Source organism: Prionailurus bengalensis, chromosome B4, assembly GCF_016509475.1.
Source record: "Prionailurus bengalensis isolate Pbe53 chromosome B4, Fcat_Pben_1.1_paternal_pri, whole genome shotgun sequence".
Taxonomy (NCBI): Eukaryota; Metazoa; Chordata; class Mammalia; order Carnivora; family Felidae; genus Prionailurus; species Prionailurus bengalensis.
The window spans coordinates 5,094,862-5,375,822 of NC_057358.1; the positions used below are offsets into that span (position 1 = coordinate 5,094,862).

Consider the following 280,961-nt stretch of genomic DNA (forward strand, 5'->3'; position numbering starts at 1 on the left):
TGAGGTAGAATTACCAGTTAGCTCAACGTTATCCCAAACCAACATGGACCGAATCAGACCCGGGAGGGGGGTAAAGTCTTCTACCCTTGAGAAAAGCATCTGACGAAAATGAGAGGCTTTTGGTTTGGGGGGGAAGATAGGTACGATTTGTACAAAGTTTACATTTAACTGTAGCTTATCAAGCAAGTGGAGAGTCTCAAAAATGCTTTCTTGTCATTCCCTTACAAAACCAGCCACCTCCATTTCCTAGGACATGACAGGACCTAGACCTTAGTAGGAGGGATTCTGAGAAAAGTTCTTGGTTAAATGAACAATGATCAAAACGTGTGTGCAGACGGGCACGGGCAGGGAAATCCTTGAAAAAGTGAAAGCAGTGGTAACGAGAGCAGGATCGTATCGAATCCTCCAGAACTGCCTTTCAGGATGATTGTAATGTTGTTCAATAAAACGTGGGTTCAGATAGTCTCCTGCAATTCTACCTGCTCGGTGGAATCCTACGTAGCAGTTAAAAAGGATAAAGCATCTCTGTAAAGTACTAACGTGGAAGGATGTCCAAGATACTGTAATGAGAGAAAACAAGATGAATTCCAAAAATAAAGTGTTAACGTACAATCACATTTTTTTGTGGTATTCTCCGCCCATATGTATTTAATTGCATACCTAAAAAAAATCTAGAAAGCTGTCCACTAAGCCATTAACTTAGGTTGTTTCTGGGAAGAAGGCTAATAGGGAACTTTCACTTTCTGTGTTCATGTTTTCATATTATTTGCATGTATCATTTGCATGTATTTGCTTACGTTATTTACATGTATATATTTCTGTCTTAATAAACATTTGAGACCTAGTTTTAGGCATTTCTTCCTTGTTATGTTTTCCTCTACTTGATCATATATTAATTTTGGGGTTAGCAATTTAAAAAAGTGTAAATCATCCTTTTAGCTATCCTTTGGGGTTTTTAAAAAAAATAATTTCATTTAAAAAAAAATCTAATTTTTGGAACTTGGGTTCAAGTCGAGGCTTGCACACGCCAGATTACAAACCAGTCATCTTTTTAGCTTTTTCTCTTGATGGAAAGAGCAGCTGTTCTGTCAAACGGCTCCTCCTTCCTCCCTGGGTGAAAATGTGAAATCACCCAGCTGTTTCCAATGGCGTAATGATTTCCTTCCCGTAACCTGCCTTCTCTGCCTTCTGTCTTCCCTGTTTATTGGGAGGGAAGCTGTGTATTGTCTGGCTGTATCAGGTCGTCAGGAAGAAAAGTGACTAACAGGGACAGTGGGAGAGGGGCTCGATTTGGTTGGTGGTCTTTATTGATAGTCACCACGTGGGGACACCTGGCTGGCTGTCGGTGGAGTGTGCGACTCTTGATCTTGGGGTGGTGACTTCAAGTCCCATGGTGGGCGTGGAGCCTACGTAAAATGAAAATTAGAAAAAAAAAAGTTATCATGGGAACAACTCTCATATGTTTTAAAAAAATTTTTAAGTTTATTGATTTATTCTGAGAGAGAGAAAAAGAGAGAGAGAGACAGAGGCAGGGACAGAGAGAATGCCAAGCAGGCTCTGAACTGACAGCATGGAGCCTGATGTGGGACTCGAACTCACGAACCGGGAGATCATGACCTGAGCCGAGATCAAGAGTCCGACGCTTAACCGACTGAGCCACCCGACTGCTCTGTCAGCGCTCGTATGTTTGAAAAAAAAATAGCCAACTATAGTGAGTCTTCAGTTGTTCTAGGAATCCCTCAGTTTTGAGGCCTGGGAGTTGACTCATGAGCTCCCACCGACCTGGTCTCATCCCCGTGGGTCAACCCAAAGGGCACCACTCACTTCGGGGTCCCTGCTCCTCCATCTTGGAAGACAGAGCAAACAATGCAATGGTGCTTTTCCTCTCGAATACTTCCTTTCAAATATTTGCTCTAAATATACTCTAAATCATAAACCTCATCTTACTTTGGCCAAAGGTATTTTTTTGAGCCACTCTATAGAACTAGGGATTTCATTGATAACACAGCCTTGAACATATTACTTGCCAATCTGCCAGGGGGTACAATCTGTATTGTAATTTGCCCCGTGAAAATGTCCCGACTAGAGCAGGGTATCTTGTTACGTGCTGAAAATAACTTGTAAAGGAGAACTCGTTTTGAGACGTCTTGTGGGTTGACCATTTTGAAGGATGTGTGATTTGCCTACAAGGCACACCGCCTCATCTCTGGTTGAGAGAAAAGGGGAAGTTATTGTGTATCCCTGAGACCCGGGAGAAAGTTTTATTTTGGCCCCTGTCTGGTTCTGGGACACTGGCGGATGCGCACGGCCACCGCAGTGAACCAGCCGTGGCTGTCGCCACAGGTCACAGAGCCGGGACGTCTGAGGAGTTCACGTCGGTCGGTGGCTCCTCAGTTCCGAACTGTCACTTGGAAAAACACAGCAAAGGTAAATCACCCGTGCAACACAGGTGCTGCCCACAGGAGACTCCCTTACGTGATCTCAGGCCCTGATGCTGGGTCACTGGGGGCCCAGCGTCCTGAGTAGGATCCTTTGACATGGCAAAATGAAAGCGAGTTCAAAACCAAAAAGCAAGGCAGGGTGGGGGCGAACGTGTGGTCGAGCCGTTTAATGGTCTGCTGTCATCAGCAACCGACTTTCGATGGGGACAGACAACTGAACGGTCCAAGCGTGTAAGCTGTTACCACTGGGCGTGCCGTTGATGCTGGAAAAAATGAGTGAGGCCTGTGGAGGGGGAATTCAGCCACACCAGGAAGTCGGGCACCGTGCTGTGGCCAGGGAGAAAAAGTCAGCGCATTTCCCAGGCTCTTCTGCCAGATTATATGCAGGCAGCGTGAACGTCTGGAGCGGGTGCCTGGGGATGCAGTCCGCTCGCCGGGCTCTCTGGAAACAAGTACGAAATGCAGCCTGACCCCGTCCACGTGGCAGTGTCTGGGTGGCACATGTGGGCACCAGTGAACGCTTCAGCCTGGTTACTCAGGGGGCTGGGCGCCCCTGGGGTGTGTGTGGGAGCTCAGCCAAGTGATTCGACCCGGCTGAGCCTCGACTGGACTGGATGGCTTCTTAGAGTCAAAAATCGGAGAGGTGAGAAACTTCGATACTACTGTTCTGTGCTGGGAGATGGGCGCCACGCCACAAGCCAGGGAGGCACTTCCAACAGGCTGCAGACAAAGCAGTGGCACCGGCGCTTCCTTCAGCCCCTTCTGGGTGCCAGCGTCGTGCCCGCATGGCAGAGCCGCAGGGTAGGTGCCGTGGCCTTTCCCAAACGGCAGAATTGAGGAACTGGGTGTGGGGTCTCCCGGATAGAGGAAGGCAGGGCTGGGGTGGGCTCTCTCGTGCTCCCATTCGTGCTCAGCTTGGCGGTGAGCTTGGGCACACAGGAAGAGGATGTGCCCCGGCCCCCCTCGTGTCCGGGTGGAGCCGGCTGTCTGGGTTGGCCACTGTCGATGTGGGCCACTAGCAAGCCTGCCCACGGAAGAGCCATGGACTTGTCATGCCGCCCCCTCCCGGTTGGCGACACCACAAACGAAGGGCTCCGGGAGGTGGCGCCACTGCCTGGTGGACGGACAACCGCCCAGGGGAGCCACCTGCCGTGGACATTCACGTCAGACGTCCCATAAATGAGAAATGTGAAGCCTCTGAGATTTCGAGGTTGGTTGTTTCAGCCACGGGTGGGCTATTGGGCTCCGAAATCAGCTCACTTCGATCATTTTCTGTGTTCAGCCAACCAATCAAAGTTCAACAAAGCAAGTTAAAGGGCACGTGGCTTTTGCCGAGGCCAAGTTGGTACGTGAATTAGCATTTCATTTAGGGTTGCCAGACCTAGCAAATGAAAATACAGATGCCCAATTAAATTTGCTTTTTTTTTTTTTAAATGTTTTTTTCAACATTTATTTATTTTTGGGACAGAGAGAGACAGAGCATGAATGGGGGAGGGGCAGAGAGAGAGGGAGACACAGAATCGGAAGCAGGCTCCAGGCTCTGAGCCATCAGCCCAGAGCCTGACGCGGGGCTCGAACTCATGGACCGCGAGATCGTGACCTGGCTGAAGTCAGACGCTTAACCGACTGCACCACCCAGGCGCCCCTTAAATTTGCTTTTAATGTTTTTTAATGTTCATTTATTTTTGAGAGGGGGAGACAGAGTGTGAGCAGGGGAGGGGCAGAGAGAGAGAGGGAGGCGCAGCATCCGAAGCAGGCTCCGGGCTCCGAGCTGTCGGCACAGAGCCCGACACGGGGCTCGACCCCACGAACCGCGAGATTGTGACCTGAGTTGAAGTCGATGCTTCACCGACTAAGCCACCCAGGCGCCCCTGGATGCCCAGTTACATTTGAATTTCAGATCCACAACAAATAACATCTCTAGTAGATGTATGTTTCGTGCAATATTTGGGACGTACTTACACTGAAAAATAGCTCATTTATCTGAAATTCAGACTTACCTGCGTTTACCTGGCAGCCCGAATCTCGTTCTGTCACGCCCTTGCTGTGGACTCTGCTCAGAAAGCTTTTTCCCGGCATCTCCACAAACCAACACGAATCCCACCTTCCAGTCCTGGCCTGAACGCCACCGGTATCCACGAAGCGGCCTCCCACGGCCCGTCCCCCTGCGGCTTCTGTGCGGCCCTCGCCAAACAGGGATCGAACAAGGCTGCTCTTCTTTCAGATTTTACATCGTGAGAGCGGGGACAGATTTGTTGTCCTGAGCTCCTCACCTCTACATTCGCTCACTCAACACACCTGAGCAGAGGGCCCGTGTTAGGGCGAGCAGGAAACAGACTTGGGCATCGGCCTTGTGGGTTTCACAGTCTTGCAGGAATATTGCAATTTATGAGAAAGAATAGTGCGAAATGCCGTGAGCTGAGGGCACATGGCCGGGACCCCAACGGTCTGCCAACTTCTGTTCTGTCCTGGCGCTCACGTGGCTGAGTGGTGGCCAATGGGAAGGACACATCTGTCACCTTAAACAAGGGGTGTGACCTCCCTCTGTCCTTGTCCCCTTCACAGGCTGGTGAGCTGACCTGGACCCCACTCGAGGGCCGCATGCTCAGCATGGCAGAACCACCAGAGGGTGCATCTGGGTCCCCGACACTGTGAATCCGACGTCCCTCACCAACCTAACTCACCGCAGTTGGCTTTGCCGAGGCTCTTCCCAGGCAAGAAATAAGCTTGTGTTTGTGCCGCTGTCATTTGGGGCTTTGCTTAGCTTAGTTTGGAGACTTTACGTCCTAACTAGTGTGGGCAACAAAGGAGGTGTGAACAGAGCACTGCGGAAGGAGCAGGGAAAATATTTTTACGGATCATTTCCATTTGTGTGTATGTGTGTGTGCGTGTGTGTTTGTGTGTGTGCGCGCGCGTGAGGTCAGGGATGTGGGGGGTTGAGAAAATACAGTATCCACACAAATACGTGCAGATACCCATCTTTCTTTGCTTTTGGAGTGTTTTTCTCTACTTGCTGAGTGATCTTCGTCAGCTAGGCCTGCATTAGCCGGAGGGTGGGACCCGGCGCTCTGAACCCAGGGGTTGGTGCAGCCCCCAGGCTGGAATTTGTGCTATTTTTTTTAATGTTTAGAGAGAGAGAGAAAGAGAGAGAGAGACAGAGACAGAGAGCAGGGGAGGGGCAGAGAGAGGGAGAAACTCTCAAGCAGGCTCTGAGCTATCCGCACAAAGCCCGATGTGGGGCTCGAACTCACGAACCGTGGGATCACGATCTGAGCAGAAACCAGGAGTTGGACATTTAACCAACTGAGACACCCAGGCACTCCTGTGCCAAGGCCTTCGATGTCCATCTGAATCTTAGTCGATTGTGGATTTTCAGCAAAACGGAGGAAAATAAAGCCCATGTGTACCGCAGGCCCCACGGACGACGGCTAGAGCACTCTGGGAGCTGTCCCCAGACAGCTTCTCTCCCCACAACCCAGCTGTGTTCTCCTCCTCCAGTCACCTCAGTGAGACTGTGTGCGCGTCCGAGTCTAGTGAAAACTGTTCTTTTTTTTGAAAGGAGAGACAGACATTATTTCCGCAATGCTTGTTGTTTCACTTTCTTTCATTTATAAACATTTACCCCAAATTTTATTGTGACTATCTGAATTTCGCGTAGAGCTACTTAATACAAAAAGGACTCTTACAAATCAACAAGACAAGGGCCGCCTGGGTGGTTCAGTCAGTTAAGCGTCCAACTTCGGCTCAGGTCATGATCTCACAGTTCGTGGGTTTGGGCCCTGCGTCAGGCTCTGTGCGGATGGCTCGGAGCCTGGAGCCTGCCTCGGATTCTGTGTCTCCCTCTCTCTCTGCCCCTCCCCAACTAGCGCTCTGCCTGTCTCTGTCTCTCAAAAAATAAAATAGAAATGTTTAAAAAATAAAGAAATAAAATAATTAACAGTTGTTGCTTTAAGCCACTGAGTTTTGAGGTCGTTTGTTACTAGTTAATACCTAACAGATAAGAAATCTAGGTCAATAAGCCGAATCTAAAAGTCATCAATCTGATCCATAATTAAAGAAATGCAAACTTAGAACAACGAGGTATTAAATGAGCAGAAATCTAGGTGTGATAACACACAGCTCTGGTGATGGTGTGTCGGAATCAGGCTCTGGTCTGTGGTGGATTTTGGGGGGTGTTTTGCCAATGCCAAGTATGGTGGGCGTGTGGCACTCCAGACCCTTCCCAACCTCCTTTGTATGTGACTTCACACTGTAGAACCAACCGTGTTTCCTGGGCTCCCTGGGTCAGATCTCTGGATGTGAGGTGGGTTCTGCCAGTTGCTGGGGCCCGGGGAGGCCGACTGTCATCACGGCGACCGTTTTCCACGGAGCCTTCTGGATAGCCAGCTCGCCCTGGGGCTGGAAGGGGAGAGGGCGGCATCCGGGTCGAGAGGATGGGCCTGACCCGAAGGGCAGCACCGAGGCCCAGGCCTGCTCCGAAGTCATTCCTCGACGTTCAGCCGGAGCCTGTTTCTGAGTCACTGCAACAACTCCACACACCGCCCGTGCCCCGCACTAAGTCCCTACCTACTTACGCTGGCCGGAAGGTAAGCTGTTCTCCACACCTGCCGCTGCTAGGGGCACGCGACAGTTACACAGCCTTTGATCCACCTCCAGGAGCTGAGCCTCCGGTGGCACACGGGACCCAGAGGTACGTGCTCGCAGTGCCCCCGTTTACAGTAATGATTCTCAAAAACCTCAGCAGCAGGGTCCTAAGTGTCTATATAGGTGGGAACACTTGGACAAACTGTGGAGCATCTGAACGGCTACGGGAGAAAGAGCGGAGCAGGTCTGCTGGGACTAAAGACACAACGGCCGGGGTGCACTGGAACAGTATGGAAGTTGCACAGGCTGCGTATTTACAGGACGCTGTGAATTCATCAGAATCCCTCTGTGTCTGTCCCCGGTCGGAAAGCCCCCAGCTGTGGTTCACGGTGGTTATTTCAGGTCAGTGAAGGGACCGAGGAGTTTTAGATGCATTGTTTGACTTATTGTTCGCCAGGAGGAGCGTTATTAGTCTTATCATAAAAACTCGTTAAAAGTTAAGATGCAGGAGTGTTAGATGGTATACTATTTCAAATCCGCAGATAACTAATTGAAGGTGCAGCACGGGCCAGGCGCTGGGCACGGGGCTTCTGGAGTTTGTGAGTGAGAAACCCCCCAGGGCTGGGGCTGAGCAGGCTCAACCAGAACATAGGCACGTGGCCCCAACACAAGGCGGCCCGTGTGATCTGTGCTAGAAAGTGCACAGCAGACACAGGGAGGAGGAATGCATTCTCACTGGGATCTGGAAGAGGTCTGATGGGCCTGAGGCTTGGAAGGGCAAATTACACCAGCTCACCTGGATTCCGCTGGCCTCTGAGGACCGCTGTTTCCTGTTACTGCGTGCCTGACGTGCGCTAAGTGCTTCACTCATGGAGACTTGGTAAAGTTTCCTCCAATGACTCCATGAAGTGGGTGTGTTAGTGCCTCATTCTGCACATGAAGGAATGAGTTTGGAGATGTTAAGAAGCTAGGCCAGGTCACGCACCGGGTCTAGGTGTGAGGGCCCTTAACCACTGTGTGCAGAGCCAGGGATGGGGGGGGGGTCCTTTCGCTGAGGGCAGGCAGGTTTGGGGCACACACCATGCACTAGATATTGTGCCGAATAACCCTTTGCTCCACTTACCTGGCAGAATGCACCCCATCTGGAGGACACTGAACTTTGCACCTGCTCCATATCGAACCTGCGCAGCTGACCGTGGCCGGAGAGGAAGGCAGGACGGATGAGGAGCCTCAGCCAGCCTTCCGCTGCGTGTCCCTGTTCCGAGGGCTCTCACAGCGTGGGCCAGACCGGCAACATCCGCATCAGCGTCCCTGAGCTTGTCAGGGATGCAAACTCACCGCCCCCTGCCCCCAGCCCAGACCGCACGCCCAAACTCCAGTCTCCTGTCCAACTCACTACTGGATTCCCGCTTGGACATCGACCGGGCAGTTCACACCCAACAAGCATCCAAACCCCAAATCCTGACCTTCCTCCCCCGCCCGCCCCACCCTGTGCTTGTTGGCCCAGGAAGGGGCGATTCTGTCCTGTTTGCTCAGGCCCAAAGAGTTGACTCTCTTCCTGTTTCTCTCACATCCCTCATCCAAGCTCCCAGTAAGTGCTGCTGTCCCCCTGGACACAGACCCTACACCTCCTCTCCCGGCCGCCCACTATCCTGGTGCACGTCACTACATCTCACGGGAGTTACTCTGATGTCCCCTCACCAGGTTCTTGCTTCCTCCCAACATTCTGAATGGTCCTGGTGAGCGTTAGGGCCGATTTCATCACTCAGTTGCTCACACCCTCATGTGGCTTCCTCCTTCCCACCCAGAGTAAAATGGCCCCAAAGGGCCTGGAGGCCCGGCTCCCAGCCAGCCACCCAGGCGCCCCCGATTGCTGTGTTTTCAAATGTTCTTCAGGGGCCGCAGCGCGTCCCTCACCCTCGAGCACGCTGGGCGCTTTAGAGACCAGGCAGGAGGACGAGATTAGCACGCACCAGGAGGTGGGCAGAAATGCCTGCACTTACACATAGCTTGGTGTATTTAGGCCAGAAAAGGCACAGGAGGAGAACCTAGGTGGCTGATGACGTGACTCCTCCCCGGTGTTCTTCTCGGGAGTGCCTCATCTGCGTTATGAAGTCAAATACCTTTCTCAGGGAAGGCCAAGGGAATTAACACTCTGGAGATGCCCTAGGACAGGCCTCCATCACGCGCAATGAGCAAATCCTTCCTGCCACAGCTAAGCCCTCACTTGCACCTTGTTCCTTCTCAACGAAAACCACATCAACCTGTAACTGGGTCTTGCCGCCCTCCACACCCTTGCTGGCTCAGGAAAGCAGTTTTAAAAAGCCTATAAAAACAAGCAGAAGTTAACACTAACACGTGTCCCACCAACCTCACGACTGCCAAGTACTCATGTTACATGAGACTTGCATGTGGGTCGCACCTGAAACTTTCTCCTTATCATCCTGTCTTCCTTCTCACACGTACCTCTGCATCCTGGCATCCAGACCCCTGAAGCTTTCAGGCTTTCTACCCCTGTTTCCTGGCCCCACCAACAAGCCTTCAGCTCTCACAGCTTCAACTTTCTTCCTTCATTCGGCCCTTATCTGAGTCTGACACACACTATGTCTCACCCTTTGAGAAAACCTATCCTCTTAAATTACTCGGCACCTCCAAAAGAGCACAGCCAACACTCAGGCCCCACTGTCCACTGGCCCCTCCGTCCCCCAGTCCCTCCGTCCTATGGGCCCGCTGTCCCCCAGCCCCGCATCTCTCAGCCCCAAGCAGCCCTGACCTGGGATCAGACCTGAGCCTTTTTTCAGTTCTGAAGCCCCTGCCTCTGCCTGCTGTCGAGTCTGATGGCTTCCTGTCTTAACAGAACAAAGATGACAATATCAGAGAATAAATATGGCCGACAACACCGCGAAGTATTAGATAGTGATTACAATAAAATTTCACAAAGTTCTGTAGGGTGTTGGGGTATGTTTCCCGCATAAAGTTACGGGAATGCTGTGCATGTGGCATCATCTCCAGTATATACCGGAGTATTAAAGTATTAAAGACTTAGAGGAAGTAAGAGTGGTTATTTCTCGGTAGTGGGATAACAGGTTATTTCTGTTTTCTCCTTTACTATTTTTTGTATTTTACAATGAGCCTTTAAAACCTGGTGGAACCCAGGGGCCTGCCCCCTGCTGGCGGTCTCCGGCAGCAGCATCTGGGCAAATCCAACCCCCAGCGGGCTGTCCCTACCTGAACTCCCCTCACGGAGGCCTGTGTTTCGGGCCTGACTTCTGTAATTTCTTTTCTGTTTTGACATCCCTTTCTTATTTTGTCTTGTAAATATTTTCTTGCATATTTGTTTCAGGAATATATGTTAGGCCATAGCTATTTTCAAATGATTGCAATTCTTACAATTTGTGTCTCCTTCCAGACGCTTGTGCCCCCATCAGTCTTAGAACAGACTCTCACTGTGGGTCAGGGCGCTTGCGGGACCAGCCACAGGCCCCCGTGGAAGCGGGACAGGGAAGCACGGGTGCCATCAGCAGTCAGTGCCCCCGGTCACACCCGTGAGCGCTCCAGGACAGCCCCACGGAGGGCAGGCCTGGGGGCACAGGGCGCTCAGGAGGCCGCCACGGTGGTCTGGATGTGAACTTGAGGGCCAGACGAAGGGAGTCACTCAGCAGGGCTTCCTACCCAAGAGGAGCCACGGACTTGTGGCTTCCAGCTTGAGTGGGCGGATTGCAGGGACATCACCGTGGTGGCCGATGCAAGCATGCACATAAGCAGGCTACCGACGAAGCTGGGTTTTGTGGGACAGCTTAGGGCATTCAGGCAACAGAGACCAGGACTACAGAGGGTCCCCACAGTGGGGCAGTCGGACAGAGGACAGACGAGATGCTGGGAGCACACGCAGAGTGAGGACACACACTCAGGGGCACAATGGCTGTTCAGGATCGGCCTTGGAAGAGGTGCTCCCGCCAGAGACGGAGACAGACGTCAAAAAAAACCCAGGCGTGTCTTATCAGCCGTGACGAGAAATGGGCTTCGGGAAGGCAGGACTGATTCAGACTAACAATCGAACTGACTGAAAGGATCAGTAACATGAGGGCTAAAAACACCTTGCTCGATGGGTAGTTAGGAAGACCCGGTGACCCTGCAGAGTGACAGCAGAGGGCTAGACTGCGGTGGGCAGGAAGCGTCCGTGGGGGAACCGGGTGGAGATGTCGGGATGCCGGAGGTGGAGTAAACCTTAGAGGGGCTGCATCGTGCATGACCCAAGGGACCCCGAGAGACCAACTAGGCAGGGCACTCAGCACTGGATCCAGGATGCAGTCAGCGTTCAAGAGACACAAGTGACCCTTGTGTCATTTGTTGGCCACATAATAGTACCCGCTTCATGCCAGGTGCTGTTCTGAGACCTGTAGACACAGCGAGTGAACAAGACAAAATCCCCGCCCGGAGTCTACACCTCAGTGGGGGAGACATACAGTAAACGAAGAAAATGACTCAAAATGTGTAGCATATTTGGTGGTGGTTAAGTGCTGAGGAGGAGGCAAGGGAAAGGAGGTCCGGAGTGAAGGAGGGGGGAGACAAAATTTTAGGTCGGGTGGCCGGGGGGCCTCCCTGGAAGGTCACAGAATTTTGAGACCAGAGCGAGACAGCCACAATTAGGAAGTGAGGGGCACGTCTCCTTCCTGGCACGGCGTCCCCACGTCCCCACAGGTGCCGACTGTTACTGGACCATCCGCACCGTCTCTGCCGCTGTCGTCACCGGCCTTCACGGCCCACGTCACAAGGCATCAAGCCGGGACACGGCCTCATGCACCATGTCAGCTGCTAGTTTGTAAGGTGGAAGCATGGCTACAGATATGAACAGACACGCACGGAGCCACTGCCTCTCAGAACCCGCGTCGCATGTGTGCGCAGAGAAGGCAGCCAGCACGACACACATCCTCCCATCCCCCCGCATGCAACGGGACCATCTTCACGCCCAGGGGCAGCGACACGGGGACATCTCTGAAGCTCGAATCGGCACAGATGAACACCGATGCGATTCAGGGGTCACGAGACACTTTTGTAACCGAGTGTCTCTCCCAGAACGTTTATCCGGTCGTTAGGACTAGGAATCAGCCATCATCCGGGAGGATGAAGAACCAGAAATTCCTGCTACAACAAACACGAGGACCAAGTGTTCCTCGTGACTGACACGTGGGATTTTCTAACAGACTGACTTGGGCTAATTATTCTCTGCCACTCAGAGAAAATGATCTTCAACCCAATCCCCCACCCCTCCCCCCCGAAAAAAAAAGGAAAAAAGAAAAGAATCCAAATGCCTGAGGACTCATCCTGTCTTCAATCTGTTTCAACTGCCACAAAGTTTGTGGAAGTACAATGTCAAGTGGCCGTTCTGAACGGTCACAGGCCTTGGTGGGCAGGTGTTACGGACAGGAAATGTGACCTGTGGGTTTCAAGAACTCCATTCTTAAACTGGGGTGCCAGAAAGATTTTGAAAGTATCTTAGATGCATTTTTTTAGGTGTATTTATTACCCGAAAGAAACCAACACAGAACCTAATAAAAATAACCTCAAGATTAAAATGTCATAGCTTAACTAGCAGTGCACAGAATATAGAAACATTTTCATTATTTCCTCCCAAATGTCCGTGTAAGCAGGTTGGAAGCATCTCCTTCCTGGCTCCAAAACCAAAGTGAAACCAATGTCATGGCCAAGAAAAAGCCTATGAAAGAAGAAAGTAAACAGGCAGGGGCGCCTGGGTGGCTTAGTCAGTTCAGCGGCCAGCTCTTGATGTTGGCTTGGGTCGCGGTTTGAGGGATCAAGCCCCGAGCTATCAGCGCGGAGCCCGCTCAGGATTCTCTCTCGTCCTCTATCTCTGTATCTCACGTGCTCTCTCTCTAAAGAAGTAAATAAAAGAAAAAAGTAAACCGGCCAGTTATGTTTTATGGTTCACACAAATAGCCACTTCTTACCACTGCCTTACCCCATAGTATTAACCGTAGAACACATATGTGTAAATACATATGCTATACCGTATTCACGCAATTACGTGCATTTCTAAGGGTTCCAGACACCGACTTCATAACCATCTAATTTCACTTGCAGGGCAGAAAAAGCGAAATCCAGATTATGGAAGACTCGGGGCACTCCTGAGTCCAGATCTGCCCGTGTGTGGGTCACACCTAGGACGCCAGCCTCCTCAAGACCCGGGGGTAGAGGGGAGGCAGGGGACGGAGGCAGAGGCTGCTGGCTACTGACCGACTTCATTGAACTCCCCAAGCAGGATGTGAATCACCATGCGTTTTGCTGTCCTCCTCAGAAATGCCCTCAGGACGCCGCGCTGTGGTCGAAGCACTGAAGGGTGTCCGAGCCGCACGCGAGCTGCTGAGCCAGGGCACCCGTGTCGTCCCGAGAGTCCCTCAGCCCGGACCGCAGAAGGAGCTCGACGCAAGCCGCGTGCTGGCCTGCGCAGGCCAGGTGCAGGGCTGCGTGGAGACAGAGGCCACACAAATCTGGCGTGGGACCCCTGGGGCGACGCCCACCCGGGGAGCAGCTATTCCTACAAACAACACCCCTTCGGCTACACAGAATTTCTGTATTCTGTAAATTTGTCTCTACACCTTTGTCTCTACTAGATCAAAACATTTTTCCTTTTAACCTGATTGGGTTAAAAACATCAACCAATTAGAAGACTTAACAGATCTGTCTACAGCAACCAAGCAATTTAACGAACGAGAAACAGGAGACTTGAAATGGCAAAGAAAAGACTTTCAAAGTTCTGTGAACTTTCCGTGTCAGTAGAAATACTGCCACAAACAAGAATGATGTGACAAAAAGAAAAACTGACACACCTTCCCTTGGAAAACTAGCACTGAAGGTTTCTGGCATCATGAGCCCCAGGATCCCGTGTTCTGCGGAGAAAAGTCTTGTGTCCCTGAACTTGCTGACTGTCCTGTGCAGCCTCGGAGGGAGTTTCTGAAGCATCACAAACGTATGGGCAAGGTAGGCCGCCAGAGCACAGGGTGTTAAGGGGAGGGTTTATTCTAATGTCCGAATCCAGAGGATTAGCTCTGAAAGCATTTTTCTGAGCCCCAACTTTAAGAAATTATAGTGGTTACAGTTTTCAAATACACTCGAAAGAGAGACAACCTAAGAAATATCTGTACTACTGGGACAGCTGGCATCGCCGTGGATTAGGATAGAAAGTACGTCCACGGTGCACGCACGCGCTGCTGTGGTTCAAATACCGGTGATAACAACACAGTGGCACTGAGCAGCAGGCATCACCATTGCCATGGTAACAGCAGCGTTCCCACAGCTTTGCCAACAGATGTTATTCGAAACAAAGCTTGCTGAGCTACTAGGGGCATAATATGAAAGCCAGTGTTTTTAATAAGAAAGTCCGTGTACCGTTTACATCCAGTTTACTATTAACTTCCCAGGCATGTGTGAGAAGCCTACCTGATCGATTTCTTGTGTCTTTACAGTTGATGTCGGCACCCAAGGCTAAGAGCACCTGGACTGTGCTCACGTGTCCTTCCTGAGTGTTGAAATACACTTGTTATCACCGTGACAAGGACACAAGTGAGGCATTCAACGCTAATAATGCACGCTAGGTACTTCCTCTAAAATACTCAACTGCTAACACTGAATTCTCACCTCTAAAGGAAGATGCGTGCGGCTCTCAAGTTCAAGTATAAACCGTTAAAGATTTTGGTGACATTTGGTTATTAAAATACAGAGGATCTACTCTCTAGGCCCAAATTATCGACTAATACAGCTGGGTTTCCTTCAGTGTAAGGAGTATATATCCGGATTTATACTGAACTTGCAATTCCGGAATCTCTCCAAGCAAACGTGCATGTTGCTGGAAGAGACAGCAGCCTGTCCTGGATGGGAGTCTTATTACGGCTCATGTCACCATTTAGCAAGCACTTTACAGGTTTCCTGTCCAGCCAGCCAGCCAGCCAGCCAGTCAGTACGCAGTCAGTACACGGTGAGGCGGAAGTCAAGGTTGCACATTACAGTGTTAGGACCCACTGGCTTGAGCCCCCAGGGCCACCCCAACCCCCCCCCCCGCCCCACCCAATTCCTCCTGGGGGGACACCGGCAGGAGAGTGCAGTTCACAAGAAAAAAATTTATTCCTGTTGCAGCCAGAAAAATAAGTAAAGCCTCTTAAGATAATACACAAAACACTCTTAACACTTAAAATGGGGCTGTAAGGAGCCACTTTTCTAGTGAAGACGTTTTGCACGTCTTAACCGTTTTCGAAGCAGAAGAGCCTCACAGAAATCTGAGCTGAAATCCAGTGTACGGACAGAGCACTAGGAATTTCACAGAATGAATTTTTTTGGCTTCGAATAACATTCCTGAAAACGGAAAGGCACAAAGGCGGAAAGGCAGGCGCAAACACAAAACGCAGGCGTTACTGGGAGTAGAGGTTTTACCCAGAGGCAAATAAGGGCAGGTTTCTATTTTAAGGGACACTTCAGGGGCAGGTCACGGGCGGTTCCTTCCCGCACAGAGATGGAACCAAAGAGACAGGGCCGCGAGCTGTCCGCCGCAGGGAAGGAACCGACCTTCGCCGCGTAGTGCAGTGCAGTGAGGTGGCCTGATGCTGCTCTCACGTCCACGTCCGTGCCGAGTTCACAGACCAAGAAGCGGATGGCTTCGTTCTGCCCAGTGAGCGCTGCCCTGTGGATGGCCTGCGCCCCCAGGGAATCCTGGGCAGACGCGCTGGCCTGGTAGATGGGGGGGGGGGGGGGGGGGGGGGGGGGGGGGAGAACAAAGGTAAGAAGCAAAGAGACCCGGTCCACGGACCTTCTGACATCTGGGCAAAACTTTGGACTTTGTAGGTTTTTCTGGGCAGATGGTAACACAGCTGGTGCCAGACCCTCGCAGGCTCTCCAACCAGAAGGTGGGCGCGCTCCAGCCAGACGGGCACCCAGTGGGGGCAGTGAGACTGCCGCTCAGTGTTACATTATCTGCTCCTCACAGGGCCCCCCTGAAGAAATCACGTGTGTCTCCACATCACAGCCGGAAACACTAATGCTCCAGGAGGTCAAGGGGTCCCCCGGGGAGACCGTGGCGGAGCTGGGATTTGAACCAGGGATTGGAACAACTATGCTCTTGGTTGTTCCCGGAGCTAAAACTTGTAGGAAAAAGCAAAGACATAAAACCACTTCCGTACCTGATGCTTTTCCAGCAGCAGCCTGGCTACGTCGATGTGGCCACACTGAAGCGCGTCCATGAAGGGTGTGGAGCCACACCTGTCCCTGCAGTCTGGTTGGTACTGGCCCCTGGAGTCCAAACCCACGGTAGGTGACGTGTGGTGCGGACGAGCTGGGACAATCTGGAGCGTGCTCCCCTCCCCTTTCTCCAGAGCCAGCCCACTGTCCCCTGCACCTCCGCTCCCCCTCTGACCTCCCTCCCCCTGTCCTACAGACCCTCATCTTTCCAGCTTCTTCTGCCAGAAGCTGGAGGTCACCCCTGATCCCTCATAACTGCTGTTACCAAAATCTCAGTTCCGTGTCCGAAACACAGCCTCCGACCCATCTTCCTCCCCTGGGCTCCTGCCCGCGAATCCATTCTCTTAGGTACCCTGGGTGTGGCCGTGCCTGCTTAAAACTCGTATGGGCCAATCACAAAGGACAAAATCTAGAACGTCACAACCACGGGGTCAGGACATTGTGACATCCACCCCTCTCTCCAAGTTCCTTCCTTGCACCCTCCCTCCTCCCTGCGCTCACCACACCCCACCTCCTTCCTGATCCCCCTCCTCCCACCTTCTTCTTTGTCCCACCTCCTTCCTGGTCCTCCTCGTCCCACCTTCTTCTCAGTCCTACTACCCACTTGTCCCACCTTCTTCAAACTCCTGCCTGTTCTACCTTCATCCGGGTCCTGCCTTTTTCTGTTCCTACCGACCTCACTGTCCTATCGTTTCTGTTCTCACCTTCAGCCTATCCTCTTCCTGGTTCTGCTTTCTCACTACTACCTTCTTCCATTCCGACCTGTCCTACTTTTTCTTAATTCAGCTTCCAAGGTGACCTTCTTCCTTTCCTACCTTCTCCACAGACCTGCCTCCTCCCATCTTCCTTGTTTACGGCACTACCAGTCCCACCTTCTTCCTTGTCCTCTGCTCAGTCCTGACTCCAAACGGACTGACCTTCTTCCCTTCCTATCATCACCACGGTCCTACCTCCTACCTGAGCTTTCTCCGTTTCTACCTTCTTATGGTCCCAGCTGTCCTACTCCTACCTGGTCCTCTTCCACTCCTACCATCTTCACGATCCCACCTCCACCTTCTAACACAGTCTTACCTCCCTCGTCCTCCTAACATTTTCCATTCTTACCTTCTCCATGGTCACAATTGTCCTACCTTCTTCCTGGTCCTCTCTTCCTCACAGTCCTACCACATCCACCTGTCCTACCAACTTCCATTCCTACCTTCTTCTTGGTCGTGCCTCCCACCTGACCTACCTTCTGTTCCTACCTGTCCTACCTCCCACCCATCCTGTCTTCTGTTCCTACCTTCTTCCTGGTCTTCTGTTCGTCCTGGTCCTGCTTCCCACCTGATCCACCTTCTTCCGTTCCTCCCTATCTGACCTCCCTCCTCTCCTGTCTTCTTCCATTCTTACCTTCAGGGTCCTATCTGTCCTACCTTCTGGGTCCCACTTCCACCTGTTCCACCTTTGTCACGGTCCTATCTGTCCTACCCTCTCCGTGGTCATTCTCTTCTCCCCCAGCTGCCTAGCTCTTTGCTGCCTTTGCATCTGCTGATCCCCTCTGCTTGGAACACCGTTTCTCCCTTCTTCGCTAGGTGAACTCCAACCTCTCCTTCAAATTACAGTTTCGATATGACCTCACAGAGGCCTCTCCTCTCCTTTCCATCTACCGTACGACCTTTGCTCCTGCACAGCACTGCGTGAAGCCCTGTTCTCTTCCTACTATACATCATCTCCTCGGATAACCTCTCCCAGTCTCGTGAATGCAGTCAACACTTCTATGTTGATGATGCTCACATTTATAGCTCTGCTCACACCTCTCCTGTGGGACTCAGATCTGTGTCTGTAGCTCCCCACTCCATGTCTCTGCTTGGGTGCCTCACAGGCACATGCAACTCAACGTGTCCCAAAGTGAAATTATCATCTTCCCCGCAAACCTGCTCCTCCTGCAGTATTTTGTCTCAGTAAATGGCACCAGCACCACCGCCGGCTGCTTCAGTGAGAAACCTGTCATCCTTGACTTCTCCTTCCTCATTCCCTTGATCCAACTATTCACCCAGATCTGTTGATTCCGCTTCCTTAGTATCTCCCAATCTCTCTCTCCACCCCTACGGTCAGCATCTTAGTACAGCCACGATTTCTCTTGTTTAACTGTAACGGCCTCCCAACGTTCACTGCACCCACTCCTGTTTCCCTTCCTACCCGCTCTCTGTTTTCCAACCAGAGGACCTCAAAAATTGCAAACTTCTTACTGCCGTCCACCCACCCCTCTGCTTACAACCCTTCAGTGGGGTCTTATACGTTTCGAATAAGATCTAGAGTCTCACACAGCCCCACCTGAGTCCAGTCTTCCTCTCCAGCCTCATCGCGCACTGTCCTCCCTTCACTCCTTAGGTATCAGCACACCCTGAACTTCTCTCAGCTTACTAACACACATGCTTTCTCTCTGCTCCGAGCATTCCCGGGTACTGTTACCCCTGGAATGCTGCCACACCTCCCACGCTCAGCCTCCTTCAGATCATGGCTTAAATATCCCTGGGGCCAAGATTTCACACTCCCGGCCAAGTTGGGTCTCCCTGTCTCATGTTCCTGGAGGGATCCTGCAATTCCTGGCACTCATCAGACTCACAGGATGCGAACAGTGTCTTCTCTGCCCGTGTGTGAGTTCCATGAGGGGGGACCCATGCTGGCTGGCTTCTGTTGTAGCCCGTGCATCTGGCATAGTGCTTAGAGCTTAGATGCTGAACGAATGAAGACATGAATCCTTGTCGAATGAACAGATACATGGATGATTTTTCCCCCTTATGGTTGTCAGCTATTTTTGTGTCATATTCTTTGAGTTATCTTATGTTCTTTGTTCATTTCTCTTTTCGCACTGTAGTTTCTGAGCAATTTTTCTGAGCTCTACTTACAGTATCAATATTAAGTATCACAATTGGTGAATACTTTGTTCAATTTGCTGTTTTGTTCTTACCTCTGTAGAAGCACCTTTACTGCCTCTAAACAGCCATGCATTGCTGGGAGAAGAGAGTTGAGAGTCAGAGCCTTTTAGTGCATGTATAAAACTTTCTTTTCCTCTTCTTTCTGCCCTGTCCTTTTAGCTATCACTTATGGGAAGCAGTAATTAGATACACTGTTACCACACTAGAAAAAAAAAATTTAGCTGGGTAAGTGGTAAAGATGTTGCTAGTCAACATTTGATTATCTTGTCTTTATAAGCACTTTCATGGCAAATTCTCAGTCCTAAACTTTCTCTTCAATTTTGTGCTGCAAATCCTTAGGGCCGGTCAGTTTTTGTGTAGGAAAAACATATTATCGTAGACAAACATATTAATAGTGATCCACAACAAAATAACCAGGAATGTAATTCTCCTGCTAAAGACAACCAAACTTGATAATAAAGATTTCAACTATCTGTTCTCCACCACTTTTTGTGAATGGCTAGGTGCTGATTGTTTCTAGTTTCTATGGCAACTAGTCAAACAATTCAAAAGCAAAAAGAAAAGTTTTTCTACTCACTTATAAAGTGCTCCCCCCCCCCCCCCCGCCCTTTTTCTTAGTTGAGAGAGACAGAGAACATGAGTGGGCAGAGGGTGAGAGAGAAAGAGTCTTAAACAACACTTAGCATGGAGTCCAAAGCATGGCTCAATCTCATGACTACGAGAACATGACCTGAGCTGAAATCAAGGATGCTTAACCGACAGGTGCCCTTCACTTATAAAGTTTTAGAAAGAATTCCTTGGTCTCTAACTGCTCTCTGTGGCCGTAATAATTGTATGCGTATTTCCTAAACTATATCGTGTCATAGGTATTCATGTTTTGAGAAACTATAGCCCTGTATTCTAATTCAATGTACTACGCAGAAGGCTGAAGATTATTTTCTAAATTTCTTTTTTTTTTAGAGTTTATTTCTTTTTTGGGAGATAGTGAGTGGGGGAGGGGCAAAGAGAGGGAGAGAGAGAATCCCAAGTAGGCTCCGCGCTGTCAGCACAGAGCCCAAAGTGGGGCTTGAGCCCACAAACTGTGAGATCGTGACCTGAGCTGAAATCAAGAGCTAGGTGCTTAACTGGGTGAGCCACCCGGAGCCCTTATTTTCTAAATGTCTTGATCTGGACTTTTGAGGTCTTTAATATCTGTGTTATACCACAGCACTTTTTGCTTTCCACTAATTAAAAATAATCTACAAATAGGCAATTCAGATTTAAGGATAATCACTCAGTTGGGCCCCAAGTTTTTATTGACATTATCACTGGATAAGTCAAATACACTCAGGCCCAGGTACTTAATTACAAGCACCTACATTTATTTACATGGTCAGCACTATGGTAGGTGCTGCTGACGATGTGCAGAAACACAGTCTCTTTTTATCCTGCCCGAAACAGTAACAACGTAAGAAGATGCTGAAAATAGCAACACCCAGCTGTTCTGTGCTCACTGTGCATCAAGCACTGTGCCAAGGGATTTATGTACATCACGTTCCTTGAAGTCTACAACAACCTTGTGGTACGGGCATCGTTATGGTCATGATTTTGCTGATGAGGAAACTCACTTAAAAGACTAAGTTCGTTGTCCACGGTCAAAGACAGTAAGGCACAGAACCAGCTTTCTGTCTAGGAAACTGGGGAGGACTGGACAGATATACAGGAAAAGCGAATGAATAGGAGGAAGAATGTTTGTGCCACGTTCCATTAGTTTGGACAGCAAACTGTGTGCCAAGATGCCCCAAAGCTGCTCTTATTCCTGGCCCTCTAGTTTCCAAACCCCACCCCCGTGGGCGACTCTAACTAGAAGGCGTTCTGCGGCGTCAGGCCAAGTGGCTGCACATCTACGCGTGTGTCCCTGCAGGGCTCCTGGCCGTACCTGCCGTGTGCAGGGGGGTTCTCCCGATCTTGCTCTCCGTCTTCCAGGCGTCTGGGCAAACAGTGAGCAAGTACTGGAGGATCACAGGGTCCCCCTCTCGGCTGGCAACGTGGACACTGTTCCAGCCGTCTTTGTTCTTGAGAAGTGGATTAGCGCCATGTTCCACAAGGTCCTGGATCACCTCGAGATTCCTCCTTGTGCAGGCCATCATCAGTGGGGTCCTAAGGCCAACGAGGACAAACCGTCAGACGGAAGGGCAGCTGAGACATTAGAAGCGTGCGACCAGGTCTTCAGAAAATCACGTGTCCTTGGCAGAGATGAAAACCTACGGGACTCGGGGGTCTGGGAAGCAGGAAAACAGCTTCGACGGGCAACTTCTCTGCCTGCTGTGAGGCCCCTAGAATAGGTGTACCTGAAGGAGGGGAATAGCGAGGAGGCAGGCCCGCTTCTGAACTAGTTTGCACTATGGGACTGAACTGAGACAGCGTGAGTCGAAACCACAGTCTGTCTTGTAGTATTTGTGCAAGAGGTACCCTGCCAGACTTATCCCATTTACTTCAGTCAGTAACTGTTTCTTAAATTGTGCTGAGAAGGCATCAAAAAAGAACATTGGACATAGTGCCTCCCCATGAGGAGCACACATGGGTGACACAAACCAAACAGCGTGACTATAAGAAGTTTCTGAACTGACTTGTGTCCACAGTTATGGGAATAAGCTACATGAATGTCAAGGGAGGTGACTCTATCCTTCCTTTTCTGCCACATAAATGATTTGGATGAGCCATTTCAATTCCATGAGCTTCTGGTTTCTTCCTTGCAAAATGAGGAAGACACAACCCCTGGAAAGCAAGGGCAGATCTTACCTCCTTATTCCCAGGGGTTAGAACCCACGTCTGGCACACAGCGGGGAGCTCACTATACGTGGGTGACCTCCAAGGCCTCATCTAGGATCTAGCTCCTAAGATTGTTATGATATTAATTTATTACCCACACTTTGGGGGAGGGTGTAGTAGTGATAGTAAGAGGGGGAAACCCAAATAAATGAAGGCTGGAACCTTCCAGAAAGACTTCACAGAGGGAAGAATCTTGAGCAAGGCATGAGGATTGGAAAAGCAGGGAAGGTACTGCAGAAAGCCAGGAAGGGGAGAATGGGCAAAAATGCTTCCCTGGGACTACACCTGCCAAATACATCGTCAAATGAACCTTGCCCTTTAATGGTTTTTTGAGGGGAGGCCGGTTCCCCACAGAATTGTTTTGAGGCACGTATGAGGTAACGTGTTTCTTGTTAAGGTCTTTAGACCTACTGCCCAGCAGCAGCAGAAATTCAGTCTTGTGCTAAGTCATGGCCAAAGTGCAGCCCTCAACACATCCCAGCGGGCAAGACGCACTTTATTTAACTATAAGGCTATCTGCCGTGGCTCATACTTCCATCAGATCAGGAATCTGTTGCAGGCAGGAACTTCATTACGTTATGAATCTTAGGCTGTTCATAACCCCTAAGGAGGCCCAGGTAGTGAGTACTGAACACAATGTCGCTCTAACAAAATGCAGCTGGTTTGGGTGATGGCACAGGTGAGTATGTGGACTGTGGAGGCGGTTATGCAAGGCTATTCCCGTGATAAGATCACACAGAGCACCGCACACACTCAAGTGTCCTTACAACTGGTGAAATCTGAATGAGTACACTGACTGCAGCAACGTCAGTTTCTTAGTTTTGATACCGTACTGCAGCTGTGTAAGATGGTACCTTTAGGGGCAGCTGGGGGGTGGGCTTGTGGGGCTTGCAGCAACCTTTGTTTGCAACCTTCTGTGCACCTTTAACTATTTCAAAGTAGCAAGTTCAAACAATGACACTGGTGTACTCATGCAGCTAGGCGAGGCTCAAGCTATACAGGGTACAGACCATTCCCTGTTTGATCGTATTCTATACTCTTTCATGAAGAGAACGGATTTGGAACACAAGGTTGGAGCAGTTGACCCCGCAAGAGTACGAACAGTGGTCGCAGTGGGTCATCTGTCCTGTCGGGGAAGGCTGAGAAGCTATGGGGTCGAGGTGGACAAAGTAGACGGGAATCTGGGACTCTGCGGAAAAGGGGACGGGGGAGAGATCTTTCTGGAACTCCAGCCACCTACCAGTCGGCCTTCTTGAGGCAGTCCACCGCGGCTCCTCTGCCCAGGAGGTACCGCACGCAGTCCCGGTGGCCCATGGAGGCAGCCTCGTGCAGAGGCCGCTTGTAGTCCCGGTTGGCGGCCTCGATGTCCATGTCCCAGGACTCCACCAGGTAGGCCAGCACGTCCCGATGGCCGTGGCGGGCGGCGCAGTGCAGCAGGGTGTCCCCGGCGGGCCCCGGGCAGCTCGCGAGCCCGGCTCCCCGCAGCTCCTCCCGCAGGGCGCACAGCCGGCCCTCCTGCGCCAGCCGGTAGGGCCGCCGCGGGTTCCCGGGCGCCGCCATGACCGCGCGGGGCGTCCGGGGCCCCCCAGCCCTGCGCCCCCCACCCCACACCCACCCGGCCCCGCTGCTCCGCGTGGGGCCAGTCCTCCAGCGGGCGACTCGCCGGGCGGGCCGCTGCGGACGAGCTCACGCGCGCGCGGCTCCTTCCCAGGCTCCAGCCCGCGCGGGCTTCTTTTGGGGGCGGCACCTCAGGTGGGCGGGAGCCTCCGACGACCCCGCCCCGGGCCCGCGCTCACAGCGCGCCGCTGCGGGGTCCCCCCGGCCCGAGCGCCGCCCGGAGGAGGAGGCCGGCCCCGCGGCCGAGGGAGCCAGCTGGGGGCCGCCGCGGGCCCTCAGCGAGGGGGTGGGCCCCCGCGCGTCCCCACCCCCGACCCCTCCCGCACCCAACCTCAGCCAGCCCCTCGCCCCGCCGCGACCCCTCCTTTGGTCTCCGGGAGCTCGGAGGAACTCTGGGAAACTTTCCGCTCGCCTCCCCGGCCCCAGCGGAAGCACGGACGGGGCGGAGCCTGCCAGCGGTAGCCGCGCCCCCTGCTGGAGCGCGTTCCGATTGGTCGCTGGAGCAGTCCGTCAGCGCGCCCCCTCCTCCTGCCGTTCCGATTGGCCCTGCAGGCCGTCCGTCAGCCCTGGCGACGGGCTCTTCCCGGGGCTGCGGCTAGGGCGGAGCTGGCGGAGGAAGTCGGCGGCCTGCTCGGGCTGGCGCTGCCCTGGGGACGCTGGGACTGGGAGGCCGGGTGGCCCGGGCCCTGCGGCGGCGGCGGCGGCGGCGGCGGCGGCGGTGGCGGCGGGAGCCCGGGTCCGGAGCGCCATAGTGCGTGAGGCAGAGGACGTGGCAGGGAGCGCGGGCGGGGCCCGGCCGTGGGGACACTGAACCTCTGGGGGTCCTGCTTTGGGGTCCGGCCTCGCGGGGCGGGGAGCAGGGCCGCGGGGGCCTCCGGGGCCCGGGCCGAGCTCAGCGGTGGAGGAGTTCGTGCCCGCCGCCGGCCGCCGCGCTGCCGGGGCTCCGCGGGGCGTGCACGCAGTAGGGCGAGGGGCGCCCCCACACTGCGTTCTGTGGCCCGGGGAGGGGACAGCTGGTCGCCCCTCGTCGGTTGTTGAGGACCGAGTCTTGGGGGACGTGGCCTCGGTGGCTGGCAAGCCAGCATTGCCTTTTCTGCCCTAGTGTTTTGACCTTGGGCGAGTCACTTGATTGTGTCCTTCTGCCACTCTTTCGTTTGCGGTCTCCCTTCCCTTTTCTGGATATTAAGAAAATTGGGGTGAGGTGGGAAGGCCTCGAACTTGTTTTGTTGAGATCTAAGCAGGCTGTATCGGGTGATGGGAGAGATTAGGGCAGGTACTGAGTTCTTAGCCAGATCTTACTGGCTACTAGTCACTTAAACCTTCTGCTGTTTCAGTCCAAAAGTTGCTATTTGCTAGGCCTGGAAAGAGGCTTTACATTTTTGTGTTGTGCTGTGTGGTAAAGTACTTTACGTTAATTATCTAATCTGCAAACAAGCCTGTAAGGCATCGTTACAGGTGTGGAAATTGAGGCCTAAAGAAGTCCTTTCCCCCGTGCAACTACAGGTAGTAAAGTCTTCTGGAACAAAGGTAGCTCCTAGCTGGTGGTTTCTGGAGCTGTGCTCGAATAAATTAAGGGAGATAAAAAAAAAAAAAAAAAGACCTCTGGTTAGGGACCCATGAAAACAAGCCCGTTTTCCTAATGAGCATATTGAATTTGGTTCATTTACTGAGTAATATGGGTAGTCACTGGAGACAGAAGTGGGTCCAATATCAGCTTTGCCAAAGTTACTGTTACATTACGTCTTGCCACTTCAACAAAAGGTAGGCATCCAATTATTTTGAAATGCATGACGTTTTAGAACATGCCCAGCATTGCTTTTACTACAGCCGTTGGTTTGGTGCAAATGGAAGTTGAACATCTAGTAACTTCCTATTTTTTGCTGCTGATGCCCTCCCCCATCCTAATTACACACGGCTTCACCTTTTCTTGCCTTATGTCTCCAGTTTCCCTGTTTTAAAAAACAAAATGGGGGGACACACACAGATGCACAATAAGAATATCTCAGACCCAGAGAATTGGTTATGTAACTAGTGCCCAGCGCAATTAATTCTGCCTCTCCTAGGTTCTTCAGCAACCTAGCTTCCGTATCCCCCTCTAGATAACTAGATGATAATGGACATGAGCATGACCACAGCCCTTGTAATTTTCTAGAGCAAGAGCTTGGTGTAGAGGGGGAGGAATCTTTATAGTATGCTAACAGATGGAGCTGTGCTTGGGTCTCGCTGATTTCCCAGTTGGACTGCCCGTTCCTTTTGTGCAGGCTTTGGAATTTGTGGTCTGGTGTTTAGTGTCACATTTCTCACATAGTCAGTGCTGGCATTGTGATTTGCTACGTGGCTGTCTGCTCTCCTTATGTCGTATTTCGTAGTGCTGTAGCATTCAGCTTTGGTCATCAGTTCATGATAATTGACATCTTTTTGTGATCTGGGAGCGCATGAACGCTATTGGTATCGGTCTTAGAACTGTACGTTCAGATTTGTTGCCATCGTCTGTTCTCTGCTCATCATATCCCTCTATCCTTCCCAGGCTGATTTTATTTGAAAGCTGAATTTGGATTCTGTCTGTGCCCTTTGGGGTGTGAAATCACTTACTCCTAGAAATTTATCTGTCATCAGAGCATCTCACGTCGTCTTAGAGCTTCAACTGTCTCTCTCATGCCTTTTGAGGACCAGTCCTTCCTGGAGCTTAACCTGGCATTTCACAGGTAACTTTAGAACAGAACAAACAAACAACTGTTTTCAAAACCGGAAACTTTCATCTTCCCCTTCAAGGAAAAGGCAAGTGAAACAAAAAAACACTATCTCCCTTTTACTCCTTAACATGGTTACTGACCTGACCACTGGGTTCCAGGCAGAAATGTCAGTTACCTTTGTTGTTCTTTCTCTTTGATCTCTTTCAGTCTTGTCAAAAAAGAGGTGTTGAACTTCCTTCCTGTTCCCCTTCTCCCTGTTTCTGCTGCTCCCAGGCCTTTACCAACTCTTGTCTCGGTTAGGGAAGTGACTTTGTCTTATTTTACTGGCAGTCTCTGTGTCTACCCATCCTCTGGACCCAGCTTCCAGGATTACTGTTCTGGAGTGTGGATTTGACTGTACATTGACCCGCCTGGTACGCCGGATGATCCCCTGAATCTCCTACACTAAAGCCCACAATTCCTTTAGTGTTATATTTAACGCTTTTCAATCTGTGCCTCTAAATTCCTCTTCCAGCCTTGTTCCCCATCCATGAACTTCTTGTTCTAATGAAATTCGATTTCGCACCACACCAATGCTGTGCTATTTTCCTGTGTTTTTTGCACACACTGTTTCTCCTGCCTTACTGAATCCTACTCCTCTTTTGAGGCTGAACACTTCATAAAGCCCTTTTCAACGTTGTTACTCTGTCCCCTTTACTACCACAGCCCTTCGTGCGTGCACTTGTGCAGCATTTATATTGCCTTATGTATGGTACCTTGTGTTTGTTTTGTGGGCTGCCTTATGGGCAGGCAAAATCTTTCCTGTGTTGTGTGCTCACTGTTTAAAATAGCATTTGACATTAGAGATACTCAGAGAGGAAGCCCTCACGGTGTTTATAATGAATCTGGGTCATGGTAGATACTTGAGTACTTAAAAGTGGTCGTGGAATTGAATGGACAATAGAACAAGCGTCTCAAATAGATGAAAATGTATTCTGGTCTGTAAATAGCCATCATTGTCTTATTTTTCCTTTTCTTTCACCGTTCCTTCGTATCCTTGTGAGAAACCTGCATCTCCGTCCTTGTGCACTGTAACAAGTGAGTGCTGTCTCTCCGTGGGGAGCAGGTGTTTGTGGGGCGTGAGAGGATCTGAGGAAGATGAAGCCTGGGGGCCTAGGCCTTTGGGGTTTAGGGAGAAGCAGGATGTGGCGGTGGGAGGGACCTGTGTCATAGGAGCTAGACCCGGAGTGTTTTCTTTCTGTGTTTGTTTCTTGTAGTGCTAATGGGGACAAACTGTTTTGAAGTTTTTCCATTTTGAGCTTACCGTATTTAGTGATATTTTCCTTTCAGCTAACATTTCCTAAATACTTGCTTGTTATTAAATCTCTGGTTATGACATTTCAGTGAGTAAAAAAAAAAAAAAAAAAAAGTGATCCAGAAATTAAACCTGAAGCTGCTTTTTTTTTTTAGAAGCTGCTTTAAACCTTTCTGATTATGGAAGGCAGACCGTGACAGTAGAAAGAACACTGCCCCTTAGGGAGTCAGAAGAACTACGTTCCGTCACCTGCAAGCCACATTGCGACTTGAAGCAAGCCTTGTCTGAGCCCCCCCGTGAAATCGTGGCCCCGTCGTAGCATTGCGTGAAGTTCCAGTGGGCATATGTGAAGGAACTTCAGCAGCTACGAAGCACTTAGAAGCTGTGAGGTGTAGGGGAGGGTTTCGGAGCCAAGGAAGAACCAAACTTTTATCGAGGGAAACGGCGCAGTGGTTGTGCATTTGTTAGTTTAGTCGCAGTCACTCATGGAACAATATGTGCTGGGTGCAGGGCTGAGTGAGTCCCTCCTTCCTCCCCCCTCCCCCTAGAATACAGACCTTTCAGTCCAGCAGGGAGGACCTGTTAACGTACAGTTGGCGATAATATAGTAGCGATAAAATAACGGCAGTGGTGGTACAATTTGCCTACGAGATGTAAGAAGTACGTAGTTACGTGAATAATTGTTACCAGTATCTCAGAGATGTGAGGGGGGTGGTTTTATCACTGCGGGTGCTTGCTGGCTCGAATGAACACTTGCTGCAGTGCTCAAGTTGGGGAGGTAACTCCGTTAACTGTGTTTAAATTGGGTCCTTAGTTGCAGTTTGAGCTGTGAACCCCTGTCGTCACACCGCAGCACACCCCCGCTGCCTCCATCGGAAGCACGAGAGGGAAAGTGCCCACCTGTCCGTCCTCACAGAGCCCCTCCGAGAAAAGCGGAGGCTCATGGGGAGCCAACACGAGGTTCGAGGTTCAGGGACGCAGTGAGTTAGTAGCAGGACTGCCCTCTGTGGCTCTTGTTCTGAGCAGTCTCTCCGGTCAGGTACCTTGTACTAGAGAGTTACCTAGATTTGTTTATTTTTTAAGCGGTTATTTCGCAATCTTTTCCTCCAGAAATTGGAGGCACTTAGTATCTTCATCTTGTCCATTGAGGTCTGTAACCTGCAAGATTTAGAGGACTTTCTGTTATCATTTCTGGTTAGTAATGTAGAGGAAGAAAGAAAGTACTTCATGTTAATTTCGATGATCCTCGACCGGTTAAAGTAGGTTTGGCTGCAGTGACAGGTCCAAACATGTAAGGACAATCAGAGTTCATTTCTCCATCTTCTAACAGTCTGCGGTGGTTCCACATTGTGTGTGTGTGTGTGTGTGTGTGTGTGTGTGTGTGTGTGTAAGTATCGGAGAGTGGGAGATGGGGTGGCACTCTTTAAAGCAGTCATCCAAGGACCGAGCTGCTGGAAATGCTTCCATTTTGAACATGGGGCTTCTAAGGATGCCCTAGGGAGTCCAGTTCTCCATTAACTGGAAGAGGGGCACAGAATGGAGGAGTAAGCCTGAGAGGTCTTGTGGTCCTGACCTGGAAGAGGAACCTGTCCCTTTTTTTTTTTTTTTTTTTTAATTTTAATTAAAGAATTTTTATTTTGAGAGAGAACAAGACAGCAAGCACGAGTTGGGGCAGAGGAAGGGGTAGACAGAATCCCAAGCAGGCTCCGTGCCAGGAGCACAGAGCCCGACGCGGGGCTTGGACTCAAACAGCGAGATCACAACCTGAGCCAAGATCAAGAGTCGGATGCTTAACCTACGGAGCCAGCCAGGAGCCCCGGCACCCATCCCATTTATTCACGTGCCATTGGCTTCAGCTCAGTCAGGGTGACATCCCAGCCGTGGTCGAGACAGAGGAGTGTTAGACGAGCTGTGTACTGAGGAAGAAGAGAAACCACTGTCTGTGCCACAAAACCAAAAGCACCCCGCTTTCTGTGACTTGTCGTGCAGCAGAGATCCTGGAGTGAAGCCGACAGATGAAAACAGGATCGAGGAACCACAGCCACGTGTTTCTCATTCATCGAGTACTGGAAGTTCTGTTACTTGCAAGGAGTTGTCCTCAGAACTTTGAGGGATAAGGTGATACAGTGGGTTCTCAGCCGTAGAGGGGCTGCTAGTCTAGGAGAGGTTGAGAATAACTAGTTCCAGGGAGGCTGGCGAGGGTCCAGCCTCTGTCAGCGGGCCTGGCACAGGACAGAATGGCATCCGTGCAGAGATTGGATGATGGGTGAAGGTCATAATTCCTCCCGGTAATCACCACTTTGAAGTCAGACAGCAGAGAGTGGGAACCTGAGGTGCTCGCGGTCTGAGCTGTGGGTACTCGAAAGGGCGGCCATGAGAGTGGGGGTTGGGGACACATGTCAGGCTGTACGAAAGCCATGACAGAAAAAGCAGTGTAGGAACAGGCAGAGTTCTGTGTGACAAAACGGCTTTCGTACGTTCTCAGTCTTTCCCTGTCCTGGCATGAGGGAGACGATACATGTCTGTTAGTCACTGTGCCAGGGTCCCAAGAGGGGCGCAGACGCCTGCTGTGGTGCGCAGGGGACCCCTATGGCACGGGCCTAACCTTGCGAGCTTGTCACAGAGCACTCTCCACCTGTGCTCCTTAGAGACTCTCCAGCAGCTTCGAACAATAAGGGGAGCATCGCGCGCTTGCCGGTCAGAGGAGGGAGGCATGCCGCGAGGTTCGGGTGATTCAGTAGGAGGAGGCAGCATTTGAGCATCTGTTTTGAAAAGTTATATTTGAACCGCTGGCTTGTTAATAAGAATGGAGAGGTGGTTAGAATTTTGCTCTGGTATTTTTTTTTTTACCCTCTCACAAGAACCCTCCTGCTGTTACAGTGGATCCTGGGCCTTTCAGGAGACGCCCTGGTGTGGTGGACTCTCATTCTCACATGTCAGCCTCGATGGGACGTCATGAAGTGTTTTCCTGTACGCTGTCTCATTTGGGCCTCAGCCATCCTGTGCATTCAGCGTGGCAGGCTATCGTATTGCTGTTTTTAAGGATAAGGGAGTCCAGGCTTTCGGTGGTTACTGCCCCTCCCAGGCGGAGGCGGTCTTCCGATTCCAGATCTGAGAAGGTGCCACACAGCCCTTTAGTTCAAGGATTTGACTCCAGGGTAGCCGGACACAGGGCTGCTGGCTCTCAGTGCAGTGGGTCACGGTGCGTCATGTCTCCGAGATCTGAGGGCCAGAGAAAATAACAGGCTAGTTTTTCTGACTTCTCGCTGAAGTCCGACAAGTAATTTGTGATGTGTCAGTCCAGTGAGAGTGTCAGCTCTGGCTCCCAGGTAGGCAGTCACGGGCTCAGGGGACGCCATTTCAGATGGGCGATGTCCAGAAGCCAGATCTCTTGGCCTAGGCGCCCTGCTCCTACCGCCGCTCTTAACTGTAGCTTCCTCCATGATGGCTTCACGCCAGAATACACGGGAATATACCAGAACCCTCTGGAAGCAGGGCACTGTGTTCCCCTCATACCTGTTAACGTCTTTCCTCTGCTCTTGTGCCTTTGTAAGGTTTCTGCAGACATTTTATTCTCTCCACAAACATTTAAGATTCTGACGTATTTTTACAAAATAAATACCTACCTTGTCCATATTGCCTGCTTTTCCACAAACAGTTCCTTTTGGGTATTCCTGATGTTCTCTTGTCTGTCTGGGGCAGTGCCTTTAGGAGCCCCCCCTGTGTGGTCTGCCCTTGCTGAGTTCCACATGCAGGCAGTTCTGTGGCCAATTCCTTGTGATCTTGGAGCTTGGGGTCCTGTGCCCCCCAACCTAACTGCTTCCCTGCTCTCTCCTCCTCCTTCACCCTCAGGGACTGTTGAACAGGTGCTGTGTGCAGAGGGTACAGTAGCGGGAAAGACTTAGTTCCTTACCTGCTTGGAGCACACTTCTTCTCGGTCTGACTCCTGGGCATGTGTTTAAGGCATAACTACCTGGTTGATGGTCATTTTCAGTGCCTCTGTGTTCTCATTATGGCATCATTGTTATAGTTAGTCAGCTGGGGAAGGCTGGGATGAAGCCATTCTCAGGTACTTTTACAGAAAAAGTTCCAGGGTGAGTGGCGTCTGTATTAGTACCTCGTCTATACACACCTGCTGTCAGCTACTGTCTGGTTTAACAGTTTCCAGGGGCGCTTGGGTTTCTCGGTTGGTTAAGTGTCCGACTTCGGCTTAGGTCATGATCTCGAGGTTCACGAGTTTGAGCCCCGCGTCGGGCTCTGTGCTGACAGCTCCGAGCCTGGAGCCTGCTTTGGGTTCTGTGTCTCCCTCTCTCTCGGCCCCTCCCCCACTCATGCTCTGTCTCTCTCAAAAATAAGTAAACATTGAAAAAAAGTTTTTAAAAAGTTTCTGAAAGCTGAATTTAGGGGTATATTGTAGACTTGGGTGGGCATCTCAGCCCTTGATTGGCCCCGGTGTTCGAACTGGTTCTGTGTGTCTTGCCTTTTGGAAGTCTTCCTTTACCTGACTCGTACGGGTTAGCTGAGCACGTCTGAGCTGGCCCCAAGGCCCTGAGTCGTATGGATACGAGTGGTTTGATGTCCCTTTTATTCTTTTGTGACTTTACCTGTGACAGCTTTCCCCCTCTCTCCAGGCCACTTTGGCAGTAGACCTTCACCTTCTTTAAATAAGATACTCTCTATTAGTAACTTTTTGCACCTATCTCCTCTTCTAATTCTAGACATTCTATTTGCCGGCTCTGAAACAATTGGGGATATTTGAATTGCTAAAAAAGCAAACTCAGTCATACATTTGGAGTGGGTAGTGTTAGTGGGCTTATTGGTTGGAATTGTGCAGCTGAACCTGGTGTACACGGAGCACCCGAATTGGGGGTCAGGATTTGTCAGTATTCTGGAAAGCGCGCTGTAGCTTTACCTTCTTTCACCTTTACTGTTTTTTACCGTTTACCTTCTTTTCCTTCTTTACCTTCCTTTGCCAGTCAGACCACAGGTCCCCATTCAGGCAAAAATGATTAGGTTGTTGACTTTTGTTATATGAAGGGTTTGGAGCAGAGGTGGTAAAGTCATGCTTACATACAAAAAGAGAATAATCAGACTCTAAGTTTATTTTTTTCAATGTAGAAAATTTCAAGTACATTTTATTTTTTTAATATAGGCACAGCTCACATTCATTTTTTGCCTCTAAGCGTGAATGAGGCTATTTTTTAAATGTTTTTATTTATTTGCTTATTTATTTTAATGTTTGTTTATTTTTGAAAGAGAGTGAGAGTGGGGGGAGGGGTAGTGAGAGAGGGAGACACAGAATCGGAAGCAGGCTCCAGGCTCTGAGCTGTCAGCACAGAGCCCGATGCAGGGCTCGAACTCATGAACTGTGAGGTCATGACCTGAGCCGAAGTCAGATGCTCAACTGACTGAGTCACCCAGGCGCCCCATTTTTATTTATTTTTGAGAGGCAGAGTGAGTGGGGGAGGGGGCAGAGAGAAAGAGGGAGACGCAGAATCCGAAGCAGGCTCCAGGCTCTGAGCTGTCAGCACAGAGCCCAACATGGGGCTTGAACTCACGAACCATGAGATCATGATCTGAGTCAAAGTCGAACACTTAACTGACTGAGCCACCCAGGTGCCCCAAGATTAAAAAAAAATTTTAATTTTAAGTTTACATCCAAGTTAAGTAGCATATAGTGCAACAGTGATCTCAGGAGTAGATTCCGTAATGCCTCTTACTCATTTAGCCCATCCCCTCCCCCACAACCCCTCCAGCAACCCTCTGTTCTCTGTATTTAAGTCTCTTATGTTTTGTTCCCCTCCCTGTTTTTGTATTGTTTTTGCTTCCCTTCCCTTATGTTTATCTATTTTGTACCTTAAGTTCCTCATAGGAGTGAAGTCCTATATCTGTCTTCTCTGACTTATCTTGCTTAGCATAATACCCTCTAGTTCCATCCACATAGTTGAAAATGGCAAGATTTCATTTTTTTTTAAATTTTTTTTAACGTTTATTTATTTTTGAGACAGCATGAACGGGGGAGGGTCAGAGAGAGGGAGACACAGAATCTGAAACAGGCTCCAGGCTCTGAGCTGTCAGCACAGAGCCCGATGCGGGGCTCGAACTCACGGACCGGGAGATCATGACCCGAGCCGAAGTCGGCCACCCAACCAACTGAGCCACCCAGGCGCCCCTAGATTTCATTCTTTTTGATTGCCGAGTAATACTCCGTTGTGTATATATATATATATATATATATATATATATATACCACATCTTCATTATCCATTCATCTGTCGATGGACATTTGGGCTCTTTCCATAATTTGACTATTGTTGATAGTGCTGCTATAAACATTGGGGTGCATGTGCCCCTTCTAAACAGCACACCTGTATCCCTTGGATAAATACCTAGTAGTGCAGTTGCTGGGTCATAGGGTAGTTCTATTTTTAATTTTTTGAGGAACCCCCATACTGTTTTCCAGAGTGGCTGCACCAACTTGCATTCCCACCAGCAATGCAAAAGAGATCCTCTTTCTCTGCATCCTCACCAACATCTGTTGTTGCCTGAGTTGTTAATTTTAGCCATTCTGACTGGAGTAAGGTGGTATCGCATTGTGGTTTTGATTAGTATTTCCCTGATGATGAGTGACGTTGAACATTTTTTCATGTGTCTGTTGGCCATCTGGATGTCGTCTTCGGAAAAGTGTCTACTCAGGTCTTTTGCCCATTTCTTCTTTTTTTGGGAGTTGGGTTTGATAAGGTCTTTGTAGATTTTTGGATACTAACCCTTTATCTGATATGCCATTTGCAAATATCTTCTCCCATTCCATCAAGTTGCCTTTTAGTTTTGCTGATTGTATCCTTCGCGATGCAGAACCTTTTTATTTTGGTGAGGTCCCAATAGTTCATTTTTGCTTTTGTTTCCCTTGCCTCTGGAGACCTGTTGAGTAAGGAGTTGCTGCCGCCAAGGTCAGAGAGGTTTTTGCCTGCCTTTTCCTCTAGGATTTTGATGGCTTCCTGTCTTACATTGAGGTATTTTATCCATTTTGAGTTTATTTTTGTGTATGGTGTAAGAAAGTGGTCCAGCTTCATTTTTCTGCTTGTCGCTGTCCAGTTTTCCCAGCACCATTTGCTGAAGAGACTGTCTTTATTCCATTGGATACTCTTTCCTGCTTTGTCAAAGATTAGTTGGCCATACGTTTGTGGGTCCATTTCTGGGTTCTGTATTCTGTTGAAAACAGACCTATGTGTCTGTTTTGTGCCAGTACCATACTGTCTTGATGATTACAGCTTGAAGTCCGGGATTGTGATGTCTCCAGCTTTGGTTTTCTTTTTCAGGATTGCTTTGGCTATTCAGAGTCTTTTCTGGTTCCATACAAATGTTAGGATTGTGAAGCTCTGTGAAGCTCTGTGAAGAATCCCGGTGTCATTTTGATAGGGATTGCCCAAGATTTTTTTTTTTTTTTTTTAAACTTCTGTTAAGCCTTCAAAGAATGAACTGAAATTTGGAAGGATCATTTCTGAAGAAGTTAAGGGCCAAGGGGGATTAATGATAAAAAAAAAAAACAAATTGTGCTATGGTTATACTTCTCAGTGACTTGGTCTTAGACATTTTCATGCTTAAATGTTGAGTGAGCTTCTGGCATTTGACACTACGATTTACATGAGTATTTTTAGGACCTGTGAAAACTGCTTTTATTCTTTCTTGACCATCTTCTGGAAAGGACAACTTTAATTCTGTCCTATCTATTTCTGTCTTTTCTCTCCCCTTTTTCTTTCTTTTTAAATGTAACTAATCAAAATGCTGAACAGTAGTCTATTCTATTTAATGCCATAAGGAGGTAGTTAGATCTTCTATGTGTTAACAGATAACAGAAGCATGAAGTCTCGGTTAAACATGAAAATAATATCCTGATAGGAAACGATTAATGTAAAGCTACTAATGTCAATACCCCTGAGACAGAATTCTAGGCACAGTTGGTGCTGTGATGTGTTGCTAAGGGAGGGTATGAAATTTCCTCCTCTGCAGATCCTCCAGAGTGTATCCGATTCTCTTCTACTTGGGGGCTTTGCTCCTGTCTTCTACATCAACGCCAATACTGACATGCTCTGGGGGTGGAGAGGCATACATCGTGGTCCCCTCAAGGAATTTACAGTGACTGTTTCATTAGTCACTGTGTTCTGCTTCTGGGACTCAGAGAAGCTAGTATGCACAGGGGATGACAAATGAGTTTATTTTTGCAAAGGTGTAGCCAACTCTGAAATATTTATGGTTATTATGGGAACATCAATGGCCTGGCTGAAGTCAAGGAAAAGATGCCAGATCTCAATTTATCCATTAGTGGTAAATTCCTTTTGAATAAACAGTTCATGAGCAGGGCTTTCAGAAGGTATAATAAATAAAAAGAATCATTTTAGGATCTTATTTTCGGGTTCTTCCTTAAATTCTAAGGAAGAAATGCTAAGAAAACTGTAAAATGACTGAAAGTTGATGGGAATTTAGGCACGAAGGAGAGGGCTGGCTGGGGTGGTCCACAGTGACTGTGGTTCTAGAAGTTAAGTATAATTTTCTGGCTAGCTTGTAGAGTTGGTGATAACTAATGAGTGTCCCATTTTTTCTGCCTGTTGGTACAAAACAGTGAGACGATTTAAACGGAAGCATCTTACAGCCATCGACTGCCAACATTTGGCTCGGAGTCACTTGGCTGTGACCCAGCCCTTCGGTCAAAGATGGACCAACAGAGACCCGAACCACGGTCTCTATCCTAGACCCAGAACAAAAAGAGGGACTAGGGGTATGTCTTCCCAAAATACCTCCCATTTCAGAATCTGTAGCATGTGTGGCCTTTGAGTATCTCCTGGTGTTTGTAAATATCCCTGCTGTTATTTTGTAGTCTTGTTGCAATAGTTTGACACGTTTTTCATTATTTGTGAGTTTCCATGAAAATTCCATCCACTATAGATGGTTGGTAAAAAAGCCCCAGGAAAACGTGGCTGAATGAATTCCGTTAGCTTGCTTAATCACAACGTGGCAGAAGACGTGCATCAGCGTCAAGCCACTGCGATTTTCTGACTTTCAGTAGTCCGTCAGTAAGTCCACTGGGGCCATTAGTATTCTCCAGAAGGTCCCCTCATCTAGTGCTTTCATGGTAGGCTGTACCCTTTGTCCCCTTGTACCCGGGCTGCTGCAGTAACCTGTCTCCATGCCGTTAGGTTTTATTCCAAATCAACTGGAAAATACATCATGAAGTTGATATTCTTGAGTACCATTTTCTGTCATGCCACTGCAGCGAAATGTTCCCCTGTTACCATCCTGGATGCAGGCTCAGACTTGGCCATCACCCGATACTTATTAATTACATGCAAGTTCTACTTCTGGTAGTTTGGTTTTCTTATTACCCCTCTCTATGCCAAACGAAACCCTACTTTTGTTACTAATACCTGTTAGTGTAATCCTGATTGCATTATTTCCCTTTGATGTATTTAACTTCAGAATCCAACTCAGATCTTACCTAGTCATCTTTAAATATTGTCTGATGTGTTTATCACTTTTGGAACTGCCGTAACCAACTAATGAGGCAGTTTAAACCCAGTGGTGATCTTTTGTTTGTTTTGTGTATATTCAGTCAGCTTCTCTGTGTTGTGAGTTCTTCGCTGACAAAGACTTCATTATCATGTCTATGTTTCCTTAACCCAGACCTATCGACTTTAAACTCTGGGTTTCTATCAGATTGCCCCAGAATCAGTTATACTTTTTTTTCACCTAACGTAGAAAATATTAAATTCTATAAATTCTGTTAAGGCTAAATCTAGTTTTGTTCCACTCTCTTATTTTCCAAAGTAAGAATTCTGGCTACAGCCATTTCAGGAAGGAATCATGTATTTTGTTGTATATATTGCTGAGGGTTTAAAATACATCGGTGATGTATGAAATCACCATTTGGACTCCCTTAAGTGCCTAAAAATCTGGGAGGTCAGGGACTGTATATTCCATGTTTCACTTTTTTTTTTTTTAATGTTTATTTATTTTTTGAGAGAGAGAGAGAGAGAGACAGCGTGAGTCGGGGAGGGGCAGAGAGAGTCAGAGACACAGAATCCCAAGCAGACTCCAGGCTCTGAGTTGCCAGTACAGAGCCTGACATGGGGCTCGAACTCACAAACCATGAGATCATGACCCAAGCCGAAGTCAGATACCCAACCGACTGAGACACCCATGCGCCCCTTTCTTTCCTTTTTTTTTTTTTTTTTTTTTTTTTATCTTCATGTGTCACTTTCTATTTGTCTCAATCACAGGTGCTGCATACATACTTATCGAATAAATGCGTGGACTAGGTTAGGTACCACTCTGATAATATGCAAAGGATATTGACTCCTTTCTTTTTATTTTAAGATAAATTAATATGTTCGCTTCACAGGAAGAAAAAAACATAAAGGGATTTTAACTGAGTCGAAGGAGTAGGTTTTCCTGACTCCTAATAACGTGAAGTCTTTTCTACTTATGCAAATTTATATTTTCTGTTGTAAGAGCAAGCCAGGAGAAGTGAGTTTTTGTTAGTGGGTGTGTCCACGTGAGCAGCTGTTGACTTTTTGTCTGTCCATTCAGGTGTTCAGTTTGTACATACTGCGAGGTGGAATGTGGTCCTCAGACCAGCCAGAGACTGGCCTTTGTCTCTTTCCGTGTATGTGTCTGACTATATGATAGAGCCACATGGAAATATTTTTTCAATTAAGCCATGTATGTAATCACTCGACCTAAATCTATCCTCCTCTCTTCTCTGTGTTAATACACGTTAATTAAAAATTAGCCGGTCTCGTTTGGGTCCACAGTGGGTCGGCAGTCACTGTCCATTTCTTGTTCATCCTGTTTGGGTTTCCATACAGGTCAAGGATGTCAAAGGTACGGCACTGAATTCCTCCTAGCTGGCCAGCAGCGGCGCACCAATGACATGGCCAAAAGCAATTCTGTGGGCCAGGACACCTCTAAGGACTCGGAGGGGGAAATGATCTTTGCCGCGGAGAGCAACTGTGCCCTGCCTCGAGAAGGTGATGGAGAAGCCAGACTGGGCTCGTCAGGGTCCGCGCTGCCTGCAAGGAAGCGGTCCCGGTCCTTTGAGGACGAGAGGAATCCAGCAACAGGGACCAGTCAGTGGGACGGGGCTTCTAAGAAAACGCCACGGCATCGTTTCCTCCTGTCATGCCCAAGACCCCGGGAAGCCAGGCAGGAAGCAGAGGACTTTGTGTCCCGGCCCTCTGCGGAGTCCGGAGAACCCAGCCAGGAAGTGGAAGACGTCGGTCCTGACCCCATTCCTGACTCTTACTATGGGCTCCTGGGGACCTTGCCTTGCCAGGAACCCCAGAGCCACATGGGCAGCCTGCCCAGTGAGGTCCTGAGGCACATCTTTGCTTTCCTCCCTGTGGAAGATCTCTACTGGAACGTGAGCTTAGTGTGCCACTTCTGGAGGGAGATCATCAGCGATCCACTGGTACGTACAGCACGCGTGGCTCTCTGAGGTCTTCTCTGAAAGCACGCGGATTAGTTCCACCTAACACGTACCTCCGATCTTCATGCCGCCTCAGAAATGGTGGTTTCTGTTTGCCTGCAGAATAACATCCAGATTCCCTGGGGGCTTTTAAGGCTTTCCTTGTTTGTCCTATGTGTTCGCAGCCTCCTTGCTCGGTTCTCAACATAGGCCTGTGTTCTCTCCCCAAGTAGCTTTCTGCATCGTGAGCATCGACTGCATATTCCTTACCCTTTGCTGGGTGGTCCAGCCACTTCCCCACCCCCACCCCGTGGAAAGGGCCCCTCCTGTCTCTGTTCGAGTCTTACGCCTTCGGGGTCTTACGCCTTCGAGGTCTTACGTCTTCGAGGTCTTACGTCTTCGAGGCTTCACTCTTTGAAAAGTGAAATGGAAATCTCGTACTTTCTCTTCCTTGTGTTTCTGTAGCAGTCTCTCCCTCTGTCTGAGGCTTATCACATCTGTGTTATGTTTTAGAGAACCTTCCTCTTCCTTTTGCATTGTTGGCTCATGGATGGGAGGCTCTGGTCCTGTTTGTTTTTGCATTCTGCACCGTGCCCATGATATTTTACATACGGTAGGTGATTCATAAATGAGTCTTGCGTGGAATCACCCCGGTGTCCCTTTTGAGGCTGATATAGCGGGCAGCCCGTGCTCTCAGAAGAGACTTCCTGCTGCTCACTTCGTCCTGCCCTTCTGCTTGGGCTTTAGGTACCCTTCTTCCGTCCCAGGTGCAGGTTCAAGGGCAAACCTGAGGGCTGGGAGTATGTTTTGCTTGGCTTATACGTCTCTTAGACTAGCCAGTGCAGATAAACCACAGAAATGAAGATGAACTCTGCCTTCAAATGTAGCGAAGTTTGGAAATTTAGGCATTTAGTGAGAGATGCACGTATCCAGACTTCGTATGTTTTCCTTCTAAGCATGCAAGATCTGGGTGGAAATTTCATGTCGCCCTTGCTTCATTCTTTGCTTGAGGTCTTGTCTCCTTTCTGAGAACTGTCTTTCTGCCCCCCCCCCACCCCCACTTTTTTTTGGTCTTTCCGCCTTTAGATGGGAACTCAATGTCCTAGTATTTCTACTCACTAAATTGAGATGTCTCCAGCGCGAACTGAAGAGTCACAGATGGGGATAAGCAAGGGCTTTGTCCATTCTGCTCTGGAAGATTTGGGGAAAGATATCCTGGCTTACGCTCACCTCATGAAATGTTAGACTGATGCTGTTTTTATCATTGCTAACAATGACATGATGTATTTATTTCCGGTTTTCTGTAACAGCTTTCGTTTTTGTGGCTCACACTGTCTTTCTCTGGCTTTTGTATAAGGTGATGGCGGCCTGATAGAATACGTTTGGAAGTCCTCCCTCCTCTTTAGTTTTTTTGGAGTGTTTGAGAAGAAAGGATACTAATTCTTCTAAAAGAATTAATGCTCAGGAGAATTCTCCAGCAAAGCCATCTGATCCTGGGCTTTTATTTGTTGGGGGTCTTTGGTGACTGACTCAGTCACTTATTATTAGTCTGTGGAGATTTTCTGTGTCTTCATGAGTCAGCCTTGCTAGGTTGTCATTTCTTCTTGATTGTCCAATTCATCGATGTGCAATTGTTCGTGCCCTTTGATGTCTGTGATGTCACTTGTAATGTCCCCTCCCTCATTTCTGATTCAGTTACTGGAATCTCTCTCTCTTTTTTTAAAGGCATTTATTTTATTTCTTTTTTTCAACGTTTATTTATTTTTGGGACAGAGAGAGACAGAGCATGAACAGGGGAGGGGCAGAGAGAGAGGGAGACAACAGAATTGGAAGCAGGCTCCAGGCTCTGAGCCATCAGCCCAGAGCCCGACGCGGGGCTCGAACTCACGGACCGCGAGATCGTGACCTGGCTGAAGTCGGATGCTTAACCGACTGCGCCACCCAGGCACCCCTATTTTATTTCTTAATGTTTATTTATTTTTGAGAGAGAGAAAGAGCTCAAGCAGGGGAGGGGCAGAGAGAGAGGGAGACACAGAATCCGAAGTAGGCTCCAAGCTCGGAGATTGTTCTGTTCCTTTTTCAGAGTGGGGTATTGAAATCTCTATGACTATTATGTTGCTATGTTTCCTATATTTAGGAGCTCTGATATTTGGCACATATATATTTATGATTGTTTTATCTTCCTGGTGAATTGGCCCTTTTATCTTAATGTAATCCCCTTCTTTCTCTCAGAGTAGTGTTTGACGTAGACTCTATTTTTGTCTGATACTAGTACAGCCATGGTTCTCATATTATTTGGTCTTCTTTAAAACTCAGAGGTACTAGTGTCCTGATAAGGGAAATTGAAGCATTAGCTTTCCCTGGATTCTATTATCAAGTTGGTGTTGGAACTGAAACCAGGGCCCAGTTCTCCTAGTTTCCAACCAAAACGTGCATAATGTTTTGACCCTACCTGCCCAGCTTTTGAATTGTGAGCTCTAAGTGCTTTTCAAGTGTTAGAAGGTTGTTTATATGTGTGTGGCTTCATCTGCTGTCTTGTAGCCATTGCCTGCGTGTTATTTTGGATTTTTTTTAAACTATTCAGTTCATTCCTTGGAAGAAGCTGTATTACCGATATCTGATGAATGAAGAACAAGCCGTGAGCAAAGTGGATGGCATCCTGTTGAACTCCGGTATAGAGAAGGAGTCGGACTTGTGTGTGCTCAACCTCATCCGGTGAGTTGCTTTTATTCTGGGAAGAAGGCCGTCTCTGAAGTCCTTTCCCATGCGTTAGCGCTGAGGGTCACCTTTCTCACCGACTCTGCTGTGAATGTTGTACAGCTATACAGCCACCACTAAGTGCTCCCCAAGCGTGGATCCCGGACGGGCGTTGTGGAGTCTGAGGGATCACCTCCTCCTCCCTGAGGCAGAGGCCTGCGTGCGTCAGCACCTCCCCGATCTCTACGCGGCTGCTGCGGTAAGTGAAGTGGCTGTGGGGAGTTGCTGGCGAATGGAGCGCCTTTTCTCGCTGGAAGAAGTGTATTGGTATTGGGTTTGGCTGAAGATCGTTCTAGATTTATGTTCAAAATCTTTCTTTGATCTCTGCTTTGAAGCCTCAGTCTTTTCATTGGTCCCATTATGGAAATAACAGACCACGTTGTTATAGATTCGTCATTTTGGAATGATGAAGGAATTTTAAGAACATTTATCTGATTTCCCATCCTGGTGAAGAATCTTCAACAGAAAGTGGTCATCTGGCCTCTGAAAGCTGTGGCTAATAAGGATTTCTTTACAAGGTAGCCCATTCATTGCCAACAACTGGGTTATTTGAAAGGACCAGAGAAATTAAGGTTCTGACTACAGACACTCATGAGTCAGTGGGAAGCTAGAAATAGTCTTCAGTTTCCTGACTCAGTCCTATGGCTCCTTATCTAGATCAGGAATTCTTAAATTTTCTGTCGGAAGCTACGTGCAACCTCAGCCTGTATTCTGCAACCAGCAGATGGGTGGAGATCCAGCCGTGTGCATTTCTGGCTTTGCTGAAGTGGTTGCTGGTGATGGTGGAGTGAGATTTCTTTCTCGGGCTGGCTGGAGTGAAGAGATGTGTGGCGAGATAAGAATGAAAAAGACGCACGCCTAGGGTTGATCGTTTCCGTGTTGGTGAACATTTTCTTAGATCCTTACGGCATGCTGTGCCCATCATGATTCATTGTCAATCATTTATTTAATATTTAACAAAGTTTAATAATTATTAAAGAATAACACGAAGTAAGTAGTAGTAATGTTTTAGTGCCAGAGAGTTGTCAGTCTTGATTTTCTCCCCTAAAGATTGCCGTCTCCTTTTGTGTCTCTGCTCCATGGTGCCTCCCAAGCGGGTACCCATGTCATGTGTGCTTGCTTGGACCCTGTTGAGTCTCTGTGGACCCGAGAGCTTGCACTGGCTGGGCCAGGAATGGTGGGGAGGTGAGAGCGTCCTCTCTATGCAAGTATGCAAGGTCCTACGTTAGGTCCTTTAGTAATGTTTCCTAACTAGAGAAAACTAAGAACTCAGATGCAAAAGTGGTGAGAAGAAAGGAGTCTAGGGTGAAAGAAAAGGTTCCCATGGTTTCCCAAATGCCATGTGGGAAGTCTGCACTCAGTTCGGGCCATTCGAGATGGCAGCCAAACCCCAGGCTCGGCTTTCCTCACTGGTTGTGTGCCGTGGTTTTAGTAATTGTGTTCTGGGTCTTTTCTCCCCTCCCCTCGCAGGGTGTCAACGTGTGGGCTCTGGTGGCGGCCATCGTGCTCCTCTCTAGCAGTGTGAATGACATCCAGCAGCTGCTCTTCTGCCTCAGGCGGCCCAGCTCCACCGTGACCGTGCCAGACATCACGGAGACCCTGTACTGTATCGCCGTGCTTCTCTATGCCATGAGGGAGAAGGGGATCAACATCAGCAACCGGTAAACGACGGGAGGCAGAGCTGAGGCCGGGGTGCGGGGAGAGGTCCCATGCTTGCTGCGGGTTCCAGCCCAAGAGCACACCTTCGCGCTCCCGCTTCTGTAGCTGTGAAAGGAGGGGAGTGTGGGAGTCCCGCGTGGCGAGGCAGGGAAGGGTGCTCTGCGATGGGAAGCGCTGTTCGAGTGGGACATGGCACTGAGGCAAGTGGACGTTCAGGGCTCCAGAAGCCTCAGGTGAAAGTTCCCTCACTAAAAGAATTCTTCGTTCATGAGTGGCCAGATCTTCCTAGGAAAGCATTAGGATTTGGTTCCTCCGTTTGTCTATTGGGACAGGACGTAAGAATCGTGGCCGAGTCTTGCCTGCCTGATCACCTCTAGCGCGTGGGTTGTTGATCCCGAGCGACCGTCCTGCTTTTGCTTGCCGGCAAGTGCACACAGGCCAGGTTGGAGAGACGCAGCAAACTTTAAGCACCTGCTGCATGTCAGCTAGTTTTTCAGGCGTCCGGGATGCCACTGGGAATGAGTCAGCCAATATCATTGCCTCTGTGGACTGTGTGTTCTAGGGAGGGGAGCCAGATACCATAAGTAGATGCATTCAACAGGCACATTTTAGTGAGCGGGAAGCGGTACAAAGAAAAAGACCTGGGGGGCGGGCAAAGGAGGCGGGGAACACTGTGTTACGTGGGGTGAGGAAAAGCTTCTCTGAGGAAGTAACATTTGAATGGAAACCTGAATGCCAAGGTGGGGCTGGGCCATTTGAATTAAGATTTGAGGGTTAGGGTTAGGCAGAAGGAGTAGATCATTTCAGGGCCCAAAGATGGGAACGAAGTTAGTGTCTACAAGGAACAGACGCAGTCTAGTGTAGAGGACTGTAATAAGGACACCAGTACATGGTTATGTGAGGCCGACAGTGGCCAGATGAGGGAAGCTGATGTGGGCCATAGTGAGAAGTCAGGATGAAATCTAAGCTGTGAAGGACAGTGGTCAGAGGGCCCTGATCACTGACCCAGAGACAGGCGGTGTGATGATGCACCTGTCCTGGGAAAGTGGAAGGTGCAGAGAGGATTTCCTTCCTCTGGAGTCCATGGGCGTGGCTGGTGGTGCCCTGTGAGCTGTGGCCCCGTCGGATGGAGCATTCATTCTCCAGAAATGTCGCAGTATACGCTGCGTTTCTGAGTTTAGTTTCATCATTGAACATAATTTACATTGTATCCCACACCATGGGACAAGGAGTTTAATAGTTTTTTTTTTTTATTTAACGTTTATTCATTTTTGAGAGAGACAGAGTGTGAATGGGGGAAGGGCAGAGAAAGAGGGAGACGCAGAATCCGAAGCAGGATCCAGGCTCTGAACTGCCAGCACAGAGCCTGGCACAGGGCTCAAACTCACGAACCGTGAGATCATGACCTGAGCTGAAGTCAGACGCCTAACTGAATGAGCCACCCAGGCGACTCAAGGAGTTTAATGTTTAATTTGGGTGAGACAAATACACAAATGGTGAATAATGTTCTCAAGTGCAAATTTGAACCTGCTAATTACCTCCATGCTCACAAGGACAGAGATAAGGGATGGAGGGTGTGATGTGTTGAATTTTGTTGTGTTTCTGTATTTCGTCCTGCTTTACCTGGGAGATAATAATACTGGAGACTGACGTGTCATGTTATTAAAGGGGTTTGTTGCTTGGAGATCACTTCTCACTCTGGGTGCAGGGAGCGGTGCACTAAATGTGGGCAGCTGGTGATGGAGGGAGCGAAGTCTGGGGTCGGTGTGAACATAGACTTTGGAGTCGCCTCTAGCAGGTGCCCTGTGTCATCTTTGGCCCCTCGTGGTGACTTGGAGGCCGTTTTGTTTTCAGTCGTTGGTAATCATATCTTGTTATCTGTGTAGCACCCTTCCTTTGGGCCCTTAAAAGATAGAATGTTCTTCATGCTTCTCCACCAGTGATCACCTTACAAGAAGCAGAGAGCAGAGCAAAGGAGTCTCAGAAAGATAAGATGATGTTAAGTTGATTCTGAACAAGAATCTCACTGCTGGGAGTAGAATTTACATGTTTTCAGCTGGTTCTTACTGCTTTTGTGTTGTCTCTTAGGGTCATAGCTAGTGACTTGTTCCCCAAAGAACATGTCCTGGTCTCTCTCCTTTGCCATTACACACTGGAGCCAGGCATCTTTCCCGAGCTGTGCTTTCCAAGTGTTTTGGTCAGTTCTAGGTATATTTAAAGTGTTTTATTTTTAGTTTTTATTTTTATTTCCATAAAATGGTGGTAGGTATTTCTTTTGAGAAATGGTAAGGAATCTAAATACATCTGTGGAAAACAAGATACAGATTGTGACTTAATTTGAAAATCTCTAAATCTGCTTTCTCCCTATTAGGATTCACTACAACATTTTCTATTGCCTGTATCTTCAGGAGAATTCCTGTACTCAGGCCGCAGAAGTTAAAGAGGAACCATCGGTTTGGCCAGGGTATGTGTATAGGGATGTGTGTGTGTGTGTGTTGTCTTCTAGTCTCGATTCTTTCTTAAGGAGGAGAGGTGTTTTGTCTTAACAGCTTCCTTGAGGTATAATTTACATTACATAAAACTCACCCGTTTTAATTGTACAATTCAGTGACTTTCAGTAAATTTACTGAGTGTGCACCAACATCATAAGCTAGCTTTGGAGCATTTTTATCACCCCAAGGGGAAGGCCTTTTGTTTGGATAATTTTGTTTCTCCGATTTGCCTGTTTGCTTTGTGACGGTCGGTCACCTGGTCTTTTAAATTCCTTTCTATTTTTCTAATTTCTTTAATGATTATAGCAAGAAAACAACCATCCAGCTCACACAGGAACAACAGCTGATTCTGAACCACAAGATGGAACCCCTCCAGGTGGTAAAGATTATGGCATTTGCAGGTAAGGGAGCTCGCCAGTCGTGGACTACAGTCAGGTTCATGCCTCTTATCCCCACGCCCCCTTCCCTGTTACCTGCCAGAATTTCTTCCCTCGTTCTCTTATCCAACTCCCACAATTAAATACTTTTAGAAGCAGCTGTTAGGGAATGCTTGCCTTTTTTTTTTTTTAATCCAGGGAGCATCCACACTGGAGTTCTAGGTTGGACAAATAGTTCATAGGAATTAGTTTGTGGGATAGATACCACCAGGATTGACCCAGCTCGTCATTTGTCATTGTATATGCTCGGTCACTGATGGCTCATGGAGTGGCAGGTCCTGTGTCAGTAGCTCCCTGATTTCTGTAGGGCAAAGTCTAAGAGCTTCCCTGACTATTTGATTCTAACCTACATTCCTAAATACGCTGTCTGTCATTTTCTTGCCTCATTCAATTAATTGTACTTACAGTCTCCTAAAGTACTTGGTTATTCTTTTGTCTGAACCTTCGCCCATATTGTTTTCTCTACCTGAGATTCCTTCCTGCTGCTTTTCTCCCTAAATATCCTACTATAAACAACAGCAACCATTCATCAAATGCCTGGCACTGTGCTGAATCCTAACAATGTTCCATAAGGCTGGTTAGTTATCTGTGTTTTATAGATAAGGATTTGAAGCTCAGAAAAATTAAAATGACTTGCCCCAGGTTAAATAAAGAAGTGGAGGAGGTAGAATTCAAAGCTGGATCTGTTTTTTCCTCAGAACATGCTTTTTTCCCCTCCCCTTCGCTCCCCCCCACCCCCTTCTTTGCTGTGTTTGACTCTGTCATTTCCGTTTCTTCCTGATGGAGCCTTCTTCAGCCATTTGGGTCCTACGTGATCTCTGAACTCTTATAGCAACTGATCATGTGTATTAACTATTTGGTACCTGATTATATAAGAAGTATAGCCAACACAGACATTTTGTAAATACTTCCACACTGTGTCATTAATCTTCACAGTAGCCCTGTTAGGTAGGGCAAGAATTACTCTTTTTTTCTTTTATAGGTGAGATTTTTTTGTTTCCAAACTCATATTCTTTTTTGGTCTACTGAGTTGTCATACTTTCATTTTGTTCTAATTGTTTCAACTGTGTTAGTATTGTATTCCCAACAAGATTATAATACAGGAACCTTGCTTTATGTTTTTTTTTTTTTTTTTTAACATACTCCCAGTGTTTAGCATACAGCTGATCATGTAGTAGGTGCTCATAGGTACTTGTGAAGTGAATGGTAACTGAATAACTGAGTGAACGGTGGAGAGGCAGGGCACACCAGAGAGCTCAGAATGGGCCAGAAGCATCCTTGAATCTCTCTTGCGTGCTCTTGCTATTGACGCATTACTGATGCCTACGCCAGCAATAGCTACTCTTACTGAACTTCTCGGCTGGGATTATCTTTGATGGTTATCTTTATCCTGCCAGGCCCTACATAGTCAGTATTGCCCACACATGGCTGAGGAGCAAAGTGATGGTCAGTGAGGTCAGGTGCTCGGCTAGAACCTGCCAGAGCCATGATCCCAGCCCAGGTCAATCTGGCTTAGAATCCACTCCTCTTTGCACTGCACCATTTTTAGTTTTTACCAGCATTGAGAAACTTTGTCACTGTCTGGTGTCAGGCAAGAGGCAAGGTAAGCATGGATAAGACTTGATTAGGACATCCTTTGGAACAGTTTTTCCTGGTCAGAGGGTCACCTCCTTTCCTCTTGGCTTCCCCAGGCACCGGGAAGACCTCTACCCTGGTCAAGTATGCTGAGAAGTGGTCTGAGAGCAGGTTTCTGTATGTGACATTCAACAAGAGCATCGCAAAGCAGGCCGAGCTAGTCTTCCCCAGCAATGTCATCTGCAAAACCTTTCATTCCATGGCCTATGGACACGTCGGGCGGAAGTGAGCATGGCGTCGCCACCATCATTGTTGTGTCTAATTCCTGTTTTTCCCATTGTGATCATCATGGTTACATATGAACTTGTATACAACAGCACTAAGAAAATTTAATGCTTTTCTCTCCATTCAAAGGCAGGAAATACAAAGATATTTAGTGATTTCTACTTTTACCCTGTAAAAATATATTGTTTGCAAATACTAGTGTCTTACTGAGGTGAGCATCCTCCTTCTTCTGGAGCTGAGGCACAGAAAGTCAAAATGACCTGTCTGAAGTGCAGACTTTCACCATCCTGACTGACATGTTTCCCTTGGCTGAGGGAGGGGGCGCATCTCAGCTGAAGTGCACTCCACCCAGGCCTCCTCGGGGCCTCTGAACTAGCATACCATCAGACGTGAAGGCTTCAGGGAGCTTCGAGTGTCCCCCCAGACCTCTTGGAGTCTGGTCCACACCATGGAGTAGTAGTGTCTGCCTTGAGCCACTCCCTCTTTCTGGTTATTATGTGAGAATTTTTGAAAGCCTGGTGAAGCCATTTCAAATCCTACATGGACCTTGTTAAACTTCTCTAACATTTTTTTTTTTTTTTTCTTTTATCCCTCATGTATATGTGACATTCCAGGTGGCCAGGTGGTGTCACTATAGAGAAGGGGGTTGGGGTAGTGGAGAGACACTAAATCCCATGTTACCAGTAAAGTCAAATACTGTTTATCTGGGGTATGCATTCCAGGTACCAATTAAAGAAGAAATTGAATCTCTTCAAGTTGACCCCTTTCATGGTCAATTCTGTCCTTGCTGAAGGGAAAGGTGGATTCATAAGGGCCAAGCTTGTGTGTAAGACTTTAGAAAACTTCTTTGCCTCGGCTGACGAAGAGCTGACGATTGATCACGTGCCTATCTGGTGTAAGAACAGCCAAGGACAGAGAGTCATGGTTGAACAGAGTGAAAAGCTGGTGAGTATCTAACTGTTTTTCATATTACGGGTCTAGGACAAATGAGCAGAGCTGACATGATCCAGTGTTCTGCTTATCTTCCATTTCTTTGAACCTGCTGGCAGGGAGTCCAGGTGGAGGGTCAGACTGCAGGCCTGCCTCGATAGCCATGAGGTGTGCGGTGTCTTCTGTGAAGCGCACTCACAGACTTATCTTCACACTGGTCCTCTTTATTTGACGGATGAGGGTTATACCCACCCAGAACACAGGGACACGGGAGCCCGGACCAGGTCTTTGTCACGGTTCTGCTGTGGTGGCAGATCCCTCTGCTGTAGTGGCATCCTCCCAGGGTTTATGAGAGCTTGTAGTGAGTGGGTCTGCTGAATGTAGAATCTATAGATTGGGAATCACTTTTCTCATTTTTATTGTCTTTTTAATTATTAGCCATTCTTTGTATGGTTTAGTGGTCAGTCATAAATCTATAGAGTTAGTCCAGCTTTTTCTGGTTCATCAGATCTTGTGCTCTTTATGCCCTCCGCCCAACCCCGCAGATCTTGTGCTCTTTGAGCGATGTTCTGTCACTGGGCTTGGTACGGCCCCAGCTTCTTTCTTACTCATCTCTGCACTTGATGTTGTCCAAAGGCTATCGTGGAGCCAGAGGGAGGTTAGGTGACTGCCGCTCACCGTGCTGTGATGGTGCCTTTGCTCTGACCTCTGTATATGGGAATGAAAGTGATTTCAGGAGGTGTCTTTTCGAGGGTCTTAAACCGTGACTTGCCATATCACTTGCTTTCTAGAACGGTGTCCTTGAAGCAAGCCGACTCTGGGACAACATGCGGAAGCTGGGGGAATGCAAAGAAGAGGCGTACCAAATGACTCACGATGGTATGCCAGTTCCCAGATCTCCACATCTGTTAAATGTGACTGTTCCACTTACGGGTTCTGACTCCTGCTACTCCCTTTTTTTAGGCTATTTGAAACTCTGGCAGCTGAGCAAGCCTCTGCTTGCCTCTTTTGACGCCATCTTTGTGGATGAGGCCCAGGACTGTACCCCAGGTGATAAACTATTCAGGACATCAGTAGTCTCAAACACATAGAAACAACATCACGATTATGTAAGAGGACATGTGAAATAAGTTGATTATTCTCATTTGTCATAAAGAAGAGGAGCAAATGATAATTTAGTCATGCGGAAATCCCTCATTATTTGACTCTGGGTTCCAGCACTTGTCCTTCCCCCCACTGAGAGCAAATTTATTTTCCTGTAAATGTTTTGCTTTGGTTATTCTTAAAACGTTGACTAAGCCTAGGTCATCAGGCGATCGGGTCCTAGACTCCTGCTGAGTGGGCACAGCCAGTCAGCTCAGGGTGGAAAGTTTGCGTTGTGTGGTTTTCAAGTGGCTGATAGAAAACAGTGTGACTTTGTAGGTCCTTTCTGAGCTTTGGGTTATAATCATAGAGAAGGCAATTTGTCTCATTTTTTTTATTTGCCAATGTGGTTTCTAAGACTCCCATCACTTATCCGGGACTAAAAATAATCTGCATTCCTAGGATTAGAAACGGTTTCTCTTGTCCGTGATACAGTTGTTTCTTTGCATTGCCTGCGTATCCCGCAGGGAAAGACAACTCTGTTGTCCAGAGTGCCCTGGCTTAGTTTCATAAAGCATTTCGTCTTTTTCTGTGGTAAATATGGTTTCTTTTTGCTCTGTGAGTTGGCATCCTTCAGCTCTCTTACCGTGCCTCTTATTGGTTGCAGCTATCATGAACATAGTTCTGTCTCAGCCATGTGGGAAAATCTTTGTAGGGGACCCACATCAACAGATCTATACCTTCCGCGGTGCGGTCAATGCTCTGTTTACAGTCCCTCACACGCACGTCTTCTATCTCACACAGGTAAGCGCTCTCTCTGCTTCCGAGTCCCCGGAACCATATAAGCGAGCATGACGCTTCCCCAGCCTCGTTTTCCGCTGGTTACCGTGCGCCAGGCACCGCGCAGGGTTTCCCGTCGGGCGCAGGGTGTGTAGCAAATCCTCGCTTCGCCGCCGTGGTGCCGTGTGCTGCTCAGGGGGCCTGCGGAGTCCAAACTGTTCGCATAAGTTACGCGCCTCTGTCTCCGTGTTCTCACGCGCACTGCCGGCGCCTTCCCGTGAGTCGAGGGGGTGGCACCAAATGGTGCTGGCAGGCTTCGTATTCTTCCCTGTGACGCACTCGGAGTAAAGCAAACGAGCGGTTCACTCGAGAGTGCCCTGGTGACGCAGCAGACGTGACTGGCTGCTGGCCCTTGGGTACGTCCCCAGTATTCTGCGTGACGAAGCGAAGCGCAGAGCGCGAGGAAGGTGCGTCTGCGCTCCCGAGCGTGCCTGCCGGCCGCGTCTGACGCGCCGCGCCGCCCTGACGTACGGCCGCCCTGTCGTCACGCCCGAGCGTGCCTGCCGCCGCGTCTGACGCACGGCGCCGCCCTGACGCACGGGCGCGGTTGTGAGCGGGTTGTGAGCGGGTTGTGAGCTCAGCGGCGTGCTGTCGTGTGTGGCGCCGCCGGGACTCGAGAGAGCGGCTGACAGACTTGGGTGTTTGGCGTTTTCTCAAAAATGAACGGAGGGGGCTGTGACTTCAAGGAAAACAGCTGACAAACGTTTGTTGCCAAAGAGAAAACCCCTGCTTTCAAGTGAAAGGAAAATTTTGGAAAACGCCTGTCTGCCACCGCCAGCCTGACAACTGGTGGCGTCCTTGGTTTTCTGAAAAAGCTGGAATGAGCCTCCCTTTTCCAGTACCTGTCTAGATTTCTTCTGGAAAGAAGATTTTCATCTTCTCCTCCCACTTAGTTATTCAGTCGTTTACATCAATATGGACTCACGGGTATTTTATTTTTAGATTTTGGGGCACGGCTCACGCCGAATGGTTCTGCAGCAGCCAAGTATTATTTGTTCAAAGTCTCGTGTTTTCCTTCGACAGCATTCTGGACATTCACCGAAGCACATAGTAGTGTGTTTAAATCATAAATGCCTGGAAGAGGGCAATACATACATAAATACAGGAGTTTGGGGACAAGTGGTGTCTTTCTAGCTGCAGTGATCAAAGAAGTGTTGGGTATGGGGCCAGGTTTTGAAGGGTGGGGAATTGTTCTGCCCTGTGCGGAGGCAGGGAGGTGCAGGGAATGCTCGAGAAGGGAAGCTACTACTGATGGCCGGCCGCGTGGGGCCGTGGTTTTAAATTAATGTTAGGGAGTCTCCGAGGCAAGGGGAGAAGCCCCCCCGCCCTCCCTCCATCTTTTGTGTAGTTTACACGTTTTCATTAGATTTGATTTGGAAGGAAGGGTAGATTTGCTTAAAAGTTTTCCACTGGTCTTGGGGAATAAAAGGAATCAAGGCTGTGAGGGATGTTGAAAGTGCATGCATCACCTTTTCCTTCACGTGCTGCTCTTCCGTGTCTGTGGCCAGGGTGTGGCCCGATGAAAGTGTGTGGGACAAGAGTCATGTGTCAGAGGCATAGAGACTCGCTTGGCAGCAGGAGGGAGAGACCCAGGGGGTGAAGCAGGAAGCTCGGGTTGCTGAGCTGAGTGGAGCTGATAGCCGTGGTGGGAAAAATAGTACAGAGCCCGTGGTGGGAGAATTTCCCAGGTGTGGATTTGGGGGTAAGGAATAAAGAAAAATAGGTAGCCTGAAGGTTCGAGATGGAAAAATGCAATTCTGAAAGCTTGAAGTCAAGTCAGCGATGGTTTGGTGGTTAAGATTCCTCCATTCAGTCCTAGTGGGCTTACTGTGGGGAATCGGCCCATCCCCTTTCCATGTAGGGTGTCGGGGGTGACCAGTTGGGTTTGGCAAGGCCGGGACTCGGTGGTGATAGAAACATGCTAACGTACTTCAGGGAGGGGTTGTTGACTCCTTTTGTTTTGTCGTTTTCCCGCAGAGTTTTAGATTTGGTGTAGAAATAGCTTATGTGGGAGCTACTATCTTGGATGTCTGCAAGCGAGTAAGGAAAAAGACTTTGGTCGGAGGAAACCATCAGAGTAAGGCTTCAGTTACTCTCTGTTTCTTTGCTACAAAAATTAGTTTTCCTGTTTATTTGGATTTGCCACAGTTTGTACTCTCTCCCAAAAGGTGGCATTAGAGGTGACACAAAGGGGCAGGTGGCCCTGTTGTCCCGGACCAATGCCAATGTGTTTGATGAGGCCGTGCGGGTGACCGAAGGAGAAGTGCCTGCCAGGATACATTTGATTGGGGTAAGAGTAAATTTCTGTTGACTGCTTCATGCTCAGAAACAGACATAGCCGATGAAAACCGTCAACTTAATTAGGATTATTATGCAAGTTTGGGGCACTGCCTGCACCGGGACCAAAGTCTTTGCCCCTGGCTGTTCTGATTATGTGAGCCAGACGTTCCTATAAAGACTCAGTGATGACTGAGGACCTTTCCTTCCACTTCTTGAAAAATGAACGCCCTTCTCATCTTGGCTGTGCAAATGAGGCCGCCAGCTGGCTACCTGTGAGTGTGTGTGTTTTGTTCATTAGCCCGAGAACGAGTGAGCTGCCAACACAGCTGGGGAGCGCTGGCGGGCTCCGGTGTAGACAGCGTGAACACCTGGGTTCTAGCTCTGGTTCTGTCACTAACTTTGCGTGGCTTCTGGCAAGTCACAATTTCTGTGTGCCTCGTTCTCTCCATCTCTGAGACAAAAACAATGCCTTTCCTTTACCTGTTTCATGGGGAAGTTAGGATTAAGTGACACGTGTGCGACATTTTTAACTCTTGGAGGCAAAGTTAGCTGACTAAAAGACATTCGCTCCTTTTATGAAAAAGTGTTTTTGAGGGCCTACTATGTGTAGGTCCTCACTAAATAGAGTCAGTGAACCGTAATCAAAAGATGTTCGGTTTTCTTTTTTATTGATAAAGATTATATAGCCAAGTTACAGAAGTTTTAGAAGCTAAAGGGGAAAAAAATCACCCTTAATCTCAGTGTTTCAGATACTACTTCTCAATTTGCTACATGTGTCTTTGTCTTTATAGACATGCATTTCTACATATTGCAATTATAGTGTACATTAAAACGTGCATTTTTTTACTCCGCACGTAAGCTCCTTTTCTATCGTGTTGCTACGTGAGTGACTACAGTATCTCATCTAGTGGTTATAGTGTAATTCACGCATTTTTGTTATTGTAAGAAAATAGCACTTCTGGAGTGTTGCCCATGCTGGGCATGGTAGACAGTAAGCGGCTCTTGTCCCTCTGTCGCGCCCCCAAGCTGTCTGAAGCGTGTGTCAGCACCTTTGACCACATCTGCCTTCCAACTATAACACGTACTATCTTATTTTGGTCTTGTTTTATGTTAATGGCTTATGTGTCCCTTCCCAAAATGATGGCACATCCTTGGAGTGTGGCGCCTTGGTTGTGGCTCTCTTCTCTGCTGGGGTACCCCGGCAGTGCTGAGCTTGTGCTGCTAGGTAGAATGGGGTATACTACGATATGATCAGCCCCTCTCCTGCAGGAGCTAACCTTTTACAACATGCAACAGGTTGGGCCTGCAGACATTCTCTAGTGTAGCTCTTTCCTCCAAAGAGAGGGGGTAAATATTCATACTCCACACTTTGTATTCAGGCGTCATTATATCTTTCATTACAGCCATGTTCCTGTCCCTAGAAGATAGATGATTTATTTTTTTATTTTTAATTTTTTTTAATGTATGTTTATTTTTGAGAGAAAGAGAGAGAGTGAGCGAGCACGCATGAGCAGGGAAGGGGCAGAGAGAGAGGGAGACAGAGAATCCAAAGCAGCCCCCAGGCTCCGAGCTGTCAGAGCCCAACGCGGAGCTTGAACTCACAAACCAGGAGATCATGACCTGAGCTAAAGTCGGATGCTTAACTGACTGAGCCACTGAGGCACCCCTAGAAGGTAGACAATTTAAATTGCCCCTTTTTGACAAGAAAGCAACGTGCAGCAGGTTCTTGCCCCCTCTTTTTTTTTAAACATCGGAAGAGTTAGAAGTGGCAGCCGGAACTTAGCATTTGATAATCCTGTGTGTTCAGGCTGCATGACAACCCATTGCTTCTGTGCTTGATGAAGGTTCCCGCATTCTGTCTGTGTGCTTTGGGGTGCAGCTTGGGATCCGTTCCCAAGAAAACCTCTCACCCCCAAATCCCATCTCTACGTTTGCTTTACTTTGTTTTGTTAAAACAATGACAGTAACAAACTCGCACGGAGAACAACAAAAAAACCAAAAATCCCACCACAAAACTTTTTCAGGGGATTAAATCATTTGGATTGGACAGAATCATTGATATTTGGATCCTTCTTCAGCCGGAGGAAGAACGGAAGAAACGTGAGTACCCTCCTGGCAGTGGTGTAGTGGACCAAAGCGCTCTAGTGACAAGGGACGGGAGAAGGCTGGGCGTGTTCTGAGTCAGCACTCTTGTTTCCCCTGGAGAAGGATGGAGCAGGCGTGGCTCTGTTCCCACCCAGAGCGGGATGCCTGAGGCCTCCAATTTCCAGAGGTGCAGAGAGCTCTTTCCAGACCCTTCTCTCAGGAGTCTGAATTTCTGCCTGATGTTGGTCCCCCAGGCCGTCTTCCCTCACCATCTTTCTGTGTGCCTGGCACCTTTACCCACCGAGACCTCTGCATGGGCCCCACACCATCCTTTCTAACACTCTGGAGCGCATTTCTTTCCCGTCCTGCGCTTTTTCACATCCCTGTGAAGTAGGTAAGGACGCCAAGGGTAGGGCTCTTGAGCCTCGGTTTGGAGACAGAGAGGCTAGAGCACAGGTCCTTTTTGACTTGTCCCGGGTCACACAGCAGGTTAGTGATGCGGTCGGGACTAGAACCCGGATCTCGCAGCTTCGAGACGTTTGCTTATGATGCCACAGTCTAGTGCGGCCCCGTCGTGTTAACCCGAGTGCGTGTTCTCCTCAGAGAACCTCGTTATTAAAGACAAGTTTATTAGAAGATGGGTGCACAAGGAGGGCTTCAGTGGCTTCAAGAGGTATGTGACCGCAGCTGAGGATAAGGAGCTGGAGGCCAAGATTGCAGTCGTTGAGAAGTATAACATCAGGATTCCAGAACTGGTGGAGAGGATAGAGAAGTGTCACATAGAAGACCTGGACTTCGCAGGTAAGAAGGGCACGGCCTCTTCTCGTCCTGGCGGGACGAGGGTCGGGTGGTCGACTTCCTGCATGGAATCCCGTGTGGCCACGAGGGTGTTGTGCTCCCGGCCCCTCCTGGGAGGAAGGGAGCAGAGGGGCTGTTCGATGGGGGCCCTGCGCTTGGGTTGTGTCTGCACTCAGCCCCGTGTGTGAGCCCGGGCTGGCTGCCCATCGCTCCCGTGGGCCTCTGGCCCTTCGTCGGCAGACTGGGGGTGGGCGGGTCCCCGTGGGCCCGGGGGTGTGATTCTGATGGACTGGCTCGCCTGCAGTGAATTTGCTACATCCCCCCATTTTATTTCTCTCTCTTTTTTTTTTTCACTCCCGATTGTTGTTTCCTCTTTCCCTGCAGAGCAACATACGGGTGAGGGAACGTTGGTTTTAGGAGTAAAGCAGCGAGAGCACGCTTTTCCTTTCCCGTCTCAGTCCTTCCCCTGCCAGGCCCCCATCTAATCGTACGCTCTCTGTTTGTTCCAGAGTACATTTTGGGCACTGTACACAAAGCCAAAGGCTTGGAGTTTGACACTGTGCACGTTTTGGACGATTTTGTGAAAGTGCCTTGCGCCAGGCACAACCTCGCACAGCTGCCCCACTTCAGAGTTGGTGAGGAGCCTGTGTGTGGGCGGGGGGGGGGGGGGGGGGGGGGGGTGGGGGAAGGGGGGGCCGGGCACCTCCTCTGGATGGCCTGCTTTCTGTTGTCTGGTATGGGCTCTGGGCAGGATCCTTCTAGAAGAAAAACAGCTCTAGTTCTGTGGTTTTTTATTGTTGTACTGTGTTTTTCGAAAAGCCTGTCTTTGGCCCATCCCCCAGGGCTGCTGGCGGGATGGCTGTGCCCACGGCCGGCCTGTTCTGCCCATACCACCTCTCAGCTCTGGGATTTTCACCACCGCATACCCGACGCCCAGCCTCATTTAAGCTTTAACATACACAGGTGACCTGCTCACCCAAGTGTTGTTTTTTAAAATTAAATCCCCTTTTTCTTAAAGAGGCCAGGAAATCCTAAAAGGTGAAAAAGTAAGCAATTTGTGTCATCTTTTTATATAAATTTGTACTCAAGGCTATTTGTTATGCTTTGAGCATCAGTGCAGTTATTATGGTTTTGAATCGTAGAATTAAACCATGTGAAGTTTTTCTGCAAACAATCGCTTCATTAACTGTGAACTCTGAATCTGGGGCATAGGGTACATCGGTGGGGTGCAAATAGAAATACTAGAAACTCCTTATCTGCCATGAATATATTCGTTAGGTTATAGAAAGATGTGGTGTTGAAGATAAATTAGTGCAGAGGGAGGCAAGGAAGGGCCCTTGAGCGATAAGAGTGGCTCGATACTGGGGAAGAAGAGTTTATTTAATGTGATACTGTTTGTTGTTTGTTTTTTCCCTTGCTGGCCATTGAACACGTATGTGTATTTTTGGTTTTTCTATAACAGCTTTATTGAGTTGTAATTCACATACTATACAGTCTACCCATTTAAGGCACACAGTGTAACAGCCTAACGCGTACTGACACCTCAGCCCCTCAGTACCGAGCTCCCAGCATTGTGTTGGCTGTTGTGAATGTGAGGGGAGTGGCTTCAGGCAGGCGGGAAAGCCTCGTAATGTGTGATTCTTCCCTGCTTGTCGGGTGCCAGCCCAAGACGTTTCCAGCTTGGACTGAGTAAGGGAGAGGGACAGTGTCAGGAAAAGGAAAGAATGTGGGCTTTGGAGAAAAGTAGCATTGGGTTCGGCTCTTGGGCACTTGCTTATTAGCCTTGGCCTGTGTGTCAAAGTGACTTGAACTCTGCGAGCCTCAGTTTCCCCCATCAGTGCCACCTGGCTGTCATGAAGGGAACTGGGAGAGTGGATGAAAACATGCACCGGGCACAGCACGGGTGTTGAGTAACTAGTGAGCAGGATCCTGGGATGTACCAGCAGCCGCACAAATTAAAACTTGGCGTTTCGTGCCACAAGTCTTTTAGGTCTTTGTTTGTTTTTGGAGGTGGTATTTGTAGGGAAATTTTGTGTATAACGCCAGACAGTCTTGAGCGGTTTTTCTTAGTGGGGGAGCATGGAGGGGTGGTAAACATTTAGATGAAGACGTACATTGTCGTAAGCAGGCTTTTGAGTTGATCCACTTCTTCCCTTTACTTTCTTCAGAGTCGTTTTCTGAGGATGAATGGAATTTACTGTATGTCGCAGTAACTCGTGCCAAGAAGCGTCTCATCATGACCAAGTCCTTGGAGAACATCTTGACTTTAGCTGGGGTAAGAGGAACCAGTAGCACAAGTTAACTTAGCGACATTCACAGTTTATGCGTTTGAACGAGGGGTCAGTCTGTGGCCTGTGAAGGCCTTTGGAACAGGCTCCTGAGCGGGAAGAGAAGGGCGCCTCTTCCTCCAGCGCACAGGGGCTCGTGGCTCTTGGGAAAACACCAGCAAGAGCGTTTTCTGTGTCTGCACTTCCTTCCTCCCCTTCCCCGGCCAGCTTGGAAGGAATATGTCCTCAGCAGGGGAGCATGAATATTCAGGCACCTCCCCCCTCCCAGGGAGGGGTGGGGCTGAGATGCCAGAAAAGGTCGGTGCTCAGTCTTCACCCCTTACAGACCAACCTGCTTCCCACATTTCTTGATTTGACTCTTTGCTGCCTTTCACAAGTCGGAACATAAACCATTTCATCTTTTCAACCCTGTTTGGAAACTACACCAGAAATTTGAGCTCTAAGTCACTACTTTGAGTAGTAGTCCATCTTTCCCTGAACCAAGGATACTTAATTTTTACGCTTAAGTTTCAGGTGTCAGCTTATAAATACTCTTTCCTTCTTCGCGCTCTCCAGAACGGAAAGGATTTTATAGAGCAGGATGAGTTAGTCCAAGCGCCGTATTTCATGCTCTCTCAGGGCGGTGAGAATATTTGGAGCTATAGAATCTAAGCATTGCCACCAACGGCTTTGAACCTCGGGGCGGGCAGAGGTGTGGAGGGGTAGTCAGTTTTCAGTAAATGGTGGTCAAAGTCCTTGCGTTGTTAAGTGGTGGAAACACAGAACCCTGATGTTCAGAGATGCCCATTTCTAGGCACCGGGGGTGGGGTGGTGGGCAAGGGGATTGCTGCCCTCCCAGAGCCCCATTTCTAGGTGAAGAGACAGATGGTAAACAAGACAACACGTAGGATTTCTCTTCACATACTTGAGGGAGATGGTCTGAGAGCCTTCCAGCTTGAAACTTTGCAGATCCATACTCTGACCCATGACAACAGCTAAAGCTTCTTGCATAAGACTGATCGCTTTGCATTTTCTTTTAAAAAAATTTTTTTTTTTTTTAACGTTTATTTATTTTTGAGACAGAGAAAGACAGAGCATGAACGGGGGAGGGGCAGAGAGAGAGGGAGACACAGAATCAGAAACAGGCTCCAGGCTCTGAGCCATCAGCCCAGAGCCCGACGCGGGGCTCGAACTCACGGACCGCGAGATCGTGACCTGGCTGAAGTCGGACACTTAACCGACTGCGCCACCCAGGCGCCCCATCGCTTTGCATTTTCATAGTACTTTTGTCTTTCATGCCTCCTTGTCCTTTTTCCTCAGAGCCCCTTGGGCCCATTTGGCCTTAAGAATGCATCTGGAATTTGAAGTCAGCTGCATGTTCCCCACGTGGCGTTGCCTCACCCAGGTCTCACCGTGTGTGACCCGCTCACGTGTCGGAGCTCAGAGCAAGAGCCCGTTTTTTTGGTGGCATCCTGATTGGTTTCCAGAGATGACCTGGAGCAGACCTTTGCACACGTTTTCTGTGAAGGGCCAGACAGTAAATAGTTCAGGCTTTGAGGCCATAGGATCTCTGTTTAATCTGCTCTACTCTGCTGTCAGAGCATGAGAGCAGCCACAGGCAGTTCAGTAGTGAATGATGTGGCCGTGTCCCAATAAAACTTTATTTACAGCAGGCACTGGGCTGGATTTGGCCCCATGGTTTACAGATAAGTGTGGCTTTTCTTGATGTCTAAACCAGTTCCCCGGGGAGGAAGTAGAAACACATTGGATGCTGAACAACACTGGGGTTAAGGGCACCGAGCACCCCGCCCCCCCATACCCCACACCATTGAAAATCTGTGTATAGCTTTAGACTCCCCCCAAAACTTTTTTTTTAAGTGTTTATTTATTTTTGAGAGAGAGAGAGAGAGACAGAGCATGAGTTGGGGGGTGGGGTGCAGAGAGAGAGGGAGACACAGAATCTGAAGCAGGCTCCAAGCTCTGAGCTGTCAGCACAGAGCCCAGTGTGGGGCTTGAACTCCCTAACTGTGAGGTCATGACCTGAGCTGAAGTTGGACACTTAACCGACTGAGCCACCCAGGCGCCCCCCCAATACATGATTTTCTTAAGATAAAGTAAGTTAAATGAAAATTGTAAGGAAGGGAAAATAACATTTATGGCACAATACTATATAAAATGCATGTATAAGTAGACCCATGCATTTCAGAGTTGCTCAGGGGTTAACTGTAATAATTTTTATGCACAAATAATCTCTACCTGTTACATGAGTTTTTGTGTAAATTTTGATCATAAGTATTTTTTTAGAACCTATGGTGTAGTTTTCTCCTAGAAATAGCTGCACTGGTGGCTGGATTTAGAACAAAAGCAAATTGTCACATTGGTAACTTTTAGTGGAAGTGTTATAGAGTGGTGATATTTCACATGTATTAAATGGGATTTTTTTTAACTTATGAAAATTCTGAGATATTCAACAGTCAAGAAAATAATAAATTGAGTTACCATATTCAAATCATACATATACATATTTGGAGTATGCACCTCTAAAATTACCATATACAAATCATATGTATATGTATTTAGAGTATGTCTCTAAAAATGGAATTTTTTTCATAATTACAGTGCTATTGGCATAACTTGTAAAATTTATAACAATTCCATGTGGCCTCTGCCACCCAGTCCATAATCATACTTTTGTGATTGTCTCAAAAATGCCTTTTTTGAGTTGGTTTGTTCAAATCAGAGTCCACATTAAGCTTTGGTTGTGAGGTCTCTTAAGTTCATAATTCAGAACAATCTAAGACCCCTCCTTTCTTTAATCCTTCTGTCTCTGAGCCACTGTCCTACAGAATGTTCCACATGCTAGATTTGCTTTCTTGTGTGCTTGTATGGACCTTGGTTCATAACAGTATTTATTGGTTATTTATGCCATTCTACTGTATATAAAAGTTGTAAAACGATACTAGTATTATTATTAACAGAATACTGGATGGAATTTAAGATTTTCTAAGAGCTCTCTTTCTCCAAATCCCACTAAAGATGTGCTGTTACCATGTTCTGAGGGCACTTGAAGGAAGTCCATTTTCCTCTGTGGTTAGATCCAGCAATTTAATTACAATTAGATAACCTCTGTTTGTTTACTGTCTCTACAAGGATGGCTTTGCTTCTTTTTGATTTGTTTTTTTTGAATATGTGAAACACTTAGTTTTCAAAGGCAAACTTTGTAAAAAGTGTAAAAGTCTCATTCTGTCTTTGTCCCCGTCAGAATCTCTCCTTCCATCATTATAGCTATTATTTATTATTATTACTTTTAAAATTTGTTTTAAAGTTTATTCTGAGAGAGACCGAGCACGAGCAGGGGAGGGGCAGAGAGAGAGGGGGAGAGAGAGAATCCCAAGCAGCCTCTACACAATCAGCGTAGAGCCCAACTTGGACCTTGAACCCAAGAGCCAGACACTCAACCAACCAAACCACTCAGGCACCCCATCGCTATTTTTTAAAATTCATTTTTTTTTTTTTTTAATTTTTTTTTTTTTTCAACGTTTATTTATTTTTGGGACAGAGAGAGACAGAGCATGAACGGGGGAGGGGCAGAGAGAGAAGGAGACACAGAATCAGAAACAGACTCCAGGCTCTGAGCCATCAGCCCAGAGCCTGACGCGGGGCTCGAACTCACGGACCGCGAGATCGTGACCTGAGTGAAGTCGGACGCTTAACCAACTGCGCCACCCAGGCGCCCCTTAAAATTCATTTTTGATTTATCCTTTGGTGTTTCTTTTTGCAAGTATCAGCAAATATGTATAAATTTTTCTATTCTCTTTTTTTCTTGAAAGGTAGCATCCTCTATCTAATGTTTTGAACTTCTCTTTGTCATTGAGAAATGTGCACGGAGATCACTCATTCTTACTAGTTCATGAAACTCTCTCCCATCCGTTGAGACAGCTGAGTAGTAGTCCCTGGGTCAGTGTGTCGTGACTGATACAGCCCCTGACTGATGGCTACTGAGTTCTTTCCAGTCTTTTGCTTTGAATATTAATACCACAAGGCATAATCCTAGGCACAAGTCATTTTCTGTTTTACCAGTGCATCTTGGGGAATACGTTCTAGAATCTCAGTATCTATGTAAAGGGTAAACGGACGTGAGATTTTTGTAGATCCTGCCAAATTCTTCACAGTGGCTGTAGCCCTTACAGTACACCAGTTATGAACAAGAGTCAGAAGGCTTTTTAAAGCTAACGGGAAGCTTATCTGTTGGTTATGGCATACATTTTATGGAGAACATGAGTTTTCCCTCATGAGGAGAAGGATACGGAGTCTAGAGAAATACTTCCGTCTTTACTGAGACTGGGTTGGAAGACATCTGTTGCTCGCAGAACTGCTCTGAGGAAACCCCGGAAATATGGCCCGTCTGTGTGAACAGATATTGGAGTTTGAGGGCCCTTGCATGAGAGGAAATACTTCTGCTTTTTGTCACAACTTAGGACTTTGTTTGGGGACGTCCTCTTTGGAAGTGGCTACATCCACCCTCTGCTCAGAGAGGAAGGCTGTGGGGAAGCAGGGCGATAGTTGATAGACTATGAGAGCACGTGAACAGTAGAGTCCTGCCTGCGGAGGCTTTAGAACAGAAGTGAGCCGCTGTTTCCTGCTGCCTGGGCTGGGAGGCCATTGTGGTCCTTCGAACCCTCCTTTTCCTCTGCCCCCCTTGGGAAATCTAGCTGATCACCAGAAGGCTTTTTTGTTGCTTTTTTCTTTAACTCTTGAGGAAGTGAAGGGAGTCATCACCTCATTGAATGAGGCGTCGTGCAGCTGGGCCGGCTGCTCAGGGACCACTGTCAGCCCCCCGCCCCGCGATGCTTACTCCAAGCCGCACAGGCACGTGCTCAGAACGGTGCGTGGCACGGAGTTGGTGCTCAGTGCTCGTCCGCTGGGCGGAAGCAGCGTCCTTCCTGCTGTGAGGCCGGGCCTGAGTCCACAGCCCCAGGTCAGACCGCCTCAGTGCACATCCCAGCTCTCCTGCCTGGGCACTAGGTGGGCGCGTCACGTACGCTCTGTGCTTCTGTTTCCTAATCTGTAAACCTGGCCCCGCAGCAATCACGGCGCCTCGGAGGAGAGGTTAGAGGAGTGCCACGCGGCCCGAGGGGGGCTGTATTGGAGGGGAGGCACGGGGGCCCTCAGAGACGCGGAGCTCCAGGAGGGAGGTGTCGAGGGGAGAGCCAGCGTTAGAGGAGAGGCACGGTGGTCGGGGCAGGGACGCACTCGCTTGGTCAGCGGTACTTGGCGTGCTTTTTACATGACTGAAGTGCTGCTGTCATCACATGCTTGTCGTGTAGCTCTGTATCGCCACCTCCTAGGAGGGACCTCTGACTGCTGCCGGAAGACCACCGGCGCTGGGCCCCACATCTGCTGTGGTCCAGCTCTCTGATCTTCTGCGTAAGTGTAGTTGTTCATGACCTCTGTCAGCCCTACTTCCTGATGTTGCTGTGCAGTGAGGACGGTGACAGGACCGCCCTCGGGAAGTCCTTGGCGAGGGATATATGTTCGTTCGGCCCTTTGTAACCCGAGGACCTGACTGCCGGCCAGGTGCCAGTGCATCTAGAACTGAAACAGCCTGGCATCGCTTAAGGGAGGGATGTGTAGGCAGTGGTGTCCCGTGCCTTTGGGTTCCTGAAGGCCGGGGGTTCAGAGGAAGCCGTGGAGTTGGATTTTGCTTTTCCTCCTTGGGATAGTTCTCAACAGCTGGCCGTAGTCCTGTTGTCGGCCCTTGACACGGTTTGGTGTAAGCCCTTGGCAGCTCCTCCGGTGGCGGTGCTTCCCAGCAGCCCCTGGTCTCCATGCCTGTGGAAGCCTTGGAGACCCAAGATGTCACTGAAGAGGGGAGTCAGCTTTTTGTTTTTTAAAGTAGGTTCTGTTCCCAGTGTGGGGCTTGAACACAGAGCCCTGAGGTCAAGAGTTGGGTGCTCTACTGACTGAACCAGACAGGTGCCCCAGGTGGTTTGATTCACTTGTTCACTTTGATGACAGACTAGATGTATGGAGCTCCTGTTATGTGCAGAGGGGTAGGGGTAACAAAGTGAGTAATGTGCTCCACAGTCTCGTGGAATTTATGGTCTCAGAGGGAAGCTTTTAGGCAGTTTTAGATCCACCAGCAAGATCTGGGGAGTTGAGGAGTCGGCCTCATGTACGTGTGCCATGGAATCCCGGTTCGGGCCAGATGGACACTTGTCTCTATCCCGCTATAGCACTGTGCCTCTCGGTGCGCCCGTGACAAACTAATCATCTATATGGAAAGATTTCTTTGTCTTGTTTGGGATTTTAAAAGTTGGTTTTATTTTTTTAGCTTTTAGCAATTGCTGGACCTTGAAATGACTCTTTTGCCCAGTGGGGTCCCTCTGCATCTTAAAGATCCTATTTATGTTTTTTTGTGTGTTTGTTTTGAGGCGGGCACTTGTTGGGATGACCACTGTTGTATGTAAGTGATGAATCATGGGAATCTACTCCTGAAGCCAAGAGCATACTACGTACACTGTATGTTAACTAACTTGACAATAAATTGTATTAAAAAAAAAATGATCCTATTTATGGATTGGAAATGGAATTTCTCCCTAAGGGGTATGCTCAGTGCCCAATAGGACTTAATCCTGTTAGAATTTGATAAACTGATTCTAAAACTCATATGGAAGAGTGATAGCCCCAAAATAGCCAACTTAGGAAGAACTGGTGTGGGGACTTGTGGATGGATATTCTAAGTATAAAGATTTAAGCAGTCTGGTGTTGGTGCCAGAAGAGAGAGATCAGTGGGAGTCCCCAGAAAGTCATGTGGATATGTGGGAACATCATATGTAATAGCCAGGGATTACAGGCGCACCTGGGGGACTCCATTGGTTGAATGTCCAACTCTTGATTTCCGTATCAGGTCATGATCTCATTGTTCGTGGAGTTGAGCCCCATCTGTGGCTCTGTGCAGACAGCACGGACCTGCTTGGGTTCTCTCTCTCTCAAAAATAAGTAAACTTAAAAAAAAATTGGTAAGGGGCCATTTGGTGGCTCAGTTGGTTAAGCATCTGACTTTGGCTCAAGTTGTGATCTCGTGGTCCATGAGTTCAAGCCCCGTGTTGGGCTCTGTGCTGACAGCTCAGAGCCTGAAGCCTGCTTTGGATTCATGTCTCCCTCTCTCTCTCTCTCTGCCCCTTCCCTGCTCACTCTTTGTCTCTCTCTCTCAAAAATAAGTAAACATTAAAAAAAACTTAAAAAAACAAACAGGGATTGCAGATGGATAGGGAAAGAATGTTGTAGTCAGCCAGCAGTGTTGGGGCAGTTGGCTTTCCATATGGAGTCAAGTTAAATTCTTTATGTCCTCATAATAAATTCCAACTGGATTAAAGATCTAAATGTAAGAAAAAAATTTTAGTAAAGGAAAAAATATACTTCTATCTGATAAAAAAAAAGAAAAATTTTAGAAATGTTAGAAAAATATCTTAGGTGAGGAGGGTTTTCTTAATAAGCTTGACATAGAAATAGGAAGTCAAAAATAGCTATTTATGATTACATCAAAAGGTAAAACTTCAGTGTGATAAAATAATAGCCAACATTTCACGAACCTTTAAAAAACATCCTTTGAGATGCACATTCTTCCATTTTCCAGATATGGAAATGGAGGCACAGAGTGGTTAAGTAGTTTGCTCAGAGACACACAGGTAGCCAGTGGAGGGGCTGGGCTATAAGCCTGGGCAGTGTGATCCCGGCCGGTGCCCTTCACTGTGCGAGCCGCTGCTTCACATAAAAGACTGCCACAGGATGGCGGGGGACGCTTCTTTTGTCCGTTTGGTGATGCCGAGTGAGCTGCTGTTCTAAGAGCCTGGCTGGGAGCCACTTGGGTCTTTGGCCTCCTGGAGCTTATGCAACATCAGGAAGTAGGGCTGACAGAGGTCATGAACAACTACAGGTTTGTCAGAAACTGGCAGCCGAGTAGTCATATAGGCACAAGATATAAATGAGAAGTTCACAGAAAGGGAACCCCGGTGGCCGTGAACAGATTAAAAAAAAAAAAAGCAATCTCTGCCATGGTCCAGGAAACGCAAACAAAAATAATCAGACTGGTAAGGGAGAAAACGTTTGACCTTTCAAGGTATTGGCTAGAATGATGGGATGTGGGCGCACCCAGTGCCCCCTGCCGCTCAGCAGTGTCTTGAGAGAGCACGTGCTGGGGACCTCCCGTCTCCTCCCAATAGATAATAGATGCTAGACATGGACCAAACCCAAGTTCGTCTGCCGGATGTGGGGAGAGGGTTTTTTCCAGAGGCAGCCATACGGGGAGATGGGAGAGCAAGCCTCAGGCCACCTGCTGGAAGGAGGTGAGAGGGAAGGAAGTCCCAGAATTGAAAGGCAAATGAGAAAGGGGTGGGGGTGGGGTTAGAGGTCACTGCTCTCTTAGTAGTCCCGCTAACCCTTCTGTTCTGGGTTTCAATCCCCACTGTCTTTTGATCATTCTTCACTCTTGAGGGAATTGGGAAGATGACCCGTCTTCTTACTTCCTGCTGAAATGGGGCAAAGATCCTGGTTAGAGGAATGGAAACCTGCTCTTGTGTAGGCGTATTCTTTAGTTCCATGTTGAAACCCAACATCCTGCATTAGCAAGAGTTTTGTTCCTTGATTATTCGTTCTTGTACCGTATTTGGTCTTATTTCATCTGAGCCTCATGGGAGCCTTGTAGCTGGGTAGCTTCAGACCAGTCCTCCTGAGGTAGGTTCGGGTCTGTCAGAGGCCGGCTGCTGTTGCAAGTGGGTTTCTTTTGGATGTTGTCCTTGCTGACAGCGGGTAGGTGGGGCCTGTGGATTCGGTAAGAGAGTGATGAGTCCCCTAGTTTCGCAATTTAAGACTACTTTGCTTGTAAAATAAGTCCACATTTGACAAACTTGGCCTAATTGTTTACGTAAGCATAGCAGGAATAGTGATTGGTCTTTTTTTAAATCTGCTTTGCTGGAACTTTTCATAAGGAATTTCAGATTGAACTTTCAACAGCCTTTTGAGGCTCAAAAGACAAGCCAAATACTTGCCATCAGACTTTGCCTGGAACACCTACAGATTTGGGTGAATTCCTCTCTTTGAGGTCTCCAAAATATCTTGAGTTTCCTGCATCTGCCAGGAACCCTGTAAGCAAGCTGTCAGACTGAGTTTTCTAAGGGGTTTCAGTGGCTCCATGAAGTCACCCTTAATTCCTTAAAGCTGTCTGGGCATATCTGAGTCTATGCATGTGTCCCTTAAATGTGAAATTCCGGTCAAAGCTTTAGTAATATAACCAGTGTTTCTAATTGCATTCTGTCATAAGGAGATCAGTTTCTTACTGAACTTATGTAAATAAATACATTGCCATGAAAATAAGAATAGTCACTGAGGAAAAAAAAATAGTCACTGAGAGTTTCTGAACCCTGGAGGGATCAGGTTGGGAGAAAAATATAAATGTTTCATATTTGTTTACAAGGGAATATTTTACCAAATTTCTGTAAGTCACAGCCTTAAACCTGGAAGAGCAAACAGAGAACCAGCAATGTTCCAAACAAGAATCTGTCTGGATGCAGTTTTCCTGTTAGTTCAAAGTCTCCATCAGAAACAAAGGACTCTTCAGCTGTAGGAAGGCTGCCCTCAGCCCTCAGCCGCCAGCAGGGATTGCCCTGACTGAAGACAGCCGCCTTGCCAAGGGCATGCCCTCTACCCCACTGGTCACAACCAATGACCTTAGTTTAGGATATTCTGAAGGGTAATCCAACTTCTAGAACTCCTCAGAGAATCAGCTATGAGGTTTGTTATTGTACCACTGCTCAACTTCTGTCTGATCTTGCACTCTTAGGCTCTCTTCTCTTTCCCAGGTGTTGATCACTCCCTAGTAGACTTTTTGTAAGATTTTAAATGCTTATATATTTATTTTGAGAGACAGAGTGAGTGCAGGCAAGGAGGGGCAGAGAGAGAGAAGAGAGCAAATCCCAAGCAGCTCTACGCTGTCAGCACAGAGCCCAGTGGGCAGGGCTCGAACCCAGGAACCGTGAGATCATGACCTGAGCTGAAAGCAAGAGTCAGACGCTTAACCGACTGAGCGTCCCCAGACTTTTTACATACTAGTTCTCCACAGTCTTAGTCCTGACCGTGTACAAAGTTCCTTTCCAGATTCCTTTCTCACGGACCTTCTGCAGCTTTACAGAATTGTTTCCCCTATTATTTCCAGTAAACCAGCAACTTTAAATTAGCTTTAATTCCGAATAATTCCCCAAAGATCATGTGAACTTTGGGGCACCTGGGTGGCTCAGTCGGTTAAGTGACCGACTTCGGCTCAGGTTATGATCTCACAGTTTGTGATATCGAGCTCCACGTCAGGCTCTGTGCTGACAGCTTGGAGCCTGGAGCCTGCTTCGGACTCTGTGTCTCCCTCTCTGTCTCTGCCCCTCTCATGCTCTGTCTCTGTGTCAGAAATAAACATTATAAAAAAAAATTTTTTTAGAAAACACTTGGGTTAGTTTCTGTCTTTCTGAGTTTTAGAATGCCTCATTTTTACAAATGCCTGTAAACAAACTAAGTAGAGCTCTTTTACAAATTAATTTTAGCAATACCATGCAGAGGTAGAGAAAGTAGCTCACATTTACAACATACATGGACACACATATAAATACACGAACAAGATGCAAACATCTTAAAGGCCCAACTTCCAGATATCTCCCTTTTACAAACCTAATTACAAGATGGTATTACATAATTTATGGATTTGTTAATTGGTCGTTTTTCTCCAGAGTCTAATGAATATTGTGGCCAAGCAGTGTTGCAAAAAATGATTGCCCAGTTTTGGAGAAGGCAGCCCAAAGGGCTGCGGGTGGGGGAATCAAATGGTTACGTCCCATTTTCCAAGTAGAACATAGCAGGTCTCATTCAAAGATACCAAAGCTATAGCAACACACAAATGAAATGAAGCCCAGAATGGCTTGGTGAGTGTTGGTTCCTCCCAGAAGTCAGGGCTTCATGAATGGAACAAAATAGTTTCCTAGTTTCTGGTTCTTCCTGAAAGTCTGAGTTCCACTGACTGAACCAAATTGCTTCCTCACCTGCCTTTTTTCTTAAGAAAGGGAGGCCGAGAGAACCCAGCCTCCCTATTCAGAGACAGCTGAAGGGGAGGAAGAAATCTAAGAGCCAGACCAAATGGGAGGAAGAAATGAGCTCATGTGCCATCTGATACGAAGTACTCGCTAAGAGATGTCTGTCGAAATCGAACCCCTAAACTGTTGCCTTGCCACGAGATTTAAATTAAGCACAGGAGGTTGGCTGCACCCAGTCAGGACGGGGCCTCGGGGAGGGACCCTTGGGCAGAGAGCCCAGGCAGCTGCCTGGACCCATCTCTGGCCTCCGCTGCTGGCTGGGGGCCAACGAACCACCAGCAAAGAGCTCCCAGCTGGCTCGCCAGATCTGAAGCCGAACCCAAGTTCATCTGCCCAGTGTGCAGCAGAGACTGGGACATGAAGCCAGCCGCAAGGAAGGGATGTATTCGAGGGGCAAACCTCAAACCCGCCTGCCGGAAGAAGGAGAGTCTAGAACTACAAGGGCAGGTGAAAATGAAAAGGCCTGGGTAAAAAGTCACAGCTGCGCTTACCAGGCCCGTTAACCCACTGGCTGCTGGTTCAGGCATAAACTCTGCTGTTTGTAAGATGCTAGGAAGCCCTCCCCTTTGTCTCCTGGGAGTTCTCCACACGAGGTGACATCACCACAGATGGAATGCAGAAGCAGTTGTCTTCCATTAAGCCAGACGTTAAAGAGATTTGCAAATGCGTAAAACAATGCTACTCTCCTAAGCTTTTTTTTTCTTTTCTGAAAATACAGTTGTTTTTCATAAAAACATGTTACCAGAAGATAGGTTTGTTATTTTTAGGAAGAATAAACATTATAAAGTTTCTTAGTCTAAATTTACAACGTTGTGAATCTTAAAGGATATAACTCACATCAACAAATCTTTGGAGCCCTTAATGTTTACTAGTGTCAAGGGGTCCCAAGACCAAAGTGAGAGCCACTGTTTGGAGCGGTGCTTTCCAGAGTGCAGCCGGCAGTGTGTTCATGATTTAGGAGACTAACTTTGTGGGCTATGATAAGCTTTTAAAAAAAGGTGAGGTGGAACGAAATCCAGAAGAGAAAGACTACACTGCACATAAGGTTAAATACAGTTTCGTGGAACTATTATTTCAGTCTTTTATCTACGCATGTATGTGTGTACAGAAGTGTAATGCTAAGTGCGTTTCTTGGTGGGGATCGTGGGCAAAGTGCTTGTAAAAAGAAACTTGCACGTATGGTGGGAAGGCATGTCCAAGTGTATTCAATCCTGCATCTTGGGCAATAATTTGAAAACAACCTGAGTATCCATACAGACAGAATGGCTACATAAGATGTGGAAGAATGATTTGATTAAATCCTGTGTGGCACTTGAAAGAAATGGATTAGATGAGAAGCAAACTCAAAGTATTAAATAACTTTAAGATAACATGTAATGTTCTTGGACGCATATATAAACTCAAAGCCATTTTAGAATGGATCGAAAAGGATGCATGGCCCATTCACGAAGCTGGTTGTCTCTGGGGAGTGGACTAGAGATGACAGGCAAAGGGGATTTCAGCAAAATCTGTCGTTTTATTTTGAAAGGCTTTCCTGGTTTTGTTGCCCCTCAGTTATTGGTGGGAACATGAGTGTTTGTTATCTTCTTTTCTGTAGCAGGCAGACAGATCCTGCAAGACAGAAAACCAAATAAATCAAAATCCTGGATATAGATTTTGCAAAAATTGGATCAGTAGCCTGTTGTAATCCAGAAAATACGGGATCCTAATTACTTGGGCAGCAGATACTTGTGGTCTCGCTAGTATGCCACAACTGTGTTAAATTCCTCTGGGGACACAGAGACCAGACATTGGTCCCTGTTCTTGGGGCATTTCATGTAGGAGGGGATTCGTGCTTGATTTGGGTGTTGGCAGTGTGCCAGGCTCTGACCACTTAGTATATGTTACTATTCCTCCTTCATGACAGCCGAGTGACGCAGGTGCTCTGTTCCCTGCATTTTATACGGGGAGAAACTGAGGCTTACAGAGCTTCAGTATTCGCTCACTAGCACGGCCAAAAGCTTGGGAAGATGGAATGTCCCAATTCGATGCGGGCACATCTTTTAAGGTCCTCTGTTTCAGCTTACCTGGGTTGAAAAGCAAATATACAAATAATGTTTAATGATTCTGGGACAGGTCAGCAGGACATAAAATCCAGAAACAGTCCTGCAGTGTCATTATAGCCAAGAGTTTTACATGTTTGCCCATTAAACTTTTTTTTTTTTTTTTTTAACCTGGTCATTTTAACAAGAATCTGAACTTGTTTCAGTGCTTCAGCTGAACTGCTTTCAGTGCTCTGTCTTGGAGACAGCCTTGCAGGCGGGGGAAAAGCAGAAAAACTGAGGGAAATCGGGGCGGGCAGTGCATTTCTCATGCAAGGACTTGGCTGTGTCTAAAGAGTGTTTCCAGTTGTGTAGCTATTGGAGTTTGCAGGTAGAGTGGGGGAGAGGCATTGCCCTTACTCCGTCTCACTCTTTCTTTCTCAGGAGTACTTCTTGCAAGCAGAACTGACGAGTAACGTGTTGAAGACCGGGGTGGTTCGCTGCTGTGTGGGGCAGTGCAACAACGCCATCCCCGTGGACACTGTGCTCACCATGAAGAAGCTCCCCATCACCTACGTATGTGCTCTTGGCAGCAGGTTTAGCCTTCCATAGACTCTCATTCGGTCATTTGCATCTTATTACACGTGAGCTGTGTGCTGATCTGGGTCGAGATAAAAGAAGAGTCTGTATAATCCTTGTTAGGCGCTTTTCATAAGGCACAGGCGATGTCGGGTCTATGGCTGTGGCAGAGGTGGAATAATCGGGAGTCAGGCTGTGTGGCAGAGTCCGGGAGCTTGGGTTGTGGCCACTTAGAGGACAGCTGTTTGCCTGGAGGGCCCGGTTCAGCTTTCCTCGGCCCTTCATCCCTTGCCTTGATCGTTTCTGGTTTCTGCTCTGCGGGAATCAAGAGAGTTGAGTCTAGTCTAGATAGTCATGCTCCGGGATAGGTTGTTACCTCAGAGGTTTGCACGGGTCTGGAAACATCAGAATGATAATGCCCAGTTTCTTGGTGGAAAGCCCCTGTCCTTCGATCGGCCGCCTCACCTCTTTTTTTACCCCTCTCTCTGCAGAGCAACAGGAAGGAGAACAAGGGCGGCTACCTCTGCCACTCGTGTGCAGAGCAGCGCATTGGGCCGCTGGCCTTCTTGACGGCCTCCCCCGAGCAGGTGCACTCCATGGAACGCACCATCGAGAACATAGTGCTGCCCAGACACGAAGCCCTGCTCTTCCTCGTCTTCTGAAAGCCACGGGGAGCTTTTTCCACGGTACAGAATGCCTTGTGTGGATTCCAGTTACTTGAAGAAAGCCAGTGTGGGGTGGGGTTCTCACTCACCTGAGACTCTGAATTCGCTCACAGAGCATTTTTTGAGGAATACAAAGCCAACGAGAGTTGGACCTGCCATTTCTCCATTCCTTGTAGGTAGCCCGTTTCCACTGCCCCTCCTCTGTGCGCATCAGGCTGGGGACGTGGGGGTGTTCTTTTGATAAAAAAACAAAACATTTTATGTATTTAAACTTTTATTACAAGATTTCAATTAAACAGGCATTGTAGCACTGGCATACCACTGTGTGACACCTTGGCCTCAGCCCTGTTGTTTTTGAACTTTCTCCAACTTACTGTTTTCCACACCTCTGTCACTGCTCCCATGAGACACCAAGCAGAGTATGACACTTAACTTCCAGGGTGGTAACTGACAGGTCAAAAAAGAGATTTTTGTGCCGTGGGGACTCAACATATGTGTGAGACAAGGTGTGTGCCTTTGTCATTGCACGGGGTTCACGGTTTAAACGGGGAAGCAACACAGTGCCCAGAAAGGCAAGCAGAAAGTGACAGTAGCCAGGCTCGTGTTTCCCACAGGTAGAGCTGAGGATCAGGAAAACTCAAGAGAGAAGTGGAATGTTGTCTGGCCACTGGGGGTTGGAGGGGGGAGGGGGTCCAGGGAGAGGGGGGACCTCGGTGCCCGGTTCACTGCCTGGGGCTACTGGGTGGATGTTGTAAGAAAGCTGTGCGTACAGAAACCAGTGACAAAAGTCACATCGTCTAGACGTACATGGATCTGGTGTTTTTACGTTTTTGCCACACAGCACGTCAGGGATGCAGATGGCAGGTAGGGGAGCTGGCGCAGCGTGACCCAGAGAGCTCGCCGCTCCTGGTCTCAGCCCACCAAGCGGCGTCCTGGAGCGGGCCTCGTAGCTTCACTTGTCGCGGCCTCCCCTTAGCCTCTTCCATCAGCCTGGTGGCGCTTAGAGTGCAGGCCGGTGAGTAGAGCAAGCGTGCTGTCGGATCGGGCCCGGGGTGCTCTGGAAGGGCGGACACCAAGCTAATGTTTGCATACTGAGGGGCGTTCTCAGAACGGGACCTGAACACAGAGGGGGGAGACTTCCGTGGAAGGGGGATGGGGCCGTTTCATCCCCTCGGCCAGGGTTCCCGGACTAGCTGTAACGAATGCCTCATGGATGACTTGGAATAAAAGAGCCAGTGAAAGGAATTTGGATTGGTCACAATTTTCACTGTCCTTCGGAGGAGGGATGAGGGGAGGGGGGTAGCAAGCAAAGGTTCATGAACGTGTTTTCTGGTAATGAAGTTGTGCCAGCCAGAGAGAAAGCCGCTTATCTGCTGGAGCTGTAATTGACTCACTGAACCTTCCTCGAGCACCTGCTGTGTGGCAGGTGCCATGCTAGTGGGTGTACAGACTCACAGTGTGGTCCCTGACTCCCAGAGACTGCGACACGAAGTGTGATCTCAGTCTGGGGTGGACCGGCCTTGGAGGGAGGGCCGCACAGGTCCTCAGGGACCGGCCCGGCATCCTTACCAGAGCTGAGGTTGGATGGCTGCCCAGCTAATGGGACAGATAGTCAGCTTTTAAAGAATGGAAGAATTTTCTAGGCAGAAGGAACAGCAGGAAGGACAAAAAGGAAGTGTGTGGTAATGGCACTGCCAGAGCAAAAGGTCAGTACTAGCATTTTGGGACTGGTTTTGAAAAGTAACAAAAGCTAGGAATATTAACACTGGTATTTAATTTTTCAAGCGTTAAAAATTGACACTAAATATCTGGTGTGTTTCAAATAGGCATTTTTTACATGCCCAGTAAAAATACAAAAGTGTTAAATATCCATTGTCATTTTTCTTAAATTTGTTTTTAATGTTTCTTTTTTATTTTTGAGAGGGGATGAGAGTGTGTGTGTGAGTGGGGGAGCGCCAGAGAGAGGGAGACACAGAATCCAAAGCAGGCTCCAGGCTCCAAGCTGTCAGCACAGAGCCTGATGTGGGCTCGAACCCATGAACCATGAGATCGTGACCTGAAATGAAGTTGGATGGTTAACTGACTGAGCCACCCAGGTGCCCCAAAAGTAGAGTCTTTAAAATAAGAGGCTTTCATGATTTTATTTAGTTGTGAATGGTTTTTTGTGCAAGATTTTCTGTATTTTTTTTTTTTAAACCACATTAACTGGGAAAAAATAAGGAACATAGTTATAAGCTAGTTCCAGATATTTTACTTTGGTTAATTAATTTTTTATTGATTTCTCTTATTTGGTAACTTAGAGGAGACCTTTGTGAATTCTTTTAAGAATCTTCAATCTATTGATAGCTCATTTCAAAGAAAGCATTTCTGATTTGTCTTCATCTTTGATTTTATCATGTATGTAGAGAACCTGATGCAGTTACCCATATAAAAATGAATGCTGTTACATTTAGAAGGTATTTGAAATAAGTGTTAAAATACCACACTGTATCATAGACCCATGCATTGGTTTGTCCTTCATGTGATTATACTTAAGACCTATATCAGATTTTAGATTTCTTTTTTTTATTAAAAAAATTTTTTTTTAATATTTATTTTTGAGAGGGAGAGCACAATCAGGGGAGGGCAGAGAGAGAGGGAGATAGAATCAGAAACGGGGGCCAGGCTCTGAGCTGTCAGCATGGAGCCCAGTGTGGGGCTCGAACCCACAAACTGCGGGATGACGACCTGAGCCGAAGTTGGACACTTAACTGACTGAGCCACCCAGGCACCCCTCAGATTTTAGATATCTAAAAAGGTGATGAGATGATTGGTATTAGGACACTCTAAAATATTCATTGATAGGTATTGTAAAATATCACAGAATAGCAGTAGCTGAGAGTGCGGTCACTGATGGTGTGAAGCTGAAGGAGATGCTTGAGTAAGTCAGGCATCTGTGTGGCCAGAGTAGAGTATGTGTACAGTGGTAGCTGGCTAGCGGGGGCCGGGTGGGGGGTGAGGGCCAGATGGCCAAGGGCCTTGAACAGCAGGCCAGGGAGTCTGAGTGTTATTTGGAAAAATTAGGAGGAATCACTGAAAATTTTAAGACTGCAGATTGTTTTTCTTTTTTTTTTTTTTTTTTTTTTTTTTTCAACGTTTATTTATTTTTGGGACAGAGAGAGACAGAGCATGAACGGGGGAGGGGCAGAGAGAGGGAGACACAGAATCGGAAACAGGCTCCAGGCTCCGAGCCATCAGCCCAGAGCCTGACGCGGGGCGAACTCACAGACCGCGAGATCGTGACCTGGCTGAAGTCGGATGCCTAACCGACTGCGCCACCCAGGCGCCCCCGCAGATTGTTTTTCTAGGAAGGATGTTCCAGTTGTAGATTGGAGGATGTTTTACAAAGGTCAGCTAAATTAAAATGTTATCATCTTAGCACAGGGTTGTGCTCGACTACGGGACTCAAGTGGACAGGTGAGGAGTGCTGGGGACTAGATTAGCGGTTCTCAAAGTGTAGTCCCCAGATGAGCAGCATCAGCATCACCTGGGAACTTGTTGGAAATTACACATTCTTGGTCTGGATCAGAAACTGTCACATTGAGGCTCAGCAGTTGGTATTTAACAAGCCCACAAGCGATGCTGTTGCATGCAGAATTTTGAGAACTCTTATTCTAGATATTAAGGTAAAACCAATAGGACCCTGAGAGTGTTTAGATGAGGATGGACTGTGACAGGATCTCAGGGGGATTTCCTGTTGCTTGGCTCGCCAGCCACAGGACCTCAGGGGGACTTCCGGTCGTGTGGCTCGCCAGCCACAGGATCTCAGGGGGACTTCCGGTCGTCTGGCTCGTCAGCCACAGGATCTCGGGGGACTTCCGGTCGTCTGGCTCGCCAGCCACAGGATCTCAGGGGGACTTCCGGTCGTCTGGCTCGCCAGCCACAGGATCTCACGGGGACTTCCGGTCGTCTGGCTCGCCAGCCACAGGATCTCAGGGGGACTTCCGGTCGCCTGGCTCGCCAGCCACAGGACCTCAGGGGGACTTCCAATCGTCTGGCTTCCAGTCGTCTTCTGGCTTTTTGCAAGGTAGATGAGAGCACCCTCCATTATGACAGAACATGGGAGGTGTAATAGGTTTGTGGACACAATGATGACTTCAGTTTTGGACATGTTGAATTTGGGGTACTTGTGAGAAATTCAAGTAGAATTGTCCAGGAAGTTGGTGGGGAAATGGGTCTATACTTCAGCAGGTGGCCTTGGGCTGGAGCTAGAGATTTTAGGGTTGTCATTGTGTAAGTGGTGGTTAAGGTGGTGCAGTTTAAGGATCTTGTGTTTATTCCAGCAGAATATCGAGAAGAGCAGGGGTTTGAGAAGCCCGAGGAACACCAGGCTTGGGGTAAAGAAAGGAAGAGGATTTTTGGAGAGAATGATAACTGATGCCAGAAGAGAGAATTTAAGGGAGGAAGGAGCTTAGACAAAAGTGGTCATCAGCATCTGAGTCGAGTGAAGGCGGAGGGTTGTTTGACTGACACTCTGAAGTCAGGGGTGGCATAGCATGGTCAGTTGCAGTGAGACCAGAAGCTGGTGGGCAGCGGGGTGTGGGTGGGGGGCTCCAGGGAACTTGGTGGACTAAACATGTCTTCTGAAACCATACAGAAATGGCATAAACCTGCAAGGGCAAAGAAAACAAAAAGGTGATAATAGGCACAAAATTTTGCAAGTTGGAAAGCAGATAAGTGAGTGCTAACTGACTCCACTCATCTGAGTAAACCGATGTGGGAATTGATGGCAGTGGGTTCTTCTGGAAGGAGGGTGTAAAGGTAGAACAAAACCCAGGAAGGTTGGTAGAAAGCTTATTTAAAAACCATTTCAGTCTTCAGATTTTTTGTTCTAGTCGGTGTAACTGGGCAGCTTTTCATCCTCAGCCGTAGCAGAAGACCAGAGGTTCAATCTCTGCAGAGGAACATGTCACATAAGAGACTAGGCATGGCTGCGGGCAGGGCCATAGTAAAAACAAGGCTGTTGTCTTAGTGAGCCCAGGCTGCTATAACAGAATGCCAGAGACTGGGTGGCTTATGAACAACAGGTGTGTATTCTTCACAGCTGTGGAGGCTGAAAGTCCAGGATCAGGGGTCCGCAGATTCGGTGTCTGGTGAGACAGACACCTTGCCCTGCCCTCCTCACATGTTGGGAGGCTTAAGGGAGCCCTCTGGGGTCTCTTTTATGACACTGATGCCATTCATGAGGGCTCCACCATCGTGACCTAATGACCTCCCAAAGGACCCACCTCCTAATACCATCCCCTTGGGGGTTAGAATTTCAACACGTGAATGTTGTACACACACAGAAATACGAACATGGTGGCACACATACTATAGGTGGGAGATTGCCCGTTCCTTGGTTGGACTGTGTAACCAGCTTTAGTGGAAACACTGACAGTGGCATGAGGGGTTCCTAAGGAAATTGGCCAACCAGATTACCCACTGCCAAGAGCTAAGTCTTCAAACCCCACCCAAGTGCTCAGATTTTCAAGCACATTTTTAGTGCTCCAGTCTTTTTTTTTTTTTTTAATTTTTTTTTTTCAACGTTTATTTATTTTTGGGACAGAGAGAGACAGAGCATGAATGGGGGAGGGGCAGAGAGAGAGGGAGACACAGAATCGGAAACAGGCTCCAGGCTCTGAGCCATCAGCCCAGAGTCTGACGCGGGGCTCGAACTCACGGACCGCGAGATCGTGACCTGGCTGAAGTCGGACGCTTAACCGACTGCTCCACCCAGGCGCCCCAGTGCTCCACTCTTAAACAGTGGCAATAAACCAAGGATTGCCAGGCATCTGAAAAGAATCTCCAAGATGAAGGTTGGACATCAAAACAGTCAACCAACTTGGAGGAAACAGTCTGTGCAGGGAGAAGAAAACATCTGTATTTCTTAAACATATTCAGAGAATAAGAGAAGACAGTATATCTGGGAAATAACAGGATCGATATATATATACACACATACATATGAATATTCAGAGACAAAAGTATGAAAGAAATAGAAAAAAACCAATAGAATTGTTGGAAGGATTGGGGCACCTGGGTGGCTCAGTTGGTTAAGCATCCGACCTCGGCTCAGGTCATGATCTCACAGTCTGTTAGTTCGAGCCCCTCATCAGGCTCTGTGCTGTCAGTTCAGAGCCTGGAGCCTGCTTCGGATTCTGTGTCTCCCTCGCTCTCTGCCCCTCCCCCACTCACTCTCTCTGTCTTTCAAAATATGAATAAACGTTAAAAAAATTTTTTTTTTAAATTGTTGGAAAGATTGAGAAAATAATTTGGAAAGTAGAGCAAAAACAAAAATTGAGAAAAAAAAGGAAATAAGTAGTTAGAACCAATATAAGAAGTTGAGCATCTGTAAAAGTTTCAGGAAGAGAAAGACAGAGGCTGGGAAATTGTTTTTAAAAATCATGAAAATTACCCACAACCGAATATATGAGTTCCCAGATTCAAATGCTCAGCAAAATGGATTAAAATAGACCTACAGTGAGGCTATCATGGTGAAATTTTAGAAACACCAGAGACAAAGATCGTAGAAGCTCCCGGAAAGAAGTCATCTACAAATCAAAATGTCTTCAGATTCCACAGCAACAGCACCGTGGAGCTGTACCTTCAAAACTGGGGGGAAAGGATTTCCGACTTAGAGGTTTACACCTAACCAGAGAATAAAGGCATTTTCACACAAAAGTTTTACCGACCAAGAAGCTGCCGGAGGATTGAGTTACAACGAAGTCAAGAGCAAACCAAGGAGGAGGAGGACGTTCCTCTAAGAAACAAGAATGTGGAAGACGTGGAGGGCATACCAAGTCTTCCTCAACATCTTGGGAGGATATTTACATAGCAGGGAGAGTGTTCAGGCTGGAGGTAGTGATAAACACCCAGAAAACAAAGGAAATGGGGAGGAGAAACAAGGAAATTGTGAATTCTTTAATAAATTAAAGCAACAGGCTGTGGTGAGAAAAGCAGTGATTGTGAACTCACTCAGCGGCACATAGCTGTGCTTTCATAGGCTTGCTAATGTTAGTGTGTGTGATGGAGGCCGGGAAACATGTGGACGTGTGACTGGCAGGAACGTGTTCAATCTTCAGCTTCCGTAGTAAGATGTCGGCTACAGTGCCTGAAATTGAAAAATGGAAGTAGAAGTCAGTAAGAGCTTAGAGATAAAGACAGGTGTACCACACCAATCAGCTAAAAGATTTTTTTTTAAGGTTTTTGTTTTGTTTTGTTTTTGAGAGAAAGAGAGTGTGAGCAGGGGAGGAGCAGAGAGAGGGAGCGAGGGAATCCCAAGCAGGCTCCATGCTATCAGCACAGAGCCCGACACGGGGTTCGAACCCATGAATTGTGAGATCGTGACCTGAGCTGAAATCAAGACTCGGATGCTTAAGTGACTGTTGTCACCCAGGTGCCCCCAGCTAAAAGATTTTTAAACCATTTCCTTTTGGGAGGGGGAGATAGAGAGGTGGGGTGCTTTTCCAGTAAAGTATCTTATATCCCTGTTGGCTTAAATCCTGCCTTTATGGCAGACCTTTAGAATATGGGTGGGCAGTGAAAAAATGGGACACGGTCCATGTAGACGAGTCTCAAGTGAGGCTGGGAAGAGGTAAGACAGTGGATGGGGGATGATGGGGCTTCAGGGAGGGGAGTTGGTTTTTAAAGTGTAAGAAATGTGAACACGCGTCATGCTGAGTGGAGCTAGCAGAGGGGCTGATGGAGGGTATGGGCGAGGGGCGTTGGTTGATGGTTAGGGTGAGGGCTGGCATGTGAGATGTAAAGGAAGCACGTATAAATGGTTAAGGAGGAAGTTTAGTTAGCTGTCACTAACTAGTTTGAGGCTGGTGTAGAGGACACGCATAGAAGCGGATAGCAGAGGCTCCGGACACTGTCCCCAGACAGATGAAGACCCCACACGTACCCCTTTCTGAGGTCTCTTTCATGAAAGACCTAGGCCTTGGGCTGTGAGGGGTTCAGGGCATTTGGACGGGGACTCCCTCCCTGGGCTACATGGTTACAGAATCTCCAACAGAGCCCAGCAGGGCCGTCCCTCATGCTCCTCACCACCAGTCATTTTATATGGTTTCCGTTCCTAGTGGTTTGGACAAAAAGGTAGAATAGACGGAGAGAGAGGAGTTTCAGCCTTAGATGCCTTTGCTTGCTTCTTCCATTTGCTGTTTTAGCAATGTCACCAACATATCCAAAATGCAGCTCTGGGTTTCTTCCCCTGCGCCAACCGGGTCCTCCCCTCAGCCTTCTCCACGTCAACACAGGCACCATCACCCAGATCCTTTTGACCTTACCCCTAATGGATCTTGAGTCCATTTCTCTCCATCATCCCATCTCTTCGGCCAGCGCTCTCGTCTCTCCGGGCCCAGTGGCCACATCCAGCAGTGGCTCCATGCCTTTGCCCTGGCTCATCTCTTCTACTCTCCATGTGGAAGGACACAGCGTCTTAAAATGAAGGCTAAATTGTGTCCCTGCTTCTTTTAAGCCCCTGCTTAAAAACCCTCCAGGGCCTTCTTGGTGCAGCTAGAATGTCAGTCTGACTTGAGTTCCAGGCAGAAAAGACCTCTTGGCAAAGCCATATTTTCTGGCCCACACTCGCCCAAAGCTCATCTATCACGGGCCTTACCAATGGCCCCAGAAGGAGCCAACACGATATCAACACCTTGGTTTTGTTTTCCTTTTTTAAACATGTGATTCAATGGTTGTGGATCTTTTTAAGTGATCATTTCCCCAGTGGTACATTTTCCTAATCTGGACCCGTGGTAAAACAGTAACATTTTAATCTGTCGTTTCACAGCTACTTAACAGGGACATCAGCTTTCTAGCCTGAAGTCGTGGGGACCTTTCTCCCTACCCTCTGTTCTACCTCCTCTGCTCAGCCAGTTCCCCATGTTAGGGTCTGTTAGAATATCCCCACTTTCTATTACCGAATTCAGTACCGGATTTTGTATCACTTTTTGGGCCGTAACCCAAAATAAAGACTCTAAAAGGCATTGAACAAAAAATGTTATGATTTTACCCAGGAGTCAGAGGAGGACAGGGTCTTTTGCCTCTGTCATTCTTCGTGTCCGCTTTGCCCCAGCTGACTTCTCTGCTATTTGCAGAAGTTTGGGGCACTGTGTCCAGACGCAGCAGTGACAGAAGAAAGCCTATGTCTTCTGTGTCTCTCAGGAGTGGGGAAACCTTTCCCAAAAGCTTCCCTAGCAGACCTCACACCTCACTGGTCAGAACTGGGTCACCTGCCCGTTCCTAAACCAATCACTAAGGAGGGGGATGGCTTTACGTAATAAGCAGTTGCTTTCCTAGAGTTTGAGATGTCATCTTCCTCTGATGTGCGTGGCTGTGTGGACAAGACTAAAGACCTATGTGTTTGAGGAGGAAGGAGAGGGGGAGAGGGGTAGGCAGCCCAGCACCTGGCTGTACAGTATATAAACACATCTCAGTTACAAAACACCTCCTACGTGGTAGACACACTTAGGACCTCATGTGCCTTATTCCACGAGGTCTCCACAACTAAGCGGGAGGAACAGTGGCAGAACAGATTCTGGAGTGGCGGGCCCAGGCTGTGGTGCTCGGCGGCATGTAGGTGAGAGCTTGGGCTCAAACTCAAGTGCCGCATCCAAACCCATGGTATTTCCGCTACCGCCATGGGAATGGTTGGAACAGCCACTCTTAAAAAAAAAACAAAACAAAAAACAAACAAAAACAAAAACAACTATGTTTCTTAACAGCCAAGTGCATAGAAGGCTTTCAGATGTTCTCAGCCATGGAATTCTCCAAATTTGACTCCTAGTTAAAGAGTATAGCAGCTGTAATTAGATGGGACTCAGGGTGGCAACTAGAACATTTTCTTTCTTTTCTTTTAATTTTTTTTTAAGTTTGTTTATTTTTTTTTTTCAACGTTTTTATTTATTTTTGGGACAGAGAGAGACAGGGCATGAACGGGGAAGGGGCAGAGAGAGAGGGAGACACAGAATCGGAAACAGGCTCCAGGCTCCGAGCCATCAGCCCAGAGCCCGACGCGGGGCTCGAACTCACGGACCGCGAGATCGTGACCTGGCTGAAGTCGGACGCTTAACCGACTGCGCCACCCAGGCGCCCCTAAGTTTGTTTATTTTTGACAGAGACAGAGTGCGAGCATGAGCTGGGGAGGTGCAGAGAGAGAGAGGGAGACACAATCCGAAGCAGGCTCCAGGCTCCAAGCTGTCAGCACAGAGCCTGACGCGGGGCTCGAACTCACAAACCGTGAGATCGTGACCTGGGCTGAAGTCGGATGCTTAACTGACTGAGCCACCCAGGCACCCCTAACTAGAATGTTTTCTAAGCTTCCCCTCCCCCCAGTAGCACCCAAGGCGCTTCTGGAAACTAAGGCTTCTCGAAACATGCTGAGACATCAGCAGCCACTTGCAGCCAGGCGGCCCTCGACCACTAGGAATTAGAGCAGCTTGTGTGCCCTCTAGGTCACCTTTCCTCAAAGGAGATTTGGAAGATTACACACTTATTTTGTACTTCATGCTTTTGGCTCTCTGCCCAGAGAATTGAAAAAACACCCCTGGAAAGGTAACCATCTGCGTTCGCAGTGATGGTGTCTACCAGAAAGGGGCTGTTGGGTAGAGCCAGTGATGTGGGGGAAGACCCCAGTGTTCTGATCGCATTCAAGCCCTGCGAGCCCTTTGCTCTTAAAGGCTCCTTTTGTTTCAGTTTGTTGAACATGTAGTTGCTGAGCAATCTTCCCGGAGCCCCTGCTCGGAATCTGCCATCTGCCTGACTCGCTCCTGTCAGCCCCACAGATAGCCCGTCCACCAGCCGCCTCACTCTTCCTTTTCTGAACGTACCATTCCCTGTTGAGGACCCTCCCTGCTTGTTTCTGTTTATTTAAGTCTCGTCCATCCTTCATCATAAGTCCCATTACATCTAAAATGCTTCTCAAACATCCAGCCCTTTTAGTAATTTCTTCCTTCCCTGAACTTCTGTAACATTACTGCGTTCATGACTCACGTGGCATATACAGCGACTGAACTTGTGGTGTGAGGTTTTTGTTATTTTTTAATGTTTATTTATTTGTGAGGGGGGCTGGTGGGAGAGGGAATGCACACGCTAGCGGGGGAGGGGCAGAGAGAGAGGGAGACAGAATCTGAAGCAGGCTTCAGGCTCTGAGCTGACAGCTCAGAACGTGGGGCTCGAACCCATGAACCTCGAGATCATGACCTGAGCTGAAATCAAGAATCCGACACTTAACTGACTGAGCCACCCAGGCACACCTGTTTTGCTTTGTTTTGATAGATCTTTCTTTTTGGCCAGGCTGTAGGCATGTCAAGGATAAGTACCAGGTTTTCAATTTCAGCATCTCTAGTGTCTAGAGAAAGAGGGGAGAGTCACATGCCCTTTACAGAGCACTTTCGAATGTCTCTTTTGATCCTCACCTACATGAGAAGGACAATATGTGTGTTATCTCCACTTCAAAGATGGAACGTCAGTCTGTGTAATGTAAGGGATTCTTCCAAGGTGACGAGGCCAGCAAATGGTGGGAGGACAGCTTGGCCTCAGGTTTCCTAAGTCCTGTGCTCCTTCTACTATACAGAGGTAGTATTAAGCAAATGCCACATTTATAGGGCACATAACATCATAGGAGCTCAGAGGTAGATGATCTTGTACATTTGGGTAGTTCATGAAGGCCTCCTGGAGAAGGTAGAAATCGAGCTGCTTCTTGAACAGTAGGTTGGACAAATGACTGAGTATGGCAAAAGACTGACAGATGAGTTGAGACTGTGAGCAGTGTGCCCAGCCCACGAGGACACAGTGGGACAGTTCCCGGGAAGCACTGGGAAGTGCAGCGAGGGAGGCAGCATGGAGCGGGGTTCTGGAAGGCCTATGTGGGAGCCGAGTCTCCACTCTTGCAGATCAGGAGTTGGGGGTGGGTCTCTAGGAGAATAAGCATCCTCCTGCAAGAGGACTCCTCAGCCAAGGAAGTAGGAGCACCATTACCGGACAGAACCGGGGCTGCTTCTGAGGACAGGTGGGGTAAGTGGGGAGTGGGGATACCAGAACCCTCTGTATTTTCCCCCGTATCTTCATTCCAGTGTTACCCAATCAGTGCTCTGCCTTTCAGCTGAGAAACCTGGCAGGGCTGTAAACTCAGCTACTGTTACTCAACAGCATGAGGATTCAGAATCTTAAGTTGGGTCTCCAGCCCTCTTGGCCTTGATCTCTGAAGGATGACATTCAGCCTGGTTCTAGAAGCCTCTAGGTTTCAGTCTGTGGCTTGAATTGAGACTTTGAGGATTTGAGCTTGTTACTCTCTTTTCTAAATCATTCACTGCCACTGATAGTGGCCACCCATCGGCGGCCTTGGGTTTCCTTACCCATAGTGTTTTAGGATGGCAGTAGCTTGATTTCTACCTTCTCCAGGCCTTGATGAACTACCCAAATGTACATGCGGTCTCCAAGAGCTGGGCCTTCTGTGGGCGTGCCATGTCAGGTAACTTCCGGGGAACTCATTCTCGGCATGCTGTGGGCTGCTAGGTTCCCATCTCAGAATATCAGCAGGACTTCCACTACTTTCTACCCTCCTGAAGGCAGATATCCTCATTTCCCTACTCCTCTGTAATTTGCAATGTGCTATCCTGGCACCGAATTCCCTATCAGTTAGGAACTTTTCAGTGACAAGTAATGACAATGGAATCTGTCTTAAGGGAAAAAGAAAACGAACGTCGGGGGCCATAGAACCATGGGGAGTTGGAGGATTTGGTTGCAAAAATGGATTGAGACTAAAGCAAAATCTGCTGAGCCAAGAAACAGGATGACAACCATCCAATGGGGTTGAAGCATCGCCAGGTGCTGCTTTTTAAGTTCTGTTGTGCTCATTCATTCTGTATTCAAGTTTCTGAGTGCTAACTAGGTGAGGGTGTCTGGTGGGCCTGGGTTGGAGCTGCACACCCCCGTGGGAACAGGAGAGGGGATATCCGCCTCTAGGTTGGTGGGCAGTAAGGCCCTCCCACACAGTAAGCACAATGGTGGGCCCCCAAAATTGTAGAAGAAGGAGTGTTATATCCCAGGTAGCTAAAAACAACAAAAGAATGGGTAGATTTACAGATAGGCCCCAAGGGGAGAAAAGCATGAACCAGACTTCCACGTACATGGAGTGTCATACGTTCATAAATTCTGGGAAAATAAATTCCCACAGGCTTCTGGGAAAATAAGTAAACTCAAGATTCTCCTAACATTCTTGATATTCTGAGGCCAAGACGTGGCAGCCTCAGCTAATAGTAAAGGTCATTCATGGGTGAAGAAAATGGATTGGGCAGTTAGAAACATGGAGAGATCCTTACATGTGCTCTTTTGGTCCCTGTCCTCTTACTTCCTCATGTCTAGAAGAAGGTTTAAAAAGAAGAGAGTAAAAATCTTATTTATTGATCACAAAAAAGCAAGACAAAGTAACAAAGATGAAGGGCAATCAATTTTCTTCATGGCAAATATTGTGGAAGACAGGAAATGAGAGAGGAGAAAACAATGTGAATGACTCAGATTTGCAGCCAGCTGACAGATGTCGTCTGGGCTAAAGGCTTACCGGTTGTAGAACTTTCAAATCCTTTTGAGTCCTATATACTTTTTCCACTAAAAAAAAAAAAATAATAATAATAATAAAAAGATTGACTCTTAGTACCTTGTGGGTATCCCTGGATTCGTTTGTTAATTCATGTATCTGACATTTATTGGCATTTACTGAGTGCCAAAGATCGAAAGACAAATTGCATTTCTTTGGTGGCTCTGGAAGGTATTGTGGTAGATAGTCTCCAAAGATGGCTTCCATTGATTCCTTTTGTTGTTGAACCCCCACCCCGCCCCTTGAACCTGGCTGCCTGGTGACTTGCTTTGGCCAATAAAATGCAACAGAAGTGACCTGTGGCAGTCCCTAGCCTTTAAGGGGTCTGGCAGTTCCTTCTTTCAGTTACCATGTAACAGTCCGATCACCCAATGGCCACCATGCTGTGAGGAAGCCCCAGCCAGCCCGGAAGAGTGCTGGTGCACCTGGTGAGCCAGCAAAGCCTTCTTAGACCTTGGAGCCCAGCCCAGCCCAGCCACGCTGAATGCAGCCCAGTGAGTGCATCTAGTTGATGCCACATAAGCACCGGCTGAGCCCAGTTGGCCCCCAGAGATAACAGTGGTAGCTGAAAGCTTCCATGATTTGTTTTGCAGCAACAGATGAGTGGAGGAAGTAGCATGATACCAGGTCAGTTGGCAGGACCTTCCCAGGTGGAAGGGATCTGAGGCTTTCAGGTAGCATAGTGGTGATTCTGGAGAACTCTGGTGTGCAGCCTACTGGTAGGGGGGAGGTGGGAGGGATTAGGAAGGGCCCCTGATGCAAGGGAAGAGGTGCGCCTCAGACCCCGACCGGGTACTGCTTACTGCTTACTGCTTACTTACACCTGCCCTTCCGTAGGTTGTCGCTACTCTCTGGGCACTCCTGCTCACTTCCAGGTCCCATGTGTACTCCCAACCGAACCCTCGGGGTATCGGTCAAGTTCTGTTTATGTGTAAAATGGGGATAGAATTCTGAGGCAAGTGGTTGGCACTGACAGGGAAGGATGGGGAGACTGGATGCAGAAAGACAAGAGGCTGAGTGTCACCAACATCACCTCCTTTATAGCTGTGCCTGAGAACAGGCTACCCTGTGTCAGAGAATATTGCCGTACTTCAGTTAAGAGCATTTTAATTTATTTATCCAGCATTTGGTAATCACCTGCAGGGCACTGCGTCAGTCCCTGAAAATTCAAAGATGAAAACAGTTCCTAATTTCAAGATGTCCATCACTGCTCAGGGGGTAAATTCTGGGGCCGTGGTATGTTTTGGCATCATACAAGTTACTTAAACGTGTCCCTAGGAGAACTGCACCACCCAGTAGGAGAATTCATTTTACCTCTTCACTTAAAAAACAAACAAACAAAAAAAACCCCACTTGTTTATTCACCCTCACCCTCCTGGCCTCCATCCTTCCAGACCTCAGCTCCACCCGACGCTGCTTGCTTCTGGGTCTAGATCTACTTTTCTAGATCTATTTTTTTGTCGTGCAGTTTCCCCATCTTGAGCTTGGTTGGTGCCTCATGGATCACAGACTTATTCTGTGATGGACCTGAACCAGGTGATTCTACAGCTTAGAAATGGGCCCCCAGAGGTCATCGTATTATTTTCCAAAGATGACAGTGAAGTGGAACCGCAGACCCATGAAGTGGCCATGTGACTCACCCCTCGTACAGCCACAGATACCTTTCAGAATTCTGGCTCTGCTGAACATCTGCCAGCTGTGTGTGTGTAAGTTGTGTCTTCTGTCAGATTGGTTTTTAAGACAAGGGTCAAACTCTTAAAACTTCTTATAAAGAACAAAATGGATCCAGTTAATGGTGAACTCTAGAAACACAGGGCTGAAGAGAGAAGCAAAAAGTCGCAACGGTCAGGTTCAGAATAATCAAGTATGGAGCCCGACGGCAATGAACATGGCTCAGCTCGTGCGTGGCAGTGAGTTTCCTCTCGTTCGAAAAGAGAATCGCAGAGAGTGAAAAAGGGTGTGGCTCTAAAATCCCAACTCTGGCCATTTGAAATTCCTACCCTTCCTTCCCTTTTGATGAAACCATCTAAAGCGATGACGGGAAGTTGGTAAGGAATGGATACTTTGAGAGCTTCTGGAGGCACGGGGATGCTTGCAGCTGTAGCCTGTGCCCCACTTCCCGGATGCTGGCGGTGGCTCCCTGGCTGCCCCTGGCTATGCGTGAGGCGGCTCATGGCCCATTTATAGTGGGGACTGCTCCTCTCCTACCCCACTGCCCTTCCTAAATTTCATCCAAGCTGGCATCAGTGGAGCCATGTGACCTTGGGCAAGTCAACTGCTATCAGCCTCAATTTTCTCATCGATAAAAGGGGGAGGTGAGATTAGGCCTGTGATTTTATAAATACATGTTCTAAAGGAAAGAAAGAGAACAACACAGGGAAAGAGACTGTGTGCGCCAGGCACACCTGGGCCATAACCTGTTGCTTCTCACATGGAGGTCTTATTAGAGATTTTCCAGAACTGAGATCAGATCCAGATTTAGGCAAGGTTTTTTTTTTTCTACTTTTAGAAAGAGAGGCCGAGCTCTACCATTTGGGGCTCTGTATTCCCCTGCTTTCTCCTTTTTTTTTCTTTGTGGTATGTTTCTCCTCAGTGATTCTTTCAGTATACTATTTTTTTTTTGTATTGAAAATAGACATTTTGTTTATACAAGGTACAATTTCAAAATAACAGTTACAAAATATGTAGCTATAATTGACAAGGAGTATAAATAGAAAAACGTATATATGGGAAATGTCACTGAGTTCAGTTTCCTTCTTTCTGAATCCTTAAATCAAGAGGACTCACTGGGCACAGTACCTCTTTGCTCCTTTTCAGTGCATGCAGAGCACCTAACTGGAGAGACGGTGGTTAGGAGCTACGATGACGTCATCATCCTCGCAGCCGTCTCATAAGGCAGGAGGAGCCGCATAATTCTCTTCCAGCCGCAGGTGTATTTATTTCTCTTCTTTGTGAACTGCAAGTCGGGATGCGGGATGGAATGGTCAAGCTGATGAGCTCTCCTGAATAAATGTCTTAATGAAGTAAAAGGAAGGCCGAGGTGTCCAGCCACTCCCAGGAAAGCTTCAAGTGCCAGGACTTTAGGAAGTCAGCCCTACTCTTGAGACAGGGCATCCTGAGACTGGAGAGGCTACAAATACAGGAGGTGTCTCGGCTGGCCACGGTCGATAAAATGACACCAACATGTTTGTTTTATCATCCTGACGGGCTCTTTGCTGGCACCCAACACCTGAGTCTTTCCTTGGACCTCTTCGGCTAGGGAAGAGTTGGCATCCTTGCTTCAGCCTTGGCTGCCCTCAGCTTCCCCCTGGAGTTTCCTAGGTTGTGTGCTTGGTTTTCTGCATCCTCATCTCTGCCGTTGGTTCCCCCAGTCATTGGTATCTCTTCCATGTTCTCCATTGCAACAGTGCGTATCTGCGAAGTTTGCCTGTAAAGCAGGTAATTCACAGGTTTTGAAAAGAGGAGAGGGTTGTCCGCAAATCGAGTCAACAGATGGTTCCTATTGACCACTCAGATGGAGAAGGCCTAGATCGCTTCCATCCACAGATGGAATTTAAACCTTAGTTTGGTATTTTAACGCCCTCATCCGCTAAATATTCACCATGCTGTTGGAGCCACTCACCCCCTCTTTTCCCTCTGCTAAATAGCAGTAGTCAAATGGCAGGAACAAAAAGGAAAGAGTCCTGGGAGCCTGGGGAAGCCAGACAAGATCGTCTTGATGAAAATGATGCGATATTTATAAAGCTTTTAAAACAGTTCTTGGCACTTTGTACGTGTTAAAGAAACAAATATATTAATCAGTTCCTGAGTCACCAAGAGTAGGGGAGGCAGAGTCTTAATTCCACATGTTTCCCTGTCACTGTTTTTTTAGGCCCTGAGTTTCTGGGTCAGCAGTTTTCTTCCATGGATTATATCATGTACCTCTTGAGGATAGGCAAGTCTAGGGCATTTCAAAGTAAACACTTTGAATCCAAACAAAGCCAAAACGTCAATTTGAAGAGCTATATCCACCCTAAGCTCACTGCAGTTACTGTTTACAATAGCCAAGATACGGAAGCAACCTAAGTGTCCGTTGACTGATGAATGGGTAAAGAAATGCTATGTAGATACAATGGAATATTACTCAGCCATAAAAAAAGAATGACATCCTGCCATTTGCAACAACACAGATGGACCTAGAGGGCATTATGCTACGTGAAATAAGTCAGACAGAGAAAGACAGATACCATATGATTTCACTTATATGCGGAACCTAGAAAACAAACATGGACAAACAAAACAAACACACGTGTGGGTACAGAGAACAAACTGGTGGTTGCTAGAGGTGAAGGGCTAGTGGCCAGCAGGTGAGATAGGTGAAGGGGATTAAGAGGTACAGACTTCAGTTGTAAATTAAATCATGGGGATGTCATGTGCAGCATGGGGAATGTAGTCAATGATATTTGTAATAACTTTGTACCGTGTCGGGTAGTAAGCAGACTTAGCATGGGGATCATATCATAATTCATAAAAATACTGAATCACTATGATGTACACCTGAAACGAATTGGATATTGCATGTCAACCATACTTCAATAAAAAAAATAATACAGTACATAAGTACTTTGAGCTCCTTGGAGTGAGAGCTAGACTACGGATCAGGACTCTAGGCCAATGTACTGAAAATAATTTGCCAAAAGCCAATTTGTTGAGTGACAAATCTACCTAATAACCTACTTGCAAAAAAAGAACTTTATGGCAAAGAATTGATTCATCAAATGACCAAGTAGTTACTTTGCTTTTCATTATGCTTTTCAGGTTTATCAATTCTTCTTAAAGATACATTTATGAATATTTCCTTATTATAGTCAGTGAATATTGATATTTTCATCTTATAAGCATACTTATTAGCCATATATACCAAATATACAAAGTCTTTTAAGATTCTCTTTTTAATGTGTTCTTAAAAAAGACTATGTATACTTTTTTTAAGTCAATATAGTTACTCATTATAATCTCTTAAGAATGTAACTCCAAATACAACAGCTCATGTGGAAATTTAGTTACAGTGATATTTTGAAAATCCTTTAAAAGTCATTTTTGATTTTGCCAGCATTTGAGCATTTTTGGGATTGTTTTGACAGATTTTTGAGTAACACATCAAACTTAGTGTGTCAATTTCTAAACGATCTGTGAGGTTTCTGGCACCTCTTTTGGTTGAGATGGTATTACCAGCTTTTGAAGATCGATGTGAATATTTAGGTGACTTTTTCGTTGTGGCTTTATAGCAGTATTTCATGGAATATTCATGTTGCCAGAGTCAGGCTCAAAGGATGATATAATCTTTATACTGATAAATTTAGCAAAGAATATTTTATGACTAGTGACTAAATAGTTTCAGCAAACTTGATTTCCATTGTTCATTGTGTAATGCTGAGGAAGGATCCAGAACAGCCATAGCAATATGGAATGCTGGAACACTGGTTATTAATTAATAGGAGTATAAAATTAAGACTAATATGCTATTTGAGGCTTTAATGAAAATGATACAAGTACCTAAAGAGTAGAAAAATAATGAAAACTCTGGGGCACCTGGGTGGCTCAGTTGGGTGAGCATCCAACTTTGGCTCAGGTCGTGATCTCATGGTTCATGGGCTGGAGCCCCGTGTCGGGCTCTATGCTGACAGCTCAGAGCCTGGAGCCTGCTTCGGATTCTGTGTCTCCCTCTCTCTGCCCCTCCCCCAGTCATGCTCTGTCTGTCTCTCTCTCTCAAAAATGAATAAACATTTAAAAAATATATAAAAACTCAAATTTCAGCAAGTGGCAGAAGATGTACTCTACCCATGAAATGTATATATTGCAAGAAAATATACTTGTGAACGTAGCATAAGAGCTGCATCCCCATCAACTTAGTTATTTGGCACGCTTTCCTTCCAAAAAGGAAAGAAAACTTTTCTGTTTCTGACTGGGGGCCTGCGGACTATCTTGGAAAAAGTGAGGGGTGTCCCGGGGCTGGCTCCCCTTTGGGCCAGTACAGAAGGGGGTGCGTGCAAGAGCCTGCCTCAGTAGCCAGGAAAGGGGTCCTTCCTTTGCGAGGGCAGGCCCGGAGTCTTTACGGTGCCGCTCTTTTCTCGGAGGAAGAGCAGAGTCTCGTCCAGCGTGATTCTCTTGCTCTACTCACCTGGATCTTTTGTAACACACCAGAAGTCCCACACATACTACACAGAGCACAGCGACAGGCATGATGATGGCCGCTGTAAGAGAGCAGAAGTGAGCCGTCATGCCAGAAGTCCCGGGAGCAGGTTCACTTCTAAGAACTGGACAGTGTATGGTTCACCTTCCTGCAGAGAGATCTGAATGCCTTCCCAGCCAACTTACTGTTGTTAACATTTCTCGAGTTCTCTGTGGCCCAATGCACTCTACTTGTGGGCCAAAAGTCCATGCTTTCCCCACCAACGCCACCAGTGTAAACCGTACCTGTTCATGTTGTCCCCATCCCCTGCTCCTAATCCCATCCTTCCCAACGAGAGAGACACGGTGACAGGATGAGAAGGGAAGGCAAAAGCCTCAGAGTTCAAGGGCTGGGGTGGGAGTGTGTGGACAAGAAGCCATATCTGCTATGAAAGCCACAGTCAGAGAGCGGACAGGGCGAGGGTCCTCCTCAGTTGTCCCTGAGACATCCTCTCCTTTTTCCTCAGCTTCACAGAATCCTGATTTAGAAACCACAGCATGCAATGTAGCATATCTTCCAATTTCACCCGTGTTGTTTTTTTATTTGCCTGTATTGTTTTTTGTTTTTTGTTTTTTTTTTATTGGCAACTATGGTGAGGAAGATGGTAAGGAGAATGAGGTGGTGTTCTAAGAGAGGTGTTACAGGTAAGAGGAGAATAAGATAATGGCTGAGGAGAAGGGGAAGATCCTGTTTTGGGCAAGTTGGAAGGCAGGGTCTGGAGTGGTGGGAGGCCAGTGGCTCTCGGCCATTTGAGGTTTATTAGACAAGATAGGAACAGTGGGATCTCCTGGTAGCAAGAGGGCTTAGCCAGAGGACACAGTGAACCTTTTTTTTTTTTTTTTAATGTTTTATTTATTTTTGAGACAGAGAGAGACAGAGCATGAGCAGGGGAGGGGCAGAGAGAGAGGGAGACACAGAATCCGAAGCAGGCTCCAGGCTCTGAGCTGTCAGCACAGAGTCCCACGCGGGGCTCAAACCCACGAACCGTGAGATCACGACCTGAGCCAAAGTCAGACGCTTAATTGACTGAACCCCAGGCACCCCTGTAGTAGTGTTTCAAACAATTTTTAGGGGCACGTGGGTGGCTCAGTCCGTTAAGCGACCGACTTTGCTCATGTCATGATCTCACTGTGTCTCCCTCTCTCTCTCTGACTCTCCCCCTGCTCACTCACTCTCTCTCTCTCTCTCAAAAATAAACATTAAAAAACCACAATTTTTATATTAATCTCTTATTAATAGAAAAATTAAATAAACTAGTAAATAAAATATATCCATCCAATGGAATATCATTCAGCTTTTAAAAATTATGAAATGAGGGGCTCCTGGGTGGCTCAGTTGGTTAAGCGTCCAACTTCATCTCAGGTCATGATCTCACCGTCCATGGGTTCGAGCCCCGTGTTGGGCTCTGTGCTGACAGCTCGGAGCCTGGAGCCTGCTTCGGATTCTGTGTCTCCCTCTCTCTTTGCCCCTCCCTTGCTCACGCTCTGTCTCTCTCTGTCTCAAAAATAAATAAAAACATTAAAAAAATGTTTTTTTTTTTTTTTTTTTTTTTTTTTTTAAATTTTTTTTTCAACGTTTATTTATTTTTGGGACAGAGAGAGACAGAGCTTGAACGGGGGAGGGGCAGAGAGAGAGGGAGACACAGAATCGGAAACAGGCTCCAGGCTCCAGGCTATCAGCCCAGAGCCTGACGCGGGGCTCGAACTCACGGACCGCGAGATCGTGACCTGGCTGAAGTCGGACGCTTAACCGACTGCGCCACCCAGGCGCCCCAAAAAAATGTTTTTTAATTATGAAATAAATCTGTATTTATTAACATGGAAAGATGTCCACAATATCTTAAGTGAAAAAAGCTGGTTGAGATAAAAATGAAATCTCCAGTAGGCCAGATGTATGTCCATATGCACAGGACAGCCTTGAAGGATAGATCCCAAAGTATTAAGTCATGGTGGAATTGTAGATAATCTTTACTTTCTTTTTTAAAACAAATTTCCTCTTTTCCTGACTTGTTGACACGATACTGTCATCAGAAGACAGTAATGTTGTAAAAGCAAAACTACCTGTGCCTAAGTAAATAAAAATAAAATAGAAAAGTCCCAGAGGAAATAACGGGAAACATGGCAAATCAGTGAGAGATGTTTTGAGTTTTCAGACTTAACATTAATCATCATTATGACTAAAAACCAGAAATAAATTTCTAGGCAGAGGTGGTGTACCCTAGGGTAAACTATTTCTTCACACTGACTAATAGGCTTGTTATGCATTTACTGTCCACGGAGGGATTTATTGGAAAAGGCCAGCTCATGTTAACTATGGTTCTACTTTCATAATGCGTCTTCCTGTTTCTTCTGAATGAGAATAGAATCTGCAGACTCCAAGTCCAGGGAGGGGAGGGCTCTTGAGCCAACGATACGACAGAGCAGTTTGAATTCAGTGACAAACTCAGATCCTTGGCCCCTTCCTCAATTACATCCAGGCAAACTGAGTAAAGAAACCGATACCAAAATCACTAAAATGATAGGTAAACATGTCAACTGGCAAGTTCCCCACCCTTTGGTGTTTCCTCGCGGGGTGCATGGGCTGGAGAAAAAGGAAGACAGAGAGGTCTGGTGAGCCAGAGGACAACAGAGGAGGATTTGAGTTGGGGGAGGGAGGAGAAAGAGTGGATTATTGCTTGGGAGGCCGAGAAAGGCCAGTAACTCCCTGCCCTGCCTTCATCCTACAGCGCATGCGGGTCTGACGTAAGAGGTGGCCTTGGCAGCCAGTGGCCACTGTCCAGTGTGGATGATGAAAATGTCCCCTGAGAATATGGGGACTCACCATTCCTTAGCAGTCCCTGCAAACTAGGTCAGCCAAGGAGTGCTGTTTGCCATGTGGCCATGACCAGAGTGCTGGTGTGCCTGTGTCCGAGGAAGGCAGTTTTGAAGTAAGAATATCAATTCATTATTCCTGGGCAGTGTTTCTCTGCTGTCTCTTACTGTGCTAAGCACATAACAAGTGTTGGGTTCAGAGTAGGCACTTAATAAACACGTAATTGATTGAATTAAACCCTTAAGGGTCCATAAATTGAAGTACTTCTGACGTGCTGTTTGCTTCTCAATGAGAAATCTGCATTTTATTGCAACTTAGGACCAATGTGGTACCAAGTAGAACTCGATTTATATTGAATAAACAGATGAATGATACAGAGCTAGCTCGTATTAAAGGCTGAGCATATCAACTGCAGCAAATTTATTTCTGATATGAAAGACGAGAGGTATGACAGTTTGAAAATCTAACTCTTCCCTCCCAGCATATTAAAGGGACGTGGCAGGGTGAACACTTGTCCTAGGCGACATTCTACCTTTTTATTTTACAATCGGGAGTCCTCAAGAATAGCCTAGCCAAGGATTGGAGACCAGATAGTTAGAATGAATGAATGAAATTATTGATTAAAAAGGCTGCCAAGTGAGCCTGTAGATATTTAAGACAATGAAATGATGAATCACACTTCCTAAACATTTATTAATAAATGTCCAAGTCCTCAACTTCACTTATTCATTTGCTGTTTATTAGGCATCTACCATTTACCATTTTCTGTTGAACTAAAAAAAAAAAGCAACTTTTAAAAGCTGTGATAATCATTTATATAGCTTATTTTAAAAATGGTGATATCAGTGTTTATCAATGGGCTGATTAAAATATTCACATTTGCTGAGCGACTACTACGGTAAAGTGTTTATATACCCTTACAAACACTCTCAACTGCTTGCTTCTTCGTGCAGAAATAGCAACATTTATTGATGCTCAGGGAGCCAGTGAATGTCTCTGCCACTTGAACCTGACGGGTATACTCTTGGTCCACAGTACTGGGATATATATGATGTAGTCGGAAGCCACCATCACTAAGTGTCTTTAGAAAAGTAGCATGATTTCCATTTTAGCTTCCACCTTCTTAGCAGATAAAACTTAACGCCCAGTGAAGTATAACTCGTTTTTATTTCTTTGCTGACAATTATTTGATCTGTCTTGTTAAGTTAGGTGCTAACATGTTTATATTGAAGCACCCTCGAAGAAGGAAATCTTACTCATATAACAGGAAAGATTTAAAGTTTTTGTTTGTTTGTTTGTAATTCTCTGTATTTCCAAAGTTTCTTGCACGGAGCTATCAGACTATTGCAGGTGTTGAGTTAATGTGTATTACACGACACTTCAGAGTTTGGGAGAGAGTTTCTGATGTTTTAGTCCAGTGAAAGTCACGAACTGGAGAAATACATCATAAGATGATATCCCGTAGTAAAGTAGTTGTTTGAAAATCGACATAGAAAATATGGCCCCCAAATTTTATGTGTAGGTTTTTATCCTACAGATTTCTTTGCACATAGCCAAGTGATAGATGGAAGGCTTTCCAATTAATCACTGTTTGTAATGTAGCCAAGACTGTCAACAGTCACATGCCCATAGGGGGTTGGCTACACAAACTGTAGCAAATCCAGGCAGTGGAATATTTGGTAGCTGTTTTAAAGAATGAGGTGGGGGGCACCTGGGTGGCGCAGTCGGTTAAGCGTCCGACTTCAGCCAGGTCACGATCTCGTGGTCTGTGAGTTCGAGCCCCGCGTCGGGCTCTGGGCTGATGGCTCAGAGCCTGGAGCCTGTTTCCGATTCTGTGTCTCCCTCTCTCTCTGCCCCTCCCCCATTCATGCTCTGTCTCTCTCTCTCCCAAAAATAAATAAACGTTGAAAAATAAAATAAAATAAAATAAAAAAAATAAAGAATGAGGTGGTTTCTATGTGTTGATGTGGAAGGATTTCCACGAGGTACCATTAGTTGAAAATGAACACAGGTGCAACACAGTGAAACTAAAATACCTAGCTAGCATCGTGTATCGATCCTCTCTGAAAGGATGCCCAGAAAGCTGGTAACAGGAGTAACTTTCTTCCTACAAGGGAATTTTCAGTTTAAGATGGGGCTTTTTGCTGTATATGTTTTTGTAATTTGTAATTTTTAAACCCTGGCAAATATTACCAATTCAAAAAAATGAATAAAAAACTTAAAACTTTGTGGAAAGGTGAACATAGTATATTACATAAGGAGAAAAATTGGGCTGGCTACTTGACTTACTGGTCACCTCTTACGTGATAAACATATTTTAGTTTCAATCTCTTGCCTTTGCATATAAGCTGTTGAAATGGCTGAAGCTGCTTGTTTTTTTTTTTTCTAGATGACACTTGATGCAGATAAAATATAATCACAAAAATATGAGTCGTTCTCTAAGAGGATAACTCGTGAATAGAAAATAGAAATAAGTTGTGTTTTCTCTGTATAAATTACGGTGTTTTTTTTTTTTTTTTGGCTTATTGAAAACTTGTACAGACAAAAGTCTTAGTCTCTCTTACTACTTGCATTTCTGCCTTCTTTCTCTTCTTCTCTCTCCTCCCCTCCCTTCCTCTTTTTCTTTCCTCTTTTCCTTGCAAACACTTCTCCACTCTCCTCCTTAACACTCACCAGGACAGTCTCTTCCTCTCCTACGTTGAGTGTTGTGTGCGTCTTATGTAGACAGCAGCCTTTTATCCCAAGAAGTGTGGCCAGTCTTGCTGTAAAGTGCATGGGGCTAACACCCTGTGAGAGATTAATGCAGCTGACGGATGAATAACATCATGTTTCTGACAGCCGCACACACGCTTGTGGTTCTCTGCTAAGTCTGGGATGAGTCTAGCCCGGCTTAGTGGAACTGAGTAGCTGAACGAGGAGGCCCTTTTGTGATGTGTCAGCTCTCTGGTTCCCACGTGTGTAGCCTGACAGAGAGAAGCTACCAGTATTGAGATAAACAGTCATGGTAGAATCCCATAAGTAGGGTGATCCTATCTATGACTTATCTACACTGAGTCACTTTTGAGAGTGAAAGGGGCTGCGAGTGGCCATGCTGGGGCAGCAGGCATAAGCCAGGACTGTTCGGCACCCTGAGACCGAGGTCCTCAGGGCAGAAACACTGCTAGGACCAAAAAAACAAAACACTTACCAGTCACAGTTCCGGAACTGTATGAATAGGTACCTGCAGAGAAGAGAGTGCAGTTCAGTTATTGCCGTAGTCCTAAAGGCACTCATTTCTCATTAAGCAGGAGGAATTCTAGACATTTTGGCTCCCATCTTAAAGCCTGAGAGAGTCATGGCTGGCGGAACCAAACTTCCGTTAGCAAAGAACAAGGGTAGTTTATTTAGCTGCTGGGCCATGCTTAAGGATCACATATGCCCTTTTGCACAGCAAAGGAAACCATCAACAAAACGAAAAGGCAACTTACTAAATTGGAGAAGCTATTTGCAAGCGACATAACTAATAAGGGGTTAATATCCAAAATGTATAAATAACCTATACAACTCAACACACACACACACAACCCAATTAAAAATGGGCGGAGGACTTGAAAAGATGTTTTTCCAAAGAAGACATACAGATGGCCAACAGGCACATGAAAGGATACTCAACATCACTGATCGTCACGGAAATGCAAGTGAGAAACCACAATGAGATATTACCTTACACCCGTGAGGATGACTAGAGTCAAAAAGGCAAGACATAACAAGTGTTAGGGAGGATGTGGAGAAAAGGGAAACTTGTGCACTGTTGGTGGGAATGTAAACTGGTGCAGCCACTGTGGAAAACAGTATGGAGGTTCCTCAAAAGATTAAAGAGCTACCACATGATCCAGTAATTCTATTGGGTATTTACCCAGAGAAAGCAAAAACACTAATTTGAAAAGTTATATGCACCCGAATGTTTATTGCAGCACTATTTACAACAGCTGAGATATGGAAGCAAGCCCAAGTGTCCATCAATAGATGAATGGATAAAGAAGATGTGGTGTGTATAATCACAAGGGACTGTTACTCAGCCATAGAAAACAATGACGTCATGCCATTTGCAACAACACAGACAGACCTAGACAGTATCAGGCTAAGTGAAATAAGTCAAACAGAGAAAGATAAATACCGTACGATTTCACTTGGATGTGGAATCTAAAAAACAAAACAAATGAACAAACAGACAAAAGCAGAAACACTCATAAATATAGAGAAGGAACTGACGGGTGCCAGAGGGGAGGGGTGTGGGGAGCATGGGCAAGGTGGGTGAAGCGGGGGCGGGAGATACAGGCTTCCAGTTATGGGATGACCAAGTCATGGGGATGAAAGGTGCAGAATGGGGAATGTAGTCAAATGTATTTTGTGGTAGCGAAGAAAACCCCCACAAAGAATCAGATATGCCTTTGCGGCAGACGCAGATTACCAAGGGCTCTTTCATACCACAGATTGTGACTCCAGATTGCAGAAAGCTTCCACCGTCCTCCCATATTGGGAGACGGCAGATACCATTCAGATCGGCAAAGCCTCTGCCATGCAGGTCAATACGCCGAGCCTTCTCACCTCTGGGAGACGGACTTTCTTTTCCAGCTGGACCGAGCCAAGGCAGAGCACAGAAGTTAGAGAGCAGAGCAAGGAGGCTGTGGCACAGAGCAGGAGGCGGAGGGTTGCTGAGTGGCCTGGACTTTGGATTGCAAGGTGTGATGCTAGGCAGCCAGCTCACTCGAGGTCTCCACCCACATCTCATGGACTGCTGACCACTCCTAAAGTATGCAAAGCCAGTGCTAACCTGGCGTCTCCTGCGAGGCAGAGGGGGTGTGTTCCAAGGCCTTTGCTGTTGTCTGAGCTGGGGCTCGGGAGGGTTCATTATTGATTACCCCTGTGGTTCCCGCAGCCGGAGGCTTTGATGGTATCAGCCTGGAGCCTGGCTCAGTAGCTGCCTTTGTGGCCACTGTGCTGTCTGACTTGGAAGTGAAAGCTGGCTCTGTAGGAAAGTGCAAGATATGGAGAACATAAATACTTTGAAGAGTGTCTCCGCGCAGCTCCAGAAGACAGTGGGCTTCAGACTTGCTCTAGTGAGCCCACCCCGGGCCGGCCCTCGCCCAGCACCCTCCTCCAGGGCTCTTTGGGGAAATCCCTTCAGTGAGTAGCCTATTCCTCCATCTGGATGGCCGAGGGACATTTGAGAACACGAGAGGATCTACAGCTATTTATCATGGTGCACGTAACCTAAAGATCCCACGGATTCGAGTCGTTCCTGACTTGTTTACTAGAGAAGGCTCGGAAGATGCAGTGAGAGACTGATCTCAAAAAACAAGTATGACTGTATTTACCAAAGATACCTGGGCTACTGATTTTAGTTTCCTTTCTGCGTTGTTTGCACACAACTTTTGAAATAAGGGGAAGCCTGAGATTCAGCCAGACCGAGTTTTAGAGTATTTGAAGACAGTGCCCTGGTTTTGCCCCGATCTAAGGGAGGGCAGCCCTCCTGGTGTTTATGTCCTCACCCTCCCTGTGCTAACTGGCATATAGCCGCTCCCAAACTGTGAGGCGTGGTGGCAAGACTTCACTATTCTCTTTCCATGAAAAATGGGTCTTCCGTTGCACTCTCATGTCTGAGAGTTTGATGGTACAGTTTCATCTGACCACGTGTTTGATGCACGAAGCAAGGCTGGGAGAGGCCCCTTGATTATTCTTGTCAGTGGGTGATCTGGGCATGACTTGGGTCAAAGGGGTCTTGGAATTACCCCAAACTTAAATGTAGCCAGTACTCTACTATATCCTCTTGTTTGTAGTCAACTAACTAACTAACTAGGAGGAAACCTCCTTCTGGCCTGTCTTCCCTTCAGCATTGGTTCTCAGCCTTGGCTCCCTGAGAATCACCTGGGGAGCTTCTAGAACCCGAATTCCCAGACTGCTCCCCAGACCACCAGAGTTCCAAGGAGATCCCAGTGTGCATCCACGGCTAAGAACCCGTGTTCTAGCTCAGAGCTGCCAACGGCAGCAGAGAGACTATGCCTAGGGCCAAAAGGGGGAGACAAGGGCCAGGAAAAGCCACTGGATGACCAGACATAAAACATCAAGAGTTAAGTGTAAAGTAAGGCTTTCCCAGGATATGGAGCACATTGTCCCAAGCAGCTAAGGTCTCAAATTTTCTTGACATCAGGACAGTGCCGGGGCGCACCTGGGTTGGTTAAGTGTCCAACTTCGTCAGTTCAGGTCATGATCTCTTGGTTCATGAGTTTGAACCCTGCATCGGGCTCTGTGCTGACAGGTCAGAGCCTGAAGCCTGCTTCAGATTCTGTGTCTCCCTCTCTCTCTGCCCCTCCCCTGCTCTGTCTCTGTCTCTGTCTCAAAAATAAATAAACATTTAAAAAGAAAAACACATCAGGACAGTGCTGAGCAAATTGGGATAGAAGATTACCTAAGAAAGACCCTGGAAATGCGGGGTGTTTGCAGCTTTTTACCAGAGCTGTCATAGTTGGGATGGTTGGGGGACAATTCTTCAGGGGTCCCTCATGTTTCCCCGTGCCTTGTCAGCAGAGTCCCTGACAGCCCTTTCTCAGGACTAACTTTTCAAGGATGCTCATGAAATCTCGGAAGGTGGAGATGGCACCTCCCTCTGGAGCAAAGGGCAGACATGGTCGGCCAGTTATAAAAGACTCCAGTTGCTTGAACTCAGGCCTCCTCTCCTGTGGGGCAGCCTGCTGGATGTACAGGCATCTTCTAGACCCATCCCTGCTGCCCCCGTGGGACACAGGGAGGAGGGAATTGACAAAAACATGCCCACGCTCCCGCTGACTGCTGAGCCCTCTAAGGGAGTCCTTGGTCTCTGAATTGGGGAGCTAATGTTCTCTGCTGGCACCCAGGAAGTTTTGGTGGGTTAACACACCAGGCAGGCAAAACCTCAGATCCTCCCCAATTCTTGATGAGGAAATACATCTGCAACTAAGTCTGATCCGGCATATGAAAAGTGGATTTGGAACCATTATTAATTACAGGAAAACCTTGGATTGCAAATAACCTGTTCTGTGAGTGTTCCACAAGACAAGCAAACATTTCTAATAAATTTTAACTTTATAAACCAGTGATGTCTTGCAATACAGGTTGTACGTGATGCTGAACATCACATGATCATACCTGAGCCAATGGTTCTTGAAATTCGCGTTGATATATGAGTGCTTTAGATTACAAGCATGTTTCCAGAACGAATTATGCTCGCAAACCAAGGTTTTACTGTAAGTCCGATGAAACCTGGATATCAAGCACCTTTGATTTAAAAGAGAAAATGAAGCTACTATAAAATTTAATTTTAACTCAAATAAAAAGTGGGTTCTGTTTGTTGGAGTCTGCAGTGGGACTCCATCAGGGCCTCAAGAATCTGACACATTTGTGGGGACCTGAGAGGTGGTGGAGAATGGGAGTCCTTAAAACGTTTCCAACATCCCTACCTTTTCCAGAAAGGGAGGTGCTCTCTGGCTCTGGGGTCACCCCTGCCGGCATTTCTGTAGAGGATGGCTTTAGATGAGTCAGGGAGGGGTCTCCTAGAGAGAGCATAACCACATGGCATTTATGAGCCTGAGGGTGGAGACTTGCTTCAGAACTGGCTATAAATAAAAAAATAATACATACAGAAATTTAAAATGGAGATATCCGGCTTCCTGGGAGAGGTCAGAAGCACAAGAAATAGTCAACAAACAATGTGTCCCAATCTGTCATTCCCATGCAAATGCAGACAGACTGCCAACTATTTTTCTAGGCTTTCCAAAAAGTTGCGCACATATCAAATGTCTTTTATTTTTGGGTAGAAGGGTATTCATGAGACCAACTCAGTTTTATAATGTTGTCTTTTACATGGGAAAATACATGACTACTCAGTAGCTTCAGTTATTTTTTAAGGAAAAAAAAAAAAAGCATCCCAAGCACAAGAGGTTAGGAAAAGTAATGGAGGGAGTTGTTAGTGGCAGAAGGTGAGATGTCTTTGTGCCAGTGAAGCCTCAGGGTACTCCAGTCTGTAGGTTCTACAGGTCTGTAATTCCAGGTCTCCCCCCCTTCCTTCCTCTCCCCCCACCCCCCACCAGCTGGTTCAGAGCCTACAATTCTTCTCCATACTGGATTCGTTCATCCAAATGGATTGGAACTTCAAAGAAACAGTCACTCTCCCTGCAGTGGAAAGCCCTTATTTTTGCCCCTGGATTACAGGTACCAGCATGTGCCCGGACTGGACAGAGTAAGCTGTCTACTCTGTGTTTTTGCCACGGTGCTATTGCTCGTACCTGTCCTCACCCAGCTCATCATTGGAGTGGCATTTGATGCCATGTGGTACTATGTTCTGCAGCTGAGTGATTCCCTTGCAACAAACAGAAGGCTTCCTCCTTGCCCTGATGTCTGCGAGACGGACGTGCAGGGGGAGAGGGAAGGAGCGCACATTCAGTGAGAAAGTCTGGCTCTTCAAGGACTCTTACAGCAGAGGGAATTTGCTCTAGAACAACTCCCTCTGTCCCCTTCCCCAGAGAGGAGTTGAGAATGTTCACAAATGTTATACGAGAAAGTATCTAGCTTGCAGTTGGATATCCACCAAATATGCAATAAACCATGAGCTAATCTTTATGTTTCCAAAGTAAGGGACTTAGTAGCCCTGGAAATAGCCGTACTGGCTTCCACTCCAAGGTTGTTGGCTTCTTCTGGCAAAATTACCCAGTTGTGGACGGTTAAAAATAATTGATTCGGACAACCTTCCCTCACACGTGCTCTGGAGTGCTGGCTGGACACCAGCCATGGGTGACCAGGCTAAGGGAATCTGCTCGGTGGGTATCCCCATTCTCCTGGGTGGCTAACAACAGAGAACAGTAATAATTTCCCTGCACACCATCTTCTAGGAAGAAATTGGGAAAGATCTCTGGAAAGCAAGCATGCTGTGAGCATACACCCTTGTCTGTAGCCAAATTCTATCATAATCTTAAAGCACTGATAGTAATAATATAGGCCTAACTCAGAGAGATATTGTGGGTTCAGTTTGAGACCACCATGATAAAGTGAATGTGGCAATAGAGCAAGTCAGATGAATATTTTGGTTTCTCAGTGCATAGAAAAGTTTTGTTTAGGGAGGGGCCAAGATGGCGGAACAGCATGGAAGTTTTTTTGCGTCTCTTGTCCCTGAAATAGAGCCAGATCAACACTAAACCATCCTGCATACCTAGAAAACTTATTTGAGGATTAATACAACAATCTGTACAACCTGAACCCGAGAAAAGTTATGTTTACACTATACTCTAGTTTATTAAATGGGCAATAACATTGTGCCTAAAAAAAAATCAATATACATACCTTAATTTAAAATGCTTTCCTGCTAAAAAATGCTAACCATCATTTGAGCTTTCAGTGAGTCATAATCCTTTTGCTGGTGGAGGGTCCTCCCTCGATGGTGATGGCTGCTGACTGATCAGGGTGGTGGTTGCTGAAGGTTGGGGTGGCTGTGGCGATTCCTTAAAATAAGACACCAGTGGGGGCACCTGGGTGGCTCATTTGGTTAAGCATCTGACACTTTGTTTTGGCTCAGATCATGATCTCACAGTCCATGGATTTGAGCCCCACATCAGGTTCTATGTGGAGCCTGCTCAGGATTCTCTCTCTCCCTCTCTCTCTGCCCCTCCCCCACATGAGTGCACACACTCTCTCTCTTTTCACTCTCTCAAAATAAATAAAACAAAACAAGAGACCCCAATGAAGTTTGCTGCAGTGACTGACCCTTCCTTTCACGAATGATTTCTCTGTAGCAGGTGATGCTGTTTGATAGCATTTAACCCACAGTAGAACTTTCAAAATTGAAGTCAATGCTCTCAAACCTGCTGCTGCTTTACAACTGAGTTTGTGTCATATCCTGAATCCTCTGTTGTCATTTCAACAATCTTCACAGCATCTCAGCAGGAATAGATTCCATCTCAGGAACCCATGGGAAGCAACTCCTCATCCGTTCAAGTTTTATCCTGAGATTGCAGCCATTCAGTCCCATCTCAAGGCCCCACTTCTGATTCTGGTCCTCTCGCTGTTTCCACCTCATCTGCAGTGACTCCCTCCACTGAGGTCGTGAGCCCCTCACAGTCATCCACGAGGGCTGGAACCAACTTCTCCCAACTCCTGTTATCCTGCGAATGTTGATATTTTGACTTCTTCCCACGAATCATGAGTGTTCTTAATAGCATCTGGAATGGAGAATCCTTTCCAGAAGGTTTTAAATTTATTGTGCCCAGATCCATCAGAGGAATGGCAGTGATAGCCTCATGGAATGTATTTCTTAAATAATAAGACTTGACAGTTGAAATGACTCCTTGAGCCATGGGCTACAGCATGGGTGTTGTGTTAACAGGCATGAGAACAATAATAATGCCATTATCCATTTCCATCAGAGCTCTTGGGTGACCAGGTGCATTGTCAATGAGCAGTCATATTTTGAGAGGAGTCGTCTTGAGCAGTGGGGCTCAGCAGTGGGCTTAAAATATTCAGGAAACTACGGGGCACCTGGGTGGCTCAGTCAGTTCAGCAACTGACTCTTGGTTTTAGCTCAGGTCATGATCTTGAAGTTCATGAGTTCGAGTCTCACGTCGGGCTCTGTACTAACATTGCAGAGCCTGCTTGGGATTCTCTCTCTCTTTCTCTCTATGCCCCTCCTCTGCTTGTGCTCTCTCTTCATTTCTGTCTCTCTCAAAATAAATAAATAAACTTAAAAAAATGTTCAGTAAAGCATGTTGTAAACAGAAGTGCTGTCATCTAGGCTCTGTCGTTTCATTTCCAGAGCACAGGCAGAATGGATTTAGCATAGTTCTGAAGGGTGCTAGGAGTTTTGGAATGGTCAGTGAGCATTGGCTTCAACCCAAAGTCACCAGCTGCATTAGGCCCTCATGTGAGAGTCAGCCTGTCCTTTGAGGCGTTGAAGCCAGGCATTGACTTCTCCTCTCCAGCTATGAAAGTCCTGGATGGCGTCTTCTCTCACTCTAAGGCTGTTTCATCTGCGTTGATCATCTGGATAAGCCAGATCTTCTGGATAACTTGCTCGCTTCACCTGCACTTTTATGTTGTAGAGACGACTCCTTTCCTCAAATCTCTTGAGCCCACCTCTGCTGGCTTCAAGCTTCCCCACCCCTGTCAGCTTTCATAGAACTGAAGAGAGGTCGGGCCTTGCTCTGGGTGAGGCTCTGGCTTAGGGGAATGTTGTGGCTGGTTTGACCTTCTATCCAGACCACTCACACTTTCTCCAGAAAGAAACACTCATGTGTTCTCCGGAGTAGCACTTTCAGTTTCCTTCAAGGTCTTTTCCTTTGCATTCACAACTTAGCCAACTGTTGGGCACAAGGGTCCCAGCTTTTGGCCTGTCTTGACTTTTGACATGCTTTTTTTTTTTTTTCACTAAGCTTATTTATTCCTAGTTTTTGATTTGAGAAGAGATGTGATTCTTACTTTCACGTGAACACTTAGAGGCCATTGTAGGGTTATTGATTGGCTTAATTTCAATATTGTTCGGTCTCCGGCAACAGGGAGGTCCGAGGAGGGGGAGAGATGAGGTAGGAGTCAGTCGATGGAGCACTCAGGATACATACACAACATCGGCTGATGAAGTTAACTGCCTTACATGGGTGTGGGTTGTGGCACCCCAAAGCAATTACAGTAGGAACACCAAAGACTGTTGATCCCAGATCACCACAACAAATATGAGAAAGTTTGAAATACATCAAGAAGGATCAAAATGTGACTTAGAGACTTAAAGACACCTTGCCTTACTGTTGGAAAAATGGCATCGACAGACTGACTCACTTGAGGCAGGATTGCCACAAACCTTCAGTTCGTAAAAACAAAACAAAACAAGCAGAACACACAACTATGTGTAAAGTGCAACACCGCAGAGCGCAACAGAATGAGGTGTGGCTGTAGTGAATGTTGACCAGGGCTCACTTAACATTGCTACAACCCACAATGTTGACCTCAGGTTCATTTTCTAGATGATGAACGAAGTTCCAAGATAGGAAGGCTCAGGGTGGTGCGGGGCCAAGCCAGGGTTGGAACTCAGAATTGTGTGACCCTAAATCCTGTACATTTCCCACCCCCAGAGGTGTTGTTTAGAGGCCCAACGGTTCAGTTAGCCTCAGACTTCCACATAAATGTCTTGTCCCCCTCCCCCAAGAGATGGGCTCCCGCAGCCTTCCACACTGCCTTCCGTTCTCTGTACGGTCTTGGCGAGGGGGACAGAGAGACAGTGCAGGGCCGTGTACTTACTGATGCACTTGAGATTGGGAATTGTCCAGTGGGCAGTGTTCGTGGTCTTGTTAAGCACGCACTCTGTCAGGGTGGATGTCCCGGCTTTCCGCTTGAAGCCAGTGTTACAGGTATACCGCTCGGTGGAGTTCAGTTTGTAACTCTTGACCCGGATGTCTGCATGTTCCACAGATGTGGGAGGAGGGCACGTGACGCCTGCAAAGGTGCAGATAAGAGAGGAGAGGTGACCACATTTCAGCTGGCTCAGAGGAGCTCCCCAGGGTCACTTGGGTGGCACTCAGCACCTTCGAGCCAGGGACTGGCTCTCCTGGGGGCCCCTTAGGATACACTCCACATTCCAAGCATGTGGAAAACGTTCAGTAAGGGCTCTCATCGTTTAGAGGCCTCCCAGGAGCCTTGCCTTAGGCGCTCACCATCCAGCATGGCTCGGGACTGGGGAGTCATCAGTGGAAACCCTTCTCCCTGCCCTCCCCTTCCTATTGGTCTTCCCAGCCCACGCAGCCCGGGCCTCTGAGCTCTCTTGCCTGAAAACAGTAACAGCCCTGGGATTGCTCTCCCTGCTTGTTCTCCCTGAAAGCCTTTCATCTGTTTCTGTAACACAGCCAGGTATCTTCAGAAATGCATATGATGGCTTCACTCTTTCCTGGTTGCCCGCTGCTCTTAGGATAAAAACTCACATCCTCAAGAAGTCTTCAAGGCTCTGCTGGATGGGGCCCCACCTCCTCCCTAGCTACTTTCCCCCTGCCCCCCACCCGCGGCCACACTGGCCTTTGGTCCCCCCCACCCTCTGCCACTCACCATGCCTACCGCTCTCCCCAGCCCATCTCCTGCCATCCTCCCTAACTTGAACATGACTTTCTCAGGAAAGCCTTCCCTCCCTGCCGCTCCCCCCTCAAAGCAGCCAGGTCCCGTAGTTCCGTGTTCTTTCCCTGCGCAGTCAGCTGCCTTCAGGGTTGTATGGAAGACACTGAGATGTTATAATGTCTGTCTGTCTGTCTCCTAATGTGCGCTGCGAGCTCTAGAGGGTGGGGGCCACATCTGTTTTGCCCGACACCACCCTCCCTGAGCCTAGTACAGTAACTGGCAAGAGAAGGTGTTCAAGAAACACCTGTTCAGAGAATGACATTTATTATGCACATGCCCTTTACCCCAGCGATTTCGCTTCTAAGAATTTTCCCGACAGACATGCTGGCATATTTATGAAGTGAGTATGTACAGAGTTATTGATTATAGTAGCCAGTATCTGTGTGAATTACCTCGCATGTGGTCAGCAGGAGACTAATTTAGTAACTTACAGTACAGCTACTCCTGGAAGAAGTGCTAGTCAGACCTCTGTAACAGACGAAAGGGTGCTCTTTATCACTGAAGTGGAAAGATCTCCCAGATACACTGTTACATTAGGAAGAAGACGAACAGAACCCCGTGTGTCATTCGCTGCCATCGGTGAAAAAAGAAGAAATGGTACCTATCCACAATTTTTTGTCTGTACATAAAATCTCTGAAAAGATGCAAAAGACTATTAACACTGGAGGAGAGACAGCTGAGGACACGCTGGGAGTGGGAGACTTTTTACTGAATGCCTTATCATAGCTTCTCACTTTTTCCCTTTCCATACTTTCTGAATTTTTAGTAGTACAAATGTTTTACCTGTTAAAAATGCTTTTGAAAGTTTTTGGAATGCTCTGTTTCTTCAGCTGTTTTGTAAATGGATGTTTTTCCTTTTCATAGATTACCTCTACACCAGGGTGAAAGTTGAAATAGTTAATAAATAACCAGTGCCACCGAGATGCTGACCGATTGGGATGGGTGCGGGCAATCATGGGGGCCGGGCGGCTGGCCACTGGCCACAGATGGAAGGCCACACTGATGAGGGCTGGCAGAATATTAGTTGTGCCCAAATGTTACATACTGTTTAAAATACATGAAATTCTTCATAATGAAATAAGTTGGGGTGAGGGATTTTGGGGTACCCTGCCATAGGAACTCAGACCTCAGTTGAATCTAGGGCAAGAGAGGGGTAAATCATGCCAAGTGTGAGTGTTCACTGCTTCTATTGTAAGATGTTGCCTGTGAAATAAATGTGAGAAATGCAGAAGATTCTAGAATTAGGTATTTTTGGCTTTCTCTGAGCCAGTTAAGGCAGCTTGAGGTAAAATTGAAGCCAAGAGGTTTTGCAAAGCCATTGGGAGGATTCTGGGCCCTCTTTTGGGAGACAACCCACCAGTCACTCCCAGCAGACTGTGGGTGTGACAAAGTGCGTGCCCAGTGAAAACTAACATACCTTTGGTCAGAAGAATGGTACCAAAAGAAGGTAAGAGCCAGAGCTAGACCGATTCAAGTTTTCTCCAATCTGTGCTACAGTGTTGAAAATGCCCCCCACCCATTCTAATTAGAAGTTGAAAGACTTGAGCAAGATTTAGACCCTAAGATTTTCTTCGGTATGAAACTTACTGGCTAAACCCCATGTCCTGGGACTTGCCCGACCATGTACATTGATTTCATTTTTGTGGCACCTCCACAGAGAGGTGCTCGGTAGATCTGCAGGGTAAGCTCCAGACCTGGTCTAATGACTTGAGGGCGTGATACCTACTGAAGTTCTTGATCCCCATATCTGGATATATGCCAGGAACACACAGTTCTAGTCTGCAAGTCTGATGATCTAACTACTTGAAAATACTGTAAATGGCCCAAATCCCAAATGGATGAGGTGAGTTCAGTCACCTGTCCATCGTAGACTTTGGTGCAAGGTCTGAGGGGGACAGAATCCGGAAAATGCAACCATCTTCTGTAGCTCTCCATGTCATAGTGAGGATTCTGGGTTCTGGAACGTGAATCCCCACCCGTCCCAGAAAATGTAATGACTCTCTGATCTTAACCTGGGTGTTGTGAGTGGTGCTGGTTTCCTTCTGCATCCTCAAGTAAGCCAGTCTAGTTTGATTTACCCAAATAGTGTCTGTGTTTGCTTTCCTGCAATCTGAGACTTCTTTTGGTTGGGCAGGATCTTGGGTCCTCTTTGGTAGCCACGGGCCCCCAAATGGCAGCTTTCTCCTTCCTTTTCACCTGCTTCCTGTGGGCTGGCCTGTCTCTTCCTAGGAACCCTAGCTTTCAGGACTAGCCCCCTGATTCCTCTGCCCAAGTCTTGCCTGTGTTTTCCTGCAGAGAGCAACCCCTGGACTGCCACACTCCCCAGCTGCTCGCTTAGGTTTGGACGTCCAAGAATGACCGCCAGAATCCAGGACATGAACTCACAGCCCAGGCCCCTTATGCCATATCCCACGGGCCAGCTGGGCTTCTTTACACATTAGAGTCAGAGGGATCCCCCTCCGAGTTCAGAATGTGGTCAGAACAGTCTGCTGTAAATGCCTGGCAGCCTGCAGGTAGACCAGCCTGCCAGTGGGTGAGCTGTTGGGTTCTCCCTTCCTCCTTCGGGAAGTAGGCTCTCCTGGCTGAGGCTCCAGCATGCCTCATACCTGAGCCCACCTGAGCTATGACAGCCCCATGGATCAGTAAAGCCCAGGCCTTACTGTAGTCTTCCTAGTCTCAGGAGAGGAAATGGATTGTTTGATTTTTGTTCTTTTTTTTTTTTTTAATTTTTTTTCAACGTTTTTATTTATTTTTGCGACAGAGAGAGACAGAGCATGAACGGGGGAGGGGCAGAGAGAGAGGGAGACACAGAATCGGAAACAGGCTCCAGGCTCCGAGCCATCAGCCCAGAGCCTGACGCGGGGCTCGAACTCACGGACCGCGAGATCATGACCTGGCTGAAGTCGGACGCTTAACCGACTGCGCCACCCAGGCGCCCCTGATTTTTGTTCTTAATCCAGCCACTGAATTTTAAAGTCCCACCGATAATCTAGTCTTAGATTTTGTACAATATAAGATACATCTGTGCTGTTCTTTACCACTCCATGCTGGTAGTCTCAATGCTCCCTCTTCATTTACGTGGCTTCTAGAGTGGACTCAAACATTTTCTTTTCCTTTTCAGTGAGGTCATAAGATAATCTTGATTTAGACATATCAGTTTCCTAAAAATACTATTTTCTTACTAATTTCTATACACAAAATTAATAGAAGAAACCTGTCTGCTTAGATTTACTTCCTTTACCATCCCCTGTCTTCTCTCTCTCTCCCATCTGGTCTTTGGATTGTATCTTGTTCGCCTGAATCCCTCCCAGAACATTTTTATTCACCAGGTAGTCCTCAAGTTCCATTTTGAAGTTCAAGTAATGTTCTGAATCTATTGATCTTCTGTCTGTCATCTTTTTTTTCAGTCTCTGCTGTTTTCTGTGTTGTTTCCACATTTGATATTTTTCTCGGCAGATTGTTCTACATCTTCTAAGTCCTAAAATATTCTCCTCCATTTAGAATGGTGGTTTTCAACTTTTAGCATTTGTGGTACACTTTGAAATGAAACATCTGTGACCTGTCACTGAGGGGGATTTAGAAGGTCAAGGCATTGGTGACCATATCAGCAAGAGTTATAAAGAATTGATGCTATGGTAGAAGGGCATCAGTGCTAAAGTGTGACTCATTTCGTGGCCCCTTGGAGCTGGCTGCTATGTGTGTGGGCAGCTTATTGAGTCTATGTGAACTCAGAGTTCTTACAGATTTCAAAAAATATGCAGTCTTCTCTGTAATCACTTGACTTATTCCCCTTATCTTAGATTCATGACAGATAGTACCCCTCTCAGCTCAATACACCTTCTGCAAATGCCGGTGTTATTGCAGGTGTATTCAGTTTTGCAGCAATGAATCTGACACAGCAACTAGGACAGGGTTCACAGGAAACATGCCATGCACACAGTTGAGAACCACTTCTTTGAAAGGAAAAGTAAACCAGGACAGACACTGAGTAAACAGTGACAGGTTTATAGCCTCTACAGATTTTCCTTGAAAACTCACCGATGCTGTTAAATCAGAGGGCAAAGGTCTAAAGGCACCGTCAATGCTCTTTTCTTCTTGATAACCTCTGGGAACCAGTCATCATCAATGAGAAAGACAAACACAGCCCAGGTTTCCCACTGTTGGAAGAAGAAGTTACAACTATGGAAAGGGGGGGAGAGGATGACTAGAAAGTGCCCTATGATGTTAAAGAGAATTGGGACCAGCGATATCAGAATGTAACCATTGTGTGTGTGTGTGTGTGTGTGTGTGTGTGTGTGTGTGTGTGTGTGTGTGTTCATGCATGTGTGTGTACGTGTGTCTGTACATGGGAATGTGCATGTGCAGATGTGTGTGTGTTTGTGTGTCTGTGCGTGTTCCAGCTCTGTCCTCTTACAATGCTTAGAAGCAATGACGTATCAGCACTGAATGTACTTGGTGCCCAGATCTTGGTCTCCATCAGAAGAAACCATGGCTACTTGAGGAAAAGGCTGATTCCAGGGCTAGGATGGGGAAGGCATGCCAGATGAGCCTGGAATACCTTGTATCAAAAAGTAAGGAGATACCCAAAGAATGATGGTGACATATCAAAAGGATATAGGGTGAAGGCTGAACTGGCTGTCACTGGCCACATACAGGACCATTTGAGTATCAAAACAAAGACAGTAATTGTGACAGATTATGGAACAACATAAAACAAAACTCTGTAAGTCTGAACTAATATAAACAAATAAATGAATAAATAAGTGAGCAGAGGGAGAAGAGAAAGCCCTCCTTAAGGTATAATTCTAAATAATAGAGAAAGAATGATGGCATAAGGGAAGAAACAATGCTAGAATGAGCGGATTGAAGTTTGATAATGGACAGGATATTTATATAGTGTGGCGGATTCCACTGTGTCAGTTTAGCTAAGTGGGGCACGCATTCCTCAAATCTCCTCCCTGCATGGTGACCAGGTAGCCTGTGGCACAATCACCAATCCTGGGACAAATCAAGTTCATGTGCCTCTTGATACAGTTCACTGAGAAGGACACAACATCACACCTGTGGTATTTCTCCCCCAGATCCATAATCTGAATCTCATCATGAGGAAACACTAGTTGAACCTAAATTGAGCGACATTCTAAAAAACACTTGGCCTGTATTCGAGATCAAGAAGAATAGAGAAAGGCAAAGGAAATGTTACAGACTGCAAGAGGCTAAGGAGACATGGCAACAAAATGTAACATGTGGTCCTGGATTAGATTCGGAATCAGGGAGAAAATGGCTAACAAGGGCATTATTGGGACAACTGAGAAAATTTGAACATGCCCTGAATATTAGATAATAATATTGTGCCCAGGTTAAACTTCCTGATTTTTGATAAGTGTTCTGTGATTATGTGAGAGTGTTGTATTTTAGGAAGGCATGTAAGAGAATGTATTCTTAGGAAATATATACTGAAGTATTTAGGTATAAAGGGGCATAGTGTCTCCAATTTACTTTCAAATACTTCACAGGAAAACACACATATGTAATAAATATATAGACAGAGGGGTGATAAGGCACATGGGGCAGAATGTAAACAGTTGGTGAATCTGGGTAAAGGGTATTCAGAAGGTCTTTTTTTCCTGTTCTTGCAGTTTTACTATTAAGTTTGAGATTGCATCCGAATAAATAAGGTAAAAAATAAGCAAAGTAAGTAACCAAACAAAATCCAGTTGGCGAATGTCACCCGGGTCCCTTTCTTTGAGGATTGCTCTGGAAGGAAACTCTAAGAGCCCTCGACAACTCAGGCCGAGATTATAATCTGGTCAGGAAAATGTTCTTTACGTATTTCCCTCCTTGTGGTTTTCACAGTGCTGCCTTTCCCTCTTCTCTTGTCCCTTAATCACACCTTTTAGAGTTCCTCATTCCATTTCCAGGGCCTAAGAGTAGTGTTTCCACTCTTTCCACGTTCAATATTTTGACTGTGGCTTTGGTGGGTTGTATAAGTTCATCGTTGCCGTGTTGGAGTCCTCATTCTGCTACATCAGCTCTGTTCCTTACTGTCGTCCTTTCCATCCTGGGCCCTCTCTGTCAGTGATTCCTAAATGTGAGCATACAGTAGAGCCACCTGGAGGGCTTATTAAAACCCAGAGTGCTGGCCTGTCCTCCCAGAGCTCCTGAGTCGTAGGTCTGGGGCAGGGCTGCAGAATCTGTATTTCTAGCAATATCCAGGTGATGGTGATACTGCTCATCCAAGAACCATGCTATATGGTATTTACAGGTGCAGGGTCTCTTGGCATCACCACAAGTTACTTTCTTGCAGGCATTTAAAGTTTCTCTTGAAGTTATCTCAACCTATGGTGTTGATTGCATCAGTGAAGATTTCTTTCACAGGTTCTTCCTGATGTGCTCTTCTGAATTTCCATTCTAGCAGTTTTTAATTGGACCCAATCCCCCCACCCCCATTTTAAAAATGTACCTACTCCCGGAACCTGGGCAGTATGGCTGTGTCTTCTCTGCATCTACACACCATGCTACAGTTTACCCCATGAGAGGAATTGCATACACGGAAGTATGGATATCTTGAGTTAGGTGGCCTAGATTATAGGGCTCTGAGAACAGGGAAGTGATGCACTTTGCCAGCCCACCAACATGGGCTTGTTGGTGCTGTCTCTACATTTATTAAACACGTTGCCTAAACCAGCACTGGGGACATGAAGCACACTGGAAACTCCCAACTAATCCAGGGTCAAATCCCACTGATGGCATTGCTACAATTCCTCCCTGCCCCCACAGCAGTTCCTGGGCTACTTGTGCAGCAGGTTATGAATTCTAGAAGGAAAACAATAAATGCATTCTACTCATTAAAAAAAAAAATGTACCTACTCCCCATGCACGTGTGTGTGTGTGTGTGTGTGTGTGTGTGTGTGTGTGTTTAGCTTGGTAGTACCGTGGGTTTAGTTCCATGCTACCAAAATCTTAAATCTGTGTTTGTGGTGCTTTGCTGTATGTTAACAAAGATGGAAAAATACTTAGAGATGGAGGGTGGGGTGGAATGGGGAGGAATGATCATAAAACACTCCACTCTAGAAATATTTAACAGTAGACCGGAAGGGATAGTCTAATAAAAATACTAGACTCTGCTCCATGATAAAATGTTCCCTCCTTCTGAGGGAGCCTGAGTTGACCATGGAACTTTGGATGTCCCAGGTAATATTACATTATTGGTGGCTGGAAAGCCTCCATTCAGCCATGAATCAGTGATGCCATAAATCAGGACACGAGAGATAAGAAGTCCCCAGAGGGAATGGCTAGGCAAAGACTGGATTTAGCTGGTTTTTCCTCACCTACCCCTTTCTTTCCTTAAGCCCAGTTTGCTTTTTGATGCTGACAGCATCGTTGTCCTCGGCCTGGAGAAACTTGTGAGATTGCAGAGTCAAGCTCTCAGCCTGTGGAGGACTCATGACCCCTCCCATGGGTGATTCTGAAACTTTGGAAGGGAAGGAGAGTCTAAGAACCCCTACCTCTTTCGAAACACCACACATACAGTTACTTTCAAGACCAGTCCATTTTGGGGGGGGGTTGCAAAGACATCTTGCACAAAATTGTATTTATCTTTTTGTAGCTGGCTTATTTTACTTTAGCATATTGTCCTTAGCACAGTCCATATTGTGGTACATTACGCAGTTTCCTTTCTTTTTAACACTGGATAATATTCCATTGGTATGTACATACCATATTTTGATTATCTATAATTCATTTGTTGATGGACACTTGGGTTGATAACATGTTTTAGCTTTTGTGAATAGGCTGCTATGAACATGGATGTACAAATGCCTGAGACCCTACTTTCAAGTCTTTGGGGTGGATACCCAGAGGTGGAATTTCTCGATCATATGGTAATTCTATTTTTAATGTTTGAGGGTCTGCTATACTGTTTTCCACAGTGACTACACCATTTTACATTCCCAGCAACAATGCACAGGGTTCCTTTTCTCTACATGCTCTTGTTTTTTCATCTTCATGGTAGAAGATGTATCTCACTGAAGTTTTGGTTTCATCTCCCTAGTGATTAGTGCTGTTGAGAATATTTTCATGTGTTTACTGCACATCTTTTGTATCTTCTTTGGAGAAATATTTAATCCAGTTCTTTGCCCATTTTTGCATCGGGCCGTTTGTTTTCTTATTGTTGAATTTTAGGAGTACTCTATATATTCTGGAAATTAATCCTTTATCAGATATACAGCTTGCAAATATTTCCTCTCATTCTGTGGTTTGATTTTTACTCTGTGGATAGGGTCTTTTGATGCACAAAATTGTAAAATTTTCATGAAGTCCAACTTGTTTATTTTTGTTGTTGTTGTTTCCTATGCCTTTGGTGTCATATTCAGGAAATCACTACCAAATCCAATATCATGAAGCTTTGTCCTATGTTTCCTTCTAAGAGTTTTATTGTTTTATGTCTTATACTTAGGTATTTTATCCATTTTGTGTTCATTTTTGCATATGATGTTCTGTAAGGTTCCAACTTCTTTACTTTGCATGTAGGATGTCCAGTTTCCCTAGCACCATTTTTTAAAAACACTGTCCTTTCCCAATTGAATGGTCTTGGCATCCTTGTCAAAAATCATTTTGCCATATATATGGTGTTCATTTCTGGGCTGTCTATTTCATCCATTTGTATGTCTCTCTTAATGACAATACCACACTGTTGTGATTACTGTAGCTTTGTAGTAAGTTTTGATATCAGGAAGTATGGGTCCTCCAAGCTTTGTTTTCAAGATTGTTTTGGCTATTTGGGATAATTTGAGATTCCATATGAATTTTAGGATGGGTTTTTCTCTTTTTGCAAAAGACATCATTGGGATTTTGATAGGAATTGCATTCAAGCTGTAGATCGCTTTGGGTAGTATTGACATGTCTTCAATCCATGAACATGGGATGTGTTTCCATTTATTTGTATTTTGTTTCATTTCTTTCAGCAATATTTTGTAGTTTTCATTATATAGGTCTTTCAGCTCCTTGGTATAAGTGTAATAATAAAATACTCCTAAGTATGTTATTACTTTTGATGCAACTGATTTTTGTATGTTGACCTTGTATCCTGCTACTTTACTGAATTCATGTAGTAATTCTAACAGAGTTGGTGGGTTTTTTTTTTTTTTTTGGTGGAATTTTAAAGTTTTCTGCATATAAGATCATACCATCTGCAAACAGAGATAATTTTACTTCTTCTTTTCCAATTTGGGTGGCTTTTATTTCTTTTCCTTGCCTAATGCTGTGGTAGAAGTTCTAGTGCTATGTTGAATAGAAGCTGTGAAAGCTGGCATCCTTGCCTTGTTCCTGATCTTAGAGGAAAAGCTTTCAGTCTTTCACCATAGAGTATAATGTTCACCATGGGTTTTTATGTATGGCTTTTATCATGTTGATGAAATTTCCTTCTCTTCCTAGTATTTTGAGTGTTTGTTTGTTTTTTTTTTTATCATTCAAAGGTGCTGAATTTTGTCAAATGCTTTTTCTGCATCGAGATGCTCATGTGTTGTTCCCCCTTCATTTTCTTAATGTGGTGTATTAACACTGATCAGTTTTCATATGTGAGCCATCTTTGCATTCCAGTAATAAATCCCACTTGGTCATGGTGTATGATCCTTTTAATATGCTGCTGAAATCAGTTTGCTATTTTTTTTTAAGGATTTTTGCATTAATATTCATAAAGGGTATTTGTCTGTAATTTTCCGTTCTTACAGTATCTTTATCTGGCTTTCGTATCAGGGTAATGCTGGCCTCACAGACTGAGTTAGGAAATGTTCCCTCCTCTTTAATTTTTTCTACCTTCTTGACAGGTTTTGGTATTCTAGGAATTTGTCCATTTCACTTAGGTTGTCCAATTTATTTGTGTACAATTGTCCATAGTATTCTCTTATAATCCTTTTAGTTCTGTAGAATTGGCAGTAATGTCCCCACTTTCATTTCTGATTTTAGTAATTTAAGTCACCTCTGTTGTTTTCTTAGTCCATCTAGCTATAGGTTAGTCAATTTTGCTGATCTTTTTGAAGAACCTACTTTTGGTTTCATTGAGTTTCTTGTTTTTCTATTCTGTATTTCATTTCTCTCTGTTTAATCTTTATTATTTTCTTCCTCCTGCTAGCTTTGGGTTTGGTTTGCTCTTTTTCTAGTTCCCTGAGGTATAAAATTAGGCTGTTGGCTTTAGATCTGTCTTTTTTTTTTAAATGTAAACATGTATAGCTATAAATTTCCCCCTTAGCTCCACTTTCCATAAATTTTGGTATGTGTGTTCCCATTTTTATTCATCTCTAGGTCTTTTCAAATTTCCCTTATGATTTCTTCTTTGATCTTTTGGTCCTTTAAAAGTGTATTGTTTAATTTCCACAATTTTGTGAATTCTGTAGTTTTCTTTCTGTTATTGATTTCTAACTTCATCCTGCTGTGATCAGATTAGATATTTTGCATGATATCTGTCTTTTTAAATCTATTGAGACTTAACTTGTGGCCTAATGTGTGGTCCATCCTAGAAAATGTCCCATGTGGATTGAGAAGGATGTGTATTCTGGTGGTCTGTTATTAGGTACATAAATGTTTATAATGGCTATATTTTCTTTCCATATCGAAACTTTTATTAATATATAGTGTCCTTCTTTGTCTCTAAACTTTTTTTTATTAAATTATTTTTTAAACTTTTTAAAAAGTTCATTTATTTTGAGACAGAGAGAGTGCACACATGCATGCATGTGAGCAGGGGAGGGGCAGAGAGAGAGGGAAAGGGAGAGAATCCCAAACAGGCTCCACGCTGTCACCACAGAGCCTGATGCAGGGCTCAAACTCATGAACAGTGAGATCATGACCTGAGCTGAAATCAAGACCTGAGCTCAACCAACTTAGCCACCCAGGTGCCCTTGTCTCTAAACATTTTTTTTATTTAAAGTCTATTTTGTCTGATATTAGCATAGCCATCCCTGCTCTCTTTTGGTTACTATTTGCATGGAATATCTTTTTGCATCTTTTCACTTTTAATCTATTTTTGACTTAAGTTTGTCTCTTGCAGGCGGCATATAATCAGATCAAGTGTTTTATTCATTTTGCCAATCGTCTTCCATTAAACAGTTTAATCTATTTACATATAAAGGAATTACTGATAAGGAGGGACTTCTGTCATTTTGCTCTTTGTTTTCTACATACCTTTTAGCTTTTTTGTCCTTCATTTTTTTTTTTTTTTTTTTTTTTTGTTTTATTTTTTATTTTTGGGACAGAGAGAGACAGAGCATGAACGGGGGAGGGGCAGAGAGAGAGGGAGTCACAGAATCGGAAACAGGCTCCAGGCTCTGAGCCATCAGCCCAGAGCCCGACGCGGGGCTCGAACTCACGGACCGCGAGATCGCGACCTGGCTGAAGTCGGACGCTTAACCGACTGCGCCACCCAGGCGCCCCTGTCCTTCATTTTTTGCATCACTGTCTTTTTTTTTTTTTTCAACGTTTTTATTTATTTTTGGGACAGAGAGAGACAGAGCATGAACGGGGGAGGGGCAGAGAGAGAGGGAGACACAGAATCGGAAACAGGCTCCAGGCTCTGAGCCATCAGCCCAGAGCCCGACGCGGGGCTTGAACTCACGGACCGCAAGATCGTGACCTGGCTGAAGTCGGACGCTTAACCGACTGCGCCACCCAGGCGCCCCTTTTTTTTTTATGTTTAGTCAATTTTATGTCATGAAACATAAATTTCTCCATTTCTTTTGTGTATATTCTATAGTTATCTTATTTGTGGTGTCCAGTAATTCCTTTAAATGTAAATACATTAAATGGGGATTGCATTTAACATCCTAAATTTATAGCACTCTAATTTGAATTCATACTAATGTAACTTCAATGAGATACAAGAATTCCTTTCTTACATCTCTGTCTCTGTTGTTGATGTCTCAAAGTTACATCTTTATACATTGTGTGCCCCCAAAACATAATGTAATAATTCTTTAAAACATACTAATCTCTTAAATTATGTAGAAAACAATATTTGGAGTTACGAACCAAAGTTACCTTTTACACTAGTATTTTTTTTCTTTATACATATTAGTCTCTTAAATCATGTAGAAAACAAAAAGTGCAGTTACAAGCCATTATTGAGTAATACCAGCTTTATGATTGCCCATGAATTATTTGCCTTTACTGAGCTCTTTATTTCTCCATCCAGTCAAGCTACAGTCTAGTGTCTTTCTGTTTCACGTTGCACAACTCTTTGAGTATCTATTACAGGTCAGGCCCAGTGGTAGTGAACTCCCTCAGCTTTTGCTTATCTGAGAATGTCTTAATTTCTGACTTTTGAAGGACAGTTTTTCTGGATTCTTGGTTGGCAGTTCTTTTCTTTTAGCACTCTGAATATATTGGTCCACTGCTTTCTGGTATGCAAAGTTTTTGATATATGAAAGTTATGAAAGTTATGAAATATGCTGATAATCTTATTGGGGAATCCCTTATATATGACACTTTGCTTCTCTCTCACTTTCGAGATTCTTTGGCTCTGGCTTTTGAAAGTTTGATTCTATAGTGTCTTGGGAAGGTCTCTTTGATTTTATCTTACTTGGAGTTAATTGAGCTCCTTTGAGGTTTATATTCATGTCTTTTATCAAATTTGGGAAATTTAAAGCCATTATTTCTTGAAATATTCTCTCCGTTCCTTTCTTTCTTCTTTTGAGACTCACACAATGTTGGTCTCTTGATGGTGTCCCATAGATTCCTTAAGCTCTGTTTACCTTTCTTCAATCTTTTTTCTTTCTGTTTCTCAGACTTGATCATTTTTGTGATTTCTATCTTCAAATTTGTTAATTCTTTCTTCTACCTGTTCAAATCTGCCTTTGAATCTGTCTAGTGAATTTTTCATATAGGTTATTGTACTTTTTAGCTCCAGAATTTCTTTTTGGTTTCTTTTTAGATTTTCTCTCTCTTTATTGATATTTCCATTTTGTTTGTACACCATTTTCTTTAACTTTCTCCACATTTTCCTTTAGTTTTTGAGCATCTTTATGACAGTTGTCTTAAAGTCTTTGTCTAGTATATCTTCCATCCAGTCTTTTTTCTGGGGCAATTTCTATTGATTTTTTTTTTTTTTCTTTTGACTGGGTCATACTTTCCTGTTTCTTTCTATGACTTGTGATTTTGTTGTTGTTGTTGAAAACTGGACATTTGAATCTAATAATGTGGTAATTCTAGAAACCCATCTGTCATGGCTTGCTGTTATTTATTTATTTATATATTTTAAAGTTTTTGTTTATTGATTTTGAGAAAGAGTGCATGCATGAGTGGGGGAGGGGAAGAAAGCATGGGAAAAAAGAGGATCCCAAGCAGGGTCCATATTGTCAGCACACAGCCCAACACAAGGCTCAATCTCATGAACCATGAGATCATCACCTGAGCCAAAATCGAGAGTCAGACGCTTAAGTAACTGAGTCACCCAGGCATCCCTATTTATTTTTTGATCGTTGCAGGTTGTCACTGTGCCACAGGTCAGCCTGAGGTATAACTTAAGGTCTTCTCAGGTCTTTTCTAACTTTTCTCTAGGCTTGCATGGCCACCTTCTATTTTTCCCTAGATATGCAATTGTTCGTGACTGTCCTAGTCTTTAATGTCTGGCTCCCAAAAGGAGGAAATGGGAAAAAAGAAGGGGTGCGGGAAAGAAGGATACTAGCTCTCTAAATCCTCTAGAAGTCACTTCAGCTGGTCTGAGAGGGGCTTGCAACAGGAGGGAGAGAAACAACAACAATGGCTTCCCACTTCTTTGGCAGCACGTCTGTGAGCAGAAGCACTAATCGGCGATCACAGCACCGATCCCTTATATCTATAGGACAGGGTCCTTTCTGCCCTCCCCCTGGCTCCTGCAAGCCATGTGCAGGCTGTGCCAGGAACACATGCACGGCTGCCTGCCCTGGGGCTGGAGGTGAGGGCTGGGCAGCCGCTGCTGTGTAAGGAGCTGAAACTAACCACAGTTTACCTTCCCAGTCTCCCTGGAAGTTGCAAGCTTTCAATAGATTCCAGAGTTCCAAAATAGTTCTGTCAGACAGATTCTGCCAGTGCAATTATTGTCCAGGTGAGTAAATAGATTCCTGATACTTCCTACTCTACCATCTTTCCAGAATCCTTTTTGAATAAATGTTTCCCTGGGCATACAATTCTAGGCAGATGATTTTTCTCCTTAGCACTTTGAAGCTTTCTAGCTTTTTTTAAAGTTTATTTATTTCTTTTGAGAGAGAGAGAGAGAGGCAAAGAGAGAGAGAATCCCAAGTAGGCTCCACACTGTCAGCGCAGAGCCTGATGTAGGGCTTGAACCCACAGACTCTGAGATCATGAAAGTCAGACGCTTAACTGACTGAGTCACTCAGGTTCCCCAAAGTTTTCTAGCTTTTAATGTTGACGTTCTATTGAAAAACCCACTGTGTGTCTAATTCCTATTTCTTTGCCAGCAATGTGTCTTTTCTCTCAGGATACTTCATATCTTCTCTTTGTTTTGGTGCTCTGCAGATTTATCACAATGATTCTTGGTATGGGTTTGTTTTGTTTATCTTGCTTGGTGTCATTTCCCAAGTTTGATCTTTGGTGTCTTTGATGGCTTTAAGCCTTTCTGGAAAATACTCAGCCATTATCTCCTTATATCCTCTTCATCAATGTCCCTATTATCATCTTATGGAGCTCCAGTCATGATCCTTGTTCTATCTGTCTAAGTCCAGGTTGCTATGTATAACGAAATACCATAGACTGGGTGACAACAAACATTTATTTCCCACATTCTAGACATTGGAAATCCAAGAGAAGGTGCCAGCATGATTGGGTTGTGGTGAGAGCCCACTGCATGGTTTACAGACTACTACTGCCTTCTTGCCTTATCCTCACAGGGTTGAGAAAAAGAGAGTTCTGAGCCTTTACCTCTTCTTATAAGGACACTAATCCCCTCATGGCTACACCCTTATGACCTCATCTAAATGGAATTACCTTCCAAATGCCCCACCTGAGTATCATCACCCTCAGGATTACGATTTCAACATTTGAAGTTGAGAGGGTACAAACATTCATTCCTTAGTTCTGTCCTTTATATCTTTAATCTCTGATTCACCATCCATTTCTCTGTGCTGTACTCTAATATCTTCAGACTCATCTTTTAGTTCACTAATTTCTCCTTAGCAGGCTCTAATTTGATCTTTAACTTCTGTATTGATTTTTTTAAATAAATGTTTGTATGTTGATTATTTGTAGTTGATTAAATCCATTTATTGTTGACAAGTATTTACCAGGGTGAGTCAATAATCAGTTACAGAATTTGTATTTGAGAAGGATGGTTGCTTCAGAGTACCTCCTATTCAGTACCCTCTTCCCCTCCCCTACCTAAAACCCTTTTTGTTGTGAAAATCATACATCCATAAGTATATAAAGTGTTTATGTGCAGTTTAAGGATTAATCATAAAATGAAGACTCATGTGTATGCCAATCAGCTTAAGAATGTATTGCTCTGAATGTATTGTTTTGAATGTATCATATGTATTCTTCTCTACAATGCTTCTCACACAGTGTTATGTTTTTTATTTATGTTGATGCATGTAGCTAGAGTTCATCCACTTTTGGTATTAAAGTATTATATGGAAACACCACAGTTTATCCATTTTACTGTTGTCAGACATTTGGATTGTTTCTAGTGTTTTTGCTATTACAAATAATAGTGCTAGAAATAACCTTGCACATGTCTCTTGATGCTCATGGAAAAGAGTTTCTTTATGGTATTTTCTTAGCAATGGCATTGCTGGGAGATAGCACATGTGTATCAATTTTGGATAATACCAAACTGTTTTTCAAAGTGACTGCACCAATTTATACTTCCACCGGCAGTAGGCAGGTTACTTTTTCACAATCTCACTAACATTTGTCCGTCTTAATTTTTAAAACTTTTAAATTGAATCCCAGGATAGATTTGAGGAGAATTGACATCTTGAAGATATTGAGTCTTCTTATCCAGAAACAATGTATATCTATCTACTAATTAGGTTTCTTTCAAAAAGTTTTATAATTTTTCTATATAAAGGAGTGACATATCTTTTGTTGATTTATTCCTAGGTACTTAACTTTGGGTGAGGAGGTGTACTTTCTAAATATTATCTTTTAAAAACTTGTATTATCAAAATGCTTTTTGCAGGTACACAGAAAGAATATTGGTTCTTGAATATTGACTTTTAATTTGGCAATCCAGCTCCATCCTTAATAATTTATCTGTATATTATTATGATAAAATAACAATCATATATCTGAGAAAAATGAGCTTAAAAAGTTCACTTCAATCTGTATAATGTTTGCTTTTCTTGTCTTACTATATTGGTTAGGACTTCCTGTACAAGGTTGAAGAGTAGGCATTATACCGTGAAACTTTGTCTTGTTCCTATTTTGAAAGGGAATATTCAGGTTTGTCTATTTCTTCCTGAGTTAGTTTTGGTAATTTTTTAAAAATAAGGACCACCTACACTTTCAAACTTACGAGCGTGAAGGCATTTTAAACGTTTTATTTATCTCCTCTTTTACATGCCTAATGTTATTTGTTTATGCTTTCTCTTTTATCCTTGATTAATTCTGCTAGAGGTTTGTTCATTTCGGTAGATTTTTTTTCAAAGAACCAAGTTTTGGACTTGTTGCATCTCTCTGATGTACCTCTGTTTTCAGTATTATTTACATCTGCTCTTATCCTTATTATTTGCTTCCTTCTTCTATTGGACCTATTCTGCTTTTTTATCATGTTTGTAGTTGGATCCTTTGCATGTAATGTGAAACTTTCCTTATTTTCTAATGTAAGTATTTATGGTTCTAAGTTTTCAGAAGATAGTGTTTTTGTTTTGTTTTGTCCTAATTTATTTTGTGTTATTTTTTTCTGACTTACATTCCTTGTGATGAGAGAAGTTGGTCTATATGATCTCTATCATTTGAAATGCATTGAGGCTGATTTTATGACCTGGCAACACATAGTCAGGGTTTATAAATGTTCCCTGGCAGCACCTGGGTGGCTCAGTTGGTTGAGTCTGATTTCTACTCAGGTCGTGATCTCGTGGTTCATGTGTTAGAGCCCCGAGTCAGGCTCTGTGCTGACAGCTTGCTCAGAGCCTGGAGCCTGCTTTGGATTCTGTGTCTCCCTCTCTCTGCCCCTCCCCTGCTCACGCTCTGTGTCTGTGTCTCTCAAAAATAAATAAATGTAAAAAAAAATTTATAAATGTTCTCTGTGTGTGGTATTCAGTTGTTAGACATAGTAGTCCATATTTGATCAAGCTTGTTAATTATTTTCATAACTTTTATATTCTTACTGATTTATTTTCACATTTGACCCATCAAACACTTGGAGAGGTATGTTAGAAGCTTCCATTATGATTATGTATTTGTTAATTTTTTTATTTTTAACAAAAATTTTAAAAATGTTTATTTATTTTTGAGAGAGACAGAGACAGAATGCGAGTGGGTTGGGACAGAGAGAGAGGGAGACACAGAATCCGAAGCAGACTCCGGGCTCCGAGCTGTCAGCACAGAGCCTGACACGGGGCTTGAACTCACAAGCTGTAAGATCATGACCTGAGCTGAAGTCAGACATTCAACCGACTGAGCCACCCAGGCGCCCCTATTTGTTAATTGTTTTGATAGTTCTAATCATTTTTGCCTCGTATATTTTGAAGTTATGCTTTAAGGTACACAGGCTTAGAATTGGTACCATTCTGTGTTAAGTGATCTCTCTCTATTTACTGATTATACTAACCTCTTTAACATGCATCCTCAATGTGTAAATGTTAATTCATATCCACAGCCTCCTCCCCAGCAATACAAGAACCTTGGAGATGCTTTAATGCCATAACCCATTACCAGTTTCTTTTTGTTTGAATAAGTCTTTATTTCATCATCTTTCTTAAATGACAGTTTTGTGCAACATAGAATTCTGGGTAGTTATCATTACCTGTCTTCTGTATTTCATTGCTGTTGTTGAGGATTTAGCCAATACTCAAATTTGCATGCCTTTGTTGATTTTTTTTTTTTTTTTTTTTTTTTTTTTTAAGAATTAGCAGTGAAGAGGTACCCGGTGGCTCAGTTGGTTAAGCATCCAACTCGGATTTGGCCTAGGTGGTGATCTCATGGTTTCATGAGTTCAAGCCCCACATCGGGCTCTGCGCTTGTAGCATGGAGCCTGCTTGGGATTCTCTCTCTCTCTCTCTCTCTCTCTCTCTCTGTCCTTCCCTGGCTCACACTGTCTCTGTCTCTCTCAAAATAAATAAATAAATGTAAAAAAATTAAAGAAAAAAAGAATTAGCAGTGAAGACATGTGGGTCTGGAATTTTTGGGAGTTGTTTTAAACTACAATTTTAACTCTCTAAAATATAAGACAACTCATGTTATCCATTCCTGAGTGAACTTTGGTATTTGTGTTTCAACGAATTTGTCCATTTTATCTAAGTTGTCATATTTACAGGCATAAAGTTATTCATAATAAAACTTTATGACCGATCGGTATCTGTAGGATCTGCAGTGATGTTCCTTTTCATTCCAATGTTGAGAATCAATGTTTATTCACTTTTCTTCTTGATCAGTCTGGCTAGAGGTTTAGGATTCTATTGATCTATTGAAATACCAGCTTTTAGTTCAGTTGATATTGTCTGTTGTTTTTTTCTGCATCCAATTTCATTGATTTCTGCTCTTATCATTACATTCCCTTCCTTATGCTTACTTTAGGTTTAATTTGTTCATTGTTGTCTGGTTTCTTAAGGTGGAAGCTTAGATCATTGATTTCAGACTTTTCTTCTTTTCTAATATAAGTACTTAGTATGATTAATTTCTGTCTATGATCTCTTTGAGTTCCACAAATTATGTTATTTAAATGTATTTTTATTATTTTCAATTAAAAATTTTTTCTATCTTACCCTTCTAATTTTTTTTTACCTGCAGATTATTTATAATAATATAATAAAATTATTAATATAATAATTTATTGAATTTCCAGATATTTTTATCCAGAGGATTTTCCAGATATTTTTCTGTTAGTGCATTCTAATTTAATTCCATTGTGGTTACAGGACATATTTTGTGTAATTTCAATGATTTGGAAATTTGTTGAGGTTTACTTTATGGCCCACAGCATGGTCTCTCTTGTGAATGTTCCATATGTATTTGAAAAGAATGCGTATTCTGGTTGTTGGATGGGCGTGTATTCTGTAAATGCCAATTGGATTAACATTTTGATCTTCTATATGTTTACTGCTTCTTTTTCTATTTTTTTTTTTTTAACTGGAGGAATAGTGTTAAAGTCTCTAACTATAATCCCGGATTTGTATTTTTCTTCTTTCAGTTCTATCACATTTGCTTTATGAATTTTGAAGCTCCATAATGTAGATAAAGACACCATTAGGATTTCTATGTCTTCCTGGTGAATTAACCCCCTTATTATGTAATGTCCCTCCTTATCCCTGGTAATATTCCTTATTCTGATGTCTACTTTGCTATTAATACAAATACTCCACATTTCTTCTGATTATTGTTTGCATGGTATATCTTTTTCAATCCTTTTTCTCCTAACATATCTTTGCCTGTATATCCTAATGGCTATTTTGTAGTCAGCATATAGTTGAGTTTTTTTTTAATTTAATTGAACAACCTCTGTTCGTTAATTGGTGTGGTTAGATCACTTATATTTAATGTAACTTTTGATGTGGCTGGATTTAAGCCTACCATTTTTCTAGATGTTCCTGTTTGTTCCATCTGATCATCGTTCATTTTTCCTCTTAACTCCCTGTTTTGGGTTGATTATTATTTATTATCCCACTTTATCTTCATCATTGGTTTATTATGTGTACCACTTTAAATTATTTTTAGTGATTTTGCTAAGGTGAAGAATATACATCTTTATTTTATCAGAGGTTACCTTCAAATAATATTACAGCATCTCACATATAGTTAAGAACTCTACCAATGCATAGTTAACAATTTCTCCCTCCCATTTTTTTGTTGTCATACATTGTACTTTTATATATTCTATAAATGCAATACTTTCTACTATTTTTGTTTTAAATAGTCAAATATTTTTAGAGTGATTTAAAAGAAATAATATATTTTATTTATCTCCATTTTAATCCTTTCCAGAGCTTTTTTTTTCAGATATCCAAGTTTCTGTTTAGGATTGTATTCCTTTTGCCCAAAGAACTTTTTAAAGTGTTGCTTATGGTGTAAGTCTGATGGTGATGAATCCTTCTACTCTTTGTTTGTCAGGGAAAGTCTTTATTTTGTTTTTATTTTTGAAAGATATTTTCCTGGTTATAGAATTCTGGAATGACAGATTATTTTGTTTTGTTTTATTTTAGGACTTTCAACATGTCACTCCATTTTCTTATGGCTTGCATAATTTCTGATAAGAAGTCTGCTAAAATTCTTATCTTTGTTCTTCTATGTGGAAAGTCTCTTTATCCACTTTATCATAATTTTTCTTTATCTTTGTTTTTCAGCAGTTTGAGTATGATGTGTTTCGGGATGAGGGTTTGGGTGGGAGAGGGGGGTGGACATTTACCTTGTTTGGTGTTCTCTGAGATTCTTGGATCTGTGATTTAATATCTTTTATAAATTTGGGGATATTCTCAACTATTATCTCTTCAGATATTTCTTGTTCTTCATTCTCTCTTGTTTCTGGAATTCTGATCACACATATATTAGCCTATTTTCTGTTGTCCTACAGATCTTAGATACTTTGTTCCATTTTTTTCTCTCTCATTTTTTCTCTTTGTGTTTCTGTTAGAGTAATTTCTACTGACCTATATTCAAGTTAACTGATTCTTTCTTTGGCTGTGTCTTTGGCTTTGTGCTATCAGTGTTCTGATAAGTCTGTCAAAACCTTTCTTCATTTCTATTACTGATTTTTTTTTTATTTCTAACATTTCCAATTTGACACTTTCATATGGTTTCCACCTCTCAACTGAAATTCCACATTTGTTCAGAAATACCATCCATCCTTTCCACTGAGCCATTAACATGTGGATGATATTTATTTTAACTTTCAGTCTCATAGTTCCGATTTGGGGGTCATCTCTGAATCTTGTTATTGCTTTGTCCCTTAATAGTGGGATTGTGTCATTGCTGCTTTTTTTGAGTGTCATGTAATTTTTAATTGAATGCTGGACCATGTGTGTAGAACTGAGATAAATAGTATTTATGCCTGAAAATGAGAAAGCTTCTCCTGCTAGACTGATAGTGTGGGGGCATTGGTCAGTCTAGTCAGGTTTTGAATTGGGTTTGGATTTTGTTGTTCTGTGGTTACCTTCAGAACACCACTGGCTTCAAATTCCTGTAGTGGTAACTTGTGGTTAGGGTGGGGGCTGGAGTGCCAGAGGGTTTTTCTATGTCCCTAATCCTCCCTCATCTTTTGTCCTTCTCTCTGTATCTAAACCACAAGAGGACTTCTCTACACCCTTGCTCACCACACCCTCAGTGATTGACTGCTGTGCTTGTTACTTGGTGCTCACTTGCTGGAGGTGGTGGGGTCAGGAGAAGTTTGCTGTTGTCCTAGTCCTATCCCAGTCTTAGGATGCCTTGTGTATCTGGCCCTCAGGGTTGGAGCTTTCAATATATGGCTCCTTACTTTCATGGCATGCAACTTCTCCCTTATATCTTTAACAGGTTTTGTGTAGAAAAAAAGCTTCCTTCCCCTTGTCCCACAGTAGTGGACCTCCAGTGGAATTGGTATAGGATCCTGAGCCAGGACCAAGTATGTGTGCATTTATTTCTGGACTTGGTATTCTGTTTCATCAATCAATACATTTGTCTGTTAATCCTGACACCAATACTACTGTGTCTTGATTATTGTAGCTTTATAATAAATCTTGAAGTCAGATAGTATAAATCCTACAACTTTGTTAATCATTTTCAAAGTTGAGTTTGGTCCTTTACTGAATTTTAGAATAAGTATATCAGTTTCTACAAAAAAAAAAAATCCCTTGGAAAGTTAGATTGGAATCGCATCAAATCTAGAGATCAAGTTGGGGAAGAAGTGACATCATAATAATATTGAGTCTTCTCAATATCTATAAACAGTATCTCTCTCAATTTATTTAAGTCTTCAGTCATTTATCTCAGAAATTTTATATAGTTTTTGGTTACCAGTTTTGCACATTTTTTTGTCAGATGTATTCCTAAATATTTCCTAATTTTTATGTCAACACAAAGGGTATTTTTTTTCAGTTTCTAACTTCTTGTTGCTAGTATTTTATATATTGATATTTGTGAGTTAATTGTGTATTCTGAAGCCTTGCTAAACTCACTTCTTCTAAGAGCATTTTTGTAGATTCCATAGGATTCTCTATGGAGATAATCATGTCATGAGATTATTTGAGTATATTTCACGATTTCATTTTATCCACTCGGCTTACTAACTGTAATTCTTTGTTGTATTATTTTGGTGGTTGCTTTAGGATTTATAGTGTATTTACCTCATCCCAGTTCACCTTCATGTGACATTATACTGCTTTGCATATGCAGTTCTTATGAACCTTAAGCAATATACTTCCATTTCTCTTCTAGCCTTTGTGCTATTGTTGTCATACATTTTACCTCCACATATGTTATAAACACCACAATAGATTATTATTATTTTTGCTTTAAACAGTTGGTTATTTTATTGGCTGCAGATTTTAATAGATACTTCCTCTGTATTATTCATCATTTCTGGGTGTTTTGTAGCAGGAGAGTTTTTATTTAGAATATCTACTCTGTCATTTTGCCGAAAAAGGAAACCTACTAGTGGTCTTTCCATTGTGAACATGCCTCAAGAAAAGATAACAATTGATATATGAATGCACAAGGGTATCAAGACACTGAAGCCAGCCCAGTCAGCCACACAATGACCAGTTACTTACTATACAAAGCTAAACTCATAAATATAACAGAGATAATACATTTGATTGTATCAATAACCTTTCTTTCTAGAGGCCTTAATCATATCTTTTGATACTCAATTATAATTTCTGTATATATTCTCTCAGAACATTATTCCTTAGATATTCCGTGTAAGCACGTCTTGCCTCATTTATAATATTGTGAGTTCCTTGTGGAACATAATATTATGGTGAATGGATTTCACAGTTCTCTGCTGCTCCCACAGTGCTAGGTAGGCCTGGTAGGTCATAGGTGTCTTCTGGGGTTAGTGGCTTATGAATACACAGAGAGGAATGGATGAAGTAATGAAAATAGCAGTAAACTTAAGGTTCTGGGATTTTGAAAATTCTCAAGTAGCCAAAAAAATCATATACAAGCCCCAGTGATCACCAATGAAGTCACCAAAATAGCGTGGAGGGCCTCTCTCTACTTCACAGACCCTGTGAATCAGACTCCTTTGTCAAGTTGATTTACACAGTCTAATATATTAAGTATCCTTGGCCCAGTCTCATATCCAGAGTTCAAAAGGTATCCTGTTAGCATGCCCTTCCCGTTCTTTAAGGAGAGTCGGAATCCATTCCCATTTTCCCCCTCTTATTCTACCAAGTATATGTCCACAGCATGCCAAGTGTGTTAAGATACAAAGAAGAATAAGATGTAATTTCTCCCCTCAAGAAGCTCACTGTGATGCTGACACATCAAAAGCATAAAGGCCTTGTGTTCACAGTAATCCATTTTCCTTCATTATTTTTCTAGCTGAAATGCCAGCCAAGCCAACACATTTATTTCCTTTTGGCACTCACTTTGTTAATCATTTTCAAACTCGAGTTTGGTATACACTCTATATCCAGGTCATTATCTTTAACTCATCAATTCTTTTCTTTCTCTCTCAGGCTCACTAACAGAAATTCCCAATCCACTTTTTGTGTGGCAGATGAATTCATCATAGTTCAAGTCCTTAAATATTGATTTTTGAGGGATCAGAATAGTTGAGTGGCTAGAGGGTAAAGAGCAAAGAAAAGAGAAAGAATGAAATAGACTCTATACTTGTAAGACTCAAGAGGAAATCTGCCCCCTCCTCTCTTCCTTATTGACACTGTCTTGGTTCAGGATTTCATCACCACTTACTGGAACTATTACAAAAGTTTCCAACTTAGCTTCCTGCCTCCAGACCCTTCTGACTACAGTTTACTCTTCACATTCTTTACAAGAGTAATCTTTCTACCATGTAGGTCCAATAATGTCCCTCCTGCCCAGAGACCTTCAATGGCTTCCTACTGCTCGAAAGATCAAGTCTTTCCTAATAGAAAACATTCAAATAACGTCAGCCATGTTTAATGAGTAACATGGATATGACTCCCAAGTGTATATACTGGGGGGGGTGGGGGGGTGGGGGTGTTATACATGTTTTCACTGAGTTACTCACTATTTGGTAAGATCAATTTGGCAAAGGTGATTTAGCCCAAACAAGTTAGTTGAAAGTGATGATTTGATTGAAAAAGAATATCCCCAGGAGTATTTCTTCCATTTTTTGTTTTTAGACGTTGAGGCATTTTCCCTGCCCTTTTTTGCTCTGTATAGCTTATTTTCATCCAGTTATTCCTACTGTGTGCTTTTTAGAACATCAAATATTTAAAAAAACCTTTTATTATATATATATATATGTATATGTGTATGTATATGTATATATGTATGTATGTATATATATGTACATATATATGTATATATGTATACATAGAGAGAGAGGGGGGGAGAGAGAGAGAGAGGAAGAGAGAGAGAGAGAGGGGGATAGGGAGAGAGAGGGGGAGAGGGAGAGAGAGAGAGAGAATCTTAAGCAGGCTCCGTGCTCAGCTCCCAATACAGGGCTCAATCCCACGATCCTGGGATCACGACCTGAGCTGAAATCAAGAGTCAGCTACTCGATCGACTGAGCCACCCAGGTGCCTCAGAACATCCAAAATTTTGAAACGACCTAAATATCCAGCCTACACACATCTTTAGCCATAAGGAACTGTTTAAACAAACTGCAAAAATGTTATAAAATTTATGTATAAAACATTATAATATGTATAAAAGTATGCACAAATGTTATATATGGTAACTTTATAGAACACATTTGCAAACTTTATGAAGTCATGAAAACATTGCCAAACAAGATCAGCTATAATTAATTAAAAATGAATCTGAGAAAACCCCCAAATTCTACATCTTTTTTTGTGCTACTTCTTTTGTAGTTTGATTTTCTCTTTACAAAGGCAATTTAAATTCTGAGAGAAAAATAAGAAAAGGCAGACAACTAAGCAGACTTACACTCACACACACATGACCCATAGTATCTCCCTGCTCAGTGACAACTCCTTAAGGATCTTCTAGTAAAAACTGAATAATATGATGCATATTATTTGAAAGGAACTTCACTTTGCTTATGTAGTCCTCCACTGTTGAACAGTTAGGTTGATTTCAATAAATCCCATATTTTGTGCGTTAAAGTTTTCATCAGTGTTTTGTTACGAGTAGCAGCACAAAGCAATTATAACTAGATAAGATGGATTTCAAATAAAAAAAGAATGAAAGGTTTGAGTAAAACTCCCTAGAATTCTGCAAAAAATGGTTTAAAAAATGTTTAAGCACACATAAGTTGTAAAACCACCCCAAAGTGTACTAACACCCTGTACAACGAAACCCAAGTTGGTGAGATATATTTATCTTCAAACAAATCATCATTTTCTCCAGCTGCTTTTGGAAAATCATCTTCAACCTTTCAGGTTGTGAGGATCTTTAAGAATTAAATTACTTCTTGCTCAAGTTGATGGGTTTCCCCTCCAAATCATGCCTTTTGAATGAGAACAGATAACAGCAACTTGCTGTGTCTGTTAGCACTGTAAACTAGCAGGAGCATATCTGAGCCTGTATTATTTGCTCAGCTGGTGATAAGGAATGGGCTTCTCTCTATAATTTCTGACCAGGATCATAGTACCAAGTAGCAAATTTAATCATTTGTATCCACTTCCCTTCCTAGCTCATTGAAAAACGTTGGGCACAGTCTACTCTGTTAGCTCTCTGTTCATCTTTACCCTAATACTCTGTTGTCTTGATTACTGTGACCTTATTAATAAGTCTCAAAGTCAGAAGTATTATTTCCAATTCAGTTGTTTTTCAAAGTTGTTTTGGCTACACTGTGCCTTATGCATTTTCATGTGAAATCTGCCATCAGTTTGTTGATTTCTGCAAAAAGCCTGCTGAAATTCTGACCTCGGTTGGGGGAGGGGAGTGTTACCTTAACAATATTGGTTTGTCCAGTCCATGAGCATGGTATACAGTCTCCATCTGTTTAGGTCTGCTTTCATTTCTCTGAGCAGTGGTTGGTGGTTTTTAGTGTACAGGTCTTTCTCACCTTTTGTCAGATTTATCCGTAAGTGGGTCGTACTGTTTGATGCTATTGAAAATGATTCCTATTTTTTAAATTTCAATTTCCAATGGCTCATTGCTAATGTATAGAAATGTAACTGATTTTCACAGACTAATGTTTTGTCTACAGCAACCAAGGCTTAAAGAACAGCTGATGTTCAAAATAAGTGTAAGAAGAATTCAGCTCAGATCATCTTTTCAACAAATAGTGCTAGAACAGTTGGATATCCATTCGCAAAACAAAACCTGAAACCAAACCAATATGGAAGCTTCAATCCATACTTTACATTATATAGAAAATTACTCAAAAAGGAATCACAGACATAAATGTAAAACCTTAAAGCTATAAAACCTCTAGAAGAAAATCTTTGTGACCTTGAGTTTGGCAAAGATTTCTTAGAGATGACACTGAAAGCTATTAAAATACATAAAAGAAAAATTAATAAATTGAGCTTTCTCAGAATTAAAAATTTCTGTTCTTCATCAGACACTGTTAAGAGAATGAAAAGATAAGCCACAGACTCTGAGAAAATATTTTCAAATCATATCTGATAAAGGTCTTGTATCCAAAATATATAAAGAATGCTGGAAACTCAATAACAATTCAACTCAATTTTTAAAAGGGCAAGAGGTTTAACCAGATGCTTTACCAAAGAAGATACATTGGTGGCGAATAAGCACATGTGAAGATGCTCAACATTATTAGTTATTAGAAAAATGGAAATTAAAATTACAAGGGTCCACTACCCACCTATTAGAATGGGTACAACTAAAGAGACTGATGAACCACACACACACACAATTTGGCAAATATATGAGGTGATGAATGTGTTAAACTTATGATGGAAATCATTTCACAAGAGGTACATATATTAAATCATTGTATTGTACACCTTAAATTTACATGATGTTATATATCAATTATATCTCAGTAAAGCTGGGAAAATATTTTAAAGGAAAAAAAAACTGATCATACCGAGTGCTGACAAAGATGTGGAGGAATTGGAACTCAGACACTTGTTGGTGGGAATGTAAAAATTAAACACATACATGCCCCATGATTCAGCCACTCCACTCCCACCTTCTCTACCCAAGAGAAACGAAAGCCTGTGTCCACACAAAACCTACATATGAATGTTCATCACAGCTTTAAATGTAATAGCTTCAAACCAGAAACAACCCAGATGTCCAGTAAGAACCGAATGGATAAACAGTGTGATACCCATGCAATGAAATACTACTCAGCAATAAAAAGGAGTGAACTATTGATACAAAGGACAAGACGGAGGGAGAATTATCAGAATAATGACTATGCGTGAAAGTAGCCAGACAAGAAAGAGTACACATTGGATGATTCCATATACATAAAATTCTAGAAATCACAGCAAGCCAAAAGTGAAAGCCCATGGTGGTGGCCTGGGGGGATACAGCACCACGCAGGACAAGAGGAAACTTTCCCTGGCGATGATTATATTGACCTTCTTGATCATGACGGTTCCACAAGTATATACATTTACCTCTAAACCCATCAGATCATGCAATTAAATGTATGAAGTTCATTATGTCCTGTATTTCAATATAACGGTTCAAGAAACACAGGAAACACCAGGAGCAGCTGAATGGCAGCAGTACCTTGGTGAGGCCAACAACCACGCTGTAGCTGATGAGCTTTGGAGACCTTTCCTCTGCGCTTGGAAGGGTACAGCTCAGCCTGGCTGGGCTCAGACTAAAGCTGGACCTCACTTCCACATCGTGCGGGTAAAGTTGCCTCGGTCTGCTGGCTACCCCGTACGCTGGCTAGCGAGCTGAGAGGAGCTGACTGGGTCACCAACACAAGTCAGATTCTGAGATGTGGGGTCAAGAAAATAAAACTTCATGAAAGCCCGCAGAACTACAGGGTTCACACCAACCCAGCCGCAGCAGCAGCAGCAGCCGTGGATGGATAGCTCTGATCACCTACTGGGTGGACAGACTGGACCGACGAGGTGTAAATGACGGAGAGTCTTGCCTTACACACGCACGCACGCACGCACACACATCACGGGTTAACCAACTCCCGGAGAGTGTACGATGGATGGATAGCCTTCAGTGAATCCCTGCCCCCCCCCCCAATTCTATGCACATGCATTGATGCATTTTTCTGGGGAGAGGGTCCCGAGCCCTGTTGAGACCCTCAGGTCGCTTCCTGACTGTAAAAGGATCAAGAAACGCTGACAAGGACAAAGCCAGACCGTCTATGCTTTCTCCTTCCTGCTCTCTAGCTCCCCGGGATGAGAACCTGGGAGTCACTCGTTCGGGTCTTCCTGCTGAGATTACATCTGACGACCCACGTTCGTCGCGAGCGCACCGAGCCATCACCGGCTTGGTCTCTTCCCCGCTGGCCCGGGCGCGCGGACCCCAGGCTGCTAACCCTTTCGCGGGCTCCTGCTGCTTAGGAATCTGCACTCACCGGCCGCACACGTTTTCTCTCCGCAGGGACGCAGCCCCCACGCCGTCCTACCGCCGCGCTCCGGGTCCGAGGGCAGAGACCCAGAGACCGGGGGTCTTCCTCGGACCCCCGCGGGCTCTGCCAGCGGTGTAGACGGCACCGTTTTCCCCCGGGGAGGGGCGGGGCTCAGACAGCCGCCTTCCCAGATTTCTCCGAGCGGCTGGGAACCTCCGGGCCGGAGCCCCGCTGGCGACCGCGGCACCGGTCCCTTCGCCTCAGAAGCGGGGAAGGCGCGGCTCGCGTGCCGGGGGTGGGGGCCCTCCCCGCCGCCCCGTCCACGTGTCCCCGCGCGTGGGCGCAGCGTCCGGTCCTGGGTACCGACCCGCGGCAGCGGTAGGTGGGGCGCCCCTGCCGCCTCCCCCCCCCCAACCCCCTCCCCGCCCCGCCGGGGACGCGCGCCTCTCCTACCGGGCGTCGCCGGCGGCCGGAGCAGCAGCAGCAGCAGCAGCAGCAGCAGCGGCAGCGGCGCGGGGAGGGCGCGGAGCCCGCAGCCCTGGGGCGGCCGCCGGCCCATGTCCGCACGCTCGGCCGCGCTCCCGCCCGCCGGCCCCCGGGCTCGCGGCCGCCCCGACGCCCCGCCGGCCGCGCGGGGAGATGCCGGACCGTCCCCGAGGCGGTGGCGGGCGCCACTCCCGGGACTGGCTGCCCCGCCAGTCGCATTCGCTTTCGCTTTTGCTTTGGCCCCCGGAGGGCTGGGGAGAGGTGCGGAGCCGTGACAGATGGGTGACTCAGCATCCCCACCCCCTCCTCTCGGAAAAGCCCCGCCGCCGCCGCCGCCGCCGGGCCCCCCGCGCCGCCGCCCGCGTCCCCGGCGCGCCCCGGGCTGCGCGGAGAGGGGTCCGCTTCGCCACCTGCGCAGGCCCGCGGTCCTGCCCCTCCGCCTGTCTCCTCGCCCCCGGGGTCCCCACTCGGCCACCGGGGCTCGTGTCCCCTCGCACAGGGCGCTCGCGAGGCAAACTCTTATCAGCGAGCGCGGCTGGTGGGCGTTCACACCTGATTTCTGCGGCGCCCCGGGCACCACCCCTCTCGCTGGTCCCCGCCTGTCGCTCCGACCGCCGCTTTGCCGGTGTCCCTGCACTTCTGGGCCGGAGACCGGCTGGCGGGCGAGTGGCCCTGAGCTCCGCTGGTGTCGTCCGGTCTCCGTGGGCGATGGCGGAGGTGTCGCCGCGCTGTGGCTGGTCGGGCCGCCTGCCTCCTGTGCCACCTGCGCTTTGTCCAAATCCGGAGGCGTCTTTCTTCCCCAAGGAAATTGCAGACATTTGAAGGGGGCGTGGAGGGGGCGGGGGCGGGGGGAGCAGCGACAGGCCCGACAGTTCGCGTCTCTGTGCCCCGGTGCCTGTCGTCAGACAAGCGCTCCTAGTTTTCCGTCTGCCTCTTTGGCAGGCGGGTTACTTTCCTTTCTTGGGATCTCAAGTGGCGCCCGAAGTTGTTTCGAGCCCGTCTGTGATGAGAAAGCTCAGAAACTCCCGGTCACAGGAGTGACGTTAGGCAAGACGGGGCCTCTCTGCTCCGCGTTCCGTTTCCCCGGTGGGAGCGTCTCCAGTGACTGCCACATAGTATCCCAACCAGGAAAGGGACCTCAATGCGATCCGTGGGCCTTGTTCGAATTTTGTCAGGTTTCCATGCATCCGTTCGCGTGTGGATTCAGTTCTGTGCAGGTGTGACACATGCGGATCCGTCTGTGACCACCGCTGTCAAGACGCAGAAGGGATGGGCCACAAGGAGGGATCCGTCCTTGTTACTGTTATGGCCACAGCCACCGTCCTCTCACACCCTCCCTAAGCCCTGGCAACCGCTGATCTATGCTCTATCTCTGTGATTTTGTCATTTGAAGAATGCATGTGAGAGGCGGACTCTCTTCACTCAGCATAATCCCCTTGAGATCTCTATCAGAGATCTTGCCCTGTGAGAAGTTCCATTTGTGAATAGCACTCATGATGGTTTCTGTCTTGGTTTTTTTTTTTTAATTTATTTTTGAGAGAGAGAGAGAGGGCGCAGGGGAGGGCCATAGACAGAGGAAGAGAGAGGATCTAAAGTGGGCTCTCTGCTGACAACAGCGAGCCTGATGTGGGGCTGGAACTCACAAACGGTGAGATCATGACCTGAGCCGGGAACTCACCAACGATAGATCAGACAGACGCTCAGCCGACTGAGCCACCCAGGTTCCCCGATGGTTTCTTTTTTTAAATGTAGGAGCTCTGCCATCCGCCATGCAACAGCCCTGTGCTGTTACACATGCATTCGTTTCCTAGGGCTGGTGTAGCAAAGTACCAAAGCTAGGTGGCTTAAGACAGCACACAGATTCTCTCACAGTTGTGGAGGTCAGGAGTGTTGGCTGGGCCACGCTCTCTTGGAAGGCTCTCCAGGCAGATCCTCCCCTGCCTCTTCCAGATTCTGGTGTTTGCTGGCAATTCTTGGTGTCCCGGGGCTTGTACATGTGTCCTTCCAGGTACATGGCCATCTTCTCCTGTATATCTTCACGTCATCTTTCTTCTGTGTGTGCAGTGTCCCCAGTCCTAATAACCTCATTTTAACGTGATGACCATGACTTTTGGGGTTGGCCCTCCTCCACCCATGGCAATGTGGTAGCTCTGTTTCTGCCAACAAAGTCCAAAACCCCTTTTCTCTGGCCAAACGACACTGAATTGACTGCAGAGCACCTGAGTTCCTGAGGTTTAGCGTCTAGACTTCAGGGGTGATGCCGGTGGCCGTTCCTTTGGTGGCTCCAAATCCGCATGCCCATACAGGGATAGGGAACTCAGCCAGCAGCCACCGCTCAGAGCAGAGCTGGTGTTGAGAGCAATGCTGTAGAGTCAGGACAGACAATGCCAGGTGGCAGGGTATTCGGTCATCGGCTATCTGCTGTGGGGGGATAGACATTGGGCCCTTGGAGCTGGAAGGTAAGATGTCAAATTGTGTTACCAAGAAGAGGAGGGCTGTGGCTCAAGGCTAATGGACTTTTCTTTCTCTTTTTCTTTCTTTTTTCTTTTTTCTTTTCTTTTCTTTTCTTTTCTTTTCTTTCTTTCTTTCTTTCTTTCTTTCTTTCTTTCTTTCTTTCTTTTTTCTTTCCTTCTTTTATTTCCTCTTTCTTTCTTGTCTTAAACTTTTAAATTCATATAACACAAAATTCACCATTTGTTACTGTATAATCCAGTAGTTTTTAGTATATTCACGATATTGCCCAGCCATCACCACTATCTCATTCCAGAACATTTCCATTACCTCAGAATGAAACCCAGTGCCTGTTATTAGTCACTCCCAATTTCTTTTCTCCCAGCCTCTGGTAACCTCTAACCTACTTTTGCCTCTATAGATTTGCCTATTCTGAAGAATTAGAATGTAATCTAATCTAACCTATATCTAATGTAATCTAATCTATAAATGTAATCATAAAACACGTCCTTTTGGGTCTGGTTTGTCTCAGCATAATGTTTTCAAGGCTCATCCATGTTGTAGCATGTATTAGCCCTTCATCCCTTTCTGTGACCGAATAGTACTCCACTAGATAGGTATTATGCGTTTTGTTTATTCATTCACTGGCTCATGGGTATTTGAGTTATTTTCATCTTGGGGCTAACATGAATAACTACCATATGGTAGCACAACCATTGCACAACCATTAGTGCAATGCATAGCCCTTATTCAAATTTTGTCAGCTTTCTGTGCATTCGTGTGTGTGTTATATGTATAGTTCCATGCACTTTTGTCATATGTGTGCACATTCATGTATAAGCTTTTGTATAACCATGGTTTCATTTCTGGGAGGTGTGTACCTAGGAGTGGAATCGTTGGGTCATGGGGTACTTCCGACAGCAAGGAGACTCATGGAGCCATTTAGGAAGCAGGGACAATTGGTTCTCAGACTGGAGGGTGATGCCTCTGGTGCTCACCAAATGAGGGTATACTTGGTTTGGGGAGATATTGACTTAGGAACTAAGGGACCAGCATAAGGGCATCTGACTATCACAGCTACCCTGAGGAAACCACGGCAGCAAAAGTTAGGGGGAGAGAATGAAAGAACATCACTCTACTTGTAGAAGGAAAGAGCAGACAAAACCAAAGACGCAAAAACAGATGGAAGAGGAAAGAAGTGTTTATTGGTACTCAAAATATAAAACAACCACATTTCCTTATTTTTGTAAGTCATATCATATCTGTCTCTAAGCTTTCCTTACCAAGATCAACAAAAATCTGATTGTGTTCTCCCTGCCCCCCCCACCCCCAATGGTAAATGGTCCTCTTCCATTCCCTTGGGTTTCACCAGGACCCAGGAAAAATAGGGAGAGGACTGTGCCCTGTGTCTTCTTGGTCACTCCCGACGGTCATTGTCCAGACCCACCCTCTGTTCTCTGGTCTCAGCAAACCTCCCTGACTCCCTTCCCGGTAGCCCACCCCATCCCCTTCAAAACACTTTTTGTGCATCCAGTTATCCTCACAATCTAGGCAGATTATATCAATTAGCCTAGGTCTTCCTCCAGAAAAGACCTATTTGGGTTAGCCTCCTAATCAAAACAAAACAAAAACAAAAACAAAAAAGAAAAAACCCAGAAACCCAAGCAAATAAACAGTCTGTAAATTGCATCCCTTGAGGGAAAGGCCCAAATTCTAGAATACTAACCCTTGCCCGGTCTTGGGGAAAATCACCCCTTATCTTCTTCCCTATGATGAGTCTTGGGAGCAAAAATTCCCCAGAAGCCAATTCATTTCTTGGTAACTCACCCTGTTATATTAATCTGGAGCCTCCTAACCATAATTCTAATCACTTTGTAGTTGAGAAAATTATGCTGTGAAATGGATTTTGAATTTTAGATATTTCAACCTGTCAGAGTAGAGTGAGCTTAACAATTATTTAAAATTGTTCTGTTTTTGAACTCAAAGTTGCTTTGGTATTTTACTTTTTTTTTTTTTTTTAAATTTTTTTTTCAACATTTATTTATTTTTGGGACAGAGAGAGACAGAGCAGGAACGGGGCAGGGGCAGAGAGAGAGGGAGACACAGAATCGGAAACAGGCTCCAGGCTCTGAGCCATCAGCCCAGAGCCTGACGCGGGGCTCAAACTCACGGGCCGCGAGATCGTGACCTGGCTGAAGTCGGACGCTTAACCGACTGCGCCACCCAGGCGCCCCAGTATTTTACTTTTTAATTGACTTTGAAGCCATATTCTCTCCAGTTCTTCATTTTATTGGCCAGATATCTCTTTTCATAGCACTTGTGCACACAAAAAAGACAACAATGAATGGATGTCATGCACATAAAACAGCAGCACTGAATAATTCTCAAACGTCTTCTGAGTCTTCAAGAAAAACTGAATTACATCCCCGCCTACTTGTTAAAAGCCACTCTTTGCCACCTGTTATTTTGGCAATACCTTGTTTGCACCTCTCCTACAGGAGTCACACAGATATCTGCTTTTGAGCACAAAATATTATGGGTGAGAATTATGACGCTGAAGAGTTTGGTGTGTTTATATAAAATCTCAAAACTGCAATGCGGTATCACCTTACACCCGTCAGAATAGCTTTTTTGTTTTTCAGAATAGCTCTTACCAAAGACAAGAAATAACAAGTGTTGGTGAGGATGCGAGGAAGTAGGAACCCTCATGCACTGTTGGTGGGAATGTAAACTGGTGTCATCAGTGTGGAAAACAGTATGGAATTTCTTTTAAAAATTAAAAATAGAGGTACTGTAAGATCGCCACAGTTCCACTTCTTGGTGATTTATCCAAAGAAAACAAAGACACTAACTGAAAAAGATATCTGCACCCTCATGTTCACTGCAGCATTATTTATAATGGCCAAGATATGTAAACAACCTAAGTGTCCATCAATGAATGAATGAAGAAATTGTCTTATATATATATATTTTATATGTATGTACAGTTTATATTATATATTTTACACACAAAGAAAGTCTCATATATGGAATGTAAACGAAAGAAAGAAAAATTCAATACAAAAACACTATTTAAAAATTTTTAAACATTTATTCATTATTTATTTATTTTTAAATATGAAATTTGTCAAATCATTTATTCATTTTTTAAATAAAATTTATTGTTAAATTGGCTAACGTGCAGTGTGTACAGCGTGCTCTTGGTTTTGGGGGTAGATTCCTGTGATTCATCGCTTACATACAACACCCAGTGCTCATCCCAACAAGTGCCCTCCTCAATGCCCGTCCCCCATTTCTCCTTCTCCCCCACCCCCTCATACACCCTCAGTTTGTTCTCTGTATCGAAGAGTCTGTTATGGTTTGTCTCCCTCCCTCTCTGTTTGTAACTATTTTTTCCCCTTCCCTTCCCTCATGGTCTTCTGTTAAGTTTCTCAAGTTCCACATATGAGTGAAAACATATGGTATCTGTCTTTCTCTGCCTGACTTATTTTACTTAGCATAATACCCTCTGGTTCCTTCCACGTTGCTGCAAATGGCAGGATTTCATTCTTTTTGATTGCCAAGTAGTATTCCATTGTATATATAAACCATATCTTCTTGATCCATTCATTAGTTGATGGGCATTTAGGCTCTTTCTGTAATTTGGCTATTGTTGAAAGCACTGCTATAAACATTGGGGTACATGTGCCCCTACGAATCAGCACTCCTGTATCCTTTGGATAAATTCCTAGTAGAGCTATTGCTGGGTTGTAGGGTAGTTCTATTTTTAATTTTGTGAGGCACCTCCACACTGTTTTCCAGAGCGGATGTACCAGTTTGCATTCCCACCAACAGTGCAAGAGGGTGCCTGTTTCTCCACATCCTCTCCAGCATCTATAATCTCCTGATTTGTTAATTTTAGCCACTCTGACAGGTGTGAGGTGGTATCTCAGTATGGTTTTGATTTGTATTTCCCTGATGAGGAGTGACGTTGAGCATCTTTTCATGTGTCTGTTGGCTATCTGGATGTCTTCTTTGGAAAAGTGTCGATTCTTGTCTTTTGCCCATTTCTTCACTGGATTATTTGTTTTTCAGGTGTTGAGTTTGGTAAGTTCTTCACAGATTTTGGATACTCACCCTTTATCCGATATGTCATTTACAAATATCTTTTCCAATTCCGTCGGTTGCCTTTTAGTTTTGTTGATTGTTTCCTTTGCAGTCAGAAGCTTTCTATCTTGATGAGGCCCCAATAGTTCATTTTTGCTTTTAATTCCCTTGCCTTTGAAGACGTGTTGAACAAGAAATTGCTGTGACTGAGGCCAAAGGGGCTGTTGCCTGTTTTCTCCTCTAGGGTTTTGATGGTTTCCTGCCTCACATTTAGGTCTTTCATCCATTTTGAGTTTATTTTTGTGAATGGTGTGAGAAAGTGGTCTAGTTTCATTCTTCTGCATGTTGCTGTCTAGTTCTCCCAACACCATTTACTAAAGAGACTGTCTTTTTTCCATTGGATACTCTTTTCTGCTTTGTCAAAGTTTAGTTGGCCATATATTTGTGGGTCCAATTCTGGGTTCTCCATTCTTTTTTTTTTTTAATGTTCATTTATTTTTGAGAGAGAGACAGAGTATGAGTGGAGGAGGAGGTATAGAGAGAGTCAGAATCTGAAGCAAGCTCCAAGCTCTGAGCTGTGAGCACAGAGCCTGACATGGGGCTCAAACTCACGAACTGTAAGATCATGAGCCAAAGTCAGACGCTTAACCGACTGAGCCACCCAGGCGTCCCTTGGGTTCTCTATTCTATTCCATTGTCTATGTGTCTGTTTTTGTGCCAATACCATACTATCTTGATGATTACAGCTTTGTAGTAGAGTCTGGGATTTTGATGCTTCCTGCTTTGGTTTTCTTTTTCAACATTACTTTGGCTCTTTGGGGTCTTTTGTGGTTTCATACAGATTTTAGGATTGTTTGTTCTAGCTTTGAGAAGAATGTTGGTGCAATTTTGGTTGGGATTGCATTGAATGTGTAAATTGCTTTGGGTAGTAGTGACATTTTAACAATATTTCTTCTTCCAATCGATGAGCATGGAATGTTTTTCCGTTTCTTTGTGTCTTCTTCAATTTCCATCATAAGTTTTCTGTAGTTTTCAGCATACACATCTTTTACATCTTTGGTTAGGTTGATTCTTAGGTATTTTATGGCTCTTGGTGCAATTGTAAATGGGATCGATTTCTTGATTTCTCTTTCTGTTGCTTCATTATTGGTGTATAGAAATGCAACCGATTTCTATACATTGATTTTGTATCCTGTGACTTTGCTGAATTCATGTATCAGTTCTAGCAGTTTTCTGTGGACTCTTTTGGGCTTTTCATGTAGAGTATCATGTCGTCTGCAAAAAGTGAAAGTTTGACTTTTTCTTTGCCAATTTTGGTGCCAATTTTTTTCATTTTGCCAATTTTATTTCATTTCGTTGTCTGATTGCTGATGGTAGGACTTCCAATACTATGTTAAATAACAGTGGTGAGAGTGGACATCCCCATCGTGTTCCTGATCTCAGAAAAAAGCTCTCGATTTTTCCCTATTGAGGATGATATTAGCTGTGGGCTTTTCATATATGGCTTTTATGATGTTTAGGTATGTTCCTTCTATCCCAAATTTCTTGAGGGTTTTTATTAAGAAAAGATGCTGTATTTTGTCAAATGCTTTTTCTGCATCTATTGACAGAATCATATGGTTCTTATCCTTTCTCTTACTAATGTGATGTATCACATTGATTGATTTGTGAATACTGAACCAGCCCTGCAGCCCAGGAATGAATCCCATTTGATCATGGTGAATAATTCTTTTTATATGCTGTTGAATTCTATTTGTTAGTATCTTGTTGATAATTTTTGCATCCATGTTCATCAGGGATATTGGGCTGTAATTCTCCTTTTTTGTGGGGTCTCTGTCTGGTTTGGGAATCAAGGTAATGCTGGCTTCATAGATTGAGTCTGGAAGCTTTCCTTCCATTTCTGTTTTTTTTTAGAATAGCTTGAGAATGATAGGTATATTCTCTTTTTTAAATGTCTGGTAGAATTCCCCTGGGAAGCCATCTGGTCCAGGACTCTTATTTGTTGAGATTTTTGATAATGGATTCGATGTCTTCACTAGTTATGGGTCTGTTCAAATTTTCTATTTCTTCCAGTTTGAGTTTTGGTAGTGTGTGGGTGTCTAGGAATTTGTCCATTTCTTCCAGATTGTCCAGTTTGTTGGCATATAATATTTCATAGTATTCTCTGATAATTTTTTGTATTTCTGAGGGGTTGGTTGTGATAAATCCAATTTCATTTGTGATTTTATCTATTTTGGTCCTCTCTCTTTTCTTTTTGAGAAGTCTGGCTGGGGGGTTATCAACTTTGTTTAGTTTTTTTTAAAAAAAAAAACAGCTCTTAGTTTCATTGATCTGTTCTACTGTCGGGTTTTGTTTTTTTTTTTTTTTTTTTTTGTGGATTCTATATTGTGTATGTCTGCTCTAATCTTAACTATTTCTCTTCTTCTGCTGGGTTTGGGTGTCTTTGCTGTTCTGCTTCTAGTTCCTGTAGGTGTGCTGTTAGATTTTGCATTGGGGATTTTTTTCTTGTTTTTTGAGACAGGCCTGGATTGCAATGTATTTTCCTTTTAGGACTGCCTTTGCTGCATCCCAAAGAGTTTGGACTGTTGTGTTTTCATTTTCATTTGTTTCCATGTATTTTTTAAATTTCTTCTTTAATTTCCTGGTTGACACATTCATTCTTTAGTAGGATGTTCTTTAACTTCCATACATTTGGAGGTTTTCCAAACATTTTCCTGTGGTTGATTTCAAGTTTCATAGCATTGTGATATGAAAATGTTCATGGTATGATCTCAATTCTTTTATGTTTATTGAGGGCTCTTTTGTGACTCAGTGTGTGATCTGTCTTGGAGAATGTTCCATGTGCACTCGAGAATAATGTGTATTCTGCTGCTTTTGGATGAAAAGTTCTGAATATATCTGTCAATTCCATCTGGTCCAGTGTATCATTCATGGTCATTGTTTCTTTACTGATTTTCTGCCTAGATGATCTGTCCATTGTTGTAAGTGTAGTATTAAAGTCACCTGCAATTACCATATTCTTATCAATAATATTGCTCATGTTTGTGATTAATTGATTTATTTATTTGGGTGCTTCCAAATTGGATACGTAGACATTTATAATTGTTAGATCTTCTTGATGGATAGACCCCATAGTTATGATATAATGTCCTTCTTCATCTCTTGTTATAGCCTTTAGTTTAAAATCTAGTTTGTCTGATATAAATATGGCTACTCTGGCTTTCTTTCGACTTCCAGTAGCATGATAGATGGTTCTCCATCCCCTCACTTTCAATCTGAAGGTGTCCTCAGGGCTAAGATGGATCTCTTGTAGACAGAAAATACATGGGTCTTGGTTTTTTCATCCATTCTGATACCCTATGTCTTTTGATTGGAGCATTTAATCCATTTATATTCAGTGTTCTTACTGAAAGATATGCATTTAGTGTCATTGTGTTATCTGTAGGTTTCATGCTTGTAGTGATGTCTCTGGTACTTTGTGGTCTTTGCAACATTCTACTCAGAGTTCCCCTAGGATCTCTTGTAAGGCTAGTTTAGTGGTGATGAACTCCTTCAGTTTTTGTATGTCTGGGAAAACCTTTATCTCTCCTTCTATTCTGAATGGTAGCCTTGCTGAATAAAGGATTCTTGGCTGCATATTTTTCCTATTCATCACATTGAATATTCCCTGCCACTCCCTTCTGGCCTGCCAAGTTTCAGTAGATAGGTCTGCTACTACTCTTATGTGTCTACCCTTGTAGGTTAATGCCCATTTGTCCCTAGCTGCTTTCAGAATTCTCTCTTTATCTTTGTATTTTGCCAGTTTCACTATGATATGTTGTGTAAAAGATCAATTCCTGTTACATCTGATGGGAGTTCTCTGTGCCTCCTGGACTTAAATGTCTGTTTCCTTCCCCAGATTGGGGAAGTTCTCCACTATGATTTGTTTAAGTACACCTTCTCCCCCTTACTCTCTTCTTCTGGAACTCCTATGATATGGATATTATTATGTTTCATTAAATCACTTCATTCTCCAATTCTCCCCTTGTAGTCTAGAATTTTCTTTATTTTTTTAATGTTTATTTATTTATTTTTATTTTTAAAAATTTACATCCAAATTACCATATAGTGCAACAATGATTTCAGGAGTAGATTCCTTAGTGCCCCTTACCCATTTAGCCCATCCCCCTTCCCACAACCCCTCCAGTAACCCTCAGTTTTTTCTCCATATTTATGAGTCTCTTCTGTTTTGTCCCTCTCCCTGTTTTTGTATTATTTTTATTTCCCTTCCATTATGTTCATCTGTTTTGTCTCTTAAAGTCCTCATATAAGTGAAGCCATATGATTTTTGTCTTTCTCTGACTGACTAATTTCACTCAGCATAATACCCTCCAGTTCCATCCACGTAGCTGCAAATGGCAAGATTTCATTCTTTTTGATTACTGAGTAATACTCCAGTGTGTGTGTGTGTGTGTGTGTGTGTGTGTGTACCACATCTTCTACCACATCCATTCATCCATCAATGGACATTTTGGCTCTTTCCATACTATGGCTATTGTTGATAGTGTTTCTATAAACATGGGGGTGCATGTGTCCCTTGGAAATAGCACACCTCTATCCCATGGATAAATGCCTAGTAGTGCAATTGCTGGGTTGCAGGGTAGTTCCATTTTTAGTTTTTTGCAGAACCTCCATACTGTTTTCCAGAGTGGCTGCACCAGCTTGCATTCCCACCAATAATGCAAAAGAGATCCTTTCTCTGCATCCTCACCAACATCTGTTAGTGCCTGAGTTGTTAATGTTAGCCATTCTGACACGTGTAAGGTGGTATCTCAGTGTGGTTTTGATTTGTATTTCCCTGATGATGAGTGATGTTGAGCATTTTTTCATGTGTCAGTTGGCCATCTGGATATCTTCCTTGGAGAAGTGTCTATTCATGTCTTTTGCCCATTTCTTCACTGGATTATTTGTTTTTTGGGGTGTTGAGTTTGATAAGTTCTTTATAGATTTTTGGATACTAACCCTTTATCTGATATGTCATTTGCAAATATCTTCTCCCAGTCTGTCAGTTGCCTTTTAGTTTTGCTGATTGTTTCCTTCACTGTGCAGAGCTTTTTATGTTGATGAGTCCCAGTAGTTCATTTTTGCTTTTGTTTCCCTTGCTTCCAGAGATGTGTTGAGTAAGAAGTTGCTGCAGCCAAGATAAAAGAGGTTTTTGCCTACTTTCTCCTAGAGGATTTTGATGGCTTCCTGTCTTACATTGATATCTTTCATCCATTTTGAGTTTATTTTTGTGTATGGTGTAAGAAAGTGGTCCACGTTCATTCTTCTGCATGTTGCTGTCCAGTTTTCCCAACACCACTTGCTGAAGAGACTGTCTTTATTCCATTGGATATTCTTTCCTGCTTTGTCAAAGATGAGTTGGCCATACGTTTGTGCGTCCATTTATGGGTTCTTTATTCTGTTTCATTGATCTGAGTGTCTGTTCTTGTGCCAGTACCATACTGTCTTGATGATTACAGCTTTGTAGTATAGCTTGAAGTCTGGGATTGTGATGCCTTCTGCTTTGGTTTTCTTTTTCAAGATTGCTTTGGCTATTCGGGGTCTTTTCTGGTTCCATACAAATGTTAGGATTATTTGTTCTACCTCTGTGAAGAATGGTGGTGTTACTTTGATAGGGATTACATTGAATATGTAGATTGCTTTGGGTAGTATCGACATTTTAACAATATTTGTTCTTCCTATCCAGGAGCATGGAATCTTTTTCCATTTTTTTTTGTGTCTTCTTCAATTTCTCATAAGCTTTTTATAGTTTTCAGTGTATAGATTTTTCACCTCTTTGGTTAGATTTATTCCTAGGTATTTTATGGTTTTGTGTGCAACTGTAAGTGGGATCGACTCCTTGATTTCTCTTTCCATTGCTTCACTGTTGGTGTATAGAAATGCAACCGATTTCTGTGCATTGATTTTATATCCTGCAACTTTGCTGAATTCATGAATCAATTCTAGAAGTTTTTTTGTGGAATCTTTTGGGTTTTCTATATAGAGTATCATGTCATCTGCGAAGAGTGAAAGTTTGACCTCTTCCTGGCCGATTTGGATGCCTTTATTTCTTTGTGTTGTCTGATTGCAGAAGTTAAGACTTTCAATACTATGTTGAATAACAGTGGTGAGAGTGGACATCCCTGTCTTGTTCCTGACCTTAGGGGGAAAGCTCTCAGGTTTTCACCATTGAGGATGATATTAGCATTGGGTCGTTCATATATGGCTTTTACGGTCTTGAGGTATGCTCCTTCTATCCCTACTTTGTTGAGGGTTTTTATGAAGAAAGGATGTTGTATTTTGTCAAATGCTTTCTCTGCATCTATTGAGAGGATCATATGGTTCTTGTCCTTTCTTTTATTGATGTAATGAATCATGTTAATTGTTTTGTGGATATTGAACCAGCCCTGTGTCCCAGGTATAAATCCTGCTTGTTTGTGGTAAATATTTTTTTTAATGTATTGTTGGATCTGGTTGGCTAATATCTTGTTGAGGATTTTTGCATCCATGTTCATCAGGGAAATTGGTCTATAGTCATCCTTTTTAGTGGGGTCTCTGGTTTTGGAATCAAGGTAATGTTGGCTTCATAGAAAGAGTTTGGAAGTTTTCCTTCCATTTCTATTTTTTGGAACAGCTTCAAGAGAATACGTGTTAACTCTTCCTTAAATGTTAGGTAGGATTCTCCTGGAAAGCCATCTGGCCCTGGACTCTTGTTTTTTGGCAGATTTTTGATTACTAATTTGATTTCCTTACTGGTTATGGGTCTGTTCAAATTTTCTATTTCTTCCTGTTTCAGTTTTGATAGTGTATATGTTTCTAGGAATTTGTCCATTTCTTCCAGATTACCCATTTTATTGGCATATAATTGCTCATACTATTCTCTTATTGTTTTTATTTCTGCTGTGTTGGTTGTGATCTCTCCTCTTTCATTCTTGATTTTATTTATTTGGGTCCTTTCCTTTCTCTTTTTGATCAAACTGGCTAGCAATTTATCAATTTTGTTAATTCCTTCAAAGCACCAGCTTCTGGTTTCATCAATCTGTTCTACTGCTTTTTATGGTTTCGATAGCATTAATTTCAGCTCTAGTCTTTATTATTTTCTGTCTTCTGCTGGTTTGGGGTTTTCTTTGCTGTTCTTTTTCCAGCTCTTTAAGGCATAAGGTTAGGTTGTGTATCTGAGATCTTTCTTCCTTCTTCAAGAAGGCCTGGATTACTATATATTTTCCTCTTATGACCACCTTTGCTGTGTCCCAGGGGGTTTTGGGTCGTGGTGTTATCATTTTCATTGACTTCCATATACTTTTTAATTTCCTCTTTAACTGCTTGGTTAGCCCATTCATTCTTTAGTAGGATGTTCTTCAGTCTCCAAGTATTTGTTACCTTTCCAAATTTGTTCTTGTGGTTGATTTCAAGTTTCATAGCATTGTGGTCTGAAAATATGCACAGTGTGATCTCAATCTTTTTGTACTTACTTAGGGCTGATTTGTGTCCCAGTATATGGTCTATTCTGGAGAATGTTCCATGTGCACTGGAGAAGAATGTATATTTTGCTGCTTTAGGATGAAATGTTCTGAATATATCTGTTAAGTCCATCTGTTCCAGTGTGTCATTCAAAGCCATTGTTTCCTTGTTGATTTTTTGATTACATGATCTGTCCATTGCTGTGAGTGGGGTGTTGAAGTCTCCTACTATTATGGTATTACTATTGATGAGTTTCTTTATGTTTGTGATTGATTTATATATTTGGGTGCTTCGCATTTGGCACATAAATGTTTACAATTGTTAGGTCTTCTTGGTGGATAGACCCCTTGATTATGATATAATGCCCTTCTGCATCTCTTGCTACAGTCTATATATTAAAGTCGAGATTGTCTGATATAAGTATGGCTACTCTGGCTTTCTTTTGTTGACCATTAGCATGATAGATGGTTCTCCATCCCCTTATTTTCAATCTGAAGGTGTCTTTAGGTCTAAAGTGGGTCTCTTGTAAACAGCATATAGATGGATCTTATTTTCTTATCCATTCTGTTACCCTATGTCTTTTGATTGGAGCATTGAGTCCACTGATGTTTTGAGTGGGTACTGGAAGATATGAATTTATTGCCATTATGATGCTTGTAGAGTTGGAGTTTCTGGTAGTGTTTTCTGGTCCTTTCTAATTTTTGTTGCTTTGATACACACACACACACACACACACACACACACACACACACACACATTTTCATCTTTTCTCCCCTCAGAGAGTCCCCCTTAAAATTTCTTGCAGGGCTGGTTTAGTGGTCACAAACTCCTTTAATTTTTGTTTGTCTGGGAAACTTTTTATCTCTCCTTCTATTTTGAATGACAGCCTTGCTGGATAAAGAATTCTTGGCTGCATATTTTTCTGATTCAGTACACTGAATATACCCTGCCACTCCTTTCTGGCCTGCCAAGTTTCTGGGGATAGGTCTGCTGCAAACCTGATCTGTCTTCCCTTGTATGTTAGGGACATTTTTCCTTTGCTGCTTTCATGATTCTCTCCTTGCCTGAGAATTTTGTGAATTTGACTATGATATGCCCTGTTAATGGTCTGTTTTTGTTGAATCTTATGGGGGTCCTCTGTGCTTCCTGGATTTTGATGTCTGTGTCCTTTCCCCAGGTTAGGAAAGTTTTCTGCTATGATTTGCTCACATAACACTTCTGCCCCAATTTCTCTCTCTTCCTCTTCTGGGACCCCTATTATTCTGATGTTGTTCTTCTAAATGAGTCACTGATTTCTCTAATTCTTAAATCGTGCTCTTTTGCCTTAATCTCTCTCTTTTTTTTCTGCCTCATTATTCTCTATAAGTTTGTCCTCTATATCACTGATTCTCTGCTCTGCCTCATCCATCCTTGCTCCATGGCATCCATCCATGATTGCAGCTCAGTTATAGCATTTTTTAGTTCATTCTGACTAGTTTTTATTTCTTTTATCTCTGCAGAAAGGGATTCTAACCTATTTTCGACTCCAGCTTGTATTCTTATCATGATTCTAAATTCTGATTCAGACATCTTGCTTGTATCTGTGTTGGTTAAATCCCTGGCTGTTGTTTCTTAGTGCTCTTTCTTTTGGGGTGAATTCCTTCATTTTGTCATTTTGAAGGGATAAAAGGAATTAATGAGGTAGGAAAATTAAAATTAAAAAAATTAAAATTAAAAAATATTAAAATTAAAAATTAAAAACACATACACACACAAAAATCAAATAGATGATGCTAGATCCTAGGTGTGTTTTGGTCTGGTGTTGAAAGTGGTTTGACAGATTAGAGAAAAAAATGGGGGTGTGGAGAAAGAAAAAAAAAGGAAATTGTTTGAGAATTTGAAAAAATTAATACACTGAAGTAGACTCAAATGAGATGATGGGGTAAAATAGTGTTTGAAAAAATATACACAAAAATAAAGAATATAGTAGAAAAAAATTTTAAAAATTTTTAATAAAAATTAAAAATAAATACAACTTTTTCTTTTTCTGTATTCAAGAAAAAAGAAAAGAACCAAAAAAGAGAAAAGATTTTTTAAAACAAAAGAAAAAAAATGAAGTCGTTTGAAAATTTGAAAAAGTGAATACACTGTAGTAGACTAAAATAAAATGATGGAAGTAAAATAGAATTTGAAAAAATTTATATAAAAGCAAAAAACATAGTAAAAAATTCAATAAAAATATTTTTAATAGAAATTGAAAGTAAAATGAAGTTTTTTCTCTTTCTGCATTCAAGAAAAAGAAAAGAAATGAAAAAGAGAAAAAAGAAAAAGAAAGGAAAAAAAGGAAATTGAAAATTTGAAAAGGTGAATACAGTGATGTAGACTAAAATAAAATGGTGGAAGTAAAATAGAATTTGAAAAAATTTACACAAAAGTAGAAAATATAGTAATAAAAATTAAAGAAAAATATTTTTAATAAAAATTGAAAATAAAAATGAATTTTTTCTCTTTCTGTATTTAAGAAAAAGATAAATGTAAAAGAGAAAAAGAAAAAAAAGAAAGAAAATTGAATAGATGAACCTGCTAACAGATTGAAGTAGGACTGAAATTACTTTGTTTTCCCCTAGAAGTCAGTCTATGTAGCACTTTATAGTCCATAAACTAAGCCGGCGGTGAGACTTGTGTTCTTGAAGAGCCAAGTTGGCCCACTTGGGTGGGGCTCAGTGTAATGGCTCTGATCTCCACCAGATGGCACTGCTAGTCTACTGGGGTGGAGTGTTGTGGCGCTTGTAAGAGCATATGCGCATGCGCGGGAGTGGTGAAAATGGCGCCACCCAGCTACCCGGTCTGTTTTCCCAGATCCATAATCACGCACCCTTCCTCTGTCTTCAGCTTTCATCCACTCCCCATTCTTTTACTCTCTGTGACCAGGCCCCAGGCAGTACCTCTCTCCTGAGTTTTGTCTCAGATGTGGCTGTTTTTGGCTGTTTTCCCCGGCCCCTTACTTCTGAAGGACTGTGGCTTTGTCCCGTTCCGCCCCTCTGCGGGAGGGTCTCACCAAGCAATGGCTGAATGAGCAATGGCTGAATGTTGGCTGCACCCAGGAACGCTTGCTGGACCCTGCTGTTGCCGGTGCCCTGAGACTGTGGCCAGGTGCCAGCCCGCCCCAGAAAAAGATCGCGAGACAGTGTGGCATCAGCGTTTCTGGGATTATGGAAAATCGCAACACACATCTGGCACCAGGCTTCACCCTTAATGACCTTGTTCCAGCACCAGAGAATGTGGCTGTTTTCTGGGGTCTGCTGGGACCAGTTGGCTTCAACAGTCTCTACCAAATGTCCTTCCAGCAGTGGAACCACTTTTCCCCATGTGACCCGAGAACCTCCTGGACCCCATTCTGTTCCTGGGGATTCGTCCTTCCCACCAGAGCACTGCCAGGTATCGAGCTGCGGAGCTGCAGACTTTGAGCTCCCCTTGTTTACAGTCTTAATGGAATTGAAACCCTCTCCTTTCTCCTTTCTCCCTTTTTAGTTTAGTGCCTGTGGCTGTTTCCAATTTTCCACTTTCTCTCCAACTGCTCTTCGGGAGGGGTGCTTTTCCTGTATGCTTCCCCTCCCCACCCAGTCTCCATCCTCTTTCCGCCTGCAAAAGCGTTTCCCTATCCTCAGTGCCTTCTCACTCCCCAAGTTCACTTCTCAGTGCTCTGTACCTGATGAATTCTGTGGTTCAGGTTGTGCAGATTGTTGTGTTAATCCGCCAGTCAGTTTTCTAGGTGTGTAGGATGGTTTAGTGTTGGTCTGGCTGTATTTCATGGGCACGAGACACACAAAAAACTTCCATGCTGTTCTTAGTCTAGAATTTTTTTATCTCTTTTTCTCAGCTTCATCTTTTTCCATAATTTTATCTTCTATTTCACTCATTCTCCCCTCTGCCTCTTCAATCCTCACTGTCACTGCCTCTAGTTTATTTTGCACCTCATTTACAGCATTTTTTAAATTTGTCATGACTATTGTTTAGTTCCTTGACCTCTGCAGCAATAGATTCTCTGCTGTCTTCTATGCTTTTTTCAAGCCCAGCATTTAATCTGATGACTATTATTCTAAATTCTTGATCAGATACATTGTTTATATCTGTTTTGATCAATTATTTAGCTGTCATTTCTTCCTGGAACTTCTTTTGAGGAGAATTCTTCCATTTTGTCATTCTGGCTAGTTTTCTGTCCCTTATGTGTTTTAGGAGTTTGTTATGTGTCCTACACCTGTGAGCACTACTATTTTAAGAGAGGTCATACACTGTCCAGGGCCTGGCCCCTCAGGAGTGGTTTTTAGAGTGTGTTACTTGCTCTCAGTTTTTGTGACTCTGGTTGCTTTATCTCCCTACTCATAGTGATGTTTTGGACCCTCCACCAGGTGTGCTTTGAGTTGTTCATTGAAGTAGCCCTGGGGCGGAGGGGAACCAAACACCAAAAAACAACAACAACAAATAAAAACACTGGGGTGGGGGGTGGTGTTGGTGGAAAATGCCTTATCCCATACAAAGAGAGAAATGACAGAGGTGGGGAAAAAGAAAAGAAAAGAAAATTGACCAGGCAGAGAAACTATATGGCTTAATACAGAGAGACAGAGAGAGAGGAAAATAAAGAAGGAGATATAGAGCAAGTATAAAGAGAATAGATTAAATATGTCTGCTCAAACAAACCAACAACCAGAAAAACCAGACTAGACAAGGGAGGAAATAAGAAGGAGAAAAGGAAGAAAAAATATATGTATACAATAAAAATTGTCCAAGAATTAAGTCAGGGAATGCAAAACCACTGGGTGCCTTGGAACCAGTGGCATCACTGGGCTGGAGGAAGGGCTGTCTGGTTTGTCCAGGTCAATCCCACTCCAGTAGATGTGCTGTTAGCAGGCGCCGAGGGGCGGGGTTTGGTGTGGGCGGGGCCAGCTGTGCTTTCCCTGAGGCCCCACCTTGGTGGTGATGGGGAAAAAAATGGTGACACCCCAGTCTCCCCTCCCTGTACAGGGGGTCCCAAACGAGTCTGTTCAGGCCATTCTCACAGTGCTACATAGGCACGAAGGGGCCTTCCTCCCCCCCCTCCACAGTCTGCCATGCCTCCCTGGCGCTTGGCTGGGATTTACCCCAATGTCTTAAAGGGTCCTGCTCTGTGCGCCCTGGTTCCAGGGAAGTGTCGCTCTGCACCACCGATTCATGGCCTCTAGCTGGTGGACACAGGCAGTCTCTGTCCTTTTGAGCAGTTATATACCTTCTTCCCACCTCACTCCAGGGAAGGGACCGCTTTCTCCTGCTGCAGACTGTGCCTCTGAACTAGTTACCAAGCTGAGGGCAGGCTCCCCTCCTCCCCAGGTGCGCAAGCAGGGCAGCTGGTCCCCGTCCGAGGAAGCTCCGTGGTTAGAGATTGGAGCCTTCTCTGTCCCAGTCCATGGTTTTTCTCTTGTCCAGATACAGTCCTATGCTTCCCCAGCCACCCTTTCTCTTCCCTTTGTCTCTCTGCAGAAGGGGATCCCTCCCCTGCGTGCCTACACGGCCTATTTTATCTCTCCCAGTTCACAACCAGAGCATCTATGGCCTGCCAGGTTGTCCTGGTGTGCCCCTGGAGACTCTCTGTCACTCTGCAGCCCAGACTCTTGGAATTCAATGTCCTGTGGCCTCGATACTGCTTTGTCTGAGGGACAAGGGAACTTCGGGTCCTCCTACTTCTCCACCCCGCTGGATCTTCCCCCAACATTCATTCATTTTTGAGAGAGACAGAGCATGAGTGGGGGAGGGGCAGAGAGGGAGACACAGAATCCGAAGCAGGTGCCAGGCTCTGAGCTGTCAGCACAAAGCCTGATGTGAGGCTCAAACTCACAAACCATGAGATCATGACCTGCGCTGAAGTCAGACACTCAACCGACTGAGCCACCCAGGCACCCCCACAAAAACACTATTTGAAACCACAGTCCTGTGGCCCATCGTGATGGATATAAAATAACATTATTGCTTGTATGAAATAACATTATGGAAGAAAAATGGAATATAAAAGAGCACTTTTTTTTTTCAACGTTTATTTATTTTTGGGACAGAGAGAGACAGAGCATGAACGGGGGAGGGGCAGAGAGAGAGGGAGACACAGAATCGGAAACAGGCTCCAGGCTCTGAGCCATCAGCCCAGAGCCTGACGCGGGGCTCGAACTCACAGACCGCGAGATCGTGACCTGGCTGAAGTCGGACGCTTAACCGACTGCGCCACCCAGGCGCCCCTAAAAGAGCACTTTTAAGAAAAAGTGATTGCTCATAACTATGCAGAACACTTGGTTGTACATTAGTAAAGATAGATTATTTTGAATCAATAAGGAAATTATAGAAGACATTGTAAAATACTACATAGAAGAAAAGAAGAATATGGTAAGGTGGATCAAGAATGTTTTATGGGCGGGGGGGGGGGGGTGCGCCTGGGTGGCTCTGTCGGTTGAGCATCTGACTTCGGCTCAGGTCATGATCTCACAGTTTGTGAGTTCGAGCCCCGTGTCGGGCTCTGTACTGACAGCTCAGAGCCTGGAGCTGCTTCACATTCTGTGTCTCCTTCTCTCTCTGCCCATCCCCTGCTTGTGCTCTGTCTCTCTCTGTCTCTCAAAAATAAACAAATGTAAAAAAAAAATTAAAAAAAGAATGTTTTATGGGGAAGGTACAGCTTTAAATATGTTCTCACTGAGGGGTGCCTGGGTGGCTCAGTCAGTTAAGAGTCTGACTTCAGCTCGGGTCATGATCTCACAGTCCATGAGTTCGAGCCCCACATCGGGCTCTGTGCTGACAGCTCGGAGCCTGGAGTCTGCTTCGGATTCTGTGTCTCCCTCTCTCTCTGCCCCTCCCCTGCTCATGCTCTATGTCTCAAAAATAAATTAAAAAAAAAAACATTTAAATATGTTCTCATTGAGAAGACGACATTTGAACCAAGACACGGAGGTGAGGGTATTTAGCCATGTTGATAATGGTAGAGTGACAGCCTATGCAGAAGTCCTAAGGCAGAAGTGGTGTGCTTGGTGACTTCCAGAGCCTCGCAGGATGAGGTGAGGGAGGGGAGAGTACTAGGAGAGGAGATCAGAGGTATCATGGAACACAACTACGTGGGGCTGCTGTAAGGACTTTGGCTTTTACCTGGTGTGAGATGGGCAGACACTGTATGGGTTTAAGAGGAGCAATGCACTTGGACTTATTTCTTTAAAGGACCTCCGTGGTTCCTGTGTTAAGAATAGACTGGGGGGTGGGTGGAAGGAAGGAAAGCAATGAGAGGGGTCCTGCAGCCATCTACATAATAAGCAAGTAAGGAAATTAATCAATCAATAAATAAACATTAAACATTTTAAAAACCAAGGTTGCGCCTGAGTGGCTCAGTCAGTTGAGTGTCTGACTTGAGCTCAGGTCATGATCTCATAGTCGTGAGTTCCAGCCCCGCATCAGGCTCTGTGCTGACAGCTCAGAGCCTGGAACCTGCTTCAGATTCTGTGTCTCCCTCTCTCTCTGCCCCTCCCCTGCTCACACTCTTTCTCTCTCTCTCTCTCTCTCTCTCTCTCTCTCTCTCTCTCTCAAAATTAAATAAACATTAAAAAATTTTTTAAATTTAAAAAACAAAATAAACCTTGCCACTTCCCTATCCTTCAGTGGCTCTCCACTGACTTCAGTGTAAAATCCAAGCTCCTGAGTGTGGTAATGAACGGAAGCTTCCTGATCTGGTCCCTTCATCTTCCTCACACAGTGTATCATGTTGTTCCTCTTGTCGCAAGGATGTTGAGCCTTTGTGCTATTTCCTTTGCTGGGAATATTTTACTCCACATCTACTGTAGTTTGCCTATCCTTTAAGATACAGCTCAAGCCTCTCCTTCTGAAGACAATCCTTGACCCCCTTTCTCCATCCGGGGTCAGCCCCTCTCTGTGCATAGTATTTATCACATTGTGTTGTAACGATCTCTTTGCTTATTGTGTTTTTTACCGGTGGCTTCCATACTTAATGGACCCAGACTTGTTTTTCTTACCACAACTGCAACACACACGGAGGGCATATGTTATTCTTTATAAACCACCTAAGATGACTGTAGAGAAACTTGTCAGCTAAATTATCGGTGACACGAAGCTGGAACCATCTGTCAAGGCAGGATGCCAGAGCACCAAGAAGATCCAAGGAGGAGGCCCCACAAACAGATGGTGAGGATAGAAACTCCCCCCTGCGTGAATTCCAACAGCTGGAACCAATGTTCCCACTTCTATCACTTCCTACAGCGAGACCACACCCAACTAAGACGATAAACTCATAAAGTGAACTGGCCAAGATGAAGCGGCTTCTCGTTCCACTCCCAGCACCATGAGTACCCCCTACTGACCCTTGTCCACCGAGGAGCCCAACTTGTCCTTCACCATGGGATTCTTTCTTCCTCTTTACAGAAGATTGTCTGCCCTTTTTCTTCCACTCCCAAGCCCTCCTTATCTCATCTTCTGCTGAGGAGAACTTGGAAGAAGAGGCCAACTTTTAAAGAACCTCCTGCTTTCGGCTTTCTTTTTTGATTCATCCCTCAATAACTCAGGATAAAGCCAAGGAAGAAAGGGATAGAACCTGAGGGTTTAAAGATTGCAAACCCAAGATTTATCCGGGAGTCTCAAACTCAAATGCCCATAAGAGCCAGAAAGCTAGGTTGGTGGGTAGTGCTACCAGATTTTCCATTTTTGAAGAAACTTTGAAAATAGAGGTCCTCGTGGGAAATCTTCCAGTTTGCAAATAGTGATTGTTGTTTTAGGGGGAAAAAAATAATCAAGACACTGTGCAAGACAAAGCCCATTCATAGGCTTTGCAACATCTAGTATATAGAAATCTTGTTACTCAGACAGCTATTAAAATTTTTCTCTTCCTTCACCATGCTAGAAATCAGGAATAGTAATTTCCTGGAATGAGTTTGAGTCATGAATTTTTAAATCTTAGATCTATGACCAACCACAATAGGTAACCCAAAACCTCTTGGAACATTTTGCAGAAGTGTGTGTGTGTGTGTGTGTGTGTGTGCACTTTTTTTGCAGACAGGACCCATAATTTCCATCAGCTTTTTCAAAAGAATTCTTGACGTAACCTGTTAAGAATAAAATGTCTATAATGTGTGATATTTCAGAGATATTGTAATTTCTTTTTAAAAATTTTTTAATGTTTCTTTATTTTTGAGAGAGAGAGAGAGAGCACGAGTGGGGGAGGGGAAGAGAGAAAGAGGGAGACAAAAAATCTGAAACAGGCTCCAGGCTCCAAGCTGTCAGCGCAGAGCTCAACACAGGGCTCGAACTTGGGAACAGTGAGATCTTGACCTAGGCTGCAGTTGGATGCTTAACCGACTGAGTCACCCAGGCGCCCCTAGATATTGTGATTTCTTAAACGTAACAAATCTGCAAATGACAAATGTAAGAAATTTACATTTCTTAAATGTAACAAATTTTCTCATGTAACAAATGTAACAAATTTACTCAAATCTGTAAATTTGAGTTGAAACATAAACTATTTGTGAACCTAAAATTATTTTATTTTATTTAGTGTCACAGTTAGAGTCATCTCTCTCTCTCTCTCTCTCTCTCTCTCTCTCTCTCTCTCTCTCTGTCTCTTCCCCTAAATGATTTCTGGAGCTATGTCATGAACAGTGTGTTAAAAAAACATCTTAATAATTGTGACTATTGGAAATAATCCAAATGTCCATCAATAGGGAAATGTTTGTATGGATTATATAACATGCATACAAGACAATGCCATAAAGTTATAAAAAGATTTTGCTCTCCTATTAACGTGAAAGATCTCCAAGATACAGCATTAACAAAACACATACACAAACAACATGCAAAGCTGTGCATAGCACACTACCTCTTGTGTTAGAATGGAGAAAATAAAAATATATTTGCTTGTAATTGCACACATATTCAGTACTCAATGGAAAAGCACACAAGAGACCCATGCATGTTCTTCCCTATGGAGGTGGTAACTGGATAGTTGGGAGATGGGGATGACGGGGGGTGTTTCAATGTGTACCTTTATTTTTACTTCTTTTCCTTGAAGCATAATTGACATACAAGATCCTACTTGTTTCAGGTGTATGTCATAGTGGTTTGATATTTTTATACATTACAGAATGATCCCCACGATAAGTCTAGTTCCTGTCTGTCACCATATAAAGTTTTCACAATAGTGAGTATATTCCCTGTGTTGTACACTACCTCCTCATGACTTATTTATTTTACAAGCAGAAGTTTGTACCAATCAATCAATCAATCCCCTTCACCTATTTTTCTCATCACTTCACTCCCCTCCCCTCTGGTAACCAGCAGTTTGTTTCCTGTATCTAAGTCTGTTTCTGTTTTGTTTATTTGCTTGTTTTGTTTTTTAGGTTCCTCATACAAGTTAAATCATACGGTCTTTGTCTGCCTTTGTCTGACTTCACTTAGCATAATACCCTCTGGTCCCATTCATGTTGTTGCAAATGGGAAGATTTCTTTCCTTTTTTATGGCTGACTAATATTCCATTATGTACATAGACAACAATTTATTCAACTACAGAAGAACACTTGGGTTATTTATAGATCTTGGCTATTGTAAATAATGCTGCTGTGAACAAAGGAGTGCATAAATCTCTGCAAATTGGTGTTTTCATTTTCTTTGGATAGATAGCTGGGAGTAGAATCCTGGAATTCTGTAGTTCTAGTTTTAATTATTTTGGAACCCCCATACTGTTTTCCACAGTGGCTGCTCCAATTCATATTCCCACCAACAGTGCACGGGGGTTCCCTTTTCTCCACATCCTCACCAACATTTTTATTTCTTGTCTTTTTTATTTTAGCCATTCTGATGGGTGTGAGGTGGTATTTCACTGTAGTTTTGATTTGTATTTTCCTGATGATCCATGATGTTGAGCATCCTGTCTTGTGTCTGTTAACCATCTGCATGTCTTCTTTCGAAAAATGTCTGTTCATGTCTTCTGCCCACTTTTTAATCAGGTTGTTTTTTTGACATTAAGCTTTGTAAGTTCTTTCTATTTTTTGAATATTAATCTCTTAAAAATTTTTTGAAACATATTGTACAAATTATCTGCTTTAAAAATTAAATTAAAAAATTCTCATGAGGACATTAAACATCTTGTTTTTAAAACAGAATTTTTAATTCATGGGTGATTACTTTTTTTTAAGTTTTTTTGAAATTTATTGTGAAAGAGAGAGAGAGAGCAGGAGCAGGGTAGGGGCAGAAAGAAGAGGGAGAGAAATTACCAAGCAGGCTCCGCGCTGTCAGTGCAGAGCCCCATGTGGGGCTTGAACTCACAAACCATGAGATCATGACCTGAGCCCAAATGAAGAGTCGGATGCTTAACCGACTGAGCCACCCAGACCACCCCATGGGTAATTTTTTCTTTAATTGAAACATGTAAAGCCAACCGTTGTGATACAGTTTTACAGATATGCTTTCCAGTGAAAGTTTACTTTGACCATGTTATTAGGGAGACTTCTAGTATAAAGTGGCTGTTTTTAATTGATAATATACCTAATTGAAATAGGCTTCTAAACTGAAAAGGTTTCCAAAAATGGTTAACCAATAAGAGATTTAAAATCTAACATTCTGGTAGACTGAGAGGCTCAGTTAGGCAAGATTGTTGCACACCTAAAGGATAGTTCTATGTTCCAGACACTCTCTTTACACGCTTTTCCAAAACCAACAGACACTTTTTGTTTGTTGTTTTAGTTGCAACAACTGAAGTGCTTTATATCTTGTGACTCATTTTGAACAACCATAAAAGGAGGGGATGTGCCATTCTTCACACTTCCTCCTGCTTGCTAGCTGAGATGCGGACCTGATGATGGGAGCCCCAGCAGTCATACTGGAATTTGAAAGAGATAGTAAATGTCTATCTTATTTGTCATTGTTATTTTTCTTTTTTCTCTTACTAACAACTAAGTGTTATCTTAACAACACACCTGAAAAGGGAAACTATGTTTCAGATAGGCTTGGGTTTTTCCCCTTCTAGATTTTCCTTTTATTAGCCATGGTATTTTCCTGTCCCTGATGGAAGAAAAAATATATAGTATATTCTTTATTTTCATCATTTTTAATGTACGATTCCACCTATCCCCACACCTTCATTACCCCTTACTGATTTAAAATAAATTTTATTATATTTCACTTAAAAAACATACAATTATGCTGTATTTTTAAAGAAAAGGAAGCCTGTTATTGTTATACACAAACTTCATAAATAATTGAATTTATAATACAATTGAAAGAACATTTTAAGGTTATAAGGTATATAAGATTATTATGATGAGTCTATCTATAAAAACTTATTAATATTGGTCCTTTCTGGGGAACCTGGGTGGCTCAGTCAGTTGACTTTCTGACTCTTGATTTCAGTTCAGATCATGATCCCAGGGCCGTGGGACTGAGCCCCGCATCAGGTTCTGTGCTGAGAGAGAGCAGGAGTAGAGGCAGAAAGAAGGGGGAGAGAGATCCTCTCTCTCTCCCTCTGTCCTCCCCTCCCACCCCCACCCCACTCAGTCTCTCTCTCAAAAAAAAAAAATAGTAATGGTCACTTCTTAATTTAACCTGGTGAGTTCAATTTTGGGGAAAAATTCTGACTAGTCATGTTACCTACCTAGCCCAATTTATAATATTTTATGATTTAGGTCTTTGAGGCAACATGTGGTTCTACCAGTGGCCTATATCATTCCATTTGTAGGTCATATCTGAGTGGCTGTTGATCACCATCTCGTTAGCTGGTCTACTTGCTCACCCAGTTGCTATACTGCATAACTCAGGTGCACTCATTACAACACTGAAATTTGCCCCATTGATTGACTCTTCCTTTCGCGAGGGATTTCTCCATAGCATGCAGTGCTGTTTGATAGCATTTTACCCATACCCACGGTAGAACTTCTTTCAAAGTTGGAGTCAGTCCTCTTAAACCCTGCCACCATTTTATCAAGTGAGTGTCTGTCATATTCTAAATACTTCATTGTCATTTCAACAGTCTTTGCAGCGTCTTCACCCGGAGTAGACTCTATATCCAGAAACCACTTTCTTTGCTCCTCCGTGAGAAGCAACTCCTAACCTGCTCACGATTATCACGTGACTGTTCCCATTCAGTCCCACCTTCAGGCTCCACTTCTGATTCTAGTCCTCTCTCTCTTTCCACCTCATCTCCAGTGACTTCCTCCACTGAGGTCGTGAGCCTCTCACAGTCACCCACTAGGGCTGGAACCAACCTCTCCCAAACTCCTGTGAGTGTTGATATTTCAACCTCTTCCCACGAATCATGAGTGTTCTTAATAGCATCTGGAATGGTGAATCCTTTCCAGAAAGTTTTCAATTTTCTTTGCCCAGATCCATCAGACGAATGGCAGCGATAGCCTCATGGAATGTATTCCTTAAATAATAAGACTTGACAGTTGAAATGACTCCTTGATCCATGGGCTGCAGCATGGGAGTTGTGTCAGCAGCATGAGAACAACATTAATCTCATTGTCCATTTCCATCGGAGCTCTTGGGTGACCAGGTGCATTGTCAATGAGCAGTTATATTTTGAAAGGATTCCTTTTTTCTGAACAGTAGGTCTCAACAGTGGGCTTAAAATACTCAGCAAACATGTTGTAAGCAGATGTGCTGTCACCCAGGTTTTGTTGTTACATTTATAGATCATAGGCAGAGTAGATTTAGCATAATTCTTAAGGGTCCTACAATTTTTAAATATTTTTAAAAATGTTTTTAAGTTTGAGAGAGAGACAGAGACAGAGACAGAGCATGAGCTGGGGAGGAGCAGAGAGAGAGGGAGACACAGAATCCAAAGCAGGCTCCAGGCTCTGAGCTGTCAGCACAGAGCCTGACACAAGACTCAAACTCACAAACTGTGAGATCATGACCTGAGCCGAAGCTGATGCTTAAGTGACTGAGCCATCCAGGCACCCCTAGAAGACACTGCAGTCTTAAATGTGAAAGTAATTAATAACAGCTTCAAAACACATTAGCAGCTGAAAGGAGAAATAAATCTACAATGATTGGAGTGCAGTCCCTCTCTCCTATCTCAGTAACTGATAGAACAATTAGACCAAAAAAAAAAATCAATATTAAGACCACAGAAGGCTGAAAATACTACCAACCAACTAGACCTAATCAATGTTGATAGAATGCTCCATCTGACAAAAGGATAATACACATGCTTTACAAATGCACGTGGGACATTCCACCAAGATAGGTCATTTTCTGGGTCAGGAAAAAAAAAAGATTTTATTATTAACCTCAATAAATGTAAAAGGATTCATACCATACTCTCTATAGTCTCTGACCACAACATAATTTAAGTGGAAATCGTTAACAGAAAGATACCTGAAAATTCTGAAATATTTGGAAATTCAAAATATTTCCAAATGATCTATGGGTCTAGGAAGAAGACACAAGATGAGATAGAAATGTGTAACTAAGTGATATGAAAATACAGCATTTCAAAATGTGTGAGATGCAGCTAATGTGGAGCTTGGAGGGAAACTTATCATATAGAGTGCCTGTATTAAAGAGAAAGAAAGAGGGGTGCCTGGGTGGCTCAGTCGGTTAAGCACCAGACTTCAGCTCGGTCGTGATCTCACGGTTTGTGGGTTCAAGCCCTGCATCGGGCTCTGTGCTGACAGCCTGGAGCCTGCTTCAGATTCTGTGTCTTCCTCTCTCTCTCTGCGCCTCTCCTGCTCACTCTCTCTCTCTCAAAAATAACTAAATATTTAAAAACTAAATAAAAAAGAGAAAGAAAAATCTCAACTTGATTATCTCAACTTCCACTTAAAGGAAGGAAAGAATAGGGCAAATAAAAGTAAAAGTAAACAGAATCAAGGAAATAATAAAGATATCAGCAAATCATTGAAATTGAAGCAGAAAACCAATAGAGAAAATAAAGGACAATAATAGGTAGTTTTTAAAAACAAGGAGTAAAGTTGATAAACCTATAGCCAGACTGATTTTTTAAGTGACAAAATAGATAAATTACTGATAATATGAATTAAAAAATACATGTCACTACAGATGCCACAGACATTGAAAGGATAATTAGAAATATTAAGAGTAACAATTTGGTAACTTACATGAAATGAATAAATTCAACGAAAGACCGAAACTGCCAAAAATCACCCCAAGAAGAAATATAGAACCTGAATATACCTACATTTATCAAAGGAAGTTAGTTAAACACCTTCCCACAAAGAAAACTCCAGGCACTGATGGCTTCAACAAAGTTCTACCATTACCCTGATACCACATGAGCAAAAGCATTACAAGAAAAGAAAATTGAGAAGCATGTTTTTCACCAAGTCAATGCACAAATTCTTCATAAAATATTATGATAGGGAAAGATAGGATTCAGCAGGCAGAAAGGGAGAGGCTAGGACTTGAAGTTCCCTGCATGGGGAAAAACACATATTTTAAAACATTCCTTCTGGGGAACATCTGACCTGGAGCAAAGTCCCCCAGGCATAAAGTCCTGTTAAGAATGTGACAGACACCACTTACTCCCCCTCAGGTTTTCCTCAGGAATTTGACAAATAAAGGACCTGACTAAAAATAAGTAGACAATAAAAGGCATGACCCACAAGGATGGTATGGCCCTAGACCACCGCTGATACAATGGAAATGAGCCAATCAAAAATGAATGATGAGGCATTTAGAGTCAGCTAGCCAATAACAGTAGAACCTGAGAAGGAACAGGGGAAGGAGAGGGGCTGACCGAACCCTGTGAAACAAAGCCCCTTATCTATAGTCCCTTCTCTGTGAAGAGAGCCATCATACTATTCTTACTTTCTGATTTTATACTCTAATAAAATTCTTGCCTGCTGCTCACTTTATTCTGTGTCCACCTCTTCATTCTTCCAAGCAGGGAGACAATGAACCCCAGGTATTGAGGTAAAGAATCCTGCAACAATATCAGTGTGAGAAATAAGCCTACCGACCCAATCAAAGGAGGGACGAGGAGACTCAGAGCACAGTGAGGTGAGGCTTCTTTAGTCAACATTCTTGCAAGAGCAGGTGTCTGCACACTCCAGGCAGTTACAGCAGACAATTTATCTCCTAGCACCCAAGTCCCTCCCCTGCTTCCTCATTGGCTCCTAACACACAAACCCCTCCCCTTATTCCTCATTGGCTCCTAGCACACAAGTCCCTCCTCTGGCTCCCCATTGGCTGATACTACAGAGCTTACAGCCTTACCTGGATGTCGCAGGTACCCATGTAAGGCAAACAGTAGTCTGGGGGCACCTGGGTGGCTCAGTCCTTTGAGCTTCTGACTTTGCCTCCGGTCATGATCTCAGGGTTCGTAAGTTGGACCCCTGCATCCGGCTTCCTACTGTCAGCAAGGAGCCCGATTCAGATCCTCTGTCCCCCTCTCTCTTTGTCCCTCCCCACTGGTGCGCTCTCTCTCTCTCTCTCTCTCTCTCTCTCTCTCTCTCTCTCTCTCAATCTCTCCCTCAAAAATAAACAAAACTTTAAAAAAAAGTCTAAAAAAAATAAAAAAGCAAAGCAGTCTGACTGGGACAAATGTACCTTCCCTGAAGTGACACAGAGATTTTCAGTTCTTGCTCCCTGTGTTCTTTGGCACCTGCTCATTGCAAAGCCAGGAAAATAAACCTGCCAAACAGAGAGGGGGAGAAGAATAGGAAGTGAAGGGTTTAAGGGTTTGGGACTCCATTGGCGGGGGGCGGGGGGTCATACATATTTCCAGTAGGTTGTAAACCTATTGTTAATTAGACAGCACAGCTTTCATTTGGTATTTATGACAATGAACTATCTCCCTTACTTCTCACAGAAAGGAAACCCATTAGAGAGATTTCCACAAGAGGAATCTAAATGTCATCATTAGGGAGTTCAGTTTGCAGTGAGGACAACAATTTTGACTTAAAGTCAAGATTGAAGTGTGTTCTTGCCTCTTTAACAAAATAACCAAGCAAGCAAGCAAACAAGAAAGAAAGAAAAGCCCACATCACTTAACCATTAAGACTTTGAGCCTAGACAAGTTAAGAACTATGGATCAATACACCTTTTGACAGGAATAGGACTGAGAAAATAATTAATGGGTTTTTCTGTCATCTTTCTGAGACCACAGTGCTTACCTTTGTTGGCCCGGGGTATCCACGTTTCATGGGGAGTGGGGAGATGCGAGTTTAAGATTGTTATAGGAGAAATGCAAAGAAAAGATGAAGTGACCAAAAGTCATTGATTCTAAAATATACATTTGCCCCGCATTTTTCACATTTCTAAAGCAGATGCATTTTATAGACTACAGTGTGTTGTAATTTTAGTGGTAATGCCCTTTCCTTCTTCCTTCCTTCCTTCCTTCCTTCCTTCCTTTCTTTCTCTTTTCTCTTTCTTTCTTTCTTTCTTTCTTTCTTTCTTTTCTTTCTTTCTTTCTTTCTTTCTTTCTTTCTTTCTTTCTTCCTCTCTCTCTCTCTCTCTCTCCCTCTCTCTTTCTTTCTTTCTAACTTTCTCTTTCTTTCCGGTACATAAAATAATGATGAATCTTACAATTGATAGCATCTTGGATTTAATGAAAAATGGTGATATCTTCTGATATCCAAAATAGGATTAACATTTTTAGCTGATAAATACTTTATATAATGAATTTTGAGCAACGCACACACCCAAACCTCTATCAAGTCATAGGGAATTTTCAATACTCCAGAAAGATCTCTGATGTCCCTTCCCAGTCAGTTCTGACACACACCCCCATCCCTGCAACACCATTCTGATTTCCTTGATCATACATTAGTTTGCCTGTTCTCAAATCATCTAAATATAATCCTACAGTGTATGGTCCTTTGTGTCTAGCTTCTTTTGCTCAGCATAGTGTTTTTTGAAGTTTATCTTGTGTATATCAGTGTTTTGTTTCTTTTTATCGGGGGGGGGGTAGGATTCCATTATTGTATATACAATCTGTTCTCTCTCCTATTGATGGACATTGAGTTGTTCCCAGTTTTTGGTAATTATGAATAAGCTGCTATGAACATTGTGTAAAAACACTGTGTGTGTGTATGTATTGTGTGTATATATATATTTATACATGTATACATACAAATGTATATATTGTATGCATATTTATAATGTATCTTTATATAAATTACATATGCATGTCTATATATATTACATATGTATATACATATGTATGTTTTTGTCTCTATGAATTTATATAGATAAATATCTATAAATTCATAGACAGAGAATATACTTATATATATTTTTATAAATTTCCCTTAGAATTATTCTAGGAATAAAAGTTCTGAGTTATATTGTAGGAGTGCATTCAAGCTTTAAAATTTTTTTTTATTTTTTTAATGTTTTATTTATTTTTGAGAGAGAGACAGAGTGTGTATGGGGGAGGGGCAGAGAGAGAGGGAGACACAGAATCTGAAGCAGGTTTCAGGCTCTGAGCTGTCAGCACAGAGCCTGATGCAGGGCTCACACCCATGAACCATGAGATCATGACGTGAGCCGAAGTATGATGCTTAACTGACTGAGCCACCCATGCACACCATAAATAGCTGATCTTGATTTGTTATTATCATCACTAATGTTGATAATTTTCATAACCACCACTCATTGAGTGCTTTCTAGATGTCAAAGACATTAAATTTTTTGCATACAGACATTTCATTCAGGCATCGAAGAAGTGAATACCTACACTTTACAAATGCAGACATGGAATACCAGGAAGTTACATCAATTTTTGTAAAACAAAAATTGTAAAAACAGTGTGAAACACTTTTTCTTGTGTGCTTCACAAACTGTCCCAAAAAGGATTTTGGAGTGAAAGATTAAATAGGGTTTTAGCCAGGTTATGTTCTTGAGAAAGAATTACCAGCCATGCCCTGTCTAGCATATTGTTAAGTTTGGTGGCTAGCTTTTTAGAGTTTTATTTATTTTTTTATTTTTTATTTTTTGCTTTTTAGAGTTTTATATGTGAAGTGCAGACACCATGAACTGGGCGAGGGGGGATGTCTGTCCCTTTCTTGTCCAGGACCTGGTGAGGCAAAGGTAGGTAGAGAGGGAGGCAGGTCACGATGGGGTCAGATGTGGGGGATTCCGAGGAAAGAAGGCCGGCTGCCTTCTCAGTTGGGGCTTATGTAAGATGTGCCTCTCGATCTGTCCCCACACCAGCGTGAGGCACAGCCACAACCCAGGCTGTCATGTTTCAGGAGCAAAGAGACTCTGCAGTCGGGACGCAGAAGTTCGTCACAGTCTGGCCGGGAAGCTTTCCAGCGGGCTGAGTGTCGTGAGGGAGGCCTAGACAGCTTAGGTGGGTCTCAGACCCCCCCGAATGGTCTCTGAAGCTTGTCGGGACAGAGGTGAATCCAGGTCCGCAGGGAGGAGATACCGGGGTGGGGGTCACACCTAGAAAGTTAGGGGCCCAATTCATGACTGGCACAGCTGCAGCTGAAAATTCCAGCCGGGCCATCAGTACGGGGGTCTGGAGAAAGCAGAGGGTGGATTTGGGGGACCCTGACTCTTTCCCATGGCTGTGAAGTTGAATGAGCCTGCAAACCATCTTTGGGCAAGAAGCGGAGAGAGGATATTTGAGACACTGAGCATTTTTATTAAAAAGAGGCTGAACACTGCCCACAGGAATTGTTTACATTGGATAGGATATTTTGTTTACTTTGTTTTAACTTTCCTGCCAACTAGTGGGTGAGGCTGATTCATTATGGATTAAATACCGGGGCACCTGGTGGCTCAGTTGGTTGAGCAACCTACTTCGGCTCAGGTCATGGTCTCGCAGTTCGTGAGTTCGAGCCCTGCATTGGGCTCGCTGCTGTGAGCACAGAACCCACTTTGGATCCTCTGTCCCCCTCTGTCTGCCCCTCCCCTGCTCACTCTCTCTCTCAAAAAAAAAAATAAATAAACAAAAGCTACAATTTCTATGTACCTCTGCATGGTAGCGCATCAATCAGAATCAGGCAGGTTGGGCTTCGGTGGCAAACAGTCGTTACCTATTAGTGGCTTGTAACAACACAAGTTTGTTTCTTATTCAAGCTACGTTTATCACAGTTTGCCTAAGACCCTGCTCTGGGATTTCACACTGCGATCCAGGCTCACAGAAAAGCTTCTGCGTGGAAACTTGCTGTTGCAAGACAGGTGCTCTCTCTCAAAGTTTCATTCAGCACAGATGTGGGAGAGAGGCACATCACATTTTGCTTTTAATTCCAGTTAACATACAGTGTTACATTAGTTTCAGATGAACGATACAGTGATTCAGCAACTGTAGACGTTACCAGTGACACATCATTATAAGTGTACTCTTAATTCCCTTCACCTATTTGACCCATCTCCCTGCCTACCTCCCCTCTGGTAACCATCAGTTTATTCCCTATCATTAAAGGATCTGTTTTTTGGTTGTCTTCTATTTTCTGTGTTCATTTGTTTTCTTAAATTCCACATATGAGTGAAATCATATGATATTTGTCTTTCTCTGATTTATTTCACTTAGCATAATACCCCTTAGATCCATCTATGTTGTCGCAAATGGCAAGACTTTATTCTTTTTTATGGCTGAGTAAGATTCTTGATTTCAGGGTTTTTTCTTTTAGCACTTTGAATGTATCATGCTATTCCCTTCTGGCCTGCAACGTTCTGCTGAAGAATCTGTTGATAGGGCTCCCGGGTGGCTCAGTCAGTGAGGCTTCTAACTCTTGATTTTGGCTTAGGTCATGATCTCAAGGTTCTTGGGATTGAGGGCTCTGTGCTGACAGCTTCTCTCTCCCTCTCTCTCTGCCCCTCTCTTGCTTGCTCTCTCTCTCTCTCAAAGTAAATAAGTAAACTTTAAAAAAAATCTGCTGATAGCCTTATAGGGTTTCCTTTGTAGATAACTGTTTTCTCTTGATGCTTTTAAAATTCTTTTTCAACTACTTTTTGCCACTTTAAATATTGTGTCTTGGTGTGGATCTCATTGGGTGGATTTTGTTGGGGGCTCTCTGTGCCTCCCAGATCTGGGTTTCTGTTTCCTTCCCCAGATTTGGGAAGTTTTCAGCAGTTATTTCTTCAAACAAATTGTCTCCTTTTCTCTCTCTTCTCCTTGTGGGACCTATAATGTGAATGTTATTACACTTGATAGTGTTGCTGAGTTCCCTTAATCTATTTTCATTTATTATTATTGTTTTTTCTCCTGTTCAGCTTTTTTTAGCTTTCCATTACTTTTTCCTTCAGATCACTGATCCTTTCTTCTGCTTCCAGTCTACTAGTCTACTATTTATTCCTTGTAGTATATTTCTTTTTTTTTTTTAATGTTTATTTATTTTTGAGAGAGAGATTGACAGAGTGTGAGCAGGGGAAGGGCAGGGAGGGGGAGACACAGAATATGAAGCAAGCTGCAGGCTCTGAGCTGTCAGCACAGAGCCTGATGCCGGGTTCCAACTCCCTAACCGCAAGATCATGACCTGAACTGAAATCAGATGCTCAACCAACTGAGCCACCCAGGTGCTCCCCCTGTAGTATATTTCTAATTTCAGTTATTGTGTTCTTTATTTCTGATTGGTTCTTTTTAATCTCTTTGTTAGGGGTCTCACTGAGGTCCTCCACTCTTTTCTCAAGTTTAGTGAGTATCTTTATGATCATTACTGATGAGGGAACATAAGGCAAGCTGACACCCCAAAAACCGCTACCCCCCAACCCCAGGTGCGATATTCCTCAGTCTCTGTGGAGGTTGCCCAAGAACAAAGGACAGAAAACAACTGATTAAACTGATAATCTCCATCAGTTTATAAATATCTTATCAATAGCCTAATTTCCAGGAACTCCCTACTGTCTTAATGTTAATGCTTTGCTTGAAGGAAAAACAACCTTGACAATAGCTAGGGCTCCAGTAATCCGTGAGTCTTTAGCATATGGAAAACCCTTTAAGAAACTTCCTCTTGACTTTACCTCCCCAACTCCATAGTAGATAACCACTCACTCTTCACAACCCCAGTGCAGCTCTTTCTGCCCATTAGTCCTGTCCCTGTGTTTTAACAAAATCACCTTTTTTTGCACCAAAGACATCGTCAAGAATTCTTCCTTTGCCATTGGCTCCGAACCACCGCTCCCCCCACCACTGCAAAACCCCATCAATTACTTTAAATTCTTTATCAAACACATCGCTCATCTGTGTTTCCTTTAGCTCTCTTGCTGTGACTTTGTCCTGTTCTTTCATTTGGGACATATTTTCCTATCTGCTTATTTTGTATAACCCTCTATACCTGTGTCTATGTGTTAGAAAGTCAGCTACATATCGTGCTCTTGAAAGTAGTGTCCTTATGAAGAAGAGGTCCTTTAATGCCCTGCAGTGCAGTGTCCCCTGTTCCCCAGAAGCTGGAACTTCAGGGGTGTCTCCCACGTGTGTCGTCCGTGTCCTGCTGCTGTGGCTGAGCCACGTTTGCCTTCAGTCCCGTTGTCTGCAGTGGCTCTCTGCCATTTTGTGGGCAGGGTTTGGTCCCTGTGTTGTTGGTGGGCCAGTCTGGGCCACCTTGGACTTGAGCTTAGTCAGGCCATCATTTGCCAGAGCCATGGTAGCCCAGAGCTGCGGTAGCCCAGAGCTGCAGGGGTTCTCCCCCTGTCGTCCCGAGAAGCTTTCATTGGTGGGTGGGCTTGTAGTCAGACCAGACGTCTTCCCGGAGTCCACTGCTGGGGCTGCAGTTGAGTTGGTGGGCATGGTTGTCTTCCCCTCTCCCTTGGGCAGGGAGCACCTTGGAGCGGTGCTGGGTCCTGTCTGGGCTGCTTGCACACTACCAGGCCTGTGGTGCCGTTTTGGATGGACTCATGCCAAAAGCGTGTTGTTGGGGGGCTGGGGGTGGATCCACAGAAAAACACAGGTGTGGGGCATGTGGTGCCAGCAAGGTCATCACAGATCTAGTCTGCTGTGGGGGGGGGGGGGGCTGCAGCACAGGAAAATGCTGCCCAGGCTGGGATGCAGGGGGCAGGTCTGCAAAAGGATGTGGGGGGGGGGGGCAAGCCGTTGGCAACCTGAGTGGAGAGTGTTTGGGCTGTGCTATTTCCCACAGGTGTCCCTGTATCTAGGTTAGTGGGGGTGGGGTGGAAATGGTACCCTCCAGCTATTTTTCCTTCTTTTTTGTTTTAATGTTTGTTTTTATTTTTGAGAGAGAGACAGAATGTGAGTGGGGGAGGGGCAGAGAGAGGGAGACGCAGAACCCGAAGCAGGCTCCAGGCTCCGAGCTATCAGCACAGAGCCCGACACGGGGCTCGAACTCACAAACTGCAAGATCATAACCTGAGCCCAAGTTGGATGCTTAACTGACTGAGCCACCCAGGCGCCTAGCTCTTTTATTCTTGGAGAAGTCTTCCAAAGATCCCTGCCTCTTTAAGACATGCTCTGAGATTAGTAAATACATCTCCTTCCCATATGTTTTTCAAACTGCTGCTTCTATGCTGTATCTTAGCAGGGGTATTTGTTGTGCTGTCTCTTTAAGGGCAGGGACTCAGTTTCCTATCACCCTCTGGCTCTTCCAGAGCTGAGCCTGCTGATTTTTAAAGTTCTACATGTTAAGTCCCACTGATTGTAAGAATTCATGAAGTTAGGCTCCTCTGGTTTTCAGAGCCTAATTTTATGGGGATTTGTCTCCCCAGTGCGAGTCCCTCAGGTCTGGGGTGCCTATTGTGGGGTCTGCTCCTCTCCCCTCTCTGCACCCACAGCATTCCTGACTCCTACAGACAGTCCTGTGGGTCTGGTTGGCTCCTGACCTCGTGTCTGCCCTTCCTACCCTCTTCAATGCGGACTCTTCTCCACATTTAGCTGTGGACAGTTTGTTGTGCTAGTCTTTGGGGTGTTTTCTGGGTGATTTACACTGACATGGGTGCTATCTAGGTGTATCCGTGAGATGAGGTGAGCCCAGGATCCTCCTACTCTGCCATCTTCCCCAGAAGTTGGATCCAGATTCTTTTGGTGTTGCCTTGGGCATCGTTTAGAACATACAGGACATGCTGGTTACTACATTAACCAAGACACTATACTTTAAGGGCATTTTGAAATTTCTGGCAATAGGTTATATTACCTGGGCATTGCAGTGGCCACTCTTAGTATGCACCCAAGTCAGTAGCTAGGGCTCATACCTGAGCTAAGGCATCAGCTTCCTGATTGCCAGGGCGTGTCTGTTATGAACTCGGACATGAAAAACAGTCAAGATGCCTTAGACTCTTGCAGATGGACCCAAATGTCTTTCCATATACATCCTGGCCCCACAAGGGTTTATTCACGATCACCCACCCCTCTGCTTTCCACTGTCCAAGTCACAGGGTCAGTCCCTTTAGAGCAGCCCACCCAGCTGTCAGTGCAACGGACCGTGGGTGCAACGGGCCAGGGTTCATGGGTGACCACCAGCCAGACCGCTCTGAGCTCAGCTCTCTGGCCGCTGCACTGGCTGCCATGTGAGAGGGGAGCTCCTGTTCTGTGGGGGCAGCTCAGGTTTCTGTCCCCTTCCAGAGGTGGGACTAAAGTCCCAGGGACACAATCTCCTGTCTCTGCCACAGTGCCTGACCATATCTTCCAGAGTCACAGACGCATCTAACTCACACAGCAGCCCTGCTCAGGAGCTGCCCACAGCTTTAATCTGTTTTACTAGTTTTGCTCTCTCAAGGTGGCTTGCTACTCTGATCCCATGTCCCACATATGCCCTCTCTTTGCCAGGCAGCGTAAGGGACAAGAACACTGTGCCTGTGGGGAAGCAAAGTCCACTAACCCCCCCCCCCCAAATCCCTAGGACAGCCTGCACCTCTCTCATGTTCCCAGAGGCCAGGTAAGCTTGCACCTTATTAATCCCAGCTTTTGGGACAACAGGTGTTTTACCTGGCCAGATGACACCCAACACCTTACTACGGTGAATGGGCTTTGAATTTTCTGTGGGTTCAATGCTCATCCTCTGTCTCAGAGATGCTCCAGCAAAGCCTGCAGGATGTCCTGCATCAGAGGCAAGTCTTCACATGGTAACGTTATATCATCCATGTAATGGGCCCATTTCACTGATGTGGGGAGAATAGGAACAGGTACCCCAGTACTACCCCATGCATATGGATGGGCTGTGCAGGTAGCCTTGGGGGACTGCTGGGAAGGTTTGTTATTATATCTCCCACATGAAGGCAAATCAATCTTAGTTATTAGAAACCTGTCAGGAATGCTTTGCAAGAATGCTTTTTGCCAAAGCCTCAGATAAAACAGTAAGTGTCTGCAAATGACAAAAGATGTACAAATGGCCATGGTTCTAGACCTGGCTGTACTAGGTTATAGATGGTTATAGATCATGGTTATACTAGGACATATCAGAGTTCGGGGAATTTCATACAAATATACCCTAAAGAAAGTTTAGTATCACTTCCTCTTTGACAGAGCTTCTCATGAAATTGAACATATAATCAGAAGTGACATAGTTGTAAACAACTTGGCTTTTCCAACAGAGAAGACTTAGTTTCTTAAGTAATCAAAGACCTGATAAAGACAAAAGACGGAGCCTTTGTTTCCCAGGTAGGTTACATCAAAGGTAAAGAAAATCCTTTGTTTACAATTTCTTAAGAAAAGCAAGCCAATAATCAAAGAAAACTTTATCCCTTCAACAGAAAGAAATTTTGTTTTTCTAATTTTGTACCAGTGTACTTTTGATAGTATAACTGTTTTCTTTTTAGCTTATGTAAGTCTATTTTATTCATAGTTCAGCTAATCATAGCTCGACTACATATAAAACTTCTTTTTTAATATTTCTTTTCCACAGACCTCCAACTTTCTATATCAGTGCTTTCATTCCCAATCTCTAGCCAATAACCGGGTACCCAATTCCACAGCTAAAGCCTTTTACTGATATCTGTGACACTGGTGCACAGGTGTGCACTGGATTCTGGGAATTCCTACAGTAATCTGCATTTTGAAAAAGCCTCCCTCTCCCTTGGGGCACCTGGGTGGCTCAGTCGGTGAAGCAGCCAATTCTTGATCTCAGCTCAGGTGGTGATTGCGTAGCTCCTGAGTTCAAGCCCTGCGTCGAGCCCCACACCGGGCTCTGCGCTGAGTGCACAGTCTGCTTGGGATTCTCTCTCTCCCTCTCTCTTCCCCTCCCCTGATTGTGTGCTCTTTCTCTCTCTCAAAATAAATAAATAAACTTAACGCCCCCCTTTCTTTTCTTCAGTCTCGGTGAGCGATGTTTTGGTTACCTCTTGGGGTGTTCACATTTCAAAGACAGGACAAGACTTACAACTTTAGGGGACAGAGAAAGAATGTAAATTTTCCCCTGGGTGTTTTGGGGTTATTGCAATTTAAAAATAATTTTCTTTCTTATTAGGGGTCAGACGGCTTGGGGCATTTTATCCATTTTCTCATCAATTACCATAGCATCCTTCTCTTCACTCTTATCCCTTTCTCCCGGATTTCATCTCTCAGCATCTTACTCAGGCTCTGTCAACAAGTGTCCCGATCTTAATCCAAAGCATCTGGAGCCCTCCTAGCTTTGTAAAAGGGTGCTATTATCCTGCTCTCCCACCTTGTCTGCCCACCCCGAAGCCAGTAGGCTAGTGGGCACCCGCACATCCTTCCCTGATTGTTCTCGGTTTCTGACTCGAGGTGGGCACTGGTGGCCAATAGAACTGTCCGCGGCAGAGGCCAGCTCACTGCACAGCCTTGCACATCTAGTCTCCACCCAGTGCACTATGTGCGGTTTGTCAAGCAAGCCCCTGAAAGCAGCCGGTGTTTTCAGGGCACCCCAGCCTCGTGTGGCAGTCCATAAGCACCTGACTCACATGGAGCTCACTGACCAACCCAGGATTTTCCTGCGATGTCTCATTCCCATGACCCATTTCTCCCATTTCCTGGCTGACTCACCTGTTGCTGGTTTGCAGCCTCTTCTGGTGTTTCTCCAGTGAAATGTGAATCCCGCCTCCAGGCTGGCGGAGGGCAGGAAGAGACTGGAAAGAAAAAGGCAGCCCAGTCCAGGCTGGCAGGTGGCAGTTTGAATAAGCAAGGGAATTTACATATGAGACTTGGCTGGGATGGCAGCAAGACAGGTGGATCTCCACACACACCCACCACATCTTAAGAGTTTATAAAGGAGCCTTAAGTAGGTGCAGATGTTTTCAACACCACATCACAGTCTCAAGGCTGTGTCCTTGGAGCAGCTTCCCAGAGGCAGAAAGGCAAGTGGAATCCACATTCCAAGGACAGAGGAGGGGCTGAGGAGCCTCCAATCACTTGGGTCCAACTTGCAAGTCAACTGGCATTCCTGTCTTCTCAGTGACCTCCCCCCACGCCAGCTCAACACCCCCCCCCCCCCAGTGCAGTTCGTTCCAGACCTTACTGCCGCAGCTCAGATAGCGAGTCCCAGTTTCTTCTGGACAACCTAGCACATTGTCAATGGAAGAACGTCAAAGACATCTTTCTACACCCTTAAAAATTCCTGTATGCCAGTGCCGCAAATCCATTGTCCACACTTTTTCTCCCATCCCCATGACTGAGTTTTGACCTGGCTCTTCTGAAGCTTCCTAATGGTATGGCTGATGTGACCGTTGAGGATACTCTTCAATAGAATAATACTTGCTGTGAGCAAAGTCACAAAGAAAAGGGTCAACATCCATTCTCCCTTCTCTTGGTAATGACCTACTTTTCACTCAGGTCTTACTCTTCTGTTCACTCCGGGCAACTCATGAGGGCTGTTGATTCTCCTCTTGGTTCTAGAGGTAGGGTACATGGCTCAGGCTAGGGAAATAAGGACCATCTTACGTCCTCTGGCCACAGTGCCAATGTGAGGCCCCACTTGAACCACTCAGACCAGAGAAACCCTTGGCTTCTTTTCTTGCCCCCCTCAGATGGGCTGGAGCTGCATAATTTCCTTTCCTATGTGGAAGGCTAGAGCAGGTCAGGGTTGGGTATTTCTGTTCCCTCCAGTTGGTTAGGTTCTAGTAAAACCCAAGAAGGTTGGGAGAATAGTTTCTCCTGAGGACAGGCCTTGGTAAGGTATTTCAAAATGGTTCCTTTCTTCCTTCTCCTGCCAAAAGCGTGAGGGGGCTTTTCTCTGATCTTCACCCTGAGAACCTTGGATGTCTTCTGGAGGTAAAACTTATGGAAGTCCAGGCAGGGCTCCAAGGACTTGTCTGCACTGGTCCTCCAACAGTCCGTCAGTTTGGCACTAGCCCAGTGTCTGCTCCTGGTACACTGTGATTCACTGTTCCCGCCTCTCTGTTCAATTTGCGGGTAGAGGTTTGGCCAGATTTCAACTGTCTGATGGATCTAAGAAGAGTTGCCGATTTTCACTTTGTTCAGGACTTTCTCTTTGGAAGGAGGGGAGTGATGGCTTCCGAGTTCCTTCTATGTCAGACTGGAAACTGGGAGCCATAATGATTACTTTTAAATAAGAACACATCTGTGTTTCAGGGGTGCCTGGGTGGCTCGGTTGGTTAAACGTCTGACTTTTGATTTTGACTCAGGTCGTGATCTCATGGTTTGTGAGTCTGAGCCCTGCATTGAGCTCTGTGCTGACAGCCTGGAGCCTGCTTAGGATTCTCTGTCTCCCTTTCTCTCTGCCCCTCCCCAACTTGTGTTCTTCCCCCACCCCCCCACCCCCCCGGCTAAAAAAGAACACATTTGTGCTTTAAAACCTGGTTACTTGAAAATTATAAGCCAACAACACAACTGATGCAAAGATCTATCACTGTACACGGTCAATAAGTCAGAAAACCCACCACAAGTTACACTGATTATGATGAGCACATTTGGGGGGCCATCAGACACATCCCTTATATGAAAAGTACTGACAATAATTTATAATTTAGCTGAAAGAATTCCAATCAAAAACCAAAACCAACCCAAGATGGTCCTAGTAATTTATCAGTAACAGCATTCTTCCTGGAAGCAATACAAATTTCACATTTTCAATAGAATACTGAGAGTCTTCAGGAAACTTTAGTAATATATTAATTTTAGTTTAAAAAATTCAGGGTCTAGGGGCGCCTGGGTGGCGCAGTCAGTTAAGCGTCCGACTTCAGCCAGGTCACGATCTCGCGGTCTGTGAGTTCGAGCCCCGCGTCGGGCTCTGAGCTGATGGCTCAGAGCCTGGAGCCTGTTTCCGACTCTGTGTCTCCCTCTCTCTCTGCCCCTCCCCCGTTCATGCTCTGTCTCTCTCTGTCCCAAAAATAAATAAACGTTGAAAAAAAATTTTAAAAAAAATTCAGGGTCTTGTAAATAACTCACTTAATAGAATATTAGAAAGTAAACCACCATAAAAACTTCAGGTAGACCCTGGTCCTCTACTGTGAGCTGAGAACTGTTCTTGGGGGATCATGAATGGAACCAGCGATGAGCAAATATTCTGGTCGCAGGATCTCTTTTTTTGTTTCTTTTAATTGAGGCTAATGAAATTCACATAATCAAAAAAAGTGTACCCTTCAGTGGCACTTAGCATATTCACAGATTGTTGAGTAAAACATTAGATAATCACTCTCCCCAGCCACAGTTAACTACTAACTTACTTTTTGTCTCCCTGGATCTGCCTACTTGGTCTGGATATATTATATAAAAGGAATCATACAACATGTGACCTTTTGTATCAGGCTTCTCTCACTTAACATAATGTTTCTTTTTTTGTTGTTAAAGTTTATTTTATTTATTTTGAGAGACAAAGAGACAGTGTGAGCGAGGGAGGGGCTGAGAGAGAGAGAGGGAGAGAGAGAATCTCAAGTAGGCTCCACACTGTCAGAAAAAAGCCCAATGCAGGACTTGATCCCACGAACCATGAGATCATGACCTGAGCCGAAATCAAGAGTCGGATGCTCAACTAACTCAGCCACCTAGGCGCCCCTTATCATAATGTTTCTGAAGCTCACCCACACTGTACCATGTATCAATACTTTATTCTTTTTTATGGCTGAGTAACATTGCAGTGTATGGATAGACCACGGTTTGCTTATCCATTTATTATTCATGGGCACTTGGGTTGTTTCCACCTCTTGGCTATTTGGTTATCATGCTATTATAAATAGTCATGTACAAATTTCTGTGTGGACATAGGTTTTCATCTCTTGTGGGTATCCGCCCAGGAGTGGAATTGCCGGGTCATGTGGTAGCCGTATGTTAAAAGTTTTGAACTACCTAACTAATTTGGAAGTAAATTTTAAAAAATAAAAAATAAAATAAAATAAAAAGTTTTGAGGAACTACCAATCTGCTTTCCACAGTGGCTGCACCATTTTACATTTCTGCCAGCCAAGTATGAGGATTCCTATTTCTCCACATCCTTGTCGACATTTGTTATTCTTTTTGCTTAAAGTCATCTTAGTGGGCATGACGTGGTATCTCAGTGTGGTTTTGATTTGCCTTAATGGAATGACCAGTGATGATGCACTTGCTAACTATTTGTCAGGACCTTTGTATGTTATTAAAAAACATTGGGGCCCAAAGAGCTTTAATCCATGTCATTATAGCTAGTGATACCATATTTAGACACTAAAACAATTAAATTTAAAAAATATTATTTATTAGTTCTCTTATAAACAATAGTAATAAGTTCATTATATGTCAACATCAGAGCAATGACATCATCACGTATCATGTAGTTTCTGGAAAACTCCACCATACACTTATAAGAGAATGAGCATGGAAAAGGTAAATCACATGTTAATTATTATAAAAAAAAATTGATCTCCTAGATCTCCCTCCCCAAAATGACTAATGATAATTCAATTTTACTCAAGATAAATAACACTAAAAAAAGTTTTGTTTTTTTTTTCTGGCCTGGGATTTCTCTCAACTCAGAAAACATGTACCTGGGGGAAGGGAGGATGTGGACACTGAAATCTGGATCGTTTTTGTTAGTCATAGAAAGGGCAGAAAACGGTTCCGTAATCTGGCTATGGATTTGCTGATGCCTGCCCACGTTTTTAAATAACACTTTTTGGCCTTTCGGAAATGAAAACTGGATGCTTTTTGAACCTTTCATTAATCTCCTTGATCATGTGATTTTTGAGAGTGGGTGGGCATGGAGATTTATAACCCGGTGGTTCTCCAAGTGAGGTCCCCAGACCAGCAGCAGCACCTGGAACTTGTCAGAAGAGGACATCTTTGGGCCCCGCCCCAGACCTGCTCCTCAGAAACCCGACATGGGCCTTCTGTGGTCCAACAGGGCCTCCAGGTGGTTCTGATTTGCTAACTGATTTGCTAACAGTTTGAGGACAACTGGGGTGACCTTTCCCACGTTACACTCTGTCAGCATGATCTCCCTCCCTGCTTTGCACTTCCTTCTTCTTTCCTTCCGCCCATAAACATTGGATGTTTTAAGCCCTTGTCAGTGTTTTTATGACACTGGTTTGGAAATGTAGACATTCACACATTATGCATCTGTCTCTAAACATCACATTCATGCAGACCGAATTCAGAGAATCATTTATAACAATCCCACAGAAACTAAATCTTAAAGGGGCGTGTTAGTAATATTCAGGTAGAGCTTTGTCATGGATACAGTTCATCACCTGGGACTTAGATTACCCTTCTTTTCCAGCACACCTCCAGTAAAATCCTTTTAAATACAGAAGCTCCGTGATCCCAAGGGCTCGGTTGCCCTCTGTTGGTGTTACCCAAAGATTACGATGCCATGGCTTCTGTTTAGAAATTCACAATCGAAGAAGGTTCAGTGGAAGGAGGCTAGCTTAGAGAACAGAGCTAAGGACAAAAAGATTCAGAGTTACCGGTTCAGAGTTCTTGGAAGGTGTTCATTATGGAATGTGGCCAGGAGAATGGGCTAATCACCCAGAAGCTGGGACAGGGATCTGCATCAATCAATGGAGAGTCCAATTACATGGGGTAAGGAGTGTGTGTGTGTGTGTGTGTGTGTGTGTGCGTGTGCGTGCGCGCGCGCGTGTGTGCATGTGTGTGTGTGTGTGTCTATTTATATTCTATGCTAGGGTTTTCCTTGGGATTTCTAAACTGGGAAGTATGGATGAAATGAACATGAAGCTACTTTTCTTTAACCTGTATATGGTATGGAGAGAGTCCCCTGGTGCTCAAGCTTCAATGAACATGTAGACATGAAAATAAGACCTAGAGTTCTGGTTGTCCCTCCCTGTTCCTCCAATGACCTTAGAATTGCTGCCCAGAAGCAGGTCGAGTTCACTCATTGGCACTAGAGAGCTGGCTTTGTAATGAGGTTGCAGGCGCCTGGGGCTCTGGCATGTGGCTTCCGAGTTTTCCAAAGCCCAGGAGATCTCACAGGAGATGCGTCTTGGGTGAGTGTTCAACTTCTTTGATTCTGCTTGTGCTCCGCGATTTCTGTGAGGTGTTCTTGGCTTCTTAGCACTCCTAGTTTTCTAGATTGTTCTTCTACTCTTCCTCCTGTGGCGATATAGCTATGTCACAGTCATAGGTGTAATACTGCACCAAGAAAAATGTGATCCCCACCCTAAGCCGACATGGGTAGAGCATTCAACATAAGCCCCCGTTGACCTGCTAACTTAAAGTTCCACCCCCAGATCCTGTTACCTTCCCACATTTCAGATCCTGAACTCTGACCTCAAGGCCTCTCCATGCCTCTGGAAGCCCAAACCGGCTGCCCCATGGTCCTTACAGCATGGTAGTTCCATCATTGTTCGGTGAGCAGATCTGAGAAACAGCCCAGGGGAACCCTTCCATTCCCTTGTCAGCCAGAGCTGGGCAGTTACAGGTGCTGAGGCTGAGTGGGTCTGAGGGAATGGACTCCAGGATGGGGTCTGCTTTGCTGCTGACCCCCAAGGGGTGTCCTGCTCTTTGTATTTCATCCTGGTGTATAGTGGCTAAGGGTCCCATTGTCACACTCAAAAACCTGGGGTCATCCCTGGGCCATCTGTCTTCCTTAACCCTCATTTCCAGCCACCTGGAAAATCCTGATAATTTGACCCCCTTATATATCTCTTGATTCTTTTCCTCCTTTTTAACAGGTGCCCACTGACCTAGCTCATGTTCACATTGTCTCTCGTGTGGATTTATCCCATCATAACATAATCAAGCTGCCACCATGATTACTTGGTCCCTTAAATCTAGCCTATCTTGTCGACAGACTGTTCAAAGGGCCAGTGCTACCATTTTCCCCATAGGTAAAGCTGCTGTGGCTCTCTGTTGGCCCCAGGATAGGGTCCGAGCCCCTCAGTCTGACCCAATTTTCCACGACGTGGTCACTGTCCATCTGTAACAGCACCACACGCCTCGCATCCTGGTGTTCAGAACTGCTCGACTTCTCCTGGACGTCGTCATGCCCTTTCACCTCGCCTTACCTGTCCCCACGCTCCCCCTGCCTGGTATCCATCTCCTGCCTTTGTTCATCTGGCCATAGGCACCATCAACTCTAAAAACCTTGCTGGCACCCCCATGTAGGGTTAAGTGTCCTTTCTCTTTGTTCCTATAACATCCACTCTTGGGCTTTAAGAAAATGTATTTGAGGGGCGCCTGGGTGGCTCAGTCTGTTGAGCATCTGACTTTGGCTCAGTTCATGATCTCACAGTCCGTGAGTTCGAAGCCCCGAATCAGGCTCTGTGCTGACAGCTCAGAGCCTGGAGCATGCTTCAGATTCTGTGTTTCCCTCTCTCTCTCTGCCCCTACTGCACTCACACTCTCTGTCTGTCTGTCTGTCTGTCTGTCTGTCTCTCTCTCTCTGTCAAAAATAAATAAACATTAAAAAATTAAAAAAAAAGAAATTGTATTTGAAATCTGTATTTTCCCCCCTCTTCTCCTCTACTAGTCTGTAAGCTCCTTAGAGTGGGGGCCATTTGTATTCACCTTTGGGCCCCGAGGAACTGCTTGGCACAGAGCGGATATTCTTGTAATAGTTTTTTTTTTTTTTCTAATTGAGATAGGATTGACATGTAACATTGTGTAAGTTTAGAGTGTACAACATGTTTGTATATTTTAATATGTCGTATTTATATATTGCAACATGATTACCACCATAGTTAGCAGACGCCTCCATCATGTCACATAATTATCATTCCTTTTCTGCAGTGAGAACATCTAAGATCTAGTCTCTTAGCAGCTTTGAAGTATATAATATTGTTGACTGTAATCTCTATGCTGTGCGCTTGATCCCCAGAACTTACTCATCTTCTAATTGCAAGTTTATGCCCTTTCACCAACATCTATATAAGAGATATTCTATAATTATTTTTTGAACTATATGGAGGACAGTAGGTGCAGAAAAGGGATAATAATAGTAACTGTGCTAAGTGAGTCTCATGAACTGAAAACTCCTAGTTTCTATGTTTTGCATCTGTGTTATCCAATAGAGTAGCCACAGTAAGTACTATTAAACACTTGACATGTGGCTAGTGTAACTGATGAACTGAATTTTAATTATATTTAATCTATTTGAGTCTAAACTTAAATATCCACATATGGCTGGTGGCTACTGTATAGGACGGTACAGTCCTAGACTTTCACCAGCCCTTACTTAGTCCACAGGAACATCTGACTAGTTCCTACCTCGCTCACAGCTCCCATGGAGCAAGGATGTGGGCATGGGGTGCTGGTGAATGATTAACAGCCAGCTCTCTGGAAAAGTTGGCCTATTTCCATGGTGTAAATAGTCCCACCACGCCCTGTTTCGAGCTACCAACGCGACATAACTGAATACGGGGTTGGGAAGAGAGGTGCGGTAACACACCATCTTGTCGCATAATTCCTCGATACAGACACGATAGGTGTAAATAACTCTGACAACAAACCAACTCGTAGAATAATTAGAAAGTGGTTAATTTAGAGTACTTATTAACTTCGTTTTTAATATAACTTATTCAGTTATGTCTATGTACTTACTTTTTTATAATGGCTCTGTTTAAAGACAGTTCACAGAATTCCTGAAAATGTAGCTTCTGGCTGTCAGGAGCCAGTGTAAGCCAGATCTTATCACTGGCTCCTAGTAATTAATCCAAAAAAGTAAAAATAGTCAAATGTAGGATTTCTTGTGGCCACAAGAGGGCACCATCAGATGAAATTAGAGTCTAGGAGGGATTTTTTTTTTTTTTTTTTTTTTTTTTTTTTTTTTTTTTTTGCACTAGCTCTCTGGCAGAAGGCTCAGTTTGAGGAATGAGTTGGAGTCTCCTGGAAGACTAATTCTGGGAGAGCTTGTGGAAATTCATATAGATTCAGGCTGTTCGTTATTTTACAACGTAAATTCCAAACCTTTACCATTCCCAAATAGTGTCATCACTTTGTGTCTGAAGGCTTTTAATACCTAAGCTCCTAAATGAAAAGTTCCTCGCTGGGTTTTAAGTCTTGTCAGCAAGGGGAGGCAAGGATCTACCACGTGTCAAGTTCCTACAGTGTACTGGGTACTTGACATGCTTCATGCCACACGATCCTAAAAGAACGCCTTAGGAATCAGCTAACACCATAGAGAAGCTGGTCGACAGCCAGGTATATGAGCAACTCCCAATATAATAACCCGAGGGGGCTTGCCCTCTGCATCCCAGTAATTTGCACTTTTTTAATTCACACGAGGACAATCGGGAGTATATTGTGGGCCTGATGACCAATATGACAGCAAACGAAATCTGCTGGCCTTTCTCTGCCTGGGCCTCTATGGGATCTAAGAGCTCTGGGTTTTGGGGGGGTGAATCTGTGTCTTCTCAGGGTCTTGCTGGGGAATTTATATCAAGGTTGGTTAGAGTGCACCCTTGGGGGGTGGTGCTTTAGGGATGCCCTAAATAGTCAGGAGAGTAACATAGTAGGTCTAACACTCCACTGTCTAAAGCGAGGGAGACACGGGCCTTTTTGTTTGTGTGTGGAATGAATTCACTCTCTTGATGCTTGATAGTGTCTGTCTATGCAGTGGTTCTCCAGGTTTGGTGCCTGGAAAAGAAGCGTCAATCTTGCCTGGGAATTTTTTTAGAAATGTCAGTTTTCAGGCCCCACTTCAGACCTGCTGAATCAGAAACTCTGGGGGGCGGGGCCTGCTAGCCCATGTTTTAATAAGCCGTCCGGGAGATTCTTGTTTTTTTCTAATGGTTTTTTTTTTTTTTATGTTTACTTATTTTTGAGAGACAGAGCGTGAGTGGGGGAGGGGCAGAGAGAGGGGGACACAGTATCCGAAGCAGGTTCCAGGCTCCGAGCTGTCAGCACAGAGACCGACACGGGGCCCACGAACCGTGAGATCGAGACCTGATCTGAAGTCGGACCCCTAACCGACTGAGCCACCCAGGTGCCCCACCCTCCAGGAGATTCTGATTAACAAGTCCACTCAAGTTTGAGAACCACTGGCCTAGCACAGAGTTGTCAAAACTGGATCAGGGGTGCCGGGGTGGCTCAGCTCGGTAAGCGTCCGTATCTTGATTTCGGCTCAGGTCATGACCCCAAGGTTGTGGGATCGAGCCCTGCATCAGACTTTGCACTGACAGTGTGGAGCCTGCTGGAGATTCTCTCTCTCCCTTTGCCCCTTCCCAGCTTGTACCCTCTCCCTCTCTCTCTCTCTCAAAATAAATAAATAAACAGTAAAAAAAACTGGATGCATATGTATTCATTGGATCTGAGGAGCTTTAAAACAGAAGCAGTATCTCAGGCAAATCTACAGAGCTGAAAAGTAGGTTTGTGGTTTCCAGGGCACCGGGGAAATGGGGAATTGTGCGGTACAGGGTTTCTCTTTGGGGTGACGGAAATGTCTAATGTGTAATGAGATAGTGGTATATACACAGCATTGCTAAAAACCGCTGAATTGTGCACTTTAAAATGGTTACAATGATGTGTTTTATCTCAGCTGGAAAAAAAAAAAAAAAAAAGAAAAGTACTAATATCTTGGCCCCCCTCTTAGAGCTTCCGGGTGGAGACCAAGCATTGGTGTCTAAAAAACATCTCTCCTGGTTGTTCTAACCTGCAGCCACGGTTGAAAATTAAGGCCACACATGGTGGCATCCCAGTGGAGGGGGCTGTGGTGTGAGCATCTGCCCCAGGCAGAGGGGGCGCGCAGAGAGGAGAGCTCAGGTGGATGTGCCCACGGGTCTCCTTGTAGCCCAGTGATGGGGGCAGAAGTGTCTGGGGCTCTACGCTCAGGTTGCGGTTTTGGCCTTTGCCGCGCAACCCTGCTCGTGTTCCCTGATGGGTTGGCCTGTAGCTCTTTGGAAGGTTCTGAGGGGTGGGTCGTGGGAACATTCATTAGAGAAGCGGGAAGCCCGGCACACGGTAGGCGCTCAGCCCGTGCCAGCGCCCTTTCCTTTGCCGTGTCCTCGCTTTCGTTCTTGGAGATCGATTCTGTGGGGATGTGTGCTGGCCGGGTCTCTCTCTACTGCCCCCTCCCCCGGCTGCTGCTGGCTAGTGGGAGAATGGGGTGGGCTGGGGGGCGAGGGGATCTCTCTGCCCACGCACGCTGCCCACACCGGCTTCACCCGCTAGCCGGGACAGGGGCTTCGTGACCGTGCGGGACTCACCATCTCCGCTGCCAGGTGAGCCCGCTCAGAAGGACGATACTGATCAGCAGGAGGACGCAGCCGGCCACTGTCAACAGAGAAGCAGTTCAGCAAAGGCGCTGGGCCAGGGCGCAGAGCATTCTGAGGCGCCCCCCTCCCCCGACGAGCGAGGGTTTCCCCGAGGAGGAGAGCCTTCCCCGGTCGGTCAGAATGCAGCTCCCGCTGGACCTGGGATCCTGGGAGGCTCAGGGCCTGGGACGGGGGCAGTGGGGAGCTGGGAAAGGGCATGGAGCCTTGCTTCCAGGGGCTTGGTTCTTTCTGGGGGGAGTGAAGGGACAGGCACTCTCTTCAGAAAGCTTCAGAGGCCTCAGTTAAGGAGGCCACGAGTGAGGGCTGCCATGGGTGAAAGAAACGTCAAAATACAAGGATAAATGATAAACACATAAGCGTCTCTTGAAAGTATTCATATTTCCCAAATGCTTTCCTTCCTTCCTTCCTTCCTTCCTTCCTTCCTTCCTTCCTTCCTTCCTTCCTTCCTTCCTTCCTGCTTGCTTATCTATCTATCTATCTACCTACCTACCTACCTACCTACCTACCTATCTATCTGCCTACCCATCAAACCATCAGTCTTAGATGTGCCTGACACAGTCTAGTTTTCTTCTTCTCCTCCAAGCTCTATTGGTATAGACCAGGCAGGCAACCCTGTGTACATTTAAGGTGTACAAAGTATAGATCTGATGTGAGTCCATATTACAAAATGATTACCACCATAGCAGTAACTACCACCTGCACCATGCCTCATAACTACTGTTTCTTTTTTGTGGTGAGAACACTTAAGATTTACTTTTTTAGCAAATTCGAGTATACGACACAGTATTGTTAACCATAATCACCATGCTGTATGTTAGATCCCCAGAACTTACTCATCTTCTAATGGAAAATTTGTGCTCCTTGACCAACATCTCCCCGTTTCCCTCACCCCTACCCTCGCCCCAGTCCCTGCAACCACCACTCAGCTCTCTGTTTCTATGAGCTTGGGTGTTTTTTTCCTCCTTCAAAGCCTGTTTTTCTCTCCTACCAGGAAACAATTGTACTGTTTATGGAAGGTTTGGGTTTTTTTTTTTTTTGTCTCTTTGCATGCTTATACCGCATCTCTTCCCCTCACCTCCCTCACCTTCCCCCTGTCCTTCCCCCCCCCCCCCCCCCCAGGCCACAGTATATTTTATCATTTCGGATCTGTTCAGGAGGAACTTCTGGGGGCTGGTTGGGACTTCACACCCAGCTTACTCTAACTGATTACCGCGAGTTTATGTTGTTAATATCTGGATTAGTCTTTTACCTGTATAACTACTATACAGTGTAAGGAGGGGGTCATTTTAAACTAACCAACCAAACCCACCAGACCAACCAAGCGACATATCCCACAGTCTCTGTTTGGGGTATGTTTTGTCAACAGCAGAAGGGACCCCCTACCCACCTGCTATCTGATACTCGGTTGTGAATACAAATGACTCCGTGGTCATAGCCACTTCCGTATGTCTCTGGAAATCTGTGCAGAAGGGAGAGGAGGAAGTGTTCAGTTTGTGCTGATGATCAGACGGCACAAGCTGGGGAGTGTCAGGATTTCTCAGTGAGCGGGAACCCCAGAGGCTGGTGGAAGGGGTGTGAAAGACAAGGGTCTCACCCTTCTGCCCCGAGATACCACCCTCAGCCTGTTGTCCTCATCCTGACACTGCTTTTGACACGTTTGAGGGGCGGGATGCGGGTGTAGATCCCTGAGCCGTGGACTGGAGGGGTTGCTCTGGGAAAACCGCCTTCCCCCTCTCTGGCATGACAATTTCAGGGCCCAGCTTTTACCCTCCCAGAAATTCTAGACGTACCTGTAGTACTTGCCGTTATTGAGGGACAGGAAGTGTCACTCCCAAGAGCAGCATCAGTGCTGGCTTGAGGCTGTTCGTCATCTGGAGGAGAGAGGAGCTGATGGAGGTGGAGAGCGGGGTGGGGGGGGTCTCACGTACACCCTGCCCCGCCCCTATCAGCTGATCCCCAGATCAGATCAGAGTGCCATTCTCGGCAGGTTGTCTGGGGCCACAGTGCCGCGTGGCTCTCTGTCAGGGTTACAGGCAAGGGGGTAAGCAGTCCCGGCAAAGCTGGGTAACAGGGAATTTGGCCCTGATCCTGGCCACTTCGTACTGAGCCCTGGTTTCCATCTGTGGCTTGGAAACCAGTCATCATACTACAAGTACCCCTGAAACACCAAATGAAATAGAAATGCACAAAAGGACAACTTTTCTCTGTAACAGGGTCCTCATTCCCTGTGGGTGGTTCCAGTTATCCAGGACACTGCCCTGCCTTGTCGTCCTTTTAGACGGAAGTGACAGACACCCTGGCCAGTGTGTGGCTCACACTGCGGGAAGAAAGCACAGCATCCCCAAAGAGTCCAAGAGGAAGACACAGGGTATGGCAAGTGGTGGTGTTCGGGGACGTCGTCAAAGAGATATGACCGCCAACGGACCCGTGGGCTGGACCTGGGCACCCAGAGGCTCCCCACCCCCTCCGCTGTGAGTGGGATGTGGGTTCCGCTTGCCCTTCCTGCTCCCAGAGGCTACTCCAAGGGCAAGCCTTGAGATGGTGATGTGGTTGAGACCACCTGCACAGTATACACGACTGAACCCAGTGAAGGCCTGTTCAAAAACTTTTAACATCTGACGAGTGAGTGTGGAGATCCCTTCATCTCGCTCCCGCCCAGGACAAGCCTCCTGTGTAGGTTCCCTTTGCTTGTGACAACTGCCACCTACCAACAGTGGCCTTTGCCTGCCTCTTCCTTTGGTCTCTCCCTCCTGTGCTCCATCTATGGGGGCAGTTTCAGATTTCACCCAGGGAAACTCCTGGGGAGGGTTACCAACCGACAGGTGGTGAGCTAAGAAACCTGTGACACTTACAGTTGGTTACACGTAAGTAACCATGTACGGTTGGTTACATGTAAAAATAGTAATACGCTTTCGGAATGAAACTAGCAGACCTCAGCCTAGGTGGGTGGTACACCTGTGTGAATGAGTGTGCATGTGCATGTGCGTGCGTGTACATGTGCGTGCTTGAATAGGCCCCTTCCCTGCACTTTTATCAAAGCACAGGTGGGGATTACAGAAGGAGAGGGGCCTGCTAACAGCGAGTGCTGTGCAAATAACGAGTTTACAATGACACACGCGTGGGTGGCAGGCTGGACCTGCCCTTTTGAACGGGAAGAAGCGTTGGCAGCTTAGAAGAAGAAGTTGAAGTTCAGGGTCAGCTAGGAAGGGGCTGCGTTATCACCAGTGCGGTGGCATCTGGGGTGCTCTGGGACACTGGCAAGGTCTTCCCTCCTCTTCCATTTCTGCCATTTATCCTTGCTCAGGGTACAGGAGACCTTAGGTGACAGAGACCTTACTTTATCTGGTCTATTTTCTAGAATGAGCAGAAACAGAGGCTCAGGGAGGTGAAGTGCTGTGCCCAAGATTACACGGCTGGTAGGTCAGGAATCCCATCCTGGCCAGCCCGATGGAAAAGCAGGGTGGTGGACCCACGAAGGGGCCACTGTACCTGGAAACCAGCCATCACTCCTTTCGCTTATGCACTGGAGTCGGGGCTGTGTCCACGTTGCCTTCCCACAGGTCGTTTTGCAGACACTCTTGGCAGGACCCCTCTTCAGGGCCCTGAATCCCTGCATGCACTGGTAGTGAACTGTCTGCCCCACCACAAAATGGTAAATTCTCCTCGAATCTTCATGTTCCCAGGGCGGAGGCTCCCTGCAGTGACCTGGAAGAGGAAAAGGAAATTCTCAAGGCAAGTTGGCGACGGCATGGTGAGTGAATCCCAGTTGCCCCTTCCTAGAGACTGGACCTTGGTTCTTATTATTTTGTTCATTCGTGCGTTCATTCGTTCATTCTTTTATTCAACCAATACGTATTGAGAATGTCTCTGTGTCAGGAACTTTGCCAGGCTCATTGCAGGAAGGCACACAGACCCAGTGACTCCTGCAAGAGCGGACGATCGGTTGAGTGAGAAAGCAATGAGGGCAGAATGTACTGAGTATTATAGCTGAGCAGACACTTGCTGTGGGAACACAGAGGAAAGAGAAATTACTTCTGGTGATGGCGAGAGTTTCCATAAGTGGACAGGAGTGGGAAGGGCCGTCTCGGCTGAGGGACAAGGGGAGGCTCAAGCCCATTTGGGCCAATGAAATGTGCAGACCACTCTGGATCTCCACTGCTAAGTGAGGAGGTACATCCTCAGGTTGTGGCTTGTGGTCATCTTGGGGCCATGGCTGGAGGACTGAAGATAAAGCCAAAGCCGGAAGGAAGGAAGGGCTGAGAGAATCTCAGAGAAATGGAACCTGATCAAGCCATACCTAACGCTTGCCCTATGTGAGTCATGCCAAGGCCTCTGAAAATTCCTCATGCCCTCTAACCTTCCACTCGCCCAACTAAAACCCAAGCCTGACTGGTCTACAACCCCGGTGATCATGTCCTGCTCTGATTTATTCTCAGGATTCCCAACCCCACTCAAAATCTGCATATATGGAGCCACATGTACCCTCTCTCCCTAGACATGTGGAGCTATACATATGCCTTGACCTTACAGGCCTTCCACGGTCTGATTTCTTTTAAAGTATCTTCTATATAACCCCTCTGCTCCAGAGGGAAGTCCCAGGGGGAGCCAAGTGGCCCTGTCCTGCATGGTCTGCTCTAGTGTAGTACCTTGCAAATCATGACCGCACCTGTGATTTAGTCTCAGAATAAAATTTCTTTTACAGCCAATAAAATCCATAATGGTCCAAACCTGTTTAAATTACATTTACTTCTTTCAAGTGGAAACATCCCCATTCAGATGATCTTTGAAAGGGCCCTTGGCCAGAACCAATGATTATCTCTTGAGTAAGGACAACAAACATTGACCTCCTGAGAAACCTTTCAATAACTGTGCAGGGGAAGATGGGAAAAAGAGAGAAAAACAATTAAATGTGTTTTGAAATGCCATTCAGTACAATGTTGGACGCACAACATAAAAACATCACGTTGCCACAACGCCCCTGGATTTGTCTTTTTTTTTTTTATAAGAGAAGCTGCAAATAAATTCAAATTAATTTAAAATAAGGAATCAGTTGAAAGATTCTCCAGTCTAATTCAGGAGACCTGAAGTCTTACTCCTAAGTGATGTGGGTTTAGCCGAGTATTTTAACCTCTCTGTATCTTAATTTCTCCAGTCAATCAAAGTAATAGTCCTGCTCCTTGACTCAGTGGGTTATGAGGTTCAAATGAAATTATATACAAGATGATAAACTTTTTTGTAAGGTTATAAAATTAGCACAGGACAATAGGATCTTGTAAGGTCAGTGGGTCCTCCACAAGTCAGGCTTTCCTAACGGGCTCTATTTCTTCCTGACATAACAACCGGAGTGCAAAATGATTCATTTTAGAGTTGCAGGAGCAACTGGGTAGTTAGTCATGGTGCCCACTCAGACCCGGCCCGTTAGCCAGGAGGTGCCTGCAGTTTCAGTACTCACCAGTGTGGTTCATTGTCGTAAAGGGAAAATGCAGAGTGTTTCCTTGAGGGCACAGAGGGTTGTGTACTCACATTGGTATCTTCGGTTGGCAGCGCTGGGCACAGTTAGTCCCAACACATGCTTTTTGAATTGAGTTCAATTGAATTGAATTGAATTGAACTGAATTGAATTGAATTGAACTGAGCTGAACTGAATTAAGTTGAATTGAATTCAGTTGAATTGAACTGAATTGAATTGAATTGAACTGAACTGAATTGAGTTGAATTGAATTGAACTGAACTGAATTGAATTGAATTGAACTGAACTGAATTGAGTTGAATTGAACTGAATTGAGTTGAATTGAATTGAACTGAATTGAATTGAATTGAACTGAATTGAATTGAATTGAACTGAACTGAATTGGGTTGAATTGAACTGAATTGAGTTGAACTCTATTCAGCCAGCTCCCAAACCAGGAGGAAGCCCAGAGCCCAAGTTGGCTTGAAATGCTGAGCAGCACTACCACCTGCAGACACGATACAACAGTTCTTGTTTAGCTGATATCCTTAAAGAAGAGGGTAGTGGGACAGACTTCCCTCCTTTGGGGAACACACGCTAAGAGAAGAGTTGGCTTCTGGGAGTCAGCCAGACAGCCACTCAGATGCACTTCTTACCTGGAAGGTTAACTTGGTCCGTGGGCTGCATTTGGCTCTGCATTCCCATGGGGCTTTTTCCCTTCTGTTCTTCAGGTTTAGGGATAATTTGTCCATCTGTGGCCCTTGGGGCTAGAGAACATGGATAGAATGAAGCAAATCACTTCACAAATGCTTAAAATAGAAAACATTCTTGTGTGTTCATTTACTCAAGAAGAGTGCCTTTCCACTGCCTGCAACATGCCCAGCAGTATTGGGGTGTGGGGGTTACAAAGAGAAGCCACACCCTGCCCTGCCCTTGGGGTGCTTTCAGCATTGGCCTGTCAGTATCCCCATGCATGACAGCAGTGCCCTACAACATGTTTCTGAAAGAACTGGTAGATTTTCTGGGGTTTGTGTGTCTCCCCAAAGGGGAGTCCATTCTGCCATCCATCTGCCAACCTGTGGGCTGACTCCCTTGTCTCCCTAAAGCAGCTCATTTAAAAGTTAAAGGGATTAAGAACTTAAAAAAAAAAAAAGCGGGGTCGGGGGGGGGGGGTGCTCCTGGGTGGCTCAGTAGGTTAAACCTCCAACTTCGGCTTAGGTTGTGACCTCACGGTTCATGAGTTTGAGCCCCACATTGGGCTCTGTGCTGATGTCTTGGAGCCTGGAGCCTGCTTCGGATTCTGTGTCTCTATCTCTGCTCTCCCCCACTTGTACTCTGTCTCTCTCTCAAAAGTAAATAAACATTTAAAAAAATTTTTTTTTAATTTTTTTTTTCAACGTTTATTTTTGGGACAGAGAGAGCATGAACGGGGGAGGGGCAGAGAGAGAGGGAGACACAGAATCGGAAACAGGCTCCAGGCTCTGAGCCATCAGCCCAGAGCCTGACGCAGGGCTCGAACTCCTGGACCGCGAGATCGTGACCTGGCTGAAGTCGGACGCTTAACCGATTGCGCCACCCAGGCGCCCCCCCCCAAAAAAATTGTTTTTTAAAGTTAAAGGGATATGATCTTAAAGCAAGGAGGAGAGGAGCCTCCTACCACACTTGTCTCCATCGTGAAGATTTTGGCAAAGGAGTTGAGCATAGGCACTGCTGTGAAGGGGGTGGGGGGTCAGGGTTCTAGCTGGAGGTCTGTGGAGGGTGTGCTGGGAACAGCAGAGCAGTGCTCTCCAGACTGTGCAGTCCACGCGTGGTATAGCTGAAACAGAATGCACTGTGGCTCACGGACACCATCTCCAGGGGTAAGAAATAAAAGGACAGGGGGTGCCTGGGTGGCTCAGGTGGCTGAGTGTCTGATTCTTGATTTTGGCTCAGGTCATGATTCTAGGGTTGTAAGATTGAGCCCCAAGTCGTGCTCCGCTCTGGGTGTAGAGCCTGCTTGGGATTCTCTCTCTCTCTCTCTCTCTCTCTCAAAATAAATAAATAAACTTAAAAAAAAATTTTAAAGGACAAACAGACCCACCAGTTTTCACCATGTTCTGTTATCACAGAGTGCATAAAAGACCTCGTAGAGAAATTGGTCTCGTGAGAGCTTTCAGGATTCAATTGAGAACAAATGTTCAGTAGCAAAACTATGGTATTAGACCAACTCAGGCTTAGAAAGCCCCTTGGGGGTCATTCCCTCCAAACTCCACTCTGGGGAGGTGACCAGCCACCATCTCCCAGCGAGTGGCCCTGCCTTCTCTGTTCACCCTCAACAGCAATGATGAGGTTTGGGACCCTTAGTGCACAGCTAGTTCCAGTCACTGCGGGCATTGAGGGCCACGAGGCTCTCAAGCCAGGTTTTGAAGTCTAGAGATAAAGACATTCGAGGAGAGCAACTTCCTCCTCCTCTCTGCTTTCCTAGTGCAGATTTGGGGCCTTGCTCACACACCAGCCTGACCCGCCTGCGGGTTGTTAATCCTGCTCCCCCAGCCCAGCAAGGGGCTTGTGAGACTGAACAAGAGGCAGCAACCTTTTGGGGGTAGTGGGGTCTTTGGGGGGAATACTCCATGTTTTGGAATGCCCTGACGCTGGGCTGGGAAGGCCCGGGACCGATGATGCTTTCTGCCTGACCGTATATTTGACCTCGGAAGACATGCCCGGAAGACCCCGTGGTGGCCACAGTGAATATGTGGGTAATAGATGAGACTCAAATTCAGTGACATGGGCTTCTCTTCCCTTTTTACTCTCATCGGGGGAGGAAAGGCCTTGCCCACTGCCTCTGCTTTTCTACCCAGAGCCTCTTCCTTAGGGCTGCGGGGAAGGGCACTGAAGGAGAGGGGCAGAGGCATCGCGGGGACTAGTTAGGCGCTCACATGGCCGTGTCGCTGCAGGTAGAGCCAGGATAGGCATGTGTCAACAGCAGGGTGTGGGCGGCACCAGGCATGAGCTTCGGGGGCAAAATGCAAAACAGTAAATGCAGCCTGGCAGGTAGCTTCAGCCCACTGAAATTGTTCTTATTTTTCTTATTCTTTGCATAGGCTCATTCTGACTCTTCTTTTTCACTTTTAGCTTTAAAAAAATTGTGACAAGGAGCGCCTGGGTGGCTCAGTCAGTTAAGCATCTGACTTCAGCTCAAGTCATGATCTCACGGTCCATGAGTTCGAGCCCCACATCAGGCTCTGGGCTGACAGTATGGAGCCTGCCCGGGGTTCTCTCTCTCTCTTTCTCTCTGCCCCTCCCCCACTTTCACGCTTGGTTTCTCAACATAAATAAATAAGCTTTAAAAAACTTTTTAAAAAATTGCGATAAGTTATATATACATAGCGTAAAACTTACCATATTCATTATTTTTAACGTACAGCTCAGTGGCATTAAGTGCATTTACAGTGTTGCAAACTAGATTTATTTTCAAATTGTTCAGTAATTATTAGTATAACATCTGTTCCGTCTCTCCCTGCAAAATGTAAGTTCTCTGAGTGTTGGGGATCCCGAGTGCCTAGATCAGTCCTTGGAACTGGGAGGCACTCCTTAAATATTTGTTCAGTGAACTATTTTCCAGGAACCACTGAAATGAGTTGCTGGATAGCCTGGGCTGCCCACTTTTCATCTGTAGGGCTGAGTGAACAAAAAGCTGGAGCTCTGGCCCCCTCTGAGCTGTAGTCCTTCTGTTTCCTGTGGTGTCACAAAAGGGCACACTTACAGGTACTTATGCACCGGCATTTGTTTTCCCAGGAGGAGTGGCTCGAGTTTCCTGCACACAGCATGAAGGCTGACCCGTTGCTTATTCTGCGGAAGCCCTTCTTACATTCACAATTTAACATGGTGCCCGTCTTGTATGTGAGGGCTTTGAATGTGGCGTGTTGGATATCTGGCGGGTTTTCATCACACAGTTCTGCAAAGAAGAGGAAGCATGTTGGGAGGTCAGGACCTTCCGGTCACGTGCTCACACACTTAGCCTTGCCATGATTTCATCACACATCCCTGCACTTTATTTAATAAAGGATTTATGGGTACCCCACATTTTCCTAGAAACAAACTGAGACCGTTGCCATCGTCCCGTAGAAACTTTTGTATCCGAGACGGCTCAAAATGTAACTTCAACCAACTTCCTCTCCAAATTACAATATGTTTCGAACTGAATGAATAGAAATGAATGAGCTTTTATTCTGAATATGCCTCGTGCTGGGCAAATATAGAAAGAGAGGAGAGTACAGATTATAAGAGGAAAGGAAGGAAGGGAAGCCATGTAAATTTAATTGAGGCACAACATGTATCTGTGAGAAATACTTTTCAGGAAATAAGGATTGTCGGAATTTCTATAAATAATGACTCCTTGCCATTTTTTCTTTTCCGTTTCTTTTCTTTTCTTTTCCTTTCCTTTCCTTTCCTTTCCTTTCCTTTTCTTTTCTTTCCTTTTCTTTTCTTTTCTTTTTTTTTTTTAAGAGATATGTGTTGGGGCGCCTGGGTGGCGCAGTCAGTTAAGCGTCCGACTTCAGCCAGGTCACGATCTCGCGGTCCGTGAGTTCGAGCCCCGCGTCAGGCTCTGGGCTGATGGCTCAGAGCCTGGAGCCTGTTTCCGATTCTGTGTCTCCCTCTCTCTGCCCCTCCCCCGTTCATGCTCTGTCTCACTCTGTCCCAAAAATAAATAAACGTTGAAAAAAAAATTAAAAAAAAAAAGAGATATGTGTAAAGTGCTGTACTCAAAGTCTGGCAAGTAGGAAATACATATTTTTTTATCCATCTGTCCATCTATGAGTTTACCAGATTCCTTCTCACACCACAAAGACCTGACCCTTTCTCAGCTCCCTCAATAATCGGCACTGGCTTCCCACCAAGGACACTTGAAATAGTGGCCAAATGCCCAAGTATTAAGGGAGGAAAAAAAAGCGCTGCTCAAATCAGGTAAAGGATTCTATTGCATATCTTACAACAAGTTCTGCCTCAAGAGGTTCGATTTTTAGGAAAAAAAGCCACAGGCTGGATAAAGAAAGTGGATAGGAAGACTTACAGCAAACAGAAGGTGAGAAAGGACAGCCTCTCCGTCCACCAGTACAGGCACCAAATCCAGTCTGGTTGCCGCACTGGCAAGGACACTACTGACTGCTTAGTAATTGCTCAGTTGGAGTGAAGCTTCTCTGTGCTCTTACTCTTTGCCCAGCATCTTGCCATGCTGAAGGCCACCCTCATCATCCAAAACCCAGGATGATCCTGATCTCCTGAATAACAGAAAGTGGGAGAGTGCGGACAGCGTGCCCCACTTCTGACCAAAAAGGGACTAAATTGAAGCAATTTGAATGGCTCGGAGGGCGAGCAATTGAAAAGGAACACATAACATATGCACTCGCTACATACTGGTAATCATAATCGATAATAAGGCAAGAAAGGTAGCATGGTGGAACAGGGGAAAAGTGGGCTTCTAGATCCCAGCTCCACCAGCTTACTAGCTAGATACCTTCATTGCTTTTATTTATCTAAGGCAATCCCCAAACCACGCCCCCCAGCAACTTATTTTGTGGACATCAGTGCTGATTCTAAAGTTTACATAGAGTGACAAAACAACCCAGAATAGCCGACACAATATTGAAGGAGAAGAACAAAAATGGACGACTGAAACTACCTGACTTCAAGATTTACTATCAAGCTACAGTACTCAGAACAAGGTGGTATTGGTGAAAGAATAGATAAATAGACCGATGTAACAGAATAGAGAGTCCAGAAATAGACCCACATGAATATAGTCACCCGATCTTTGACAGAAGAGCCAAAGCAATACCATGGAACCAGAACAGTCTTGTCAATAAATGGTGGTGGGACAATAGGACATCCATATGCAAAGAAATGGAACTAGACACAGACCTTATGTCCTTCCCAGAAATCAACTCAAAATGTATCTGGACAGGTGAAGAAATAGGAAAAAGTGACCCATTTGAAAAAAAAGGAGTCAATTGATGGAGCATCTGGGTGGCTCAGTCTGTTAAGCATCCAACTCTTGATTTCGGCTTAGGTCATAATCAAATGGTTCATGAGATCAAGCCCCACGTCAGACTCTACAGTGACAGTGTGGAGCCTGCTTGGGATCCTCTTTCTCCCTCTCTCTCTACCCCTCCCCCACTCTCTCCCCCGCTCTCTCCCAAATAAATAAACTTTAAAAAAAAACTTTAAAAAAGGAGTAAATTGAAACAGAGTCTAAAATGACTCAGATTTGGGAATTAGCAGACGATTGACTGTCATTTATTTTTATAAGGAAAGTTTTAGAGGAGCAAAGCCACACTCATTCATTTACATTTGTCTGTGGCTGCTTTTGTGCTATAATGGCAGAGTTGAGTGGTTGCAACAGAGACTACATGGCCTGCTAGCTGAAAATATTCACTCTCTGGCCCTTTAAGAAAAAATTGTCAGCTACTAATTCTAAGGAAACATGATAATAATGAGTGAATCAATAGGATATCTCAGAAGGTAAAACAAAACTATAAAAAAAAAGAACCAAATAAAAATTCTAGAACTAAAAATTACAATATCTGAAATGAGCTTAGCCACACCTTGAAGACAAATCAAATAGAAATTATCCAAACTGATGAGCACAGCGAAAAAATTTCAAACAAAAATTTGAATAGAACTTCAGTGATCTATGGGATAATATCAGATAGCTTATCATATTTTTAATGCTTTTTTTTTTATTTCGAGAAAAAGAGAGAAGCAGGAGAGGGGCAGAGAGAGAGGGAAAGACAGAGAATCCCAAGCAGACTCTGCACTGTCAGCACAGGGTCTGATGCATGGCTTGAGCTCACAAACCGTGAGATCATGACCTGACCCGAAATTAAGAGTGGGACACTTAACTGACTGAGCCACCCAGGCACCCCAGTCTATCATATTTAACTGAAGTCCCAAAAGCAATAGGAGAACAAGAATGGAGCTGAAAAAGCATTTGAAGAAATAATGGCCAAAAAGTTCTGAAATTTGATGACAAACGTTGACTTGCATTTCTAAGATGCAGTTAGAAATGTAAGCAGTTAACTCCAAGCAGCATAAATATAAAGAAAACCACACCTAGGTACATCATAGCGACACTGCTAAAAACCAAAAATAATGAGAAAATCTGAAAAATAGAGAAAAAGGACATGTGACATACAGGGAACAATAGTGAGTAACGACAGACTTTTCAGCAGAAACAATGCAAGTCAGAAAATAAGGGTAGAATAGGTTTAAGGTTGTAAAAAGAAAAAAAGCCTGTAAGTCTGGAATTCTATCTAGGAAACATATCTTTCAAAAATGAGGATGAAATTAATATATTTTCAGGTAAAAGAAAGCCTAGAGAATTTGTTACCAGCACACCTGTGTTATGAAAGATAATGCTGAAGGAAGTTCTTCAGGCTATAACAGAAATACAGATCTACAGGAAATAATGAAGAGTGCTGGTAAATATTTACATAAGTGGAAGGATCAGCTTTTAATTTCTTTGAAAGAAAACTGTTTAAAATAAAAAATCATGTATGGTGAGTTTTATTATAGATATAAATGTAAAATATATAACAACTACAGTATAAAGGTTGGGATAGAAAAGTGGAATGTTTCTATCATAAAGTTCTTATAATATGGAATGATACAATATTAAGTCTAAGGGGATCGTGATAAGTTAAGGATGCATGCTAGAAAGCTTAGAGAAACTGCCAAATAATAATACAAAGAGCATAGCTAAAAATGGCAATAAAAGACATAGAGTATTAAAATACTTATTTTGTTAGCCAAAATTAAGAGAGAAAAGGGAGAACAGAGGAATACAAAACCAAATGAAACACCTGGGAAACAGACAAGAGGGCAGACTTAAAGTCAACCACATGAGTAATTATATGAACCATACACCAAACACATAAAATTAAAAGATGGAAACTTTGAGACTGGATAAAACAGCAGGACCCCAACTCTGTGCCGTCTACAAGAGAACATACTTTAAATACAAAGACACTGATAGGTTGAAATTACAAAATATAAAAGGATATTATGCAGAGTATGCATAAGAAAGCTGGGGTGGCTACATTAACATCAGAAGGTAGATTTCAAAATAAGAACCGGCATTCACAGATTACTTGATTGCTTACATAAAAGTACTAGGAAATCTGCAAAATAACTACTAGAACTTAGTAAATTTAGCAGTCTCAATATACAAAAATCACTTGTGGTTAGTTCTGTATGCCGGAAGCAACCAATTACAAAATTAAAAAATTTAAAAACAATTTCATTTATGATAGTATCAAAACTCGTAAAATACTCATGAATAAATTTACCAACAACTTGCAAGGCTTTTGGCCTGGAAACTCTGAAACATCACCAGTATAAATTAAAGAACTATGTACATGGAGAAATGTACAATGTTTGTTGATTGGAAGATTTATTTTTTAAAAAACGACGTCATTTTACCTTAAATTTTGCAACACATTCAATGCAGTTACGATTGAAAAAAAAATCCAACATGCTTTTTGGTAGAAATTGGGCAAGTTGATTCTAAAACCTCTTTGGAAACACAACAGACCTAGAATTTCTAAGACAATCTTTAAAAGAATGTACAGGGGCGCCTGGGTGGCGCAGTCGGTTAAGCGTCCGACTTCAGCCAGGTCACGATCCCGCGGTCCATGAGTTCGAGCCCCGCGTCAGGCTCTGGGCTGATGGCTCAGAGCCTGGAGCCTGTTTCCGATTCTGTGTCTCCCTCTCTCTCTCTGCCCCTCCCCCGTTCATGCTCTGTCTCTCTCTGTCCCAAAAAATAAATAAACGTTGAAAAAAAATTAAAAAAAAAAAAAGAATGTACAAACTTGGAGAATTCACATCATCTGATACCAAGATTTTCTATAGGGCTCCAGGAACCAAGACAGTGCATATTGGTAAAAGGATAGACAAGTAGTTGGGGAGCCTGGGTGGCTCAGTGGGCTAAGCGTCCGACTTCAGCTCAGGTCATGATCTCACAGCTCGTGAGTTGGAGCCCGGAGTCAGGCTCTGCGCTGACAGCTCGGAGACTGGAGCCTGCTTGGGATTCTCTGTCTCCCTCTCTCTGCCCCTCCCTGCTTGTTCTCTCTCTCTCTCTCTCTCTCTCTCTCAACTAAATAAACATTAAAATTTTTTTACACAAAGGATAGACAAGTAGAGTAATAGAACAGAAAGAAAGTCCAGCAATAGACTCACACATGTACATTCAGTCGATTGTTTTATGGATATGCCATGGTAGTTCAATGAGGGCATGAAAATTTTCTCAACAAATGTCCTGGAACAAATGGATAAATTTATGGGGGGAAAAAGAACCTTACTCCACATATAAAAATTAATTTTATTATGCATCTAAACATAGGAGATCCATACCCTCAATTTGTCCATAATAGGTGTACATATAAAAGTCAAAACTTGTAAGCTTTTTTAAGAAAAAAATTTTTAGTGTTTGTTTATTTTTGAAACAGAGAGAGACAGAACATGAGCAGGGGAAGGGCAGAGAGGGAGACACAGAATCGGAAACAGGATATAGGCTCCAAGCCATCAGCACAGAGCCTGACGCAGGGCTCAAACCCAAGAGCTGCGAGATCATGACCTAGCCAAAGTCGGTCGCTTAACTGACTGAGCCATGCAGGTGCCCCCAAAACTCTTAAGCTTCTAAGAGAAAATTAAGGCAAATAGCTTTGCAAGTTAGGGATAGGCCAAGATTTCCTGGAGAGGACCCCAGGCGCACCAGCCATTAAAGAAAAATAAATTAAAAATTTCTTCTCATCCCCAAGACATTAAGAAAATTTTAAAAATAAGCGATAGACTGGGAGCAAATGTTTGCAACACATACATCGGACAAAAACACTTGTGTCCACATTATATAAAGAATGATGAATCAATACTAAAAGGCAAACAACGCAATAAAATATGGGCAAAGACTGGAACAGTCATTCTCCAAAGAAGACGGGTGACTGTCCATCAGCATACTCAACATCACTAGGCATCAGGAAAATGCAAATTGAAAACCACCTCGAAGTATTCCATTAAAACGGGCGATATAGATAAGACTGATGACAGCAGAAGTTGGAGAGGAGGTAGAGCTACTGGAACTCTCTTACATTACTGAAGGGAGTGTAAAATGATACCATTCCTTGGGAAGCTGATGGGTTTTTGTTGTTGTTGTTATTGTTGTTGTTTTTAGTGAAGTTACCCACCCTATGACCCAGCCTATTCCACTCCTACGTTATTTGAGAGGAGTGAAAATGTATGTTTACAAGACTTCTACAAAATATTTATAGAGGCTTTCAATAATCTCAAACATATCGTGTTGAACAAAAGAAGACAGACACAAAATAGTACCTACTGTTGGATTCCATTTGTACAAAGTTCGAGAAAAGACAGAACTAGCGTGTGGAAAGAGATCAGAGGAATGGCTGCCTGTGGTGCATGGGGTTGGCTCAAAGAAGCCAGGCAGGTGATGGAAGTGTTGATTATATGGGGGGTACATATTTGAAAACTCATCAAATGGTACACTTAAGAACTGTGCATTTCACTATAATTTTGCCTCAAGAAGATCAGTTGAGAAATAAACTTAGCTTTCAATGTTTTATCAGAAAAAGAAAGAAAGAAAGAAAGAAAGAAAGAAAGAAAGAAAGAAAGAAAGAAAGAAAGGAAGGAAGAAAGAGAAAGAAAAGAAATAAACTTAGCAACTCTCATAATTATTCATAAGCACAAATAATCAAGGACTGACCTCAGATGCATTTGGAATCTAATGACTCAATCATGAACCAAGAACATCTCTAAACACTTAAATTTTTTTTTAAGACAGACAAATTACCTTTGAAGCAACTTTGTGTCCTTGAAAACTGTTTAATCGCATGACAATATGCTTTTCTAGATAAGACCATGGAAATTCCCAGAGTCATCACAACTTAGCCTGAACATCTGAGGACATCTATCATGTGGGGACAAGGGGAGTTCCACAACTTCTTTCTCCCACAGACTTCATTTTCATAAAAGCATCTTTCCTGGAATTTAGAAACACTGAAACTTCTCTGAACTGTAGCCAAGAACCAGTAAAGAGCCTGGCTAGGATCCTTTTCCCTGGAATGTCTTGCCAAGGCTGTTCCAAATATCATCTGAAGAAAGTGCGAGGTAGGAGAGTGTGGGGGATGTAACCCTCAAAGATCCCTTCCTTTTAAGGTAACCAGAGTAAATCTGTGATATTTTTAGCCTCCCTAGGTATCATAAAAAATATACATATATATAAAAATTTTAAAAACCCAGCAGTATAACATCTAACAAAAAGAAGAATCAAAAACACTTTGTCTATTCTCAAGTTTTGCACCGGAGTAAGGAAGGAGAATTCCACTTTATTTTTTTTTTAACTTTTATTTAATTTATTTTTCAAATTTACACCCAAGTTAGTTAGCATATAGTGCAACGATGATTTCAGGAGCAGATTCTTTAATGCCCCCTCCCCATTTAGCCCATCCCCCCTCCCATAACCCCTCCAGTAACCCTCTGTTTGTTCTCCATATTTAAGAGTCTCTTCTGTTTTGTCCCCCTCCCTGTTTTTATATTATTTTTGCTTCCCTTCCCTTGTGTTCATCTGTTTTGTGTCTTAAAGTCCTCATATGAGTGAAGTCATATATATGTCTTTCTCTGACTAATTTCACTTAGCATAATACACTCTAGTTCCATCCACATAGTTGCAAACGGCAAGAATCATTCTTTGTGATTGCCGAGTAATACTCCGTTATATATATATGCCACATCTTCTTTATCCATTCATCCATCGATAGACATTTGGGCTCTTTCCATGCTTTGGCTACTATTGATAGTGCTGCTATAAACATTGGGGTGCATGTGCCCCTTTGAAACAGCACACCTGTATCCCTTGGATTAATGCCTAGTAGTGCAATTGCTGGGTCGTAAGGTAGTTCTATTTTTAATTTTTTGAGGAACCTCCATACTGTTCTCTAGAGTGGCTGTACCAGTTTGCATTCCCAAGGAGAATTCCACTTTATATGGCTCAGCAAAATGTCTTTCAATACTTTTCCCCTATATTATCACTTACAAAATTTCTTCCCACGTAGCCTAACAGCCCCATTTATTCCCTAGTTTTACACCTTAAAAATTCTGAATATTCTTTCTTGGAATTCGGCCAACAGCGGCTTTTCTTTATTTCAAGTCTTGTACTTCTTTTCAGATCCATTTCTTGCTTCTGCCAAGGGCTGTGGCTTTCTAACAGAAATTGTTCTATGCTCTCAGTTCTACCCATGGGTCTGGAAGCTCAGGAGGCAAAGAGAATTTTCTTTAGAAGGCAGGGAGGGAAATACTTTCCTCTCTGTAATTTTTTCAGTATGGGTACAATTCTGGATTTAGATGTCATTTTCTCTTCAGAGAGTAAAGTGTCCGCTTTCTGTGAAGGGGAGGAACTTGGTGTTGGGGGATGGGGGTAAATGCTCCGAGCTTGAAAGATGGGGCTCCCAGGATGGGTGACCCACTGTAGTAGGCTCAGAGGGGCATTTGTGTGGCCTTGCCTTGTAGCTCTTGTGCTTTTGATGTAAGAGAGGGGAAAGGAGACAGACAGCGCCTATTATTAATCCAGAAAATCCCAAGGGCTTTGGCGTGCACTAAGAGGGAGTTAAACTGAGCTCTTGTGACATTGCCAGGGTTTCAAGTCTGGTTTTGGAGTTTCGCTAGGAATGCTAATTTGAAAGACACAGAAGGGATCCCATGTGATCGGCTCACTTCTCACACTTTGCCTCCATCACTGTCCCTGAAATGGTATCAGGGGGCATCTTCCCTTGGGATGTTTGTACAATTTATTGCCTCCAGGAATTCCCTACTCAGCTGAAGTACAACATCCGTTGGGTGCTTTTGGCTTCTTCTTCTTGAGTGACAGTGACTGAGAGCCACCTCCCTCTGGACCATATCACCAGACAGTTCTGGGGAGAAGGGTGGGTAAGGATGAGGAGCCCTAGGACCCTCTTCTCTTTTCACTGTGGTTTTGTCTGGTTCTTGTTTTCTTTCCAATGAATGCTGGAGGCTCAGCTTCCCCGTTGCAACCATGTCCCTAGGTAGGGAAAGATTAGGCATTGGTCGTCCTCGAGTCATGGAGAGCAAGAATGACAACCAAGGACACCCAGTGATGATTTGGGAGTTCAGACCAGCATTTCTGTGTCCCAGGCATCTGTTCTCTCAAATACTATGCCTGTACCATCAACTACCCACCACTGTTCCTAGGAGGACCTATGTGCAACCTCCACTTGCTTGGGTTCCAAATAAAAGATGGGAAAGGGGCCTGGGTGGCTCAGGCCCCTTTTCCTTGTTTCTCCACATGCCCTCAACTCCACTCCCCCAATATGAAGCTGCTCTTTTATCTTTTACCCTTTTGTTTTTGAAAGGAGAATAGAACTAGACTGAGTTCCCCACTGATATTTTTGTGTCCGTGAGTGAACCAGAAATACTAATAGTTGGAGGGCAGTCAGTCGTTGGATCCAACAGAGTGATGTCTAAGGTAGATTCTCTACAAAGAGTGGGACTATGCTTGTGTTCTCCGTGGGTGTGGTTCCCCACAATGAATGAGCATAAAAGTCACCTGGGGGTCTTATTAAAATGTACATTTGGGGGAGCCTGGGTGGCTCAGTCGGTTAAGTGTCTGCCTTCAGCTCAGGTCATGATCTCGCAGTCTGTGAGTTTGAGCCCCACGTCAGGCTCTGTGCTGACAGCTCAGAGCCTGGAGCCTGCTTTGGATTCTGTGTCTTCCCTCTCTCTCTGCCCCTCCCCCGCTCATGCTCTGTCTCTCTCTGTCTCAAAAATAAATAAAAACATTAAACAAATTTTTTTAATGTACCCTTGGATTCAATAGGACAAATGTGGAGGCTAAGACAATTTCTGGTTTCTAACAAGCTGCCAGATGCTGCTGGTGTCACAACCACACTGGGAGAGGCAGGGGCTGCCACATCTCCCTCTCCATCCGCCCCACCCCCGCCCCGGTGGACAGGGGGCAGGCTCGGGGGCCAGTGAACGTGAACCTGTTTACAAAGCACTTTGTTTCCAGGCGCCTTACTCAGTATCTAAGACGGTGCAGTAAAAACTTACTCAGCGGGAGGGAAGGTGGGTGAGTGAAAAACGGTTGTGGGCTAGGTGATTTGTTTTTCTTCTCTGATGTTGTTCAAAATGAAAGAGAACCCTTCTGGCCTTTGTGGCCCATGTGAACAACATGAAAGACAAAGGAAAATAAAGAGGACTCAAAAGGATGTGGACAGAGGCTGAAATAAGGTTCTTTGCTCAGTGGGCGAATCAAGGTCAAGTTACGTTTACCCACAACCCAGCCAGCACTGAGTAGATGGCTTCATCTCTCTGCCTTCCTTTTCTCCCTCTATATACTAGACATTGGAGATGAACGGCAGAACAATTGATTAAGTACAGAAACTTCTAGGTGATTTATTAAGCTCACATAAAGGACACAGGAGGGCATCAAGAGCTTGGGGCACCTGATGAAGAAATAATCCGGTTCTTGACCTAAAGCTATTCATCTTCTACGTCATATCTAAGAAAAACCCCAAAGTTACATCTAATGTCAAAGATAGTCTCCAGCTTCCTTGGCAGACCGAACCAGCAGTTTGGCCCTTCCAGAAAGCAAGTGTTGGGGCACCTGGGTGGCTTCATTGGTTGAGCATCCGACTTCAGCTCAGGTCATGATCTCACATTTTGTGAGTTCGAGCCCCGTGTTGGGCTTTCTGCTGTCGGTGCAGAGCCTATACTCCACCCCTGCCCCTCCCCCAACTCTCTCTCTCTCAAAATAAATAAGTAAATAAACTTAAAAAAAAATGCAAGTGTTTTGGTGCAAAATAAAATACCATAGGGCATGTTGAATATTCCTCTTAATAAGATCCTAGGGTCTGAGAGCTGAGAGAGACCCTAAAGATTATTTAGGTCCATCCGCACATTTTGTAGATAAGGAAATGGAGGCCGTGTGTCATTCCTCAAGTTTTGGCAAGCCTGGGAATAGAGCGGGACCCCCAATTCCTAGGCCAGTGCTTTCCCAACACATAAAATCATAATCTTCAAGGAGCGCGTGTGCTTTCTACCCAGTGGTGGAAGGTTCTCTCTTTCTGAGTGGTAGACCTACATCTAAACTATCTGGGTCACTGGGAAGTGTTTGCGAAATGTTGTGGTTTAATTCAGATCGTTATCTTTGAAGAAGTCAGAGAGCTCGGGTCCTCCATTTTGGGCTATTTATATACTAGTAACTAGGATATCTGAGCCCTGCCTGTGTGCTGCTTCTTTGTATAGACTACCTTTAAAGCTCACCACAACCCTGAATGGTAGATACTGTCATCCCCACCTTACACAGCAGGAGACTGAGGGCCCAAGGGCTTCAGTAAATTGTCCAAACCACCCAGCTCAAGGTGGTGGGACAGGAATCACAAGAAAGCCTAGTATTGCTGCCCTCATTTCTGTCTTCAAAAAAAAAAAAAAAAAAATCTCACTTTTACTTTCAGAAAATGTTATCAAATAGCACGCTTAAAGGTGTCAGGAAGAAGCAAGGACGAAGAGGACAGGAATGTGTAGAGAGAAGGTCTTCGGGGTCATGAGATTGCCATGAAAGCTCAGAGGGCAATGCAGTTGGTTTCTGTGCAGGAGTGAGACCCAAAATACTGAAGAAGCAGGATAGCAGGTCAGGGGCCAATGTGAAGAGATGCCAGTGTAGGATCCCGGAGGGGTCTGGAGTCCCTGCCTGCCAGGTACTAACCCTTTACAGGCATAAGGAGAAGATACTACAGGTTCGGTTCCAGGCCACTGCAATAAAGCGGTGCAATAAATTTGGCAATAAAGCAAGTCCAATGAAACTTTTGATCTCCAAAAAAGTTGTTTACACTATTCCTTAGTCTATTAAGTGTGAGATAGCATTATGTCTAAAAAAATAGGGGCGTCTGGGTGGCTCAGTCGGTTGGGTGGCCGACTACAGCTCAGGTCATGATCTTGCAGTCTGTGAGTTCGAGCCCCGCACCGGGCTCTGTGCTGACAGCTCAGAACCTGGAGCCTGCTTCCAATTCTGTGTGTGTGTGTCTCTCTCTGCCCCTTCCCTGATTGCTCTCTGTCTCTCTCTCTTTCAAAATTAATAAACATAAATAAATAAATAAATAAATAAATAAATAAATAAATAAATAAAATAATCTACAACCCCTGTGTTTATAGCAGCATTATCTACAATAGCCATGATATGGACACAGCCAACTGTCCATCAATTAATGAATGGATAAAGATGTGATGCACACACACACACACACACAGAATATTACTCAGCTATAAAGAAGAATGAAATCTTGCCATTTGCAATGACATGGATGGAGCTACAGAGTATAATATTAAGTGAAATAAGTCAGTCAGAGAAAGACAAATACCACATGATCTCACTCACATGTGGAATTTAAGAAAACAAATAATCAAAGGGAGAAAAAGAGAGACTGACCAAGAAAAAACTCTTAACTATAAAGAACAGACTGATGGTTGCCAGAGGGGAGGGGATGGGGGTTGGGTAAGATAGATGATGGGCATTAAGGATGCTCTGTCGTGATGAGCACCGGGTGATGTATCGAAGTGTTGAATCACTATATCACGAAACTAATGCAACACTGTGTGTTAACTAACTGGAATTTCAATAAAAACTTAAAGAAATAAATTAAAACATACATACCTTAATTAAAAATACTTTATTGCTAAAAAACGTTAACCATCATCTGAGCTTTCAGCGACTTGTAACCACCACAGATCACCATAACACCCATAACGAAAAACTTTGAAATTTTGTGAAAATTACCAAACGATGACTTATAGACACAAAGTGAGCAAATGCTGTTGGAAAATGGCGCTCACAGACTCTATCAGCTCAGGGTCACTGCAGACCTTCAGTTTGTAAAAAGAGTATCTGGGAAGCAGAATAAAGTGAAGCACGATAAAGCGAGGAGTGCTCTAGTTGCTGATGTACGGGAGGGGCTGGGGTAATGAATTTGGAGAGGTCGTTTGAGAGGTTTGAGTCCGCAGATGAGCTTGGGAGTATTTTAATGTTCAAGCAACCAGTATGACCAGGGCAGAGATTCTCACACCGTTTTGTATTGGGACCCCTTTCACTCTTAAAATTTATTGACGGGGGGGGGGGGGGGGGGGGCTGGGTGGCTCAAGTCACCGATCTCACAGTTCGTGAGTTCGAGCCCCACGTCGGGCTGTGTGCTGACAGCTCAGAGCCTGGAGCCTGTTTCGGATTCTGTGTCTCCCTCTCTCTCTGCCCGCCCCCCCTCACGTTCTGTCTCTCTCGCTCAAAAATAAATAAACATTAAAAAAAATTTTTTTTAATTATGGAGGACCCCCAGAATCTTTTGTTTTTGTGGATTGTATCAATCGTTATTTACCATGTTAGAAATTAAAACTGCACTAGTTTAAAAACACTTAACTATTAATTCATTTTAAAATAACAATATTACACCAACAAATAATTTTTTATGAAAAATGACTACATTTTCCAAAACAACATCAAAAAGCAGTGAGAACAGTGGTATTGTTTTACATTTTTGCAAACTTTTTTTTTAAGTTTATTTATTCATTTTTGAGAGAGAATGAGCACAAACGGGGGAGGGCCAGAGAGAGAGGAAGACACAGAATCTGAAGCAGGCTCCAGGCTCCGAGCTGTCAGCTCACAGAGCCAAAGTGGGGCTTGAACCCATGAACTGCAAGATCATGACCTGAGCTGAAGTTAGACGCTTAATAGACTGAGCCACCCAGGCGCCCCACTTTTGCAAACTTTTTATTTTTATTTTATTTTTTTAATTTTTTTTTCAACGTTTTTTATTTTGGGACAGAGAGAGACAGAGCATGAACGGGGGAGGGGCAGAGAGAGAGGGAGACACAGAATCGGAAACAGGCTCCAGGCTCTGAGCCATCAGCTCAGAGCCTGACGCGGGGCTCGAACTCACGGACCGCGAGATCGTGACCTGGCTGAAGTCGGACGCTTAACCGACTGCGCCACCCAGGCGGCCCTTTGCAAACTTTTTAAATGTCTGGCTTAATGCAAGGTGGATTCTCACACTTGTTTCTGCATTCAAGCTACTGCAATATGTTGTTTAATTGAAGTATATGAAGAAAAGCCCAGCCTCATACTGTTAGAAAACAGAAAAGCATTTTAACAGCCTTTTCAGATAATTGTGGATATTCTTTGTTATTAACTCAATAGGGGCGTAGTTTCTTCTTTGTTAGTTGCAGATCAGTGATCTGTTAGATTAAAATCCATGGGTCTGTCTTAAACTTTGAATGGATTTTGTGTCCATACCCGATTTTGTAAGACCATGCATGTCATTTGGGAAAAAATGGTTCACGAAGTTATACAGATCTTGTAAATATCGAAACATTCATTATGCAATAACAAATTAGGTTTGTTAATCTCACCTCTGATCTCATTAGAAAAATCTTTGAGTTTTGGAAAGTGGTCAAGGTCACAGTGGTGATATAAGTTTTATAAAATTCGAATTTTGCTCAAATTTGATTGTTTTATCAAAATTTATCATATGTCACTATCATATCTCAAAATTTATCACAATAAGTACCATGAATTGTTTTCCTTGAAGTGACAGACTTACTGTTCAATTTCAAGAAATGCCTGCAGACTGTATACTTTGAGAACCTCTGTGCTACGTTATTATGTACTGAATATTAGTTACATTTCTCAGCTTCTAGAACATCACATCCTCTGCGTTTGAAATGGCATAGGATTAGAACTTGTTCCAAGATTCAGGTATGGCAGATTATTTATTTATTTACTTAGTTATTTTTTTAAATCTCTTGGGACACCTGGGTGGCTTAGTAGGTTAAGCATCTGCTTGATTTCAGCTCAGGTCCTGATCTCACAGTTGTGAGATCAAAACCCATATCGGGCTCCACCCTGGGTGTGGAGTCTGCTTAAGATTCTCTCTCCCTCTCCCTCTGCCTTTCTGTCTCCCTCTCTCTCTCAAAAAAAACAAAAACAAAAACAAAAACAAAAAACAACCTCTTATGATTTATTATGTGTTTGGTTAAACCTACTTGTCTATAATATATGTGGATTATATATAAATACAACTCTGCCCTCTTAAAGACATCTATGATCCAGGACATGGTTGCAAAGTAGCATGGAATTCTAGTTCACTCTTGCACACCCAACCTGGAGGGTCACGAAGGCAAAAGGGCTGCTTAGAGATCTGAGAAACTAGCACAAACACGATGGAGGATGGCTGGGTCTTTCTTGCTGTGCATTAGGAGGTATGAGGCAGCCAAGATTGAGGGGCTAGGAAGCCACCTTTGGGGGGGCAGAGGTTTTAATTGTCCTTTTCTCTCCCATGTGCTTCCTTCTCTATCCACCTCTGTAAAGCAGAAAATCAGCAGCCAGTCCACCACTAGCAGAGGGGAGTGGGCTTACCCCAGGGCAACTTTAAGCATGGCAGAGTGGAAAGAGGGGGGTAGTGACACCTACAGGTGTCACAGGGACTGGCTGGTCCGTGGGCACTCTCTCTTCCTGCTATTCTCCTCTTTGCCTCCAAGGCTAGGTGACTACCATGGAGAAAGAAAGCTCTTGGAGAAGAGCAATGCCCTTGTCCCCAGAGAGGTTGTGGGAAGGTGAGGGTAGTGGTGTGGCCAACAGGGGAGAGGGAGGCAATGGACTTCTCTGGCCTGAGGAAGGTTGGCCCCCTTCCAGTCCCAAACTCACCAGCTGGTCACATCTGGGGAGCCCAGCCTCTGCCCCTTCTCCTAGGACATTTGGGTTGATATCCTCAGGAGGAATGATCTCGAAGTGGGGAATAACAAAACACGTGAGGAATGCCACCATTAAGAAAGAAAGAACAACAAACTGAGAAGCTTACACCTGCCAGAACAGAATCAATAGACCAAAAAAAAAATTTTTTTTATAAGCTTTTAATGTCCTAAAAGGGATGAAGGAGAATTTGGAAACCATGAGGCAGTAATAAGAACATCTAGGGGCGCCTGGGTGGCGCAGTCGGTTAAGCGTCCGACTTCAGCCAGGTCACGATCTCACGGTCCGGGAGTTCGAGCCCCGCGTCGGGCTCTGGGCTGATGGCTCAGAGCCTGGAGCCTGTTTCCGATTCTGTGTCTCCCTCTCTCTCTCTGCCCCTCCCCTGTTCATGCTCTGTCTCTCTCTGTCCCCAAAAAAATAAATAAACGTTGAAAAAAAAAAAAAAAAAAAAAAGAACATCTAGAGATTAATTAAAATAACTGAAATAAAGGACCCACCAGATGCATTGAATATGAATATGGCAGAAACATGAATTACATATTTGGCAGACCCAGACTGAGAAATTTTCAAAAAGTTGACAATTTTGTCAATTTTTGTTTTGTATATTTTGAAGCCATGTTATTGGGTCCATCTAAGTGTACATCTTCCTGGTGTGTTGGACTTTTATCACTACTAACCAACCTTTGGATTTCTAGCACATGTTTTAACTGCAGAGTTTGGCCCATTTACATCGATGACAACGGCTAATGCATTTGGATTGATCGCCACCAGTTCATTTTGCTCTCATGATGTATTTCAAAAGAAAGATAATGAGCCCAGAAGGAAAGTAGGAGTTGTAAGAAGAGATGCTGAATAAAGGTGAAGGTAACCTTGTGAGTGAATCTAAATCAGTATTGACTGCATGAAATAAACATGTGAAAAGATATCAAGACAGAATTGAAATCTTGGAAGTCAGGAAGCTGAGAGAGTTAAAGCATTCAAAGGTTATTTATTATTTGGGAGGAGGGTTATGATACTGATTAAATTTGGACTTTGTAATATCTCAGTTCATGTCAAAATTTTGAAAATGACATCTAAAGTGACAGAGTCAAGTGAATACATTACAAACTAGTAAAGAAAAAAGAATGGAATTGAATAAAAATTAATTTAAGTCGAAAGAAGGGAGGGAAATGCATAGAAAGATAAATAAAAGCAAAATAAAAAAAATAAGATAGTGGGAACCGATCCAAATATATCAGCAATGAGAACCGACATAAATGGACTAACTCTGCAGTTAAATAAAAAAGAATTTTTAAAAAATAAACTTATTTGATGTTTGTTCCTAAGAGACCTGCTTCAAGCATAAGGGCTCTGAAACTAAAAGAATGGACAATTACAATACAAAATAATGTTGTATTAATTAATATCAGACTTTGAGGCAAAAGCACTGGTAGGAATCCAGAATCTTGGGATAAGTTCAATTCCACAATTCATACTTGTATGCACCCAATAACACAGCTTCAAAATATACAAAACAAAACAAAAAATTCTTTACTTACAGGTAACTAAATAGCATAGCTTTAAAGTGTATAAGGCAAATACTGATAGAAGGATGAATTTACCAATCTACCATCATAATGAGAGATTTATCAAAGCCTTCCTTTGTGATGGATAGATCATGCAGACAAAAAAAAAAAAAACCCAGTAAGAATATGCAGAAATTTACAAACATGATTAACAAAGTTAATGTAATGGACAACTATAGAAAAAACTCCAACAACAGCAGAATCCACCTTTTTTTTCAAGCGCACATTGTACATTTGTGGTAGTAGAGGAGTTGAAGGCAACAAAGGGACATAAGAGATGGTGTTTATGGGGAAAATGGAAGTCTAGATAAAGAATAAAGAGAAGGAAGATAACAATAAGAGAGATATGTTGCATAGACCCATGAGGACAGTGCACCATAGATTTTAATGATTAACTGAACTCTTTATCCAAATGAAAAATGAATGAATAAGTAAATAAATAAAATGAAAACCAAAACAAAGGTATATATAATATCAGCTGGTCTCCAGAGCATGCTAAGAGTAGCTTGAAAAACGAGAAGAGATTTTTCTATTCTAGCATCAAAGGATGGTTGTCTCTAATGATTTGCTCCAGCTCTGTGTAAGAGAGACCTGTTTAAGGGATCTTTTTTTGGAAGAAAGACATACCAAGATATTGTGATAGAAAAATGGGAAAAGAAGGAAAAAAATTTCCTCCGGGCAATGAATTGCTTCTGGTTTTTTTAAAAAGAAACACAAGTTTCTTTGAAACCCAGGAAAGAGGTGATTAATAACAGCATTAAATTTCTGATAGATTCATGACAGTATCACTCTTCAAAGTGTATTATTTATTATTATTATTATTATTATTATTATTATTATTATTTGAGAGAGACTCGGGGAAGAGCAGAGAGAGAAGGAGAGAGAGAGAATCCCAAGCAGGCTCTATTCCAGAATGAAGCCCATCTCCGGGCTGGATCCCACAAACTGTGAGATCATGACCTGAGCAGAAATCAAGAGTCAGATGCTTAACTGACTGAGCCACCCAGGTGCCCCAGACATTATTATTTTTTAAAGTTTTTACATAAATTCCAGCCAGTGAACATACAATTTAATATTGGTTGTAGGTGTACAATATAGTGATTCAGCACTTCCATACATCACCCAGTGTTCATCACGATAAGTGCCCTCCTTAATCCCCATCACCTATTTCCCCCATCCCCTCTGGTAATCATCAGATTTTCTGTAAGAGTTTGAGTTTGTTTCTTGGTTTGCCATCAGTTTTCTCTAAGAGTTAAGAGTTTGTTTCTTGGTTTGCCCCCCTCTCTCTCTTTTTTTCCCTTTGCTCATTTGTTTCTTAAATTCCACATATGAGTGATATCATATGATATTTGTCTTTCTCTGACTTATTTCGCTTAGCATTATCCTCTCTAGGTCCATCCATGTCATTGCAAATGGCAAGATTTCATTATTTTTTATTCTCAAGTAAGATTCTATTGTGTATATATACCACCTCTTTTTTATACAGTCATCTAACGATGGACACTTGGGCTACTTCCATAGTTTGGCTATTATAAATAATGCTGCTGTGAACATCAGGGTGCATGTATCCCTTTGAGTTGGTACTTTTGTATTCTTTGGGTAAATACCTAGTAGTGCAATTGCTGGATCATAGGATAGTTCTATTTTTAACTTCAAAGGACATTACCGATATGACTTGTCTGCTCTACAACTGGTAATAGGTAATGTGGTATAGCAGACCACATACAACACCTACTATGTGTTGAGCCCTTGCTAAGGCCTGAGGATTAGAGTGACAGTGAAGACAGGTCCCTGCTCTCATGGAACTTATATTTAAAAATTTTTTTTCAACGTTTATTTATTTTTGGGACAGAGAGAGACAGAGCATGAACGGGGGAGGGGCAGAGAGAGAGGGAGACACAGAATCGGAAACAGGCTCCAGGCTCTGAGCCATCAGCCCAGAGCCTGACGCGGGGCTCGAACTCACGGACCGCGAGATTGTGACCTGGCTGAAGTCAGAGGCTTAACTGACTGCACCACCCAGGCGCCCCGGAACTTATATTTTAGGCATATATTATATCAAAACAGATATTAAATAAATATTACAAATAAGTAGGTTTTTTTAAATTTTATTTTAACGTTTATTTATTTTTGAGACAGAGAGAGACAGCATGAACGGGGGAGAGTCAGAGAGAGGGAGACACAGAATATGAAACAGGCTCCAGGCTCTGAGCTGTCAGCACAGAGCCTGACGCAGGGCTTGAACTCACTGACCGCGAGATCATGACCTGAGCCGAAGTCAGCCGCTTAACCGACTGAGCCACCCAAGCGCCCCACAAATAAGTAGTTTTAAAGATATAAAATATGACAAAGATATAGTATAAGTTACTATTAGAGCATATTTATATTTGGCTCTTTTCCCTTTTGTTTTATTTGATAATGACATTCTGTTTACAATTAATAACATGAATTACCTTTGGTCGCTTATGGACTATTTGTTCAATGAAAATTTTCTATGTATGACCCTGGAGGATAACTAAAAATAATAAGCTGGGGTCCCTGCCTCTGAGGTTTTTATAATTTAACAAAGAAGATAGGACAGGTATATGATTTAAAAAATTTTTTTTTAAGTTTACTTATGTTGAGAGAGAGAGAGAAGGAGAGGGAGAGAGAGAATCCCAAGCAATCTCTGTCAGCGCAGAGCCCGATTCGGGTCTTGAACCCATGAACCAAGACACCATGACCCGAGCTGAAATCAAAAGTTGGATGCTTAACCAACTGAGCCACCCAGGAGCCCCAGGACAGTTATATGACTTTAATGCAATGTAGAAAATTATACACAGATTTTTTTAAGTTTACCAAGATTTTTCACAACATCCCTTTGGAAGAAATCTCACCTTACTCCTAGGAGAGGAAACGTAGGTGAAGAGTGGATGGCATGTGCAAAGTGACCCAGAAATCTGAAGATTAGGTGTGACTTCCGCATTCCTAGTACCCCGTCCCCCAACCTTAGTGATGCTGAGAGTTCGTCCACATGAAGCGTTTGGTTGCCCTTTCCCACTCACCCTCTACTTGCTCCCTTGTTTCTGAACTTCCTCAACTTTCCGTATCTCACAATTTCCACATTTTTACTCATCATATGCTTTTTCTTCTGCCTTTCCACGTAAGACATGTTCCTGGTCTCGCTAAGGCTGACATGGTGTGCCTCAGATGGCTTCCTCTCTGCTGCCTCTGGAGCTGTGCCCTGCTGGTGTCCCTCTCTGGCACCACCCCACCCCCCCACCCCACCCCGGGCTCTCCAGAGCCTCCTTAGCCTGGAAGCGTCCCAGTACTTGCCCCAGCAACCAATCTCTATTTCTCTCCCTCGTAATTCAGTATCTCGCAAGAGTCCGCACCTCATCATTCCTCTACCCTCCCTACCCGCTCTGCCCATTATCGTTCAGTGTGCCTTCTGCTTTCACTGGAATGACTTTTTTTTTCAGAGCACACCAGGGAGCTATGAGTCACCAAGTCCAATGGCAACTCTTGGTCTCCTCAAAGTGTGTTTAGTATCTGGTTCTTTTAGCTCTTCCTTCTTGAAACTTCACTCATGGTATCGTAAGACACCATGACCTCCTGGTTCCTCATCTCCTTGGCCTTCTTTCTCTGAATGCTCACTTTACTCTGGCTTTATAAGTCCTCTGACCCGACCGTTTCCTTTTATGGATATCTTAGTATGGTACATTCATCACCACTAATGAACCAGCATAGATACTTTATTATTCACTAAAGTTTATCCCTTATTCAAATTTACTCAGTTTTCTCTTAATGTTCTCTTCCTGTTCCAGAGTCCTACCCAGGGTTCCAAATGACACGATCGTGTCTCACTTCCCTTGTTTTTCATGACCTTGACTGTTTTGAGGAATACTGGTGGGGTATTTGGGAGGATGCCCCACTATTGGAATTTGTCTGATGTTTTTTGCATGATCAGACTGGGGTTAGGAGGATGATAGCTTTCATAGGATTCTTCAAGGAATCTGTGACCCAAAAAGTGTTCGGAAGAGTTCAGGGCAGGACTTTCCCAATGATTTGACCTTGGCTCTTGTCATTCTATTCCTAGGAGTCTCATTACTTCAGTCCTTACCTCTATGCTGAGGGCTTCATAAAAGAAGTCTAACACTGAATTCCTACCAAGTTCAAAAAGCTGTTCTAAGGTCTTTACACACATTAACTAATTCAGTTCTACAATAATACCATGAAATAAATATTACAATTATTACTGCCATTTTCCAAGTGAGATACAGCAAGTTTTGATAAATTGCCTGAGGCACCCAGTTAGGTCACACAGCTGGACGGCCCAAGTGCTGGGAGTCTCACCCAAGCTTCAGAGCCTGTGTTCTTAACAAAAATACCATGCTGCCTCTTCCAGATTCATATCTCCAGCCCTGAACTTGAGTGGAGACATAGCACTGTGCCTTTTAGCCTTTCCATGCTTCAACTCTGTTCAAAGCTTTGTTTCTTCTTCTGCCTAACATTGCCATTGAGGTTTTAACCAAGACAATCAGTTAAAAGAATGTAGAAGCATAAAAACTGGAAATAAAGGAAAAGAAAACTATCTCTATTTGTAGATTATGTGATAGTACATCCAGTAAACCCAAGAGAGTCAATGGTGAAAATAATAAAGTCATGAAATTATTTTAAAAGATAGCAACCCATAGTGATACCAAAAGAGTATAGGGTGGGGTTGGGGAGGGAGAAAGCTCTCTTTTACAGGACAATACCAGCTAGGAAATGCAGAAAGGTGGATCTCAAAGGAATTATGTTGAGTGAAAAAAATCTAAATTCAAAAGTTACATTTTGTAAAATTCCATTCCATAGCATTCTTAAAATGACAAAAATATAGAGATGGAAACAGTCTGGTTGCCAGGGATTAGGAAGCAACAAGGCAGGTAGTTGTGGCTATGAAAGGTGGAGAGATCCTTGTGACAGGAACTGTTGTGTTATCTTTTTTTTATTAAAGAATTTTTTTAATGTTTATGTATTTTTGAGAAAGAGAGAGAGTGCATGCATGCAAGCAGGGGGAGGGGCAGAGAGAGAGAGGAAGGGAGAGAATCCCAAGTAGCCCCGCACTGTCAGCACAGAGGCAGACGTGGGACTCGAACTCACGACCCTGAGATCATGACCTGAGCCAAAATTAAGAGTCTGACACTTAATGGACTGAGCCACCCAGGCACTCCGGAAGTGTTGTTTATCTCTCTCTTTTTTTTTAATGTTTATTTATTTTTGAGGGAGAGAGAGATAGAGCATGAGCGGCGAAGGGGCCGAGAGAGAGGGAGACACAGAATCTGAAACGGGCTCCAGGCTCTGAGCTGTCAGCACAGAGCCCGATGCAGGGGCTCAAACTCACAAACCACAAGATCATGACCTGAGCTGAAGTCGGTTGCCCAACTGACTGAGCCACCCAAGTACCCTAGAAGTGTTGTGTATCTTAACTGTGGTGGTGGTCATATGAATCTACACATGCATTCAAGTTGCGTAGAACCAAAAATACACGTACTACACTAATGTCATAACTAAATACACACATACGCCGTTCATATCAAATTGGCAAAATCTGAATAAGATTGATGGATTGCACCTATGTCAATTTCCTGGTTGTGATACTGTGCTGTGGTTAAGGGGGAAAGTGAACGAAGACTATATTGGATCTGTCAACATTATTATTCACGACTGCCTGTGAATCTACAGTTCTCTCAGAATTAAAAGTTAAAGGCTGTTCCCCTTCTTGTTCTTGTTTCTCTTCATGACCCTTACATTCCCATCGTCTGTGTCACCTCAGCTGGACACTAAAGCATCCTTTTTACATTCCGCTGCTTCTTTGCCCTCATATGGAATCACTTCCCAGGAGTCATGTGCAACCCTCCAGCACATCCCTCCTCACGTCCACTACCTTCACCCTCTCCTAAGCCCCCAACTGCTCACCTCCCATAGCAATAGCATCTTATTATTCCTCCCTACCTCCCAGCTCTCCAGCCCTCCATTATGTCCTTAAAATGTTGCCCAGTCAAGCTTCCTACATCACAGAACCAATTGCCCTAGGAGCATAGTCAATGGCCTGGAGGAGAGGTCTGATACATTCTCCATCCCTGTGATTGACCTCTGGTTGCAACAACAAACCTCCCGTCTTTTTGTTTTGATCCGGGAAGTGGGTTTGTTAAACATGGACTAAGTTTTTGTTGTGGGGTGGTACTGACTATTTCATTGCTTTAGTTTGGAGATGGGGTCCGCTGATCCATCAGCAGGTGGCAGATTCCTCAGTCATTAACTAAACGTGACCGTAGAAGCTTCTGAGTTACTCAAGTCTTTGCCTTTCGCAGTGCTGATTGATCTTCAGGGCCTGGTGCCCCCCGATGGGGGGTTGTTCCCTGTGAGCCAGGTAAGGAGGAAGGCTGCTCTTTGCTGTACCATGTTGGAAGGATGAGTCGGGTTCACCAGGCAGGTTCAGCAGACTATGTCACCCAGGCAGAGGGAATATTGTGTTCAGGGGACTAGGAGAAGCATGTTGTGCTGGCGTGTGAATTGCAAAGGTATGAATAACAGAAATGTGTCAGTGGAAATAATGTGAGCGAAGGACCTTATAATCTATAAAATGCCCCACGAATCCTAATTGTTTCTCTTATTAAGCCTCCAGCAGGGTTGTTTTTAGGACCAAATGATAAAATATGTAAGGTTACTTTGTGAACTGGAAAAAAATATTGAAAATGTTAATTATTTTAAGCCTCGATTGTGTCAGAACAAGGAAATGGAGTTTCTTTGAATTCATCTTCTAAGAACTGTTTGTGATCGTTCTGTTACTTTCCTGCTTCTCACCTATGTTCACATGAATAGGTTATAATGGATTTGAAATATATTAAAACATGGTCAGTTTCCGGTTCCCTGCCAACTGGATCACCACAGTTTAGCTTAAACACTTCCAGTCATTTCTGGTTGTGGTTGGCTGTCCACATCATCCATTATTTATTTAAACGATTGCATCAATGTGGGCAGCTATAGGCGCTGAAGAAGTGCTTGGATACGTTGGCATTGGCTACATTGTACATTCATTCATTCATTCATTCAAACATCCATTTTCGTTCAGCAAGCGGAAATGCTTGAGGAGAATGTGGCTGGGGCAAATGTTCGGTGTCACCGGGCTGGGAACTCGGGGGAGGGGGGGACAGGGTTAAAGGAAGTTAGTGCCATCAAAGAAAATGTATGTGGTCCCCGGGGGAAACAAGAGGGGAGGCTGTGTGTTTTGAGGGAGAAAATCTCAGTGTGGATGGTCACATTCTGCAGGAATTAGCCCCGAGCATCTCTGACTTACGTGTGTTGTTATCAGACCCACAATTTCTGAGGTCTGGCTGGACCTGGCGGGCCAAATAGTCAGTTCCCATAACCCAACAATGAGTGACTCACAGGGTAAGACCCTTTTCAGGACAATTTGTGTTTCATCGAACATTGCTACCAAGAAAAAAAAAAAAATCAGAGGTTGGGTGGGAAGCCGGTTATTTTCTGTATACCTTGGAAGGGAGAAAGGAGGCAGGGAACCAAAAATAGTCTTCCCAGCTGCTGTCTCTACATCAAAACGGTCATGTTTGGGGATCTCAAATGCCTGTGCAAATGAAATGGGCAGAGGTGGTGATTTTCTGCCCCGGGAGCCTTCTCCGTTGACAACAAGCTTCTGTACATGAAAGAGTTAACCACACACTTACCACAGAATGTCAACCTGATGAAAATTAAAGCCTTATCAGATAAGAAAAACAAGGGGGTAGAAATATACTCTTGTTCTTTGAAACCTAAAAACAGTTTTTCTTCAAACGTTTGAAACCTTTTTCTTGGGACGGAATATTTTTAGTAGAAATATGGTACCTCGGTGAATCCCACCCAGAACCTTCTACAGGGACTCTTCTGTGAAACAGACCATGGAGTTGAGGAGATTTTCAACTGGAGAGCAGCAGATTTTCCACTGAGATTTCAAAAAATACCAGGTAGGTAAGTCAGTATGATGCTGGTAGAAGCTTAGGATCAGAAGGGAAACATAGACGAGAAGGAATCAGAACAAGGTCACCGGAAACGAAGGAACCTTCAGGAACAATGTGCTCTTTCTCAGAACCACAGCCCAGCCTGACTGTCAAACACACCGAATCCACATGCTCAGATGCCAGGGTGGCCCTCGATCGAAGGTTGCCAGCAGGAGGTCCCCCCTGACCCCTCCTCACCCGGAGGGCACTCTGCCTCCCTGCTCTCAAGAATCACTCCAAGTTTAAACAAGACAGCGTATACCGTTTGGACTGGATGTTTGCGCCCCTCCCCAGATTCACATGTGGAGCCCCCCAGTGCCCAGTGTGACGGTGTCACGAGGTGGGGGCCTTTAAGTCATAATCTGCAGCCCCGTGGCGGGTCCTCATCTGACTCCCGCCATGCGGGCCCCTGATCTCAGATTTCCAGCCTCCACAACTGCAAGAAGTGAGGTTCTGTTGTTAACAAACCCCCCAGTCTACGGTATTCGTCATAGCGGCCTGAAGGGACTAAGACGAGTGCTATGCGTTGGTGACAGGGCTCAAACCCTTTCACGGAGAAGGACGACCCAAACATGGAAATGTAGATCACAAACTAACCGGAGGGGGAAGAGCTGCCTTAGAGTCTGGGGTTCTTGGTGCTTGGCCAACAGCCCTGCTCTCGTCTGCAGTGACTTCCTTACGTCGGCTTTAGTAGGAGCAAAGAGCAGCCCGAGAGTATTCCCCAGATCCACATGCTGACAGGTGCTACCCCATAGACAGAAGAATAGGACATTTCAGTGGGGATGGAATGACGGCGTGGACCACACAGCACAGGGAGGAGGCTAAGGATGCCGATTAAACTATACCAACAGCCCTCGCCTGTACTTCAGGAACTGGCCTCAGAAAAGCAAACTCCACTTAAGGGCTTCTGTTGAGTTCAGTCTATGGACTCAGAGGGGGCCCCTCTCCCTCAGCCAGCGCTGGAGGAAACACAGCCTTCCCTGTCCCCCGGGCTCCGTCAGGTCTCCGCTCTACATCATTCCCACCTCATATAAATTCTCAGTTAACGCACAAAACCAACGGTCTCTGATCATTTCAGTTAGCAGATAGATGCCATTCTTTTCAACAGAGACCTCAGAGTTAGCGGGCGTGACCACGGGCAATGATCCCGCATGGACATTAATCCTGGGTGTCTTACAGAGCTTAAATCCGAGGTGGCTGCAGCTTTCAAGGACTGGGGAACTTAAAATTTGTTACCAAGATCCACCGGGCCTTGGCACAATTGCTGTGTGCTAAAAAGTGACAGATGGGACTCCTCAACGATGTGGCACCTAGCGTGCACTAGGTAGTCTTTCTTCCTTGGCTTGAACCAATGCCTTCAGTCCTGCGTAGGAAAGGACTGGATACAGGTTGTGAGCCTGCTGTCTCGAGGGAAGGTGACATGGCTTAGCACGGCGTTGAAGAAATGGACCTTTCAGTCTGCTGTAGGGCAAATATTTAAAATATTTAGTAAGCTCTAGAATGTCAGGGCTGAAAGGGGGCTTTCAGAGCCTCTCTATCAATGTGCTCGCATGCATAGACAGTTCGTACTTCATCTCAAGAGTTACTGCATGCCAGGGGCGCCTGGGTGGCTCAGTCGGTTAAGCATCCGACTTTGGCTCAGGTCATGATCTCATGTTTGTGGGTTTGAGCCCCACATCAGGCTCTGTGCTGACAGCTCGGAACCTGGAGCCCGCTTCGAATTCTGTGTCTCCCTCTCTCTCTGCCCCTCCACCGCTCACACACACTCTCTCTTTTTTAAAAATCAATAAAAATGTTTAAAAAAAAAAAGAGTTACTGCATGCCAGATGCTGTTCTAGCTACTCTATACGTATGGACTTCCCTAATCTCCTATGAAGTAGGCTATTAGGAATATTAGTGATAATTAATACAATTATTATATTATTATAATGAAAATATGATCAAATATATAAATATATACTAATTAAGATATATAAAATACTATAGTATAATTAATATGAGTATAAATAAAAGTCATTTAATAACTAGCTAGGTATTAGATAAGTAGTTCTCATGGTCTCCCCTTTGTAGACCATGGGAGCAAGGCACCCGGAGGTCCCACGACCTTCCCAGAGTCACACAGCCAGTCCGTTGTGAAGCCAGGGTCTGGATCCTGCAGCCCGAGAGGAGAGGGTACCGGTGGCTGATTCTGTATCTCCTCCCTCTGTGTCCCGGCTGCACCCCGTTCCCATGGCCACCATAGTCTGTGGCCTCCCGCCACCCTCGACCTGCCTCTGACCCGCGTAGCGGGAAGGCTATGGTAGGGGTCTTGGTGGGGGGTGATGAGAGAGAGCACAGAGCGGTTGCTCACATTGAGACGTGGCGAGGGCCAGAGTCAAGAGGGGGCTCGATTGGGGGTGTAGGATTTTGCCCAGGTTTCCTGGGCAGTCAGGTGGATGGTGGTGCCTTTCGGTGGAACAGGAAATAAGAGGAGAGAGGGCGGGACGATTATACGTGTATCGAGTTTGAGAAGCCTGTGAGACCTCCATGTGGAGGGTCTGCTAGGCCTTCGACCGTGCAGATTAGAAGTCCAGCACGTCACACTTATTGAGCACCTACTGTATCCTGGTTGCTTTAGGCAGGCCATCTTGTAAGCCTTACAGCCCCCCCAGTGTGTGCGTGTGTTATTCCCATTTCATTTCATTTTATTAAAGATTTTATTTTTTATATATTTTTTTATTTTTTAGTGCTTATTTATTTTTGAGAGAGGGAGACAGAGTGCGAGCGGGAGAGGGGCAGAGAGAGAGAGGGAGACACGGAATCTGAAGCAGCCTCCAGGCTTTGAGCTGCCAGCACAGAGCCCGATGTGGGGCTCGAACTCACGGACCGTGAGATCATGACCTGAGCTGAAGTCGGACACTTAACCGACTGAGCCACCCAGGTGCCCCAAGATCTTATTTTTTAAAAGTAATCTCTACACCCAGCGTGGGGCTAGAACTCATAACCCAGAGATCAAGAGTCACATGCGCCACCGACCGAGTCAGCCAGGCACCCCTGTTACTCCCATTTTGTACCCACAGCAACTGAGGCCCAAGGAGCTTTAAACAAGCCGCCTGCCGTCAGCTCTTACCTAGAGTGTCTAAAGCACACATCGTGTTTTTCCCTTGCCCAAGGCCACTCCGTGTTCTCCTGTCCCTTGCAGTTTAGAATCCAAACCCCTGTGCCTGGCGAGGCTCCGCATCCTAGCTCACGCCCCGCCTTAGAAATGTCCACGCCCGCTGCATGCCCCGTCCCTCCAGCCCAGTAGAGCTCTGTGTGGCTCTCAGCACCAACCATGTCTTTTGTCCTCATCCTGCTCACACCGTGCTCACTTCCCACCTTCTTCACTCCTGCTTCTCCCGCAGGCCTGCCTCATCGCTGTTCTCTGGGGAAACTTCTGGACCCTACTGTCTGCTTTTGTGGCTTATCCCTCTACACTCCCAGACCACCTGCAGTTACTGTTCCCAGTGCTTCCCACACTGTGCCAGTCCCCTGCGCGCCCCCTCGCTAGTGCCTGCAGGGAATGGCACTCGCCGCTTGTCTTGAAGGGAAGTTGAGTCACACATGTCTGAGCTAGGGTTTGAATTCAGGCCTGTAGACTCCGTAAGTCATGAGCCCTTTCCACGCTCCCACGATGCCGTCCAGGTGGGAAGAATGTCAAGCAAGCAGATGAGACGCAGAAGTTTACTCCAGTAAGAGGAGAGGGCGCCCCCAGGAGCTGGGCTTCGAGACCCCAGGTGAGGAAGTGGCAGGGGAACTGCTGACCGGAGTGTCCTGTGAGCTGAGGACATGCGGACGGTCCCATCAGACTGTTGGCCGCCAGGCAGAGGAAATGAATCGTGTCCCCGACGCGGCAGGGGAGGATTTGAGCTCTTTGGTCAGGGGAAAGGCAGCATGAAAGTGGCTTTCAAGGGAGTCAGTCTGGGGATGGACGAAAGAGTGCTTCAAATGTGAGACTCAAGGCTTGCCTAGAAGTCCGTGGCCCCAAGGACACCTGTGGACAGCTTGCTGCCTTTGCAGAGGGACGGAGCTGATAGCCTCTGGGGTGCATCGCTTACCGCCTCACCACTTGGCTTTCCTCACCTGTCCGATGGGAGTCATCACGACCCCCGTGTCACAGGGCTGTGGCGAGGGTTCCTCGGGCTGGTGGGCACGGAGTGCACAGCTGGGTGTGGCTGGGTCACACCAGCCCGTCGCAAGCCCGGGCCCGGGACCCTGGCAGAGGGAAACGAAACCGACAGCCTGCCGAGTGAAAGGTGGCGACAGGCAGTGAAAGCCGAAAAGTGAAATAAATGGCAACATGATCGAGGCGAGCCGAGCTGCTTACCCTTTGCGGTCTCTGTGCTCCCCCGGGTGTTAGCAGGATGTCTGAGGAAACTGCCCTTTCATTTCACAAAGGTTTTTTTTTTTTTTTTTTTTTTTTGTAGTTTGTTTTGCTTTCCACTTAAAATAAGGAGTTTTCTCTTTACAAAGGTGCTTTTTTTTCTAAATCAGTCTCTGAACAGAGGTGTCACTACCACAGGCACCGGAAGCAGATACCGCACGGCCGCTCAGCTGGGTTCAAGGCTCTCTGCCCTTCTTCTTCTTCTTCTGGAGAGGGGAAGCCACCGCGGCCGGGACAGCTGTCAGCGGTGTCGCCTCCTGCAAAGTCAGCGCCCCCAAAACTCCCGGGAAACTCACAGAGCTCCGAGACAGGAAGAGGCTGACGTCAACCTGAGTTTCAGGGGTTTGAGCAGAACTCTTAGCAATGATTCCTGTGCCCTTTACTTGGTATCGTGATAAACCGATCTTTCTCAGGGGAGACAGGCCCAAGTTTTCTCCATGGGGCTCATTCCATTTTGGAACGAAAAACCCCCTTTGATGTGTTTTTAAGGAGTGCTTAGGTGCCTTCCACCTCTTCCTTAGAGAGGAGCGTGCCTTCTGGACGTCTAGGACCGGAGAACTGTTCACACACTGTTGGGGATGTCGCGGTTGGCCAGCACTGTCTATAAACGTGCTTCTCAGATACTTGGGGGCTGTGGGAGCAATCAGTTTGTTCTCCACCTGCGATGTTCCCATTTTCTCCAGAAAGGAATTTTTTAAATGTTTTTTAATGTTAATTTTTGAGAGAGAGAGAGAGAGAGAGAGAGAGACAGAGTGCAAGCGGAGGAGGGGCAGAGAGAGAAGGAGACACAGAATCCGAAGCAGGCTCCAGGTTCCAAGCTGTCAGCACAGAGCCTGACACGGGGCTTGAACTCACCAGCCATGCGATCATGACCTGAGCCGAAGTCAGACGCTCAGCCGACTGAGCCACCCAGGTGCCCCCAGAAAGGAATTTCTTGAGCCAAAGAAAGCTTCTGCGAATCCTCTGTCTATATTACTGGAATATAATTGTAATTCGAAATTGGTGGTGTTTGATTTTGGTAATTTTAGTAATTAATGACCAAACAGTGCTCCTAGCCTTCCTGTCTGTCCCGGCTGTCCGCGTCAACACGAGGCAGTTACGGACCTCAGACGCACCAGGTCTGCACTAAGCACAAGCATCGGTGTGTTCCATCCCCTTTCTCTGCGTGTAGATCTTGGATGTCCCCGTGTGTTGTAATTATCTGTGCAACCAATTTCTCTCCTGCTGGACGAGGACTTCCCGGAGGCCAAGGACGGGGCCTACACTCGTCTCTCACTCTGTATCTGCCACACAGTAGTTGGCATTTGCTGAATGATTAATAAACGAAGGAATGAACACGTAACTGAAAGTCCCGCCACAGCCGAGATGGTCCCCCAGCCGCCTTACTGCTTCCCTCCGCCACCTGGCCATCCACTGTGCTGTGGCGGCAATGTTTTCTAAACTCCGAAAAACTCCACAGCAGAGAAAACTCCCACGATCCTGCCCCAGGGCCATACACCTATCCTTGCCTTTTTTTTTTTTTTTTTATTGCTGAGAATACGAAAAGCAGCGAGGCTTCTATAGAAGGTATCTATTTCTGTCCCAAACAGAAAAGAGTGGGTGATTCTGTGGGCAGAGATTCCTGAACACGGTGGGTTTGACTCATGCCTGGAGGTGTTCAGAATTTCCTCTGTTTTGTGGGCGGCTGGGGCAGACGTGGTTCGACTAAAGTGCTTTCTTTGAAGAGCAGTCAAAAGCGAGAAAGGCAGTCCAGGCTGCTCTTGGGGGCGGGGGCCGCGGGGGGTGGAAAGAGCCCTGGAGGGGAACAGCAGGATTCGGAGAATTTGAGATTCCAAGGACTCAGTGGGACTCAAGAGGTCAAGTCAGTCGCTTGAGAAGAGGAAGGGGCAGCTACAGGGCAGCCAGGTTTGGATTTTGTGAGCACAGACACGGTAATTCATGTACAGCCTCAGGAGCTGTGACCTTCCTCATTGGTACTTTCTTCAATTTTTTAAAAAGGGAGGGTAAACTTCTTTATGGCACATGAATTTATGACGTTAGTGGCCGCTTAGAAGAATAGTAAAGAATGCAGGCTCTGGAACAAGATGGCCTGGCTCAAATCCGAGCTCTCTCCTAGCCGTATTACACTAGGCAACTCAGTGAGCCTCAGTGAGCCTCAGTTTACCAGGAGTAAAATGGGCATGATAAAAAGGCCTACCTTAGTTTGAGGATTAACTGAAGTGACCCTATGCCTTCACATGATACCTGCAAGAGGGCACACAGGCCGTGAATATCGGCCCTTGTTATTATGATTCGCATTTAAAATGTTTCTTGGAACAAGCCTGAAAGCAAACGCCTGAAAGGAGGCAGGAGGCGTTGACATCCGGGGTCACGGCCCCGGCTTGCCTTCACCGGCCCTTTCCAGCCTTCAGCTTCACCCCTCCACTCCTGTTTCTCTCCCCATGCGGGTGGTCTGGCTGGAGACGGGGCGATTCTCCACGTTCTTCAGGGGGAGAGGAACCGGCTGCCTCTTTAGAACTCCCTGTTTATTCTTTACAAACAGGCTGCTCCTCCTCCTCCTTTTGCGAAAAAGCATTCCCGGCACTGGCCCACCTTCTCACTGCCTGTGGCAAGAAGCAGGTGGGGAGCTCGGGGAGAGAGCAACCCAGAAGGCACATCTCATCAACCTGCCTTGCACCCCGGGCAGGCCTGCGTAGAGGCCCAGAGTTCTGATGGGCACCTGGCTCCTTCCATCTCCCCAGTGAGGAGACCTTCTGGTCACCCCCCACCCATGCCACCCACACTTTGGTACCTTAGAGTCTTCTACTGTCTGACATTCTCCCGTTTGCAGGATGGGGACATCGGGATGGGTTGTCAGGCTGCAAGCACCGAGACTCTAGCCTCATGGTCCGCTGTTAGTGCAGCTCGGTCAGGGGTGAAATTTGCATGTAGGGAAATTAGATCCCGGCCTTCCTGCCTGTTACCCGGGGACATCGTATGGTACTGGTGACCCCGATCCAATGATTTACCACGTGAAAGCAATCTACCAGACACCATTGACATGTGTAGACACCGCAGGATTCTAGTGAGACTAGGGCTCAGGTGCTTCTCGTCTGAGCAGAAGTACTCATTTCTATCAGAGAACCGCCAGCCATTTGAGCCTCATTTTGGTCAGCGCACACACAAATGCTTTTATGTCTGCATGCGGTATGGGTCATTTATTTCACTGCCCCAGGAAACCCCTGAGTTTTCAGTCTGCTCCTAGTGGAGCATGGTCCATGTAACACAACCTCAGCAAAATCATTAGTCAATACCAGCCTCTAACCCATGTCCCGATATTCACAAGCACAAATTCAGTCATTATGTCCTAGGGCCGCCTTCTCTGAGAAGCCTTTCCAGACTCCACAGGAAGCATGTTACCCTCTCTGTTCTGACCGCTGAGGCACATGCCTACTTCGCCACGCACAACTTTGCCATAGTTGATCTTAGGTCTCTCGCAACTTGGTTTTCCCCTGTTAGCGTGTTTTCCAGAATCTCAAACCCCACCCTAGACATCCTGAGTCAGAATCTGCTCCCTAACAGTATTCCTGGGTGATTTGTAAATACGTTAAAATTTGAGAAGTACTGCATGAAGGCACCTGTTCTTAGTGAACAGAAACGAAATGACGGAATCAGCCCAACCATGGGAACCGTCATTCTGTGGATTTCAATCCTAACTGCATCTTAAATCATTTGAGGAACTTACAAAACAAAACAAAACAAAACAAAACAAGTTATCGTTCTGTCCAGTTCTCAGCCCCAGAGAGTCTACCCTAATCGGTCTGAGTTGTTCTTGGGTGGGGCTTGGATATCATTCGTTAATGCACCCCAAAATACACACTGGGAACCACCCCTGTAAATCCATTTCCCAGTGAGCCTTGCATTCTCTCACTGATGGATGCAAATCCAAGAGTAACCAGAGAATAAGTCAAATAGTCAAAAACCATCTGAGTAATCTGAGTGGAAAATACCTAAAATACCAAGAGATGATATTATCGTTTGCCCCCAAATGGGTGACTTATCTGAAAGCCTGGTGGGGATTCAGTGTTGGGGATTCACTGTTGGCTCTCCTTTAGCAGTCTTCTAGAAGGAACTGCTCAGCACATGTTTCATCTCCATTGTTAAGCCATGAATAGCTTGAGGGCAAGGACTGCACCCTCTGTCATCTTTGCAATCCCAAAGCGTGAACGGATGGGTGGATGCATGTCGCTGAGTGTCAGTGTAAGGATGTGGGTGAATATTGGACTGGAATTTTAAGAGAATGGATTCTAGTCCTGGCTCTCCACTTTTCTTGCTTGCCTAGTGTTTTTGCTTTGCCCTTGGCACTCTTTTCTTGCTGTCTTCCCTAGGTACTACCCATGCCTCTTAAGTTGCCTTTGCCAAGCCAACCATCGCTCCCTTAAACCAGGGAGGGTAACTTTCTGTGTCTCCTCCTCTCTGTTCATGACTATGAGTGTTAAGATAGTAAAGAACACATTCAGAGGTCTTACTTACCTGGTGACCCTGACTCACAGACTATTATACTCCAAACCAGAGAATTACACTCCAAATTTTGTATGTCTGTACATTTTTCTAAGGAGATAGTTAATAGATCTCGTCAAATTTTCTCAAGGTCTCACCACTCAAAAAAGATTAAGAATCAAAAAGGTAGATGGGTAGGGGTGCCTGGGTGGCTCAGTCAGTTAAGTGTCTGACTTCGGCTCAGGTCATGATCTCATGGTTCGTGAGTTTGAGCCCCGCGTCAGGCTCTGTGCTGACAGCTCAGAGCCTGGAGCCTGCTTCGGATTCTGTGTCTCCCTCTCTCTCTCTGCCTCTCCCCCGCTCACACTCTGTCTCTCTCTGTCTCTCAAAAATAAGGAAACGTAATTTTAAAATTTTTTTAAAAATTAAAGAAAAAAAGGTAGGTGGATTCTTGCTATCACATTGTTCTCCCAGCTGAGAAGTTCAGGCTCTGTGTATAGGAGTGACAAATGAGTTGATAAAGATGCAGTGAGGTTCTCTGGGCCTGTGTGTGTGTGTGTGTGTGTGTGTGTGTGTGTCCCCCTTGGTGCTACCTGGGCCACTGGCTGACTCCACCTAAGCAGAAGTTTCCTGAAGAAGATATTAGGAAGACAGGAGAGGAGTAAGGTCTCTAAGGATCTCTGAGCTTTTCTCACCTGACACCTACCTAAACAAAGAGCTGAACAAGAGATGAGAGTAATCTCAGGATCTCAGGAAGTTTAGAGACACCCAGGAGCTCCTGGGGGCCCCCGGGTGGGCATAGAGCGATGCCATCATGGTGCACATTGTCAGCCTGGAGAGAAGCAGTCACAGACTCTACATCCAAGGGGATCAGAGGCTCTCACTTCAGCCTCCTGCCTGGTTTGGGAAATCTCTGCACCATAGTTGACACTTGCTTGTTTAGACTCTGCCTAATGTCTTCCAGAGAAAGGGGGCCCTGAACTTTGTGGAGAGGAAAGGGGTGGAGGAACTTTTTACTCTGAATGCTCGGCTACTCGAAGCTCACTGTACACAAACAAACCTATGGCTCAAGTTCTCCCTCTTCTGCCTCTCACGGCTGCGCAGAGTTCGGGGCAGGGAGCAGACGGTGGACTGGATTGTGCCTTCTCTCCTAAAGCCAAGAATCTGCGCTCGTGTGGGCTGTCAGCTCTTGGGTTGGAAAAATGTGAAAATCACATATCCTTAATTTCATTTTCTAGGAGGGGAAGTAAAACACAGAGGTTGGAAGGCAGCAGAGGAGAACCAGCCTGGAAGGTTGCTGGAGGGAGGCCATAATGTTGCCCTGTCCATCTACCCAGCCAGCCTGTGCACCCCTCGATGGCATCCCCCAGAAGTGGCCAGCCAGCCCCTCTCTCTGAGCATTTTCAAGGACAGAGGGCTTCTAACTTTTGAAGCCATTAGTTGAATGAAGACCTTTCCTTTTCTCACAGGGAATGGCCTGCGATAAAGAGAAGAGAGACAAGTCCCCACCCGTGTGAGACGTCTCCCGTGAAAGACAAGGAAATCGTTGAGGGGGAAGAGTCCCTGAAGAAGTGAGCAAGCAGCAGAAGGCCCTCCGCGGCCCTCTGCGGTGTTTTTGCCTTCGTGCTCACAATTGCAGCCTTCACAGAAGCAGTGGGTCGCGCCTGAGCGCAGTGCAGCAACTTTCAAGAGTTGGAAATAACCTGCAATGAGATGTCAGGCGTTGGTACCTTGCCACCCAAGTGCCTCTTTAACCCAGACCGTGTGTGTATGTCTTCAGTCTGGAAACTTTTTCATCCAAAAATACCCCAACTTGAACATGCCTTTTAAGCAGAGCTTCATTTATTTCCTTTTCAGAATTTTTGACAGAGCCACAGGAGTCTCCAAGTCACCTCTGTCAACCTTCTCATCTTACAGAGAGAAACTGAGGCCCAGGGAGGTAGAGCAATTCATCTAAAGCCATGCTCCTCCAACAATGTTAGGAGGCATCTTGGCTCACTTTCAGCTCCCTGCAAAGTTTAATTTCCCCTTAATCTTCTCTCCACTGACCTCAGAAGACACGCCCCACTTTCTAAGAGAACTCCTAATTTTTGAAGTTTCTAACTGGCCCCTGGGCAGTGAAGGGGACGGGGAAATTCACTTGAATGTCCACCATGTTGAGGGATAGCCTGACTCAAGGGTGACTCTAGCTCTTCCAGAAATGACTTCAACAAGACATTGCACAAAAGACATCGCTTCCAGAAAACTCAAGACTTAGCCAAAGAAATCTAAGAATACTTCTCTTTGATATGAGTGGGGTCAAGGGGTGGAGTTGTAGTGGTCAAGAAGAGTTCTTTGCTAGCACCTCTAACCCACCATGAGCAAAGTCACTTTTTGTGTGTGTGCCTCAGTTTTCTCAAATCTAAAATGGAGATCCAGGTCAAGTGTATCCAATCAGATTGAACTTCAGAATCAAATATGCTGTAATTGAATACTGGATTTCAAAGCTCTGAATGAAGACAAGTTATAACATATCTTACTCATTGCTTTGGTGTGGGTTATAATCCAAGCGATAGCATTGGATTTCTTGAGTTCAATAAAATGTTTTAAAATTGCAAAATAAAATAAAGTAAAATTAAATGGAACGTATGTACAGGTGACACAGAGCACTGCCTATTTAAGATGCCATTTTAGAGAAAGTAGCAGCTCTTCTATGAGGTAGTCCCTAAGCTTACCAAAGTCCTGTCTCCCCAAGGTATATCCTGAAGATGAGCAAGGTTAACCATGGTAATAACACTTGGGGTCTAGAGAAATTGAATGATTAAACATGGAGGATTAAACACTTTGTGTTTTAATGACAGATGTGCAGATGGGAAATTCCAGTGTGGGCAGTTGTCTTTAGAAGAAGGGATAATTAGACAAAAATATCATCTTTATGGGTTTCCACACTTTGGTGGTTTTTTTTTTTTTTTGAGTCTAGGGGATGAAGATTTGATCACAGAATTCCTAGAATGAAAGACGATCAAAGCATAGATAAACTCTCAGAATTTCCACAATTCTGAGAAAGGTGCCTTCGCTAACGTGCCATGTTGGTAACATCAGGAGAATTCTCTTTTTAACCACATCCCAGGACCCAGTAATACAGAGATTAAAAAACACCCAGGTTGACTAATACATCCTCTGCGACTCATCACCATTTTAATTGGTGGCTTTGGAAATTTTCAGAATGAAAATCTGCCTTATGAATCAGCTAGAAATTGCATCTGTTGATGGTCTGTTTGATTTTGTTAGAGATCTCTCCCCTCTGAGGAGTAAAAAGTCTTGTTTATTTTAAGACTGGGCTCCTCCTCTTGGAGAAGAAAGTCTGAGATGAGATTATTTCTTACCCTGGGGTGGTTCCTAAACCAGATATTAATCCCATAAACTCAACTTATTTCATCCTCATTGGTCACCAGGTTCTCATGTGCCTCTTGACTGGACTATGGAAGGGGCCTCCCAACATGTCTCTGTGCACCTGATCTCTCTCCACTCTGTGCCAGAGTCACCTCCACAGAAGTGTCTGCAGTGAACAGAAAGAGTGTAAATCAGGGAGCCTTGGGTTTGAACCCCAACTCTGTCACTGTCTCTGCGACTTCTGAGTTTTGGGTTCTTCATCCAGTGAGTTTGTGACATCCACATTGCAAAGTGGGTATAAAGATTAAGATACAACTTACACGTCTGGCACATAGAAGGTACTCTATAAATGGTCATTTTTATTTTTGGGTAGTTTTCCATAAGTTAAAATTTATAACTTGCTATCCAAGGCCTTGGATCATTCATTTGACCCCATCCTATCTTTTCAGCCTTGATCTCCCATGTCCCCATATACCCATCCAGTGTCAGGGGGCACAGTGGACCACTTGCTGTTCCCTTGTGCTCTGCTGTGTCTTTGTCACAGGGACCTTTCTCTCTGAGAAAGTTAAAGCCTTAGGAAATTTTATTTACCTAAGGAAATTTATTCATATCCCAGGGCTCTTTTTGCATGCTGCCATCATTTACATCTGGCCCACATGGATCTCATCGCATTCTAATCTGAAGTGCTGTTGTGATACCTGTGCCTTTATCTCCCTTGCTAGGTTATAAGTCTGTTAAGGACCGAGACTATGTCTTATTCATTTTCATATTTTCTACAGTGTTGAGAAGGGGATTAAGAGGTTTTTGAATAGATTTTTGGAGACCCGAGTGAATGAAAGAGTCCTCGTATTACTTCCACTTGCCTCACTCCCACCAAGACCATTCATATCTTCAGATCACCAGCGACTGACAATAGCACAAGTTTACTTGAAATGTGTTTCCCAGAGATAGGTCATGACTTATTGTAAAGACTTTTCTGTTCTAACTTGAACTGTCCTCCCACTTTGCAAAGACCATGTTGAAACAGAAGTCATGTTATAAGCCTTTCAAAAATCATGCCCTCTTCAACTCCACAGTGAAGAAATTCCTATCCCTGGGTCAGTTCACAGCCCAACATAATCTGGCTACTTCACCAAATAAGCAAAAAGACTCCTTAGATGCATCATCACGTTTCACTTCTTAACACATCTTTCTGTGGCCAGTTAGCATTATTATACATCTAGAAGTTAAGGCAATGAAATTGTAGACTTTGATACCTTATCTGTCTTCCTGGGTAAGCAAGGGAAGAAGTTATTAGAAAATTCACACTCAATTAGGAAAGGTGGTTTGAGGTAGAAGTTGGTGGTTTCTTATTTGTTAAAAAAAATTTCTTTGGGGGCGCCTGGGTGGCGCAGTCGGTTAAGCGGCCGACTTCAGCCAGGTCACGATCTCGCGGTCCGTGAGTTCGAGCCCCGCGTCAGGCTCTGGGCTGATGGCTCGGAGCCTGGAGCCTGTTTCCGATTCTGTGTCTCCCTCTCTCTCTGCCCCTCCCCTGTTCATGCTCTGTCTCTCTCTGTCCCAAAAATAAATAAACGTTGAAAAAAAAAATTTAAAAAAAAAAAAAAAAAATTTCTTTGACAAAACCCATTTAAAAGGATGAATGAAATCCAAAATTTGCACGTGTGTGTGTGTATACATACAAACACATATGTATACATGCATATATCCATATAAGACTATAAGAAAAAGTAGAGTTCTGAAAGCAAGTATGCTTATTTTTTCTAAAATTTCTGTAACATTGCACGTGTAAAGAGCGTCCTAGGTATTATTTCCTGAGGCAGTATGTAGAAAAACAGCATATACATTTTTGAAGCCAAGATTTTTTGAGATCTTAAATTATCCTGATGTTTCCTATATTAGTTACTGACATCTCAGGACATTAACCTGGTCTTAGATTCCTAGTAGATTTTTAGATTGTTAGGTATGGCGAAAAACTGTATCCATTGGAAAATAAGAGAACATGTCTTGAGGAATCTGCTCATTCGTATTCTGTTAATATTCAAATATCCCGCCACTCTATTCACCCCAGAATTAACAAAGACTGAGCGACAGGAGATCCCACCGTCCCAGGCTCTGTGTATAGATCAGGGACGATTGAAGCATAACATGGGACCCTAGGGGGTCACGGACAAAGAATAGACCCCAAGATTCAACCCCTGTGTCTGCACTTTCTACTTAGGAACCTCCTGATTCTGGACTGAGAAGAGCTAACATCCATGAGCCTTCCCAAGATTCAGAGGGCACCTGTGACCCTTACCTGTCACGTGGCCATGTACCACGACGAATGTGAGGATTCCCCACAGCAGCAGGCTTGGCTCCATCTTGAGGGCAGTGAAGAGAAGGTGTTTCTCTGCAGAAGGCCAAGTTTCCAGTCAGCCTCTTATTTGTATCATGCTGGGAGGACGAGGGATGAAAAGATCAGTCCACTCAGGGTGTCATCATGCTGTGGTCCCTCTGGTCTCTATGACAGTCCGAAGTTGCTCTCTATAAGTATTAGGCTGCTTTGGTGAGCCAGGAAATTGTGCCTAGCCCTCTCTAGTTTCAAATATAGGAAGTGGTTTTAACCAGGTTTTTTTTCAAGTTCAATTGCTGGGAGGTGTGGGCTGGGTTGGTGAGAAGGATTGGACTTCATTTATGAATCCTTTCTTCAGCTTCACCCAGAAAAGGAAAGGGAGATTCCCCTGCTGCTGAAAGAGAGTGAGCAAGCACTTTGTGGCAGTGGTCTCATTTAGTGTTTCATAAATTGACATCACCTTGAAATTGAGGTCTTCCCCCAGACTTGTGGCTCCCTGAGGAGTAGCAGGTGCCACATAGGATGAGGGGAGCCTAGTGGGGTCTTCAGTATTCAGGTAATTAAAAAGGAAGCATAAGACTGACCCATATTCAAAATTCATGAATTGTCTGCCAAGATCTATAATCAGTAGTGTAGTGGCCACAATTGTTTCACCATGATGTCCAGGTTCCTGAATGTGAATTGTGATTTTACAAGATATTTTGCCTCCAGATTTGTCTTTCTCTTAAAGGATCATACTAAAAGTGGGCTTTGGTTTTAAACTTTAGACTTTTTTTTGCAAAATTAAATCATTCTTCATTGTTTAATTATCAGAGTTATCTTCTGATTTTCATGAAATGGTTGACTGTGTTTCCTATCTGGAAATTCACATCCATTAGCAATCATCTAATGATCACAGTATAATATGATCTTTTTAAGAAGTTTACTTATTTATTTTGAGAGAAAGAGAGCGTGAATGGAGGAGGGGCAGAGAGAGAGGAAGAGAGAATCCCAAGTAGGCTCCATGCTGTGAGCGCAGAGTGCAACACAGGACTCGAACTCACGAACTGTGAGATCATGACTTGAGCCAAAATCAAGGATTGGACACTCAACCCACTGAGCCACCCAGGCACACTAAAATACAATTTTTAAAATATTTGAAAGCAAGTAAATATATTGACAAAAGGAAGACCATCTTTTCAACCAAAGCAGTTCATGGTTCCAATATGTATTATCTCTACCCCTGACATTCTCTCAGAAAAGCAACTACCTCTGAAAAGAACCTTGGAATTCTGCAAATGAACTAAGAGTAGTTTCCTAACTAAGTACCAGAGTTTGCAGAGAAAACTCGTCAACTGATCTCTTTCTGGGAGTGGGATACTTATCAAAGCATGACAAGATTATTTTTTTAAGATTCCAGAGCAGGCTTCACCTCATGGCTAGAAACATTTTCAACTGTGTGGATGAATGCAGCAATTCTGTTATCCCCGGAGTCTGTCCCAGTGACTGAACTGGAGGTTTTTGCTAGCCATAGTTATCATTGTATAGTTTTTAAACAAACTTACAGAAAAAATATAATATGAACATCTCCCTCCAATAAACTAAGAGTAGTTGTCAGTGCGATGTTCTATTGCCCCCGAGTAGTTGAGTGTGTATTTCCTACGAACAAGGAAATTCTCCAACATCACTACAACCATCTATCAAGAAACCATATTGATGCATTACTACCAGGCAATCCTTAGACCCAAGTTTCTCTAGTTGTCTCAGTAATGTCCCTCACATCAAAGGATCCAGTTCAGAATCATCTGTTGCATCTAGTTGCCATGTGTCTTTAGCAGGTCCTTTGTCTTGGCTTTCATGACCTGACGTATTTGAGGATTACAAATGAGTTATTTTGTAGATTATCCCTCAGTTTGGATTTATTTACCATTTCCTCACTATTATATCAGGTTTTGCATCTTTGGCAAGAATAAGACAGAAGTGGTGCTGTGTTCTTACCATCACACCCTTCGATCCCATTACTGATGCCGTTTACTTTGGTCCTTTGATTGAATAAAGTGGTGTTATCTGGGCGCCCCCCGTTTCAAAGTCACTGTTTTCCTCTTTGTAATAAATATTGTGTGATATGATATAAATATCCATTATTTATTCACTTACTTAGTTGTACCTATGTGGACTCATGGTTTTTCATTTTATTCAGTGGGGTATAATCTATTATTGTCATTTCAATGCTCAAATTGTCTCCTGTTTGTCAATTGGGAGCCCATTCAAGCTGGCTTCTGTGACCTTTTGATGTGTCCCATCATTCCTCAAGTACCTCCTTGCTTTGGGGGCATAAAAAGATCTTCTGGGCTGGTCTTTGACTTTCTCTGTCCCAGCCCTGGAATCTGCCATTTATCCAGAAAGCTCTGGGTCCTTTAGAGGACAATAGTCTTGAGAAGCCAAGATGTGCTCATTGCTATTGGGGTACAGCTACTCCCAGGCTCTCCCAAAGGACTAAGCTAGGGGATATATGCATGTAAAATATCTGCATGTACACACATACACACACACACACACACACACACACACACACACACACATTGGCTTACTCATCTTTACATCTATATGTATTTCTATATCCATCTACACATACTGAAAATCATGAGTTCACACCGATACATCCCAACATCACAATTCCAATCTACTACCATAGGGCTAAAGTCTGATTTTTTTCCTTTCCTATATTTGTAACTCCCTTCCCTGATGGCGGAAATTTGGTTTCCATTATCTCTAGTCTCTTTACTTTTCGATCAGTCCCCCTGTATGTTATCCATCTCTCATCTCTCCCACCATCCCCTGCCCCACATGGATCTCCTTCTTTCCCTGCTCAGGCTCTGAATGCCTCTTCTGATACAACCCCCAAACACTGAAGGAATGACCTCCCCCTGATCAAGCTCTGATGCCCCTTACCAAGCTAGCCCCCCAAGTCCCCATGGATGTCCTTCTAACCCTGTTTGGGTGCTACAGTCCTATGCTGGGCCATTCCTTTTGGGGATGACCTCCTACCCTTGCTTGAGTTTTGATACCAGCCCCATGTGTGAACCTCCTTTCCATTCCTATTGGGCTCAGATAGCCCTTGTCAGTCTGCCTGTCTTTGTGGACTCCTCTCACTCTGATCAGGTTCTGACTTCCCCCACTGGGCTACTCCCTGTTGGGGACCCCTGCTGCACTCTGCGTGGACCCTGACTCCTCATACCAGACAGTCTCCGCATAGAGACACCTTCCTCACTACCTTTGGGCCAGGACCCCACCATTCTGCTGGGTTACTGTGTCATCTTCCACTAGAAACCACATTGTCTCCCTTGCTTTGCCCTGCCTGAAAGGTTTAGGAATGAATTGTTCAAAGAAGGAAGGATTGAAAAGGAAGACTAGTGGCTACCATCAAGAGTAAAGTAAGAAAGAAAATAAGGTCAAAATGTGGAAACCAGACAAGCTCAGAGAACGACCACAGATGTAATGAAGAAGCAAATAAAACCATGATTACCTCCAAGATGTTTAGTGTGTTTCATGTTTTTCTTAAACTCTAGAAGTTCTTGGGAATTAATTTTTTTGATAGAAAGTGACAATTATAGGGGCACCAGGGTGGCTCAGTCAGTTGAGGATCTGACGTTGGCTCAGGTCATGATCTCACGGTTCGTGAGTTCAAGCCCTGAGTCGGGCTCTGTGCTGACAGCTTGGAGCCTGGAGCCTGCTTCAGATTCTGTGTCTCCCTCTCTCTCTCTCTCTCTCTCTCTCTCTCTCACTTTCTCGTTGATGGCACACTGTGCTGTGCAGAGACAGAAGACCTAGGGAGAGGAGAAGATGGTGGAACCATGTTGTCATGAATTATATACAATCTTACGCTGAGGCTCTATATACCATAGCTGCTGTGCTCAATGAATTTACAATCGAGGCGGAAAGACTCGTGGAAAGACTCATGAGTATCACTTCCTCCAGGAGGTCTTTTTTTTTTTATTTTTTAAGGTTTTTCTTCATTTATTTTGAGAGAAAGAGAGCACAAGTGGGGTAGGAGCAGAGAGACAGGGAGAGAGAATTCCAAGCAGGTTCCACATGGACACAGCACAGAGCCTGACGTGGGACCCAAACCCACAAACGGTGAGATCATGACCTGAGCTGAAACCAAGTGCCGGAAGCCCAACCGACTGAGCCACCCAGGCGCCCCCAGGAGGTCTTTTCTAATTCTATCTTCCCACTGTCATAGCACTTACCATGCTATACCATCATCCACTATTTAAACGCTATTATACCACTATTTGTGAGGACACATATACACAAAAATATAACTAGCACATGATAAAGCAATTACAGACAAAGGCTTTGTGAGCACATGTCAAAGTTTTTTTCAAGCCTGTTGCAAGGAGGTGATTTCCAATTAGTCCAGTTCAAAGACCTCTTTTCTAGTAGACTGTTTTTTTTTTGTTTTTTTTTTTGGAAAGAGTAGCTAGATAACATTGATAGATTAGGCTCAAGGGAGGAACATTTGGTTAAAAGTAACCGAGTTCCTCACAGGACAGACAGTCAACTGTGCAAGTTGAATCTCAGTTTATCAGGAAATTGCTCAGCCCTGTTACCAGAAAATCTTGGTACTTCCCAGAAGAAACTGTTCCTCACATCAGACATCAAATTTCTGACCCAGACTGCCTTATTTTAGGTTTGAGAGACAATTTTCTAATAGTAAAAAGGGACAAATACAAATGATCATGATTACAAGAACATCAGAAAGTCAGGAAGGAAAAATTTAGTGGGTTGATAGGGTCGAGAAAGGCCTAAGAATTGTACTTGAGAGGTAAGTGCTGGCTTGGTAAGTAAACACTGAGTTCTAACAGGGCGTGGTCTGCAGTTGACCAGAAATAGAGCCGTGCGGACGGGCAGTGGAAGCTATGGGTAGAAATGTCAGTTGGATTCAGACTGAGGTGGACCGTGATGGACAGAATAGGATGTTTGGACTTTAGCCACTGAAAATGCCTAAGCAGGGGTGGGACAGAATCCAAGTGATGGCTGAGCTGGCAGAGGGGCTGAAGGTGGACAGGAGAGAGTAAAAATGCAAGGGAGATTGGACTCACAGAGATACTAAGATATTCCCCAGGCATGGCATAATGAAGACCTGAATGAAGTGATACGAATTGACATGGCAAGGAAGAGTGATGTCAGCATATCTTGCAAAGGAAAAATGCAATCTTATTACCCCATATCTGAAGGTGAGGGGTAGAGAATGGAAGTTATGAACTTTGGCAGAAGAGAAATTCACTGATGTGAGTCTCATCTTTTCTTTTCCTCGAAGATGCTTGTAAACAAATAGGTCAGCAAGGGGAGATGGACAGAGACAACAGAAGGTTAAATCAGGTGCTGGAGGCTGAGGTTAGGTGGGGGCAGGAAGGTGGCACCATTAATGGACAAGAGTTCATTGTTCTCTTTTGGTTGTGCTCTCATTCTCTCTATACTGGAAGGTCCTTGAAGACAGGAGCTCTGTTTGGGGCATTTATTATCCAGATTATCCTATACCTTGGTTTCCCAATCTCTTCCCTCACCCCACTAATGAATCGTTGGCCTGCAGCAGAAACTATTTCTAAGAGTCTAGAGAGGGGAGAAGGGGGTAAGAGAGGAGCAGGAGAAAGGAGAAGATGTGGTCAGAAATCTACCACCCTCTTTCACTTCCCCCTCATTTATCATTATGGATTGTCATTTTGATGGGTGTTTCAACAATGCGCCCAGTCCTAAGTGATACAGATTCTCCTTGGAAAGGAAGATAAGAGAGATGGCTCATGAATGACTGAAAGCAGAAATTAAAAGTAAGGAGAAAGGATGGGATGAGAAAGAAAGAGATGAGAAAGAAGTGATTGCAGTGAGGGATGGTGAGTCCCATTGGTGGTGAAGCACGATAGCTTGTCGGCTCCTAATCATTGAGGATGGGGTCATCAGTTCTCCAAGGCATAGTTGATAGGGTAGGCATGATATGCACATCAGAGATGCCAAGGGTGAGAAAAATTGCCTTACAGAAAAAAAAAGAAATGGTGGACCAACAAAGAAGTAGAGATGACAGAAGGTGGCAGAGAAGGGGTTAGGAGAAAGTAAAAAATAAACTTTGGGGAAATAATAAGGGTAGTTGGCATCTGCTGTTTAAAGAGATTCTAAAAGTCATTGGCAAATAATAGTTTGCAATTTGCTTTGCAATGCTAGCCCCTTTCCTCAAAGTTTCCACAAATGGGATTGAGAATAAATCCCATTTTGGTGCCCAGATGGCTGGTGGGTTAAGAGTCAGACTCTTGATTTTGGCTCAGGTCATGATCTCATGGTCCATGAGTTGGAGCCCCATATCAGGCTCTGTCCTGACACTGAGGAGCCCGCTTGGGATTCTCTCTCACCCTCTCTCTCTCTCTGCTCCTTTTCCACTCACGCTATTCCCTCCCCGCCCCCGCCCTCACAAAATAATAAGTAAACTTAAAAAAAAATCCATTTCTCACTCATGCCTTTTGGAGTTGAATTCACTTTGAGGGTGTGTTAAAATGCTGAACACAGCTTTCTCTGTGACATAGAGGCAAGAAGGAAGGCTAGAGAACTCAGGAAGCCCACAAGGTCTCCCTCTTCTTTCCTGCTCTCTTCTTTGTCATGTCATGTGTACTAATGTCTTCAACGGGGGAGTCCCAAGAAGGGAGAAGGTGAAACCTGGATAAAAGAATTTCACTTCGTGAAGTCATCCCTCAACAAATGTTGACTGCATCCCTACAATTAAAGCACTGTGCTAGGGTCTGGGACAGATCTAAGAAATTCAGACCCACTGTGAGGATGCTCACAGCCCACTCAAAGAGAAAAAGAAATGGGCTGTTGACAAGGGAAATGACTGGTGGGTTCTGCAGGGATCCTTTACACGCGCAGACGTGCCCTGCCTTTCCCAGCTGCACCACATGAAAGCAGCCTTGCCCTCTCATCTCACACTCCATTTGCTAGCAGAGTGCTGTGCTGAACTGTGGTTCAGAGTCAGAATCCAAACAGGAGAGGACTCCTGGCATAGAATGACCAGAATGCTGCTGGGAGCCTCTTGTTTGCATAGTTGATGTTCTTGTTCAGTTCAGTAAGAGGTTGTTTGGTGTTCCAGGCCTTTCTGACCTTTATCTCCTAGATATGGGTCCGAAATCTCCACTGAAGGTCCCACCATTTACTGTTTGTCCTACAGCCCATGTGCTCTTGGGGTGCACCCTTTAGTATAATTCAATTCAAGGAATACAGATTGGGAACCCAGGCACAAGGCATTCAGTCCGAGGTCTGGAAGACTCAAAAACAAAGAAAAATAGGGTTCCTGCTCTCAAAGAGCCCACAGTGTAATTATGGGGATTGGGAGCAGAAAAGCCCCCCAACTAACTGCAGATACATCTGTTAGATTGGCAGGCCCCCAAATAACAAATGCACCAATACAAGAGAAGCTGGGGTGTGGAGGTCTTCAGCACATGCTTGTTAAGTGGGTGGTGGAGGGGTCATTGGCGTCTGCTGTGAGTGACACCTCTCGTTGTTGAGAGGTATGTCATACCATCTCAGGTTTTGCCCCAGTTGGTGCTGTACAAACAGACTTATTTCTCTCAAGCTGGCGTTGAGAGAATACTGCTACTAATTCTATGAAATCTACAGGTGCATCCTGTTATTGTGACACAGAGCCGAACGTCTACAGTTTGTAATTTCCACCAGATTTTTCTAGATGGGGCACGGGGCTACTGTGGAATACCTAATCCACTGTGAATCAAGCAAATCCCCTCTTCACATGGCTCATTTCCAAGGAGCGATTTGGCCGATTGTGAATCGCCCTGCCCGTAGGATGCGGGGAGAGAATATTTGGTTCGTATGAATCAAAATCTAAGCCCTCCATCTCTGACACTTGAAAATTGACCCTGCCATCATTTTGCAGCTTATGATGACCATTTGTGTTGGATCTCACAGAGATGGTCAGAAAGTTAGATTTCTTTTCTCCCTTTCCATTTGAGAGCAAGATGTGTTCACTAGATGGGTATCAGCAAAAACCCCCTCGCTGCTTCCATCGTGGGTCTAGTTCAGGGATGCAGAATAATACATCTCGTCTTTCACACCAACACTAATTACTAATGGCTGCTTGGAGCAGGTCCTGGGGCTCCATCAGACTCAGGGGGCTGTAGGAATTTATTTGGAGGGGTCATGTCGGCCTCTCCATCTTTCTTCTCCATTGCTTCCAGTTTAATCTTCTTGAAGATTTTCCTTCCCTATCCCAAACCTAGAGTCTTAGGAATGTCCATAATGTCTTTGAAATTAAGCCCAGATTCATCAGCCTGGCATTCGAGATCCTTCATAATCTGTCCCAGACTAGCTCTTCAACAGGAATTCTCCACTCTTCTCCTTCATGCTGGTTTTCCTACAGACAAACAATAAAGCAAAACAAAAATCAACTGCTCACTAATCCCCCAATATGACCTCCTCTTTTCCTGGTTCTCTCTGCTAAATGACTAAGTCCAGATCTAATGGACTCTTTAAGGTCCAGCTCAAATGCTACCGCCTAATGGAAATCTCACTTTGTCCCTCTGTCTGGAGATGCTGTCTCTCCTCTGCATCTCAGTGACAACAACAAACACCAACATTAATTAAGCACACACTACATGGCAAAGACTGTGCTAAGCATTTCATATGTTTGACCTCATTGCCTTCTCACAGCAACTGGATGAGGCCAGTGCACCATCACGATTTCCATTTTACACATGAAGACATTGAGTCTCATTGTGGTTGTGAAACTCCCACACTCACAACAATTTATTAGGGTTGATGTCGTGTCTAGATACCTCGGTCTATCTACTGCTTAAACAAGGACACTATTCCATTACTCTCGGGGCATTCTCAAATTTACAATTGTGTTACAGGTATCTGGAGATATAACTGATCATTCCAACCAGATTATGTATTTTTAAGGGCACGAAATGCCTCTAAGTCACCTTTTATTTCTAGTGCCTAGTGCAATACCTTGCACACAATAGATACTCAGTGTAAGTATCCGTTGAATGCATGGTTAGATGGAGAGACTTTTTTTATTTTAATTTTTATTTAAATTTTAGTTAGCTAACATACAGCGCAATATTGGTTCAGTAGTAGAATTCAGTGATTCATCACTTACATATAACACCCAGTGCTCATCACAATAAGTGCCCTCCTTAATACCTATCACCCATCTAGTCCCTCTTCCCCCCACCTCCCTCCATCAACCCTCAGTTTGTTCTCTATCATTAAGAGTCCCTTGTGGTTAGTTTCTCTTTCTCCTCTTTTTTTCTCCCTTCCCATATTATCTGCTTTGTTTCTTGAATTCCACATGAGTGAAATCATATAATAATTATCTTTCTCTGATTGACTTATTTTGCTTAACATAGTACATTCTAGCTCCATCCATGCCATTGCAAATGGCAGGATTTCATTCTTTTTGATGGCTGAGTAATACTCCATTGTATGTATATACACCACATATTTAAATTTTTTTTTAATTTGAGAGAGAGAGTGCGCTAGCTAGGGGGAGATGCAGAGGGAGAGAGAGAGAGAGAGAATCTTAAGCAGGCTCCACACTCAGTGCAAAGCCCAGTGCAGGGCTCAATCCCACAACCCTGGGATCATGACCTGAGCCAAAATCAAGAGTTGGATATTCAACTGATTGAGCCACCCAGGTGCCGCTATACCACATCTTTTTTATCCATTCATCAGTCGATGGAGATTTGGGCTTGGAGAGCCCTTTTAAAGCTCTGCTTTTGGGAGACAAGATCAATATGGTATTAGCCTAGACCAGTTTTCATTAGGGGTTTTACTTTATGGATTTGGATTTGAGGAGAAATCATTCAATTGTGTTATCTCTGAGTCCACAATTATGTAATAGGTTACAAAGGGTTTGATTGTACTCACATCTTCAGTTTTAATAAGAAGGATGGTCAACATTCTCAATCATGAATTCAGAGAATTGGAGGCAATTAGCCAGTTGATGTAAGTTTCCTTATTTAGGAGAAGAGTGTGGTTTTTTTTTTTGGCTTTAGACTTGCCTCTCCTTAAGAGCCGATGGGTCTCCAGGAACTGAGCTGGGCCTGAGGGAGGGTAAGAATGGAGGAGTGTAATATTTTGCTTACTTAGGTTCTGAGAAACTTTGCCTTTCGTGAAAGCTCACAGCTTTCCTCACAATTCTTTCCAGCAACTTCTAGTTTCAGAGCTTGGGAAAAGGAAATGAAACAAAACAAAAATAAATAAAAATAATAGGCAGAAACAAAACAGGAACCTTTTGGGTCATGGAGCAAGAGGATTATTTCATACTAGGCAAATTTTGCTTTTTACATGAGCCTGGAGGATTAAAACAGAACAAAAGAAGAACATCAAAGTGATATTAGCAAGTTGTTAAATGTATGAAATCCAAATATCGGTTCCATCAGTCAAGACAGGATGGGATATTAACAATACCTCGAATTGATGAAATTTATTCTTTCTGAAAAGCTCAGAACTTTTTGTTTGGGTTTCCTCCTTTTTTCCCTCCCCAATCTATTATGAAATATTCTGTTTCTCGTTTGATAAAGGAAGAGATCAAGATCTGTTGAGATTAGGTTGATTTCATCCATGCTGGAGACAAGGACTGAGTTCTAATTTTCTCACTTCTCTGTCTTTTTCTGAAAACAAAACTAAACTAAACAAAACAACTGCATGTCTGTCCTGTTATTACCCATACTTCCCCACATTGTTGACTTGTCTGCCTGTTTTATACAAAGAAGGGAATTCTTTATCTTCTGCTGAGCTCATTTTTGGTGCTCTGTTACCACTACTATTTGTTGAGTACCTACTATGTGCCAGCCACATTGCACTGGCATTATAGCGAGAACAAAACAGACACAATCCTTGCCATTATTGTGGTGCTTGAGTTCTGGTGAGGCACACAGACAATAAGCAAACAAATGTGAGTAGATAGTGTAATGTTCCGTGGTGATAAGTGTTACAAAGAAAAATAATGCATGCAAGTAAAAAGTGCCAGGATGGCGGGGGGGGGGGGGGGCTGTGGAGAGGATGCTATTTTAGGTGGACAAGTCAAGAAAAACTGTTCGAGGAGGTCCTGGATAAAGTGAAGGAACAGCCATGTAGCTATTTGGAAGAGCAATGAGCTCGATGTCCTGGGGTCAGCAATCAGGCTGATGCAAGTGAGCAAGCCAGAGGACAGAGGTAAGAGATGCAGGTTGGAAAAGTGGGGAGGGGCTGAATCATGGAAAGATTTGTAGACCAGGTCAGGAGTTTGGGATAGTATTCCAAGTTGATGGAAGCCGAGAGGAGTAAAGTCATCAGGTTATTGCAGTTGTCCAAGTGAGATAGACAATGGTGGCTTGGTCTGCCATGCTAGCAGTGAAGCTGGTGAGAAGTGTCCATTTGGGGGATCTATTTGCAAAGTAGAGCCCAAGAATTTGCTTGATAGATTGGATGAGGGGTGTAAGGAAAATAGAAGAATCAAGTATGGCTCAGATCTTTGGCTTCAGTACTCAGGAAAGGTGTTACCATGTCCTGAGAGAGAAGATGGGTGGAAGGTGGCTCTGGGTTATAAGGAACAGGTGGAACCAAGAGTTCTGTTCTGGCCATGGTCATTGGCATCTAAGTGAATACTGTGGAGGCGGGCGATAAACAACTTTTAAAAGAAAATTTTAACTGTAGTTGACGTACAATATTATATTAGCTTGAGGTGTACAACATAGTGATCTGACAATTTTATACATTACAAAATGCTCACTACTCTAAGTGTAGTCACCATACAATGTTAGTACAATATTACTGACTGTATTCCCTGTGCTGTAGTTTTCATCCCCATGACTTATTTATTTGGTAACTGGAAGTTTGTACCTCTTAATCCCCATCACCGATTTCACCTAGCCACTGCCCCACCTTGGTCAACTACCAGTTTGTTCTCTATATTTGTGAGTCTGTTTCTGGGTTTTGTTCCCTAATTGTTTGTTTGTTCGCTTGTTTTGTTTTTTATATTCTACATATAAGTGATATCATATGGTTCTTGTCTTTCCAGTATGACTTATTTCACTTAATACCTTCTAGGTCCATCTATATTATTGTGAATGGCAAGACATCATTCTTTTTAATGGCTGAGTAGTATTCCATTGCATATACATACATATACAGATATACATATATAGAGAGACACATAGATATGTATATATATCACATTTTCTTTCTTTCTTTTTATTTTTTAATTTTTTAAATTTTTCTATAACTTATTTATTTTTTATAATTTACATCCAAGTTAGTTAACACATAGTGCAACAATGATTTCAGGAGTAGATTCCTTAATGCCCCTTACCCATTTAGCCCCTCCCCCCCAAACCCTCCAGCAACCCTCTGTTTGTTCTCTATATTTAAGAGTCTCTTATGTTTTGTCCCCCTCCCTGTTTTTATATTATTTTTGCTTCCCTTCCCTTATGTTCATCTGTTTTGTATGTTAAAGTCTTCATATGAGTGAAGTCATGTGATATTTGTCTTTCTCTGACTAATTTCATTTAGCATAATACCCTCCAGTTCCAACCATGTAGTTACAAATGGCAAGATTTCATTCTTTTTGATTGCCGAGCAATACTCCATTGTATATATATACCACATCTTCTTTATCAATTCATCCATCAATGGACATTTGGGCTCTTTCCATACTTTGGCTATTGTGGATAGTGCTGCTATAAACATGGGGGTGCTTGTGTCCCTTCGAAACAGCATACCTGTATTCCTTGGATAAATACCATAGTGCAATTGGTAGGTCATAGAGTAGCTCTGTTTTTATATATACATTTTCTTTACCCATTCATCTATTGATGGACACTTAGGTTGTTTCCATATCTTCCTTTTGCAAATAATACTACAATAAACATAAAGGCTCATGTATCTTTTTGAATTCATGTTTTGGTTTTCTTTGAGTAACTCTCCAGAAGTAGAATTACTGGATTGTATGGTATTTCTATTTTTAATTTTCTCAGGGATCTCAGTCCTGTTTTCCAAAGTGGCTGCACCAATTTACATTCCCGCCAACAATGCACAAGGATTTCCCTTTCTTCACATCCTCACCAACACTTGTTATTGCTTGTCCTTTTGATACTAGCCATTCTGACTGGTGTGAGGTAATATCTCATTGTGGTTTTGATTTACATTTCCCTGATGATCAGTGATGTTGAGCATCTTTTCATGTGTCTGTTGTCCATCTGGATGTCTTCCTTGAAAACTGTCCCTTGAGGTCTTTTTTCCATTTTTAAATCAGATTATTTGTTCTTTGTTTTGTTTTGGTGTTGAGATGTATGAGTCCTTTATATATTTTGGACATCAACCCCGTATTGAATAGATCATTTCCAAACATTTTCTCAGTAGGTTGCCTTTTTGTTTTATGGATGGTCTTCTTTGTGATGCAAAAACTTTTAGTTAATGAAGTCCCACTTGTTTTAGTTTTGCTTTTGTTTCCTTGTCTGAGGAGACAGATCCAGAAAAAATATTGCAAAGGCTGATGACCAAATGTTTTCTTTCAGGAGATTTAAGGTTTCATGTCTTACTTTTAGGTCTTTAATTCATTTTAAGTTTATTTTTGTGTATGGCATAAGAAAGTGGTCCAGTTTCATTCTTTTGCATGTAACTGTCCAGTTTTCCCAACAGTTATCTATTGAAAAGACTATCTTTTCCCCATTGTACATTCTGGCCTCCTTTGTCAAAGATTAAGTGATAACTCATTTGAAAAATTATGTTCTAGAGGAAAACAAAGAATATAAAGCAGTAGCTGGAAGGCATTTCGGGGGCTAGTGAGTTGGTTTTTTATGGACTTTATTTCTTACAGTGGTTTTAGGTTCACAGAAAACTTGAGTGGTAGGTACAGAGATTTCTCATTTGCCCCTTGCCCCCTGGGCCTCCCACAGCCTGCTCCACTATCAGTATCCCCCACCAGAGTGGTACATTTGTTACAACTGATGAACTTACATCGACATATCATCATCACCCAGAGTCCGTAGTTGACATTAGGGTTCACTGTTAGCGTTGTGAATTCTGTGGATTTGGACAAAAATATAATGATATATATTTACATTAGAATATCATGCAAAATAGTGTCACTGCCCTAAAAATCCTCTGTGCTCTACCTACTCCTTCCTTCCTCCCCACCTAGTCCCTGGCAATTAGTGAGTTTTAAAAAATTGTGTGTTTTCTAAGAAGGGAATTATTATAGGATAGTGGTATGCTGATGAAAATGCTTGGAAGGGAAAGAGAGAGAATTGCAGGCACAAAATTTTTGAGTAAGAGAAAGGTCAGAGAATTTGATGTGTAAACAAAAGAATCAGCCTGAGATACCAGCATAGACAGTCCTTCGATTATATCAGGTGGAAGATAGTAAATAATGGGTCAGAGGTAGGTCTGCTGATGAATGGGGTGGTGAGAGGCAAGATAAGTATTCTGATCACTTTATTTCCTCGGTGAAATGAGAGAAGCAAGGTTGTCACCTAAGAAAATGGAGAAGCCAAGATGTGTTAGAGGAGATGGCTCACTCAACAAGTTTTATTGAGCAACTTCTATGTGCCAGTCACCATATTGGGGCCCAGGGAAACAACAGTGAACAAAATCATGTCTGTGTTTTCATGGAATTTACATTCTAGTAGATTTGAGAAGGTTAGAAAGGTGAGAATGGGTATTAGTTACACTGCAGAAATGAATGACCCAGTGTCAGTGACTTACAACAAAAAAAAAGTTTAATTCTCACCCATGCTGCATGTCAGCCGAGGGTCATCTAAAGCTCTACCATGGGCTGTGGCTCTGCTCCAGACAGCGAGTAGACTAAAACTCTTCTCAGTCTTGGTCTTCTTCATTTGTAGATCTCTATTAGAAAATCAGCCCGTTTGGCATGTGCCAGTGTTGTGATGCAAGGAATCAAACAAGAGAGCTTACAGAAACATAGAATAGTTATTAGAGCTTTTTCAGTGCAGGATGCTCCCCATTCCATTGGCTAAAGCCAGTCCCATGGCCCACCATGACACCAGAGGGATGGAAAGGCAAACCCTCCTCACAGAAGGCATTGCCATTCATAAGAAAGGGGGCAGGTAGAAACACAGAATCCTCCACCAAGAAAGTGGAGTGCTTTTCTATTTTCACTCTGTCTACCACAGATTTAATTATTTGGATCACTTATAAATCTATACATTCAGCCCAATGTTCACCCTTAGCTACAGAGTGATATATCAGGCTGCCTCTGAGAGATTTGCCCAGGTCCCATAAGTCTCTCAAACTCAACATTTCCCCAACTGAACTCACTATCTTTTCCCTCAGTCGTTCTTCTGGATTCTCCATCTCCTTCAAAGATAGCAGATCCGAGGTATCTCTCTCCTTGACTATTACCCTGAGCTTCAGACTTACCTTCCTAAAATAGGAATCTGATTATATGATAATCTATGTTACATGGGAATAAATCCCCAAATCCTTAGCACAGCCTACAAGGACATTTGTAATGTAGCCTCTTGTCTTACCACATTCTCCTCTTGTCTTGCCACCTACCTTGTGCCCGAAGTTTTTTAAGTGTGTGAGGCCACTTCATATCCTCATGGCTTTTCTTATGCTCTAGGAAAACTCTGCCTGGGAAGTCCCTCCACTCCTGGTCTTTCAAAGTCAGCTCACCCTTCTCCTTTTTGAAGTTTTTAGGACTTTCACTCCCGATAGAGTAGACAATTCTCTTTGGCGCCTGTTGTAAATTTGTTGTTATCATCTACAAAATGTTTTGCACTTGTTTGTTTATACATCTGCCTCCTTGTTTGAGGGTTGTTGGATGGTCCCACCCTTCTCTGGCCTCATGTTTTCACTTGGGGGGTCTTCTGCTGGAGCATGCAGTCAGCCACTCTTCCTACTTCTGACTTACTCCTCTCCGTGGAGGAGGACTGACCTACCTGGCTGGTGGGTGGCATCCACTGGCCTCTCGTTCTCAACTGGGTGGAGCTCATCTACTGAAAGTTCAAAAACACTCAAGAATTGCATCTGTTCTATTACCATTCTCAGAGCCAGAAATCTTGGGAAGTGGGTCTACTCTGTAGCAATCTTGAAAAGCCAAGAATCTTTTTTTTTTACCCCCAGCTTTATTGAGATATAATTGACATATATGCTGTGTAAGTTTAAGGTGTGCAAAGTGTTAATTTGATACCCTTATCTATTGCAAAATGATTATCACTACAGGGTTAGCTAACACCTTCATCATGTCACATAATTACCCTCTCTCTCTCTCTCTCTCTCTCTCTCTCTTTTGTGTGGTGAGAACATTTAAGATGTACTCACTTAGCAACTTTCAAGTATATAAGCAGTGTTATTAACTATTATCACCATGCTGTTCATTAGATCCCCAGAATGTACTCATCTTATGACTGGAAGTTTGTACCCTTGACCACAAACTCCCCCTTTCCCCTGTTCCCAAGCTCCTGGTAACCACTTCTCTGCTCTCTGTTTCTATGAGTTCAGTTTTCTTAGATTCCACACATAAGTGAGATCATACAATATTTGTCTTTCTCTGTCTGACTTACTTCCCTTAGCATAATGCCCTCAAGGTCCATCCATGTTGTCATGAATGTCAGGATGTGAAGCCAGTCTCTTGGGAAGTAAGTCTGATCTGCAAACCTGCAGCTCTCCTTGGGTGGACACTTGGGAGTTCAAGGACTTTCAACGTTTTTATTTATTTTTGGGACAGAGAGAGACAGAGCATGAACGGGGGAGGGTCAGAGAGAGAGGGAGACACAGAATCGGAAACAGGCTCCAGGCTCTGAGCCATCAGCCCAGAGCCTGACGCGGGGCTCGAACTCACGGACCGCGAGATCGTGACCTGGCTGAAGTCGGACGCTTAACCGACTGCGCCACCCAGGCGCCCCTCAAGGACTTTCAAATCTTGTCTAGATCTGGGTGATAAATCTAAAGCCATTTTCTCCAATCCTTATGTCAATAATGATGCTGACATCTTGATACCTGGAGGTCCCTGTGCCTGTCTTTCTTTCTTTCTTTCTTTCTTTCTTTCTTTCTTTCTTTCTTTCTTTCTTTCTTCTTCCTTTCAATTAATTGTGAACCCAGGAATCTATAGGTTGCCTAAAACTCCAAAATCCCTTCTGGGCAGACATTTCCTTCATATATCGTTCATCTTTGAATTCTCAATACCTCACACAGGTCCAGGCACACAACAGAAACTTGACAAATATTTACTAAATACATTTTTACTGGAGTGTCATTTTAGTGTATGTAATGCAAAAAGGCACAAATCTTAAATGTGCAGCCTGATGAATTTGAGCACATACCACCTGCTTGTAACCACTGTCCCAAACAATTCTAGAACATTTCTGTCCCTCTAGAAAGTGTCCTTATGATTCTTCCCAATCAGTATCTCCTTTCTTCCAGAGATAACCACTTTTCTGGTTTCTTTCATCATGGACCAGATTCACTTGTTATTTACCTTCATGTAACTGGAACCATACGGTGTGTATTTATTTTATCAGGGAGGAGATCTGGCTTCTTTCACTCAGCATAATGGTTTTGAAATTCATTCATGTCATCCTAGATATCAACTCGTTCTTCTCTTCTATTACTGCGTAGCACTCCATCATATAAATATGCCAAAATGTTTACACACTCTTCTATTGATGGACATTTAGGTTATTTCCAGTTCTTGATTATTATGTGTAAATTTCCTATGAACACTTTCGTACAGTTCGTTTGTTTTTTCTGTAGACACAGACACTCAATTCTCCGAGGCATACGTAGGAGGGAATTCCTGGGTCATTGGTTGATATATGTTGACGGTATGAAACTGCCAAAGAATTCATCATTGCAAGGAAGGGTGAATAAAACTCCTAAGAAATTCTTGATCCATGGCTTTTTGTGGACACACACACAAACTCTCTTGGGTATGTGTGTTCGAGTAGAATAAGTGAGTCACGTGGTAGGTGTGTGTTCCTTTACACGATGCTGCCGAACACTTTTCCAGAGCAGGGTCCTTTGTTGTACTCCTACCAGCACTGAATGTGTAGATTCTAGTTGCACCTGTACCACAGCCTCACCAACACCCACTACTGTCTGTCTTTTTCTTTGTAGATATTCTGCTGGATTTAATTCGCATTTTAATAATTGTTGATAATAATACATATTCTAATTATTTCATTCTTTCCTATATCATTTTATACTTCATATGTCATTGGGACTTTCATGTGCATTTTCCTAATGAAATAATAGTATTGAGGATATTTTCATATATTTGTTGGCTATTTGAATATCATCTTTTGTCAGGTGCCTGTTAAAGTCATCTTTCACCCATTTTTTAAAGTTGGGTGTTTTGTCTTTTTTGAAAAAAAACATTATTAGGAATTCTTCATATTTTCTGCACCCTTTATATATTAATGAATCCTTTGTCAGATACATATATTGCAAATATTTTTCCCAGTCTGAGCCTTGACTTTTCACTTTCTTAGTGGTTGCTGAATAAATTGAAACATACTTTTAATCAGCAGGGAATGGTTATTTAAGAAAACAGCAAAAAAAATATCATTTTGGAAAGATAAATAAGTATCTTTTTAAAGAGAAGAATTCATCTGTTTTTTTTTTAATGATGTTTTTATGTCTGATTTTCTTAAAGTAGACATCATGGGCAGACAAAGTTTATGGTGAGTATGAACTTGGCCACAGGCTAGATACATTGGCAGGATGGGTGGTTATTGTCATATTCCAGTGGTTTGCAGTTTTGGCTGGTTCTTAGAATTATCTGGGGAACCTTATAATCATTTTTAACATCAAGACCTTGCACCTGGAGTTTCAGACTCAATCAGTGTGGGATGTGGCTAGGGCACTGGCAGGTTTTATAAAATTTCCAAGTAATTTTCCATTGTAGCCTCCTGCATTGAGAAGCGTGGTTTAAATGGTTACTAAGATTTGAGATTAAGAGTTTGGGAGTAGGAGAGGCATCTGATTTGATGTTTTAGAGTAACAGTAGGGGCTAATAAATAAACTTTTCCAAAGATAGAGTGTCTTAAGGAATATTTAGTTGCATTAAACAGAAATCCACTCAAAGTAAACAGAAAGAGGAGAGAGAGAGAACAAAGGAGAGTGGGTATTTATGGAAGGATATGGGGTATATCACAGAATCCAAGGAAAGCTGAACTAAGCCCCAGGAACTCATTGGCCAAGGTAGTTTTGGTGGCTTCGTAGGAAAGTATGGGCTGTCAGTCTAATGGACCAGCGCTAGATAACTGTCCACTCAGTCTTCTTGTCCAGCAATTCATATCCTCAAGAGAGCATCTGACTAGCCACACACAGCCAATGAATTGGCTCCTGAAGGCAGAGGTCCATTCCTAGTCCAAGCAACTGTGCCAAAGGGCCATGATCACATATTACGGTTATGGCTACAGGAACCTGTTCTGTGTGTGTGTGTGTGTGTGTGTGTGTCTATTGGGGGCACAGTTCTCAAAGACAATGAGTCTGGACTGAGTAGGCATGCAAAAGAGAATAAAGGACAACCCAGATATATAAAAGGAAGAATTTGGATGTAAAGAATGAAATAGTTAGAATATTTCTAACTGGTAGTATCAACAAGTCTTGAGTCTCCATTTGATGAATTTTTACCGCAGTTTTACAATCTCACCTTGGCTTTCCTTCTGTCTGAAGGCATACTTCTCTAAGACTGTCTCCCCTGCAGGCGATTGTTTTGAGCTGAGAAAACTTTAACTGAATAAGCATGATAAAAACATAGATGAGAATTCAAACTGCTGCAAAATAATGTATTTATACGTACATCAAAAACCCACTGTGATGATTTGGTTGTTTCCTGTTTTGTAGTACTTGTTCCTCTGTTCGTTTATGCACACTTCTTCCTCACTCCAGCCCATCAGTATGAAATATAAGACCTTATACTTGTGCTGAATAAAAGAGGCAACCATACATGTGACCTGCCTCAGAGCTCTGACACTGTCACACAGGGAAATTCAAAAGAAGAGAATGGACACTACTGTATCCATGTTATGGAAGGCAAAGTCAAGTCTGCATCCACTTTCTCCAGTTGCAGGGACTGGATTAACTTGGGGGAAAGGGGTCACTGTTCAGTAAATGCTTATTGGAATAAATGTTTATTGGATAATTAACTCCTTGGACTTATGAGTAGGGAGTAGAGAGCCAAGAATGAGGCTAACATTTGCTCTGTAGTTATCTATGTGTGGCCATAGGTAAAGAATAACAATGAGAGTGCCTTCTGATTGATAACGATCTAATGACTAGACAGGTGTTGCTTCAGACATTTGGTATCTGTCCCATCTTTGGGCCCTGCCTACACCTTTCTAGACAGACAAAAGTTACTCAACCCAGTGACAGTCGACCATTTTTTAAAGCATGAAAACTTTCTTCTCTTTTTAATCTTTTTTTTATTATTTTGAGAGAGAGAGAGAGAGAGAGAGAGAGAGAGAGAAAGCATGAGCAGGGGAGGGGCTAAGAGAGAGGGAGACACAGCACCCCAAGCAAGCGTCCAGGCTCTGAGCTGTCAGCATGGAGCCTGACACAGGGCTTGAACCCACAATGGTGAGATCATGACCTAAGCCGAAGTCAGTCGCTTCACCCACTGAGACATCCAGGAGCCCAACTTTCTTCTCTTTTTAAAACAGATTTATTAAATGTGTAAATCCAATGTTAAAACTGATGGAAGCAGAGTCAGTCCAGTTGAAGTAGGGGTAGAGAAACCCAAGGGCTCTCGCTGGGCTTTTCCTTAGCTGCCCCACATTGGGCCCAAGATGCCATCACAGAACCCTGGGCCCTGTAGGACTGTTTGAATATCTAGCGTGGTTGGTGAAGCATGATGAAGCTTGATGAAGCCTGAAGAAGCAGCTGTTGAAGATCAACTGATACGTGCTTCAGATGAGAATATCATGTTGAAAGAACATGCCCAAATCAAAAAGCAGGCTTCTTAGGAGACAAGAAGGACTGTTACAGCATGTCAGGAAGATAGATATCTGCATGAACATTTATCACCCTGAAAACAGAAGCAGCCAGGAAATATTCAAAAGAAGACTTGAGAAAACCACATTCCTAACATAAATTGCAGAACATAGAGGTTTGATACATTCTGATAAAGGAATATCTTTTCAAGCTTTCAAACTCAAAAAAATGTTCAATGAGATCAAGTTTGTCTAGACCAGCAGTTCGCAAACTTTAGAATGCATCAGAATCACCTGGAAGGCTTGTTATAGCACAGACTGATGGCCCCATCCCCAGAGACCCTAGTTCTCTAAGTGTGGCATTTTTTGGATTGGAGAATTTGCATTGGCCTCGGACCTACCCTAAGAGAATCTTTATATTATTCTTATAGAGAAGGGAAAAAATGAATAATGGTAACAGTAGTAATAGTGGGGGGACATAGCCATATTTCTATCTATGCTCCTAGAATTTGTGATAACTAACCATAAAGGAAAAGCCCGGAGGCCATCAGACACATTCCTTTAGAAAGGAATGTTGCAGGAGTTCATAAAAAGGCAGGCAACATTGGGTGGCATGAGACTTGGAGAGGAAAGATGGCCTGAGAAAGTTGGAAAGCCAGATCATTTCATTTCTGATAGTGTAGTTGCAAATTATGAGGCCAAGAAGAGAGGAAATTGAATGACTAAATGGAATTCTGAAAAACTAGGCTTTCCAAAGCGCATGATAGAAAAAGTAAACCAAGGGTGGTTCTAAGACGAGCCATAGATCCGTACAATAGTGTAGTAAAGCTAAAGTCCAAATGGAGCTGAAGTCTGAAAGAAAAGAGAAATGTAGCCAAAACAGCTTTGCAATGAACAGTTAATAGTACAGAGACTACAATGAGCCTAATTCCCTTCTTGCTTTCATTTTATTGTTGTTGTTTTTGTCCACGAAAATAGGTTTTTGTATTTTTAAGAGGAAGAGATCATTAGATAGCACCTAACATCTCTTAACGGGATAAAATTTCCTGGATTCCAGAAAGAGCTAATAAATAAAATTTCAAAACAGTATCACAAATCTTTAATAAGTCTTCGCCGTTTCTCTAGCAATAGAATGATGTCATCTGTAGATCAAAAGGATTGTGTCCCATTTATAAATGGGTCTATAAATTTAGGCCATTTATTCTATTTTCTCACCTTACAGCTTAGTGTTTTCCAAAACAATACTTCACAACAGTGATAAGAGTGGGCATGCCTTTCCAATTCCTAAATTTCGGTGAGAGAGTGTATTTCATCATTTAATGTCAATAACTACATTTTTTAGTTTTCTTTACATAGTTGTTTTTTTCCCATTTGGTATATTTTTTGTCTGTCATAAATGAACGTGATTTTTAAACATAGCTACCATAAAGTTATCTAATGCGCAGACCAGATGATGAGTTGACCAAAAGTTGTTCATTTGAACACCTACTCAACTGAAGAGGTGATGAGCTACATTACTGTCTAAAAGTATGTCTCCAAGGTTCTCGAGGGCCATTATGTGGAAGAGGAATTAGTCCTATTCTAAAAAGACCCCCAAATCAAATAGGTGCTGTAGGGCAGAAGCTGCAGCAATATGGATTTTAGTTCCACATAAGATTTTTCTAGAAGTCACTCCTGTCCAGATATGGACAGTTTTTGGCTACTGGAAGTAATAAGTGGAAATTGCTATCTTCCCTCCCTCACGTCACTGCCTTTTGCCCAAGAGAGAAGCATGGTTCCCTGACTGGCGAAATGTCTAAAGTTAGTAGATGTTGTTTATGGTCTATGTTTCGGTGTAGGTAGCATATCAAGGATTGTCTTCAACCTCTTCCACAGAGGGCTGGGCAAGTGTCTGTCTGACACACCCACCCCTACCCATGTACACCACAAGGCCTAGGTCTGGGCCTACCACCCTCTGCAACCTAGCTTTACCTCAGTAAAAGAGCCTCATGCTCCCTCATCACCCCTGACTCTTTCACCTGTTCACAACCTGGCAGCTCTCTTAACCCCGTCCTTCTGGGGTTTTATGAAGGTTTCACAACATAGGCATGGTTGATTAAATCAGTGGCCTTTGGTGATTGAGTTCCAGCTGCAGCCCCTCTCCTCTCTCCAGAGGTCAGGGGGAGAGGTGGGACCAAAGGTTCCAAACCTCAAGTTACTTGGCTGGCTCCCCAGGTTACCAGTCTCCATCCTTCGGGGCTTGCCAAAAGTCACCTCATTAACATAACAAAATACACAGATCACTCTCATCACAGAGGAAATTCCAAGGGTTTTAAGAGTTCTAAAGCCAGAAACAGGGATGAAAACTAAATATGTATTTCTTATGCTAAGTCACAAAATCACACTCCTTTTATTTCTCTACAGGTTCAGAGCTCAGAGGGCAGAGAGATTAAATTAATTAACAGCCTGAAATCTCAACACTGGGGGCACAATAGAAAAGATTAAGCATTGAATACAGTGATGGGTCTTATCTTCCATTTCAACCCTAGGATTGTATGACTCTTAGTGACTGCTCAATTCTATCCCCTTCTCTCGCATAAGGAAGCATGGAGGTGCGCAGGAGAGTCGCTTTAGGGCCTTCGGCAGGAGGATGGCCCAAATCGGGTTTGAAAACATGTTTTGGATTTGCTTTTTTTTTTTTTTTCCCCTAGGATGGTATTCAGGTCCAGTAAGCAAAATGGCTCTTCTTAGAGCAGGGAAAACCAACTATCACAGAAGAGGGAAACCAGAGGATGGACATGAATTAAATGCTGTTTTTCAACTTTTTTTTTGCAATAGAAACTATGTTTTTACTTCAGGAAGAAGTCTTAGCTATAAAGGAAATGAAAGGAAGGGAGGAGGGATACCGATGAAAAAAAAGAAAACAACAAGAAATTCACTAGCACTTCTTGTTCTGTTTCTCTGAAGGTCACAACTGCAGATATTTTGATAAAGACATCCTCTTTAATGCTTCTGGTCTTTTCACACGATGGGGAGATACAGTTGGCACTGATTAGTCAGAGCCAACACCTTACCTTGAATTGGAGTAGAAGGTAGGAGGCTGGGGAAACAGAAGAGGTTTTTCATTTTCTCCGAAAGCCAATCTTCATCATTTTTGTAACCACACATGTATGTGTATGTAGGAAACAATCCTCTGGTTTAAGAATGTGTGTTTTAGAATATGAGAATGTACGGTGGGGAATCACTATTAGGAGTTATCAGACTAGAAAAAGAACTTGAAATGCATCCTGTATTCAAATAGGATCATAGATGAACCACTGGGGAAAAAAATCAATAACCTATCATTGAGTTTGTAGTTAAATATGTAAGAAATGCTAGGAGATAATTTCTTGAAATCTTTATGGCAAAAGACTTTTTAAATAATTTTGTTGATGTTTATTTATTTTTGAGAGAGAGAGACAGAGCACAAACAGGGGAGAGAGAGAGAGACAGAATCCGAAGCAGGCTCCAGGCTCTGAGCTGTCAGCACAGAGCCCCACATGGGGCTCAAACTCAATGAACTGAGATATCATGACTTGAGCCAAAGCTGGACACTTAACAAAATGAGACACCCAGGCACCTCAGCAAAAGACATTTTTATATAAGATACTGAATAGTATGCCTGTGACCAGTACACAAATCCCTTTTGAAATGGAAATTAAGAAAGGAATGCAGCACCCCCCCTAGAAATAAAATCAGCAATTATTGCCATGAATCTCTGGGAAAATCCAGGAACACACATCCAATGAAGATAATGTGTGTGTAAGAAGTAATCAGAGCTGGAACATGAATGTAATTAAAAAAAAAAACAAAACTTAAATGTGATAATTTTTTTTGTTGCCTGTTGAAAGAATGCGCTAACAAAAGGAAGAGTGTCTCCAGAGCTACCTAAAGGGAGCCCCCTGGGACAAGACTTTGTTTTCCAAAGGGAGGGTGTTTTAGGCACCCAACACCTGTGCTTCCTTTGAGGATGGATGCAGACGCTACTGTAGGAGTCATCTGGAGGCAATTTGGCCACTGGTCAGCCTTGCCTTTATCCTCTTAGGTTCCACACGTCTCTCTCCTAGACCCTTCTCTCATTTCCTGCCCCTTAAAAGGAAATGAGAAGTAGATCCTCAGAAGTAGAAGAGCTACTAAGGTTACCTAGTTGGTGATCTGAACTGGTGGTGTCCTGACACACTGGTGGGCATCTACCCAAGTGAAGGAATGTGGCAAGTAATCTGTTACAAAGATCCTAGCATTCACCAGTTTCGCAAACGAGATTACAGTCATCCTTAGAACTTCATTTTGACTAACCTCTGTACGGCTATCCTTTTGAAAGAAAAGTAAATGGAATTTGGGCTGGTACCCATTCCAGGAATCTGTCTGGGGGATATTTTGGCATATTGCATGTGTGTTGGTACATAGCCACTTCAGTGACCCATGGGATGCACCCAGGCTGTCTCCATCCCATCGTCCCGTTGTGTCCATCAGACCCACTTGCAAGTTCCCTCTCTGTATTCAAACCAGAGGTGAATCACATATACAGTGGCACACAGTGATGATGAAATCCTGGGTAGTGGAAATTTGTGCACATTATCATGAAAGAGCCATAGCACGGGCCATTTTAATAACACCAGATGCAGTTCAAAGACTCCCTGCCTGTTCACCAGGAGCACTCAAAATGAGAGTCCTCAACTCTCTGTTACTTCCTAAATATTTCCAACAGCTAAATATTTTCAACACCTCTGTCTTCGAAGTTTTCGAAACTAGATCAAAAGTCTTCCAACTTTATATTGTCTGTAAGAAACCCACTTTAAATATAAAGATACATATAGATTGGAAGGAAATGGATGGAGAAAAATACGCCCTGCTAACACTAATCCAAGAAATCAGGAATAGCTGTATTAATTACAGACAGAGTAGACTCCAAAGCAAGGAAAGTTGTCAGAATAAAGGAGGGCATTACATAATGATAAAGGGGTCAATTCTCCAAGAAGATGTAACAGTTCTTAACGTGTTTGCACCTAACAGCAGCATTAAACTATGTGAGTCAAAAGCTGATAGAATCACAAGGCTTATAGATGAAACCCCTATCACAGTTATGGATAGAGAGATTTCCTCTCTCAGAAATGGATTCAGCAAGCAGAAAATCAGTAAGGACCTAGCTGAACGTAACAATACCTTCCATCAACTGGATGTAAGGATTTGAAGACCACTTCATTCAACAACGGCGAAATACACCTTTTTCTCAAGGTCACATCAAACACAAGTTCTGGGCCATAAAACACATGTTAACAAATTTTTTAAAAAGTAGAAACCATACAATGGAATTAAGTTAGAAATCAGTAACAGAAAGATAACTGGAAATCCTCCCCCCCCCAAATATGTGGAGATTAAACCACACACCTACCTAAGTAGCACGTAGTTGCAAGAAGAAATCTCAAGAGAAATTTTAAAATATTTTGAACCAAGTTAAAATTAAAACACAACTTACCAAATTTGTGGGATGCAAAGAAAGGAGTGCTTTGAGGGAAATTGATAGCATTGAGTGAATATATTAGAAAAGAAGAAAGGTCTAAAATCAATTGTGTAAGTTTCTGCCTTAGAAACCTAGAGAACGGAGAGCAACTTAAGGCTAATGGAAACAGAAGGGAAAAAAATGATAAGAATTAGAGTAGATATCAATGAAGTTGAAAACAGGAAATCAATGAAACCAAAAGCTGGTTCTTTGAAAAGATCAATAAAATCAATGAGCCTCTAACCAGGCTAAGAAAAAAAGAGGGAAGACAAAAAGTATTAATATCAGAGGGGCGCCTGGGTGGCTCAGTTGGTTGAACATCCCACTTCAGCTCACATCATGGTCTCGAGGTCAGTGAGTTCGGGCCCCACATCGGGCTCTGTGCTGACAGCTCAGAGCCTGGAGCCTGCTTCAGATTCTGTGTCTCCCTCTCTCTCTGTCCTTCCCCCAATCGCACTCTGTCTCTGTCTCTGTCTCTCTCTCAATGTCTCTCAAAAATGAATTAATGTTAAATTTTTGGGGGGCACCTGGGTGGTGCAGTCGGTTAAGCGTCCGACTTCAGCCAGGTGGCGATCTCGTGGTCCGTGAGTTCAAGCCCCGCGTCAGGCTCTGGGCTGATGGCTCAGAGCCTGGAGCCTGTTTCCAATTCTGTGTCTCCCTCTCTCTCTGCCCCTCCCCCGTTCATGCTCTGTCTCTCTCTGTCCCAAAAATAAATAAACGTTGAAAAAAAAATTAAAAAAAATTTTTTTTAATATTAATATTAGAAATGAAAGGGGACATCATAACCAACAGGAACATTAAAAGGATAATGAAGGAATCCTCTGAACAACTCTATGCGCACAAATTTTATAGACTAGATAAAATGGAGCACATCCTTGAAAGACATAACCTGCCAAAACTCACACTTCCAAAAGTAAATACACTCTTGCCATAAAAAAACAGCAATCACACTCTTCAGTATTTACCCACAAGGGTAGAAAAGCTATGCCCACACAAAAACCTGCACACATATATTTATAGCAGCTTTATTCATAATTACCAAAACTTAGAAGCAACCATGACGTTCTCCAGTAAGTAGAGGGATAAACAAACTGTGGTCCATCCAGACAATGGAATGTTATTCAGCACTGAGAAGACATGAGCTAATGAGCCATGAAAAGACATAGAAGAACCTTTCAATGCGTATTGCTAAGTGTAAGAAGCCAATCTGAAAAGGCTCCATACTGTATGATTCCAGCTGTATGACATTCTGGAAAAGGCAGAACTGAGACAATAGAAACATCAGTGGTTGCCAGGGGTTGGGGGTGGGGAACCAACAGGCAGAGCAAGGAGGACTTCTAGAGCAGAGAAGCTACTCTGTATGACACTGTAGTTGTAGACCCATGTCCTTACACATTTGTGCGAATCCACAGAATTCTCCAGAATATTTTCGGGGTTTATCTCCCATTCTCGGCAGTTCATGAGTCTTACAACGGCTCCTAACAGGCTAGCCGTTTCTTGCTCATCTGGCCTGATAAGCAAAATATCTATGAGATATTCTGTAGATCTCTCAACTGTCCAGGTCTCTTCATAAATTATGACAGAGGGCAGGAGATTTAACATGACTGTGGGGCAAAACTGAAATCTAGATCGTAACTAGTTCTGATTGAAGGGAAAAGAACTCGTTGGCCAAATCATAATGCCACATACTGTGTACCTGAGGCTGCCTTAATCTGCTCTGGAAAAAATATTGTATTTATTACATATTTATTATGGTAGCTGAAACTGGGGCTTCTACGTGGCTGACTTTACGGTAGTCTACCATTGTTATTCAGGATCTGTATGATGTTTTCTGAGGTCAGGCTGGCGAATTTAATAGAAATATGAGACTACCACCTTGCATCATTTAGATCAGGGGTTCACAAACTATGGCCCGTGGGCCAAATCTGACCTACTGCCTGTTTTGTACAACCTGCAAGCTAAGAATGGTTTTTACTATTTTAAACGGCTGAGAAAAAAAATCGAAAGAAGAATAATATTTTGGGGCCCCTCGGTGGCTCAGTCTGTTGGGCGTCCGGCTTCAGCTCAGGTCATGTTCTCACGGTTTGTGGTTTGAGCCCGGCATCAGGCTCTGTGCTGATAGCTCAGAGCCTGGAACCGGCTTCCGATTTTGTCTCCCTCTCTCTGGCCCTCCCCCAATCATACTCTGTCTCACTCTCTCTCTCTCAAAAATAAATACACATAAAATTTTTTTTAATAAAAAAAGAAAATAGTATTTTGTGACACACAGAAGTTATACGAAGCTCAAATTTCAGTGCTCGTAAGTACGGTTTTATTCAAACTCAGAAACATTATTTCATTCACATATTTTCCATAGCTGCTTTTTGCCGTTATAGCAAAGACAAATGCTTGTACCAGAAACTGTATGACCTGTAAATCCTAAAATGTTTCCCAACTCCTGCTTTAGATCCTTATGCATGGCACTGACCTTTGCCACCCTTCCTATTCCCTGGGGTACAGTATTGCTTTCTATCTTGGCCTGGGAAGAGGGAGCTTCAGAATCATCTTTCAACATTTCCCACTATACTAGCCTTCAACTCAGGCCAAGGAACCAAAGTGGGGAGCTTGCCAGCCCTCATGTACATTAGTGTAGATCACACATTCAGAAACTGGGAAAATGGACCTCTGAGTGGGTCCATGTAGGTGGACCTTGGTCAGGACTCCATGTGATGTTCTCTTATACCCCAACTTACACAAGGGACCCATGATAACCCTTCAAGTCTCCAGGTGTCAATGTCAACAATAATCCTCAACATTTTTTGTTCTCTTTCCCTAGCACAGCTGCCTAAGTAAGGGGCCACAGTTTCCTTGGGTGGAGGGCTGGGGCATTATTACTCTGTGTGCTGGTGATGGTGTGCTCTTCTTCCTGGGGAATGAGCCTCCTCTGTTAATGGGTTCTGGGGTCTGATACCTGGCTCAGATCTGGAGATTGGGCAAAGCATGATGAATTTTTATGAGGATGTCTTCCCTCAGACAGCTGGTCAACCATCCTTTGTTTCTTCTGATGGTACAAACTGAGTAGTACCTGTGCTGGCTGCCCAGCTAGGCTCACTTACAGCCATGGGGACCCCTGTAATAGAAGTCAGGTGCCAGCTCTTAAGCACCAGAAGACAAGGGGTCAGGGGAGTCTGGGATGAGGAGGTGCAGTTATCACAATGAGTAGATGGGGTGGGGTGGACAGGCAGCCATGCAAGCCTGAGCTGCAGAGTTATGGAGATTGCTGTTGGAATATGGCATTCCAGGGGGACAAAATCCCTGACTGGTTTATGCTGTTCCTCAACCCTAGATAGAGTCTAAGGGCTAGGGGGACATAGGGAGATGAGTCTGTCGTGCGGAGAAAAGGTCTTTGCATTGTCTTAAAACAAGGGGGAATGCTGGCTAGGCATAGTTTCTGGTGTTCTCCACCCTTCCACTTAGGAGATGAGAGCCCCTTTGTAAGCTACTGGGAAATTTCTCTGGCTCTCAAACGTGTCTTTCAGTTGCTTGTTAAATGCCCACATGCTGTTATTTGTTCCTTGTAAAAATACTGATGAAATCTAGCAATAGCCATTTGGTATGGTCTGAATGTTTGTATGCTCCATAACCCCAAAGGTGATGATATTAGCAGAGGGAGGTGATTGGGTCATGAGGGTAGAGCCCTCATGAATGGGATTAGTGTCCTTATAAAGAAGACTCCAGAGAGTCTCCTAACACCTTCTGCCATCTGAGGACTCAGCAAGAAGATGGCCATCTATGAACCAAGGAGTTGGCCCTCACCAGACACAGAATCACCAGCACCTTGATCTTGGACTTACAAACCTCCAGAACTATGAGAAATAAATTTCTGTTCTTTATAAGGTGGCCACAGTCTATGGTATTTTGTTATACTAGTTCAAATGGACTTAGACACATCTAATCTCATTGTCCTTATAGATCCTATTTCCCCGAAATTTTTTAAACGTTTATTTATTTTTGAGGGAGGGAGAAAGAGAGTGAGAGAGAAAGAGAGCTGGGGAGGGGCAGAGAGAGAAAGAGAGAGAGAATCCCAAGCAGGATCCATGTTACAAGCACAGAGCTGGATGTGGGGCCTGAACCCATGAACTGGGAGATCATGACCTGAGCTGAAATCAACAGTCGGACTCTCAACTGATGACCCACCCAAGGCGCCCTTCCTTGAACTTCTCAAATACCTTCCACCTCATGGCAGCTGGTACATTCCCTTCCCCTGGCATACCATTGCAACCCACCGAGACAGTGCTCCAAAATTATAACTGTTCCCATCCATTTAGTTTTGCTAACTTTTCTCAGTCTTTGTGTTTTCAGCTGGTCTGTTATCAGACATGCCATTTACACTGAAACCTTTGTGCTAATTTCCTGAGCAAAAGCTGCCTAGGTTTCATGTCTTTTCCCCCTATCATATCTTCCTTTAAATCTCTGCTTTGGGTTCTTATTTACAGAGGCCAGTATTTTATCACATTTTAAAAATTCATGGCAATACATTAGGTCCAGACTCATCAGTTATAGCACAATATATTTCTCAGTTAATTTTACTTTCTTCCTTTTTTTTGGTATAACTTTGTATTGTTCTCTGTTAGGAACATTTTCTGTTTTTGTAACAACTTCAATGAGTCAATTATTTTTTAAGCAAGACATTCACAGGGGGCTTGGGTCAGGAATATCCTGGGGCCAGGGGCCAGAAGAGCAGAAATTCTTAGGCATGGGTTGGAGTCTGTTCTTTTCTTTTTTTAATTCTTTTTTAAATTTTATTTAAATCTAAATTAGTTAACATATAGTGTAATAATGGTGTCAGGAGTAGAATTTAGTGATTCATCACTTACATATAACACCCAGAGCTCACCCCAACATGGGCCCTCCTTAATGCTCATCCCCCATTTAGCCTGTCCCCCCACCCAACACACCTTTGGCAACCCTCAGTTTGTTCTCTGTAGTTAAGGGTCTCTTATGGTTTGCCTCCCCCTCTGTTTTTATCTTATTTTTCCTTCCCTTCCCCTATGTTCATCTCTTGTGTTTCTTAAATTCCACATATGAGTGAAATCATAAATTTGTCCTTCTATGACTGACTTATTTCACTTAGCACAATACCCTCTAGTTCCATTGTTGCAAATGGTAAGATTTCATTCTTTTTTTAATTTGTTTTTTTAATGTTTATTTATTTTCGAGAGACAGAACCTGAGCGGGGGAGGGGCAGAGAGAGAGGGAGACACAGAATCTGAAGCAGCTCCAGGCTCTGAGCTGTCAACACAGAGCCCAATGTAGGGCTCGAACTTATGAACCGAGAGATCATGACCTGAGCTGAAGTTGGATATTTAACTGACTGAGCTACCCATGTGCCCCAAGATTTTGTTCTTTTTGATCACCTAGTAATATTCCATTGTGTGTATATGTGTGTGTGTGTGTGTGTGTGTGTGTGTGTGCGCACATGCATGTGTATCACATCTTTATCCATTCGTCAGTTGATGGACATTCTGGGCTCTTTCCATAATTTGGCTATTGTTGATACACTGCTAAAAACATTGGGGTGCATATGTACCTTCGAATCAGCATTTTTGTATCCTTTGGATAAATACCTAGTAGTGCATTGCTGGGTCATAGGGTAGCTCTATTTTTAATTTTTTGAGGAACCTCTATACTGTTTTCCAGAGCAGCTGCACCAGTTTGCATTCCCACCAACAATGCAGAAGTGTTCCCCTTTCTCCACATCCCCACCAGCATCTGTTGATTCCTGAATTGTTCATTTTAGCCATTCTGACAGTTGTGAGGTGCTATCTCATTGTGGTTTTGATTTGTATTTCCCTGATGATGAGTGATGTTGAACATCTTTTCATGTCTCTCTTGGCCATCTGGATGTCTTCTTTGGAAAAGTGTCTATTTGTGTCTTCTGCCCATTTCTTCACTGGTTATTTGTTTTTTGGGTGCTGAGTTTGATAAGTTATTTATTTTGGATACTAACCCTTTATCTGATATGTCATTTGCAAATATCTTCTCCCATTCTGTTGGTTGCCTTTTAGTTTTGTTGATTGTTTCCTTCACTGTGCAGAAATCTGGAATTGTGATGCCTCCAGATTTGGTTTTCTTTTTCAACATTACTTTGGCTATTCGGGGCCTTTTCTGGTTCCATACAAATTTCAGGATTATCTGCTCTAGCTTTGTGAAGAATGCTGGTGTTATTTTGATAGCGATTGCCCTGAATGTGTAGATTGCTTTGGGTAGTATCGACATTTTGACAATATTTGTTCTTCCGATCCATGACCATGAAATGTTTTTCCATTTCTTTGTGTCTTCTTCAATATCTTTCATAAACTTTCTATACTTTTCAGAGTACAGATCTTTTACTTCTTTGGTTAGGTTTATTCCTAGGTATTTTATGGGTTTTTGTGCAATTGTATATGAGATTCATTCCTTGGTTTCTCCTTCTGCTGCTTCATTACTGGTGTACAGAAATGCCACAGATTTCTGTACATTGATTTTATATCCTGCAGCTTTGCTGAATTTGTGTATCAGTTCTTGCAGTTTTTCGGTGGAGTCTTTCAGGTTATCCACATAGAATCTCATGTTGTCTGCGAAGAGTGAAAGTTTAACTTCTTCCTTGTGTTCTTTTCTTTAAACTTTATTTCTCTCTATTGGAAGCTGCAAGGTGTTTCTTCCCTCTACTCTGCCTCAGAGTTTCTGCCTCACAGCTTCCTGCAAAAGGGCTTTTCCTCAGCCACCCCACCTCCTCTGCTTCTGCTAAGTTTCATTTCTACTGGTTCAAAGAAAGGAATGTTGGTGTTGCTCATCAAGGTCAGCCTCTTACTCTAGAGAGCTGTGTTCTTGGGGCATCTGAGACGTTGAGTGCCGGGAGGTTTATCCTGTGCTGTTTTTCTTTTCCTGCCGCCTTCTGACAACACTTCCCCAGTGTCCAGAGCTGGAGGGTGCATTCCACTTAAAGATGGAGTTTGCACTTCCATTTCTGATCCTGTCTGCAGCTTCAGGTAAACATCTGGGAAGATAAATATCAGTGCCAACTCTACTTTGCCCTTTTAAAACTGGAGGCTTCACTCAGCCTAGGCTTTGATACTCAAAGTTAAATAAAATTCTTAGTTTCTGACGGGAACCCTCTTGCACTGTTGGTGGGAATGCAAACTGGTGCAGCTGCTCTGCAAAACATTGTAGAGGTTCCTCAAAAAATTAAAAATATCTCTACCCTATGACTCAGCAATAGCACTGCTAGGAATTTACCCAAGGGATACAGGAATGCTGATGCACAGGGGCACTTGTACCCCAATGTTTATAGCAGCACTTTCTTTTTTAATTTTTTTTTAATGTTTATTTATTTTTGAGACAGAGAGAGACAGAGCATGAACAGGGGAGGAGCAGAGAGAAAGGGAGAAACAGAATCCGAAACAGGCTCCAGGCTCTGAGCTGTCAGCACAGAGCCCGACGCGGGGCTCGAACTCATGGGTCATGATATCATGACCCGAGCTGAAGTCGGACGCTTAACCGACCAAGCCACCCAGGCGCCCCATATAGCAGCACTTTCAACAATAGCCAAATTATGGAAAGAGCCTAAATGTCCATCAACTGACAAATGGACAAAGAGGATGTGGTTTATATATACAATGGAATACTACTTGGCAATGAGTAAGAATGAAGTATGGCCATTTGTAGCAACATGGATGGAACTGGAGAGTGTTATGCTAAGTGAAATAAGTCAGGCAGAGAAAAACAGATACCATATGTTTTCACTCATATGTGGATCCTGAGAAACTTAACAGAAGACCAGGGGGGAGGGGAAGGGAGAAAAAAAATGACAGAAAGGGAAGGAGGCCAACCATAAGAGACTCTTAAATACCGAGAATAAACTGAGGGTTGATGGGGGGTGGGGGAGAGGGGGAAGTGGGTGATGGGCATTGAGGAGGGCACTGGTTGGGATGAGCACTGGGTGTTGTATGGAAACCAATTTGACAACAAATTATATATTGTTATATATTATATACATATTATATAATTATAATTATATAATTATATAATGTTATATATTATATACATATTATATAATTTATATTATATACATATTATATAATTTATATTATATTACATATTATATATGTAATATATATTATATATATTATATTATTATATTATATTACATTATAATATATATCATATCAGATATATATATCAGATATATATATATAATATATATATATCTGAACCATCATACTGATCTTGGATAAGTTTCTAAGAAACTGGGCTCAGAAATTCCAAGATAGAACTCAGTAAAGTCAAAGGAGCCATCCAAGAATTTTAAGTCCTACCGCAATGTTAGAAATAAAGTGTTATGTCAGACTTAAAAGTATTTTTCACCACACAGACATGGATGTCACAGTGAGCCTGGTCTCTGTGCATCTTTGATTAGTGGAGTAAAGCATAGAGTTTAAAAGAACAGGTTTTGGAATCAAGGAGCTCTGGGTTCATATATTTAAAACCTTGGGCAAATTCAGCTGCCATTTCTTCATCATAAGTGGGGCTGATGATAGCTACCTTCTAGGACTCTTATGAAGGATAAATTAGATAATATATGCAAATCACTCAGCTCAGAGCCTGCTATATAGAAAGTGCTTGAAAAATGACATCATCTGTCAGAGTGGGAAGAACAGGAGGGCTCCAATGGAGTGTGGAGACTAAACTGCAGAGTAACAGAGCACCAGAGGCTTATCTGGTGTAGCATTGCCCTTAGGTAAATTACCTTCTGGTCAGGAGGCAGCTTATTATAATAAAAAGCATGTTGGGGTGCCTGGGTGGCTCAGTCGGGTAAGCACCAGACTCTTGGTTTCAGCTCAGGTCATGATTTCACAGTTTGTGGGTTCAAGCCCCACATCAGGCTCTGCACTGACACTGTAGAGTCTGCTTGGGAGTCTCTCTCTCCCTCTCTTTCTCTGCCACCTTCCCCAAAAAAATGAATAGATAAACTTACAAAAGAAAAGCATACAGACTTTAAAGACAGTAAACCAGACCTGGGCCTTCATCACAGTTCAGCTACTTTCTAACTGTGTAACTTCAGCACATTACTTGAGCCTCAGTTTCCTGTTTGTAACAACATCCGTCTCAATGAGTATTTCAAGATAAAAGAGAGGTGATTTATGTTAAAATCCCCAGCATAGGTCAGCACTGGCTATGTTTCTGTGGATGTCTTACCTCCATGCTGGGTTGTCACCACTACTCTCTGCAATGCTTCTCTCCACGGAGGAAGAGTATAACTTGAAAGGGTTACTAATCCCTCGAAACCCTCTGATCACAGATAAACTCATTTCCCGATCCTGCCACGTAAGCCACTGATCTGGTTTTGAAGACCTGATCACACATTGAAGACCACATTAAGGTTGTCACTCAAAGCTGTACTCATGATCAAAGCTGTGGAGCAAGGCTTACTTCTGCCCAAGCACTCTGGGGATGGCACCAAATGACATGATGGAAAAGATAACAGACCTCCATGGAGTCATTTGCTCACAGATCAAGCTCTGGGTCTGGTTGCTTGAAGAGCGGGAAAGTCAGTGATGGAAATTGATAAAGACAGTTCGTAGTTTTATTGACCACTTTAGGTGAATGCATATGTAAATTCAGCATCTAAAAAAATATCCACATGAAAAGTCATAAAATGTGCACAGAAATCATGGCTTTTAAAAAATAAATTTCTTTTTTTAATTTTTAAAAGTTTATTTATTTATTTTGAGAGAGATAGAGGCAGCGTGAATAGGGGAGGAGCAGACAGAGGGAGAGAGAGAATCCAAAGCAGGCTCCTCGCTGCCAGTTCAGAGCCCAACCAGTGAGCTTAAACCCATAAAACCACAAGATCAAGACCTAGGCTGAAACCCAGAATTGGACACTTAATTGACTGAGCCACCCAGGCACCCTTTAAAGGTAAATTTCTGGGGTGCCTGGGTGGTTCAGTTGGTTAAGTGTCCGACTTTGGCTCAGTTCATGATCTCGTGGTTCGTGGGTTTGATCCCCGCATCGGGCTCTGTGCCGACAGCTCAGAGCCTGGAGCCTGTTTCAGATTCTGTGTCTCCCTCTCTCTCTGCCCCTCCCCTGCTTGCGCTCTGTCTCATTCTCAAAAATAAACATTTTTTAAAAAAAGTAAATTTCTTATTGAGAAGAGTAGTTTCCAATATATCAAAATAATTAAAAACTCATGGAAAATCTGGTCAAACAAGACATCAGTTGGTAGAAGATGAATCAAAAATTGTTTTCTAATTCAGAAAATTCTGCAAACTTGAAAAATACTTTACTGGGAAAATATACAAATAAGCAAAAAACATAAATAAAGTGCTGCTGTAATCCCACCTGTCTGGAGAAACCTAGATTGGCAAATAATACTTAGATACTTTCCCTGTATATATTTACTTATTTTTGAAACAAAAATGGGATCCTTCCATATAAATTGTCATTTATACGTAACTGAATTTTATGGAGTCTTTTTTTTTCAAGTTTTATTTATTTTTGAGAGAAAGAGGGCATGAGTTGGGGAGAGGCAGAGAGAGAGGGAGACACAGAATCTGAAGCAGGGTCCAGGCTCTGCGCTGTCAGCACAGAGCCCGCTGCGGGGCTCGAACTCACAGACCGTGAGATCATGAGCTGGGCTGAAGTCAGATGCTTAACTGACTTAAGCCAGTCAATGACTTAAGTCGGATGCTTAACTGGGTGACTGAGCCACCCAGGTGCCCCAAATTTTACTGAGTCTTTATTATTGACTATGCCATTTGTTTCTAGACTTCTGCTATTATGAACATCACAGAGCAGAAACAACTGTAGAGATCGACTTGAGAAAAAAATGTGAGGAGAAAACCAAAACATGTTTCTATGAAATGGAGAAAACTACTTAGAGATCTATAAACGTAAAAAGAAATACTCATCCGTGGTAGACCAAAAGTGTTACTACACACACGTGCACAATCCCTGGCAATGACTCTTCTTGATCAAATTAGAATTTTGATCAAACTGTCATTTTATCAGCTTGTTTCCTTTCAGTGCACCCAGCCTCTGCTTCCTCACCTCTGGACCCTCCCCCAGCTCTGTTGTCCTACCTGCTGCTTCATTTCCTGCCGGCCCAAGCATCTCCCTCACTTCCTGTGTCTCTAGGACACCTGACCTGCTCTTTTCCAGTGTTCCATTAATCCTACCATCCACTTTCTGCCCTCCTTGCTCCAGGCTGCTGAGCACTGCTGGAGAAAACCACCCAACTTGTTTTGCTAGGTGTCACTAGGTATGTTTGCCTTCAGCCTGGACTGTCCTCTCCCCCCCCCCCCTTCCACCCCAACCCCAAGACAAGCCTCTTGTCTCATCCCTCTTCAGAATCTCCACAATTTGTTTATCTTGCCTGCGAATTGCATGGCCTGGGCTATACTCCTCCATCGTGTTAAGCCTCCGATTCTCAGTTTGTCAAATAAAGGTAATATTAGTTACCTTTGACAGGAAGTGGAAGACAGAATGATGTTTCTTTTTTTTTAATGTTTATTAATTATTTTTGAGAGAGAGAGAGCACGTACAAGCAGAGAAGGGCAGAGAGAGAGAAAAGGAGACACAGAATTCGAAACAGGCTCTAGGCTCTGAGCTGTCAGCACAGAGCCCATCGCGGGGCTCGAACCCATTGTGAGATTATGACCAGAGCTGAAGTTGAACGCTCAACCGGCTAAGCCACCTGTGCACCCCTAGAATGATGTTTCTTTTTTTTTTTAATTTTTTAAATGTTTATGCAGTTTTGAGAGAGAGAGAGAGAGAGACAAAGCACAAGCAGGGGAGGGGCAGAGAGAGGGAGACACAGAATTTGAAGCACGATTCAGGCTCTGAGCTGTCAACACAACACAGAGCCTAACACAGGGCTCAAGGTCACAAACCATGAGATCATGACCTGAGCCAAAGTCGGATGCTTAAGACTGAGCCACGCAGGCACCCTCAGAATGACATTTCTAATATGCATAGCAATGAGGGGGAAAAAAGATGTCCTCCTGAGAATTAAACTAGAAGATTCACAAACAATGAAGGTGATTACATCTGTGGTCTGTAAGCCAAAAAGTTGTCCATAAACATGGGATGTCATGATTTGGAAATGCACAGAAGTCCAACCAGGAGAAAGGAGGGGGTGGTCGCAAATAACCAGCTGAGCAGACCCTTCCTGCCAAGCAGGAAGGCTTGGTACACAGCCAATTCCACTCGGTGGGTCCTGAGGGCTGTGCACTTCAGACTCAGGGCTTTTGCACACCTACCTGTGCTTTGATCAGGGGGTGGGGAGACACAGTCTAGACTCTGCCTTTGTTCTCAGGGCCCCTTTCCCTCAGAGCTTGGTAGAGAGCCAGAAACTATCAGAGGCACTCAGTGAGGCTGCTTTCTTTCTTAAATGTTCAGTGAACCTATCCTAGTTCATCGATGACTTCCCGTCTCGTTTTTCATGAACCACATTTTAATTTGGCCTGAGAGCTTGGCCAGAGCCCCCTTTTTCCCTCGGCGCTGCTGAGACAGAGCACTGGCTATGCGATCAGGTGTGTGTGTGTGTGCACCTCCTCACTGCGCTTGCTACCCACGCCCTCAGGAGAGTAAGTTCACCTCGTGGAGGGTCAGGTGGAAAAGGAATAACACACCTGGTCTTGCAACATAGGTTTGAACTACATGGGTCCACTTGCGTGGATTTTTAAAAGATAAGTACAAAAAAAAATTAAAAAAAAAAATGGGGCGCCTGGGTGGCGCAGTCGGTTAAGCGTCCGACTTCAGCCAGGTCACGATCTCGCGGTCCGCGAGTTCGAGCCCCGCGTCGGGTTCTGGGCTGATGGCTCGGAGCCTGGAGCCTGTTTCTGATTCTGTGTCTCCCTCTCTCTCTGCCCCTCCCCCGTTCATGCTCCGTCTCTCTCTGTCCCAAAAATAAACAAACGTTGGAAAAAAAAAAAAAGATAAGTACGACACTGAGAATGTCTTTTCTCTTCCTCGTTTATTTCTTTAATTTTTTTAAATTTTTTTTTCAACGTTTATTTATTTTTGGGACAGAGAGAGACAGAGCATGAACGGGGGAGGGGCAGAGAGAGAGGGAGACACAGAATCAGAAACAGGCTCCAGGCTCTGAGCCATCAGCCCAGAGCCCGACGCGGGGCTCGAACTCACGGACCGCGAGATCGTGACCTGGCTGAAGTCGGACGCTTAACCGACTGCGCCACCCAGGCGCCCCTAATTTTTTAAAAAGTAATCTCTACGCCCTGCGTGGGGCTCGAACTCACGACCCCGAGACCAAGAGCCGCGTGCTCTACCGACTGAGCCAGCCAGGCACCCCCTTTATGATTTTCTGCATAACATTTTGCTTTCTTTAGTTTACTTTACTGTAAGAATACAGTATATAATACACAGAACGCACAAAGTATGTGTTCCTCGATTGTTTATGTTACCAGTCAGGCTTCCAGTCAACTGGAGGCTCTTGGTAGTTAGGTGTTCTGGGAGTCCAAAGTTGTATGAAGATTCCCAAGTGTGCAGGGTGAGGGTGCGTTTGGCTCGCCTACCCCTCAAATTGTTCAGGGTTCACTGCGCTACAAACACACAGAATTGTCAAAAGTGTCACCCCCAAAAAAGCCAGTCCTTCCCCTCCCCCACCCAGTGTATGCATGAGGTAACGAAAAGCCAGTGGACCCTATTCTAGACACTTTGAACAGCAACAACAAAAAGTAGATCACTAGCACATCTTCCATTTAAGGGCATAAGACAGCATTTTACAGGTGGAAAGTTCCTCATGCTCCACTATGGATGTCACTCCTTCCCACTCAGTGTTTCCCGAGAGACAACGGGCTCCGATCTTCTCTCAATATCATGCCGCTCGTGGCCCTGTTCCCTACAGGAAAACTCCACGGGACCTCAACCCCCACATCCGGCCCACGCTAGACTCCAGGACAGAGACAGCAGCCCAGCTAGCCCATGCTTCCTACTTCTGTCTCACCCCCTCACAAGGCAGCATCCAGAAGTTTTCAGAGCCCCTGAGAAGTGTGGTTCTTCTTGTATGCTCTGTTAATGACTACATGTGTGTGTGTCTCCAAAGTCACATGTTGAAGCCCAAACCCCCAATGGGATGGTATCAGGAGGTGGGGTCTTTGGGAGGCAATTAGGTTTGATATATATATATATATATATATATATATATATATATCACCTTCTTTAAAAAATTTTTAATGTTTACTTATTTTTGAGAGAGAGAAACAGAGCATGAGCAGGGGAGGGGCAGAGAGAGATGGGGACACAGATTCTGAAGTAGGTGCCAGGCTCTGAACTGTCAGCACAGAGCCTGATGTGGGGCTCAAACTCATGAGCCATGAGATCATGACCTGAGCTGAAGTCAGATGCTCAACCTACTGAGCCACTGAGGCGCCCCTATATACCACATCTTCTTAATCCATTCATCAGTCGATGGACATTTGGACTCTTTCCATAATTTGGCTATTGTTGATGGCACTGCTATAAACATTGGGGTCAATGTACCCCTTCGAATCAGCATTTTTGTATCCTTTGCATAAATACTTAGTAGTGCAATTTCTGGGTCTTAGGGTAGTTCTATTTTTAACTTTTTTTTAAAATTTTTTTTAACGTTTATTTATTTTTGAGACAGAGAGAGACAGAGCATGAACAGGGGAGGGCAGAGAGAGAGGGAGACACAGAATCTGAAACAGGCTCCAGGCTCTGAGCTGTCAGCACAAAGCCCGACGCGGGGCTCGAACTCACGGACCGTGAGATCATGACCTGAGCTGAAGTCGGACGCTTAACCGATCAAGCCACCCAGGCGCCCCTCTATTTTTAACTTTTTGAGGAACCTCCATACTGTTTTCCAGAGCGGCTACACCAGTTTGCATTCCCACCAACAGTGCCAAAGCGTTCCCCTTTTTCTGCATCCTCACCAACATGAGTTGTTAATCTTAGCCATTCTGACTGGAATAAGGTGGTATCTCATTGTGGTTTTGATTTGTATTTCCCTGATGATGAGTGATGTTGAGCATTTTTTCATGTGTCTGTTAGCCATCTGAATGTATTCTTTGGAAAAGTGTCTATTCATGTCTTCTGCCCATGTCTTCACTGGATTATTTGTTTTTTGGGTGTTGAGTTTGGTAAGTTCTTTATAGATTTTGGATACTAACCTTTTATCCGATATGTTATTTGCAAATATCTTCTCCCATTCTGCTGGTTGCCTTTCATTTTTGTTGATTGTTTCCTTTGTTGTGGAGAAGTTTTTTTATCCTGATGAAGTCCCAATAGTTTGTATTTGCTTTTGTTTTCCTTGCCTCCAGAGATATGTCTAGTAAGACATTGCTGTGGCCGAGGTCAAAGAGGTTGCTGCCTGTTTTCTCCTCTAGGATTTTTATAGTTTCCTGTCTTACATTTAGGTCTTTCATCCATTTTGAATTTATTTTTGTGTATGGTGTAAGAAAGTGGTCCAGGTTCATTCTTCTGCGTGTCGTTGTCCAGTTGTCCCAATACCATTTGCTGAAGGGACTGTCTTTTTTATATTGGATTGTCTTTCCTGCTTTGTCAAAGATTAGTTGGCCGTACATTTATGCATCCATTTCTGGGTTCTCTCTTCTGTTCCATTGATCTATGTGTCTGTTTTTGT

General features: G+C 44.4%; 4 protein-coding genes across 14 annotated transcripts; 1 reads left to right on the top strand and 3 right to left on the bottom strand.

Moving 5' to 3' along the window:
- Positions 1 to 12,526: 12,526 nt before the first annotated feature.
- On the bottom strand, positions 12,527 to 23,790 carry ANKRD16 (ankyrin repeat domain 16). The gene is made up of 8 exons (XM_043561524.1): positions 23,238 to 23,790; positions 21,105 to 21,325; positions 19,219 to 19,261; positions 16,211 to 16,319; positions 15,600 to 15,761; positions 14,481 to 14,559; positions 13,278 to 13,504; positions 12,527 to 12,916 (listed from the first exon to the last, which is right to left on the bottom strand). Exons 1-7 carry the CDS (start codon positions 23,555 to 23,557, stop codon positions 13,347 to 13,349), a joined length of 1,092 nt encoding a protein of 363 aa, XP_043417459.1. The 5' UTR covers positions 23,558 to 23,790; the 3' UTR covers positions 12,527 to 12,916; positions 13,278 to 13,346.
- Positions 23,791 to 24,205: 415 nt separating this feature from the next.
- Positions 24,206 to 193,200, top strand: FBH1 (F-box DNA helicase 1). 8 transcript variants are annotated; one of them, XR_006294384.1, is made up of 24 exons: positions 24,276 to 24,365; positions 36,222 to 36,377; positions 38,464 to 39,065; positions 41,647 to 41,777; positions 41,883 to 42,018; positions 43,290 to 43,480; positions 45,850 to 45,942; positions 46,277 to 46,371; positions 48,099 to 48,267; positions 48,990 to 49,212; positions 49,989 to 50,076; positions 50,161 to 50,247; positions 50,948 to 51,084; positions 53,098 to 53,197; positions 53,289 to 53,410; positions 55,425 to 55,500; positions 56,089 to 56,286; positions 56,793 to 56,918; positions 58,452 to 58,558; positions 72,148 to 72,279; positions 72,774 to 72,968; positions 73,789 to 73,962; positions 163,732 to 163,886; positions 193,145 to 193,200. XR_006294384.1 is itself a non-coding variant. In XM_043561517.1 (22 exons), coding segments are annotated over exons 1-21 (3,141 nt in total). In that variant the 5' UTR covers positions 24,259 to 24,364; the 3' UTR covers positions 72,945 to 72,968; positions 73,789 to 74,192. The 8 variants fall into 8 exon arrangements, 7 of the variants coding, with proteins under 7 accessions (XP_043417451.1, XP_043417455.1, XP_043417456.1 ...); XM_043561517.1 differs by lacking the exons at positions 163,732 to 163,886; positions 193,145 to 193,200 and having other exon boundaries at positions 24,259 to 24,365; positions 73,789 to 74,192; XM_043561516.1 differs by lacking the exons at positions 73,789 to 73,962; positions 163,732 to 163,886; positions 193,145 to 193,200 and having other exon boundaries at positions 24,206 to 24,365; positions 72,774 to 73,263.
- On the bottom strand, positions 77,000 to 138,475 carry IL15RA (interleukin 15 receptor subunit alpha). 4 transcript variants are annotated; one of them, XR_006294385.1, is made up of 8 exons: positions 137,955 to 138,475; positions 107,879 to 108,073; positions 103,063 to 103,155; positions 100,401 to 100,595; positions 98,775 to 98,807; positions 92,726 to 92,798; positions 79,944 to 80,079; positions 77,000 to 77,596 (listed from the first exon to the last, which is right to left on the bottom strand). XR_006294385.1 is itself a non-coding variant. In XM_043561526.1 (7 exons), exons 1-7 carry the CDS (start codon positions 138,058 to 138,060, stop codon positions 80,040 to 80,042), a joined length of 735 nt encoding a protein of 244 aa, XP_043417461.1. In that variant the 5' UTR covers positions 138,061 to 138,475; the 3' UTR covers positions 79,871 to 80,039. The 4 variants fall into 4 exon arrangements, 3 of the variants coding, with proteins under 3 accessions (XP_043417461.1, XP_043417460.1, XP_043417462.1); XM_043561526.1 differs by lacking the exon at positions 77,000 to 77,596 and having other exon boundaries at positions 79,871 to 80,079; XM_043561525.1 differs by lacking the exons at positions 77,000 to 77,596; positions 79,944 to 80,079 and adding an exon at positions 87,656 to 89,992.
- IL2RA (interleukin 2 receptor subunit alpha) lies at positions 183,879 to 239,473 on the bottom strand. Its single transcript, XM_043561528.1, has 8 exons — positions 238,838 to 239,473; positions 198,653 to 198,844; positions 195,567 to 195,677; positions 192,951 to 193,166; positions 191,252 to 191,332; positions 190,849 to 190,920; positions 189,393 to 189,459; positions 183,879 to 184,341 (listed from the first exon to the last, which is right to left on the bottom strand). Exons 1-8 carry the CDS (start codon positions 238,899 to 238,901, stop codon positions 184,317 to 184,319), a joined length of 828 nt encoding a protein of 275 aa, XP_043417463.1. The 5' UTR covers positions 238,902 to 239,473; the 3' UTR covers positions 183,879 to 184,316.
- Positions 239,474 to 280,961: the final 41,488 nt, after the last annotated feature.

What these genes read in the sequence shown, in the direction of transcription:
- ANKRD16 (XM_043561524.1), bottom strand. Translation starts at nt 23,557, where the DNA reads ATGGCGGCGCCCGGGAACCCGCGGCGGCCCTACCGGCTGGCGCAGGAG. An exon ending in AACCCCCCTGCACACGGCAG is followed by an intron (nt 19,262 to 21,104) that starts GTACGGCCAGGA and finishes CTCTTCTCCCAG; the next exon opens with CAATGCATGGCTGTTTAGAG. An exon ending in AGACACAAGAAATCGATCAG is followed by an intron (nt 13,505 to 14,480) that starts GTAGGCTTCTCA and finishes GTCTCCACGCAG; the next exon opens with CCCTGCACCTGGCCTGCGCA.
- IL15RA (XM_043561525.1), bottom strand. Translation starts at nt 138,060, where the DNA reads ATGGGCCGGCGGCCGCCCCAGGGCTGCGGGCTCCGCGCCCTCCCCGCG. An exon ending in TGCCTCGCAGGAGACGCCAG is followed by an intron (nt 98,808 to 100,400) that starts GTTAGCACTGGC and finishes TCTTCTCTGCAG; the next exon opens with GTACCTATTCATACAGTTCC. An exon ending in GTGTGTTACAAAAGATCCAG is followed by an intron (nt 89,993 to 92,725) that starts GTGAGTAGAGCA and finishes CCTGCTTTACAG; the next exon opens with GCAAACTTCGCAGATACGCA.
- IL2RA (XM_043561528.1), bottom strand. Translation starts at nt 238,901, where the DNA reads ATGGAGCCAAGCCTGCTGCTGTGGGGAATCCTCACATTCGTCGTGGTA. An exon ending in ATGCCGGTGCATAAGTACCT is followed by an intron (nt 195,678 to 198,652) that starts GTAAGTGTGCCC and finishes CATGTTCTCTAG; the next exon opens with CCCCAAGGGCCACAGATGGA. An exon ending in AACCGAGTATCAGATAGCAG is followed by an intron (nt 189,460 to 190,848) that starts GTGGGTAGGGGG and finishes CTCTGTTGACAG; the next exon opens with TGGCCGGCTGCGTCCTCCTG.
- FBH1 (XM_043561516.1), top strand. An exon ending in GAACCATCGGTTTGGCCAGG is followed by an intron (nt 45,943 to 46,276) that starts GTATGTGTATAG and finishes TAATGATTATAG; the next exon opens with CAAGAAAACAACCATCCAGC. An exon ending in ACGTCTTCTATCTCACACAG is followed by an intron (nt 51,085 to 53,097) that starts GTAAGCGCTCTC and finishes GTTTTCCCGCAG; the next exon opens with AGTTTTAGATTTGGTGTAGA.